The sequence below is a fragment of the Python bivittatus genome, unplaced genomic scaffold (genome assembly GCF_059951505.1).
Source record: "Python bivittatus isolate LINGU-HERP-01145 unplaced genomic scaffold, Pbiv_v1 ctg000080_np1212, whole genome shotgun sequence".
In the NCBI taxonomy this organism is placed as follows: Eukaryota; Metazoa; Chordata; class Lepidosauria; order Squamata; family Pythonidae; genus Python; species Python bivittatus.
Window position 1 is genome coordinate 44,430,512 of NW_028277035.1, and position 239,824 is coordinate 44,670,335.

Here is a 239,824-nt window from a genome sequence, read left to right on the forward strand (position 1 = left end):
TGTGCAGTGCACCTGCTTTGGATTACTAATATTAACTTGCCAGCTATTCTTGAAGCTAATGACTGAATGCCGTGTCCAGTTCTCAGTGGCTTTCTACACAACTGTGCTGATCCTCAAGGAGATAGACAGCATATCTGTGACAGTTTGTAGAAGCATATTTAGGATTCAGTTACAGCAGCTTTTTGGTATAGTTTATCAGCTCATCTGGCAGTGGCATACCTCAGCAGCATTATCAGATCTAAAGTGACTATAGTACATTTGTTTGAATATAAATACTCTCTTTGATAATAAAGTATTCTCAGAGTTGATCTCAGAAAGAGCACAGAACAGATTTTAATAAGTAAAGTCAGCACAAGGATTTGGGATTGATCTGTCAGTTGATTGATATGGTTTGCAGTGTTTAATTGCATGCCTTTTCTTAAATATGGCTTCCTTTCTACATTTAACACGCTTCCCCTTAGTTTTCATTTATGCTACAAAATCAGTACTACTTGTTATATACAGATTGGTAATAGGTTGGGACAATTATGTTTTCTCATGAATATAACTAATTTAAAAAATATTATCTTTTAATATATAATATTATAATATTAATATTTTATATAAGGTTAGTGGAATGGGAATTTAAAAAAAGAAATAAACCCATTACTAAGTTTAGGTTTCAGCCCTTCAAGGTTGGCCAAGTCAGACATCATAAGAAATACTAGACCACTGTTGATATAGGCAATAATATCAGAATATTGAACACTTGATAGCCTTTCTTCTTCCATTCCTCTTATACCAAAGAGATTCAAGCTGCGACAATCTTTAGTTTCTTTCTTACACTTCTCATTTTCCTGGACTAAGCTCATGTTTCACTAATGGTTGTCGCAAATTCACTACACTGTTACACTAGGGAAGCAATATGAACTGCACTGAGTATTTGAATGCAATATTCTTTATGACTTTTGTGTCAAATTTGTGGATTAATACATTCATGTTCCCATTCTACAGATAGAGAAGGTATTGAATAGCAGCATAGAGAACTTCTCACCTTGATATATAGTGAACTATAATTTGAAGTTTCCTGGCATCCAGATATAAATCATACTAGACTCAACTCTGTAGATGATATTTTCTTTTGCTACCCAGCTCTTGTCCTTGCATGAGTTCCATGACATGTTAACACCTGGAATTTAAAAAAAAAAAATCAGTTCCTTCAAATAACAATTCCTTCAGTGAACTAGTCATGAACTAAACTTGCAAAGAAATCCTACAGAGAATGCAGTAGTTTCAATTACAGGAACAATGATTTCCAGTTTTTAATTGAATTTTTTTTTGTTCTGATACCCAGAGAATTTTACTAGAGATGACAACTTGGTTCACCCCTATTTATTCAGAACTATATGGTTCTTGGCTGAAATCTTTTAATAGCACACCATGCAATATTTGTTTCCTGTGTTTTCAAATAGTTTTGCACTCATCTAAGAAACTGTAATTTTTCTTGCTCTCAAGGGATAATTTAATTGACCTTATACTGCTGCAATCTTTTACTTGAGTCAGTGGGGCAACACCCAGAATAAATGGTCACTGAAATACCGCAGGAAAGTTAAGTTGGTGTCTTCCCTTCTAGCTCCCACTTTGTTGACAAGACCAAGGTTAGTGGAAGGAGGCGAAATCCAGGCCGTACTTTACCATTCCCCTTGCCGCAGTCTATTAGAGCGCCTTAGCTTCTCCGCTTCTTGTATCTGAGTAGGCGTAGACGCTGAAGAACTCCAGTCCGGATTTTGTTTCCTCCCCAGCGGCGCAGCCAAGAACTCTCGGGTTCCTTGCTTACTGTGGGGTGTTCAAATCTCAGCGAGGGAAGGCGGATCTGGCTGAGGGGCTGCAGAGCAATGGAGGCGAATCCCATCTAGCAAAGGATCGACCTTTCGGGCAGCAACGATGGTGAGTCGCTCTTGGCCGCTATTCTTATCCGGGAAGCTTTCTCGAGACCCCTTTCCATTCGGATCGGTCCAGTTGCCTTTGTTCTCAGGCTTTCTTCGGACACCAGCGCTTGGCTTCCCCATCTGAAACACGCGTCGACTTAATCCATTCATTCCTTGACACATGGTTTCTTGCCCCGAGCCAGAAGCGTTCCCTGGAGGAGGGGAGCCGCTTCCCTCGGGGGTCTCGAGCAGGCTGAACTCGAGTCCTTGAGGGGGAGCGCGGGTGGCGGCGGATGGCATGTGGGGCCAGTTGGTGGCGCTTTGGGGGAGGTGGGGGTGCCGGCGGGGACTGCTGCTAGTGCTGCCTCGGACGTTAGTTAGAGCGAAGGAGTTCGGCCTCCCTAGCGCTGGGCTCAGCATCTCGAAGCGATGGCGAAAAGGATGGCCGGCCAGCGGAGAGTTAGACCAGCAGGGCGAGCTGCTGCTTTGATCGAGGCCGAGTTGGAAAAAGTGGCACCCCTTTATTTGTGAGAACGAGCCTCCATCGCACGGGCTCGGTGCAGCCAGATGTTCCGTTTGGCTGGGTAAGGCTTGGATAATAATGGTAGCGATATAATTAGTTTGTGTGGGGAACTTCTCTCAATGAATGCCTCCTGGGTAACTTCACATTGTGACATTAATGCAGGGGTAGTTTCCTACCGAGCCGTAGATCTGGATAAACCGGAACACGTTCTAGCTATAGGTCGGGTTCTGTGCACGCGATTTATCCAGCAGGGCAGAATAGCAGGTAGAATATTTATTTATTTATGATTAAATTTATACGGTCCGGCAGGAAAGCCGAGCACGCTTGTTTCTTGCCAGCGGACAGCCTAATCGTAGTTCATTCAAAGGTGAACTGGGGCTGCTGCCCTCCAGAGATTAAACTACTTCACCCCACTAATAGTCCCCGAAAAATGAAATACAGTATGGGGATCTGCAAGTTCCAGATCAGTGCCATAGATTGGAACGATCTCTTTACGGTCCTCAAACACTTTGCTCTCACAACAGAAATAGCTAATAAAGTATAGATTGTCTTTGGTTTAATTCAAGTTTACACACGGAATCCCCTTGAATGTTTGTTGACCTGAGTCCAGGATAATGACAGATATTATGCATAAATTAGTTCATAATTCAGTAGTAGGATCTTGAGTATGCTGTGTGTCTGGAGTTCTGCTGTAAATGAGCCTTTTTCTTCGCTCTTCCGTATGTCCTTAGCTATCTGTATGAAACTGTGAAAGCCATCATCCTGTTCCATTGGGATTGTCCTCTAGAATGAATAGAGCAAAGCTTCCACAACAGGCTGCGCCCCTCTACTACCAGCCTTGTTTTTTTGTTGGGAGGGACCACCCTGAAGTTCTGCCCTCTGTTTATAAAGGGGCACAAATTCCTGAATATGCAGTATATAAAATAAGGAAACTCTCCTGTGGAAACAAACATTATGGAAGTTGCAGAATCCCAAACTTGGAACATTGCTTTGAAGCTCTTAAATTGAATCAGTTAAATTACCCAGAATGCAAAAGAGCTATCGCAGTAGTAGCACAAATCTATATTTAAATCTCCATGTAAAAGTTTGGAAGAGGTGGAAATGAGTTCTGACTCCCTGATCCTTCTTTCATGCCTTTTACTACCCACATTTTAAATCCGTGGATAAACAGCATCAGGTCAAGAACAACTAGTGGACTTTATACAACTGATTATTGGAAACCTATTTTTGAGAAGCTGTTTTGCAGAAGAATTGTTCACAAGTTACAACTTGGTTAAAAGTGAAACAAATGCAGTTATTTGTTCTAAGTTCACCAGACCTTACAAATCAAGAACAATAAGAATGTTTGAAGAACACTATATTTTGGAGTAGGCAACACTTGAGGGGTCAGAGGTTGTAGGGGAGCCTTCCACAGGACAGCAGGAGGCTATCTGGGGATCTGAGGGTGTGTGTGGAGATTTAAGAATGAGAATGGGAGGTCTTGGGAGACAAACTGATCCCATTGCCACCATTAAATCTTCCCCAGACACTCGAAAAATGCCCCTAAATTGCTTAATGGCTAATTCCTAATGGATTCCCCCTTGCAAATGGTGTTTTGGATAGAAATAGTCAATATGGATGTTTAAAATCTAGTCTCTTTATTATTACAAATGTATTTATAGATACATCTAAAATATATGGGATTGTTTTTACTTTGATGCAATTTCTGTTTTAGCTTTTGTGTGTGTGTGTGTGTTTAATTTTTGATTATATGATTCAATAATAATTAAAGGACTGACTTGAATACTTTACTTTTTTTTGGTTTGTGGCCCTTCATTTCTGAATTAGGAAAGTATAAGTTAATATCAACAACAGATAACTTGATCTTTTCCAGATTTTAAACTCTGGAATTTTTTCATATATACATACATGTATTTGTACCTATCATGCCATTCTCTTTTTGGCTAAGCAACATTATACAAAGGATAAAAAGGGAGTAAAAAATGATAAGCCAAAGAAATTAAAGGCATGAGACCAGAAAAGGAAATTGTAATTTATACATACCATTCATTGTATGTCTCCCTGCTTAATATCCTTGCAAATGATCGTTGCTTTATCATATCCCTACATCGCTCTCTACACTGACTTTGTTCTCTAAACTTCTCACTTCTTTCCATTTAGTCCCAGTTCCATCCCATCACAACTTTCTCAGTTTTCCCCTTTCTTCCAGCCCGTTCCCTCTTCCTTCATATATCTGTTTTGAAAATTGATCCTCTCCATATATCCGAACCACTTCAACATATTTCTTTCATATTAGTCACCCACTTTTGCTACATTGGTCTAAGACCCTAATAAAGTAACTTTATTACTTTAAAGGGGTGAAAAATGAATGTGGACTGAATGTAAAGATGAGTAAATATCTTTACATTCAGTCAACATTCATTTTTCACCCCTTCATCCTTGATCCTATCTCTTCCTATTTTATCACTCACATTTTTCAAGCGCTCCATTCCTGTGACATTCAACTTATTTTTATGTTTCTCTTGACATATCAAATCTCTCACTTCCACATAACAAAAGAGGCAGATGCATGCTTTTAAACATAGCCATTTCACTGGGTTTATGCTCAGATCAGTGTTTCTCATCATATAATCAGTGTAATATTTACTGCAAATAGTTCAGGTTCTCAGCTAGCAACATGGCATCATCTGGATACAAAAGTACATATTTCTTCACATCTCCAACCAACATAGCTCTATTATCACCACAAGCATTTAGACACTTGTCTATTAATATGTTAAACAACCAAAGGGGACATCACACATCCTTGCCTTAACTTCCTGATCTCTATTGAGGCATTTTTAAACATTCCATTTATTCTCCCACATGTTTTACTTCCATATGCCACTCTATTCACATACAGCAAACAACTTCAACTTGTTCAGCCACTCCATAAGCAAATTTCATCAATATTTTAATAGTTCCAGTTACATCACCTACCCCTTTACCATTTTTCAATATTCTCACAGCATTTATGATATCCTTTTATCAATTTTCCTTAACCTTTATAGCATTTGTTTCCATTTTACTCTTGCACATGTTGCTATCATTCCCATAAAAATCTCTAAAATACTCCTTCCAGTATTTTATTTTAGTCCTTACTTCAGTTTGATCCCAAAGCATTTCATTAAATTTATAGTTAGTTTCTTTCCCTCTACTGGAAGTGAAGTCTTGAATTCTCAAATTAGGTAAGGAGAGGTGAACAATTTTTAAAAAAATTTCTATCAAAATTGCTCTACATTTTTTTCTCCCTCTTTTACTCTTAACCACTTTCTTGCTCTGAGTACAGTACATTCTTTGCAACTATGTTTTTTCCTCTATATTTTTACTGATTTTGTGCCATTAGATCCCTGTCAACTGTTAATGATCACATAGACAGATTTTCTCCATGACAATCTGTCCCTAATGTGGTCCTTCAGGTCTGCCTATGGTGCATCCATCCCCACTGTAACTAAGTCCATCCACCTTGCTGCTGGTCATCCTCTTGTCCTAGATGTTTCAAGAGGATTAGACATCCCCAAACTGATACTCTTTGACTGTATTTGAGTCTTGGTGAAATGGGATCTGCGTTCTAACCCACTTTATTAGAGAGGGTGCTATAAGAAATCTCCAAGACTGATGATTCATCTCCATACCTAGGACTTGTTTGTTGTGATACAGCCACTCATTAGACTTACAAACATAACATTTTATTATCAGTGGAATCAAGACATTGGGCAGGTGAGGATGTTAAGTCAGGATCATTTATCTACAAGTGGTAGCAGCATCATTCTTCCCACCTACTGCAGATCAAGTTACACATCCCAAGTACAGAACACAGTTTACTAGATGGAAACAGTGGGTTATGCTGCAAAAATACCTTGTTGTCTCCTGCTGTAAGCCAAGTGATACACTGGAATTTAGGGAATATAAAAGCCTCCAGGCTCACTGATTGTTGAGGGAAATTCCCAACTCTAAAAAGTCCAATAAGCTAAACATTGTGCAAGTTCTTCTGATGATTTCCATGCATTCATAATCAGGGCCACAAGCAAAATATAATTCAGATCAAAAACAAGATAGCACTAAGGCCTGTTTGATTACATAGCAATTTTTACATTTTTGGGGGAGGGGTGCTCATTAACAGTACTTTGTTTTCCAGCTCTTAGAAATAGTGTGCAGAAATAGTCACAGAATATTAGCTAAAGTTTGGAGCAGGCTCTTTTGTTAGATGTTAAATCTTGGCAAAGTGGGATTATAAACTCAAGAGCTTTAATACTTGGCTTTGAGTTTGTTGCACTTCTGAGACAGTTCATACTACAAACAAAAAAGTTATCAGATATGTCAAAGTTGTTATTCTAGCTATTTTGTTTTGGTCTTATCTTCCCACTTTTAATAATCAGAAGTATTCTCTCAGAAGTATAATATATGCAGACATTGTTGACTGATTTTCTGGAAGGCCTTTGGTGATTAAGCAACTACAGGAAAATCTGTATCGTTATTGTTTGTTATTTTTTACAGTTTTATTGTCTTTATTATATTGTTCTTTGTACTGTGTTTGATTCTGTACACTGCTTAGAGCCTCTGGAGTGTGGCAGTTTATAAATCAAATATGTATGTATGTATGTATGTATGTGTGTGTGTGTATATATATGTGTGTGTGTGTGTGTGTGTGTGTGTGTATATATATATATATATATATATATATTAAAATGTGTGGCTTGCATTAGAAAATAGGCTGTATACACTAGGTCTGAACCAAAAAAATTTGTTATTTCAGAATTTACAGTACAAATTGATTACATTTGATATGAACATGCTTTTTGAGAAATAAATTATCCAGTTTTGATCCAACAAAGTCTGATTATCATAGAACTCTGAATGTGTTTAGCATGGAGTTCTATAATGGAAAGAGAAACATATGGACAACAGAGGAATATGATAAAAGGCCTCAGAGGTCAAGACGACCAAAGATAACTCTCATGTTTTGCTTATTTTTTCATATCCATTACTTCAAATATGACTTAATAAATATCAAAGAATGAAAATTTGGGGGGAAAAAATTGACATTTTACATGTGTACCATCTGGGGAAGAGCCATCATGCAGCCACTGAAGATAAAGTTTTGTGAGCAGAATGATTTGGTTCTTTAAAAATTTATTTTAATAGTTCTTTAAATGAGCAGTACATTGTGACAACATTGGAAGTAAAGCAAGTAAAAAAGAACAAAGAACCAACAACTGCATGGAAATAAATATTAGACAAAAGTCAAATAGTTTCAGGGTATAGATGAATATGCTTGGAATCTTACAAAGAATGAAATTTTAAAGATCCGTATCCAAAAATGCAATTGTATAAAAGAATGTCATTAAGAATCAATAGAACTAAAAGTGGAGGTTGAATCTGAGAAGTCCTTAATGAAGGGATTCGTCCAGTCTCTGCTATTGTGTTTCAGTCAGTGCTAATTGCCATCCTTTTTAATACTTTTGATCCAAATAAATATCTACTTTAGTTCTACAATGTTTCAGTATAGTATTTCTGGCAACTAATAAAACAAAGACTTATAAAATAGTGCAACTTAAGACATTAATTCTGTCTTAAGTTGCACATTTTATAAATCTTGGAGGAAAATAGACAGGTCACACTAGAATTAAGTACCAGTGGTGGTTGTTAGTTTTTCCAATTTGCTGAAAACCAAATTAGTTAGGTAAAATAATGTAGTTTGATAAGGCTGTAATGCTATTTATTAATTATTTTTATACTATGCTAAAACACATTAAGAGTTTGCATAAAATACTGAGCCACAATCTCCAACCAATTTTAGCCTAGCATATTATTATAACCCAACCCATGTAGCTAATGTTATGGTCCATTGTTACAGGAATGCAGAAAATTGGTTTAATTGAATAAACTGTGATTAAGTTAACCCTGAGTGAGTGTGTGGGCAAACACAGCTACAGTAGCTCTTACAAGCCTGATAGCTATGTACTCTTGTCTGAAGATAGATCTATTTCATAGTTCTTGATCATCTGGTTGCCTTGAATGATCTAGCCAGGAACATTAGGCTGTAGGATTCTCCTTAAAGACAACAGTGATTTCATTATTCAGTTGCAGGAGAGTTAGGACCAAACTATTTGTGTATTTCTTTGGAGTTCTTTGTAGGACATTGAAGGTCATGTGCTATTTCCTGTGTCTCCTTCCATGTGATGACTTGAGTTGGGGTGTCTGCAAATGCTGTCTGTGGCAAAGCAGTTCTGTAGACATATTTATTTTGTTCCTGAAAGAACACTCTCAGTGTAAAGCCAAGACTGAGAATACTCATACTCAAAGGAATGTCTGGGTATTGCTTCCAACTCTGAATGCTCCAAACACAGTCAGCTTTACCTGCCTGGGGGTTTCACAAGCTGCTTCCTGTGACATTGCTATTCTTAGAGTTTGAAGGATACAGGAAATACTGGCTATTTCCTTGTTTTCAATTGCTGCCTCACCTTGTTTAGAGAAGAAATTATAGTTTACATGGGCCATGCGGGGATTAAGGCAGTCTTTCTTCCTCTCAGGATACTGGTCTTGCATGAAAGTACGTGGTTGATAGAGTGAGCTGCTCTACTATTCTGTACAGTGCTGTCAGCAGTGTGCACAGTCTATTAAGAATCTGCAATTGGGTGTGGCCACTCAGAACATCTACACGGTGACCTAGTTCACACATCTTGCTAAATCACATTTGGTTTATTCATGATCTTTGAATAAACTGCAGTTGGTTGGTTCACACAATAGGGTAAGTTGTACTCTAAATCAAAACCAAACAAATCACTTTATGGCTTATTGCAATATGTGAAACCAACCTGTTATCTACAGGTACTGGATACCATAGTACAGTGGTACCTCGGGATACGAACGCCTCTACTAACGAACGTTTCGGGTTACGACCAGCTTCGGCAGGAAAATTTTACCTCTGGTTACGAACTCGCCTCGACATACGAACCGGATCCGTGGCCATTTTCCCTGCTGCCACGCGGTCGCGGCTTCCTGTGGGCGAGGTCGCGGTAGCAAGGAGACGTTCGGTGAGGCTTGTGGTGTGTTTGGCGGTGTTTTGCGAAGGTTTTTGGTGTGCGTGTTAGCATGGCTCCAAAGAAAATGCAGAGCAGGCTTGGCGGGAGTAAGGCTCTGAAGAGAAAAGTGACAATCGAGCTGAAGAAGGAAATTATAGAAAAGCACGATCGTGGCATTCGTGTGACTGATCTGGCCTCAGAGTACAAGATGGCGAAGTCGACCATCTCGACTATTCTCAAGAATAAAGATGCCATCAGAGGAGCTGATGTGGCAAAAGGAGTGTCGATCTTAACGAGGCAGAGGACACCAGTGCTGGAAGAGGTGGAAAAGCTGTTGTTGGTGTGGCTGAATGAGAAACAGCTGGCAGGTGATAGCGTGAGTGAGGCTATGATCTGCGAGAAAGCCAGGAAGCTGCACAGTGATTTGCTGCAGACAAACCCCTCTACCAGCGCAGCAAGTGAGGAATTTAAAGCCAGCAGAGGCTGGTTCGAGAAATTCCGAAAGAGAAGTGGCATCCACAGTGTGGCAAGACATGGTGAGGCTTCCAGTTCTGACAAGGCTGCTGCAGAAGCCTACAAGAAAGAATTTGAGGACTTCATGAAGGCGGAAGGGTACGTCGCTGAGCAAGTGTTCAACTGCGACGAGACAGGGCTCTTCTGGAAGAAGATGCCAAAGAGAACCTACATCACGCAGGAGGAAAAGGCACTGCCAGGGCACAAGCCCATGAAGGACAGATTGACCCTTTTGCTGTGTGCGAATGCAAGCGGCGACCTGAAGATTAAGCCGCTACTCGTGTACCATTCCCAGACCCCTCGTGCATTCAGGGAGCACAATGTGAACAAGGCCAGACTGCCTGTCATGTGGAGGGCCAATGCGAGAGCATGGGTCACAAGGCAGTTGTTCATGGAATGGCTGCACGAGGTGTTCGCACCCAGCGTTAAAAAATACCTGTCTGAGAACCAGCTGCCTGAAAGGTGCCTTCTCCTGATGGACAATGCCCCGGCACACCCTCCAGCCTTGGTGGATGACATGGACGCCGAGTACGACTTCATAAAGGTCAGGTTCCTCCCCCCCAACACGACACCTCTTCTGCAGCCCATGGACCAGCAAGTGATCTGCAACTTCAAGAAGTTGTACACAAAAGCGCTCTTCACCAGGTGTTTCAATGTCACCGAAGAAACATCCTTGACTCTCAAAGAGTTTTGGAAAAAACATTTCAATGTCCTCCACTGCATCAGCCTCATTGACAAAGCCTGGGAAGATGTCACCTGCCGGACCTTAAACTCCGCCTGGAGGAAACTGTGGCCAGAATGTGTTGCTGGACATGAGTGTGAAGGGTCTGATGCAGAGGTAGTGGAGGAGATTGTGTCCATGGGCAAGAGCATGGGTCTGATTGTGGATGATGCAGACATAGAGGAGCTTGTTGAGGACCATAAGGAGGCGCTGACCACAGAAGAACTTGCTCAGCTCCAGAGTGAGCAACAGAAGGTGCTGGGTGAGGAGCATTCCACTGAGGAAGAGGAGGAGGGGGAGGAGGGGAGCTGTGATGCGATCAAGTCCATCATGGAAAAATGGAATGAGTGCCAGGATTTCATTGAGAAGCACCACCCCAACAGAACTGTGACAAGCAGAGTGCTGAATCTTATGAACGATAACGTGTTCTCTCATTTCCGGAGGGTTATGCAGCGCAGGAAAAAACAACAGACTTTAGACAGGTTTTTCCCCAGAACTGAGCCTGCAGCTAAGAGGCAAAGAAGAGAGGAAACCCCTGAAGGGGACCCTCCCTCCAACCAATAACTGCCTCCCCACCCCATTCTCCCTCTTCATGCTGTGCCAGTTGCACTGTTTTTCATGTTTTTGTGGTGTAAAAATAAAATGCATATGTTTCAGAACGGATTGTACTTTACATTGAACCTTATGGGGAAATTGCCTCGGGTTGCGACCAAATTTGGGCGGAGGGCGGAACGGATTAACCGGATTTACATTGAACCCTATGGGGAAATTTGCCTCGGGTTGCGACCAAATTCGGAGGGCGGAACGGATTAACCGGATTTACATTGAACCCTATGGGAAATTTTGCTTCGGGTTACGACCAACTCGGGATACGCCCAGAGTCACGGAACGGATTAAGTTCGTATCCCGAGGTACCACTGTATAATGAAATTGAATTTAACTTCCTGTCTTGGTCATTGTATCCAAAGCGCATTATATCAAGGTTTCACTGTACTTCTCCTTTCTCCATTGGAAAGCATGTCTTGCAAAATAGCTCTTGCTGCACGTTTACAGCAACAAATAGCCCACAAATTCTTTTGGACTACCTTGGAGGATGTGATGCTCTGGAAGCAAAACCTAATGGACTCTTTGACAAGGCATTACTGCATTAAGAATCTGGCTGATGAAGACCTAACTTGAGATTAAAGTATCTACTGGCTATTCTGTTAACTGAAATGTATGATTATGATTCCCCTGTCTGAGAAAGGTCATTGCGTATCTAGAAGAAATGGAGAATAGGGTAGCTCAGATTATCATGGCATGGAAACATTTTCGTCTAAGGAAAATTTAAGCATATGGAGCTCTTTGGGGGAAGACACGATTAATCAAGGTTTAGAAAAATTATGCACTGTGCAGAAAGAGTAAAATTCTTACTAGAATTCACAGTCGTTTAGTGAAATTGTTTGGCAGTAGATTCAGAATAAACTAAGGAAACTATTTCAAATAAGGTGGTGGTGGTGGTGGTGGTGGTGGTGGTGATATTATTATTATTATTGTTTTTTATTTTTATTATTATTATTATTATTATTATTATTATTATTATTATTTGAAATGCACTATCACAAGATATGATGATAGCTATAGTTTCAGGTGGCTTTAACACAGAATTGGAGAACAGATATCTAAGAATATTAGCCATGATACTAAATGGATCTTCATGGTTTAGAGGAAGGCATCAGAACTTGAAAGCCTGGAAGGAGGATGTACATGTCACTGTTACATCCAATTTTCACCAATTCTATGCAAGAAAAAGTACACAAGGATGGGGTTTTCATATTGCATTAGGATGTTGTACAAGTCTAACTATTATGGGTTGTAAATTGTGGCTTATGACAGGAGTGCAAAAAATGTGCCCTGGGGCCACATCCAGCTCGCCAGTATCTCTTTTGTGACACATACATATCTCTCCGAGAGTGGGGCCAGAAATGCGTGCCCTTTATTTGGGGCTTAAGGGAGAAATGGACCCTTGACCCCTTAAGAAAAAGTCCTCACCCTGCCTGCTAACCCAGACCTAACCTGTTACCCAGAGCTCACATGGCCTTTTTGGTAATAGCAGTTGTACATCTCTAGTTTCTGGTTCAGCATGTTAAGTGAACTCTGGCAGTTGTACCTTATTCTTCCAACCATGGTTAAGGAAACCATGAATTAGCATGTTCAGTGAATCCAGGCAAAACTTTATCACCATTGGTTCCTGCTCCATTTTCTTGTCTTTGTTGCCCCATGACTGAGTTTTCTGCTGACTTCCTAGCAGCTATCTCTGCTAGTTTTTTGGATTTCTCAGGTCTTTGGCCTTTTCCTATAAATATTTATATTTTGTGTGGGCTAGACTGCTGCTTCAAAAGGATGCTACAGAGGTTTAAAAAAAAAAGCTTCAAAAATGACAATTAAAATAATTCCCCTATGAGAAAATCTATAGCAAGTGTGTCCTTCCACCTGAAAAATGAAGGGTAAGGGAAGATGCAACATATGTATATTAAGTCATGCATGGCTCATATTATATGGATAGAGAAGTTTTTTTTCTCTTTCTGTGTGTGTGTTACAATTTAAGTCATCCACTGAAACTAATTGCAGAGAGATTCAGGACCAATAGAAGGAAATAATTTTTAATATAGCGCACATTGTTACATGATGTGACATATGCTGCCAGCAGTTGTGGTAATGGCAACCAACTTGGATTGTTTTAAATGAGACTGGAGAGGTTCATGGTGGCTATCAATGGATCCTAATATTGATTGCTATTTACTTGTCCTAATTACTGGTTGATTGTAAGTGATCCTGAAAGGAGGCATTGCTTTCCAGTCCAGCTTGGCCATTGTGTGACACAGAATGATGGACTAGGTAGGCCTATAACCAGTGAAAAAATTATACAAAACAGGCATCCGTAGAGAGTATGACAAAAATATTATCCCTGTCCCCGTCACTACAGTCTACCAGCATTGACAGAATGGGTCAGTTTTACTCAGATCTCTCAGTTCTAATCCTCAGATATAAGTCACGGCATAAATTTTTATAGTTAATTAGAAATTATGTAAAAGAGAATCTGCGCATTCTGCAACAGGAGCATTTGGTCTCTAGGTTTGGAAGGACCACAAATGTTTTATAAAGAGAGAGGGAAAACAGCAAGGGTTAGGGTTGAACAGCCTGTTTTCACTTCCAAGATTGGGGCCACTCTCCTACTTTCTTAGACATGCAGTGGAATTCTTTACCCGGTATCTGGAGACCATATGTGACTGAATGGGACCAAGGAAACAGAGTTGCTACAAGACAGAGGGGCTATTCATACAGAAGAACTTGGCAGTTTCAGGGTCCCTTTTCCGGCTTTGGTGGGGGTCATATTCCTCCCAGAGGAGCAAGTCTGTGACTTGGAGGTACTCTGAATTCACAGCTCCAGTTGGATCAGCAAATGGAGATTGCAGCCAGGGATACCTTAGCGAGGCCTTTGTGTCAGTAGCTCATGCTAGATGGGACTATTGCAATGAGCTTTATCTGGGGCTGTCCTTGAAGACTATGTAAAAGCCTACAGCAGCCTGCATGCTGATGTTGTGAATTGCTTTGGCAGTGGGATTCCTACACTGCAGGCTACCTATATCAATATACTCCTATACTGGTTGCTAGTAAGCTTCAGGGTATAATTCAAGGGGCTGGTATTGACCTATAAATCTTCACAGAGCTTGGGCCCAGGCTATGTAGGGATGACAGCTTCTGGACAGAATCTTATTATCCTGTTTGTTCAGCCTACAGGTACATGCTGTAGATATACCTGCCTCAGGTAGTTATGGGGGGCAGGAGTCCAGAAACAGGCTTTCTCAGTGGCAGCCCTGAAACTCTAGGGCAAGCTTTTCTCTGAGATTCAGATGGCCCTCACACTGGTCACCTTCAGGAAGATAGAGTCTTCTAGCACCAACCTTCTGGGTAAAACTATCAATAAATCATTGGAGCTGAAAGACTACCCATTTAGAGGGGCCACTGAACTTGATGTTAATGTTATCTCAACTTAAATTCTGTTGAATTTGGATGATTTTAATTCTCTTTCAATACTTTGGTCTATTGATAGCGTAATCCTATTTATTATTATGAACCACTTAGGGGTTGGCAAGTAAGTGGTATATAAGTGTGGGGAAATAAATGAATTCACCTTAACCAGATTAAGCATATTGTATGAACACAGTCATTATGTTAGTCATTAGCTTTCTCTTTGTGCTGTACTTCTGGGCATCCTGGAAACAAAAGTGCTCAAGAGACAATGATTGGAGTGCCCAGTCTTCCCAAAAAGAACATGTCTGCATGCAGAAGGCAGAGTTCTTCTCCTGCATGGCAGGCGCCGCTCCTCCCTATTGTTGCAGGGCAAGAATCATAAAATACAGTTGCAATGTGAGATGGGAAACAAACAAGGGTCTCTGCCACAATTGTATTTTACAACAAATGTTCTCCCCTTCCTTTGCTTATTACACTCCTTTAGTTAGGGTATAGTTTTGTATTGAGCATTTAAGTCTGGAAGCACCAATTCATAACTCCCTCAAGTCCATGGGTCTGATCTCTAAAGATTCTATAACCGAAGGTACTAATGATGGGCTACAAAGATCTAAACAACCATTAGGTGGCAGCAAAGAGTTAGAAAAAACTCTTTGTTGCCATCTAGTGGCCTTTTGGATTTTTCCAGCATATATGTGGTACGCCTTCTAATAATGAAATTCTCTCTTGTGAACTTTTAAGTACATGTATGAAGTTAGAGAGAGAATTCCACGCCATACACTTGTCACCTGTGTAACAGAGTTCCAATGAGGAATCGTGGGGAGTTTATATACAGATGTTGGGTATTATGAATGGTGAGTCATGTCTTGTATCCTTAGGTGGCAACATGGGTGAAACGTTATGGTCTTCAATATAAAAGTTTGTTTTACTCTCCCACTGAAATTAATGGAAAAGGTTATTATGCTGAATCTTCAACAAATGTAAAATTGTAGACTTAGCAGCACCACATCCTGAAGAGATAGATCATGGTTTATTTGTCCCCTGTGCTGCTGATGTTCTGCTCCTATTCTACACCATTTCAGCTGATCTGTCACTCTATATTCTGTAATGGTATAGTTCACCAATATAACTGGGATTTCTGCTGTGAATAACTTATCCCAGGTTCCACTGGTGTACTGTATTTATGTTTCAGTGCTGATATGTATTTTATTTATTTGCTTATTTAAAATCCATTTTTGTTCTATGCTAGGGGAAAAAAAATATATAAACTACTGTTTCCTATGAAGAAAAACTGTTCTCCCCCCCTTTCCCAATCATTTCCAGGCATATCAGGCATTCAGTATTTATTTCACAGCATTTTCTTTTTGCGTTCTCTGTGCAAATTCACTGCATTCTGCTCTAATTCAGCTGTAGCTTTAGGCAGTGTGTATAATAGCTGACATGCTTCTTAATAATAGCTGACATGCTTCTTAAATTATTTTCTTATCAAGATTGCTAGGTTCTTTCTTCATGCAACTTTTGGATTTTGGTTTTAGGAGAACATTCTGCTATGAGGCAAACTGTTCACTGAGCAAAGTTAGGCAAAATTTGCCGAAACAAATCTGGAAGGGGAATATATTCAGAAGGAACTAAATATACATTTATAAAAACATATGAATTCAAGAATAATTCTGTTGACTCAAGAATGTCAAGAGCCATGCTAATCAGAAGACCATGTGCAGGATAGAAGGGTAATAAATTTGCTTAATTCCCTTTTAAACTGATCCAAATTGGTGACCATTGCTACATCTTATAGTAATAAATTGCATAGCCTAACTGTGTACCAAATGAAGAGATGTTTTCAATTTTAAATCCTAGAATGGGTGATTCCGAGTTCCAGTATTATGACAGAGGAGAAAAAAATCTTCCCCTATCCACGTTTTCCATGCATTCCATAACTATATGCACTTCCATCATATTAATCATACTCAACTTTTTCCTAAAATAAAAAAAAAAAGCAAACATTGCTTTGCTTATAGGGGTCCTGCTCTGCCATTGCTTAGGCGAATGTAAAGAAAAAACAGACTGACTATTACACAGTAATAGTCTTCTTCCTGAAAATACAGTATCAATTCAGGCACATTTATTTATTGCAATAAAACCAGAAGCATGGGCAAAAGGCAATTTAGAAGAAAGAAAACTTGAGCCTTACGTTGGAAAAAAGGGGAATTGGATGGGAATTAATAAAGACATATTGGGACATATTGGAAAAGGAGGAGGAGTACGAGAATTCAGAAGAGGCATTACAGAGGGATCAGGTATCTTCTGCAGCCTGACTGTGTGTCAGTCTGCTTCATATACCTCCTGGTTGGTGAGACGTAGGCAGGAGTATAGTTGTTTGCTGGCAAGGTAGTCTCTAGATTAGAGTACTTAGCTTGGATAAACAGTGTAAACATGCTTGGGGTAAAACAGATTTGATCACACTTCCAGCATATTGCCCCACAGGTACCAAGAGTAATCTGAACTGTCCTTACCATTAGTAGGCTATGCTGCATGTGGCAAGACTGGGAACTTAGCTTACACCTTCTCTACCAAAAAGCATTAAGTGAAAATGTCAGTTGAACAAAGCCATAATGGGTAGCAAAGGTGGTCAATATTATGGGCCCATCTAGTGACAACCAGGGAATATGGAAGATCGTGACTTGGAATGCAAGAGGAATAAATGGTAAAGAGCATGAAATATGTTGTGTGTTTGTGAAAATAACAGAAAGAGGAATGACATACAGATGTAAATGAAGGTGGTTTGATCTTGGAGTGGAGTTGATGAATACAGACAGGAAGTGAAGGAGTAGGTTTCATTACGAACAAAATAGTTAAAATGTACGTTAGAGTGTATAACTTGATGTCATGCTGTTTGTTGTGGCTGTGTATAAAAGTAGGAATCTGAAGGTAGCTGATAGTTGAATCTTAGGCTACAGTGAGTAGTGATAATGAAGAACCAGAGATGATATTTAAGATGATGTTAGATGATATAGATGGATGGGTGGGGATCATACAAAGGGATGGGGTTTTGATCTCTTGGTCATAATCATCATCTTGATTTTTTTTTTTTTTTACACTGGCCCTCCCTGCAGATAACCCCAGCAGAGGCATCCATAAAGGAAGTCAAAGAGGGGCAAATTATGAAAGGAGCATCATGTTGATGTGATGCAAGAGCTTACATTGCTCTTGATAAAAGCACTGGTTTCTGTGGACACCTCTGCTTCATGAAATGATGAAGAATGAGAAAAAACGCATTAAAATGATAGCTGCAAAAAATGAGAATGAGGCGAAAGATACTGTATAATTTATATAGACAGAGAGCAAGAAACAATAAAGATTAAAGGAGGCAGAGAACTTGCAGAGGAATTTTAATGGAAATAAAAATTGTTGAAAGTGGGTGAAGGGAGCTGTCAGCTCCACGAGGTAGACAAGATCAAGAAATAAACTTCATGGAAGACTAAAACAACTTTTATTAAGATGGAGTATAATAACAAAATCTTGCAAGTCTGATTATGCTTTACCTTCTCCCCCTCTTATATAAATTAGGGGGATGTCTGTCTGAGATATTTACACGTACCTTCTGCATAAATTGGGCTTAAGCCATGTTTTCTCCTCATTGCTTTAATGGATCTCTGTTCTCTCCCTCAAGGTCATCCTCTTTACTCTCTACAGGAGCTAAAGAAGAAGCTTCTAGTAGAGTGATTTCACTTAAAAATGAAAGGGATGAAATGTTTTGGGATGAAACTAAAGTGAAGGAATCTGGAAAGTGTATCTTAGAGATCTGTATGGGAATGATAATGATATGCTGAAGAATGGAATGGAAACAAATACTATAAATGTTAATGTCCAAGAAAAAAATGATGAAAAGGAAGTCATAAATGCTGTGAATAGATTGAAAAAGAATATGGCTGTAAGTGTAGATGGTGTAACTGAAAGAGATGTTAAATTATGGTGTGGAGGTTTAATGACATATATCACGGCTATGGCTGAAGCATGAGAAAAATCATGAAAGTAAAAAACAGGCAGCTGGAACTTTGACCCTGGAAAAGAGACAGATAACAAAAACCAGACTTGGTCTTTCTATAGTGTGAAAGGAGGCAGTAAAGGGCCACAATAAATGCTATTGTTTATGGTACACAGGTATTAGTATCTGTAGTTAGAGCAGGAGTAAAGTCCTGTTAGTTTAGAGGAACGTAGAGGCACTGCAGTATGGTCATTCCCATTGTATTATCAGATGCTACATTCTGGTTGTAGAGGTCATAGTATGATTTACAATATTTTCTTTATCATTCCTATGTAACAAACCAAAGGTATATAACCTGTAGCATAGCTTTGTTTAAGGCTCTTCTGCATTCCTTTGACAAGGAGCCCAGTGATCACTGTAGTTGTGCATGCTAATAAAAAATGCTTTGTTTCAACAATCTCCAGATGCTTTGGTTCCTTATTAAAGTGGGCATTTTCCCCGCAACAGCAGCTATGCTTTGCTTACAGATGGCAGTACAGCTTGTTTAATGCATGTGTCAAGATTGCATTTGTGCTTGGCAATCAGCTACATTTCACCTTCTTTTTCTTATCTCTTGCCTTCAATTTCCTTGGCTTACTATTTCTTATTCCTTTTCTACACTCTGCATAATGTTGCTTATCCTGAAAGGAAATAGTGTAATGGAAATGTATGTAAGTCCTATATGTCCTAATAAATATTATATTTAATATACGAATTATACATGCATACATACACTTAATTAATATACTTCAAGATGCACGTAAAGGGAAATTCAAAGATTTCAGAACAGGTGGAAGATTCAGAAATGACCAGATACAGCAAATTAAAGAAGAGGAAAAGCTGCATCCTCCATACAGTGCTGAATTCCCAACAATATGCAGAGCACGCATTCCAGCTGCTTGTTCCATTTCACTGCCAGCTTCCTCCTCTCAGGAATATGCATACTTGGCTGCTAGGAAATGATGCTGGATTCCTTTAAAAGACAGTGACAGTTTGCAACTTGAACTGTTAGATAGGATGCACATGTGTATGCACATGTGTGTATGTGAGCAATTAAGAGTCACGATTATGATTACTTTTATTTACATTACATACAGGGTGTTGGAAGTCAAGGGGTGTGACCTTCTGGAACAAAGAAGTTCCAAGAATCAGTGGGTTTGGCATTCTATAGGAATCTGGGTCACCATTGCGTCTGGGACATACCACCCCCCAACTTTTCTGCCAGTGATGCTGAGAAGGGAACATTATGATGAGAGACTTCAACTCGTGCCCTCTCCTTCTTACTGAACTTGAGGACCCAGTTGCATACATTAAAAATGGATTACTCCTCTGTAAGAACAGTATCAACATCTGCTAAAGTTTGTCTGGGTCTCTGCCATAAGCCTTCTTGGAACAGATTACATCATTAGCACATGTGGGAACAAGAGATGGCTACCACAGAAACCTCTTCTTTCATATTGCCTTGATGTTGACCACTTCAATTGACTGGAGCTGGCTTAGTGGCCTTTCAAGGGGAAAACTGGAAATCATGGGATCTGTTGCCCATTCTGCTATGGATGTTTTTGTATCTGTTGACAAACTTCTTTCTTCCCATATGGTTTTTTTTTAATGTTTTGGTTATTGAAATGCTGATTTAATTAATTATACAGAATCATTAAAGAGCTTGTGAAGCGCTTAGGAACATTGTCTCCTGAGGTCAGAGCATCAGCATTTGTCAGCAAGCTCATTTAAATTGGCAATTCCAGAAATCAAGTTCTCATTTGATAATGATGTTGGCCCTCGACTTCCAGGGAAGAAAAGGTGAACTGAAGACAGCTCCACTGAGAGTGGAGCTGACAATCACAGTGGAATGAAGAGCCAGTGAGTGGATCAGCTCTTTGCAATTCCTCACTGGACAAGAAGAGGACTTGGGATCACCCACAAGTGCTCCAGACAGTTGCTCCTCGTGAGGAGACCACAAGACAGCAATCTCTGGTGGGTTTAGGGCTCTGAGAGATGAAGGAATGCCATCTTAGCCCAAAACATTATTGGCGCCTTTCCAAAGGACACTGGGTTTGCATACTTCCTATCTAGCTACTTTTGGAAATTGCTTGTTAATTGCTTTTCAGCAGGAACCTTTGGAGTGACAAGGGTTTGGTTGTTTTTTTTAGCACCGGGTGGGTTTCCTTCAATCCTTACTGAAAGAAGTTTTAAATATAAGTTTAAGGACTTAAAAAATTCTCTTTTGGGGAGTAAACAGTAAAAGGGTGATTAGAACTTTGATTTTGGAAAGTTATAAATTGAGTAAGGGTCCAGATGGATTTGAAATAAGATTTTGAAATTAATTATAAGAATCGTTCTTGTTGGGAAATGCTGTTGTTTTGAATTCTTAAAAAAAATGATAAGATGGGACTTTGAAGGTTGGACATTAGAAGGAAGCAGAAGGAACTAAAGATTACAGTTAAGGAGAAAAACACTTAAATTTGTCTCACTAATACAGAATGGAACAAAATACGTTAACATTGAACATACTGAAGGATATTTGTGAACAATGGACCTAGAAATTAATTTTAGGAGTGTCTGCTATTATAGATAGACTGTAATTAAAAGATTTATGGAAGAAGAATAAGTTTTACTGGACAAGACTGAGACTGATCTGAAAGTGGATTTAAAAATGACAGGCTACGAGAATGATATAGAAAAAGATGCTACACTGATTATACAGATGAAACCAGTTGAAGTCTTAATAATTAAAAGGGATATACAAATAACAAACCAAAAGAGTGATCTGGATAATTTTCCTATATTGGATTTACAAAAGAGACTTGTTAAAGTTTTGACAAATTTTGTGAGAGGGGACAAAGAAAGAATGAAAAGAAATCAAGTTCTAGGACATTATTTGAAAGGATTAAAGATCAAAATTGTTAAAAGTAAAAGGAAGGAATATAAAGTTGGTTTATTTGATCAAGGTTAAAATAGATATGTTGTCTATGGTAACCCTTAATGAACTTTTGCTGATCAGGACTGAACAATGAGATTTTAAGGATTTGTTTATAGATAAGAGATGAGATATGGGAAGAAGAGATTATTTGTTGTATTTTAGGAGAAGGTGATAAGTTACTAAAATTGCTTATACTTGTGATGAAGGGGGAAGTAATTTTTTTATATATTTATTTTCTTTTTCTTTACTATATTCTTATTTTTTTCTTTTCTTTTTTGGTTTCTGCACTTTCTATTTTTTTTTCTTTTAGTTTGTATTAGTTTTTATCTTTTTAATTGTAATGTTTAATAAAATTACTATTAAAAAAAGATAATGATATTGGCCCCCCATTATTAGCAACATTGAAATTAACTTCTTAGAGGCCCTTGCTAAAAGCTCTTCCAAAAGAGCTGTGTATATTAAACCTCACTTGTGCCAGTGGCTGGTTATCTTGTTACTTGACTGTGTTAAAGATGTACTAAATATGGCTGACTTTAGAAGGATTTAAGAGTAGCGTGGGGCTGGTTCCTGAACTGTGGATCCTTTTAATACACAGTTAAAGCTGCTTTGTGTACACAGTACACAAAGGTGGTAGATTGGACTGCAGTATTTCAGATGGTGGGAAGCAGATACTATATATTTTGGTGTATTCTGCCACATTAAGAAAACTCATTTGAATTTGGAAAAGTAGCATGTGATATGCCATCTAACTATATTAGTTGGTACTTGCAGTGTACATTCCTTACTGCTTTACTTGGTAGAGCATTGAGAATAGTGGTCCTTCATCAGCATGCACAAGTGGCATATCCATGAATCCTCCATTCATTTTTGTTGTATGCATAGGTCTTAATGATTTACCACTGTGTGTGGAGGCTAGACCTTAAATGTGAAGGGGATGGATTGTGTGTGTGTGCATGAGCGGTATGAGTGTGTGCAGGTAATGCTTCCAAGCTGCTAGTGAAGATAAAAATGTGTGGCCCACCTATGCCTTACAGGTAGTCCTTGTTTAGCGACCACAATTGGGACCAGCAACTCAATCATTAAGTGAAGTGGTCGCTAAGTGAAACATCATGATTTTATGATCTTCTTTCAGATTCTCTTTGCTTTACAGACCTGCAAAGGTTGTAAATGTGAGGTTCAGTCACAAAATTACTTTTTCATCACTGTCGTAACTTGAACAGTCGCTAAACAAGGCAGTCGCTAAACAAGGACTACCTGTATTCTGTAGTGTTTAAGGACCAAACTGCTCTGTCCTGGTTAAACAAGGCTCCCTCCTAGAAAAAGTAGAGTTTGATATTGTTGCCTAATATCCTTTCCTTATTTCCTTTGGTTTAGCTGTTTGGGCTCTTTTTCCTGTCTCTTTGTATCTGCTTCCAGTGTAGATGGTGCACCTAGAATATTATGTACTGAAAGGAAATTTTGCCTCATCTGAATACATTACTTTTTAAGACAGTTACTTTAGTTCTTGTTCAGAGAAACGAGATACAGGTAGTCTTCATTTAGCAACCACAATTGGGACCGGTAACGCATTCATTAAGTGAAGTGGTCGCTAAGTGAAACTGCAACTGTGCATATGATCTTACTTCAGCTTTCCTTTGCTTTACAGACCTGCAAAGGTTGTAAATGTGAGGATTGGTTGCAAAGTTACTTTTTCATCACTGTCGTAACTGTGAATGGTTGCTATTCAAGGCAGTTGCCAAATGAGGACTACCCGTAATGCCTTCAGTTAAAGATATGATCTGCTTTTAGCAAGGGATGCAGAAGACTTTTGTTCCATACGGAGAAGTGTAGAGGGAATGGCTACATAAGAGCCCAATTCTTCTTTTTCCCCTAGCTGCATTTGGTATCTGACCAGAACTAGATGTAATTGTAGAGCTTCTGTATTGGAATCTAGTGATATTCAGTCTATGGGAGTCATAGGATTATCCTTTTTCATTTATTTGGTGGGTATTTTGTTGTATCAATGAAGATAGACAAAGTGTTGAATCACAAATTATAGGAAAAGGGAGACTAACACTATAGGTACCCAGCGGTCATATCACTGATGCTCTTGGCCTCAAGCTCCTGATAATAAACACAGGTCTCTGTATTGCTGAGGCCTGGTTGGGCAAAGGAATCTTTCAGAGATTTGCCCTCCTGGATTTTGGGCCCATGAGAAGTCGATGCCAAGCCTGAGGAGGGGGATAGTATTGATCTTTAAAGACACCTTGCTTATGACAAGGAGTCTTCCCCTGAAGTCACAGAGTGTGAATGCCTATAAATTAAATTGACCCATAGGAAAGCTGTGGATCAAACTGTTATACCAGCTACCTGGCTGCCTGATGAGATCCTTACCTGAGTTGCTTGCCTTATATCAGGGCTAAAGTTGGAGTCCTCATGCTAGTGCATGTTAGATGACTTCAATCTCCATGCCTTTGTGTGGTTAGAGTATAGCTCAGGGGTGATCTTCAGCTTTTCCCAAGCAATCTTAAACCTGACATGTGGGTGGCCATGTGCTGAACCTTGCTATCACTTCAGAGCAGTTGAATGACCTGAATATGAAGGGCATTTACTAGCCCTTTGCAGTGGTCAGATGTGAAATCTTGCCAAGAAAACTGCAGGGATTAGTCCAGGCAATCACCAGGAGTCAACACTGAGTTGAAGACTCAATATATATACAGTACCAGCGGGCCACATAGCAAACATACAGACCAGCTACAAATACCTTGGTATCCCACAGTCACATGGGAACCGTGATGAGGAGGCAAGGAAGACAGCAACATCCAAGTACCACCAAAGGATAAGACAAGTCCTGAAGAGCCAGCTCAATGGGAAGAACAAGATCTATGCCATCAGTATGTATGCCCTGCCAGTCATCAGATACTCTGCTGGTATAGTGAGCTGGCCAAAGGAGGACATAGAGGCTGCTGATGTGAAGACCCAGAAGCTCTTCACAATGTATGGAGGTTTCCACCCCAGGTCTAACACCCAGAGACGGTATACCAACTGGAAAGAGGGCAGGCAGAGTCTGATGAGTGTCAAAGACACTGTCCTGGGTGAAACCCAGAGCATCCTGGAGTACATCAGTAAGATGGCACCCAAAGATGAGCTGCTGAGAGAATGCCTGAGGCAGCAGCAGACATGGAAGGAAGTTCAAGCAGAGGAAGTGTCATGGCAAGGCAAGACCCTGCATGGAATGTACCGTCGACAGATAGCTGAAGTGGCTGACATTGGGAAATCCTACCAGTGGCTGAAAAGGGCTGGACTAAAAGACAGGACTGAGGCACCGATCATAGCAGCACAAGAACAGGCACTAAGGACCAGATCCGTAGAAGCAGGAGTCTACCACACTAGACAGGACCCAAGGTGCAGACTCTGCAGAGAGGCCTCAGAGACAGTCCAACACATAGTGGCAGGATGTAAGATGCAGGCAGGAACAGCATACACTGAACAGCACTACCAAGTAGCTGGCATTGTGTACAGGAACATCTGCACAGTGTATGGGTTAGACCCTCCCAAGTCCAGATGGGAGATTCCGCAGAAGGTTGTGAAGAATAACAGGGCTAAGATCCTGTGGGACTTCCAGATCCAGACGGACAGGCAGGTACTGGCCAATCAACCAGGCACTGTGGTAGTAGACAAGGACCAGAAGACAGCAGTGGTGATAAATGTAGTGGTGCCAAGTGACAGCAACATCAGGAAGAAGGAATATGAGAAACTGGAGAAGTACCAGGGCCTGAAGGGGGAACGAGAGAGGATGTGGAAAGTAAAGGCCAAAGTGGTCCCAGTGGTGGTAGGCGCACTCAGGGCTGTGACTCCTAAGCTGGGAGAGTGGCTCCAACAGATCCCAGGAACAACATCAGAGCTCTTTGTCTGGAAGAGTACAGTGCAGTGTGTGTGTGTGTGAGAGAGAGAGAGAGAGAGAGATCGCTTCCCAATCTGGATTGATTGATCACTCCCTGATTTAGATTTATTTATTTATTTATTGGTCAGATCATTTCCAAGCTGGACGAAATTAACAAGTACCCAGACCTCTGTTATTATCTGTGATTCAGATGATTGGCTCCAGGTACATTACGGACCCAAATGGTTTCTGGCAGGCACTTTGGGAATTTTCCCAGCTATTTTGCAGGCAGTTCTGTTGAATGGCTAGCTGGCCACTGGCAACAGGAGGTGAACTGGGCACTTGATGTGATTGCTCCTGAATGACCTCTCTTAGTTGGCTGATCTCAGATCACTCTCTGTTTTACTGAGGGGCTCTAGAAGATGAAGCAGCAGAGATGCGTACTGGGCTGGATCCATCTCTCTCTTAAGGAGGGGGCACATCGCAGCCTCTTTCAAGACTGCTGGCATCCCTCCCTCTTGGAGAGAGGCACTGACAAGGGGGTGTCACAGAATGGATCACAGAGGTTGTTCATGACTCTGAGTGGGGGAGATGGCAGCAGCCTTGAAAGAAGCTGTGGTGTGCCTTCTCCTTAAAAGACCCTCTCTGGGCCCATCTATATTCGACAACTCTTGCCTGTCTATTATCTCCCCTTTTAAGGTTATTGAAACTATGGCTGGGGTACAGCTACAAAGCACCCTAGAGGAAGAAGTCAGTCAGGGTTCATGCCCGGGCATAGGATAGAGATGGCAATGGTCGCTCTTGTTGATGACTTTTGTTGGGACCTTAATGGGGTTAGCGTGCTCCTCCTGTCCTCTCAGACCTCTTGGCAGTCTTTGGAACCATTGCCCATGGTATCCTTCTCAAGAATTTGTGGGGGTTAAGGAATGAAGTAGGACTTTGCAGTGGTTCTATTCCTTCCTTAGTGGGCAGTTCAGTAGGTGGTAATAGGGGAACAGAGATCAGCCCTGTGGATGCTCCCTTGTGGAGCATTGTAAGGTTTGGTTCTTTACTCCTGCTTTTTATGAAACCACTAGAAGTCATTCATCAGCCGCTGGTTATCCATCAATATGCTGATGATACCCAATTGTACATGTTGAAGATGTTGTCTGTGATTTGATCTGGTATCTAGAGGCTGTCAAGATCTGAATGGGACAAAGCAGTCTGAAACTGAACCCTAAGAAAATGGAGTTACTGTTTGTAAATTGGGTGACTGACAGCCCCAGGGTTGTCTTGATAAGATGGCACTTCCCATTTGATTTGCTCATTCTGGGAGAACTACTTATGGCTCCCCACTTTTGCAAGCTAAGGGGGACTGAGACTCTCAGGTGTTACTTCTGAGTGGGGATACCTGCACTATGGAATGCCCTCTCAGCAGAAATCAGATTGGCACTTACATTATTGGCTTTTTGTAAAGTTTTAAAAATGGAATGGGAGTGCCTGTGGAGGATGAAATTGCATCATTGGTTTATTATTGTTATGGTTGCTTTATATTTTAAAATAGTTTTCAAATTTATATTATGGATTTTTGTACTTTTACTGTAATTTTATTGTATTGCTGATTGCCATATGGCCATTGTTAACTACTGAGAATCTGTGGATAGCAGTGGGTATTAAATTAATAAATACGATAGACCACAGTTCCATTGTTGTACCAAATGCCTATTTTCCTACATCTGTCTCCATGCCCTGAAGCCAAGCTATAATGTTCTTGAAAGGGTCTGTGGTGATGGTCCTGGGAACTCCATGTGCAGCAAGGAGCCTGGAAGTCAGAACAGTGGGGAAGAGACCACTAGAACCTGATAGATCTCATTTTTTTTCTACTCAGTATGCTCAGTTACATTGTGGAAAGAGTAAACGCCATGTTCTTTATGAAGGGGGGATTCGAGCTGCATCACCAGTATCTCTTTGACAAGATGATAGAAAATCGAATTGGAATTCTGTGTAGCACTGTGTCGGGGCAGCTTGTCTGTTATTCTGATTGGCCACTTATTTGCTGCTGGCAGAGCTCTATGTACGAAGCCAGCTGGGCAGGGGAGATGGTCAGTGATTATCACCTGCTTATGGTGTTCCTAGGAAGACCCTGTATCCAAATCAGCCCAAGATCATTCATTTTGATCAGTAAAGAGCGGGTGGCTGCACAAGTAATGTCAGAATTGCCTAGGGCAAGGGGAGGAGCTTGATTTAGAAATCAACATACCATGGAAAGGGAGAACAGCCACTTAGGCCTGATCTGGGTGGACCTTAGTGCTCTTTTGGAAATGTTTCTTCCTGGTGAGGCAGCATTTGGACGTGGTTATCAGGAGGTAAGTAAAGCACCTCAATAAAACAGAGATGCAGAAGCCAGGAATCCAAAGTTAGCAGTGGTATTTGAAGAAGGCAATGGCAAACCACTTTGGTACTTGTTGTTCAGAAAATCACACAGATGTGTTCATGCAGTCAGAGTTGAGCTCTGAGTTTTTTATTTTTGTTTTTTTACTTTGGAAAATTGGGGATTCTGTTTGGTATTGAAGCTACTGAGCCTGAAAGATCACTAGTTTCTTATCCCCATATTTTGATTACCTGATGATGTTCTTTGACTGCCAGGAATAGGCTGGGATAGATTTTGAGTTTGATGTTCCCAGGGGCTGGTGGGATCCAAGTTATCACTAATTTTTGTATATAACTTCTTTTGGCAGTGCTGGAATCGTCTCTAAATCTCCATGGAAACAGCACAGGCCTCTCATGTGACCTGTGACCTCAGCCATTTTCTCTTTGATCCTTATTCTCTGGATTCTGAGCCTGACAACAACTGCGATATGGGCAGTGTGGGCAGTCTAGTAGAGAAACAAGAGTTCTCGCCGGCTGTATCAGGAGGTCTGCGGCGGATGCGTCAGCCAGATGGGTTGCTCCGGAAAGGAATGCCACAACGTGAAGTCTCTGGCTACCTACATGGGGGCAAACGAGATACTCGGGCTGAGAAGAAGCATCAGTCATCTGGTGGTGGCTTTAAACGGGATTATGAGAGTGACCGGGAGAACCAGTCCCCTGAGCGGTACTTCCGGGACAATCAACGAGGGGCAGATTTTTCCAAGAGTTCTCTGCCTGAACGTGGACGTTTTGACAAGGTATGGGATTCAAGAATGTGGTAGCAGTTTTTTAAAAATAGTTTCCTAGCATGAAATAAATATATTTTCTTTTTGTCCAGGAGGTCTAGATTATTTGTGATATTAAAATATAAGGATTTATAGTTAGCATATGATGTGGGAAGGCTATATGATGGGTGTGAATGCTGAGAAGCTAATGGATCAACGGAATTGAGTTTATTGTAATTTCCACTGAACAGAGCAACTGAATCGGCTACTGATACTTTAGAATGGGAATGGCCATGTGATGGACTTTCAGCCTACAGCCAGTTTTTTACAAACTTCAACAGTTGTTAGTTCAGAGATGTCATTTAGCATGCCGCTGCTGTTGGCTTGAAAAATACCTGTTGATCCCTACACAGCTGTTATTCCTCCACTTCCAAATCAGTTTAGCCTTAAGGTACCTAAAGGAGAGATGCCTCAAAGGCCCTGGTGTTAAGTGCAGGGGCTCTTGCAATGTGATCTCCTATGCCAGAACTGAAAAGTGTGAAAGTGGTTGCTTGGCTGAGAACTGGTGCCAAACTCTCAGACGCCAAACTTACCTCAGTTACTATCATTTTCAGGAAACTGTCTAAAATAGCAGAAAAGCCAAGCTAACTAAAGCTATTGTTTCTGAGATAGGTAATCACAATCATCCATATCGGAGTTGGAATAGAGGAACCTTTTCCTTCAACTCTAAAGTGACTGAAGGATTCTATCTAGCTCTGAAACAGCACCCTAAATGCTGATGCCAGTATAGGTCATAAGAAGCAGTGCTAGTAGTGCTATTGGTAATGTCACATGTACTGCTTAATTCTTCTCAAGAATATCCTTATTTAATGCTAGGAGATGTTATCTTCCAAGTTCTGTAGTTAAGAACAGCTTAATCTCTGGAAAGCTGCTGCAAAGAAAATCTCTCCCCCCACTCCCACCCTGACTAGGAAAGTTAGTGATTACCACTTAGAGCTTATTTCTTTCAGTAGCTGAAAGAAACTGAAGGGTTCAACACGGGTAGGAGGGAGGTGACTTGTTCTAAATGGCTAACTCTACAAATATGATAATAATATGCTTACTTCCTTGTATTCCTGCTATGCTAAACTATCTCGCTAAACTAATTCAGCAGACTACAATAGCTGATGTAACTGCTAATGGCCATTGTGTTATTTTCAGTGTCGGATCAGGCCCTCAGCTTTCAAGGTGGTGCCTGGGAAGAGCTTACTGTCCATGCAGGGACTGGCATCCACCAAAGGGCAGAAGATGTCAAAGAGCAATGGGAGTCTGCATACGCTCCTGACCCAGAGCAGTACAGGCAGCTCCTCACAACGTGGACCTCTGCGCAGCCATCTGCTGCACACCATCAGTCTTGATGAGGGCACTAACTCCATTCAAAGCTTTCCCACATACAATCCCCGCTTCAAGCCTACTCCAAACCAGCTGAGTGCTTCCATAGGACATATCAACCACATTGGTGGTTCCTTAGATAGGGCTTCTCGGGGACCACGGGATCCTTTGGCAGTAGAGAAAGCACCACTGTCCTGCAAGAGCCTGAGCCGTCTACAGAGCTCAGGGGAACCACCCCCTCCATACGAGCCCACATATTCTTTGGAAGATGTAGTGAAGCAGCTTGAGGACCGGCTGAGTGAAAAAGGCATGGAGCTCCGTCAGCTTAAGAGAAATCTGAGTGAGAATGATGATCCCTTCACACAGGTGGGTGAATTTTCTTAGTAGGAATCTTTTGGTCCTATGGATATCATGAACCCAATTAGCCTGCTGGACTTTGCTTCATCCTCAGTTTGTAAAATTCTCCATTCTTCACATGCCTCTATGATAGTGTTATCCATTCTTTAACCCTTCTATAAGCTTTCTAATAACCACTTTCATGAATACCTCTGATTAATAAGAATTGCCTCAAGGCAATGAAGCTAGGAAGCTTTTATAGAGAGACAGTTGGTTCCTTTTTTCTTTCTTTTTTCATGCTTTCCATTGTGCCACAAATGAATAACAGATATATTTGGGCAAGTAGACAAGTAATTCTGATTTGATTGCAAGAATCTTATTCTGAAGCTCTTGTGTCTGCTTTCCACACCCATGCTGAAGCAAATCCTGTCACTGATCTAGTCCTCAACCTGCTTTTTTAATTTCACAGATACATCTCATTATGTTTGTAATTTATAATAGAGTCACAGAAAGAGAGTTTATGTAGGAAGAGTTGTGTGACTTGCCTGAGTTGTTTGTAGTAGCTATTGTGTCAGTGGGAGGTGATGGGGTTTTTTTAAGTGATGGGCTATCTTGAAAGATGTCCTGGTGACAAATTTATTCTGTGAAGCAGACTGGATAGTTGGGAATTGGTGCTCCAGTTTTGGCTCTTGGTCTTAATAGCATTTTTGGGAACATTATTGGACATTTTGAGGCTACAGAAATATGTAATTTTTTAATATAGTCAGAGCAGGTCTTAAAATAACCTTGAAAATTTGTTCACATATCTTACTAGCCCATATATTAGCTATTACTATGACCTAAACCATTTTTAAAAACTAATAGTTTGGTAATGCTTTCCTGCCTGATTGCTTAGACTAAAGATGGGAAACCCATCAAGATCTCCTCTGGGGTTCCTTTAAAAATCCTGTATTTAGTTTGCATACTTCATCAAGAAAGGGAAAAACTGAATGAGGCTGGCTCACTGGGGAGCCATCACTGAAGTTGAGTTGAGCTGAGCACTCTGAAGTAGTGGTTTCATTGAGCTAACTATCATGGTGGGGGAGGACAGCATTAAGGGAAGTTTAAACCGCCCTCCTCATGATCCTTCTCCCAGGACAGGAGTGTGAGCTTTGCTCACTAGGATTGTAGCCCTAGCTAGCTGGCATGTTGCCTCTAATCTCCTTCCCCGACTGACAATTCTTACATGTCATAGGCAATCAGATGAGTTAGCCTTCACAATTTTTTCTGAATGTTTTTTTAATCCACATTTTATTTGTAAATGAGAATTCAAAAGAGAGAACAATCTAGATAATATGATGGAAAATGTACAGTAGCTTTCTCAAACCCAAATACGATGGGTTATATTTTCCATTGTAGAAGGTCAAAAAAATACCAGGTTGGGCAAGACTGCTATGTTGCTGCCTATCTGTGGCTTTTATTTTTCAAGAGATCAGAATAATACATGTGTGTGTTGTCATCCAGTCTTGGGGACTGACAACAGTACTGATACTACTAGGATATGTTTAATTTTGCCATCTATAAAATGCTGGGCAGTGAGAAATTTATCAGAAAATTGTTGTTCTTCCAGAATGTAAGTTTAATTAGCACTAAGTTTAATCTTGCCTCTTCATATTCCTTTAGTCAGTTTAGTTATAAGGAACTGGCTAATTCCAATTGGCAGCAAAAGCTCAGGCAAAGGACTTTCTCAGCTACTGCGGTGCTTTATGTATAGATGTGATTTTTATGCCATCTCCTGAGAGAAATGGATGTGATGTTCCATAGGAAGCCTAATCTTTAGGAGCCCACCATAATCTTCTCTTACTCTGGCAGGTGCTTGAGGACAAACAACGTCTTTGGATGGAAGAGCTGGATGAACTAAAGCAGATGTATGTGGCCAAGCTGCAACAGGTAATGCACCAGGCCCAGCGCAGCCAGAGGGCACTTCAGCTGCAACTCTACAAAGTACAACAGGAAAAGAAGAGGCTGCAAGAAGAACTGGACCTTCAACAGAGTCACTGTGAAGAGCTGAGGTTGCAGCAGCAGCAGGCAGAACGCCTTAGTCCAAAACTGGAGGAGACCAAATGGGAGGTGAGAAGTATGCACAAAAGGACTATCTTTATTTAGTTCTAATGTCCAGGCTGCCCTGTCCATGAGTGCAAGCAGCAAATTATACTGAACCTTTGGACTTCTTTATGAAGCAGATAGCTGGCAAGGTTACTGCCAGTACTACAGATTTGTCCAACCATGGAACTAGGTTTCAGATATAAAGCCACAGAAAAATCTTTGGTACGAGCCATCCCATCATCTCCCTTTGTATCTGGGTTTGTCATTGCTGCTTCACTGACAGTGGCATTTGGAAATATTCCACCATCTCACAGACTGTCATATCTCACTACTACTACTTTGTTAATTTAATTTCTTGTCTTCATCCTAGTGTATCTTTTCACAGGTATGTCAGAAGACTGCAGAGATTTCATTGCTGAAGCAACAACTCCGAGATGCCCAAGAAGAGATGGCCCAGAAATTGGGTGAAATCTTCAGTTTGAAAACACAGCTGCGAGAGGCCCGAACAGAGTTGCAAGCCAAGGACTCACAGCTGGCACATTTGGGGGACTCTTTCCAACCCTTGTCAGATCATGGTTCCCCTATTCCTTCTAGGGATTCTCCCATGCAAGCATGCCAGGACTTCTTGGGTTGTGAAACTGATGATTCTAAATGTCAGGGGATGCAGGGTGACAATACAGAAGGAACTGAGTGGCTATGGGCAGAATTGTTGCGGGAAAGGCGCCAGGCCCAACTGCAAGCTGTAAACTTTGAGCAGGAGCGAAAAACCTGGCAAGAGGAAAAAGAAAAAGTCTTGCGCTATCAGCGTGAGATTCAGGCCAGCTACATGGAGATGTATCATCGAAATCAGGCTCTGGAAAGACAGCTGAGTGAATTCCGGCAGTTCCCAGCTGAATCCAGAGATAGCAATTCAGAATCACCTTGGATTGAGAGAGTTGAATCTTCTAAAATCTGAGCTATATTTGAGAAAGGTCTTGTGCTGGGATTGCAAATGGGCAGAAGCCCCATACTATAACATGGACTATAAGATTTGGTAGAAGAAATGTCTAAGCTAAAGGGCCTGTTAACCAAGCCCAGAAGTTTCTTCCTGTAGTAACATACAGGATTTTGCAGATTGCTGTCCACAGAATGGAATCACAGCATTACATCTGAAACTTTTTGTCAATCCAGGTAGGCTGTTGCCTCCATATCACTGCTGTGTTGGAGAGCAAAAGGCTTTCCTTTTGTATCCTGCATGGGGCCAATGTTAGCACTGCCTATCAATACAGAAGTTTGTTTTTTTTAATTATGGAATGTGAATTAGCTGTAACTGGGAGCTATGGCCAACCCTTTTGATACGGTTCAGTGGGGAAAATGAATGAATACATAGGTTATTCCATATTGAGGCTTAGTCTTTGTCCATTAATAATTTGAGACTTGGCTTGCTGTACTAGAAGGAAAGGCTTAAAACATCTATCTTATCAGGAATCCCACTCTGTAGCAATTGTTTTCTATTCATCTGGCTAGCCCTCATGCTGTGCCAAGGTCAAAGCTCCGGTTATAATGTAGTTATATGGTCTTGTATTGTAAATTACTAAGAGAGATCCTTCTTTGGCTATGGAATGTGAAGCAGCTGCACCAGTTCCATTGGCCTATGAGACAAAAGCACAAGCAAGCCAAACTGTTTGGGCTCAGCCATCAAAATACCATGGGACAATGTTATCTGGCTTATGGTCAGTTTCTCCATAATAAAGAGAACGAAGCTGTGGATGTATTTGTTCTGTTGCTGCTTGGTGTCCCAGTTCTAGGTTTGAAGGTTCTTGCTAACATAATGAATACTGAAATGGAAGCACAACCTGGCAATGATTTGAATAAATATCTGCCGAAATCTTCTGGCTCCATGATTACTATTTTTTCATTCCATTATGATGCTTTTGTTTTGGCACTTATACTTTTGGCACTTGTACTCTAATGGATGTTCTCAACAGATAAGATGCATGTTGTTTTATAAACTCTAAAAGCTGATAAGTCAATACAACAAGAAATCAGGGCATGCATTTTTCAGAAAGAGGAAGCAATGTATACTCTCTTGGAGGGTTTTCCCCTTTCGGGGGAAGGGTGGGCTAGGAAATGATAACAAATAATCTTGAGATACTTTTGGGAATCCATGGATGGAAAATGAAAATAATCATATACCAAGAATATTCTTCAAGCTAGCAAAAGGAGGATGAATGGTGTTTTCAACCATTTTGCAGCTTCTCTCTTTTAAAACAAAACTTTGCATATCCTACTGGTAAACAAACCCTGGAGTGATGAGGGAAAACCTCCTTGCATATAGACTTGGACTTGCCCAAGCCAACTGGTATCAGGTTGTATGTACTGTATAGAGATATTAAATGTACAGTATATCTGAAAAATTTGAAGTTAAGGAAGTGTGTTCTTAAGAATAAAGCTCTGGCATGAAGTCAGAAGCTTTATCGGTGTAACTGATCAATGCAGAGTACTGTCTTGCTATGTTCCAAATGCAACTATTTTGTCAATTTCCTCATATCTTACTGCTTTTGGACTACCATTACAGTACAGTGCATGAAAACCTATATTAAAAATGTTTGGGGTGATAAGATAGTGACCAGCTCAGGGACACCTTAATCTTAGATTGCATATCTTGTTTTATTCCATGTTCACTGGAGCTCACATAACTTGTTATCATCAGTATGCTATCTGGAGGTAAATTTCTTAACTTTAGGATATCACTGTCTACTAATATTTCATTATCTAGAGCAGAAAATCTACTGGCTATTAACTGATTTGATGGAACACAGATGAGAATGTAGCATACTAGGTGTGGAACAATTGAGTCTTGTACCAGAGTTCTTTGCTGCAAAATCTTCTTTAAATTATCCTGGAGCAGAAGCATTTAATAGATTTAGTAGTCCACTAAACTGTTGACCCTTACTGCAGTCTCACTCTCACTATAAGCTTAATCCTTTTTCAGGGATCTACTTATGTATATGTGGGTAATTTTCAAGATACAGACCTGGGTTAACAAATTATAAAAGGGGACTGAAAAAATACTACAAATTAGACTACACCAGGCTGGACAAGGAATATATTTCCTACTAAATCAGTTGGTTTTTTCCTGGTCCCAGAAAACCGCAAATGCTTGTTTTTCTTGCAAGACAGCTGGTTGCTGAAATTTCTTGTTTAGTTCCCTGTGCCCACGCCAGTCCAAAACTCTGTTGGCGTCTCACTCCAAAATCCCCAGAGCAGGTTTCCACCCATCAATTAGAGCTGCAGAGAGTTGAGAAGCAACCCAGGGAGGGCGGCACCAAAACTTGGCAGCTAAGCTAGAAACCAAGTTGCTTGCTCAGATGCCACAGGGAAGAGTCAAGGCGTCACAGAAAGGAACAATGGTATTTGCCTCTTAGAGCTGCTGGATAAACCAGTTTCCTGAATTCCACAGGACTGGTTCATTCCCTCCAAGAAGCTGAAGCCCAGGCATCTGCCAGATATGAGGAAGGATGCAATTCTATAGTTCTGATCCAAAAACACTTGGTGAGCTCAGATACCCTGACTCTTCTAGCCATCCAGATCTGACCCATGTTTCTCCCAGAGGACTGTAAGAGCAGCTTTTCCTTCTTGGCTCTCTGCCCAAAGGTACAGCTTTATATCAAGCTGGACCAGGGAGTCTCAACCTTGTCTGATATATCTCCTTTGTACATGCTCTTCAGTTTTTTGTGCATTTCATTTGTATTGTTAGGGATTCTTAGGACATAGCAGATTTACTACTTTATTTTCCAGCTCTGTAGTGGGTATCTCTTGTATTTTTGCTATTTATATCTAGCAAAGATTTAGATTCTATGTGTTTGTGACAAGCCAAGGTTAGACTATGATAAGCTTTTTGTCTCCAATCATTTCTCCCCTCTTTTCATATAAGTAGTAGTCTAATAAAAGCACTAATATAGTCTAATAGAAGATTTACTTATGTCAGTTCTAGTAATACCTAGTGACTGAAATAGCTAATTAAGCTCCAGTATAATTCCATTGACAACTGGGATGTCAATGTCTGTTCTATGTGGACAAATTGCTGTACAGGTAGTCCTTGCTTAACAACCGTAACAGTGTCCCATGGCCACATGATCACCATTTACGACTTTCCCAGCTGCCTTCCGATGAGTAAAGTGAATAGGGAAGCCAGCAGGAGGTCACAAGTCGAGGTCACGTGATGTCTCACTTAACAACCGTGGATTTGCTTAATGACCGCAACAGGGACTGCCGGAGCTGCTGTCACTAAGCAGGGCAGTCACATGATGTTTTGTTTAATGGCCGCTTCACTTAGCAACAGAGTTGCTGGTCTCAATTAGGGTTGTTAAGCAAGGACTACCTATATAGGAATTTTTCTCAATAGTTTTACACAATTTTAAATGAAGGCATGATAAAAAAAAGAAAACATTTATTGATGACACGAAAAACTAATATATGAGAAAAACATCTGTACTTTAATGATACATATTTATACCTTTTGTATTGAATACCCAATTGACAACTATTCAGGAAAAAAAAAAGTGTTTTGTACAAGTTAAATTTACCACTACCTCATGTTTTCCAGAATGTAAAGCATCATTAGATTCTTGAATTAATATTCTGGAAAATCATTAGTTTCCATCCTGCTACAATGTCCTCATTTCCCTTGGACTCCAGAATTTTAAAGCCCTTATTTCCAACTTTACTACAAGAAACCTGCATGTTCATAGAGATCATGCTGTGGAGAAAAATATTCAACTAGGCACTGGGCACTCTATTGACAGTAGAATGAATTTCAAGACTGGAAAAGCTATAAATTTAATATGATTAATGTATAAAATCAAATAATTAAAACCAGATTTAATTGTCTCACAATCTGAATTTAGCCATGGACTGGAGATATTGGGGCTTCCCCCCCCCACTTTTTAAATCCCTGAATGACAGTGTAGATAAAATTTTGAATTGATACATAGCTATGGCCATATTTACTCTAGGGCTATACAATATATACTGTATTCTCTATATTTGATGGACCACAGTCACACAGTCCTTGCAATGAGCCAGGCTGACTAGGGTTGATGCGGATTCAAGGCCAAAGGCCATCAGGTTTTCCATGCCTACTATTGTTTCTATTATGCACAGTGAATTCTCATCGCTGTCTGAGATAAGAAGCATCTTGCAATATAATAGTGAGCCTCTGAAACATTCAAATTGAGAATACTATTTATTTTAAAAGATTACTACACTGCCTTTCAAAGCAAGCTCTTTGGGCACAGGGAACTAAGGCAGCTCTTGCTTTGGATGAAAACATTTTAAAAATAACACCAATATTTATAAATAAATTTATAAATCCATTAAAAAAAATCAGATTAGCAAGCCACCAAAAAGTATATTCAACTGTTACCTTGTTTCTAAATTCCTTTTGTTAAATGGAATTAATATTAATTTTCTTTTGTGTTCTGAGGATACATTTTAATTTTAAATGCTTATTTCCACACACACACACACACACACACACACATACTACTTTTCAATTGTACAGCTCCAACATGAAATACAAACTAAAGAGGAGTGAGAAAAGACATAAAATGCAGTAATAAATGCAACAAACACCAGGATGTTTAGAGCATCAAGCGACTTAACAATAACTGCTTCTTCAAAGGCCGATCATATAGATCCACAAGAGGGAAACTCAAAATGTTAGTAAGAAACCTTGTCTCAGAATACAGTTTTGTTAATTCTCAGTTGTTGGAAACTGCAGGCAGATAGGTGAATTGTCTGATATATGACATACACAGGCCTAGGCTATTAAGGCGATAAAGGTCAATACCAAACCTATACTTTAAGTTGGAAGTAAGTGGAAACTACTGTAATTCTTGCAGTAATTGGTCTAATGTGCTTTGTATTCATGACCTAAGATAGTAAATCAGCCACCATATTTTGAACAGCTATTGTGTCTAAAATGACCTTAAGGCCACACTAAATATATTACAGCAGTCAAACTGAATATTTACTAAGACATAATTAAAATAGAAATATTTAAGGTTCACACAATTCAATAATTTCCTAAGGCAAAGAATTAACAGTTGTATTCCAGAAAAGATGCAGTACCAAGTGACAACAGTGATCTAAAGAATTTTTCACTCTTCATGTTGGTACAACATAATGCCACCATAAAATTGGCTCTCAGCATGGCCAATCCCAATTGCTCTTCTGTTGCAACTGCCTGCTAAATGGTATGGTCCAGATTTGCACCTACAGTATACCAATTTTACGTATGTATGTATGTATGTATGTATGTATGCCAGTTGGTCTTTTCCTATAACTTTGCTATTATCTGTCGTCACATTTTTAGCCAGCAGGAAAACATCCCCCAACCCGAACAGTGCAGCATAAAAGGGATTGTAATTCTACAACTTTGGGACAACCCCTAAGCCTCTCTACTATCTTCCAGATCCAATTTGGGCAAATTCCAAGAAGGCTCCCAATTGTCTCAAAAAATGTTTGAATTGAGCAGTTCCAGCATATTTTAATTCAGACAAGAATAATTAAACACTTACAGGGAGACATCAGACCAGAAATAGTTGCAAGTAGGGCGAGAGACCCTGATATAATTACATGGTTAACCAAGTCCTATAGAACTGTATAACTAGATCCTGGGTCAACAATTATTTCAGGGAAAGTGAGAAATTGGCACACACACAAAGAAACTGGCAAATAATAAATGCCCAGTTTGACAACCCTCATGATTTTCCAGATGCTGCACTGAGAAAAATGCGAAAGCTGATTGTTCCCTGGAAGCATTTTGGAATTATAAAAATATAGAATTGCATACAGTAAATATGGTCCACTTCTTCTCTGAATAAAATAATTGAACCTATCTCTCCTTTTTGTACCTGGTTAGAATACTGAAGAAATACTGATTCCAAAATAGGGTGGGGGAATATGACCATGATGAAAGGAACATAGGATGACAGTAAACATATTGCTAAGAGGATAACTGCTGGGAGTGATAGTTGCAGTAAAGGCTAATGACCAGAAGAGAGGAGTGCCTGTACCTCCAAACACATCCAAAACATAATTTGAGCACACCCGTAACAAGTCATCTGATCTTATCTCCAAAACAGTGGATGGCAGAGCCACACCCAAAGCACATATTTGGTTGCACACGACAGGTACTGTAATCTGAATTTAACTCCAACATAATGGATGGCACTGTTTATCTTATACAGTATGACATTTTGGTGGGATACTGTCAGATTGAGGGGGTGGGGAAACCTACTTTATTCCAGGACAGAAAGGTAAGACACAAGATTATTTAAATGATGGGCTGAGAATACGATGAGACCAGCATTGGGTAACAAAGGGAGAAGGCTGGAGTTATTCAGGACACTGTGGTGCTGCTGTTGCTGCTGCAAACTGCAGATGGGAACAGGACCTCTAACACCAGTGAGAGCGCTAAAGTTGAAAGGCTTGATCCATTTTAACTGATACTGTACCATGTCTTAGACATGTTGTTGTCTTAGTCTATCAAACTTTTGCTGAAATTTCATCCTGTTGGACTCTCACCCTACAAGTACTGTAGCTCCAACTCTCTATAAAATGGTTCACTCCAAACCTATACGTCATTTACAAATTACCTAAGTCAAAAATGGTTTGTCCCAATCAGCTGTTGCAGCCTATAGTTCATTCTAGGCACACCCTTCCCAATAAGAATGGTTTGCTCCATCATTAGAGAACTTTAGCAATTAGGTCCACATAGGACGGCACCAGAAGACAAGAAAGAAACTAATTAATATTAATTATTCTATTTTCCCAGACTGAAGAAGACTGACGTCTCTTTCCACGGTTCTCAGGTTAGCTTTTTTTAAGTTTCCCTTCCCCCCCTCTTTCCCAAAGTGGCTCCACCCAACCCTCATACCGAATAGTAAAGGAACGTGCCATTCAGCGTATGGAGGGTGTCTTTCTAACCTATCGCTCGTCTGTGATAGAAACCTCCAAGGATCCCACAGTGTCAATTTGTGGCGGCCGCATTCACACGGTGAGCCGTGACACTGGCAGAATCCTGTCCCCGAGCTACTCTCCCTACTCCTTAAACTAGGGGGTGGATGCGTGGCTGGTTAGCCTCGCTTCGAGTCCTTCTCGTCAGCGCTTGCCGGCGCCCAACCGGCGAGGACCCTCCGCCTCACCCCAGCCCCGCGCCCGGGCTCGCGCCTGAAAGGTCAGCGACTGTACTGACTGGAAGCTTTTCTCCTTCCGCTCCAGAGCGTGTCAGGCAGGCCGGGCTAATGGAGCGGTGCGCCTGCGTAGAGAGGGAGGTGGACAAAGTGCTGCAGAAGTTCCTGTGCTACGGCCAGCATTGTGAGCGAGGCCTGGAGGAGCTGCTGCGCTACGTCAGCCAGCTGAGGGAGGAGCTGGGCGCTGCAGGTACGGATGCCTCCGCCTCGAGGCAGGGCGGCGAGTTCGCCTTCCCTCAGCGGCGCGGAGCGGAGCGGAGTGGGGTCTGGCTTGTGGTCTGAGCTTTGAAAATAAGCCCCTTCGAGCTGGTCGTCAAAAACTAGGCAGACCCAGATCTAGCTAGTCCTTGGATGGGAGACCACACGGAAACCCTTGAAAGTCTTGCTATAAAAGCATCCTGGCAGAAGACAGTGGAAAACGACCTCTACATTGCTGCCAGAAAAAAAGCACGGAGATGACCAGAAATTGTCGGAAGTTGAGCTTCACTTGGAGATTTTATGTTATATGCTTACTGGATTGAGTGGGCTTGCATGATACGCTTAATTAAATTAGTGAAATATTTGACCACCTTCCTTAAGTTTAGCCTTGGTTAGATGTACAGGTTGTGAAGCCTGTTATGTGAACCCAGCCCATTTAATTAGTTTATGAGTCAGTGTATTTGGGTGAATCCAGTATTTGGGTGAACCCAGAAAATGGGTTAATTCAATAAATAAGTTAAATATGTTCTCTGAGTTTAGCCAAAACTGAATTTGAATGAATGAATGATCCAATTATTGGCTGTTACTGGTGATATACTTACTGTTTACATACAGTTTTTTGGGTTCATGGGACTCACAATGTAATTCCACATGTTGACTTTGCACAATGCAGTAAGCTAAATTATCTAACATCTACATGAAACCGCTGGTCATCTGTTGGCACAGGTGTAGTATCAATATGCGGATGATACTCAATTGTACATCTTTGCGCCTGTAAATCCAAGTGAAGCTATTGAGACTCTGTCCTGCTGGCTGGAGGCTGCAGGGGTCTAGATGGGGAAGAACAGGATTCAGCTCTACCCTACCAAGACCGAGTGGCTGTGTGTTTTAGGCCCGACAGATCCCAGAACTGGAGAGAATTGATCCTTGACTCTGAGCAGTCTTGTCCTGCCTTGCTTGGATTCAGTGCACAATTTGGGGTCCTCTGGGACTCACAGATCTTGCTCGAACAGGTGGCAGCTGTGGCCAGGGGTGTCTTTGCATAACTTTGTGCAGTTTGCACCCATTTCTGGGTTGTGGGGCCCTGCTCATGTTTACGCCTTAGTCACCTCCCATCTGGATGATTGCAATGTGCTGCCTCTGAACACCATCCAGAAGCTGCAATTGGTCCAGTATGCAGTGATGCAAGTAGTTATGGACATTTCTTGTTAAGCCCGTGTGACACCTCTACAGTGCAAGCTGCACTGGCTCCCAATAGAGCTCTGGGTGTAATTCAACATGCTGGTTGTCACCTGTAAAGTCCTATATGAAGTAGGACTGGGTTATTTGGGGAACTGTCTACTCCCAAGGGTATCTCCCTGTCCCACATACTCTGATATACCACATACCCGGCCACACTCCGGGTCCCTTCCTTGAAACAGTGCCAATTATTGGGACCCAGGAGGTGTGCCTTCTCAGTGGCACCTCCTGACCTTTGGAGTGATCTTCCCCTCAACATACAGTTGACTCTGATCCTGCAGGCCTTGAGGAAGACAGCTAAGGCCTGGCTCTTCTGCTTTGGGCTAGAATGAATAGAGTCCTCATTCTTAGGAGTTATAGTAGATTCAGTTGTGCTTACCTTTTACTGTTTATTTGGTTTTAATGGTACATTTGTTGGTTTGATTTTCCTTTTCTCTTTTGTAGGCCACCCAGAGTTACATTGTTTGAGTTGGGCAGCCATATAAATGCAGTAAAGAGATGTCAAAAAGGCGAGATGGTGGAGGTAGCATCATGATGCAAACCCCATCCTTTTTGTACATGCACTAATATTGCATGTATACAAAAGGGGTGGGTTGGTATCATGACACCACTTCTGCCATCTTGCCTTTTTTGACACACTGCTCCCTGCAGATGCAGTTCTCTTCAGCTTGAGATCTGAATTAGCTATACATCTCTATAAACAGCTAAAGTGTCCTTCTAACCAAGCTTGACTCCTGGTGATTATATGTTGTTTTTTTGGCCACAGGATAGAAGTGGTTTGCTATTGACTTATTCCAGGATGTTTTTTCAACCTCCCTGTCTAGCCTATGGTCCCAGGAGTTCCTGGTGGTCTCTGATCAGCAATTTCACATGACAGTCTTTGTTTAAAGAAAAGGTGGGCAAACTTTTGGTGGCTGGGGAACATGGTGGGATAACAATGATGTAGACTAACTAGCAAGGGCTATATCTCACAGATAGCTCCAGCCAGGATGTTTTATCAGGGGTCAAGAGAGAATTTTTCATTTTCACCTTGTTTCACTACAATAAGCCTATCTGAGGGCTTACTAGAGATATTTTCCCCACTTCAAAGTGGTGAGAAACTGGCATCAGTTTTTCTTAATTGTGGTAGAACAAGAGGTGTGGAGGGTGGGGGTGCATGCAGCCTTGAAGCCTCAAACTAGCTGCTTTAAAGCCTCCCTGATATCTGATGTTGAGTTTGCTTACAAAGGCAATAAAAGGGGATTATTAACAAGTGCTCATATATATACTCATATACACTGTGTTAGAGGTGCAGTACAGAATGTTTTTCAGGCTGTGGGCTATACTAGTCAAAATGGGTGATCAGAACAAATTACATTTGATCTAATTAATGTATAAGCTTAAGTGACATTACCTCTTCAAGTGTTTTTTTCCTAATTGTCTCTATCTGTTAAATTAAAAAATACTTAAGGCAGTAACTTTTGCAGGAGTTCTGGGAGCCACACACAGTCTTAGGGCTCCATGTTAGGCAGCTCTGCCTAGAGAATAAACTGGTGGATGAGTTCCAGATCATGTAGCTGCTGCCTAAGTAGGCTATTGGGACAGAGTTGATATTTGGGTTTGTTGTAGAGGCTTATTCTTAAATATCTCTTAGAGGAGTCACCACTGCTGCCGAACAGACACTTTAACAGTACATTAGGAGCTATCTATACATACAAGCAAGCCTGCCATTCAAGACCTAGAAGAAGAGAATCACTATCTCAGATGGATTGTAGAACACTGGAGATATATTCAAATAATTTCTTGTGAAAACCTAAATCAAAACCAAGTGGATTTCTGTCACTTTCTGTTCTGGGAAAATAGTAGAGAACTTTTAAGTATCTGCTTTGCTCTATTACTTTGATATCTAATTGCATTTAAACTATATAAATCTTTCATGTGTGAGTTTCTGTGCAAGAAACAACAACTGCTTCACTTGCATTGCTGTCTTCTCTCTTAATTTCCACAACTTGTATTCCAAAGCTGAAAGTAGCTAGCATTAAACTTATCTATTTTGTTTTGCTGGAATTTCTGAAAGGTCTTCTTTCCACGAGTTCAAATTCTGGGTCCATAAAGTGTATGTTAGGGGGAAAGAAAGATACTTGTGAACAGGAGCTGAGGAAATGTTGAGCATGAAAATATTAGTATTATATGGAACTCAATTAGGTACCTAGTGGTGCCTTTCCCCAAATGTGAAATACCTGCAGGTGAGGATACCTTGAAATATCTTCACCTAGTTATGTCAGATGAAAGTTACAAGTAAGCACTAAGTAAGGTCTTGAGCTGCTACCCAAAACTAAAATGCCATTGTCTTTCCTATTATAGCTTTGCAGCGAGCACCTCTGTCTGCTACACTCTCCCTCGTTATGTCCCAATGCTGTAAGAAGATCAAGGACACTGTTCAGAATTTAGCTTCAGATCACAAAGATATTCACAGCAGTATCTCCCGGGTGGGCAAAGCAATTGATAGAGTGAGTAACTCCATTACCTTAGTTGGGGGTTTTGGACCAAGAAGGAAATTACTCTGGATTTTAAATTGGAAGCTATGGGAGTAGATGTTACCCCAGTGATTATTTACTTCATGTTGTCCATTTTGAAAGGCTTATAAACTAGTGAAATATGCATGTTCTATTATTTTGTGCTTTGATAGCATAAACATACATTTGATGCAGGACAAGAAAGCCCTTGGAGAAAGTCCTTTTTTCAGCCTTCATAAACACTGTATTTTCTTTATATTACACTGAAATCTAGAATATTGATTGAAAAATGTTCCAAGAAATATATGTAAGAAAACAGTTCTCCAAAATGTGATTACAGGTAGTCCTCATTTAGCAACTGCCACATTAGTAACCATTCAGAGTTACAACAGTTATGATCAATCCTTGCACTTACGACCTTCGCAGGTCTGTAAAGCAAAGGAAAGCTGAAGTAATATCATAAGCATGGTTGCGGTTTCATTAAGCGACCACTTTACTTAATGACTAAGTTGGCAGTCCCATTTGTGGTCACTAAATGAGAACTACTGGTATTATGTAAAGTAAATTTGTGCATTTGTTATATGCCAAATAATTGTAATGTGTGTGCTTCTCTTCACAGAAATTGTTTAATAAAGAAGGAATTTGGTTGTGAGGCATCATTGGGAGTAAAAATATTAAGGGCATTAAGCAGAAGTATATGAGGTGGGGCCTGTGAATGAGAATCTCCTAGATTTTTGCACACTAAAGAAACATGTCCAACTTTTCATGCCAAACATGGTTAAATTATACTGTTCATAAGAGAGAGCTTCAATCTCATGTGAGGACTACCTAGTTTTTTATTATAAATGGCATGGCATTCTTCCTTAAATTGCCAGAATGATAATTTGCTTTATCTTTAAGCATGCAAAAATGGCATAAAGTTACTTTGCTTCCTTTCTTATATACAGATTGAAGGATCATCTGACTTTCCTCTTTCATTTTTTAAAGACTGAATTATTAGGAACATTTAACTGACAAAAATGTATTGCATTAGCACTTCAGGTAGTCCTCAACTTATGACCACAATCGGGACTAGAACTTCAGTCACTAAGTGATTAAGTGAGTCACACCTGATTTTATGATTTTTTTTTTGCCAGTCATTAAGCAAATCCAGCTTCCCCCATTGACTTTGTTTGTTGGAAGCCCCCTGGGAAGGTCGCAAATTGCAATCACATGACCCCGGGATGCTGCAACCATCGTAAATACATACCAGTTGCCAAGCAACTGAATTTTGATCATGTGACCACAGGGAAGCTGCAATGGTCATAAGTGTGAGGGGACAGATCATAAGTCACTTTTTTCAGTGCCGTTGTAATTTCAAATGGTCATCAAACGAATGATCATAAGTTGAAGACTATCTGTATAGCCTCCCATTTACTGTGCAGTATAATATACCTATTATCTGACTATAGTGCTTAATTTATATTTGCAGCCCATTCTGCATTCAGTGCTAATGAGAAATAGGCCTTTGGAATCTGGAATATTGGTTGACAAAAAGATTTCCCTTAGTACTTGTGTGAACAGTTGACTAATTTTTTGTTTCAGAATTTTGATGCTGATTTGTGTGGCATTGTCCCTGCTTTGGTCTGGGAATCCCAAGAGAAACAGATCCTGGTGTTGGCAATTATAGAGCACCTCTATCAACAAGGAATGCTGGGAGTAGCTGAAGAACTGTGTCAGGTACTAGCCTTTTTAGAGACAAAAATCTTTGCATGGTATACAGATAGTCCTCACCAACCGCAATTGGGACCAGCAACTCCATTGCTAAATGACATGGTCATAAAGTGAAATGTCATGTGACCATGCCTGACTTACGATGTCGGTTCTGGCTGTGGGTCATTAAGCACAATGTCACGTGACTATGACTTGTGACTTCCTGCTGGCTTCCCAGTTGACTTTGTTGGACGCCTGCTGTGAAGGTTGCAAATGGCAGTAATGTGACTGCGGGACACTGCAACCATCGTAAATGTGTGCTGGTTGCCAAGAGCCCAAATAGTGATCACGTGACCATGGAGACACTGTGATGGCTGCAACTTTGAGGACCACTTGTAAGTCTCCTTGTTCAGCACCGTCATAACTTTGAATGGTCACTTAACAAGTAGTTGGTAAGCAAGGACTACCTGTATAGTAATTAATGGTTGTAGCCCTACATTGTGTTACACCTTTTGGCTTATGCTTCTGGTTGGCTGTGCAATTCTGCCCATGAGAAACATTATTTCTTGCCTACAGTACCAGGAGAAGCCACTTGACCCTGTTAGTTTCTTCTGCTGTGCACCTTTTTTGTCCAGTCTGAAATGGATGGATAATCTTTACTTGACTCTCTGTCTGCTCCTTTATTTTCAGGAGAGGGCAAGACAAATCTGTTTCTCAATCAACTTCTGGTTTTTGCTTTGCAGGAATCAACTGTGAATGTGGATGTAGACTTCAAAAAGCCATTCCTGGAACTGAACAGCATTCTGGAAGCTCTGCACAAACAAGACCTGGGACCTGCTCTGAGGTAAGACTGTAGAACAGTGCACTATTTTCCTTTTGGGGATCCTGTTTCTTTTTTTTCCTGTATTTCCTAATCAAATTATTTTAGTTTAGTAACCATGTTCCTCTTTTACTTCCTACTCAAATGGTCCTGTGGCATAATCATGTTCCTCATGAGGCACCAAACCTATCACTGCGAGGACTAGCAACAGTCTTTGGATTTAGCTAAGCCCTGAAGCTGTGCTTGCTTTGTTTCTCATCTATGAAATCTAGTATATTTCTTTAATTTGCTATGAGTTTGCACTCAACAAGTTGCCACCATTCATAACCTCCTGTAGCTAAATTGTTCATAAATATGTAATTGGGACTGGAACATTGCCATGTTTCTCTTTTATGATAATTGCTCCAAGGGCAGCTCCTTTATAGACTCTGGTACTGAGGAATATAATACCTTGCCCAGCTGGGCAATCTTCCACAGGCAACAGCTGGCTGATCTGAACAGCACTCTGGAGTTTCAGCTGCATCGGCTCCATTTCATCAGGCTTCTTTCTGGTGGCCCAGGCAAGGAGTTGGAGGCCCTGAGCTATGCACGTCACTTCCAGCCCTTTGCCCACCTACACCAGCAAGGTGAGGCTGTTTCCAAAAACCTTCTGTGCCACTTGTTCTTGCTTTCTTGGCATGAGTTGATACTAGTTTCCTAGGTTTGTTGGGCTAATGCTCTGCTCAGAGTCCTTAACATAAATAAATTAACCAACGTATTAGGATTGTTTTTGGTAATGTTTCCTTATAGTTGCCAGGACCGGTGGGTTCCATTTCTGAGTCTTGCTTCAAACAACTCTGTTAAAGCTAAAGAATGTTGAAGTCTCATTTCTTCCCTTTTCTTTCAAACCCCATGGGATATTGGAAAGAGATTATGTAAAGGGATTCTGCCTGTTCATCTCTCAGCAGGATAATCTTCTGAGAACTGAAAAAAACAGGACCAAATTTGGTATGGTGGGAAAAGCTGGCCAAAGAAAGATCAAGCTTGAAAGTGGACTGATTCACCTTGGGCCTTTGAAGAAAAGCATTTCAGAAAACATTCCCCTAATGCATCCATATGGGAGAAGCAGCTGGACAGCCCTGTGGAATGCTACCAGCTGCTCCATTTTTAAGCCTTTCCTTCCTCTGTCCTGGTCACATGACCAAGCACAGCTGGTGTGAAGGGGTAGAAAAAAATTCCAGAAACCGGGCTCTGTGCTTTTTCTACCCACTTTTAGTACAGGAGGCCTTGGTGAATTCCTTGACTGAAAACAAAGGAATAGTTTCCTCAGCCTGTTCATTTATGAGTTGACGCTGGTTTCTTACAATTCATTCTGAAATAGGCCTAGGTGGTTGTAGTGAAAGTTTGTTCACTGAAGCAGCACTTCCTGTATCTTGCTAAACAGAGATTCAAGTGATGATGGGCAGTCTGGTATACCTACGCTTAGGCCTGCAGAACTCTCCATATAGGCATCTACTGGATGAAAGTCATTGGACAGAGATTTGCGAGACTTTCACTCACGATGCATGTGCCTTGCTGGGTCTCTCAGTGGAGTCACCTCTAAGTGTCAGGTAAAGGTTCATACAGGTGGGACTGGGGGCAGTACTGGGCAGCGCTGAGCATTCTGTCTCTGCAGCTTTGCCGCAGGGTGTGTAGCACTGCCAGTACTGATGAACATCAAGGCTGTGATTGAGCAGAGACAGTGCACAGGTGTTTGGAGCCACAAGGATGAGCTGCCTGTGAGTTACTTACCCATTCTGGGGAAGGAACTATAGGATGGGTTTGGATGATTGCTGAAGAAAATAATTAAGACAGCTAGAGGCTACAGTTAACTTTTCTTTGCTTAACAGATTGAAGTTGAGCTAGGGATGAAATGCTGGTATCATTCAGTCTTTGCATGTCCCATCCTACGCCAACAGACCACAGATTCCAATCCACCTATCAAGTTGATTTGCGGACATGTTATTTCTCGAGATGCCCTCAATAAGCTTATCAACGGAGGGAAGTGAGTGATTCTCATCAAATCTTGCTATCTCAATGAAAGTTATGGGGTTAGTGGATATTGCCTGAACTATTTCCATTCTCTACTACAGTTAGATCATGTACTTTATTCATCCCATACTTATACATGCAATACCATCTAGATTTAGGAAATCTTTTCTTCCCAAGCAAATTACTCACTTTCATTTTATTTCTATATATTATAGCTGCATTGTGTCTGATACCTTCAGCTCAATTGTTGGGCAAGGCTATTCTAGATATAAAAACTCTAGATCAGTGTTTTTCAAACTTGGCAACTTTAAGATGCGTGGACGTCAACTCTCAGAATTCCCCAGCCAGCAAGCTGGCTAGGGAATTCTGGGAATTGAAGGTCACACATCTTAAAGTTGCTGAGACTGAGAAACACTCCTCTAATTTTCTAAAATAGGGATGACTAACTGACATTACTGGGACCAAATCCAGATTCTTTTTTATTAACAGTCAAAATTAATAGAAGTCAAAATTAACAGAGTCAAAAATAGAAACAAAATTGGTGAATATTACGTTAAGATTTCTATCCTGCTTTCCCTTTAGGAACTCAAGACAGCATAGTTGTGCTCCCATTTTTCATGACAAACTTATGAGGTAAATTGGGCTGAGAGTGAGTGGCCCAAAGTCACCCAGCAAGCTTCTATGACAGAGGACAGACTTGACCTATCATTCCTGATAGGTCCAATAACTACATCACACTTCCATACAACAGAACTTGCTGCCAGTTTCCCAGGAGTGTGGGGCAGATTATCTTCATATTTGTTATAAAAGTAGTTCCTGATGAGGATTCCAAAGCCCTGATTTGATTCTTTTTTGTTACATTCTGCAGATTGAAGTGTCCATACTGCCCCATGGAACAAAATCCAGCTGATGGAAAACGCCTCATCTTTTGATAATGGCAAGACTTGTTATGAAATGGGCTCTTCAGATACAGCAGTTGTGTGCAAGCAGAACTCCATAATGTCCTGCTTAATAACAACAGCTGCTATACTATGGAAGCTGACTAGTATAGTGGACTTTCCAGGAGGAGACAACGCAATATTCTGTACACGTACTCCTCTCTCTGCCTGTCTGAGGCTTCATCCTGGGGGCTTCAACAGGCACTGCTCCTGTTGAAGAGTTTACCCCTCTCTGTTCACAGTTCTATTTCTTGTTGGATTATACCACAAGCACTGTACGTGGAACTGCTATCCCCACTTTTAATGCTTACAGATTATGGAGTTTTTGAAAATGTGTTTCAGAAAAATGCAATATATCTGAGGTAAAGAAAAGCATGTGTAGAACCCAGTTTACTCCTGATTTGAAGAAAACTTTAAAGTAAATTGGAATGGAAATGAGGACAATTGTAGGCTTAATGATGTTCCTTAACATTTTGTTTAAGTCAGCCTCCATATACAATATAGTTCAGACAGTAAAAAGCAGTAATTATAAAATTGAATGTTTCCTTAGGAAAAAATCTGAATACAAATATATAATAACCTACTTATGTAAGCAGAGAAAAAAAACACTAGGGTCAACTTATTATAAGCACTATACTGGTACAGGATAACATATCGACAGTAATAAATATACATATATGAGGACCAATTCTTTTCCTTATGTAAACAATTCATAGCATCAGAGCATGTACTATTTAAATATGGTAACATTAATTAAAACCTGTATAAGTAATGGAATAGTTTGGTGCTAAACAGCCTCTAATAAAATGTTGCATTTTGTATCTTAAATCTGCTTTAGAGATGCTAATATCACATCCTTAGGCATAGATTACCCTAATGTATGGGACTGGTATTCTTGTGAAATAATCTTAAAGATTTCCTCAAAGAAAGAAATTACAGCTCTTTAGAAATAATTTGGAAGAGTGACAGCATTATTGTAACTTGGAGGCCTTAAGAACTAGTGTCTATAACTTGCATTTTACAAAATGTAAGTTAGAAACTGGGGCTGCCTTTTTCTGAAACAAAGATCTGTACTGACCTGGAGGAAGGATAATTGAGAAATCAATTGCCGCCATAGACTTTGAGAGTAGCCAGTGGCTTTATCTTGCAGCATGAGTTCTCAATTCTGTCCAATCCTGTGCGTTTCATGTGTCTAAAGGAGGCAGCAGATGACATAGAAACAAATCAATTCCTTTTCCTTTACTGTGCATGTTGCCATATGATGTGATACCTACAAAATTATATTCAAACCTTCAAAGTAAGACTCATTTGTATAAAGCATCTTAGCCTAGCTGGCCTGGGGCTGTTTTTTGAGAATGCTTCATAATTGCTTCTGCAACACAGTATGACGTAGTTAACAAGAGCTGAAATAACAGTGTCCTGTAATAAAGAGGCTATAGATGACATTTGATTTTTAATTTTCAACAGCATTTCTATGTGTATAAGACAGCATGCAATCAGGCAAGAAAAGTTCTCTACCCCAAGCAGAGAGGGAACACAACTTGAAAAGATACTTCCGAGTAAGCAAGAAAGATCGTGTGATATTTAAGGCTATAGTATATTGAATTGGAAAATACCAATACATCTACAAATCTTTTAATGATCCCTCTAGACTTCTTTCAGAGCTGAACATGTAGCAGTATTTTAACACAAAATTTCACTGCAAGAATTGCACTAAATCTGTTCAAAAACAGATGATTACAGCACAGCTGCTACAGTTCTTGGGCTCTCAACAGGTCACTTGATCTATTCCTCACCTCACCAACCAAGACCAACTGTCATACACAACTGGCACGAAACTGAAGTTTAACCACATAAAACCTATAGATAGAACCCAGTTATATCAGTATCTGCCATTCATGTTTTTCACAAAGGGAGAGGAAGAGCTTCCACTTCCTCCAAGCACTCATTGTAAGCTTCCTGATATTCCTCATGAGCCTTTATCATGATAACGCAGGTTGGACGTTTTGAACCTGCTGCTGCTCCCAAATCCTGAAAGCAGAAAAAATAGGATTCAGTTCCCTGGATCACACAAAGAGGTCTCCCTTTTTTCATAGCAGAACATTCACATGTATTTCAAGATGGAAACTAAACAGATCTACTATTTTAGAAATTTGATTTAATCCCTGTCAGGGTGAAGATCTACCTATTATGAAGGTTAATTCGACAACAGCACTGCAACAACTTAAGAAATGGAAGCCATATTTCAACAACTTGGGAACATCATTTCACAAGGCTTACATAATACTTCAGAATTCAAACGCTTGATGTGAGGCAATATGACCTTGCTAAGTTATTAAAATTTACCATAAATAATTTAAAAGCAAGAAATATTAGGGATTCCTACAGCTTTGTATGACCATCCATATTTACAAACCTTATGTAAAAAAATTAAAACAGCTTTAAAATTTGATATGGCACCTGCAGGGACAAAATACATGGGGATTATTGGCAGTAAATTCTTAAATTACCACTCTCCTGTAGTTTCAACTGCTGAACTCATGCTAGGAAATAATTCTCAGGGATTTCAATATTAACTGGCCTCCCAAACACCAAGGTATTAACAAAAATATGGTACTGAAGTCTTTAAACATGACATAAGTATACCACACTTACGCTTTATAGCTCTTTTATTAAAATGCATGCATTCGTTTCTTATTCAACAGTAGTACATTATGCTAAAACTACTTTTTGCATTGTTAGGACCTATTGCTTGAATATGTAATATTTACTCATTGGCTAGATTCAAACACTGTACTAAGCTACAATTTATTTAAAATTGTGGTTTATGACAGTCTGTTGTATGAATGCAGCCATCATGTATTATTTAGCAAGCCATCTATAAAACGAATTTAGCTTAGTATGATAAGAGTCCCAACTTCTGAATGCTAATATTATTATACTCCGTTCCTGTTATATATTTAAATCACTTAACTGAAAAGATACAAAATGGCATAGTATAAATTTGCTCATAAACAACATTATGGGGGCATTTAGTAATCAATGACATATTCAAGTCATGAACTTTCAAGAATAGAGATAAGTAGCAGTTTCTGAGAAAAACTAAGTATCTATATCTAAGTATTTGAGACTTTGTTTCTGCTTATATAGGAAAATAAAATTATCATGTGAGACAAAGTTCTATTGAATCCTCATACATTCAGTACTTTCTCAAGGATCACAAGGAAGAAAATCTATTTCCCCTAACCAATTATTACCGTTTTAGATGGAATATAGACATAGGGAAGATTCCTGTCTTCACACATGATAGGGATGTGGCAATAAACATCAATAGGCAATGTGTCTCCTGCAAGAACTGTGATTCTATGAGATAAAGCAATTTTAGCACATGGTTAGAAATTAAGGACCAGTAAAACAAATTTCAAAACAAAGCAAAATCTCAAGTTGTTTATCACCACTGATCACAGAAAAGTATGTATCTAGTTTTGCTTAGAATGAAACTACATTAGTTTCTGTGAACATTGCATAGAAAAAGCTAACTTAAGCATTTATATTTTCAAGGACTTAAAAAGGTTTGCATAGACCAAAACACGCTATGAGTTATTTTAAGCGGAAATCTGGAGATTATCCCCATAAAAAGTAGATTCCACCGCCCGGAGCATCACAAGCTCTTACCCTTTTTCGCCTTTGTTGATGAATTTTTGGACCTCTTTCACCCCTCGCCGGATTTGTTTAAGCTTCGATGCTGTAAAATAAACGCGAGAGCTTTCAGGAAGATTCCCCAAGAGGCAGTAAAGCCTCGAAGCAGCGTCCATCCCAGCCACCCAGGAAGGATTTACCCACCAATCGCACTCACCTTTTTTGATGCACTTGTAGAGTTTGCGTGTGAGCTTCCGGGAGGCTAGCGGCCGCGCAATAGCATTTACGTTTTCGACCAGCTCGTGGTACGACCGTTCCGGGGTTGCCTCCGTCTCCGGCGCTTCCCCTGACTCCTGGTGCTTGACTCGACCCATGGCCGCAATTCGAGAAACGCAGACCCACGTGCCGCTTCTTTCTCTGCTACCCTACTTCCGTTTTTGTGTCCAGAGCGGCAACCCCTTGGAAACCAACCATAGAGATGAAACACGTTATGGTTTCCGGCCACCTTATTTTCTCCTCAATCAACCAATAGGAAGAGGCTTCGGATAGAGCGGACCGCCTATCGCTCTGAGGGAAGAGGCGCGACGTAACTCTTCGAACTCGATTCGTGGCGAGCTTCGGATTCCGTCGTCCTTTCGCGAAAATGGCGGCCGGAGCGGGTAGTGAGTAATGGTCTTTTTCTTGCAACGTCGAATGTAACAGAGCCTCCTTTTTATGTCTTAGGATGCCCGTTGCCCTGCATTTCTGAGAAGCAGCGGGTCATCTGGCGCAGCTGTGTACTCGCGGCGGTTCATGTACAGCCAAGCTGCATCCTGAATCTGTCTGTTGCACGCATTTTAAGGGCGCGGGGATTTTGCCTTTTCCCACCCAGACCCTTCTAGAAACCATTTGTTTGCGAAGTGTTTTGCCAGATTTTTCCAGATAATTGTATCCGTTTTCTCTTCAGGTAGATCAGGAATGTAGAATTTGCCTTTTAACTCATCATACTGCAATACTATGGTTTTTTTCCCCCTGTTAGAACACAAGTTGATGAATGCTGGCCCCACGGAACCGTGGTCTGTTCGAGAGAAGCTGTGCTTGGCTTCTTCTGTCATGCGAAGTGGGGACCAGAACTGGTGAGAGAAATACTGCTAATGGATTCAAACATTTGCTGCCTAGTTGTATTCTAGATAATGGCTTAGGATATCAGCGCATGCTTTTCAGTGGTGTGCATGGTGCAGAATTGGACATTGATTTGTGATCATTATTGTTCTCAATACCAGATAAATATGAATGCTGTCAGTGACCCTAACATCTGAGAATGGTAGCATCACTGGAATAGAAAATAATTTAGTCTGAACCACTACATAGAAGCAGGATGCAGTATCCCTAATATTAACCAATGCACTATAATATACTTTATGTATAGTAAGCCACATTACAATACCCTTTTTATTAAGTATTATTTTAATAAAATAATTAAATTATTTTACAATGTAACTCAATATTAGTAATAGGTATTTTGATGAAAACGAAAGGAGAAATGTCTTTTATTCCCAACTTTCACACTCCAGAGGTTGCTAAAATCATTTGCAATAAATATTCCCCTTTTTTCTGCAACTTCAAAGTGGGAGTTATTGGGTTGTTTTGATCTGAGGTACCTTTGTGTAAAACCTGCAATCCCCTCTAGTACTGATAACAATGAAAAGGGAGATATTGTTTGTTAGCTGCAGAATAGCCAAATCAACAGAATCATGTACTTTCCAGCCTCATATTTTAGTTAAAAAGTGATCAAGCACTTGTTCTGATTAAATTCAGAAGCACAGATTGAAGTCAGTGAAAAGAAAAGGGACATAGCCACAATTTTTGGAACCAGCTAGAAATTGTACACCTTTGACACTCTTATCTTATTTACACAAGATTTCTGCTTCTGGAATGAGACACAAGTCTGAAGCTGGAATTACTAAAATTCATGCAATTGACATTTGGGAAGTATATTGTATAGTTTTATTCAACTTGGTCTTGTGTAATAGGGAAAAAGAGCAAGAGGAAATGATGATTATTGTTTACATTTATGGCCCCTTTTATTCCCAAATAATCCAGATTACCTACAGTGGTTTTCTTCTGTAATTATCCTGGCATCAACACTGTGAGATGTGTTAGACTGATGGAGAATAATTGACCAATGTCACCCAATGAGTTTCAGATATGAATAGATATTTGGCCCTTGATTGTTCTGGGGATGGAATACAAACTAAAATGTATTTGAAAATGTATTTTATAAAAATACTGTGTTATTTATATGTTAATATTTTCCCAGTGTAGTGAACATTGTATCATCCCTAGTATATATTTCCTATAAAGAGAAAGAAAATCTTACAACCATCTTATTTCTGTAGGGTATCTGTCAGCAGAGCTATTAAACCCTTTGCAGAACCAGGCCGCCCACCGGATTGGTTTTCTCAGAAGGTAAGAAGCTTAAATCTTATATTTGTACATAATAATGGCCTTTTGTTTTACTATTGGGGAATGTCTGCTCAAGAGACTTACTGTGAATATCTAGGAAACAAAGATTGCAGGTTAAACTGTCTGGAGCTTTGCTCCACAGCACGCTCACATTGTAAAATATAAAGGAAAAAAACTAGACATTGTAATAGTTATCATTAATAGAGCACTATTTTAGGGGTTCTCTGGAGATGGCATCTTTGGTCTGGCCCTAATGGTGCCAGAACTACAATCACCATGTCTGCCTGGTAGCTGCATACAAGGAAGGTTCCATATAGGTTGTCAGGAAAGTATGTCCTCTTCCCCAACTATTAGGGAATATCTGTACTCTGGAAAATGTGTTATATGCCACTCCAAGTTTTTGTTGGAACATTATTTTCTTAGTGTGGTTTATAGTGACTGTTTTCTAAGAAATGTATGTGCTTCTTTCTAGCACTGTGCATCACAATATTCTGAGCTCCTGGAAACAACAGAGACCCCAAAGTGAGTTTAAAGGCTGGACCATGTATTGCCTGCATGTATGCATTTTTTATCAGAGGAAGGTTAGAAGCTGAACACAGCATGCCTCTGTTATTTGTTAAAGCAGCCTGACTGTTGGCACGGAAGCCTGGAAAATGGTGGGTACAGAGCACTTGTTCTGAATCAGTTTTGAGGCAGATTCAGCTCTACTGCCAAGTTGTTTAACCTTTGAACTGAAAGGCATGACAGCAGACAGAGCTTACTAGAGCAGCTGAATCTCTACTCCCAGACAATAATTATTCTGGATTGCTACAACTGTGGAAGTTTGGGTACATTCAAAGAGAGGATACTGGTTATATGCAAATAAATCAGACCCCAGTTTTCCCATTTACTCTGTCATATTTTGTTTTCTGAGTTGTCAGTTTTGTAAGTTTTGATAGGTTTCCTACTTTAGTGTTTACACAGATCTGCCAAGCTTGAATATTTTCTCTCTTCATAGACTGGATTAATTTTGTGGAGGAAAGCTAACTTTCTTGCTTCATTAACTTCAAGTATATTCAAATATCTTTTTCTGGATTTGCTTAGCTGGACTGCTATGATATGCTTTCCTTAGCAGTTGAAAGAGTTTTTAACTAAACTTATTTCTCCTTTCCTATGTCATGTAATCTATGAATTTATTTATTTATTTGACTTTTATCCTGCCTTTGTTTTTGGTCAACTCAAGGGTTCGTACAGACCTAATGCTCCCACCTTCTACTTTTCCCACAACAACAACCATATGAGGTGGGTTGGGCTAGGAGAGTTTTCATGCCTAAGGAAGGACTACAACTCAGATCTCCTAGTTTCTAGCCCAACATCTTAGCTGTTAAACTAAACTTACTAATTTTCTAGACCTCCTATTTTTATCTTCCTGTCTGACTTCATTTTATTTATTTATTTATTTATTTAAGACACCACCTGACTTCAGTTGATCTAAGTGGCAGTTGGGGAAATACCATATAGTGGCAAGAAAAATGTTGTGAACTCTTTAGAAAGCTTTGTAATTCTGTACTACTGTGAGCTATAATGTGATGATAACTTCACCTACCTCCTATTAATAGGTAAAGTGATTCTGGTTAAGTGAACAATACATAAGACAGTGTACTGTATCATGTGTTTATTGTCTACTTTTTAAAAAAAAATATTCCAACAATGTTGCAAGTTCACAACGTTATTCATTTATTGAAATTAGTAAAAAAACGGTTTGCTATTTCTTTGTTACTTTCTCATTCCAAAAGAATTTAAGTTACAGTAATCTACATTAATCAAGATATCTGGTGACCTATTTTAGATTTTGTATCTACCTTACTAAATAACAAATTGTTGTAATAAAAATCTCTTATCCTATATAAACTGCATTTTCTCCATAGCTTGAATGGGATTATTCTAGGTGAATCATAAAAATCAGGATGCACCATCAAAGAGGATAATGGGGAGATTTTTATTAATTTTTTTATGGTGCTTTCAAGTCATTCTTGATTCCTGGTGACTGTCTGGAGAAGTCTCTGCCATTTTCTTGGCAAGATTTTTGGAAATGGCTTGCCATTGCCTTCTTTCTAGGGCTGAGAGAGAGTAATAGGCCCAAGATAACTTTCTTCTTCTATTTTAATTCTTTTAATTTTCTTGTTGTCATACAATGCTACCACTAATGTTTCTATAAGAAAATCATATAGCAGTGATGATAAAGGGCAACCTTGATTTATGCCTCTTCAAAGTATAAATCATTCTGAGTCATAGTTATTAATTCTTATCTGAGCAAAAGTATAGATATAAATTTGAAGTATCATGTTTAAGGAACGATTGCCAAATTTAAATTTCTGTGATGTTTGCTCTAAAAAAGTTCCTTTAACACAGTCAAAAATTTTGAAAACATCTAGTGAGTACAATGATAAAGATAATGGATTATTATTACAATAATTAATTATATTCAACAGTTTCCAAAAAGAGCTTGATAGATTCCTTTCAGGGATAAATCCTGATTGGATGAGATATACCATTTTTCCTATAATTAGACAGTTAAAATCTTAGTATATAATTTATAATTGATATTAAGTAAAAATATATGTCTATAAGAGGATAGTTCTTGCAAGTCTTTACCTGGTTTGGGGATTAAAGTTATTTTGAATGTTCATCCTGTTGATGGGTGAGAAGGTCCTTTGCACAAGAAATTACTCATTAACAAAAATTCCAGTATCAAAAATTCTTTAAATTCTTCATAAAATTATCCTGGACCTGGGGACTTACCATTTTTAATACTTTAAAAAAATTATGTATCTTCTGATTCTGAAAAGAGGGGAGTTAAGATATTGTACATCCATTAAAGATAATTTTGTAAGTTTAATTTATCTAAATATCTGCCAACCTTTTCTGCTGTTAGGTTGATAGAAATATATAATGCTTTGAAAAGTTCAGCAAAATTGTTATTAATATCTTAAGTATTAATAATAATCTGGCCTTTTAAATCTTATTTCCTAATAATTTTTTAAAAATTATTTAAACTTATTGGCCAACAGTCTTGAATTTTTATTATCAAATTTGTAGAATTTTTGTTTTGAAAAGTTGTATTGAATTTTTTTCAGTTTCTAAAGTATCTAACTTTTTCCTTTTTCTTTCTACTTGCCGGCTCATTTGGCTTATATATTTGCCTCTTATTACAGCTTTCATAGCATCCCAACTTGTTATGAAAGATGTTTGCTCTGCAGTTTTTTCTTTGAAGTAATTTCTCAGAGTTTGAGCTAAATGTTACTTCACTTGTGGGTTGTGAAGCAATATATAATGAAAGGTTATGTATTATAAGGACCTTATACATACCCTAATACTGCTAAAATTATTGAAGATTTGAGGAAAAAAGTATTTATATATAAACATACATGTATATACACACATATATACATAGTACATACACTCAGAAGAGAAAAAACAAAATGTGATTAAAGCTACAATTTATTATAATTTAATAGTAATTTTTGGGATCAAAGATATTTGGTTATCTTTATTCACTTATGAATATGGAAAAATAATGTATTTTTAATTTGTTCCAATATCACACTCATTTTTATAGCGGTATCATAAGCATCGCTGTCTGAGTAATCTCTGAAATCTGTTTAGTTATATCATAGAATATTGCTTTTTAATACGGGCAGACATACCTTCAAAGTCTTTACAAAGCACAGTTGTTGATTCATCTGATTCTAGTTTTAATTCCTGCATGAGTTTGATTGATAATTGAATTAATTGTTCAATAGGTCAACATCCTGATTTCAGCCAGAGCAATGTTTAGTTTTCAGTCTTAGTCTCTAGAGTTCCTTTTCTTCCTCCTCCATTTCTTCTTTGTTACTGGAGGGGGTGTTGTTTCAATTATCTTTGAATCTTCCATGTATGCCTTTATTTTGTCTCTTTGTGAAGTTCCTTTCCTAGACATCTTTGCCAATTATTCCTATCAGCCACTGAAATTGTTAGCCAAAATTGAACAGCTAAGTTTGTAATACAGCTGATTCAGGAGAGCAGTCAGTTCAATACACAATTTTTTCCCATGGTTAGCCCCACCCCACCCCACCCTGCCCCGCTCCCACACCCCCATCTTACTGAAAACATCAAGCTTGCATTCACTGTCTTTGTTGGAAAAATTATGTGAAGCTTTACGTTTAGTAACTAATGACGCCTCCTTTACCAGTTGTAACTTCAGTTAAACATTTCCTATGTCTGTTTATCAGTCCTGCATGTTGACTTGACAGTCTTTTGACCCATTCCACTTCACTGCTTCAACTCACTGATATCCTGGGGCTGTTTTGCTTCAGGTCACACCACTGACTCCTTTAAGAGAGGCAGGGTTCTACATACTTTTTCCAACAGTGTTTTCAATAAAAATATGGCAAAATACACTATATTGTGTGATGTTTGTTTAACCAGAATGTAGTTAAAATAGATTTGAGGTGAAGCCCTGATTAAATTGTATGCCACAGTACTTCAGGATTAGATAATTCTGAAGGGTTCACAAACTTTCTCTCACCCCAGTAGGTACTTGACTGAGACTGCTTTCATGTATTCTTAGCTTTACAGTATTTTTGTAGTGAATTACAAAAGGCCGAAAACAGTAAGTAAGAAGTAATTGGGATAAGGAGGAGATACAGAAAGATTGGATGTATGTGAATGGAAGGTGCTACAACTGCAGGGGTCAGATTTCCATTTCTGGTCCCTAGATTCTCCCCCTCCTTTTTTTTGTGTAGAAGAAAACGTGGTGAGAAGGGAGAAGTGGTAGAAACTGTAGAAGATGTTATTGTGAGAAAGCTGACAGCAGAACGAGTGGAGGAGCTTAAGAAGTTGATTAAGGAGACGCAGGAAAAGTACAGGTAGGTCTCAGATTTGTCAGGATGTCAGTGATACTCTTGTTTTCTTCAAGAACAATTTCTAATACGTATCCTGTATTTTCTTTACAGGCAGCTGAAGAGAGATGCAGAACTGATCCAGGCAGGACATATGGATCACAGGCTGGAAGAACTTTACAATGACATTGTGGTGTGGGTTATCTTATTTCCCTGTTCTGTCCCTTTCTCCCCAACTCCTCTACTCCCAAGCTTCATGTCTTGAACCCTTGGATCAGCTGAACTTTTAAATGAACCTCAAAAATGAATTTCATTTAAGTATGCAGCAAAATTACTGAGATAAACAATATATTCATATGCTTCTATCTCAGTATTCATGTCATGCCTTGCCACTCTACCTGCCCTTTGTAGTAGACTTTGATGAATCATCTAAGGAATGGTTCTGTTAACTGCACCTGACTTTCTGAGGTTTTGATTAAAAATTGTTTTTTAAAATAATGAGGAGGAGTTTCTCACTGTTTTTATTTCATGCTTGTCTTTTACACAGGTAGACCTTGTTTAATGACCACTTGTTCAGCAACCGTTCAAAATTAACACAGCACTGAACAAGTGGTACTTACAACTGGTTCTTGTAGTTGCGGCTGTTGCAGCGTCCCCACAGCTGTGTGATCACGATCCGGGTGCTTAGCAACTGGTTTGCAATTATAACATTGCAGCATCTGGTCATGTGATCGCCATTTGCAACCTTCTCCACTGGCTCAAAATCAGTGGGGAAGCTGGCAGGAGGTCACAAATGGCGACCACGTGAGATTCACTTAATGACAGCAACTGGAAGTGCCAGCACTGCCACTGCTAAGCAGCACAGTTACGTGATGTTGTGGTTTACAACCGCATCGCTTAGTGACAGAAACTATGGTCCCAATTATTGTCATTAAGTGAGGACTACCTGTATGAGTGGGGAGCATCCATTCTGTTTTGCTCCCATAACTACATGTGATCTGAAATGTCCGTGCATTTCTTCAGGAAAAAAAGAGTAGAAGAAGAGGAAGCTGAAGTGAAGAGGAAAGCTACAGATGCTGCTTATCAAGGTTAGTTGGAATTTTGGGTTTTCAATTGAACCAGAGTCCTCAGAATTAAAACTCTTAGATAGAAATTAAAAGTAGTAAAATGCAGTTTAAAAAAGTAAGATTATTTGGTCATCCAAATTTCCTCTTCAGATTTCCTGTGGAAAGTTGAAGGCTGGGCATTTCACAGACTTCTCTTTAAAATACTGTCTGTAAGATTGGATTCAGGAGCCTGAGGCAAAATGGATTGCTATAATGTTCTGCATCAAAAAAGTAGGGTAGAAGAAATGAAAAGAAAACCTGTCTGATATGTTTATAAGCAAGAAATTATCAACGAACCAGTAGTGAAGAATTTGCTGCCCGTTCTGTACTTATAAATGACGTGAGGAGGAATTAAAGGAATTTAAGAGGATGCCCATTGGGCTGACTTGGGGATGGAAAAACTGAGGATCACTACATTTTGTGCTGGGATTTCTTAATATGAATAGTGTGAACTAGAATGTAATTCTCTGCCTTCGTTTTTCTAGCTCGTCAAGCAGTTAAAAATCCACCACGAAGGATGCCAGGAATGATGGTCCGTTCTCCAGCAGGGTCAGCGTCACCAGGAGCAGACTATGCTCTGGGAGACTTGTCTCAACCCAGTGTGGAAGAGACAAGTCCAGGGGTAAGATCTGGCAGGAACACAAAGCCATTAGGCTATACAGAGCTTTCCGCAGCTCTCACAGACTTCCTGCTTTTTTGTGTGGTATATGTGTGTGTGTGTGTGTGTATACATACACACACACACACAAACATATACACATATACATACACACACACACACACACACACACAACATATACATATACGTGTGTTTGTGTGTGTGTGTATGTATATGTGTATATGTTTGTGTGTGTGTGTGTATGTATGAGAGGTACATCATTTTGGTGACAGTGACTAATATAGGGAAAAATAGGTAGAGATAAATGAATGACAAGGGAAGCTAGAGTGATGGAGGAGGTGCTTGGGGTAGGCTGTGACATTGGCCCTGTTGGGAGGAGTCAGAGGGACATGTCAAGGTGGTGAGGATGTGGCTTTGAACAGTGTGGTTTTTCTCTTCCTCAGGTAACTCCAGGGACATTGCCCAGCACCCCAGTTGCCTCCTTCATTGGGATCCCTGACACCCCTATGGGCTCCACCTCCCTGGATGCCCCCTTGACCCCAGTCACAGATGATTCAACCCAGAAAAAGATGCTAGGACAGAAAGCAACTCCGCCTCCTTCTCCTCTGCTTTCAGAGCTGCTGAAGAAAGGCAGCCTCCTGCCCACAAGCCCCAGGCTGGTATGGAGTCCCCTCCTTACATGTTCAAGAGTCTGGGGGAATCTCTGTGACTGACTTTCACCATAAAGGGCACAAAGCTTTTCAAAGGGAATAGTTTAGATAAGTTTTAGGAGTGAAAGTGATGCATGGCATCGACATAGTACCTTTTTGAAGGTACAGTGAAACACTCTGCTTAAATACAGCCTGTGTACGATAGTCTAGATGGTGGAACAGTTATTATGTTCCCCATTTTATAGCTGAGGATTGAGAGAAATTGGCTTCAAAAAAATTCAACCAGTGAATTTCTAGTCTGTATGATTTGTAAATTTCAAATACATGGATCATCAGCTTAATCAGTTACCGTTAAATAACTAAATGAGGCTGAAGCTCTTACAAAATGAATATGCACTTGCAGGTTGGGATTTTAATTGTTTTTAATTAACTGTTCATGATCAGCCTTTCTTAAGTCCAAATGTATCAAACCTGGACTGGGGAGACCAACATTCAAGGCTATTGTTAGCCAAAGAAACTCACGGGTGATTTGGTATAGGCAATCTGTCTCTAAACCCACTCTACTCACTAGGTGGTTATGGGGAAAAATTGAAGGAGGGAATGCTTGAGTTCCTGAAGAAAAATTGGGATATAAATCTATAATATTTAGTCAAATTTGCTTTGGCACATGTGGATACCATAAACTTGAGAAAACCGCTCTTGATCTGATCATCAGCCTTCTACAGTCTGGTATGTTCAAGGCATATTGGCACCAGAATTCACAGCCACTATGGCCATTGGTTATGCTAGTTATGAGTTCCGATTCCAAAACATCAGATCTGGGGAAGGCTGTTCCTCCTCCTCTTTACCTTTTTTTTGGTATAGTTGCTATTTATTTATTAGTAGTGGGTATGCTTCACTCCTTAATCCATTTTAATAATGTTTGAATGTGAGGTTATTTTTAATTACAGGTAGTCCTTGACTTATGATGGCAATGGAGACTGAAATTTCCGTTGCTAAGCAATGAGGTCGTAAAGTGCAACTGCATCACTTAGTGACGGCAATCCCTGCTGTCCCAGTTGCTGTCATTAACCAAATCCCACAGTTGTTAGGCGATACAACTTCCTGCTGGCTTCCCACAACCAAGTCAGCGGGAAGCCGGCAGGAAGTTGCAAGTCCCAGGCAGCTCACAAGCAGGTTGGTAGGCAGGTAAGTGGCTGCTACTGGGTGGGGGAAAGCACAAGGGGTGTGCAAGGGTGTGAGGGAGTCGTGGCAAGGCTCGGGGAGTGTGCGAGGGTGTAAGGGAGGCACGGCAAAGCTTGGGGAGAGTAAGCAGGAGGCATGGCAAGGGTTGGGAAGAGTTCATGAGAGAGGCATGGTGAGGCTTGGGGAGGGTGCACAGGGGTACGAGTGGCCGGCATGGTGCGAGTGCAGAGGAGCTGGGGGAGACTTACCCCATCGACTTATGACCTTCCCTGCTGGCTTCCCCATTGACTTTCTGGGGAACCCAGCAGGGAAGCACAAATGGCAATCACGTGATCACAGGGCGCTGCAACCAGTTCATCAAAGGAGTCAGTTGCTAAGTGCCCAGATCGCAATCATGACTGCAGGGATGTTGGGACAGTTGGAAGTCCAAGGACTGGTTGTAACCACCATTCATTCAGCTCCATCATAACTTTGGTCACTGAATGAATGGTCATAAGTTGAGGACTACCTGTATGTTTTAAGCGTATTCAGTCTAGGTGGGATAAAAATCTCTTAAATAAATTCTGCAAATATTAATATTTTGAAAGAAATGAGGGAAAGGACTAACCAAAATGCATAGAGTGAAAGAAAATTTCCCTGTGCTATTATGTGTGATTCCTTAAAATGGTATCTCTTGATCTAGGGCAAATGTACAAATAGTGCAGTAATTATATGAAACCTTACTTCATTTTTACTGCTTAAAGTTTGCATTCAGTTGGATGACTTAATATATTTAGAACACATCCTTGAACATGGAAGCATATTCCTAGAGCTCAAAAAAGCTGTGTTTTCTTTTGTTCCTTTGATGAATGTATATGAGTCACAAATCCGTGAGATGGGTAGTTATATAAATATAATAAATAAATAAATAAATAAATAAATAAAGGCATAGCATAGCAATAGTAGCAACTTCTGTTAAGATGGGAGGTGGTGCAAGAGAAAGAGAGATGTATAGTGAGCCATGTGGGGGGATTCCACTGGGTGTAGGTGCTGACCCTTTATATTGATGCATTGTACTTTTATACAGATAATATATCTAATTTTTGTTTCATTGTTTACATCTTAGTTAATCCATGTCTCCCTGTTTTGTTTTGTTTTGTTTTTGGGGAAACTTGTTCTTTTTGGGCCTGTACCTCTGAATCTGTCACCCAAAAAATATTGGAAAAGTCTCCTTCTGGTTTGCAAGGAATGTCTTCAACTTTGCTCCCTTTTGTAACTTTTGTAGCCAAATTTTGTTGCCTAATATTTTAACAAAGGTTTGAATCCAGGGTAGCTTGCTTAGAGCCAGTTTTATGACACACTTTTCTGGTTTATGGGTAAACAAGGAATGCACCCTCCTGCGTACTCTGGTTCCTATCCTCCCAGTTGATGCAGCTGTTAAATAGCCATTGCTGGTTGGTTTAGGGCTTAGTGTGTCATCCGGGTACAGGGTTCTACCAGAAATATAGTAATCGACAAACCATGGCTGTGTTCTCTTGCTAGCTGAGGCCATAAAGAACATTTGGATGACATAGTAAGCCTTAAGCTGGTGTGCCAGGTAGGGGCAGGAGCTAATGCAGTGCTCTACACTAAATGTTCAATCTAGGCAAGAGTGCCAGGAAAATGAGGACTTAGAGCAATCCCACTGAAATCAATGGAACTTAGCATCATCATAGCTAATTAAGATCCCTTTGTTTTGGTGTCTACCCTAAAGAACAACTATATCTAAATCCAACCCAATATAACATAGAAACATTGTTTAGATATGGATAGATACTGGAGTTTTGTTTTTGTTTCCCCCTGCATCTCTCCTTGATAAACTTTTACCATGCTGCAAAGAAATTGTTTACATTTCTTTATTGCTACAAAGGCAGGAAAGCATCAGCCTTAAAGAGGTTTATTGTGGGGCAACATATTGCATTTGGATGGGACTTTGTTTCTTTACACAAAGTTAACGGTTCTGTGTGTTGGTCTTTAGAATACGAATGTGTTTTGGCAGGTGGCAGAGGCTGAGCTCTCTGTTGCTACTGGTCATCCAAGCAGCTCTGGCCTCCTCCTGGAAGTGGGAGGAGTTCTTCCAGTACTACACAGTGGGGAAATGCAGTCCACTTCTACCACTATTCCTGCGACCCCTGCTGCTTCAGGTAGGACTGGTTCTTTTACACTGTTTTGTCTCCTGCTTAAAGCCTGTGAATGTAATGCTGTAAAGACTTGGTTCTTGGAAGACCAGATAATTGTAAGAAGTGCAGTAGTTTTAATCTAGGCTTCATGAATGTCATGTGATGTTTGATCCCATTGCTGTGTCTTGCTCTGTAGGTTTGAATTGCTTTCAGCATGATGCAGAATTTGCTTTCCCAAGTATCAGAAAGTAAATAGTTTTTATAGCCAGATGCTCTGTTGATGCAAAGAGAGGATGTTAGGCCTCTTGGGATCCAAGAGAAGATTTGGGCAATGGCCTTCTGGTGCACCTCCAGGGGTCATCTTGAAATCACAGCTTATGCTCAAGGAGCAGGTGGCAGCTGTGATCAAGATGGCCTTTACCCAGTTACATCTGGTGTACTGGTTGTGCCTGTTCCTAGACTGGGAATCCCTCCAGATGGTAACTCATGCCCTGGTCACCTCATACTGGGATTATTGTAATGTGCTCTATGTTGGGCTGCCCTTGAAAACCACTCGGAAGCTACAGCTGGTCCAGGATGCACCACCGCAGACAATGTTGGGCATGCCTCAGCAATGCCCATTTGACACCTCTGCTCTGCAAACTACACTGGTTGACAGTGAGATTCTAGGTGTAATTTATCACCTATAAAGCAGTTCACAGCATAGAGCTAGATTACCTGAGGGACTGCCTATCTTCCACGGTTTCTGTTTGTCTGATGAGATTAGGCAGAGTCCGTGCACTTTGAGTCCCTTCAGTCAAACCATGTCTTTTATCAAGACCCAGGAAGCACACCTTCTTTGTTATGGTGTTGGCCTCTGGAATGATATCCACCCTAGAACTGTGTAGCTCCCACCCTAAAGATGTTCCAGGGGTCTTTAAAAACTTACCTGCTCTTCCAAGGCCTTGGAGGTTTGCTGTGATCTGTCCAGAATCATTTTGGAGTTGGACAGCCTCCAAATCTCATAAATAAAATATTTTATCCAGTTGCTTGTGATTCATAGAATCCTATTACGTACTGTTTTCTTATCAGACTTAGGCCTAAACTCTCACTTTCATCCTAGAGTGTATTCCCCCACTCCCACCAAACACAAACGCACATCTAGAAATCTTGTGACTTTTGCATATCTTCAGAAATTAAACTCTAAAAGTTATTCATAATTTGAAGTCGGTCCCTTTGGTATAGAACATGGATTGCATTGTTTTTTCAGTGATATATAAATTGTGTTAACACTCATTTGAAAGCATGTTACATCCTTGTTTGCGTACGTTTTGGGATTCTAATAGGTGAATTCCAGTGTCTGCCTGTATCCACTTTGTAAAAGGTGTTGTCATATGTTAGTGTTGTGGCATAAGCTGTTGTGGGATATGTGCAGGAATTGCTTGCTTTGTAGTCTTCTGTAGCTGTTGCTTCTAGCCTAATGTGCCTTTCCCCTCTTCATACTTCGTTAGGTGCTCCTACTCTTTCCCGCCTTTTAGAAGCTGGTCCAGCACAATTCACCACATCGCTTGCTTCCTTTTCTGCTGTTACCAGTGAACCTCCAGCCAAACTCCTGCCTCCCCCTATAGAGTCCGTGTCTCAGGCCACCATAGTCATGGTGCCCGCACTACAAGCGCCACCTGCTGTGCCACCTGCTGCAACTCCAGAAAGTGTAGCGACAGGTGCGTCCTTGCACTCATATGCCACTCAGTACCTAACAGAAGACTGTTTCCCTTAATTCAGAGGAAGGGATGTATGAATGTGGGCTGTGGGCATCTAAATTTGATAGCAGTCTGATTGATTTCTGGACTTCAACAGCATCATGCTAATCATGGGGCAAATTATTGGCTCAAGGTTGTCAAGAAAAAGCTCCCTGGGTTTCAGTCAGAGCAAATGAAGGAAAGGGTTACGGTAAAAGTACTGCAGTGGGACTAGAACTAGGCTTTGATGCTAAGAGATAGCTCTTCTTTTGATTCCAGAACTTGGGGGGGAGGGGAGAGAAAGGGGTACCAGCCTGCATGTGCCTTTATGTGGGGCTGTGGAATGCTTTTTTGATACCTTGATCTGACCCACATTGCTGGTTGCTGCAGCTGCCAGGCTTTCACTTGACTTGTCACTCTTGTCCAGTGAGTCAGCCCAACACCTGTGTTTCCATGGAGGCAGTGCCTGATCCTCACACTGTGACAGTATCAATGGACAGCAGTGAAATTTCCATGATCATTGATTCCATCAAGAAAGACTGCCTGGGCTCTGGGGCATCTGGTGCTGTAGGGACTTCCAAAGACCACAACATGGATGGCAAAGAAGACCTGGATCTGGCTGAGAAGATGGATATTGCAGTTTCCTACACAGGGGAAGAGCCTTCCTACACTGGGGAAGAACTTGACTTTGAAACTGTTGGGGACATCATAGCTATCATTGAGGACAAGGTAATTACTCAAAGGCCTGTGCTTTTAGTCATAGTTTTCAACAAGAGTTGAAATTTCTCTCATCAAAAAGGCATTTGCCTGGCTTAGCTTCCCTCTCTATTTTAACTATCTCAGCACATAGTTTCAGGTCAAAATATATTACAGTTTCTTTGACTGATGAAGGATAGAGGCCCACAGATTTTAGTAGTCACCCTGGTTAGCATAATTCTACCTTTCTCCTATCTTGGGAACTATGCTGAATTGCAGTGGTTTTGAAATGCAGCGCAATATCCCCAGCTTGGGAGACAGGTAGGAGCCTGTCCTATTTCCCAGAGGGAGGACTAAACTTGTGTAAATTAGGATCAAGGAGGCTTTTTTGTTACTCCTTTTCTTGAAATAAATTTGTATAACTTGTATTTAATTTAATATAATTTGTAATTGAGAAAGCTTACACATATTTTGAAAGCACTGCGAGGTCAGCATGTTTACACTGTATTTCAGTGACTCTGATTAAAGCAGTTCTGGGCAGTATTCTAGACCCCCATATTTATTCTAAGTAGTATTTTTAGTGTTTGCATTTGTTTATGTAAGTTGAATCTGATAGCCAGCAATATTTAATTTGGATCTTGTTATGGTTTGTTTTATGACCACAACTCTGCCCAAATGATTTAGAGTTGGATATATGGTATGTGCAAGAGGATTAAATTTGGATATGTAAGAGTAGTCCTTGACAGGAGATTTATGAGACAAATTTAAGAACAAAACTTGGTTGTTTTTTATTTTGACCAAGAAATCCAATCCAGTACTAAAACCAATTAGTCCTCGGTTAACGACAGTAATTGGGACTGGAATTTCTGTCACTAAGTGATGCGGTTGTAAAGCGCAATGTCATGTGTCTGCACTGCTTAGCAACAGCAATCCTGGCAATCCCCACTGCTATTGTTAAGCAAGAATTGTGGTTGCTAAGGGAGGACCTCCTTGCAACTTCCTGCTGGCTTCTAACAAGCATAGTCAATGGAGAAGCTGGCAGGAAGTCCTGAGTTCTGGGTGGCTCACAAGCAGGCCAGTGGGCAGGTAAGTGGCTCACAGCCTGGCACAAGTGCAGCCAGGCTGGGGGTGGCTGCTGCTGGGAGCAGGAGAGTGTATGAGCCACTTTGTGCTCTGCCACCCCTGCTGCCCCCAACTGACCTTCGCCATCTTCTTCCTCCTGCTGCTGCTGAGGCACACCCAGCCTAGCCCTTTGTGGTTCCCCACCCAGCACCACGGTGCAAAGCCCTAGCCTGGCCCAGCAGCACAAAGCCACAGCTAGCCCAGTCCAGCACCACGGCATGAAGCCCCAGCTTCACCACCCTCAACTCCATGGCCACCCTGCACTCCACTTCCCCCACCTGGCTGCATGAGGCCTTCTTCCCAAGGTCTCATGAGGAAACCTTGCACAGCCTGAGGAAGAAGGCCTCATGAAGGGCCAGGCCGGGCATGCCTCATCAGTAGTGGAAGGAAGAAGACAGCAAAGGTCAGCTGGAGGTGGTGGAGCTCAGGGCAGCAGGGGCTGTGTAGTGCAGGGGGCCAAAAGGGCAGAGATGGGGGGAGATAGACAGGTGAGGATTATTGAAGTAAATGCAGGTGGGCTGCCAAGCACCCAAATTTTCTACATGTAACCTCAGGGGCGCTCTAATGGCTGTAACTTTGAGGACTGGGCATAAATACCATTCATTCTGTGCTGTCATAACTTTGAATGGTTGCTGAATGAATGGTCATTAAGTGAGGGCTACCTGTAGCATTTTAACATGAAGATAGTAAGAATTGCCTGTTCTTAAGTGATCAATACTTACAGCCAAAAGTGAAAATAATTGTTGGACATTTGCAAGATCTACACCTTTAACAGTATTAACTATAGAGTTAATAAGAGATTGGTTTTGGCTGTGAACTATTAGAATCAGGTGGCAAACTCTGTATAAGAGAAGTATCCTTCCTCTTACTTGTCCTGCTGCTTTCCTGATTTTATCTTTTTAGCCTCACTGCTTATTCCCTCCTGTCTGGTATATTTATATTATATTATTTATATTCTTTGTTGTCACTTTTGTATTGTTGAAGATATATTTTATACCTTTTGTATATTTTAAATAGATATAAAGGTTGATAATTTATATTCCTTGTCTCCTCTTAATCTCATTACCCAACAATAATTTCTTTCAAAAATAAGCTTTGCACTCATTATAATCTTTCACAAGCCAGTTTCACAAGCCTGATTTATGGAAGACTGGCATAAAAATGTTTCCATCCATTCTATCACTGCATTCTGGCATGTAGGACAGTTGGGATGGCATCCCTGCAGTCTCGGTCACAAGGACATTACCTCCCTATTATCACAATGATCTATTTCTGCTTTCTGTGTCCTTGCTTGGAAAGGTGGATGATCATCCTGAAGTCCTGGATGTAGCAGCGGTAGAGGCTGCCTTGTCTTTCTGTGAAGAAATTGAGGATCCTCAGTCTCTAACCAGTCCTTGGGAGCACCCCCTCCAGCGGGAGCACCCAATCCAACAGGACCACGAGAAGCAGAGCCAGTTGCCCCAAATGACAGTGACGATAAAGCAAGAAAGACCTGACTGTGAGGAATTGGAAGCAAAAGGGATCCGAGATCTGATGAGCCTTGGGGATTTGGGAACAGATATAAAAAGTGAGCCTGCTGAGCAGGGGCAGGTACGTTTGGGCTCCGAAGAAGCTGATGTGCTAGCAGCTAGAACAAGTGAAGCTTCTGAATTGAGGGGCCACATCTCTGAAGATGAAGAGGCAGCAGTGGTTGGTTTGACAGGCTCTGATATGGACATGGAATCAACAAAGGATGAAATGGATCGTGGCACTGTGAAGCCAGAGGTAAATCAGTGAGAAGCTGTGGGTAATTTAATGTTTGTAAGTAAGAATGCCCTAGCTTCAGTATTTTTAAAATTGTATTCAGCTATCTCGTTGTGTTGAAGACTGCTGCAAACATTGCCCCCATACCTGTACAGTCACTGGTCTAGAAATGTCCCTCACTGCCTTCTTAAACGAAAACCAAGATTCTCAGCAAATTGAAGGCAACTCCCAATATCACATACTCCCTTTTTTCCCCTTGTGAGGTTACAGCCCATCCACAGCTCTGGCCATTGGTTAGATCTTTGAGGAGCCCTTTGCCTGGATGTGCACACAAGCGGCTGTCTGGTTGGGGTTCTGTCACTTCAGTCTCTCAGCCTGCTTTCGTTGTCCTGTACAACAAAAATCTTTTTTTTCTAGCTCCCCCCTGATGAAGAGACTTCCTCTCCACATCCTCCAAGTGCAAGCGAAGATTCCTCACAGGCAGACGTCCATCACAAATACGAGCTGTCAGGTAACTGCACTGGATAGATTGGGAGGCAGGGAGTTGACACAGGTTGCCAGGAAGTGCCCTGGGCCTGATGGAGAATGTCCTTTAAAATTATGCTGTGAGCTTTTCACAAGTAACTGTTGTTGTTTTCTTCTCAGAATCAATGAAAGATGAAGCTCAAGCTCTTTTTGAAAACCAGTTGAAGGTATTTTATTTAATCCTTGCATATGTGCAGGATGAAAGCAACCATTTTTTGTTTTGCAACTGATCTCTAGACAAAGAAAGCCAGACCTAACGCAGAGTCCCATCCCGACTCATAGTGATGCCCAGAAATCAGATGGGATTAGTTAACTTTTCTGGAAGCTGTGGGAAAGGGTGGGCAGGGAAGCTGGGGGTGGGGAGGGGTGTCAGATCATGCTTCATTTACAGCTGTGTGTTACTATTAGGAGTTTTTATACATTTTTTTTTTTAGCCAAGGTTCTCCTAAGTAATTATTTGTATGTATTAGATACAGCGTAATTACAATCAGACAAGTAAAAAGAAAAGGGCAGCAGTATCATCCATAATGTAAGCAGGAAGAATAATATTACAAAAATCAAGGAGAAACAAAACCTCAGTAGTTGCCAATGACTTGTGGGAAAAGTGCTATTTACTATTAATCTAAAGGAATTGTCCAGCTTTGCTTGTCAATGGTGATGTCACTGCTGAGAAGGTCCTGGCTTTAAAAAGGCCCTCAGTTCATCTTCAGATATGTGAGACAGTGCTCCATCTGAACATCTAATCAGGCAGTAAAGATTAGATGGGGAAGCTGATTGGCACGGGCCTCTCCCTGAGCATGTTCTGCCATACGTGGAGTGTTTCTGCATGTAGCTTTTGCTTTCCCTGCAACCGTCATCTTTGGAGGCTGGCGCAAGTGCTGTTGTTGGCAGCTACATCTTGGCTGGGCTGACTTGCTAGACTTTTAATCCTGTATTTCGGGATGCTCAGGGTGAAGAGGATGAGGAGGATGGTGCCAGCGAGGCTGCCAGTTTGGAGGAGCCCAAAGAGGAAGATCAGGGTGAGGGATATCTCTCAGAAATGGACAATGAGCCCCCTGTGAGTGAGAGTGATGATGGCTTCAGTATCCATAATGCACCTTTGCAGTCTCACACGCTGGCTGATTCCATCCCCAGCAGCCCTGCCTCCTCACAGTTGTGAGTATTGGTCAACCTCCGGCTACTCAGTAGATACCCCAGGGCAAATTGCCAGCTGGCTGAAGGCTAGATATAGTTTTGTCCCTTTGTACAGTGGTCTGTCGTGTGTATTAGTTGGGACCTGTCTAACTTAGAACATTATCTAATGAGTTGTGGCTTTGTGGTGGAGCCTCATGGTTAGACTCCAGCTGCGAGGAGAGCAGCCATCTTTTTTTGCTAGCAGGAAAATGTAAAAGAGATGGGGATTCCTGTTGAGAGTCAGAGTTCATTACTAGATCCTACTTCATATGCTTTACTTTGGGAAGTAAAGTACTTGTATCCTTTTCTGAAGGATGGCTTTTCCTGTTTTTCTCTAGCTCTGTTTGCAGTGAAGATCAGGAGGCTATTCAGGCACAAAAAATCTGGAAGAAGGCTATTATGCTGGTTTGGAGAGCAGCTGCTAATCACAGGTAAATCAATGATCTTGGGACTTTCTCCCAGAAGATAGAAATAGATATTTGTGTGTCACAACAAGAATCATCTTAAAAGAAAGCTTATCTTGTGTAGGATGATGGGGTGGGGAGACCCTCTTAATTGTGTGCTTGCCATCTGCAATTCTTATAAAAAAAAATTTATATAGAGAGAGAATTTTGTATTGACCAAAAATATTTTTTAAAAACTGATCATTCATTATGGTCTAGACATATCCATAGGAGCCTTTAGCACAGAGTCTGGCAGCCTCTGAAGCTCTAAAGTTCTTACTTTAACACCTTCCCACCAAAAAGTCCTTACCAGACACATAGAGCTGCATTAGAAAATGCTTAAAATGAATTAATTTTGGTAGAAGCTTTCAAAAGCAGTGGATATCTGGTGATCAGGGGTTAGCATCTCTTCTCTTGGTGCTGCATCTACTTGTCTTTTGCATGCTTGCTACTGCTCACTCCTGTACATAATGCAGCTTTGCTTTACCCTGTTGTATGCACATGGTGCAAATGTGCAGTTCCTTTTTTGTGGAATTCAAGTCACAGATAGTGGGCTTTCAGGCTGCAACATTTCCTTATACAGCATATTGAACAAATAAATGGGAAGTATATTAGAAAAAGTTTTCAGGCTTCTTCAAGTGGGAATTATGCCTATTGCCTTAGGACTAATATGTCTGTCATTTCTTTGGACAGGTATGCCAATGTCTTCTTACAGCCCGTGACTGATGATATTGCTCCAGGCTACCATAGTATTGTACAGAGGTTAGTCTTTGGTTTTATATTGATACTGAGTCACCCACCAGCACCAGTCCTTAGTCTGCTGCTGCTGTTATGTTCTTGCCTGGGGCTCATTCAGTCTAATACTAAATAAAATAGCAAAGAAAAATGTGAGAACAACTCATTTTATAAGTGGTGTTCTGATGTTTAGAATCTTTTTCTAAAATTTATTTTTAAGACAAAACTTGTTTGCTTGATTCATTTACAGGCCAATGGATTTGTCAACAATTAAAAAAAATATTGAGAATGGGTTGATCCGAACCACAGCAGAATTCCAACGAGATATTATGCTGATGTTCCAAAATGCTGTTATGTACAACAGCTCTGATCATGATGTATATCACATGGCCGTGGAAATGCAGCGAGATGTCTTGGAGCAGATTCAGGTAGAGGCACAGTCTAATATCTTCATTAAACAACATTCCTATGCTGATTTGACATGGGAGAAGTTAATGTCCTTAGGGAAGTGGCCTGCTCCTTTTGGTACTGTTAATGTCTCCTTGGCTTAGAATAGAAGGAAACAGGTTAACTTGACAAGACTGATACCTGACTATCTCAGAGCAAGCAAGAAGAATACAGGGTTAAAAACAAGCCAGTTGTTTCCAGTGTCATGACGGTGAGATGCTAAACTTTACATTCATGTCTGAATCCTAATACATACTGTGTGATGATTTTTGTTTTTAGCAATTTCTAGCCACACAGTTGATAATGCAGACAAATGAGTCTGGGATCAGTGCAAAAAGTCTCCGTGGACGAGATTCTACTCGGAAACAAGATGCTTCGGAGAAGGTAGGACTACTAAGAGCTGATGAATCTTGCCTTTGAGGGAAATGGTTTGAGACTTTTAGTATATCATCTGCATGAGAGGATTTAGAGCAGTTTTTGAAGCCACCAAACTCTTGGTTTCTTGGTATTTAAACTTTAAGGTTGTGTTGCTAATAGTATCATATAAATTGGAGATTCTTGGCTCTGAGTGCAGAACATATGGAACAGTGACTGTGATTACAATTAGGTACTTGGATATATTGTATTTATTCTTCTCAAATCCATTCACCCCTTCTGTTTGTTTCTTAATAGGACAGTGGCCCTATGGGCTCCCCAGCATTCCTTCTTTCTCTCTTTGTAAGTACTTGACGATCACATTTACACAGCTAAACAAGATTGGGAACATTGAATACATGATATGCAGCTTCCTAAAATGATAAGATTATAGGTCTGTTGTTAGTGAAATCTAAGAAACTCTCAATGCTCCTTTGTACAGGTAGTCCTCGACTTACAACCATAATTGGGACTGGAATTTCCATCGCTAAGTGATGCGGTCATACAGTGAGATGTCATGTGACCGCATTGTTTAGCAACTGCAATCCTGGCAATTCCTCTTGCCATTGTTAAGCGAATTTCACCAGTCATTAGCCGAGGACCCACCCCTTCGGAAAGGAGCTTGCTTTTGCCGGCTTTGTGCAGAGGGGCCATAATAATAAATAATAGCACGCAAAGCCGGCAAAAGCAAACCCCTTTGCAAGCAGTTTCTCCGGCAAATGATTCCTACACGTGGCTCCCTGAGCCAACCCCTCGGCCCTTTCCCATTGGGCAAAACCACTTCCTGCCTTCCCTATTTGCTGCTGCTGCTTAGCATGAAGGGCCAGGCCGGGCATGCTTCATCAGCAGTGGGAGCAAGAAGACAGCAAGTTGAGCAAGGGTGGTGGAGCGCAGGGTGGCAGGGGTCTCGGAGTGCAGAGTGGTGAGGGTGATTGCAGCTGGGACTGGGCTGGGGCGGCTGCGGCTTTCCGGGGCATGGCAAGCATCCCAAGAGCCACGCGGTTCTGGGGCTTCTTGCTGTCCAACAAGGCAGGGTGCAGGGCAGCCAAAAGGGCAGAGATGTGGGGGAGATAGGTGGGTGGGCGGAGTTGAAGCACTCCTGTGGTCGTAAGTGCAGGCAGGCTGCTGAGCACCCGAATTGTGATCACGTGACCGTGGAGGGCACTACAACAGCCGTAACATAAATGTGACAAATAAATACTTCGAGGGCTGCTCATAAGTCACTTTTCAGCACCATCATAATTTCGAACAGTTGCTGAATAAATGGTCATAAGTCCAGGACTACCTGTAGTGTTTTAATTGTATGTTAGGGATAGGGGTTTTTGTCATTTTTGGGTGGAAGATCCTTCTGTGCCTTACATTTATAGCTCTATATAATTCACAAGATTGTCTTCAGCATGCTGAAAAGACCAAGTTGCTTATTGAAGGTAACAAACTTAATCATATCTTGGCTTGCAGCACTTTCCATAGTTCTTCCTTACTAGTCCACAGGACACTTGTGGTTTTTAGAGATATAACAGTACAATAAAACTGCAACAAAATATTTAGGTAGTCTGCAAATACCATTACAAATATTTAAATATAGAACCATGCCAGTGCTAGTCATCCTCCTTGAACATAAATATTTGAATAAAATCTTCTAATTAAAAAAAGAAACACCTTGTAAAAATCTGGATAGAGCTGATTTTCCCTGGGCAGGGAATTCCAGAGTTAAGCAGTTATATATCCCAGAAAGGTCCAAAGAATTGAGGATAAGTATTGTAGTTGTTAGGGTTGAGGGAGTAGCAGGAGGACTCCTGTTCAGACCCCTACTAAATTATGTAATGTTTTAGATAACTTTAAACCAGTGTCTAAATTTTAACCTAACCCTTCTGTAAGGCTGTTGTTAAGAAGAGAATGGCTGAAACAGGTAGCCCTGATCTTCTTGAAGGAACTGTTGACAAATTAAATGTAAAACAGAGAACAAATTAATTCAGTTCTTAACAAGAAAATACTAGAATAATAATATGCCCAAATAATGCTTTTTGAAATGCTTTCAAATTTGATTATAATGGTTCATTAGAAAAAGAAGGCAATGTATATAAATAGAAGCTTTATAAAGAAAAAAATCATAGGAGAAGTAGAACCCTAATTGTGCTCCAAATATCAAACTTTATTAAAAGATCCAAGGTTTTATGTTGCATTTCTCACTTTTGTCATCTTGAATTAGAGTGGTCAGTTTCAGTTTCTCTGCCTAATAATTGTTTGTGCATATAAAGTGCTTGATTGTAAGTGCTGTCTGAGCCTTACTTTCTGCTAGAATGTTGTTTTTTGGGTAACTTTTGTATGCTTTTCTTGGATTCATAGTTCCAGTATACGTTGCTTATTGCTGCAAGGCTTTGCTAGCCTTGCTTCATGGAATATACTTTTGCTCTATCTGCTCTGGAAAAAGTAATACATATTGTATGTAAATGATATGCATGCATCTGTTTTGCTGAATGAACTTGCATTGAGAACCTGTTGCATATTGTGGTTTTCTAATCATATTTGCCCAGTTGAATAGTCGAGAACTGATTCTCACATATTAACACATGTTTTTCAACTATGATTAGGTGGAGAAAATATTATTTTATTTCTTTGTTTAAATATTTCGGAACTTCAGAATATAGTGTTGTTGGAGCAACTTACAATTTAGATAAGTTATGTAAAATGCAGTATGGCATAAACAGCAAAGCCTAAAAACAATAACAAAATCCAATAGGTAAATTTTCATGGCCACAGTTGGGTAATATATCATTGATATTTGAAGTCACTCTGAGATGATGTATCATTTTTACAATCATTTATATTTTATTTTGTTATATATAAAAAAAAATACAGCACACATTTATTGCTCAGTAGTGGAGGAGAATATATTGAATACCTTGATTCCTCACATATTTTAAAGATGAAGGCATGTAAACTTGGTTGAATTTGCTTCCTCTTACAGAGAGGAGTTTCATTCCTCTCCAGCCATACCTGCTTCATTAAAGGTTTTTGTTTTTGTTTTTTTTTTGAGTTGGTGTTCCATCATTGCAGTCCTTCAACCACACAGTGGCTTGGTTCAGATACTTTCCTAAGCCATGATTTACTGAATTCACCACCACTGGATTCTCACAACATGCTAAGCCAAAATCAAAATCAAATAAAATCTATTATGCTTTTGTATTATAATAATCTAAGTAGTAGTATACTACTTAGTATAATGGCTTAGTATAATGGACTTAAATTACAGAAAGACAGATTCTGGCTGAATTAAGAAAAACTTCCTAACAATAAAAGCAATTTGACAATCATACAGTTAGCAAAAGAGATGGTGGGCTACCCTTTACTGAATACACCAAGCAAACCTTTGATAGCTATCTATTGTGGATACTTTGATTTGAATTTTGCGCCAAATGAGGTCTTGGTTTCAATGGCTCCTTTCAGTTCTAGGATTCTGTGACTCATGTGAACCAAGTTTCTGAGACTGTATAGGGTATAGAACTATCAGAAAACTAAAATACAGTGGCTTGTTTGTTCCTTTCGTGGGTAATCCAGGCAACCATTGTCTCTCAATATGCCAAAAATACATTTGGCAGGTTCATCCTCCAGCCAAAAGAATAGGATTGAGGATCATTTCTAATACTTATCTATTAAGACAGAGAAACATGAGGACAGGCAGCCAGATGGAGAGGGCAGCAAATGGAAATAAGCTATCTGACTGCCCTACATTCATGGAGAGCCGCTGTGAGGAGATGCTAGGGAAAATAGTGCCAGGGTCATGCAACTGGAAGAGATCTTCTGTAAAGAGCAGCAGTTGATCAGGTATGTTAGACAACAATATTTCTGTCTGCTTGAAGAAATGACTTAGCATTGTTTACATGCAAGAAAAATAACAAGTATAACTGCCAAGGATGCCCAAACTAGCCATGACACATAATTCCCCCTTTTGCTCCTGAGTTGACACACAGACCCCACAATCAGTTTCAGAAAAGAATCCTCTGTGTTATAGGAAGGAAAGCATATTGTCAGTCTAGGTGCTGAGTCTTTCCTGGTAACACAGATAGCAGCCAAGCCTCTCTGTCCTTTGTACAAGTCTTGCTAATAACAGTGTTTTCCCTTTTCCTTTGTATTTTGAATAGGATGGGGGAACCAGAGGACGTCGTTGTGCCATTGAAGCAGACATGAAGATGAAGAAATGATGCAAAGGCAGGAGACACCCCAGTCTTTGTCATCCGAATGAGAGTTTTCCTGATTCGGAACGAGACACAGCTATGGATGGCTGTCCGTATTAATGTGTGTTATCCTGGAATGTGTAACTGGGGAAATCCCAGGCCCAGGAAAACAATCCTCTGCCTGTTCTAAGGCAGCTGTATTCAGGTCCTGTTAGTGTTCTATTAGCTAGCAACTGGTGGCTAGTATGTATTGTAATGTGATGTGTACAGATTTTTTATGTATTTGTGGATTGTAAATGTGTATAATAAATTGTAGTAGAGAATCAAGCATAGCATTGTATGCTGGCTGCTTTGATTTCTGTATATTATTACCTTCAGCCCAAAAGATCTTAAATATTCATTTCCTTGTTATTTTTGGCTTCTAAATTTAGTCCTGTTTTACCTATGTAGCAGCCGTTCATAATGCTGCCCCCTGCTGGACAAGCAAGTAGTAGCACAAACCAGTCACATTTATTGAAAGAAAAAGGTATGATTGTAGGCAACACCAACTTCTGTTATAAACACTTGGAAACGTTGAATTACTTAAAGCATCCCCGTGCTTCCTTTCAACAACTGGATGTGACAGTAGCACAATCCAAGACACAACAGCATTGTGAACTTTTGTCACTCAGTTGAAAATGTACTTACTCCATTATCACAGCTATCTGGACAAATCATGAAATGCAAGAATAAAAAGTCTTAAACCAATGTAATATACAGAATTAGTGTACAATAACTGTTCTTCCTGTCTCAAGGCAATTAAGGTTTCAGATGATGATTGCATGTTTGAATGCTATTACATACAGTGCATTCGGAAAGTATTCAGACCCCCTTCACTTTTTTCAATTTTGTTATGTTGCAGCCTGATACTACAATCGTTCAAATTCATTTTTTTCCTCAATCTCCACTCAGTACCCCATAATGACAAAGTGAAAACAAATTTTAGAAATGTTTGCAAACGTATGAAAAAGGAAAGACTGAAATATCACATTGGCATAAGTATTTAGACCCTTTGCAACAACACTTGAAATTTAGCTCAGGTGCCTCCCATTTCTTTTGATAGTTGCTGAGCTGTTTCTACACCTTGATTGGAGTCCACCTGTGGTAAATTAAATTGATTGGACATGATTTGGAAAGGCACACACCTCTCTATCGAAGGCCTCACAGCTGACAATGCATACTGTATCAGAGCAAAAGCCATGAGGTCAAAGGAACTGCCTGCAGAGCTCAGAGACAGGATTATTGCAAGGCATAGATCTGGGGAAGGCTACAAAAAAAAAATTGCTGCACTGAAGGTTCCCAAGAGCACAGTGGCCTCCATAATTCTCAAATGGAAGACGTTTGGCACAACCATGACTCTTCCAAGAGCTGGTTGCCCGGCCAAACTGAGCAATTGAGGGAGAAGAGCCATAGTAAGAGAGGTGACCAAGAACCTGATGGTCACTCTGAGCTCCAGAGATCCTGTGTGGAGATGGGACAAAGTTCCAGAAGGACAACCATCACTGCAGCCCTCCACCAATCTGGGCTTTATGGCAGAGTAGCTAGACGGAAGCCTCTCTTCAATGCAAAATACATGAAAGCCTGCTTGGAGTTTGCAAAAAAGCACCTGAAGGACTCTCAGACTGTGAGGAACAAGATTCTCTGGTCTGATGAAACCAAGATTGAACCGTTCGGCCTCAGTTCTAAACATTATGTCTGGAGGAAACTAGGCACTCCTCATCACCTGCCCAATACCATCCCAACAGTGAAGTGTGGTGGCAACATCATGCTGTGGGGGTGTTTTTCAGCAGCAGCGACTGGGAGACTGGTCAGGGTTGAGGGAAAGCTGAATGGAGCAAAGTACAGAGATATTCTCAATGAAAACCTGTTCCCCAGCACTCAGGACCTCAGACTGGGCCAAAGGTTCACCTTCTAACATGACAACGATCCTAAACACACAGCCAAGACAACACAGGAATGGCTTAGGGACAATTCTGTGAATGTCCTAGAGTGGCCCAGCCAGAGCCCTGACTTGAACCTTATTGAACATCTGGAGAGACCTGAAAATGGCTGTCCATTGACAGTCCCCATCCAACCTGATTGAGCTTGAGAGAATTTGCAAAGAAGAATGGCAGAAAATCCCCCAATCCAGGTGTGCAAAGCTTGTTGCATCATACCGAAAAAAAACTCCAGGCTGTAATTGCTGCCAAAGGTGCTTCAACAAAGTACTGAGCAAAGGATCTCAATACTTAAGGACATGTGATATTTCAGTTTTTTCTTTTTAATAAATTTACAGACATTTCTAAAATTCTGTTTTCACGTTGTCATTATGGGGTACTGAGTGTAGATTAATGAGAAAAAGAAATGAATTTGAATTATTGTAGTATCAGGCTGTAACATAACAAAATTGAAAAAAGTGAAGGGGGTCCGAATACTTTCTGAATGCACTATCTTTTAAAAATACACACTTCTGTGCACTTAGAACACACTTTTCTGTGCATCATAAAACACTATGGTGGGGAGAAAACTTGACAGATGTTTTCTCCATAATACGCCATGTTTCTCTGTGTGGTTTGTGTCTGTCCCCCCTGGCCCTCTCTTTGTAATTTTACAGTGTGTGTAGAAGCATAGCTGAAAATGTAAGCCAGCCGAGATGGGATAAAGATCTGTATAATCTTGCAATCAATTATTCCAGTAATTGTACAAACATATCTGGGAAGCTTAAGCAGGACATGGGCTCAAATAGCATCTTCTCTGAAAATAACATACACTGAATATAAGAATGGCAACAGAACAGAGGCCAAAGGATCATTCTTTCGCTATATGCTTGCTACGTAACAGAAATATTTTCAATCTGCTTTGTGAAACTCTGCATGACATCTTTTCTTAAAAGAACATCCAGGTTAAATAAGATTGAATCATATTATTTCTCCCTACAGTGTATTATGCCTTCTGACTGACAGTAATTCTTCAGACTTGGCTTTTCTATCTTTTTCAATTTTGCTTAATTGGATGTTCTTTATTCTACTCTCTTCAAACCACCAATGTTAGAGACTGGTCTAAAATGACACTTTAAATGGTGATGCCCAATTTTTACACATAATGGTTCCACATTCTGGTACTGAGCTCTGTTGCTTCAGTTCAACAACACAAGAAGGAGTAAGCAGGTAGCTCTTTTAACTCTCTTATAGATAATTTCCTTTTGTGGAAATTTGGATAATTACCTGCAAGCACGTTATACATTTAATTGATTGCTTTTGGCAAAAGCTGCAATTAACCACTATATGTTCACTGAGTGAAATGAGTTAATGTAATTGCTTTAAATATGATAGTGCTGGAGTCTAGTATTATATGGACACCATAGTTTAGAACATGCAGTTTATGGATCCAGGTGAGATTAATTGTTTTTGAGCAATTCTGCCTGAACAATTACCTCTTTCCCAGTGAGATAACATTCTCATCACCTGCACAGCTACATCAAGCTGGAAATGTACATAGTCCAGCCTTGACTCACTGGACCTTCACATATCCCTGGATTCTGGGTACCTGTCTAACTATGCCAAGTTCCAGGACCAGACATTAAGTGGTAGAAATCTACTGAATATATATTCAATATTTTTGCCTTCCATCGTTAGATAGCAACTTGTTGGATGCAAATTGATCGATTATGTGCATGAAATCAATGTTGATTCTTAGCAACTATATAAATGGACTTGTATGATGATCTGCTTCCATCCTGCCCCTTCAGGTCTCTCAGTGCACCCATCCTTGCTACAATCAAGTCTAGCCACTGGTCTAGCCACTTGCTTCTGGTCATCTTTTCTTTCCTTCCGCCTTTCCTAGGATTATAGACTTTTCCAGAGATCTAGATCTTTGTATAATGTGTCCAAAGTACAGTAATTTGAGCCTGGTTACTTGTGCCTCAGGTGAGAACTCTGGACTGATTTGTTCTATGATTCGTTTGTTTTCTTGACTATCCTTGATATTCTCAGGAGTTTTCTTCAGTACCAAAATTCAAACATGTCAATACTTTTCCTATCCTACTTCTTAAAAGTCCCACTTTTTGCTTCCATAGAATGGAATCACAGGGAAAACCATTGCCTGCATGATTCTGATACTGTAGATACAGAAACATCACAGCATCTTTTCCAAGGCTTTCACTGCTGTCCTATCAAGTACTAGTCTGCAGCTTATTTCTTGATTGTTGATTCCGTTACTGTTGATCCTAAAATACTAGGTGAAGCTAACCACCACTTCAATATCATTGTCAGTTCTAAGGCTGATTGTTGTATCTCTTGTCATTAGTTTGGTCATTTTTATATTTAACTTTAGTCTCATTTTTTCACTGTGCTCCTTGACTTTCATTACTAGAGTTTGCAAATCATTTCCATTTTCCATTATCAGAGTAGTGTCATCAGCATTGTGCTGGTTGCTGATGTTTCTTCTTCCAATTTTAAAACCATGCTCATCTTCCAATCCAGCCTCCCTCAATATATTCAGTATATGAGTTGAATAAATAAGGAAAGGGTACACAGCCTTTTCTTACTCCTTTGCTGACCTGGAGCCACTGTGTTTTGCTGTGTTCCATATAGACGGTTAGTTCCTGTCCTATGTATAGGTTGTGTATGAGGACAATGGGATGTTTTGGGATTCCCAGTTTGACATGATCAACAGAAAGAATAGAAGATATTTCTGTAATTAATGAATTCAAATACGTGCTTTTATTTTGCCCCTTCTTTCATCTTACTGAATAAGTGGCCTGCATTTATACCAGGGTCTCCATTCTTTTGGGGTGATTGAGTATATTTGATATTTTGAGAGCATACCATGGGTGTTCAAAGAAAATAGCTGCAAATAGTCAAAAAATACCTGTCATGGTGGATGTAGTTAATTACATGACATCCATTTATCTGGAGGCAAACTAGCAAAGTTTTCCCTGCCATCCTTGTTAGGACCTAGGGTTTTCTTTATTATCCCAACTTACCTTTTGTCCTTTTTTGGGGGGGTGAGTACAGTAAGCATATTTACAAATAAAGCATTGAACTGCAGCCAGCCATCACTTTGATTTTCCATGAACACCGGTGGAACCTATGTAGAACATTACATCTGAGTGTAGTAAGACAGTGGCCACAAAATTATTTCATGAAAGTAAATTGTCATTATTAGGAAAGTAAATTGTCAGTAAATTGTCATTATTAGGAAAATTCACCCACTGATTCAATTTGCCTTAATTGAGAAGTGGAACTCTTTTTCTTTGAACTGCATTGGCCTCATTCCTGACTGTTAACAAATCTAGCGACTTTCTTCCAGGTTTCAGCCTTCTTACTGAAGTATTCTGGTTCTTGGCTTGAAAGGGTTGTCATAGAATTTATATCATTGCATCTGAATAGTGCATGTGTGTGAATGTATGTCTGAATGTATTTCAAGAATTCATAAGGCCACCCATCTCAGCTTAGTGACTCTGGGCAGCTAACAATAAAGAAAATATGAAAGAAAATAGAATGCAAACTATACAATACAATACAATTGAAGTTCCAAACAAAATTCTTCCATGAAATGGAATACAGACAAAATTCTTTCGTCATGAAATATTCATTCCAGGCTCAACTAACATGCTGGCCCCAATGCCTAAGCAAAAAGCCAGGTCTTCAATGTCTTCTGGAAAGCTAGTAGGGTTGGGGTGATCTGAACCTCAGGGAAGGTTGTTTCAAAGGGCACAACTGCAACAGAAAAGGCACACCACCTGGGCCCAACAAGATGACATTCCAGGGATCTGAAGCATACCCACTTTGCCAGATCTGGTAGGGTGAGTGGAAACCATTGGAATCAAGTGGTCTCAGCCCTGTGTCATACAGAGCTTTATTAGTGCACCTTGAATTGCACCTTGAAGCTAATGCTGCTTCTGAATGCTCTTCATAGTACATTTCAGTAGTCCAACTGGTGAATGGCCGTGAGAAGAGCCTCCCAATCCAAGAATGGGCACAGTTGATATACAAAATAGATTTGTTCAAAGGCCCTCCTGGCCATGGCTGTCATCTGCTTCTCAAACAGGAGCCATGAGTCCAAAAGGACCTCCAACTTGTGCATCAACTTGTCTGGGAGAGCACTACCCCATCTAGAATCAGAGATGGAACAACTCCAGATCTGGGAAACCCAAAAACCCACAACTCATCACTCTTGCTAAGGTTGAGTTGGAGCCTTTTCCTCCCCATCCAGGACCCCACAGCCTCCAAGCACTGGGGAAGAACCTTGACTTGGAGGACAAGGGGCAGAAATGTACAATGATCATCAGTGTACTGATGATACTTAACCCCATCCCAATGAATGACTTCACCCAGCAGCTTCATGTCAATGTTAAATATGAGTGGAGAGAGAGTCGAACCTTGAGGCACCACACAATACAGGGGCCTAGGGATGGACCTTCCGCTACCACTAATTGGAACTGGCTTTGCAGGAAGGAGGAGAACCATTGTAAAATCTTTCCCTCCATAAACCCTTAAGCTAATCCAGAAGGATACTATGGTCAATGGTATTGAAGGCCACTGAAAAATCAAGGGGGGCCATGATGGATGCACCACCGCCATCCTGAGTCCTCCAGAGGTCATCAGTAAGGGCAACTAATGTTGTCTCAGTGCTATAACTTGTCTTGAAACCTGAATGAAATGGGTCCAGATAATCTGCTTCCAGCAGAGCCCTTTGGATCTACCATCTTCTCAACAACCTTCCCTCAAAACTCTTGTCCAATACTGTGGGATCCAGTGCAGCATTTCTCAACCTGAAGTTTTTCAAATATGTTGGGACTACAGTTCCCAGAATTCTCCTTTGGAAAGGCTAAATCAAACATTTTCAGAGTGCTAGGCTGGGGAGGATGTAATGTCATGTAGTTAATCAGAAGACTGGAATACTTTTTGACATTATTTCTTCTTGTGAAATTCAGCAAGAGACATAATGTACTTTACAGACTAGGTGCACATATTACTCTGTCTGCTCTGAAGCTTTCTATCACCTTTATTATGTCCAAAAGGAAAAGAAGCGAGTGCATAAGTCACAACCTTTCCCTCTCTACCTTTTTCAGATGGGTCATGTGTGGACCTGGCTGGAATCCAAAGGAGAATTCTTCACTGAGTCTGAGAAGAGCAGCAGCTGCAAATCTCTCTGTAGCTCTCCAGACTCCAGCTTAGACCTTGATCTGGAACTGAACAGCTGGCAGGAAACTGAAGAAGATGCTCAGGAGGAGTTAGAAGAGAGCAGCAGCCAAGAGGAGACAAGCCAGCTGGAAACTGGCAACTCCATGGCATGGGAATATGCTAACAAAGGAGAACAAGATGAGAGTGGGAAATGCAAGCAGGATGCTCTCTGGAGGTTTCTATCTGAGGTATAGCAGCTAGTAGGTGTGACTTAATGTGGTGGGATATGATGGTAGTTTGCTCAATAGCTGAGATTAGGGATCTCAGTAAAATGGATAGTCTGCCTACAGAGGCAAATTTCAGTGTGGGTAGAAAGTCAGGATAAATAGTAAAGATGGGCAAAGGTTTATAATTTCCACTATTTCAAAAATAAAGCTGAGCAATCTGCTTATATGGGGCCTAATTCTAATAGAGATCTAGCATTATTGAAAACTTATACTTTTTCTCTATACTTATCAGGGATTAGCAAAGTGACTTTTAAAGGATCCCCATGTGTGCTTTTACTTCTCCCAAAATAAAATAAAAATTGCTGAAATCTCTGAGATTTTTTTTCAGTCTCATGCAATCTCTTATGACAATTTAATGTTGTGTCCTTTTTTGGCATCTGGACCATCACACTAAATAATGTGTGGTGATGCTCTCTGGAGGACTGGAGGAGGGAAATTGCCAAGTTCGGGATGTGGCCTCAGTGTCACTCCAAAGCATGCTCATTAAGAGGAAAAAATTTGTCTGAAAGAGAAAAAACCCTCAGGTGTGCTTTGCTGAGAGCGGATTTAATAACAATCCTTAACGGTTAACTTCTCACCCTCTATTCCAGGTGACGTATTTGATGGAGCCAGTTTGTGTTGGCAGCCCGTACTTGGCACAGGGCCCTCAGGTTTTCTCTGGTGCTGGAGAGCAGAATGGAAGGGTTGCTGTAGCTCACAAAGGAGACACAAAGGGATCACTTGTACACAAAGAAGAAGAATTGGGGCAGGAAAGTCATTTACAGATTTTTAAAAACCAAGCTAGGGAGAGATCTGCTTCCCAGAGAAGGGGAAATTGGGCACTGCAGGTCTTGGAAGGGCTGCCAGTCATGAACTGGGAAGCGGAGGCCATGGAAGGACTTCCTGATCTGTGCGAGGAACCTGGATGCTCTCAGTTTCGGGATAGCCAGTTTGATGAGGATCCAGGAAAGAAGGTCCTGCACTACCTGATGGCCAGTACAGCAGAAACGGATGTAGATGAGGCCTCGTCTTTAGAACTTATGAAGCAGACTCCACGTGAATGGAAAATACTGAAGAAAGAGATACCACCAAGTATAATGGTAAGCTATGGTGTTGCTCAGAACATTGTTTTATAACTAGATAGATTACTAGGGTTGGATGATCAAAGGAGAATCCTATCTTTTGCCTTTGGGGACTACTAGATGTCCAGCTCCTAAGGTGTCAGTCAGAAGGCATTGCTTGGCTGTTCCATCTTGCCCTTTTTAACAACATTTTTGGAACCCCTTGTAAGTTCCATGTTGAGACAAGCCAACTGTACAAGAAAACTCCAGTAAGAAGTCCTTTCATTTCACCAGCTGAGGGAAGAGATTGTGTTCTTTTGAAAAGACAAATATAGAGAAGAACCAAAGGAAAGTGTAAATAGTGTGTTAGTAATGGGACGAAGAAAGTGAGAATAAAATGCTTGGTAACTTAGCTGGATGTATTTATTATTATTTGTTTATAAAATTACTAGTTGCTTTTTCATTGTTAAAGGTAATTCCAATGTGGTGTACATTAAATTAAAGTGTTAACAATTTAACATAATAATAATATAGGAGAACTCTATTTTTTAAAAAATCTTAACGTAAAAAGCTCTCCTATATTTTAGATTTTACATTAAGGTTTTTTAAAAAAATAGAGATGAGGGGATTAATACCAGTAATACATGAATGAAGAGGAATGTTCTAAGCATAAGAGACTCTAAAAGTGTTAAAGCTGAAAATCTAAGAGTCTCAACACCAGCAATTTATAAACAGGAAAAGAATTCCCCAACCAACCTGTTTGTGTTGGAAATGATTGCCTTGGGCTGCTGCATAGATGTGTTACCTTTCAGAGGGCATCCTAAATATAACATCGCTGATGGTCAAGCAAATATGAGAAGGTACTTGGTTAAATGTCTAGATTCTAAAACACACAGAGTTTTGTTTGTCATTATAAATGACCTTGCTGGGATTAGTTGCAGATTCTGGACCAATTTAAGGGCAATCCCACATACAGCACATTGCGATAATCTTGAAGTTACCAATGAATGGGTCACTGTGGCCAAATTATTCCCATCAAGGAATGGCTGCCTTGAATGGCAAAGCAGGAGGACCTGAAAAAGGGTATTTTTTGTCACAGAGACCACTTGTGTTTCCATCAACAAAGATGGTTCTAGGACCCCCGCCCCCCAGATTACACACTTGCTCTTCAGGGGGAGTACAACCCTATCTACAGTTCCCTGATTTCTAAAGAAAGGAACTGCCTATCCATAGAGCCTCCACCTAATTAGGATTCAGCCTCAGCTAACCAATCTTCATCTAACTGCACAACCAGATCAGCCTTTCCTGACTCAGTTGATAGTATGGAGAAATAGGATTGGATGTCATCAGCATACTTGTACTGTAACACCTCACTCCAAATCTTGTAATGATTGCTTTGGCATCACATTAGATATTGAATAGCATTAGAGAGAGAGAATGGAATCCTTTGGAACCTTACAGCTAACTATCAGGAGCTGAGCTATGCTATGTTTTTTTTCTGAACACATCTCTGTAGGAACAGAAGCACCACAATATGGTGCCCTGAACTCCACAGAGATAGTCCATAAGGATATTGTGGTCAACAATACCAAAAGCAACAAAAGGCTAAGGAGAATAAATGCATTCCCCCTGTTTGTCTTGCTCATCTATCAGGGTAAACAAGGCTCATTCATAATCTAGGACTGAACCCAGAGTGCAAGAAATAGAGGAATAATCCATTTCTTTCAAGAGTGCCTGCAGCTGTATAGCCTTCGCCCTCTCAAATAGCTTCACTAAAAAGGATATATTAGCTAATGGATGGTAATTCTTAAGATCGAAAGGATTCATAAAGGGTTGGGGTTTTTTTGAGGGGTAGGCACATGACCAACTCCTTCAAGGTGTTTGGCCACAGAGGTGCATTTTCCACACTGGAGCTTCATGGCTGGACTTCATGGGATAAAGTAAAGATACTTCCTCCAGTCAGTAGCCTTGTATCTTTCATTGTGAGCATGTCTGAACTTGGTTTGGGATTCCTATTGTTGTTTTGCCAAGTGGTTCATTCCTATTATGTGATCATCAGGAAGTGGCTGTGGAAAACACTGAAGATCAAGCTGAGGACTGGAAAGACAGTGATTTCCATTTGAGTTATAGCAATGATGACTCCAGTCCTTGTGGAACACCCCTAATAAGCTCTCCTTCCACAAGTACAGCCTCCTTGCCTTTGTAAGTAATGCTAACGTGGAGTTTGAATGGAATTATCTCTCTACTTTACTCCTACTGCTTTAAGTTAAATGGCACAACACTACACATGTCTATTTAGAAAGAAGTCCCACTGGGTTCAATAGGACAATCCTCCTAGATAAGTGGATATTGCAGCCTAAAACTCTCTAGTGAGAGGGACTGAGGGCAGTTTATAAATGTCCTGGCCAACAAAGGAGGGAGAAAAGGGTATCAAGAATCAGAAGTGGAGAGTGCTACTAGAAAATGGATTTGATTTTCTGGAGACTGAATAAGTGGTTTCCAACAAGATATATGCAGATAGTATAAGCAAAGTGCAGGGCTAGGAAGTATCCTGTGCTATGACTGCTAAAGACTGAATGAAATAAAAAATGCATCCTATACACCCCCAGCAAGAATGAATGTTCTGTATATGTTCTGTGGATGTACTATGTTTAAGGAGTGGCAACGTGCACAAAATTTCCCAATTTTCACTGGGGAAATTTTTACCTCTCAGATTTTTGAGAAGATTTTAATTTATGATTAAACAGTAGCTTTGAATCAGAACAATTGCGCAGGTTGGTTGGATTGTACAATTCGCTTCAGCAAAGGAGTAACTAATATTAGCTTTGGTAGCTTAATAACACATTTCATATGAATTTTTAAAAAGTGCTGTTTATTTATTTATTTTATTATTATTTATTTATTTATTAAATCAATGTATATGGCTACCCATCTCGCAAATGCGACTCTAGGCAGCTAACAACACGTTAAAACAATAGAAAAAATTATATTAGGAAAGAATTAAAAACCCACAATGACCAAGCAAAACAATTGACAAAGACCTGTCAATGGGCCATCTAGCCTTCTATCCCTCCGGCCCTGGAGCACATTCAGGTCTTCAATGTTTTACCAAAGGCCAGAGGGTTGGCACCAAATCTGATCACAGGGGGGTATGGTGTTCCAGAGTGTAGGAGCTGCGACAGAAAAGGCATGCTTCCGAGGTCCTGTAAGAAGGCATTTTTTAATTGAAGGGACCTCCCATTTGTCATAACCTATCCTTCCTACCATCTTCCTTTCCTGTTCACTAATACAAATGAATCTTTTTTATTTCTTCTCTATCCAGGATGCACTTGAGCCAAGATGATCCACTTCAACAGCATTTGCTCTTCAAGAAAACTCTGTTGTCTATCTGGAAGATGGTTGCTGGCCATAGGTAAGCTAATGACATTTAGGGAGGAGAAGAGGACTAAAGAGTCATGTAGAGTAGAAATCTACAAGAAGGTTTGTACTGATCATCATGGCTGCCAGTTAGCTATTGAACCAGGTTCAGAGTTTTTGTGTATTACATATAAGGCCCTATACAGGGTACCTGATGGGCCATCTTCACCTCACAGAGCTGACTGATCACTTATACCGTGACAGGAAGTCCTATTGCATGCTCTGAGATTGGGAGAATCTCTTGAGATAGGGAGAATCTGTCTCTCTTTAAATCTGTGAGGTCCAAACTTAACGTCTTTTAAGTGCCCATTGAAGGCTTCTTTCTCCATTTAGGCCATCTTTCTATGAATGTTTGGAGAAATGCTTTGGGGGGAGGGGAATCTGCTTTTCTTTTGTGTGTTTTATATTCTGTAAGCTACTTCCAGATGCTTTTGTATATGAAGTGGTATAAAAATATATTTAACACCACCAACATATGAAATATTACTCTGCAATTGTAGTATCACGATTCTAAGCTGATTGGAAGAGTTGACTTTCATCCTTCCAGCTTTTAATCACTGCAATCCCAACCACACAGGAAAGGATGGGATATGTTTGGTAACCCACTTCGTTGTCTTTCTCCCCTAGATACAGTGGCCCCTTCCTGAAGCCCGTTTCAGAGAAGCAGGCTCCTGGTTACAAAGATGTGGTCAAAAGGTCAGTGAGGAAAAAGGGAGAGCTGGTCTGGGATGTGATTTTCAGTAGCTTTTCCTCCTCTGTCTCTGTCCAGTGCTTATGAGAACTGTTCCCCTTTAGAAATCAGGAAATAGTTTTTTCTCCACAATGTATTTTGTAGTCCTAAGCTAGAGAATTCTCTTGATTTCTGTTTTGCCATGGCAAGGAATTGTTACTCCTGTACTGCTCTTTACAATCCAGATTAGATGGGTGTCCAGAAGTTCTGGAGCTCTGCCACTCCACCATCCATTCCATTTCCAAATAATTTAGTTTAAACTAAAGCTGCCTTTCCCCTGCTTTGGCCTCCCCATCCATAACTCCCAAATGCATTTAGCATTGTCAAATCACAGGGAGAACCTTCAACCAATCATTGCTCAGTCTGAGTAAGCCAGTAGATGACTTCTGAGACCAATCAGTGCCAACCAGAGTTTCCTCCCCACCCCAGTCCCTCTAGCCCCAGAATGCTTTGAGCTCCCCAGTGCACTATGGCAAACCTAGGAAGTGCGTAATCCCAGTAAATTCTGATACCGTAGCTGCATTCAAGGTCTTCCCCCCTGAACTGTGAAACAGAAGTGGGAGCATGGCAAGTAGCCTGTCAAATATAAACGTAAAATGCCTGCAACATATGGGGTTATCTCACTGGGACAAAAGTTCCAGCTGTAGCAGAAATGCAAGAGGGGAAGAAAATTTGGTTTTTAAGCAGGGGAGAAGAAGTGAAATTATTACGACGTAGGAGCACTTTACTACTAATTTGCTGTCAATGTCATGTGATAAGTGAGGGTGCATATAGTAGCAGAGATATGGGACAATCATTGCATGGTAGCTTCTCTGCAGCCATGGCAGTTGGGATCAAATGCCAAACTAAATATGATCCATGGTTTGTGTCCTTATACTTTCTTCTATCCAGCTATTTGGAAGGTAGGACATGGATTGGTACTGCAAGGCTGGGCAGCTTTTTTTTGCCTGAATAGCTTTCTCATTGCTATTAACCATTGACTGGTACCAGGGTTTTATCTCTCTTCCCCCCCTCTACCTGTGTAGATAATAGCAGTTTTGAAAGGGAGGGAGCAGTGATTTTGATCCAGGAAATAGTGGGGCATAGTTAAACCTATCTCCCTGAGAACAATAGGCACGAACCAAAGCTGTGGAGCAGGGGAGGAGAGACAGTCACTTTAAAGAAAAGCAAAGTACAATGACAGACTGAAGTCCAGTGTAAGATGCCATCCATCAATGTTTGTCCTGTTCTCTGAAAAAATAATGGAACTTCTTCCCATGAAAAAGTGGATATTTCAATCAAGAGAGCTAACTGGGTCACTAAATTACAATTTTCCCAGCTTCCATTACTGTACATGTGTTACTCAACTCAATATTGTAAGAGGTTTTATGGCACAGCTACTGTTTCCTGAATTACCACTATTTGCAAGTAAGTTGCAAGTAAGTTGTTTGCATGTCTTAGACTTCCTTCTTGCCCTCCCATTTCTCATTTGCTTATATGCACACACACATATTCCTTTCTCAAAATGGCACTTCATGAAGCTGATGAAAGGATTGTAATCCACAAAATCTTATGCTATAGTAAATGTATTAGTCTTCAAATGTTTACTTTTTTTTCCTTAAGTCTTCCATTTCTTTTGCTTAGTATTGTTTATTCCTTTTCCATGCTTTGTATAGTGTTGCTTATCCCCAAAGTGTGACAGATGTAGCCTTGAAGGTGCCACAACACTTGTCTTTGCATCAGCATAACTATTTATCTGAGATACAGTATAACTGTAAAGTGATCCTATGCATACTTGAAAGTACATTCCGTAAATATCAACGTGGCATACTATTAAGGGAATGTATTTAGAATTGCAGTTGCTTTACCATCAAAGGTTGAGTACTAATTGAAAACCTAGTGTAAAGTGTTCTGGGCTACAAGTATCCTGTAATGCAAATGGAGTTTCATATCTAATTGCTTTTATTAGTCTAATTTTATTTTGCTTTCTCATTAGTTCTGGGATGTTGATATAATGGAAAAAGATCTGGGAAGCAACCTTTTTATTTTGCAAACTCTTATTATATATATAAATAATTTATTATATAAAGCTGAACTCTTGCTTTTTCCTGCCTTTCTGAAGACCAGTGGATCTTTCCTCCATAAAGAGAAACTTGTCTAAAGGCCAGATCCAGCATATGGTCCAGTTCCAACGTGATCTCATGCTGATGTTTCAGAATGCCATCATGTACAATAATTCCAACCACCATATCCATCGCATTGCTGTGGAGATGCAGCAGGAGGTGCTGGAGCAACTCCAAATGTTGGGTGAGGCACTCCTGTGCTCAGAAGAAATGCGAGGATTTGTGAGAAGGTAAGATATTCATCTTTGAATAGGCAAAATCACATTCCTTATTCCTTCACTAGGTTCTCATGGCTGGAAAGCAGAAGGTGGTTTTATCCCAATAATTTTCTTCCCTTCAGCAATCGTACTTCTGCTTGTGTCTCCCAAGTGTAAATGGCATTCATCTCAACATGGAAGCCTTTTCTTTCCTTAACTCTTTCTATAACAAGTATGCCTGTTTTTAAGGTATAGTTTTTATTCTCAGTGGGAAACTCTTATCTTCACACAGAACACAAATGATGTCTCTGCAGCAGAGCTAGAAGCTGTTCTGGGATACTGTGACTCCTTGGAAATGTGAAAGATTTACTTTTCTCTCTCTTCTGCAGGTGCTGATGAAGCAGTGAAAAAGGGTAGTGCATGGTTGAGAAGTTGGAGTTCAAGCCTGTTTCCTGAAGTCTTACTTTAGGGAAAAAGTTGTTTGTTTGTTTACTAGTTTAACACTGCTTGACGCCTCACTTTTGTTCCCTAAGATTCTTCATGATAGAATGTGTGTCCTATTCTTTTCATTGGGAGACTCATTTAATATCTGCAGATTCGTTGGTTTCTTAGACAATAATAAAGATATTGTATTTCTTTTACTGTTCGCTTCTGACACATTACTGTCTCCTGGCTCAGAATTCTTAACTAAAACTTGGGAAATAAGAAATGAAGACAAGCAGTAGGCCATAGCATAAGTGAAAGTTTGCTGATGGAATGATATCCAAACAGCTGGTCCCCTTTTTGATAACACCTACTCAGAAGGAGCTGCAAAATATTTATTTCAATATTGTCTTAGGACAATTGCAGAGCTTTTTAATTTTATTTTTCCAAAGCATATTTGAAAAACACATTTTTAAAAAGGATAGTTATTTTTATTGAATTGAAAGAAACATCATCTGCAAAACAAGTGCAGCAGAGGGAGGATTTGAAAGGTATGATACTACCCTTATCACACAAGCGCAGTGGCTTAGTGAACAGTCTGGATTCTTCTTCTGTATGACATCCATGGTTATCCAAACTAACTGAATTGAGGAAAAGAACCCATGTTTCCCAAGCTTTTCCCTGAAAAAAAAAAAGCAAGCAAGCAAGCAAGAAAGCTGTGTGGAAAAAAATAGGGAAAGGGGTTTTGTCCAAAAGTTTCTATTTTTTCTTCCAGCCTTGTCATCTCTCAAGGGTGGTGTTTTCAGATAAGATGTGTAATGGAATTGTTTTCTTCCACTTGTAAGCCTCCTGCCTTTTTCCATTGCACTTTCTAAGCTGCTTAAGGTGGCAAAGAGCACACCGTAGGCTTATGGGGGACCGTAGATCATGTCAGTTATGAAGAAGCACATGACACTTCTCCTACCCCCCTTCCCAGCTTCATATGTTTATAATTCTAAAGAGTAATGGGAATATCTGTTTGCCACTACTGATTAAAAATGTACCACTTTGCATTCTGAACTCACTTAAACCACAGTACCATTATGGCTGTAGGAATGACATGTGATTTGCTGTTGTGGTTCTGATGTTGAGCACATTTCCTTTGGAATAAGCATCATCTAACATATGGTAAAGGATAATATATTTTAAATGGAAACAAAATCGAAACACTCACCTGTAACTTTATATATTCCTAGCAGGTTACTTGATCATATAATATTTTTAAAAAAGAAAAGAAAGATACAAGAGTCAGTGTCGGCTTTCATGAGCCCCATACTGCCCCAAATATGCATTTCTGACTTTATGAGTAAGAATACCCTCTTATAGACAATACTGTGGTCAGCCCTAATCAAGTCCTGGCAGGCCAGAGGTATTCCTGGAAAGTATCGTTCTGAATAGGAACTGTGTGATACACGAAGAAGTGCTTTCAAGTCCCTGTGGGTGCAGTTAGCCTAACCTTCATTTGAAATGCAGTTCAGAAATAATGCACAGCTTTTCAGTCGCTCTATTTACAGAACCTGCTAAGCCTAGGTGACCAAATTAATCCTTTTTTTTTTGGTTCACACACAATACCCTAAGTCTTTGTGTTTGTGGAATGCAGACAACGAGCCATAGACTTGCCAGGCAGTCTGTAGATCAGAGGTGCTAGCTTGTATAAAATAGTGTGAGTATGCCTGGTTTAAAACAGGGTTTGGGGTCTGTTTGTGGCACACCGGCCAAAATGTGACTGGAACAGTCCTTACAGTAAGCAAGAAGTGGTGCACATGGCGCGGTTTAATAACCTAATCTCTGCCTTCTCTGCCTTACCAAAAGGTGCTATGTGAAAGTCTTTATGGCCCAAAACAGGGAGGAGGGCAATACTCTGGGTCCATCTGCTGATGATCACAGCCTGTGGAAGATTATGACTTGGAATGTAAGATGAATAAATGATAGCATAATTTAAAGAGTGAAATGAAAGAGTGTTCTTCCTATTTCTTTTGCACCCTGGTGACAACTCCTTTGTATGTGCATGCAGTACATATACAAAAGGGGGAGGGCTTGAACTGCACCCCTGCCTGCCATCTTGCAGGTTTTGATTCCCTGCTGCAGACATTGCTGCTCCTTAACTCAGTCACCTATTTTCCTGGGATCATGTGGCTGCTGTGTGAGCACAGCAAAAGACACGCCTTCTTTAAGAAGCCACCGACAGATGCAGTATTCGTCACCCCTGCTTGCTCTGAAGTATCTTTTTGGCTTCAGATTGCAAGCACTGCACTTCCCTAGTCTCTTCATATGTACACAAGGCAAAGGAATCAATATAAATGTAAATGCTTGATTGATTGATCTGATTGTTTATAATGAAAAGTTGGAAGCATTAGCGAAGGATTCAGGGGTGACAAAAGGTTCTGAATATGGGACAGACCATTGTTCAGTAGTATTAAGAAAGGATCTTGAGGGAAAATGGACAGGAAAGAAAAGGGTAAGAGAAGTGGAAGAAACTGGAGTGAAAGTAGAATTATTTCAGCAAAGTATGGGCCTATATACAGTGGGGCAAAAAAGTATTTAGTCAGCCACCAATTGTGCAAGTTCTCCCACTTAAAAAGATGAGAGAGGCCTGTAATTTTCATCACAGGTATACCTCAACTATGAGAGACAAAATGAGAAAAAAAATCCAGAAATCCACTCGTTACCTGTAGTAATGGCACCTGTTTGACCTTGTTATCAGTATAAAAGGCACCTGTCCACAACCTCAAACAGTCACACTCCAAACTCCACTATGGCCAAGACCAAAGAGCTGTTGAAGGACACCAGAAACAAAATTGTAGACCTGCACCAGGCTGGGAAGACTGAATCTGCAATAGGCAAGCAGCTTGGTGTGAAGAAATCAACTGTGGGAGCAATAAATAGAAAATGGAAGACATACAAGACCACTGATAATCTCCCTCGATCTGGGGCTCCACGCAAGATCTCACCCTGTGGGGTCAAAATGATCACAAGAATGGTGAGCAAAAATCCCAGAACCACACGGGGGGACCTAGTGAATGACCTGCAGAGAGCTGGTAACAAAGTAACAAAGGCTACCATCAGTAACACACTACGCCGCCAGGGACTCAAATCCTGCAGTGCCAGACGTGTCCCCCTGCTTAATCCAGTACATGTCTGGGCCCGTCTGAAGTTTGCTAGAGAGCATTTGGATGATCCAGAAGAGGATTGGGAGAATGTCATATGGTCAGATGAAACCAAAGTAGAACATTTTGGTCTAAACTCAACTCGTCATGTTTGGAGGAGAGAGAATGCTGAGTTGCATCCAAAGAACACCATACCTACTGTGAAGCATGGGGGTGGAAACATCATGCTTTGGGGCTGTTTTTCTGCAAAGGGACCAGGACGACTGATCCGTGTAAAGGAAAGAATGAATGGGGCCATGTATTGTGAGATTTTGAGTGAACATCTCCTTCCATCAGCAAGGGCATTGAAGATGAAACATCTTTCAGCATGACAATGATCCCAAACACACCGCCCGGGCAACGAAGGAGTGGCTTCGTAAGAAGCATTTCAAGGTCCTGGAGTGGCCTAGCCAGTCTCCAGATCTCAACCCCATGGAAAACCTTTGGAGGGAGTTGAAAGTCCGTGTTGCCCAGCGACAGCCCCAAAACATCACTGCTCTAGAGGAGATCTGCATGGAGGAATGGGCCAAAATACCAGCAACAGTGTGTGAAAACCTTGTGAAGACTTGCAGAAAACGTTTGACCTCTGTCATTGCCAACAAAGGATATATAACGAAGTATTGAGATGAACTTTTGATATTGACCAAATACTTATTTTCCACCATGATTTGCAAATAAATTATTTAAAAATCAGACAATGTGATTTTCTGGATTTTTTCCCCCCATTTTGTCTCTCATAGTTGAGGTATACCTATGATGAAAATTACAGGCCTCTCTCATCTTTTTAAGTGGGAGAATTTGCACAATTGGTCGCTGACTAAATACTTTTTTGCCCCACTGTAAAAAGTATGGTAACATGGATAAATCTCCCTAAAGAATGAATGGAAAATGGATGTAAGGAAAGAAGATATGGAAGCTTCTTAGAACAGTGTAGAAAATTAACATTACAGACTGTCATGTATGTAATTTCCTCCCCCAAAAGGAAGATAGATAGAAGATATGTAAGTAAGATATATATAAGTATAGGTGTGCCTTTAGGTAAACTTGCTGTGCAAGTCCAATCACCAATGTGCAACAGTATAAAATCTTATGTTCATTTTAATGGTGCTTTTACACCTCTGAGCCTGACTGCTCTTTTTTTTTTTAATGCTGGAGAGCAAGACCGGGATTGTGCTTCCAAATCTGGTGCATCCAGAAGCAACATGGCTTCGAGACTGCAGTTTCAAGAGCGTGAAGGGATCCGTTAGATCAGTGTTTTTCAAGCTTGGCAACTTTATGATGTGTGGACTTCAACTCCCTGGCAGGGAAATTCTGGGAGTTGAAATCCACACATCTTAAAAGTTGCCAAGGTTGAGAAACACTGAGTTAGATTGCGGACTGTAGAACAGTACTAAGCGCGTGCGGCAGTCCGAAATCCATGCGGTATCTTATGATTTCCCGGCGGTCACGTTCTCTAGCCGAGCACCGCCGCTTCGTGACCAGCTGAAGGAAGAGGAGGGAGTCCAGTCACGCCGAGGAAAGAGCTGAGCGGTCTCGCGTCTGGACTAAGATGCGCACGGCAGCAACCGCTGGAAAAGCGACGGAGTTGCACGGGAAGACCAACCTCCTCTCTCAGAGGAGCGAAGCGAAACAAAGCGAGCCCCGCCCCCTAAGCCAGACAAAAGGAGCCCCCACTGGACTGAAAAGCAACTTCTGGCTCGTATTGGCTTCTCGGTGACCGCGCCCCGGGCAGCGATTGGCTCCTGCGCGTCCTCTTCTCTGATTGGTTGAGCGGATTGGCCGCGAGGTTTGAAACAGGTCGGAAAAGAAAATAGAAGAAACTGGAGCATCGAGCAGGCGGCGGCGTTGGGTGGCCGAGCAGGTTAGAGGAGGGAAGTGGAAGCACCAGGTGAGACCACAGTTGATCTCCTAGGTCTCGTCGCTTATGCCGGAGGAAGTCTCAGGGTCGGCCCTCCTAGCGCCTGACTTACGAGGGACCACGCGGCCTCTTGATTTCTGTAACGGCCTCCAAGGTTGGCTTTGCGGATGTTACTAAGTTCCTTCACAATTAAAGGAGTGAGTGTGACTGGTCTAAATATTCCTGGACCGATGTTGGCGCCTTAGTAAAAAAGGTGCCTTGTTCACCTGTTGCAGCCCAGCCCAGTAAGATGTGTAGGTCGAACCTACCTCTGTTATCACAGAGGTAGGTTCCTAGATGAAAATCTGTGGCCTAGGAAAAGACTAACGAACTGTGTGTGCACGTGTGTTTGGGGAGAGGGGGGTGCTAAATCCCTAAGTCATCTATATGCTGCAGTGGGGAAGGGGGCACCTGCTGTAGAGAGAAACCCTCTGAGTGGCGAACCCCTCTTGTGGGGCCTGCCTGGACATGCTGCTGGTTGGTAAGCAATGCAGCCATTTTATACAGCAGTTCTAAGCCGGGTTTAGAAATGGGCAAGAGCCTGGAGATAAACGGTGAAGCCTGGAGGAGTCACTATGCTTCCTTTTTGCTGCTCTTGCAGGAAGGGCACTTGGCTATCATGGCCCAGGGACTTGCCTCCCCAGTTGGACTCTTTTCCGATGAAGAAGCTGCTGTGTCCCCTGTCCTGGAATCCACCGTGGCAGAATGTGGACTTGGTCTGCGGCGAGCTCTTTTGCCAGACTTCTCTGCCATCGCTGCAGGCCAAGAGCAGGTACGATTAGGGAGGAGAAGAGCCATGAAGAGAGGACCCTAAGGCTGGGGTCTCATCTCTACCAGAAGCTGAAACAGCTTCATTTTTACTGTTGGTCTCCTGGGATCAGGGCAAGAATTCCAAATTGGATTCTGCTGCAGCAAAGATGATTGTGTTGGGAAACATTGACAGAATCAATATTTAATAGTTGTAAATAGAATGTAATATTACTAGTTCATGGACTTCCAATCCTATTTGTGTGTTTTGGGTCAATTAAGAGAAAATTTGAAGGGTCTTATTTACTCCTGTATAAGGGTGACTAGGGGAGAATGAAACAGGCCTCACTCTGTTGCTGTTTTTATTATATTTGGCCACTTCAAGCAGCTGACAAAACATGTCACTATTGGGCTTGATTTAAAAAAAAAAAAAAGCTATTTTTGGAGTATGGCAGCCTTCCTTAAAGGATACACTGGTCAAGAATTATGAGAAATGAAGTCCAGTGCATTTGAGAACACCAAAATGAGGAAGGTTGGGGTATAGGCTTACAGCTTATATCTAGGAATTGTTAATAGTGTGTCCCAAAGTCCTTATTTTTTGCTGTGTTTAATTAATCCGTGTAAGTTAGCTCATCTACCTAAATCTTCTGTTACATAAAAATGGTTTTGCTGGATTGGACCATAGGCCCATTTAGTCTGGCAATCTGTGTCACCCAAAAGCCAACTGGATGCATTTGGAGGGTCACCTGGATTGGAGAGCCACTGTCACTTTCCTGCAATCTATATTTAAGGCATACTGCCTGTCATCCAGGAGACAGTAAGCTGTGGAGTCCTTGGTGCTCTCTGAGCTTGGTTATTTGATTGCACATATTTCATTAATGGAGCACTTGGTTCGTGTGGGTTGTTTTTCGATAGACTTGTGTTTCTCATTTGCTGTCATTAATAACAGCTACCATCTGTCATTAACAGTGCTTTGTAATGTTTGTAATATTCTCAATATCCTTCCAAATAGTATTGCTACAAAAACATCTTTTAAAAACTGGAGGATGAGTGAATTTTGCATCAGTGTTTTGTTATTTGTGTTGGTTACTAGTTAATGATCCCAACTCAAAGTGCTCACTGTATAGCCATGGTGCCTGTCTTATAGAACATTCTCTCCCTGAAGTGAGGTCAGCTCCATCTCTACTTATTTTCCAGAAGTCCCTCAAGACCTGGCTTATGTCATCAGGCCTGGGGGTTTCAAGGGACTGGTGAGATCTTGAGGTGGCTCTCTTGCTGATCTAATCTCTTGTGTATGTGTGTGTATGTATGTATGTGTGTGTTTTAACTTTTAATATGACTCTGTTTGACATGTTCATTGTTTTATATTTTTTGCTGTACGCTGCCCAGAGTCATTTCTTGTGAAAAGGGGTGGCCATATAAATTCAATAAATAAATAAATAAACATCCTCTGCTGATGAGGCTATCCAGGAAGGGTTGCGTGTTGCTGTTTGCTTCTTCCCTTGTGAATTTTATTCCTTTCAAGATGTCGTTGATTGTTTCATGTGTCTTCTCTAGTTGTTCCTTTTTTATTATGACGAAGGTGTTGTCTACATGCTGGATCCATACTTTGGGTTACATTTGTGGGAGTGCTATAGTTTCTAGATGCTGCATTACCGTCTGCTATGAGAGTGGTGATCCCACGAGTGTTCCTCTGATTTGTTGGTATATTTGTCCATCAGACTGAAAGCAGGTAGTGAGGCAGAGGTTGATGAAGTCCAGGCTTCTCAGTAAGCTGTCAGAGCCACTGATGGCTTGATCCTCCATGAGCCTGTCCAGTCTCCTTTTAAAAGAATCCAAATTGGCTGATAACAGACAGTTTAATTATGTGCTTTACCAAAAGTATTTCCTGTTACTCCTAAATTTTCCAGCATTTAGTTTCAATGGGTGACCTTAAGTTCTACTGTTGTCAGAGAGGTAGGGGAAAATCTCTCTCTGCACGCTAATGATGTGATGAGTGTGGTTTGTGTGTCCCTTTGCTTTCCTCTGTTCTAAGCTAAGGAGCCCCATCTGCTACAATCGAACAACTCCGGTTGCCTGATTATTTTGAAACCCCTTTCTTGCATCTTTTCTGGCTCTACCGCATCATTCTTAAAGTGGGTGCCAGCAAGGCTCACACAACTTTTTTCCAAAGCTTCAGGTTGCATTCAGTGGACTCTGAATGACACTGAGCCATTAATAAAGCAGCCCAAGCTTTGGCATGTGGAAGGCCCTTGCTTTCTACGATTTCTGATAATCTAAAAATAGAGGGGGGCAAATTTCTCTCTTGCATGCTATTGCAGTATAATTAGTTTGTGCAGTATGATTTTTAGTCTGCCTTTTGATACAATCTCTAGGCAATGTTTCTATTAGACCTGTAACCAAAGAATTAGCTTTGGATCAATATGTGATATTTGGTTTTACCATCACCCATTGCTTCTTGGCTCTCATTGCTTCTTGGCACTAGCAACTTACTGTAGCCCTCTTCAATCAGTCAGGTCATACATTCATGTAACATGGGAAGAAGGAGTAGGGAAGTCCAGCCTACTACCCTCCCTCTTCATCTGTTCACCAGACATGTGGTCTGAATAGAAGAACTGATGTAGCAATATGTTGCACAAGCCTGCAAACTGTTAGAGTTTTTCCTTCAGCTTAGATTCTAGCTAAGTGGAGGGGAGGGCAATGGGAGGAGGGGGGGCTGGCTTCTTGTGCAAGGAGCCACACTCTGTAAAGCACACAGGGCAATGACAAGCACTACATTCCATTTGATTTACATTTATTTAATTAAAATTAAACCCGGTAAATATGATTACTTTCCTCTGTAATACTTGTAACAACTTGCCCTTTCAGTTGCATTAAACATCAGAGTTTGGGGGCAAGTCTTAAAGCAGATCTGCAGCTGTGCCCGAGGCCTTTACGGGCCCTGAGCAGCTGAAGTTCCATCCCTATTTTAACCTTACAAACATAATACCCCTTAATTTTTCCTTGTCTCCTGAATTGTTTCTTGTCATTGCTGTGCAGCCTCTCCATTTTGAACTTGCTCCAGTTTACGATGAGAGGCTATAATTTGCCCGAGTTGCTGAAGGGGTGGGGATAGGGATGTTGGCTTCTATTTTTAATAGGTTGTTAAGTGTGTGTGCATCAAATTGATACTAGAACTGTTTTGACCAACTGGTAAGGGAGTAACAAATAACCTGTAACCTCTATAGGCTGTTTCCAGTGACAGTGGAAAGGTGAAGGTGTATGCAAGAGTGCGCCCGCTGAAGCCCACAGAGATTGAGAAGCAAGAGGATCAAGTGAGTGCCTGAGACAAAATAGGAGCCATCAGTCAGTTACTGTACGAATGCCTTGATAAGCCAGTTCCTTCAGCTTGGACACTGGGCTCACTTGCAACTGGTGTGCAGAGTTTTATATGTAAAAGAGCATAGGGGTGCTGAATATTCTCAGGATTCCTGTCTTTAATAGCTGTTAACACTTGCCGCTGTGATTCTGGTACAAGTAGTGTTTCACGTTTAATGTCCAAAGTCTCTGAATTGGCCAGTTCAGAATTTATCTTGGGTAGCTTGATGTAAAAGAGTGACTCAACAGAGAGACATTTGCAAGTTTTGGTACAATCTACATTCTTTCCACACAAGGGGATAGCTGCTACTGATTTAATTATGTTAGATGACAACACTTTTGACCTTGCTGATCCTGAGCCTTTGCTTAGTCATGGGTGGAGATGCAATGGAGATTTTCAGGTAAAGGTGAGAGGCATATCTCAGAAATGAAAAAGCAAAACATGATCTCTTGGTACCAACTCAGTTTGGCCACTGCTACAAGAAAGAGGTCTCAGAGACTGAATAGGTAATTTTTGGTTTTTTATTATTGTGCCATAAGACACTGGAGATATTTTGAAAGATGGCTGGATATAAATCTTTAAAATTAAGAGAGCCTGCAGATAATAGGCATTTTGCTGATATTTTTATTTATTTATTTATTATTACATTTGTATGCCACCCATCTCCCCCAACGGGTGACTCTGGGTGGCTCACAATTAAAATCAAAAACCCATAAACAATTAAAAATACCCCATAAATAATTAAAATTAATTAATCCATTAAAAATCAACTGTAAAAACAAACCCTATACATAATACTAAAAAAATTCAAGATGACGGGGGGGCAAAATCAATTACCCCACAAACCACCTCCACTGGTGTGAGCCCCCATCTGGCCCCCAGGCCTTCTGGCATAGCCAGGATTTCACACCTTTCCCGAAGGCCATGAGAGTGGGGGTACACCGCACCTCAGGAGGTAGGTTGTTCCACAGAGCGGGGGCCACAGAAGAAAAGGCTCTCTTCCTAGAACCCACTAGTCGAAATTCCTTGACTGGAATTTTATTTATTGATATGGCAGATAATTTTAGATATTTAATGATAACTATATTTCTTAGGGCTGCATCTGCATAGAGAATGCTGATACCCTTCTTCTAAAAGCACCCAAAGATTCCTTCACAATGAGAAACACTGAACGAGGAATTGGCCAGGCAGTGCACAAATTCACCTTCACCCAGGTATGTTTTTTGACCTAGTGCAATGGTGCTCCTCCTTCATGGACCTCTACTAAAACTGGTAGAGACTGGTGTTTGAAACTCTTTTGGTAGGGCTCTTGCAAAGAGACTAGAGAACTCATGAGAAACAGGGATTAATTCCTGCTAATTTGATGTAATGGTAACCTACCTTGTAAACAATGTTAGGGCATTAACCTTTAGCATTTGATGTTCAGATCTTTGGACCAGAGATAGGCCAGAAATCATTCTTTGATGCGACAATGAAGGAAGTGGTGAAGGATGTACTCAGTGGGCAGAACTGGCTTGTTTACACCTATGGCGTCACTAATTCAGGGAAGACTTATACAATCCAGGGTAAGAAGCACTTAGTTTATAATGGTCCAGATAACCTCTGCTTAATAGGGGTCCCTTGTCTTGACGTGACTGTTTGTTTCTTTGTCCTTGGCTTGCAGGAAGTGGTACCGACAGAGGGATCCTGCCCCGCTCCCTAGCCATCATATTCAACAGTATTGGGGCGCGGTTGTACCGAGCCACAGACCTGAAACCTTTCCTATCAAGCATAGTGAACTGGCTGGACAGCAAACAGATTCGTCAAGAGGAAAACAAGAAGCAGGCTCTGATCTCTGGTGGGATGAAGGAGGTAAGTACCTCAAAGCCCTTAAGGGCAAGGAAGAGGATGACCTAGTCAGAAACCCTGCTGCCTTTCTTTCTTCTGTATTGGCAGGAGGAGCTCTTTACTTCTCTGAGCAAAGGTCACAGCACAGCATCCCAGCCGCAAGCACCCACAAGTGGTAGCATTGACAGTGGCATTGGTGGTCTCTCTTCCATTTGCCAGTCGACAAACCAGACACACTGGAGCCATCTGGAAGGTGCGCCCTGTCCTGAACCTTGGTTCTGGGGCAGTTTTATTTTCCATAGAATTGAAAAGCTAAGTGCTATAGCATTTCAAAACTAAGCATAGTAAAACATTAGGCAGTAAGAAATGCAGTAAAAATACATTCTGGAACAATGGAATTCAGGAGAAGCATCTGAATCAGAAGAATATCTGTAATCCTATCATAAAACAGCCTTAACCAAAGGTTGGGGGTCAGAAAAAGTTTCAGTTACATTTCACAGGAAAGGACCCGGTTTAGGCAATGTTTGGTTTTTCTCTGGTGTGGCTTATAAACTGCACCTTCAAATATCTTCTGGTTTAGCAATTACTGGACAATGAAACATCTTTTGTTCCTAACTGTGTAGGCTTTGAAAAGTAGAAAGTAAAGTAGTTAAAACTTTCACTTAGCATTCAGAAAGATGTGAGAAACCTATCCTGGAGAGAAATACATTTCTTGTTTAATAGATAACTTCTGCTTTAAGCGTGAGGAAATGTTAGTTAAGGTATTGAACCTGGGGTTATTAGGAACAATCACTATGGACTTTGACTGGATTTTCAAAAAGTCTGTCTTAATTGGGTCAAGCTATGAATTGTTGCAATCACTGATAACCTTTTTGTTTTGTTTTCATTGATAGAGACAGGACCTCACAAGGCCGACCCAGATAGTGTTTCATTTGTGACTCAAGAGGACGTGCGATTTTCTATTTGGGTCTCCTTCTTTGAGATCTACAATGAGCTGATTTATGACTTGCTGGAGACTCCTGCACCTGCCTCAAACCGCAAGAGGCCAACTCTGCGGCTCTGTGAGGATCAGACTGGAAATCCATATGTTAAAGGTAGAAATCAGCCTTCTCACCCAGATTATAAATTGGAGTAAACCTGTAGGAATAATTGATCCAGCTGGTCACTCATCTAATGAGCCATATTTTGGGTGGCTTGAAGCAGTGACAGATGAAACAGTCCCTTTATTGAGATGTAATGTTTTCCCTGATGATTCCTAGATAAATGTGGAGTCTAAATCCTGGTATTTCGGCTCCCTGACTCATTTCTACTTTTGCAGACCTGAACTGGGTCAATGTGCAAAATGCTGAAGAGGCCTGGAAACTACTGAAATTAGGCCAGAGAAATCAAAGTTTTGCCAGCACCCACATGAATGAGAATTCTAGCCGCAGGTCTGTCATATCCTTTATTTTAGTGACAGTGGGGGTGTTGGGATTCTTGATGATTAGCAAAGCATGTTCTCTGCATAATAAAATGAATTCCCTCAAGACTGTGAAATAATAGAATAAATGAGATTAATAACTTGAACCAGCTGATCATCTAAAAATGGTTCTTCCTTTGCTCTCTGTAGCCACAGCATCTTCTCCATCCGAATTCTACACCTTCAAGAAAGCAGCAGTAAAATGGTCCCAAAGATCAGCGAGTAAGGCAAAGCTTTATTAATGAAGGCCTGAAGGGAGTGGGACAGACAGCTTCGTTTTTGCTTTCTGCACAGGGAAGCCATCTTGAGTAGCTTTGACATGCACTTGTCAGAGTGACAACTTTGGGTTGGTGTAAAATGTTCAATTTCTACCCTACATCTAACATGAAATGAAAAAGACTTTGCCCTCTGTCCCTGTCTGGAGCAAGGCAACCTAAATCCTAGAGCAGCAGAATTAAAGGGCAGAACTGTGATTGGGCCTTATTGATTCTCATGCTGGTTGCCAGGATTTCTAACCTGAAACTAGGATGGTGGGAGGCTTCACTGAAAGGGGAATGGTGGCCTTGGAACATCTAGCATCCTTGCATCAAACACTCCTCTTTCTCTTCACCAGGCTCTCACTCTGTGACCTTGCTGGCTCAGAACGCTGCAAAGAACAGAGAGCTGGGGACCGTATGAAAGAGGCCAATAACATCAATACATCTTTGCACACTCTGGGGCGATGTCTCACAATCTTGCGCCAGAATCAGCAGACCAAGTAAGCTAAAGGAATCCCTACTTCTAGCTCTCACTGACTCTCCATAGCTTTGTCTTGCCCTTCCGGTATTAAGTCTAATCTGGTTGGAGATACTGATGAATGTGCAATGGTGCTCTGGGCTTTGATGATGATGATGATGTATGGTAGGCTTTGGGCTTTATATGAGCATTTCCAGAGCACAAATCCTCTTCTCTCTCTTTCTTTAAATAGGTCAAAGCAGAATGTGGTGCCCTTCCGGGATAGCAAATTAACCCGTGTGTTCCAAGGTTTTTTCACAGGACGTGGGCAGTCCTGTATGATTGTCAACATCAACCCATGTGCTTCATCCTATGATGAGACCCTCCATGTGGTTAAGTTCTCTGCCATTGCCAGCCAGGTAAGATGAGAAATACTGGAGTTAAATTGGCTAGTTTTGGAGTGCTTTGCTGGGTAGAAAACACAAAGGATAGAACGTTCACTGCAATATTTATGTATTAGAGTTTACTGTGGCTACCTAGCCAATTACTAGTCTAGCCAGGATGTCCTTCCTCCTCCATCGCCAGAACAAAAGGGTATAAAGCAAGAAAATGTTTTTTTTCTGCAGTGGTCATCTCTCTCCACTTGATCCAAAGGCAGGATTAGAACAAGCTTGGAAGTTGTTTCCTGTGGGCCCTGCCTTGCTCTGGAGAACATGCAGTCCCACATGCAGTTCACCAATCATATGACAAGGACTTTCTCAAGCAAACAAATTATGTTCAAGCAATTTATGTTGATCTTTGGGAGACCAGTGATAGACTTCTTAGCTACACTTCTACCAGTTGCAAAGCTGGAGTGCTTCATCCTTTGCTTTCCAACCAGGTAGCAGTGGCAACAAATGTCTTCAAAGTTTCCTGGCAGAAAGCCCTACTATATGCCTTCCCCCATACTACTAACTCCTTAGTGTGAGACCAGAGTGTGGACTTGATAGTGATAGGCCTAAATTGATCACTCCAGGGAGCACTGAAAGACATTCTGCTACACTATACTACAACTTCTATAGCTCAGCTCTGAGGCCTAGAATTGCTGGACCTTTGCAAGGTTGCGACCTGGTCCCAGTCCTTTTTCCTCTTGAAACGCTGGTTTGGGTATCCTGTTGTGATCTGATGCTTCCTTTGGATGTACTATTCTCTCCTTTTATTGTGGTAGGGCATCTGAATAAATGAGGCTGCTAATTACACTGTTGTGTGATGTATAGAGAACATGTAAAAGAACAAAAGTTACTTATTTGGAACTGGTTTTTCTAATGGTCATCTGTGCATTCATACTGTCAACCTTCTTTTGCATTACCCTTGCTTATAAAATTGGAGTTCTAGGGCTGCTTCAGTGGTCTCAAGGAAATGAGGGAAAAGGAAGGAACTGTCTTCCACATGCACATTATGGTGGCAGTTCCCACCAAAAATCCCTTGCTTTAGAAGGTTTTCAATGATTTCCAGTGAGGGTCATATGGAGGCACAAAATCCATGTGCATAGATCAGTGTTGTCCAAACTTGGCCACTTTAAGATGAGTGGACTTCAACTCCCAGAATTCCCCAGCCAGCCATGTTGGCTGGGGAATTCTGGGAGTTGAAGTCCACTCATCTTAAAGTGGCCAAGTTTGGACAACACTGGCATAGATGATAACCCAAAGAGCCACAGTTTCACATAAGCAACCTATTCTTTCTGCAGATACTCAAAGACAGCGTTCTCTATATTTTTTTCTGGGTTGCTTCCTCCTAAGGGTAAAGATCAGGGCCACTTTGTCCTGGAAACCTTTTTCAAAAACATAAACAAAAATGTATTCTGCTCAGAGTAGCCCTGGACGAAGATGGAAGGAAATGAGGGCATGTGTCAATGTTTTTAACTGTGTTGATAATTGTAATTTGGTTTTTTACAGCTTATCCAGGTTCCTACAAAGGTGGGGCTCCTGTCTATCCATTCACTCATCAAGGAACACAGCATTCGAACTAATAAGGCCCCTGTGGCTGTTTTGGATGACGTAACAGAACTTGATGAAGACAGTGAAGATGAAACAGATGTGACTGCATATGATAAGGAGGTAAGTCACTGTTCGTTCCTTACATCCTGAATGGAGAAGTTTTCAGAGCTACTTAATTGGACATCTCTAGGGCTCAAGAATCGTCCAGATCTTGAGTATCTGATTTAAGTATTGATCAGTACTTTTAAATCAGGTAGTTAGACCTCTGCGAAGCATTCTGATGTTGAGCCTAAATCATCATGTTCTTTGTTTTTTCCCCATCCCAAAATCCAGGATCTTGTGCGTGTAGTTGAGGCTGTGCAAGAACTGCTGCTGAAGGAGCGCCAGGAGAAGTTTCAGCTGGAAATGCGTCTCCGTGATGAGATCTGCAATGAGATGATGGAGCACTTACAGCAGAGAGAACAGTGGAGCAGGTACTGTTGCTGCTGGAGGCACTGGTATTTTCCAGGAAACGTCTGTGATTGGCCCTTGGCTTTCTATCCACCCAGCTCACTGTCTCACCTTTCTTTTTCCTTCTTCACTTACTTCTGTAGTGATCATGTGGATTCTCAAAAGGAGATGTTGGAGGAGCTGTATGAAGACAAACTGAATAATCTGAAAGTGTCGCTGACAGATTACTATCTGGAGGAGATTGAGGTGTGTTGTAGGTAAAAGAGGGTAAATGATGTATTGGGCTGTTCTGAGGACAGGGACCATATTATCTGTCACAAACAAAGAACTGGCAGTTTAGAGAAGAAATGTCCTGCAAGCTTTGGTACTTTTGCAATGTGAAGTGGAGAGAACTGCCAAGATGCTTTTGTCATGTAATTAATGCATGTCTCCCTCCTTGCACCCTTGCCTCCAAACGTTCCTGTGGGCATTACAATTAGCTAGATTTCAGTGGGCTTGTGCCACATGAAGCTTCTTAGAAAAAGGATAGGCTGCAACTCTTTTAAGATTTTTGTAGCTATTTGGTTATTTCCTGCTGGGAATAGGTAAGGTTGCCTTGAGTCATTCGACAATTCGCCACCCTTACAAACACAGTGAATGCGTAAAATACCAGTCATTACCAGCAACAATGAAAGAGTTGCAGATACATAATGGAAATTCTTTGCTAGCAGAAGTTTGCCTTGGGAGGGAGTCCTATGTGCGTGAGAACCTGCCTTGAGGAGAATCACACACTTTTATAGGAGCCTTGGGGAGATGCCACTCTGGTTCCATAGCTGCTTTCCCTCCGTTTCCCAGTTGGAGTGTCTTGTTTTTTCTTCAGAATCGGGATGACAAGATAACAGAGTTGGAAGCTGCCTTGCAGGAGGCAAAGCAACAGCAAGACTCCAAAGGAGGCAAGAGGCAAGAGACGGAGGAAACTTTACGCAGATCCAAACGAATTGCATCTACACAGCAGGAATTGCTGGAGGTGAAGGATATGCTAGCGAAGTGCCAGGCAGAGCTGAGTGCATCTACTCAAGGTGAGGCCCTCCTTTTGTAATCTAGCATGGAGATCAGACTGCATATCTGGAGAAAGGCAGGCTGCCTTAATTATTGGAGTGCTGTGAAGGTTGATCTATGTCTGCCCCGATCATCTGCTACCCAATGTTACATTAGCCCCTGTTCTCTGTGGTGCTTAGTCCCCTTAATTATGTCCTGTGACATTAGTGGCCTTCCTTTGAGCTACAAGCCCACCCCACATAGGTATATGATCACTTTAAAAATAGAAATAATGAATGGTAGATTTTCATCACCACTTCTAATCTCCTCCCTACTTCTAATTTCAGTGAGTCTGATTGTGGGAAACAAGCAAGAGAGATTTGGTATTTCTCAGGAAGAACCTCTATCTTTCAGGGCTTGGTCTTGATTTGAAAGCTGCCATGTAGGTTAGCAATTCATTGCTGGGCTTAATTTGTTCTTGCGCTTGGCCCTGTTTTCCTACAGAGCTGCGTAAGTATCGAAAAATGCTGGAGCCGCCACCTTCTGCAAGGCCCATTGCTGCTGATTTAGACCGGAAGCTAGAAGAAGGCCAAAAGGTAACTTGTCTATGGCAGAGGGAACTAGAGCATCCTTTTCTAGATGTTGCTGATACAGGTAGACTTTGGATTATGATGGCAGTTTGGGACCGGGATTGCTGCCACTAAGTGATGCGGTCATAAAGCGATGTGATCGTAAAGCACAATGTTACGTGACCACATTGCTTAGCAACAGCAGTCCTGGTTGCCGTCATAACCCCAGGACCATGCAGGCCATTAAGTAGGAAGAGGTGGGAATCCCAGATAAGGAGTATGGAGGGGTATCATGGGGGGGTGCCGCCAGTGGGCCAGCGAGGGCCACCAGCAGGTGCAGTGGAGTGCAAGCAGGGGTGTGTGGCGAGCTAGCATGTGCTCTCTGGAATCTTGTACTCTGTAGTGGGGTTCCTTGGGAGAAAAAGCAGGGGGAGCAACTTGCAACATTTCCTGCTGGCTTCCCCACTGGCTTTGCTTGTCGGAAGCCAGCAGGGAAGGTTGCAAATGGTGATCGTGTCACCGCAGCTCACTGCAACATTGTAATCACAAGCTGGGCGCCTGAGTGACTGCAGGGACACAATGGCCACAACTTTAGTCCCCCCTCATTTAGTGCTGCCATAACTTTGAACGATCACTGAACGAGTGGTCATAACTCAAGGATTATCTGTATTCTTTCGAGCTCCTCTTCCACACCGGTGGGTATGCTTGCTGTTCACAACCAAGGCTTCCTGCTCTTGCCTTTCTCTCCTTGGTTCTCCTTGCGTGACTCTTTGCTCCCTCAGAATGTGAGGCTGCTGCGTTCAGAGCTGCTGAATCTTGGGGAGCTGTTCCAATCAGCTGAAAGAGCGTGCTGTCACAGCACAAGTGCTGGGAAACTCCGTGAAGCCCTCAATAAGTGTGACAATATCCTGGCCAAGCAGGTATGGAAAGGGCTGCTGAATCTAGCTAGTTTGCAAGGCTCTTTTTTTTTCTATTACAGTTTTGAATGTGTGTTTTTATAGGCTGCTTTTATCCTTTGCTCCAGACCTTGTACCCTAAACAAATTGCAGAAGTAATCCCTCAGCATAAAGAAAATTAAAAATGGTGAAGCAGAGGCAGTAGCCCAATAAAATTAGATTTTCTTTTAATTATGGTGGGCTGAGGAATGCTTTCACCAAGTACTAAAAAAGAAATCTTCTTGGGAAGTATGCTAAAGATGGACTGTCACAGCCCTTATTTGATTCATCTAACTTTTCCAAAAGCTTATTCTGCCTTCAGAAGACTCTCCCAGGTTGCCTTAGCAATATGGGCAGATTCATATAGAAGAAAAGGATACTCAGAGTATCTGACTGGAGATTAGAGCTGGTGAGAGATGGAGGATCCCCACCTATAACCCAGGACAGATTTTTTTGACTGGCTGAAGTTATGAGCAATCTGACTTAAAGACAGACTCACATAACATATTGAAATGGTTCAACCTAGATGTCAGCAGAACAACTCCAGTAAAATTACTAGAGAAGATCACGTTTGGTTTTCTTCTGTTACTGGGTAGGCCCAAAAGAAATCTGTCAAGATCCCCATTTAGCGAACCTGAAGGAAACTTAATAATCTTCAGCAAAGGGTGAACACCACTTTCCAGAGGACATTGTCCACAACAGTACCTTTCTCTTTTCTGGATCCAGTTTTAATTTTCCAGTGCTCACTAATTCAGTCCATAATTGTTCAGAGTTCATTAATGTCCTGGTACCATTCTGTTTCATATGTTCATGTAGATGGTAAAATTGCATCGGGAACATTTGGTGGTACAGGTAGTCCTTGCTTAACTATGATAATTGGGACCAGCAAGTCCATCACTAAGCAATGTGGTCATATAGGGCAATGTCACATGACTGTGCCAACTTACAATGGCAGTTGCGGCAGTTCCAGTTGCTGCCATTAGGTGAATCCCACACGGTCACAGTATCTGATCATGTAGTCCCCATTTGCGACCTCCTGCTGGCTTCCCTATTGCCTGTTTGTTGGAAGCCAGCAGTGAAGGTCAAAAACCACGATCACATGACTGAGGAACACTGAGACCATTGTAATTGCCAGCTGGTTGCCAAGCACCCCAATTGCAATCACATGACTGTGGGGACGCTGCAACAGCTGCAACTATGAGGAATGGTCATAAGTCCCCTGGTTCAGCACCATTGTAACTTTGAACAGCCGCTAAACGAGGACTACTTGTATCTCCTACTACCAGCCTGCCACCCTTTCCAAAATCCAAGCAGCATAGTGCATTCAGGCTTATTCCAGGCTACCTATTCGGAGGCATATCATGGAGGACATCATAAAATTGGAGGGAAGGCCGAGGAACGATCAGGGCTGCATTTCTGCCCTTCTGCATTACCTTCTGGTAATTCAGAGCCAAAGCCAGACAATAACTAGATAGAGCTAGATAAGAGGTTGCATCCAAAGAGCCCAAAGTCAGTCAACAGATCTTACGTAGATGAGGCTGTTGATCATGCAGTTTGAGCAGGTCTCTAGCCCGGGAAAGCCACAAATTAACGTGTCACTTTAAGTTCATAGAGCTAGGAGGCAGCTGTCGGATTGGCAGAACCACTTGTCAGGAGAGATAAATCACCATCATCATCTTTCCATTGGATGTTCTTTCTAGGACCAGACCTTGGCTGAACTTCAGAATAACATGATACTAGTGAAGCTGGACATGCGGAAGAAGGTTGCCTTTATTGCAGAGCAGTATCAAACTCTGCAGAAGCTCCAGGCTGCAGAAAACATGGCGGCAGCGGCGCCAACTTCTATTAAAAAGCGCTTCTGTGCAAATAATGAAAATTTGCAGCCCAGGAGTCAGCCTCCAACCAAGAAGCCATTCTTGCACAACTTCCTCACTCGCTCAACAGCCCAGCCTGCGGTGACAGAGAGCCCTTACACTCACATCTTGCATGCCCGAGGATCTCCAGCATTCAAACCGCCGCCCTTTACCAAAAAACACTGAGTGCTTTGGACCTGGGGCCTTGGAAGGGCAGGGCAGCCAATTGGTGCCTTTACTGTCAGCGAGCTGGATCCAGATGCAGGAAAGCTTTAATTTTGGTTGGTTGTGACCAAGCTCAGGTCCAGCAGTTTAAATGGATCTGCCTCAACTCCAACGACCTTTAGAGCCAACATAATGTATATAAATTATTCTATATTTAGCATGATGAGGTCTGAGCTTACTGAAAATCTTTGGCTTCCCAAAGATGATTACTATGCATGTATTTTCCTTCAGGCCAGCTGCTATTCCAATGGTTATGAAACCTGGATTTATGTTATGTCCATTTTATTTTTATTAAAAAATGTTACACAGCATGCAGAACCACATATATTTTAGCTATGTTAAACACATAATAAATGTATTATGTATAACAGTTCTGAAATGTTATAGATTCTATAGAATTGAGGTGTTTAAAAATGTTTGCCAAGTAGTGTTTCTTCTAGAGAAATTGGGGGAGTCTTGTAAAATATATTTACAATGTATTCCCTCTTTCTATCCAAGTGCCCCCCCCGCTAAAATCCTAATTCAAAGTACAGGGGGACAACAATTGAAAGAAACACTTTGCCTCCTTTCCTAAAATCTGGAATAGTGGAGCCTGAGTGCACCTCCCATGGATTTAGCTTCCTTGGGAGTAACACAGAGGTCTTTTCCTGTACTTGGCAAATGGTCCTCAGAAAGTGAGGGCATTTTTAAGAAACCCTCTCCTGCCAACATTAACATCTAGATAGTCAGAGCAGGATAGGCAGTGTTGTCCGCTGCTGTGGGTTCATAGCAGGATGCTTTTGCTCAGTTTTGGTGCAGGCAGTTTCAAGTTTTGCAATACCTAGTGTGACAATATGCCATACAGCTCACAAATTGTGCCAACCAGAAATGCAGGTGGGCAAGTTAGCTCCATGCAGCTATTCAGGCCCTGAGCAGACAAGCTACTTCTCAGGGGACTAACCTATGTTTTGAAAGTCTTTTTTTGTGGTAGCCATTGTCCTGTACCTGTCAATGGACTTGAGCTTTTGCTAAATCACTCTTAGTCTGATTCATAAGTTTACCATCTCATGTTCAATAACTATATGTTTTGAGCTGAAAATGGAAGCTTAGCAAAAAATAGCCATTTTTTTCAGAATGAGATATATTCAGATATTACTGATGCCCAAACGCTCTAATACTTGGGGAAAAACATTTAAAAAATTCAAACTCAGTAAATCCATAGGTAAGACTCTAACGATTACAAAGATATAAAGGTTATTTTTCAAATTGATTTTTCTTCATTAAATACTAACAAAGTAGATTGGAGGCACTGTTTTCCAAGGTACACTAGATCAGGGGTTTAGGCTTCTTCAGGCCATTAAAAAAAAAACCAACCCCGGACCCCCTGATCAAGAGACAAAGCTCTAGACAACTGGAAGTGTTCACATGAACTTTTTCCCCCCCATAGCCTCTCATGGAGCCCCATCAAGGGGTTCTGCAGAACAGTCTGAAAACCCTGCTCTAGATAATGTATCTGGTTACGGTAAAATAAAATAACCATGGCACACGCTTATTGTACAGTTTCCTATGAGTAGATAAACCATAATGTAATCAGACGTTCATATAAACTTGTGCATAGTTAAAAAACAGAAAACAAGTTGCCCTCCACTTTATTTTTCCTCCAGCCATCTTTCCACATGGCAAAACTTTCTTTTACGAGCATAATACATACAGAACCTCAGGCCCATCTCAAGAAACTTGTCTTTGAGAACATTAACTGCACAAAAGTACTGTTTTTCAGAGAAGTCTTGGGCCACTAAATCAGACTGGCTCCAGTATTCCACTCCAGTTCCGATGTCATCAACTATACTCAATTCAAAGAATGTGCAAAATCCTGAATGAATGCTGTAGTTGCAAACAATTCCTTGGCAAGGGCAGATATGGGGTATTTTTGTGTCCTGGAAAACTCAAGTAAGTTCCATTAGTTTGTTAAAATTATGGGTATACACCAGCTCTGATAAATGCCCCATTTTAATAGTTCATTACTTTAAGGAATCATCTGCAGCAATCCAAGGCTAAAGTAGGTATACTGGAATATCAATCATCAGCACAATCACAATTCTGATTCTCTATTTTGGAGGAACCTTCTTATGCATAATTTATTATGATTCCAATCTGAAAAAAATATTTAGAATTGCTATTCAAAGGGTGGTGGACCTTTGATTTAGTTTCCACTAATATAACAAGGCACCAAATTTAATGATTACTGTACAGTACAAGAGTAGGTTGGATTATTTTCCGATTACAGTAATATAGGATAGGTTTAGATTACTTATAAACAGTCAGAATTTATTAGTATTTGTATAATTATTTTATGTCTAGATAATTCAAGCAATTATGACTTGGTGCTTCAACTGGCTATAAATCTCACTATGATGATAAATTTGGAAGGTTGTTTACCATGCTGAGATTCCTGGAGGAGGAAGAAGATAAAAGTTCTAAATATGAATACTGAAGCCTCAATATCTCTGAAACGTGAGAAGTCATAAATCTGATTTCTTGAAAATATACTGATAAAAACATGGTAATGGTAAATAACTTGATACTTAACCACACAAAAATTGTTCTGTGCTTCCTGAATTCTAACAGTCTTGACATGTAGATTTATCACAATCATTTTAAGTTACAAGATCATATTCAATTTTTAAACTGAGCATCCCAATTGTTAAACTGAACATTTACAAGCTGCTAAGTCAAAGAAATGAACAGATTTGCTCTCAAGTAATTTCCTCTGGTTCTTGAGCAACAAAAGATTAACAAAAATATTCTTTACAATTTCTAGAGCCTATGTGGGAGAGCAGTAACACTGCACCTGCTGCATACAATATACCCATCATTTCGTGCTACCAGTTTCAGCCTGGCATTATTACATTGAATTAGGCGTGACCTATTAGCTTTCCATCCACATGCTTTTCTGTGTTGCTGCTAAAGCAGATGGCAGCTCCTATCCTATTCACAGATAGTTTTCATTGGTCACCTAATAAAAAGATGAGAAAGCCAGCTGCTCACAGACACTCCTTTCCAATTTCAAATAAATGTGATACTGTTTCTAATATGATGCACATCTGATAAATGGATAGCCTGCATCATATTACAACATCCTCAGAAAGGAATGTGATGAAGAAAGGGGCAGAAAGCAGTCTCACCAACTGCCAGTATAAAGAGAGGGGTTCTCTCTTTTCACACAGATGCCAGACTTGTAAGAAGGCTGAGGTGTAGAGCGAATTCAGCTCACTACACAGTCTGAGCTATTAACATTTCATAGCTATGATACAATAGACAGCCATCCTCAGCAGCGTGACGTCAGCAATCTGAACTGAAATCAAAAGTCTTCCTAGAATGGCAGTATTCAAGAGAAAGATCCAGTTTACAACAGAACCACCCTCTCAACTGAGTCAGCTCAGAAAGGTAGTACAGTTCAAGGTGTAATATTAGACAGATTCAGTGGGGACACTCGGCGGGTTGGAGTGTTGTTGGCAGAGAGGGAAGAAGGAAGTAGGAAAGGTGTGGCCGTCTCTGTAGTTGATGTCTCCCCTTGATTTCGTAACTGTAAGATTTGCCGCAAGAGGGCCTTCCCTTCTTCTCTTGTCTAGAGAGAAAAGCAAGATGCATTAGGAAAGAACAAGGAGGGAAGATGCAAGACAGAAAACAGGTTATAGGGATGTTCCTGAGCAGAGGCAAGCCACGCTAAATTATAATTAAATCAGTAGGTAATGTTTCCTATAAAAAAAAAAAGAATGTACATACACACACTTACACAATAGGTGGAAAAGAGGATACATAGGAAAGGTAAATCTCTTGTCCATGTGGGAATATGTATCACAATATCGCTTTCCTTAGCCCACTAAACAGCTGAATGGCAGGTTAACAGAGGAGAAGTCTGCAACATACTCAGACAGCTGCATGCTGCTTTTGTACTGATCAAATGTGATGAAGGAGCTACATGAATATTCTTTGTAATGGCCTATATCTTCCTGGAATCTACCAGTAGTAATTTAAAGAACTTCATTCTCTTAGTAAGAAAGAAAAGCAATAGGCTCAATGTTGTATTTGCCACCATTTTAATGGACAAAAGTTGTTTGCAAATTGCAAATACACGAATGTCTGGGTAAACCGAAGAACTTTGTTTACTATTATGATGAATTTGACTTGCCCACTGGCAAAGATCTAGTCAGCTTGATGTTTTAGCTTCCATTTTTAAAAAGCCCCAAAGTCTGCTTGGGTGGATTCAGCAAATATCTGCTTCCTGGCTATTCTGCAATTATGGCTGTGCAGGCTTCAAAACTGATTTGGAAGAAGTGCTTCAGACCCGTGAGTACAGCACATCTCAGACAATCATTAAAACAGCTGGCCTTTTTTCTAGCATATATATAAGCCTGCAATAAGATGCTGTTGTTTTAAGAAGACAACTCATTTAAATTAATGCAACTATTAAAGCAGCTTCATACTTTTCCAGACTGGTGCAGAAGCCTGAAAAAAAAAGAGGTGGTTTAATGGATAGCAGAGAGGTTCTGTGCTTGTATGAGGTCCAAAGAAACTTATTCTGAATCATTTTTGAAGCATATACAATCCTAGTAGTTATGGCTCACAGCAGTGGACAGATTGTGGATTTCTCTGGACGTGCACTTAAGAGACTCAGGTTTAAATCACTACAAAAATCACAGAGCTCACTAGATGACTTTGGGCCAGTCACTTCTTAGCCCAAGCTATTTCACCCGGCTGCTGTGGGGATACAATTGGGAGACCCTATGTAAGCCCACCTTGATCTCACAGAGAAAAAAAAGATATGTAAATGCAGTAACTCTGATTAAGAAAGAAAGAAAAGTAATAAAGTATAGTGTTTCTATTTCCTGCCTAGTAAGAGCTATCCATTTCTATGAAGAATAGAAATGTTTTAGCATAATCTTCTGTCTTGCTATTCAATGTAATATTGATTGGCTTGTAAAAACGAGCATCTTTTGTCAACAAGGATTTAAATTTTTAAAAGGAGGTGCATATCAAGTTTCTCACTTTACCAGATCTCTGTTTCAAGTATCTGCTTTCTCATCAAAACTGTTCTTGTAGGTACAACCTAACACACACATACTTGTCCTGAATCTATATCAGATATTTTGAAAGGACTTTAAAAGGTATCTTAGAAACCATAAAATTAATTTTACATGCTCTGTACCTCTCATATTGTCTTGGCATGAAGGGCAGCACACATACGGGTTATTCAGTTTCTAAGAATTTGGTTTTTTAAAATGCTTGCTTTTCATATTTCAATATAAATGGCCCTCAATATCTACAGTTCCATTACCTGCAGTTTCATGTTTCTGTGATTAGTAAATGCAGATTAAACTTCGTTATCTGCAGTAAATGGTTTTGCATATCCTTCGGTTTGGGAGCATGTTTCTCTTTGGAGGTGGACTTTTAGAATATTTTTAGCTATTTCAGATATGTGCAAAATGGCAAACAAGCTTTTGTGCATGTATACATTTTTTTCAAGATCTCATTGGTTGCAGTTTTGTTACCTGTATTTGTTAGGCTGGAATGGAATTCCTACAAATAATAAGGACCATCTCTACTAAATTATTTAAAATGCATAATAAACGTATTTTGGTTTACCTTACTAATTTCCTTCTGGAATTTAAACCTTCAGTAAAGAAGATTTCTGTAAAAATAATTACTCTATTGCAATTGTTTACGAAAACGGAACTTGATTTTATGAAAGAAATTGAGCATTCCAAAAAAAAGGGACCAATTTAGAGGAGGGACAAGAAGTAACTACTGTGACTCTAATTTGAGATTTCTGATTTAACTTTCAACAAGAATTATTTGGGAGATTTAAAGATTAGCTTTGGAAGAAAAAACCCTGCCTAATCTTGGATCTGTTCCCCCCCCCGCAGCATTATTTTTTTACCATCTTAAATTAAGGCAGCACACCTGCCAGATTGCTTTTACATATGGATTACACCAAGCCCGGAGGACACAGCTTCTGCCCTAGCCACAAATGCAGCCTTAAAACTGCAATATATGCATATATATGGGGACAAGTACGAAGCAGATATAATACCCCAGTGAAAAAGTGTCCACTAAGACTGGACCGGTTACTCACATCATTGAACGCACAGCATTTCTGAGCACAAGCTGAGGCTTCATCCCAGAGCTTACACTTGAAGTAATACTGAGCCAGGTAGCGGAAGGCGGTGCTTACCTCCAGGTTCTCCCCTATTTCCTGGGATACAATACAGGTAGTTTCGGGTTACATCCATTCATTTAGCGACTGTTCAAAGTCACAATGGCCGTGAAAAAATGGACTTACCACTAACCCTCAAAGTTCTGGCCATTGCAGCACCCCCAGTCATGTGATCAAAATTTGGGCCAGTCCCCATTTATGACTGCCCCCCTGCTGCCTGTTTGCAGCACCCATCCCCTAACCATGACACCCGTCCATGCTCCCTCGCACCCCCCCACCCATAGCTGTCATCTGCCAGCCTGCTTGCCTGGGACTCTGCTTCTTCCCACTTAACAACCCATGCAGTCCTGGGGTTATGACAGCAACAGGACTACTGGGATTGCTGTCGCTAAACAATGTGTTCATGTGACATCACCCTTTACAACCGCATCACTTAGTGACAGAAATTCCAGTTCCAATTACCGTCATAACCCGAGAACTACCTGTAAGGGCTTTTAGGATTTGCCTGTATTTCCCTCTCTTGCTCTCCCAAAGTTATATGGAGCCAACTTACCCCACAGGAATAAATATCTTGGATGTATTTAATATAGCACTGGGCAGCTTGCTCTGATTCATTCAACTGCTCATGAAGCCTAAGAAAGGACACAAATGGTAAGAGGATGCTCTTGGCTGAAGGATGATAAAATGATCAGGTGAGCAGGAGGTACTTAGTCCCCATCATACTTCTGAATACAGAGCTGGTAGCAAGGTGCTTTTGGGCAGAAGCCTATCAAATTGATCAAACGTGAACTGCATTTCTAGGGCAAAATAGCCATTTTACAATGCCATAACACTTATGTCTGCTGCCCACGTGCTTTTACAAGCCCCACTTTCCACTTCCTTTCAAAATGGAAACATTCCATATTGATATTACTCCAGCTTTATAGAGGAAGCCAGGCAAGAGAAATATAATGCCATACTCACTTTGCTAGTTTCACCAGTGCCATTTTTTCTACATCTCCTACAGCATATGCTCTCCAGTAACACTGTCAAGAATAAAAACAAAGATGAAGTAAAGAATAATAACATATTAAACTTGTTTGCCACCAGACTCTCAATACCTCTGGGCTCCAGAGGCAGGGGCAAAATGCATATCCATTCCTTGCTATTCTCCCTTCCCCCAAGGTGAATGAGTAAGTTAAAATACATCAGAAATGACACATTTATTATTTTATAGGTGATCAAATCCATTTCCTTTTGTTGGGGGCTCATATGTTGAATGCTGCCTAGAAGAAAATTACTTTTCAGTTATCGATCAGGAGTTGGTGTGAAAAATTATGGAATCTTGCATTTACTGGGACATTAACATCACAGATCAAACTAGCAAACAGGATTAATAAAAATGATACTTTCACAATTATTATGTGTTTGTTATATTTGCCAACAAGTCCTTGTTTCACCTGGGCACAAATTGAGCAGCATTACCATAACAAATATACTAAATTTCAGCACAAATTGAGCAACACTAATATAACAAAAATTATTTTTGGTACTACAAATATTATGTTTTGCATTTTCACTGGCTGTGTTGTAATGTTTATATTACGGTATTTTGACTGCATTTTGTAACTTTATTATCAGGACTTGGGTATAAAAATAACTTTATAACACTGAGATTTATGTGACATTCTTTCTTTTTCTTCATACTGGAATAGAATTAGGATAGCAAGCAATAAGAAAGGACTGGTCCCTATTAGACTGGGCTTGGGGAACTGAATGAACATCACAACAAAGCTTTTCATTCCATTCTAGGAAGTGCTTGATGTTTTTTACATCCTTTCTCAACATAGATGGCCTAGCCATATGACCCACATCTACCAACCCATTCTCAAAGGATGATGCACAGACTAAGGCAAGTTAAAACACAATACATGCAATAATTCCCCTATTTTGTTCCCCAGGAAACCACAAATGCCCCCCTCCTTTGCAAATTTGAACCTTCTAGTACCTTTTTGGCTTCTACTAGCTGATTTAATTTTTCATAACATTCTCCAAGAGCAACAAGCATACGGGAATCATTGGGTCTGTGAAAAACACAAGATACCTAGCTGACAAAAAACCTAAAATCATTTAAAATCATCTATAGCTTGCTGGCTTCACCACAAAGTTCAAAAATTAAAGACTTTAGATTTTGGCAGTGGGGTTTTTAAAATTCTGCTATTGGAAAAATTTCCTCTAATTTCAAAGCTTTATTCTAAATTTACAAAGTTACCACCCCAAGCCAAAAGAAAACAAACCCTGAAGGTTAGCACTAGATAAGTCCAGGATTTCTTTTTCCCACAGTAATAATTACGTTATGAATTTTTTTTCTTTGTAATTCTTTGCAATTTGTAATCCTTTGCCTTTAATAAAGGTAGCAGCCAGCAGTGAAAACCAAGACTTTATCAATTGCAGGACATCCATTATTCTTTATAAATAGATACTTCCAAATAAATGATTTAATTCATGTATAATAATTTAACTCCACATACCAAGGATAGCTGATTTTAAAAATGCAGCAATAGGGACACCTATGCACACTCTTTTACCTCAGTTGATGGGCTCGTCGATAATAATAAAGGCAGTAAAATGGCATCTTGAGAATCTCATACGTTTGCCCCAGTCCATACCATGCTCTGTAGTCTCTTTTATTCACTTCAATGGCATGTCTAACAGAGGAGGGCATTTGGGGAAAGAAAAGAATAATATGGGTAAATTCTAAAGGGTCATCATATACATTTCTTTAAACATTTTGGAAGGAAATGGATTATGTGTGGGGGAGGGGAAAAGAAAATAAGTGTTCTATTTATGATGAGAAAAGGATCTTGCTAGAGGCAAGTGAGTTCCACATTATGGAACTCTCTCCAGCTGAAGGAACATGCAGCTACTGGCCTCCTTGGCTTTCCTAAGAGAAAACAGTCCTATTTCACTTCATCTTTGGCCTAAGCAGACTGTGGGCACCGTTAATATATATCTTAGGCTTAAAGCTATATTAATGGATTGTTTCTAGTGAATTATTTTTTTTATAGATCTTTTCTCGTTTGCTGCCCAGAGCATTTAGTTTGGGGCAAGGTAACATTTCTGTAAAAAGTAACATTTAGTTAAAGCATTCCCAATTCTAGGCAACACAGCTAACTCTTATACACATACCTATATGCTTGAATAGCTGCTGATGTATTTTTCATCTCCATGTATTCATGCCCCATAAGGGTCCATGCTCCAAGATATCGAGGATTCAGTTTCAATGCTCGCTGGAAATAGAGTGCTGCTTTCTCGTGCTGGGAACGCAAACTGTAATAGTTCCCTAAATTAAAAAATGAGCAAAATGTGTCAATGAGAAGAAAATAATAGCCCCAGTGGCACTATTTCAAGAGAAAAACAATCAGCTTCTTCAAGAAAAGGAAATGCAAAGTTTCTCACCAATTACACAGCAAGTCTCTACACGATACTTGTCAATCTCACATAGGTTATGGGCCAAATAGCTCAATTCAGGCTTCATACCCTAGTATGATAAACAAAGGTTGTAAGCAAAGGGAGTACACCCTAAGGGGAGGGAAAAGGAATAGAAAAAAAATTAAAAACTTACTCTAGAAAAACTGCTGCAAAAAGAAATTAGGAGAAACAGTATTTTAGGCCTCAAATTCAGCCACTGGGTTAACTACCTAGGATGAAAGGAATTTGACTCCCACACTTCTACAAGTATAGAGATAAATCCATCAAAGTGAGTTCTAGTAATATATTGCTGTTATCTGTTCTTTCTAGATGATCAAGAAAAGAAAGGCATAAAAATCAAACATATTACAGCATAACCCTATTTGATTATTGTAGCAATATTGTAACCTAGTATCCCAACCAACCCACTATATTATCTAGTCACAGCAGGTGGCAGCATTAGCTAACACTGGCTGAGAGCTAAGCAAGATCAGACATGGTTAGTACTTGGAGAGGAGACAGGAAGACAAACAAACATCCTGGAACAACCTGTGTTGTTGCCAGGAAAACCTATACGGATGTATCCAGGTAGTCATCAGCTTGACTTGAGGGGATCTTGATTCTCAGCAAAAGTGGTGACAGAATGCTTTAGGGATTTGGAATATTTGAAAATTATTTGTAGTAAAGTCACATGCAACAGTATGTGTGAGCTCCCCCTTCCCCCCTTTTTCCTTTTCTCCAGCACTTTGATACATGAAGATGGACTGCATCTTTCTGGACCAGGATATGGGTGCGTCAGGAAGAGATGCTGTGCTGGTGTGTGTGGGAAAGGAAGTAAGGAGAGCATTGCAAGGGAGAGTTGCAAAACTGGCCGAATGAATAGAAGACGTCTAGGCCAAAGTTGGCTACCGACTGTGTGGGGACTGGATCTCTGTGCAGAGGGTGACTGAAGGCATTGTAAGAGGTGGAAACTGCTTCAGAAGTGTGAGCATCGACAGTGTGTACACACTGTGTGACAGTGAATAACATAATGCTGTCTGGATGCATTTTATTAAGATATGGCTGAGAAAAAAGGTACTTACTCTGACATAAAGCAAGTTGGAGAAGGTATCCATATTTTCTATCCTGAAAGGGTCTTGTTTCCTTAATTCATTAAAGATGGATAATGCTTTATCAATATCTGAAAAAGCAACATGACACAATCAACACAGAATGGAACTGAAAAGGAGACCGCCCCTCACAAGCCTGATTCACTGACCTCGAATATTATGATAGGCCACTGCAATCTGGGAGATTATGTAGGTGCTCTTGGAAAACCCAACATCTATGAGACTCTGGTACTTCTGCAAGGCTTCCTCTATCAGCTGCAGCTCTGTGTAGATGTGTGCCAGGAAGAACTCCCTCATCCAGGTATCTGGCAAGGACAGGAACTTCAGCTGGCAGCAAGCACCAAACAGAAGAGGAACACACTTAGAGAAGGAGTCTGTAGCAGCTCCCCTGAACTGCAGGAATCACTCTGCCCGCTCTTTGGAATAGATCTTCAGAAAGGATTAAGGTGAAAACCTCCAACTGCTATTTATTTTCTTAAGATGTCAGCTAGATTTATTTTTTTCTTCATCAGAAAAACACCATGAACAATATCAGACCTACATCAGTCAATGCTTAATGATCAAGCAATGTGAGAAAACAAGGACTGGGCGTGAAGTTATCCCGCCATTTACCGTCTCTTTGTCTGTGATCAAATTACAAAGCTCCAGCCAGGCCCCCCAGTGCAATGGCAGGATATGAGTTGCTTCAACAAACACATCAATGGCCTCTTTCACTAGGTCCAGTTTTCGCAACACGACTCCATACCTAATGGGACACAAAGACAAAGACCATAAGAGCAAAAGTCTGTAATCATGATGCCCCAATTTATGACGCTATACAATGAATAGCATACACGTAAATGAAAAAAAAAGCCTTGCTCTTTTCACAACTTCTGCTTCATGTATGAAAGCAAATGCATTTATATGGCTTACATCTCATGCAAACTTACAGATAAAGTCCAAATCCATCCAATTCTCGGGCTTTATGCTTCTTGCTAAGTTCAACTCGTAATTCTCTCAGAACTTCATTCTTCACCTGTCCCTTCTCTAAGGGACCTGTAGAGAAAGAAAACTGGCTTTTACTATATCTGTTACCTTTTCTGCACTGCCATATAATCATATTTGCATGTTAACAATGGATGTGCAATTTAAAGTTTACATCCTTCCCATTTGTAGCTAGATCAGAAGTGTTTTATACTTCAGATGATAAAATAAATTATCTTTCTCAGGCATTCAAAATCTCTTGGAGAAATCAAGAATTAAACACATATATTTGCACACTGCATTTAAACCTATCTGGTCTGAAATTTATTAAGATAACTCTAAGCTACATTATTTCTAGTGTTATACTGTGTTAGACTGTTGTGCCTTCCACAATAATGTCATATCTATAAATGATTTTGCTGCCTAGCTACGCTAAGAATTGCAGCCTTCTTCTGAGGAATAATGTGCCTAAGAAACTGCATAACAAGTATTAACAATCGAACTAAGTCAAATGAAAGATTTACCTCGGGTTCCTTACCTAGACTATCCACTGTCTCATCATCTTTCTTTTTCTCACCAGACTGAAAACAAACAAGAATTAATTTAAGATGAAGCAAGTGCATATCATACTATGTTCTCATATTTATTATACTGGTCTGGGCATTAGAAAAAGAAAGGAAGCAGTCTTAGCTCACCAGGTATCTGGAGTACATATACAAAAAATAGGCCTTCGGGCTCTTACAGCTTCTTAGAAAATAGGCTGCCCTGTCATATTCTTTTAGATCAAAGTAAGATTTAGCAAGAGTGTAAGCATCCAAATCACAAGCATCTTCCTGGGAAGAAAAGAAGAAAGCAGTGTTGAATTCCAGCATAAGAAATGATACAGTGCCGGCATGGAAAGCTTCTGGGAAAGAATGAACATATTCCTCTTGAACAATCGGCTTTCAATTTTCTAATTGCCTAAGAAGTGGGGAAACCTAAATCCTTCCAACACTGCTGAATTATAACTCACAGCAATCCCAGTCAACGTAACCTGGGCATGCTGAGGGTTGCTAGGAGTTGTAGTTCAGCAACATTTGGAAGACCACATGTTCCCAACCCCTATTATAAATGGCAATATTAAATTGTGAATGTAATAAATTAATAACTAAACCATGACTTTCCAAACTGTATTGGCTATAACAAAATAAGATTTGTGCTTCTCTGAGAATAGACAGTTAATAAAGTAGTTGCGTGCAAAACTAAGCATATCAGGCCTATACTATGTTTGGAACATAGGAAACCACTTTCAGAAAATCTACTTTTTAAAAACCACAAAAACCCTAGAACAGCTGGACTGATGAACTATGAGAGAAAAATGAAACATTGCATGGAATACCAGGACATTTTTGCCCATCTCTGTTTTAAGCTTCAGGAATGAAAGGTCAAAAGTAATTATTACTACACAGAACTGAAAAAGCAAATTGCTTGCAAAAATACGGTTGCTTGTATTGTGACTTAAAGATCCTTTAATGTCTGAAACCCTTTCTCACAAATCAATTATTAATGATCAAGCATTAAATAACTATAAATGCACTACAAATTAAAAGTTCACTTTTCCCTCTGGCTTTTTCAGAAAAGAGTTACCATCTCTTCTTTTGAGAAGACTTCATGAGGTTTTACCTCCCTCAATACAGTCCAAAATCCATTCCACTACACTGTGGAGAGGAAGGCTAAGATCTTACATCATTAATCTGATTCCTGAGTATTCTTGTTTTGTTTTCCCAACTCATCAATTTTCTTTTTCATATCTTTTTTTAAAACTGTAATCCTAATGGCAAGAATGATATCTTTTAATTGATCAGTAAACAGTACTGGGAGCCTTTCCCACTGAAGATTTTCAAACAAACAATGGGTCAGAGATATACAATGCAATCATAAAGCAAGTTCATATATTCAATGAACCTTATTCTCAAGCAAGTAAATTTGGAGCTACAGCCTTAGCAACCAACTTGCATATACCACCAACTACTAATATACAATGTCACTGGATTTTTTACCATGATTTCCAATCATGGTAACAACTGAAGTTGTCATTTTTAGTCCAGTGCTATATAGATAATACAGACAATTATCCATACCTCTGTAAGTTCAGGAACAGGAGGCAGCTCATTCAAGGGTAGAGGGTCCAAGGCAAAGGCCAGTTCTGAAGCCCTGCAGCAATAACAACATCTGCTACATTAGAGCGAATGCTGCTTATAAACTGCCTGGTTAATTATAACACATTGTCTGAGTTTACATATCACAACAAGCAAGGCCATTTGCTCAGTTCTGGCTAAGCACATTTTGTGAACCAGTTCATTTGGTTTGTAACTCAGTTTACAGCTTAGCATGTTTTCCAGAGTTAATCAATTATAGATTATTCAATAAGTCATAATTAAACAAATCATGGCTCATCATGTATGAACCCAGAAATTATGGACTCATACAAAGATTCCCCATGCTGTATAACTTCATGCTAAGGTAAGCTGTTCCAGTTGCAACTGCTACCTTACCTGCTTGCTAAAATGCCATAATCGTTACAAACTAAAATGCCATGATCATTACCAACTAATATAAGTTGTAGCCTTGCCTCCCCAAACGCCACATGCGCTTAACTCCAGGATCGCATCAGGCCTGGATAAGAACTCAACAGGGCAGTTCCGTTACTTCTGAGATTAACCAAATGTCCACACTGATTTTGACTGACTGATTATATGCCATCGAGTCGTTTTCCACTCCTAGCAACCACGTAGGTTTTCTCCATGAAAATGCCGCATACAGAGGCTCAGCGTCCTCATCCCCGTCTCGTCTCACTATCACCTCCCTCCGCGCAGGAGTGGCAGCCTACAAGGGACCACTTGGCGTCCTTCCCCCTCGACGCCCTCATACCATTTCCCACTATGCTGCAGGCCGCGTTCCCGGCTCCGTTCCGCCACATCCAGTAGCTGTTTCTTGATCTCCCGCAAGTCGGAGAAATCCGCACAAGCGAAGTCAGCCCCTGAGGCTGTCGCTCCCGCCGCCATCGCTCCCGCCGCCGCCATCTTCCCAGCGTCCCCAGCCCGGGTCCGAACCCAGTCCTCGGAGCGCGCGCGCCACGCCGAACTCGGAGGCTATTGGATGATTCGTCCCTCCCCTTCTTGAGCTCGGTGACTAATAACAACGAGCGGAACAGAAATCCTGAATGCTAATTGGCTAAAAGATGACAGGGCCGAGGAAGGGAGGTGGCGTAAGAGATGAAGGCCCGCTGCTGCCTTCCGCCTTCTTCACGTGTGAAGGGCTGCGAGCGGTGGTCTCCTTTCTGTTTCTTGGGGGAAGGGGGAGGGTCGCATCTGCTGGGAATGCGCATGTCCTTCCTCTAAACTCTAGCCAGATACGAGGGTCATTGGTTGGCTTTTTCGCGTCTGGTTGAAAGGTGCGTGGCGATGTTACTAATGTATCGGTAAAATCATCATCTCCATCTTTCTGGGCACCAGTAAGCTCCTGTGATTCTGCTTCCGTAATCACAGGGAATTCTTATAAAAAGCCAGCTAAAAGTTTAAATTTGAATTTAAAATTTTGAGAGACTAGACAAAGAAATGGGAGAATTAAAAGGAAAGGTATATTTGGTTTAACTTAAGTTAATCGTATGCCAGTTTAATTCAACTTAATTTCATTTCCCACTGATTTGTTTACCATCCCATCCTTTCCCAGTGTCAGGCTTTTGGTCTCTGCCTAAACCCAACAGGAATTCCTTTTCCAAGCACTCAGTTAAGTTGAATTAAATAAATAAATTTATAAATTAAATAAATGCAGTAAATATTATGGCTCCCAGTGTATCCAATCATTCTCCTTTTCCCCGGACTATTACAATTCAGCAGCAACTTCTGGAGGATCTTTGTGCTTGCCACAGGTACAGACATCTCATTTCTGCCTGGCCATTAAACACTGGAGGAGTCTTTCTTACCATATCTACCTCCCCACTTAATACCAGCCCCAACTTCCTGCTCATATTAGTTAATTTGCCAGTGCTGGGATGCCTCTGTTGCATTGCCATTAGCCACAGTTTTCTTTTTGCTTTTAAATGAGTGCTGTTAATGTAATTTTCCAACAGGAATTCCTCTTCCAAGCACAGAGTTCTCACAATCTTTTTAGCAACGTGTATTGGGAAGAACACTGAAGCAATGAGCATGAAACTGAGCAAACTCAGGGAGGCAGTGAAGGACAGGAAGGCCTGGCGCAATATAGTTCATGGGATCACGAAGAGTCGAACACGACTTAACGACTGAACAACAACATTGGGAAGAAATGGGTGGGGTAACAAAAATGCTAGCAACTGAACTAATTCCTGGTATCAACATGCATTAGGGCAGGGTCTTTCTCATTTTCTTTTTTACTGCCTTTCTATGAACAGGCAAATTGGGGGGCATTAGGAGCTTGGAGAAGACCATCTCCTGAACTGATAATCAGTCTGAGAACTGAGCCATGTTCATTGGTACCTGTACCCCAGGCTACTATTCTGTGTATTTGATGATATGGACTGCAGCCCATAAAAACATACCAGAGGTGCATCCTCCGGTCTACTTTTGCAACTTCAGAATAATCCTACATCAAATGCTTGGAGACACAGCAGCAAACATTTCTGATTTTCAGCAGCATGATTTTGTTGCTTCTTTTCTATGCAAAACAAAGGGGCAAAATAAATGTGTTAAGTCTTATGAGTCTCAAAACAACGGTTTTGCCCCTTTAGCTCTTCAACCCCCAAACCAAAAAAGAGTCCCAAAATTTTAGGCCTATTCACTAAGTTTCTGGATCCAGTTCAAAGTGCTGGTGCCATCTTATAAAGTCCTAAATGGTTTTGTTCCCTTGGACTTGCAGGCTTGTTTTCACATACTAGAATCTGTTCATCATATGCAGTCCTCCAAAGCGGGGAGAGTTAAGAGGCAGACCTTCTCGGGTGGCACCTACATTGTGAAACATCTGCTCCCTGGGATATGTTTGTCCATCATCCTGTTTGCAAAACTGTCCTGTTCCAACAACACTGGGACACAAATAATACCTATCTGAAAGAATTTAACAGAGAAGAAGTCAAAACTTGTTCTCTATTATCCCAGAGTACAGAGCATGGAATAATGATCTCACACCATAGGAATGTAGATTATGGTTGAATGTTAAAAAAAATGGAAACAGTTGCTTAAGGAAGTAGTGAACTCCCCTTTACTAGTTCAAGAAGAGGTTGGACAGGCTTACTGTATGTCAAGAATGTCTCAATTGGATTCCTGTAAATGGCCCCTTCCAAATCTGACTTATGACTGAAACTTGAAGGAACTCTGAAGAAAGACGATCTATTTAGCACTGTTATATATTTTGATACTTGTTTTTTAATCCAGCTGGAAAACTATAACGGGAAGCAGTCTGGTTTAGTACCTTTATCCCTGTTGTGCTGTTTTCCCACAGACAGCAAGTAGCAGCTGTGGAAAGGGATCTTGGCTGTGTCAGCCCTTCAAGGTTGTCCAGATGAAGAAACAAGAAGACTAGAAGTAGGCTTTATTAAGATGTGCTATGGTAATAAAATCTTGCAAGCCCACTTGTGTTTTCCTCTCCTTCCTATTACACTTCAGTAATAGGTGTGATTTGATTTTTGATTTTTAATGGCTTGTGAATATTTCCATCAAGGCCATCTCCATGGCTCTCTACAGCTGAGGAATGGCACCAAAAGAGAAAAAAAAAAGGGGATTAACCACCTGCCCTAATATTGGGACCCCAATTTTTTTTCTATTCCCATGACTGCAATTGTGGATCTCCTCTGGCATGATTAGTTTATTATTTCATTTATTTACCATACTTGTATACTACCCTATTGAATGACTCTAGGTAGCTTAGAAAAAAATGAATGCACAAAAGAAATACATAAATTCATCACAAGCAAATACTATTGCATCACTCATAATTCACCACAAACCTATCACCCTTCCTCTCCAAAGCCTTTCTGGAAAAGCACTGTTTTCATTCTTTTTCAGAATGATAGCAAGGAAGTTTTTCCATACTTTGCCTTGAGATAACAGTGGCATGTCATTGTCAAGCCAACCAGTACTAATGTGGCTAATCTTATATACTTCGTAAAATAAATCCCAACAGCTTTTGAGAATTGATACCTGGCCCCTTGAGTTCTCAAATGGTACATATTAACTTGCTTTGGCCACTCTAACATTCAGTCTGATCTGAGTTTTATCCTATTGGATAACAATAACTAACAGAAGTAGTTTGGATGTCAGCAAGAATTCATTGACTCAAGGGAAAAAATAGATGCAGGAAATGCCAGGCGATCTTCAGAGACATGTTCCTGGGTTTCTTTTATTGGTAAGGATAAGCATGGAGTGAAGTGATGGGCGTTAGTCCTCCCTGTTGGAGGTCCAAATTCAGTGGCCCTGACTCTTCAGTACCTCATAACCTACTAACCAAAAAGGAGCAGCAGAGTGTAGATAGAGCAAGAGCAAAGATTTACTCTTTGTCTATGCCTGCTCTTTGTCTAAGATATTGCTGATCTGAGATCATTTTCTTTTGACTTTCTTTTCAGGGCATGTGTGTACGCAGCACATGGTTTTTGGACTCTCCTCCTGGTAAGATGTAGTTTTGCCTATCCCTAAACTGTATATCCTGTAAACAACTTTCTTTTCTGCCTCACTAATCATTGCTCAGATTAGATTCCTGTTCTCGGGAACACACACATGCACACACAGATGCTTCCGCCTTCAATTCTCACTCCCCTTGCGGTTTTCATCTGCAGGGGAAGTAAAACAGATGATTTTTCTGTGCTTAGTCTCTTCCTGTCTATTAAAAAGCGACTTCATTAATCATATTTGCATTTGCTTTTCCTTTAAGAACTTCAGGTGATATACTGTTATACATAATTTTGACTTAAACAGAAGCCATTCAAGTACAAATCTTTGTGTCCTGATTATCTATTGGGCAGTCTTGAGCAAGTGATGGCTTTTCAGATTAACCTCCCTCACCAAGTTTCTAGGATTGAATACAATGAAAAGATACATATATATTAGCTTGATATCCCTGGAGAAAAGTTGGGACACAAATAGAACAAATGCCTTATGTGTTATCCCATTTTAATCTCATAACATCCTTGTGAAGTAGCTTTGCTTAAGACCTCCCAAAATTGTCCAGACATGTTCGCATCCCAGCCTGTTTTTCTAGTAATTATTTATTATCTCTGTGTCCGAAAGAGAACGTAAATATTTTTGAGAATCAGAATGCCTGTGTGTTAGTGTACGCATGCACATACAAGATGGGAGCATGTTCCAAGTTCACCAAGGTGAGTGTGTGAGCATGTATGTTGGCTTGCGTGGACTGGCTTTTATGAGAGTACAAATGAGGACTTCTGATAGTGCGCTGCCCTCCGGTCAATTTTAAACTTGCAATAAGCCCAGAATAAGAAAGGTTTCCCTGCCTCTGCTGGATGCAAATGCACTGCAGTACCCTTCAGTCTGTGTTATCCTTTTAGAATAGTATATTAATATGAAGGTCGGTTTCAGTTTTAAGGTCCCTGTTCAGGCCTTCTAACTCTTGGTGCATCCCGTGCTTCCCAGAGTCAAGTCTGCCAGTTTTATCATTCTCTTCTGACTGCGGATTAGACAGCTGCTAGGAGGTTTCAGCATTTCTGGCTGGCATATGGCATGCCCAGAGAGGCAGAATAGATAAGCGATTTAACTGATGAACAGACAGCTAGTTCTAAATGCCTAAGGCCTCCCTCTTAGCAATTCCCTTTGGACAGAGCTGAGTGCTCACGTTATTTTTGGTTCCAGTTAGTGAGCAGAAGATGGCGCTTTGGGCTTTTCCTTGAAACCTGGAGCAAAAAAGGGCAAAAGGGTACTTGATCACTAAGAGTTCAGTAATCCAATTTCTCCAGACTGGCTTCATAATGAGAGCTCGTAATTCATTCTGTCACTCCAGTATGTAATAAATGCATCTTTTAAGTGACACCCAGGGCTGGCTTTTAAAGCAAGAGGCTAATTAAATACACTGTACATGAAGCTGATAGCATCTGAAAGAGCTGCAGATTAACTTAGCTGACATTAAGTGAGGACCCACTGGAAGAGCAGAAGTTAGTTCATCACATCACTGCACCACAGCCCAATTTTAGACTAATAATCTCTACTTTCCCTTGGAACAATTTGCTAGCAAGAGAATGACCGAGAATCAATAGAAAGATGAAGGCTAATGTGCCCATTACATGAATAAATTGCTAAGATGCAACAATTACTGCGCTGTAGGGGTTTATTTGTAAGGTTAGAGACCTCAAGCCCACAATTTATAGTAAAAGAGATTCAGCCAGAATAATTTTTGATCCTGGAAAGAGCATTTTGCAGAAGTAGACAGTCCTATGTGGTTATAGTGCTAAACAAATTTGGAACACCAAAAGCAGTGGAAAGTTCATCATCCTGTTAGAGTTAGTAATGAACATATTTATCTGTGTTTTGCATTACTTCTTGATGGGTTTTCACATAAATCTCTTATGTTTCTAAATTCCTCTTCATCCAGGTATAACTAGATTATGCTTAATCTTAGATTACTTTGGTTGGTTCATCAGCATGATTCTAGTGCTGGCTCTTACAACGTGTTGGAACTTCTGCTGGCAGTTATCTTCCCTCCCCATTAACGTGGTTTGCCAGATAGCTAAGCCAGGAGATTGTGGGGAAAGCATGTCAATTACCTGGTGCCAGCAGCCCTTTTTGAAAGCTTTGCAAGTGTTTTTGTTTCCTTGATGGGAGAAAACATAATTATTTCTACTTTTAAGTCTTTTTATTCTTTGGCTCCTTTCTTACTTCTCTTGGTGTTTACTTTATTTCACTTGGTACCAGTACCTTGGCACCAACCTTGTCTTTATTGTGGCTGGTGTGGGTCTTCTGGGCTGTGTGGCCGTGGTCTTGAAGTCTTGTTTCCTGGTCTTTATTGTTTTCTGTTGTTCTGCCACTGTCTACATATTTAAACAGCATCTGAAAAATTATGTTTTGTCCAAGACCCTTATCTATGCTCTGTCTGCCATCTCTTACTTTCTTTTCTTAGGGGTTTTGTTTATTTTTAAATGAAAAGCTAAGGGGCAGATCTGTTATTTTTATCTAAGTCAGTTTTCAACACCTAGCGATTGCGAGAGTGGGATGATGCAACAAACTCTCCCACTATCTGGACCGTAGAGGATAGGTCTCTAATGATATGTGGGTATCAGCACCTAGCCAGTCCTGCTCAGGGTGAACAAATCTAGAGATACTGTTAGGATCTAAGTAATTTCAAGCCAGCACATGCACTTGATCCCTGATGATACACAGCAATTAGCAAATCATGTCTTAAAACTCCAAATAGTCATAACTCTTCCAAAGACTAGAGCTCATACTTTCAGGAGCATATTAAATATAGCTGGATTCCCACATTTACAATATGATATGGGAGAGTTAACTTTGAAACCTGAGGTGCGGAACCACATGTCTTTCACTCAAGAAAGACATGTTATTATTTGTCATTCCTGCCATGCTCAGCAATGAGTGCCATACAGACCCACAATCACATCTGTTTCCAACATGGGAAGGCAAGGATGAGCCAGACCACACGTAGCATGAAGTTGGTGGCATAGTTGATACAGGTGTACTTGCAACCTCATATGAGTCTTTATGTTATCATACATACATTAATGCAACAAAAGCTAGTGTATTTCATCAGGAAAGTATTGAATGACCACAGTCTACAATGTCTCATCAATCATAGTAAGAGTGCACCATTTTTATGAAATGCTCAGCAAGGAGAGAAAGGTATAGACCAGTGATAGTGAACCTTTTGAGCTTGATGTGTCAAAAATTCGGAAAATTCTAACTTGACTCTGCTGGCATGTCACACACACACACACACACACACACACACCTCGAACAAAAAAGAAACAATTCTTTACATATTCATTTATTTAAAAAAATACAGTCCAATCATGCATGGTGCTATGTATTATATAAAGAAACGTGAGATAATTACAAAAATGAAATACAAGTAAAACAAACTCAGTTTCTTTGGTAACTCAAACAGGGAGAATAGTTGTTGTTGGGTGTTGGTGAACGCTGGTGTGTCACCCAAAATATCGTGTCTATAGACTATAGGGTTCATAAGTTAAAACCTCCAGCCCCATATAGGGCAGTGTCAGCAATCAGAGATTATAGTTTTGCTTCAGAAATAAGGTTTTATAGCCAAGCCAGTGAAAGATCGGGACAGGGAGGATAAGTAATTAGATCTTGCTCCCCAAACTATACTTCTCACATTCCCACTCATTGTTAAAGGTGGGATGAAAAGGTATCTAATCATATCTGAAACCTAAAATTACTTCCCCTGTTCACCTGTAAAAGTGCACCTCCCTTGGTCCCACCAACAAACGTACTAAGACAAGAAAAGTGGGAGAAAAAAAATCACAAAACAGAACAGAAAAAAAAAAGAATTAAAAAGGCTGAAGGCTACTAATTTTTTTATTTTTTATTTATTTTCAAATTTGTATGCCGCCCATCTCCCCCAGTGGGTGACTATTATAGATACGGTAAGAATTGATATGATGCACAAGTATTCAGAACTACATTTTTAGAAGGTTTACAACACAATTGTGGATTTGGCTTTTATTTAAATAAGAAGCAGGACCTGATCTTAAGAAAGAAGTAATATGATGAATGAGTGATCCAATTTTTTTTCCTAGCTACATGCTCCAAAAGCAGACATGCTCCTGTCTGCTCATTCTTTTATTTTAAAAACATTAAAAAAACAACCAATGAGGGTGAAATTTTGGACTGCTATGCTCACTTCCCCCATTGTAAAATAAGTTATATTTTCATGTGATGTAGACAGACAGGCACATGTATAAAATGTAAAACAGAAATATTCTTTAGTACTGCTGTGGGATATATAGTAGTCATCTTAAAAGAACTGATTCTGAATAATACAAGTCATATGTTTGAAACCCCACACGTTCCCCATGGGCAAATTCAATTTAATTAGTACAGAGTAATAATGCAGAGTAATATTTTAGTCCTAGCAGTAAAGCAGATAATTAACCCTCCATCCAACCTAATCGCCTTTACTAAAGACCTCTCAGGTGCCAAGATAAAGAGATGGGTAAAAAGTGACCTCATGCTGCTCTGCAGAGAAGCAGGACTGATTGAACATGCTTTCTGTTATCTTGCATTGTGCCATGTTTGTATATGTTGTCTTCATTCCATCTCCTTTCACATAATCTGCTCAGTGAAGTAAGATGGAAATATTTTTTTCTAACTGAATATAAACATACTATACTCCTCATTACAGGTAGCTGAAGCTGCTAATAAAATGAAAGCAAAGGTGAAAATGAGGGGTTGTTTTAGGTTTCAAACATAAGACTTGTGTTATTCAGAATAACTCCCTAATATAGGCCACCGAGAAACATGTTGCTTTCTGAAGAAAAGTAGTACGCAATCAGTTGACTATATGCTGTACCAACTGTGATTCATTTTATTTGTTATTATTCTCTTATTTTAATGCCTGCTGTTCCTTCCTTTTTATTTAAGTATATATATTTACTTTAGTATGTCTATAGTCTCTCTCTCTGACCCACAAAAACACACAGAATAGAATGTATTAGAAATTATTTATCTACATGTTGTACCCTCAATTACACCTTCACTAACTAAAAAACTAACGTGTATAGATTATGAATGACAGTACATGACCAAATATGCATGTTTCTCTTTCCAATATTAATTTATTCATTTTAATAAATTAATAAATGATTGGATAAAATGCAAAATGACTGGATAAAAGCCTTCCTTGATGTAAATTGAATGTCTTCTGAAAGTTTACATCTGGATTAACTAATCTTAGTAAGTACGCGAGCACTTTCTTTTTGCTGAACAGATTTCATCTAACCTTATAATTGTTTAGGAGATCATGAAAGACCTGGTTGTTTTCCCAGACCTTGGGGACAAGTTGATTATGGAGCCCCCTTTTGTTTTGTTTTCTCTTGTTTTGTTCTTGTAGTTTATGGTGGATATTTTGCTCCTGGTTGTGGTTCTTTTATGTGTTGCTTTTTTAACTGGAAGGTACCCAAAGTTGTCTAACAGTTGGGCAGCGTCGAAATCTGACAAATAAATAAGTAAAAAAAAAAAAGCCTATAATGGGTTTGCAGATGATAGGGGGAGTTCTGTCTAAAATTCTTGGGATTCTGATCTGGGCAGAGCCTGCCGTGAAGCAGAGATAGTCACCTTAGGTACAAGTTGATAAGGGACAGCAAAAGATGAGAGAAGAATGCTGTGGGTCATGAGACCAGCTGTCTTCTGATGTGGACGATGATGTTCCACCACCAGTGCTGACTTCTTATTTATTAATTTATTTATTTAATCAAATTTATATGGCTGCCATCTCACACAAGGTGACTCTGGGTAGCGTACAATAAAACCGACAATTAAAACATATAAAACCACTTAAAACAACTAATACCTTGTTAACTGGCAGAAATGAACCATTTTTGATAGAGTAATGCAAACGCACGAAAGGGACACTTTGCAAAGCTTGTTAGCTTGAGTAAAGCACCCCTCCCTGGAGCATTAAAGCAGCCATATCCTTTTGGAAATCTTGGGACAGTGGTTTCAACAATAGTCCTCGAATGTCTATAAATGCATGCATATGCACAGACAACACTTTTAGTGTAACGACAGTGAAATGCCTGTGCAAACATACACATGTGCAGACAAGCAAGCAGCCTTTGAAGTAGTCATGCTGAGCCTTCCAAAGGACATGGGTAGTTTAACAGTTTGAGGTGGGGAGCTTTGTTTGCACTTAATATGCTTTTTGAAGCACCCTTTTCCAATGCTTTCTCCAACCCCAATTTTTGGTTCTCCTACTTTCTACCCAAGTATGTACCGCAAAACATACTACTGTATTAGTTTGAGAAATAATGACATGCCCAAAGCTACACTATGACTCTACTTCCTGGATCCACCTTTCCAACCTGATTATAAGTGCATTAGAGTTTTAGTACTCTGTTACAAGATCATTGTCTTCATTTGCAAAAGGCTGCAAATAGCTTTTGAAACATCCATTCTGTATTCATTATTATTTGTGACTAAAGAAAGTAGACAGAAAAGGCAAGAAGGGAAGAAAACCTCTGCTCTTTCCATGGAAATATTTTCCTTCTATTCCTTTAGCCTGTTGTTATTGGGAAATAAAGGGGGAAAATTTATCAGAGTGTTTAAAATACCCTACTTAATGTGATGAAAATAACTTATCCACTTAAAAGCAAATATGGGTCGGTACCTTGAATTAAGAGTTGTTGTTTTTAATGTTGTTAAAAATTGACCTTGGTGGCCAGTCTACTTCTAAAGCCTGAATAAAACTGCATCACATCACATAGCTCTATAAAACTTTGCCAGACATTTCTTTAGAGACAATTGAGCGTGAATTATAAGGTTTCCCAAAAGCTCTGACACTGATATTCAAGTTGTTCAGTGCTGGAGGAGACCAGCATAGCCTCTGTACACTGAGTAGGTCTCCTCTACATCCCCTGACTGGAAAAATTGTTGCCTCCCAGTCAGTGTCCTAGTATCCCCTCCCTTGGAAATTGGCCAGCACAAACACTGATTTTATTTCAGCAGTAGCTTAATTCCTCCTCGTACCATATACGTAAAACCTTATTAACCTGTATGCATCTTTGAGTTTCAGCTTGTTTATTAGTGTTGTAATTTGCATTTTAGTCTATTTATTAATGTTGATTTTATGGCTTAATTATTTTTTATTAAAAATAATTATTTTTGATTTTTGATTTTATTAGAGTTGATTTTATGGCTATCCTTGAAATTTTTCATTTATTAAACCTTTTATTTATTAGACCTACCTTATAGTTTTAAAAAAGAGGTGGGGGAGGAGGAACACATGCTCTGTGAATTGCCCACTCTTCCACTATAGTTCATTTAACGCCAACAGCCATCCTGGCTGAGAGTACTGGGATTTGTTGTCCATCTGGAGAGCAGTTGGGGATAATGTCAGCTATATCATTTGCTAGGGGGCATCCTGTTTTGATGCAAGTAATTGTTGCTTTCGTTGTTATTAAAATAAAGAATACCATTATTATTAACACCCCTGTTAATCTGTGGCCGCCAGGGTACTCTAGGCATCTGATGAAGTGAGCGGCCACTCACAGAAGCTCAGACCTTTTAATAAAATGTGCTACTCACAAGAGTTGCTATCAGATTCCTTCTCATTATTATGGTATTAATAGGAAAAGAATGCAAGTGGTGCTGAATATGTGGAGTATTTTGAAATCTCAGATTTTTGGAATAGTTTGTTTTTAGTTTTTCTTTAAGGTATATAAACACTGAGCCCAGGCTCACAGTAATATATCTTACCACATTTTTCAACTAAAGTGGGTGTGGCACGGGAGATTTCTTTGCAGTAAGACATACAGCAGGAACAAATGTGGGTGCCACGTTATACTTCCACAGACAACCAAAAGCAAGAAAGCAGCCACGTAGTGTGGAAGGAGGTTCATCTGGGGCTGCCACCCCAGTTAAACAGTCCCTATTTTTAAAGTACACTGACTACTATGAAATATATGCATAATTTATTTTGTTCCTAAAGGCTGCAAGAAATTGTATCATTGCCTCATGATCAGGTAAGCTGCCTTGAACAGAAACCTAATGAATAATAATTTTTTTAAAAAGCTAGCTAAATAAAATGGTACATATTTAGCTCTTAAGAAATTATGCACTTTAAAAAAACCTGAAAAGATACAAAAAGATAGTTAATGCAATACCCCTGGATTCAAAATATGATTCCCTGGGGTTACATTCACATCAGAAAAAGAGAGAAGGTATTACCATCCATTAATGAGCCAAGAGTCTAAATCAAAACATGGATTTGGACAAACTCAAACTAAAGTGGAGCAGTTTTGTCATAGGTTCTTCAGTTTCTGTGGGGACATGGAGCCCTGCAGGGAAGGTTGAAGCCACCAAAACCAGAAGTTCTGCATGGACTACCGATTGCCAAAGGGGGCAATTAGGCATCACTGTTCAGGTTCTCATTTTCTTCCACACCTGCCTGCTGTTTCTGTTTTTCATTTTTGCATTGCAAAATGGAAGGGGCCACGTCATTGGCAGTTGCCAGGGTGGTGTTTTATGTGATTGAGGAATGTGCAGGCGTGCACACACACCGAAACACACAGACCTTGGTGACAGTGATGATTAGCTCTCAATCTGAAACATCTACTATCTAGAGAGCCTGTTAACATGAGTAATAGAACACAGAGTTTGACTTTCCAATTATTTGATGCACTGCTATCTAGCCTGCAGCCCTTAGGGGACAATCAATGATAGAATACACTTAAGGGAAAGCAGGGAGCAACACTGATTGAAAACAGACCTTCCCTCATTACAGAAATGGCAAGAGCAAACCATTCATTGCAAGACTTTATTTATTCTTGTCATCTTCTGCTGGCGAAGGTGCGAGGCTGTTAGTCCTGGAGACAGTTCTTCTGCCCTGCAACCCTGTGGCTTATGCAACATGAGCCATATCTCATGGCTCTTTCAAAAAATAGGTTACTTCTGTGACTGATAATGAACCCTGTCTCCACGTTTTATTCTGTCTGTGGCATCTCTGTCAGGACTGAGAGAGGGAAGCTAGTTTGTATAGTCAGCTAGGAAAACAAGTGAACACGAGGGGTGTGAAACTATTATTTGTAGTAATGATAGCATGGAAATCAGTGGATGTACATAAAATAAGGACAGGTTGCACTATCTTAGCAAGGTCAAATATAAATTTGGGATCCAGAAATGGACTTTGTGGTCCCTTTTCACTGCTAATGTGATAGAATATTCCAAGGCAATTTTCCTCCATGTTGGGAGGCTCCCATTTTTGAAATTAAAGATGTCTGCAATAACCTAGTCAGAGCTGGCACCTGGAATAAGTATGATATGATACCTGTTGAAGCCTATATCTCAGTGGGGCCCACGGGGCTATATGCAATAAAATGTACTTTAGTATGTTTTAGTGTGATAGTAACTGTTTTCCTGAGGGTGAACCTCAAAACTATTATCAGTTATACCCAAAATCAAGATCGCACATCTTGTGGCTCTTCCAGTGTTTTGGAATAGCCCCCCCCCCATAAACTGTTCTAAATATTTTTTATAACTGTTAATGTGACAGAAGGGGAAACGCATTATAATGTATTTAATTAATTTGTAATTAAATCCTACTTTACATTAAATTAATTTGCAGTTATGTCCTGGCTCAAGTCATTTTTAGATTGTTGTCTTGAACAAGCTACTCCAAAGCTAAATGCGGTCCTTCACTCTCTACCCACCCCTCCCCAATACTGCATGCCCCAAACTTAAAAAGATGAAGTCAGCTTTTGAGCATTAAGTTGTTCTTAATAGCATTTCTGAGGATGGCTTTTTTCAGGCATTCTGGAAAAAAAAGAACTGGAAGGGGAGATGGAATGCACACTGTTTCTCTCCACCCCCTGAATTCCCAAAGTTAACAGAGGAAGCCTGAAGTGGCCTTAGTGCTGCGTTCAGCCAGATGGGGTTGCAGCGCTCTACATAATGAGAAGCCTGTCCATGTGTTCTTTTTGTTAAGGCCTGAAAAGGGTAAATCCAACAGTAAATATGTATGCTTGAGGCATAACTGCACTTAATGGTCGATTGTACATTCTCTAACTTTTGCAGAAGATCTTGGTGAGCAGTTGTTTGTTGGAAAGCAGCAGGAATGTCAAGATCAGTATTGGGTTGAATTGCTGACTGCTTAAGGTGTGATCAGGCAGATTCTGTATACATTTGGGGATTGACTCATTAAGACTATTAGGATCTGTGCAGATGTGGGCTTCTCTGTTGCTGCATCTGTTCTGAGACACGCCTGAGAGTGCTGCCCTAACTGGTGAGTGAGCCACTCATGGCAGGGGAGATAACAGTTGTCCTCCTTGGCTTTGCTGGCATCCTTTCAGCATGTCACGGGGAGGATCTGACGTCAGGGCTCTCTGTGGCTTCTTGAGGCTGGCTCATGTTTGTCTCACTTTCCATATCCCATTTGGGTATCTCTTCTTTTATAGTGTTGCAGCCAATGACAAACCTGTCTCGCTCAGGGGTTGGGAGGAGATAGAGGCAATGTCATGGGGCCAAAGAGGGAAATTGGTTGTGGCATCATTAAGTGCAAGTGGAGACAGGACCAATGCTTTATGTGCAATTTAATTGTGGATGTCAGTGAAGCATAATGTTGAAGTTAATAACTAGTTCCCAATATCTTATTTGCCCAAGACATTGAAACAAAAGTCAGTTAGCAGACTGAACATGGGCCTAAAATATATATGATATTGCACCTGAAATCCAGCATAAACTATTTGCCATTATCAGGATACTCTGCCTTTCAAGACACAATTGTGCTATCTAATAAAAAAATCAGTTTTGCATAACTAAATTCATCAGAGTCTGCTAAAATGAGATTGGATTTCATGTCCTCTAGTTCTGCGTGTTACATTTGTTTGCTTATTTACTTCTATAACATACTTGATACAGGAAAGTAAAACACACTCAATAAGGAACAACAGCAAATTGAGCAGGGTCCTGAGGATCTCTTCTAGAAATATTTGTTTATATCCTGATTTTTGTTCTTGGAGGTGAATGCTATGGATACATAGTATCTAATCTTATACCGGATACTGATGAAATTCCATCTGTTTCACATCTGCCAGGTTGTTATATATTCTGTCTGTTATACGTCATACCTCTGTGGAAAAAGGTATTAAATCAAGGCTGATTTGACCCAGTCCTGTACAAATCCAATAAACTGGGCATTCACCATCACAGTGAAGTTCTCACTACACATCTAGAGACATATCATGTGCAGCTCAAAAGGTATTTCTGAAGACCTCTGTTAAAAAAAGTAACTGATGCTTATCAATCTGGAAAAGGTTACCAAACCATTTTGTAGCTTTAGGATTCCAATAATCCATAGTCAGAGATAAAGTTTCAAAATGATTTTGGGCAATAGTGAACCTTCCCAAGAGAGGTTGTCTTGTCAAAATCACTCCAACAGCACCACAAAAATTATCCAAAAAGTCAAACCAAAAAATAAACAAATAAACAAATCCCCAAACAACATCTTTGCCTCAGCTAAAGGCACTGTTCATTGTCCATAACTCCATCATCAGAAAAATGCAGGGTTAAAATGGCATTCATGGAAGAATGGTAGGGTGGAAGTTACTGCTTGCTAAGAAAGACACTGATGCTCATCCAAAATTTGTGAAGAATCATCTGGAAGCCCTGATCTGCTTGGGCTTCAATATTTCTTTCTCTGATGTTTCAATTTTCTGCACTTCTGTAATTTCTTCCCAGCACTTGATTCCAGGCATCGAATGATCTGTTCCTGACTTCAGTGTTACAACATAATGACTTCATAGAGGAAATTCCGGGAATTAAGAATACTGCATGTAAATCATTTGTCTCACGTAACTTTCAGGTGAGAGGAGTGATACCGTTAATAAATTGAGTCTGATTAGCTTGAGTTGTCTCTAGAGCACCCTGATTGATGTAATACAAAGAAAGCCACCTTGCCTTAAGTTGCTCCTTTAAGAACCCCGAGACTCCATTAGCAAATGCACAATATCTAAAGTCAGCCAAAAAGCATTCTTTATTGCCATCAGCCGGGCCTACAATGAGCTCCAAAACTGAGAGAAAATTGAATCAGGACTCGTTTCTATACTTTCAATCCAGCCTCTTTCCCAAGGGAACCTTTATGAGAAAAGTTTAGTAAACATTACCTTGGAACAGAGCTCAGCTGCATTGATCAAGATGGTTTGTGTCGACAGAACATTCCCTTTTGTTGTGCACCTATTAAGAGTGCACTGATGCTCTTTAAGGCTGGAGTTTGGCAGCTGTAGCTTCCTCTGTGCAGTACTTTGCCCAGTATCGATGGCTTACTCCATGCCAAATGCAAGGGCTGTGGATGAGATGTTACACAGCATGAACATAAGTATAGTGACCGACCTTGTTTATTTATTGGGATTTCTGAGCTGCTCTGTTCCTGTTGAGCAGTGTGCAATCATCCAAACTTTAAAACAGTAGGCATTTCAGCCATATAATTTCAGAAACAGTAACATTACCATCCACTGGGAGCAAATGCTCTCTCAAAGAGCCAGAAGGTTTTCACAGCCTTGTGAAACCACAGCAGGGAAACATGGTCTAGATATGAAAGAGCAAGCTGACCTCACTGAAAAGGCTTGATTGTGGGCCTTTTGCTGATGAAATTCCCTCAGGGAGGGAGACCTCAACCAGCCTCTCTCCCTGACCTCTCTGGATGGGTGCTGTCACATCAGAAAAGGTGGTCTTGAAAATATCCAGACCCTGAGCCAGGTAGGGCTTTCAAGAGGGCAACCAGCACCTGGAATCATAAGCTTAATGGCAACCAGGGCAACTCCTGGAAGAGTGGTGTTATATGGGCAAATTTAGAGATGCCTGTAAGTGCCCAAGGAGCCCTGTGTTGTACCAGTTTAATGTCTGAATGGTCTTCAAGCACAGTCCCATGTAGAGTAAGTGGCAGCAGGCCAACTGTGAGGTGATAAGAACAAATGACTGTACATCCCTCCAGATCCAGGAAAGGACACAATTGGCACACCAGATGTAATTGTGCAAAGGTTGTCCTGGCCACAGCCTTCACCTGCCATTCAAGTAGAAGCTGGGAGTCCAGGAGAACACTGCAAATTTGGTATCTTTAAAAAACCAAAACATTATCCATTTTCTTCTAAAATATTAGCCTTTATGATTACAGCTTGTAATTGATGCATTTTTCATACAAACAGAAAGTTCCGTATCAAATGAGAGTCAAACTACATGTGGAGCTAAATGCATCTTTGCGGTCATAACATGCAAAAATGCAAAATGCATCAGCTACAGGCTGATTAATGGAATCAGAGTGGGCATGGCAGTGGGGATGGGATTAGTCCTTTCTTCCTAGGCTGTGGTCCAAAAGGTTCAAAAAAAAAAAAAAAGCTGATATTTACTTTGGTGCCTGTGAATTCTTCCACTTAGCCCTCAAAGCAACTACTAATTTCAGAAGAGGGATTTTCTTCAGGAGTCTACCAAGGGAAGAAGAGATTCAGTTCCTCCACACACCTGTTTTGTTCCCTTGAAATGAACAATGCTCCTCCACCCCAGTTGCTATAGTTTGCCTTTAAAAATCAACATGCAGCTTAAATGTACCTTATTTAACCTGAGTGTAGTTTTGCCCTGATGCAACATCACCAAGGAGCTTTTGATTACCTCGCAAAGGTACATCATTCTGGTCAACCTGAGAGTTGCTGTATTGTTTAACTTCCACCGGGCAACAAAGAAAGGAATGAGCAGAAAAGTAAACAAATGCAGTACAACTGAAGACCTTAAGCATTGGCACAAAAAGATGTCTCTCCTTTCTCATTATTCTCTTATTCTGAATGCTGTTGCATTTTCAGTGCATCTACAGAAAGAGGGCTGCTGTGATAGTGCAGCCTGTCCTTCTTTTACATGTAAAAAAGCTGAAATTCAGTGCTTGGGTCTGCTGCTGTTTTATCAGTAGAATGAATGTATGTATGTTTATATGGGACCCACTCACCTAATGACTCTTTTACCCCCCTCTTGTCCTCTCACCTTACTCACAGTCCTCAGCCTTGCCAGAAGTTGCAGCAGGGAACCAGGTCTAATTTGGACATACGGCTGGGAGACGGAGTGCAGCCAAATGACCAGCTCAGACCTTCCAAGTCCACCTGGCTTCAAAATCCCCTGACTGTCATGTGCAAAACCACTCAGGTAAGGGAGCTTCAAGTGTACTCACTAGGAGATAAGAGGCATGGAAATTAGCAGAATTTACCACTGACTAAATGAGGCAGTTTGGTGTAGTGGTTAAGGCATCAGGCTAGAAACTGGGAGGGTGAGTTCTAGTCCTCCTTTAGGCATAAAGCCATCTGGGTGACCTTGGACATTCTCTCTCAGCCCTAGGAGGGAGGCAAGGGCAAACCACTTCTGAAATCTTGCCAAGAAAACTGCAGGGACTTGTGCAGGCAGTTGCCAGGAGTCAGCAATGACTTGAAAGCACAAAAAAAAGGGGGGGCAACATTCAGATTCACTTGAAGGCTTCTCTGATATAGAATCCTTTAACTGAAACAGGACTATAAGTAGCATTCCTAAAAAAAGAAAGGGAAGGTGGTGAGGGAGCCACTCTCACCTCTCTCCATTGAAAGAAAATCTGCCTGCTCTAGAGTAAACCAGGATCCTGATTGGTCCTGCATCCTGTCAGTTGAGTGATCTGAGCACAGCTTCCATTCCACATTAGAACACACAATGACTCCAAACTTTCACAACACCCATTAGAAAATGTGAAGTGAGTCTTGAATGCTAAAGTCCTATCTCTCTCCCACCCCCACCATCTTTTTGTATTATTGAAAGATACAAACTTCCTTGACAGAGCTTTATCTGTGTCTCCAAAATAGGATAATGGCTTTGGAATGAATGAATTTCTTTGTTACGGTCTACAAGAACCTGAAAAATCACAATAGAACAAATAAAGCAGTAAAAAAATATAGCTGTCAATAAAATAATAAGGCACAGGACACACTGACAATAAAACAATACAACCAAGGTACAATAACAACTGTCCTATACACAATAATACAGGATTTTGCAGCATTTAAAGAGATTATATCATTCTGGTTGGGTAGTAAAAACTGAATCTGAGTGGCCTTTAACTAAATAGGGAGGTATAAAACTAGCATAAAAATCCTTATAAAAAGCACTGTTTATTGATTGATCAAATTAATGTACTGTATGTTCTTGGCAAACCCTAATTTTTCCCACCTACCAATTGTGAGTTTTCCTGGAGCCAGTCAGATGTAGCACATTCTGAAGATTAAGTTGCAGATCTGGGCTCTTTTCGAGAAGAGTGTGCTTGTGTCATAAACTAGAACTAGTGGTACTTAAAACTAGAAGTATATCACTTTCTCTATGAATCGTTCTCTCAAAAGCTACTACTCCCAGAGGTTGTAATATATGGACACACCAGAGGGATACCTAAGCTGAGGAACAAAGGACTCTATTTGATCCCAGGGATATTTGAGAATTGTTTTTTTTTTCCTCTTATAGAAAAATTTTATTACACAAATAAAATATACAATTACATAAAACAATACAAAACATAAAAATCAGACAGACATCTAAAAGCCTTTTACAAAAGACATACCTTAAAGAAAACAAAAGGATATTTGAGAATTGTTGATGATGAGATTTCTAAACAAATCTTGATTTATCCCCAGTAAATGTGTAAGAAGGTTAAACAAAAAGAGAAAGATCAAATTCTTCTCCAGCCTGATTCAGCCAATATATTACCCAGGGAAACAGAGAAACAAAACCAGAATGAGAATACATACAGAGGCTGTCTGTGGCAGTTGTTAGAAAAATATTGCTAGATGCATCATGCAGCCCAAATCTAACTTTTTCAAAAGATGGTTAGGTTTTAGCACCAGCTTATTTAAAAGGTTTCTAAAAAGTAGTGACACAACTGTTAAAAAAATAATAAAAAGTAAGGCATGATTTTGAAAAAAGATTTAAAACATGAGTAGGAACTCAGGGGATCTCCAAATATGTTGGCCTATGGCTTCCAGCAAACATGGACAGTACTGAGGGGTGCTGAGAAGTTCAGCTGATCAAAGCCAAAATTTCTCCATCCGAACTTTAAAGTGAATTATTTGTTTGTTAAATGTTATAGCTGCAGAAATACAGTACTATAAAAGAATCAGAACATCAGCAAGTTGATCTTTATTAGGATCAAACACAAGGTAACAAAATAGTCAGGAAGCCCCAAAGGATTCTTCTTCAGAGTTTATGATAATCCTAAACAAGACCAAGAAGGAAAGAAGGTGTTTGAATCAAACTAGAAAAGTCCCAGTAAGGGTCATGATATAATTTTCACAAGGTAGAAAATGACATTTCAGGTAGATGGGATGGGATCATAGGTATGCAGATGGTACTGTAATATGTCTGTCCCCAGTTCTGCTGTGTGATCATATTTTAAAAGATTCCCAGAAAACTGGATCATGATAATCCTAATAATGAGTCAAAATGGTTTTGAGCTAAACTAATAGGCCATAGTGTAATTCCTATTTTTATGGCCCACATTGGCTCAGATAAAAGATAAGATGATATTATGTACATTCCCATCACAAAGCAATAAATCAGCCAATAAACTGCTGTCACTGCAAATGCAAAACTTGTTTCCTGGATATTGCTACGTAAGATGCTCTATTAAGCAATCTGAAGAAAATTAAGTTGTATCACAGGCTGCAACATCATCTTATACATTTACAGCAATCAGCATCTGTATTCTTTTTAAGAGTCTGAGGACTCTTCCATGTGTTCTAAAAGGAAAGGGAACTTTTATGGCCAGAAAATCAACTAGTGTTAAATTAAAAACAAGCCATCTTCTGATTAATTCTTTCTGTGCTCAAAATGTCAAATGCATTCCCCACCCATTTCCATCTAATAAAATAAATTTCAGCCACTGAATAGAACTTCCAACCATGTTTATACAGAAGCTGTCTATACTGTACTCCAGGTTCATTGCCTTAAGGCAGAAATAACCCTATTTGTTATTTCCCCACTTGTACTTAACCACAATGCAAATATGTCCTGGCAACACTTTTTTCCTGCAATGTTTGCGTGATGTTGCCTTCATCTTGTTCCCAGAGCAAGACTGAGACAGACTTTAAGTCATCCTTTGCTGAATACCTGCCACCCGCCACCCCATGATAAAGCCATGGGCAGCTTTACCACAGGATGCTGACTGCAAACCCATTCCTACCCCATTCGCCTCCCCATAGGAAGGGAAGCTGTTCTTCAGCCACCACTCCATGGGAAGAAGGTGGTCTGTTTGGGGCCAGTTCTTTGGACCCCCAAAACATCTGCTTCTCCTTCTGTTTAGCAGGGAAAGAATGACTCCTTGCTGCCAGTGCTCTGATCACCCTGTGATCAGAACTGGAGACCTGACGGCAGAGATCCCACAGAACTTCTTCTTTGCTTTGTTGTTGACTCAAAAGAGATTTTGGAGGGAGGTTCAACAACTGGTCTTGTGGTGTGGTTGTAATAACTTGGAATTGAATACACTTAAAACCGTGGAGATGATTGTGGACTTTAGGAAGAATCCTTCTAATACTCCTCCCCTTACCATACTCGACAGCCCGGTATCAATGGTAGAGTCCTTCAAGTTCTTGGGTTCTATACTTTCCCAAGACCTGAAATGGACATTTAACATTACAGCCATTATTAAAAAGGCACAGCAAAGGATGTTCTTCTTGCGGCAACTTAGGGAGTTTAAATTATCCCAGGAGCTGTTGGTAGTTTTACAGGGGAATCATTGAGTCTGTTATCTGCTCCTCTATAACTGTCTGGTTTGATTCCGCATCCAAACAAGATAGACTCAGACTCCAACGGATAGTTAAGTCTGCAGAAAGGATAATTGCAACCCACCTGCCTTCTATAGAAGAACTATATACTGTGAGGGTCAAAAGGAGGGCAGAGAGGATATCTGCAGACTCTTCTCATCCTGGATATAATCTGTTCCAACTTCTTCCTTCAGGACGGCACTACAGAGCTCCATATGTTAAAACATCTAGACATCAGAATAGTTTTTTCCCTTGTGCCATTGCTCTGGTAAATACTATATGACCTGATATGTACTGGACAGTGGCTTTTCCCTTTGGAAAAGTTATTTTACTGGGGCAGTGTTATTGTTACTATTTATTAATTTCCTGTTGCTATCCAAATGCACCATTGATCTTGCTATTCATCACCGAAGACACATTCCTTGTATATATTTTATATTTGGTCATTAAAGTATTTTGTATTATATTTGTATTTGTATTAGTGCTGTTACACAGAAGAGCGACTATGGGGGATAATTTAAATGAAGTGGGGAGTATTCACAGAGGAGACTTGGGGCATTTCCTTGCTGCTGAGCTGAAGTGCTGTCCATTCATCCTTGAACTGGCAGAAGACTGTACTGGGATGAAATTTGCTGTTCCCACTGCCAATCCCTCTCCTGCCTCTATTTTAAATTAATGCAGTCACTTGATTTCATGGTAGCGGGTGATAACAGAGTGTACATACCTTGGGGCTAGCTTTGTCAATGTTGGAACAGGGGCAAAAACTCTGATTTACAGCTAAGGACAACTTAAGCTTGTCTCACTTATGGGCTGGGGACAAACTGAAGACAACATCCCAGGAACATAGCCAAAAAAAGATGTTCCCAGGACATGTTGATCCTGTGATGAGATCCAAGTGGGAAAAGGCCCTTGGTGGGCAAGCTTGGTGGGAAGGTTAAAACAACCTCTGACAACCATCCAGTCTCCCTTTGAGAGTTCTCCCCCTCCCTTCCCTCGTACAGTAAAGGAAACAGGAGAGTCCTGGGTATCCATCATCACCTCCCAATGATGTACATTTGCAAAGGGATGACTCTGTAGTTCTCATAATCTCTGACGAAATAATATTTTTCTGCTGAGAAAGAATTCACATTCAGTTTCAAATGGTGAGGAGATATCTAATTACATATATATAGTACTTTAAAAAAAGGGAGAAGAGAGAAAGAGACAGAGCAACATTTCTTTTCTTTTTTTTCCCTGATCTTGTATATGGACACTTGTACATGGGTAACATGTGCCTTAAGGGGGTTGGAAACGTTTCAAACAACTCTGTATATTGTATCCATCTTCTGTTTATATGACAGAAAATGCCATATCTGTTTAAATAGGTCTCCAATTATAATGCCAATGAAAAGTGGCAACGTAGCTATTTCAGAAGCAATATATACAGACAATGTATTATCTCTATGGCAGAGAATTAACCCAGCAAGAGAAAAACAAACACTGTATTCAAACATTTCCCCTCATTACTCTGAAATTATTACTGTAAATATGCTGGGCAGCTGTCCTTTGCTCGCCAAGGGGCAACTCAGTAATCTTCAGGTCCTTAAAGGATGTCATCTAGCAGGACCTAGGAAGCGTGCCTTCTCAGTAGTGGCCCCTGTCCTGTGGAACACCCTCCCCCTGAGATCCAGCAGGCCCCCAATCCTCCTTGCCTTCTGGAAGGCCTTAAAAAGATGATTCTTCCCCCAAGCATTGGGAGCCCAGTGATTGTTGTTGTTCTTGGGGAGTGTTGGTTAGGGGTGCTGGGCACCATTTCTTTTTGGATGCTGGTTTTTCATTTTTCATTTATTTATTTTTTACATGTTGCCGTGAGCCACCCAAAATTAAGGTATATAAGATGGGCAGCCATATACGTTTTCTGAATAAATAAAATTGTCTGATCAAGAAGGGACTGGGTTATCCTGGGCTGAGCAACCCAGGTCGTTGGCCAACACTTTCCAAGTCCTTAAACTCGTACTTAAAACTTCTTTCGCCAAGGATTGAAGAAAACTCAGGAGGTGTTCTGGTCTTTTTGTTTCCTTTTTATTGTATCTTTTGAATAGTGGTAAATGTTGTTTATCTCTATGTGCCTGTTGATGGCTGACTTGTCTGAATACCAAGCTTCCAAGAATTCCCTTGCATTTTTGGATTTAGCTTGCTGACAGTTTCTCAGTTGAAACTATGTTGCATGCCATCCAGAGTCACATTGAGTTGAGCAACCTTATAAATCTTTAATTAATTAATTAATTAATTAATTAATTGGTTAATTAATTACATATTGAGGTAAGAAACCTATTGCCCTCTTGATGTTGTTCAACTGCGACTCCCAGGATCCTTCATCATCAGTAATGCTGGCTGGGCTGCTGGGAGTTGTTCAGGCAATATCTGGAGGGCACATGTCCCCCCGCCACCAATAACATTCTTTTTTAAGATTTACAGTTTTATTGTTGGTGGTACCACATACACCACATCCTTCATTACTTCATTGTGACATCAGTAGCCTCAGGGGCTTTCTTGTCACTCCCCACAGCTTACTCTAAACAATTGTAGGCAACTGTTGGAATACTGATCGTAGTTATTTCACAGTGCAATATGTTTTGCACTACATTTCTGGGTGAAAGTCCAAGTATAGTCATGTATTAACATGTATCTATGGCCATCACTGTACTTAAGTCAAATGAAGGGAATAGATAATCATTTTTAGATAGAATAATTCAGAATTAGATTCTCCTTTGCATTTAGATAAAATCCCAAGAGCGCTGGATGTGCTGTTAGCTTTCATTAAAATCACTGTAAGAATGGCTTTATTTTCAACATTGCTTTTAGTATTTTACTCAGACAATGGAAGATAAAAGATAGAGAGGCATTATGGTAGTTTGAACTGCAATTTTCTAAAGAACACAAAGTACTCCTTTTAATGACTATTGGTAAAATTAATTAAAAACATTTTACCTTGCTCCTTATCTTAAAAGTGAATTAAAAATATAAAACATTAGTACCTGTCCTTAAGCTTACATTCAGAAAGAAACAAGGAAAGAGAATGGGGAAAAGGAGGGAAAAGACCACCACAATACTGGTTAGTTTTAGCTGACCAAATGCTTGGTAAAACACCTATTATGGGGCAGACTATATTCAGGTTTGCATTTAATCTTTTTCCTGCCTGAACTGGCCTGCTCCTTTCCTTTCCTTCGTTGTTTCTCTTTTTGTTTTCTGTACATGGGACCAAGATTACTCTTGGGAGTGCTTTCACCAGAAACACCCCAAACCTCAGAAACATTTTTGCACCAGCCCACGAATGTCCTTATTTGTCTGACCCTCCTTGCCACACTCAATACTTCTCCTGAGCCTACCAGCTATTTCTCCAACCAACTAACAGGGAAGTGAAAGAGATTCCCTCCAATGGCCCCCTCCCCTTCCTTGTAGTTGCTTCACTGCATCAGTTTTCAAAGCAAGGGGAAAAACTGATATTAGTCACTCAGTTTAAAAAACATATTGAAATGATGTTGAGATGCCATTGTGCCATGATTTTAGCAGGGAGGGAGCAGAGCCAAGGAGCTAGGTAGTGAGACAAGGGAAGAGTGGTTGTTAATGGGAAATTGCCTGCTTCACAGTTCCAGCATTAACGTTGCCAAGCTATCTTTGCAACAGTTCCTCCTGTGCTACAGCTGGATCAGATGCTAACTGGTTTAGCTACAGAACTGCTGCTGAAGAGCACTTTAGTTGTGGGAACACAAAACACAGCGCTGAGTGAGGACAGGCATAAATGCCATGTGTGAAGGGGCTCTTATTCTTCCCCCCAACTCCCCAGGGTGAGATGGTACCCCAGAAGATCTTGTGTAGACTGTTGGGGAAGATCTGCATGAAAGATTGCTGGATGAAAATAGCTCATCACATTGTTTATGCTTCATCTCTCCTTTCCTCCGCAGATTTGATTACTGCAATCTGTTCAAGCCAAGAATAATATTCAAGAATATTGAAATGAGTGCAGTGGAAGTAGGAAGTTAGAGCAAAGAAGAACTCCTGCAAAAAATCAGAGTGCTGAAATACTGAAATAACTCTGATAAATTGATAAATCAAGGTAAGGTTCATTAAAGAGAAGCTACTTATCCCTGACAAGTCCCAAAACAAGGACTAAAGTGGTCATATAGTGCCTTCTAGTGGTCAGTAGCAAATATAACAACTAAAGAGTGAGTAAGCCTTTTCTCACTTGCACCTAGCCATTGTACAAACATGTCTTGGCAACATCATTTTTTCTACTGTGTTTTCATGATATTGCCTTCTTCTCAGGCCTAGCTTATGACTGAGACAGGTGAGTGAGTTAAGTCATCCTGAAATGTATTGCTATTAAGAGTAGCATTTTTCCATGTATTCCAAGAGAGTCCATGGGCATCTTTAAGATGTATAAAATCTCTTAGGCTATCAGCCATTACTTTGGATGTAAGTCAGATGACTGGCAGCAGAGGCAGGATAGGATGGGCAATGGGAACAGCCAAGTTCATGCTGATCTAGTTTTCTGGTTACTCAAGTTGCTCTCTCAATTGGAGAGCACTTCAGCTCAGTCGGCAGCAGGGAAAGGCCCTGGAGAGGTATGACTTGTTATCTATACGTAACAAGCAAAAACATTCTTAGATAGTTGCTAAGGCTTCAGAGTCCCAGTAGCACCAGCCGCCATTCTATCGCATTGAAGAGGAACAGCAAGAGCCTACAGGTAACAACATTCCACGAAGCCTTGAGCTGCCAAGAGGATCTGCAACAGAGATCACTCCCAATGTGGCATACCTTCAGTCCCCCAAAGTTAGCTCCTACTGTATTATTTACCTTCTCATTTCTTTAAAAAAAGTATGATTAATAGAAAAACAACTTTTAAAATTAAATATACATAATCTAGGGCAGGAGTAGGGAGTGTTCTTAGACTGGAGAACATATTTAGCATTTTAAGAGCGTGTGGTTCTTTCATAAAACAGCTGTAACAATTGGGTTGCCTATTTGTAAAATGACTGTCACAAGGTGCACATCCAGTCACTAGACCCATTTACCAAAAGACAAACTAAAAACAGCATTCCCTGCTATTCCATCTATCCCTCCCTGATGCTTCCTATCACTTACAGTTGGGCAGTGGGCATATATGCAAACAAAGGACTTGACTGCACTCAACTGCCATTTTTACCTTTGAAGCATTCTTGTAAATAAAAGGCAATGCAAGAGTAAGGCTTCACTGCATGTCCAATTCATGTTTTTAATTTTTTTTTAATTAAATCAGGTCAGAAAATCAAAGTGATTGCTGGATGCTAAGAATACTGCAGTGCCTACCTATGGTCCAGGCCTTGAGAACTCAGATGTTAGTGAGAAATAAATTATACAATGGGAACCTGCCACAAAATCCTTCAGTGCAGTGCTCTTATCCAGGCTTCTAGCTATATAAGTGCTGTAATATAAAAATACAGATGACTTGGACTCGGTACTGACAAACAAGATGGAAGTTTTTTTTGTTTTTGGCTTCTTCTAGGAAGAAGCAGTACCACATATCACACTTCCACTCAATTTTTTCAAATAACTAGAATTTTTTTCTGTATTTTCAAAGAAGGTCTGTGTATTGTTGGATTCCTGCCTTTCCCCGCTCTAGTAAAAAATAATGACTCCAATTTGTATATAGATGTCTAATAAATATTAAAAATTCAGTCTCATTGCCATAAGGGATAATGACTAACAAACAAAAGGACTTGTCTAACAAACCTCCAAGGAATCCTAGCTTCAAATGAACAGCAGGTATATTAAGAGGAAATGAACCAACTTTGTCCAGTCAGCTTATAAATAGAGCAGCCATTGTAAGAATCTAAATCAGTGTTTCTCAACCTCAGCAACTTGAAGAGGTGTGAATTCCCCAGCCAGTGGAGGAGAAAAAATTTACAGTTTCTCAGTCTCACTAGCCGCATATAGTGCTTAATAAAAGATTTGAAAGTAGCAGGCTGAATTCCCCTATCTCCTCTATGCTTCATACTTTGTAGTAAGTTTATTTGTTTAATGAGATGTATATTGCAGCAACATGATGGATTTTAATTTTTTTTCTGAATCTTTATTACTGTAAAGCAGTAGCTATCCATAGGGATGTAGAAAATGTTTTAAAAATCAAAGGATTTCAAAGTTGAAATACCTTGTTTCTAATTTGAAATGGTTGTTTCACATGCACAAACTCACAACACTTCCATAGTACTCAATTTCCTTTGTTAGATTCATAGCCCGCCTTTTGTAAAGGAGCTTAAGGTGGTGTCCACTGTGCTCTCTCCTATTTTTACCCACAGCAACAACTCTGTGAGGTTGGTTGGGTTGAGAGAGAATGACTGCCCCAGAATGACCTAGTGAGCTTCTGGGGCTGATCGGGGAATAAGACCTGGGTCTTCCCACTCCTAATCCAATATCTTATCAATGGCTCTCTCATTCTGAAGGCAGAACACTTCAAAATGAAGCGCTTTTGGTTCAAAACAGTTCAAACGTGGCTCATAATAGAAGTTCTCTGTGTACTCATAAACAAATAGATTTAAATGATTAAAACCAAAGCCTAACTAAAAAGTCCTGAGAAGCCCAGGCTACAAAAGAAAAACCATTGTTTTAAGTCAGCCTACGTGAACAGATAGACAAAGATTTATTTGATCAATGATCAGAATAATAGGGGGGAAAAACCCTGAAGTCTATAAATATGGGATCAAGAATATCTCTCTTGGGAGGTTCATCCATAAGAGGGTGTCATAATCAAAATGTTTGAGTATGCTTTTGGATGTTAGTTGTTTTTTGGTACCCTGTCATGTGTTTGTTTATTTTTTCAGAATATGTCTACACATTCGGGGCAATGGGTGTTCCACATTTTGTACTAATGTTATCCACCCAGAGACCATCAAAATTGGGTCAGGATATAAATATGAAGGGAAAAAAAAACAAAATGGTTCTTATCTTCTAGCCATCTCCCTCATCTCACTTGGTGGGGCAGCCAAGTAAGATTTGGGTAGAAACACATGGGGAAAAGTAGTTAAGAAAAGGTAACCTCAGAGTGAAATATTTAGGGCTTTAAGATAAACACCAGCTCTTTAAATGCACTCTAGAAATTGGGAGGAGTCTATGCAGCTAATGTGATTAAATGGCAGCCAGTTCTAGTTAATAATATGAAGGGATGTCTGCAGAAAGTGGCTGAAGAAGCAAATGATGGTGGCCTCGATTGCAAGGATGTGGCCACCGTCTTGACTTTTTGATTGCCCATCCCACCCATGGCCCCTGAATGTGTAGACGTATTCTGAATTGCTTAAATGGCACCTATATGTGCAAGGCATTGTAATAAGGCATGAACAATTGTGGCTAAGCCATCTCCATCCATGGTATATCAGGCAAAGGTTATAAAAGGACGCAATATTCACATGAACCATGGATCCCAAAGCAATGAGAATCTTCTGTCTGCAAACATGTTTGTCTTTCAAACACGCACAAGCAACCTACAGCTTGCATGCTGCTCCCAAACTTCCTTTTTTTTGTACCCCCCCCTTTCCCCAAATGTTGCTACTGCCAGTTTTTGATGGGAAAGTAAATAACATAGATCAGGTTAGCCCTGCGATTAGTTTAATGCAGTACATCTGCTGAAGTCGGGAAAAGGCCTAAAATTCCACTTCTGTGTTTGTAACTCATATGGGGCAATTGCACATTAATGAAGGTGCACGCAACAATTTCAATGGGAAAGCATTATTGTTCATATAATTAAAAATAGCTCTTCTTATGTGGAGAGATCAATATGGAGCAATTCAATATTCATTTTGTAATACAGAAGTTCTTTATTAAGTTCACTGATCTGAGCTCTTTCAGATTTTCACGCAATAGAGAACTGGGAATTAGCTGCTAACTCTTCATCCTTGCTTTATCTCCAAAGTGTTAATAGGAACAGAATTAACAATAGCACAAAGCTGGTAATATCATGGATGGGTAAGCCTATGAAACAGAAACAGTGCAACAAGACAAAGGCAAAGAGAACAGGAAGTCCTATCAATATTCCCTCTTCTACTCACCTTTTCAAGGTATGGTAACATTCACTTTTGCATATAGATACTGGAAGCTAAGTTTTGCATATGAATGTACTTACCTATTCAAGCACAGACTATGGCTAGTTTTCAGGCCTGTTTGCAAATGTTTTTTAGAACAACTGATCTTTTCCTTGCAATTTTCAAGAGTATGGCTTTTGAAGCAGTAGCAAAGCAGCCAGGGGTTAATTGAGTAATATCTTCTAGAGTACTCTGTACAGTAATAAATTCCCTCTGTGTGCTAAATAAATGCCAGCTTATTTCTGGAATATGCTGTAATGCGTTAGCTATGCAATTATTGTTTTTTGTAATGGTAATATTGTAGAGCTTGCCTTTGGTGCCCAGTTTCTACACTGGACCCCACCCATGTAAAAGAAAAAACAACCCTTTATTTTCCTGTTTTCCGACTGGATTCATTTTAACTCTGAACCGAGAATTTCCCAGATATTTGTTGTAGATCGCAACATTATTTTACTTGACATTGCCAGCTTTGCAGGTTGACTCATAGTTGTGCATTTCACAACAGCCTGATATTCAGAAAGCCAGCCTCTTCCAGCATGGATGTATAGTGTCAAGAAAAATCCAGCTGTTTAGTTATATATGTCAGGTATACACAGGGTAATGACAAAAAGGATGAAGGGTATCTATTTCCATCTAAATCTGGTAGGTTTCAAATCCTTCAAAGGTAATTTTGCCAAGTATAGGTTTTTCTGATCGTGGTGCCTCAGTAGTGAGAAAATATATTGAAGATGTTCTAAGCACATCTTAAAAATACAGCCACTCTTTAAGCCTTTAGGCATGATCTCACATTTTGAACTTTTCCATCCTCACCCTATTTTCTCCAAACTGTTTTACTGATTGTATCTCTCTTTTCTTTTCTTTTCTTTTCTTTTCTTTTCTTTTCTTTTCTTTTCTTTTCTTTTCTTTTCTTTTCTTTTCTTTTCTTTTGGAAATAAGATGTTAGAGCTTGGGGAAGCTAAGCATAAGGTAAAACTGTTTTGTACAGTTTTTATGTCTTTTGTAATTTTATATGTATTTATTATTTTAATGGATCATGTGAGCCGCCCAGAGTCCCCCATTAGGGGGAGATGGGCAGAGATAAATTTAATAAATATAAAGGGAGAAAAACCCCTTTGTCAATATGGGTTTATAAATGCTTCCAGAGAAAGAGTGAAAACGTCCAAGTGGTGGCATGTCCCTTGTTTCAGAGGAAAGGGGATACAAAGTAATGATCTGGAGCTATCATCTCTGTACTGCAAAAACTGAAATAGACAGGAGATGGCAGCAAAGGAATAGACACCTGTAGCTTTTTGCTGCCATCTCATGGTCATTAGATTTTGCAGCCCCGGATATGATAGCTGCGGTAGATCATGCGCTCTCTTTATCCTTTACTAGCCTTTGAGCAGAGATTTTGGCCTTTGGGTGGGATTGAGAACTTCAGTATGCAGCCATCTACTCTGATGTATCCTAAGATCATAGACTCATGGGCAAAACAAAAGGTGATGATGCATATACCAAACAGCTGGCTAACTGTTATTCAAATCATGGAGCACTACAGAAAATATCTAAAGTTAAAATTAGAATTTAGTAGATACTGTAGATTTAGAGTCTGAGTACTGTTAGAAAGTAATAAACCTGGTAAAAGAAAGAGAATTTAGGGAAAATTTAGAAGGAGGAGAAGCTGGGGCAAGGATGGATATTAATAGTTTGCTAATACATTGCTAATCAAAGTTTTAAATCATTTCAGTTACTTCAGTTACTGTATAGTTACTATGCAATTTGAATACCCCCAAACTGTGAAATGGCAGTAGGTTCAATTAAAACATTCGATGGTTTCATACTTTGGCCCAGATGCAGTAACCACTGACAGCCAGTTTGGTTGGGTGGTTAAGGCACCAGGTTAAAAACCAGGAGACGGCGAGTTCTAGTCCTGCCTTAGGCATGAAAGACGGCTGGATGATTTTGGGCCAGTCACTCAGTCCAAGTCACCTCACAGGGTTGTTGTTGTGGGGAAAATAGGAGGAAGAAGGAGTATTAGGTATGTTCACTGCCTTGAGTTATTTATAAAAATAATAAAGGTGGGATAAAAAAATTTGAAAAAAAAAGCTAAAACTCCTGATCTGTTGTCAGTACTCATATCTGTTTGGATGATTTGAAATCTACGTTATTGTTTTATAAACAATTAAAAAGTATTCTTAAGACAGATATTATCTGCAAGAATTTTGAATTAAAGAGTTGAAATATCCAATATTAATGAATCAGGAGCTATGGGTTTTAAAGTATATAACATCTTTCTTATAATCTTAAGATGAGATTAATTGATTTTTTTTTCTTTTATGTTTATTGGTTACCTTAGAGAATGTTCAGAAAGTCTTGACTGTCACCCTAATTATGCTGTAAGTGTAAAATACTGAGAGGGATATAATACTGAAATATGAAATAGGCTTATCCTACTGTTGCTCCATTCTGGGTTAATATTCATACTGTAAGTTTGTTAATATGGTGCTACAAAAATCAGTATGATTTAAATATATGAATGCACTTCTAAATTATATATCAAACATTTGGAAGTTATCAGTATATGAAGAATTATGAGGTACAGCAGAAAAAAAATTATTTGATACTGAAAATATAGTGTGAACCTAGAATTACAATCCTGATTTAGTAATATATGTTCACTTTCCATCTATGAACCAGCTGCCTATTTGTAATGGAAAGATCAGTCAATATAGGTTTAACAATGCATTTAAAAAATTGGGCAGAGTGACTTTTTCTATATGGAACATAATTTGTTTCTATTTTTGTTTGTCTTGGTTTTCTTTTGAATCTTTTTTCCCTTTTCTTTATATATGAAAGCAATAAAAACAGTAAAAAGTGTGTGTGCAGAGGAAAGGCTGTGTGTGGTTTGATGTTGAGACACACCTTCAGTTTCCATCTTCTTCATGAAAAGGTGATTAAACTGAAAATCCAGAACCTGCCCTACCGTGCCACCCACTGGAGCAAACAGTTGCCCGGTGGGTTCAAAGTAATCAGCCCCCTTGGGTGAGCCTGGTGTGTGCAGCTCACGCACTTCAAGTGAAGGCTCCTTCAGGGCCCAAAGGACAAGCAAGTGCCTCTCTCTTTGGTGCTACCCAGGCGTTATAGCTCCTCAGTATACTGAATGCCTCAGTTCTTGAAATACCCAATGTGTGCACTGATTTCTCCTCAGGCTGTTTTTCCCCTCAGTGATCTGCTAATTTTCCCAGATTGCTTTTACATAAGCAGAGAAGATCAAGCCAAACAGTTTTCGTGGCCACTATGAAGGTGATAAGGAAAGCAAGGTCTTTCTTGCTGCTGATCACATTAATTTGTACAAACAGGGTGGACAAAAGAGGAAGAATGGGGGAGCCGTTGGTTCCCCACCCAACCGTCATATGGCTGAATTTCTAAATAACATGGGCTTGCATACTGTGACCCACTGGCATTTGTTTATATTAGATTTACATGGCCATCCATCTCAAATGTATGACTCTGAGCAGCTAACGATATTAAAAATAATAAAACATAAAACTCATAGCAGCCAAGAAAAAAGTTACAAAAACATCGTACAGTCAACACCACCAGGAAAAGGGCTCCATCACACACCCAGGGCTCCAGGCTCAAGCACATGGGGAATCTCAGCACACCAGTGGTGGTCTTCCTGGAGCTACTGTTGGCTTCCCAATGCAGAAATGCAGAGTTTGTGAGGCACCAGGACACCAATGTACATAAATGGTATGCTGGTTTTAAGTTTGGACAGCAGATTACAGTTTATGCAGACATATTGGGCATATGTTACTACACAAGGACAAATTTCAGAACTCATTCTGCTATATTCTTCTGATATTTGGGGGGGAAATAAGTTTTCACTTTTGTTGTTGTTGGTATTTTATAATAACAGCTTAGTTAAACAGCTAATCTCATATAGTTTGGAAAAAGAAAAAAAAAAGATTCTGACTAAATTAAAATTGGCAAATCAGTGCATCAGCCTTTGATTTTTCTGAATGATATATCCCAGAGGCGGAACTAATGCAGATCCTGAGATATTCTTATACATCCAACCTCTTTTGCTGATCGGAGTTATCCTCTTCAGATCACTACATAGAAAGGAGCTGGGAATCATTGCTCAGAATGATTTATTTTCCTACTTTCTACACGCAAAAACAGTTGTGCAGGTTAAAAATCACATAGATTTACCTTGATACATTGATTCATTCAAGAAAATTAATTGGACACCCTCTTCATTGTCCAATTGGAATTGTGAAGTCCAATGACCCTCCCTTTGCCAGTGCAGCTGTATCTTTTTTCTTCCCACCATTGTTTTAATGGCCTTCTGGAATGTCTGGCCTTGCGTAACCTTCTAGACTCAGAAAGCAAAGGCTGAGGTTGGAGCGTGGCTGCTCAGAAAATTGCCAGCCTTTCCCTGACACCTTTTCCCTGCCATCACCCTCAGGGATAGGCTCCAACTTTCAAAAGACAGAAATGGTTCCAACTCTACAAATGCTTGGCTCACTGAAGCCATACTTGTGCTTTGACTCCACCGTCTCTGTCTTCCTTTCTGGCATTTTCTTCTAAGCTGTCCTCTGTGAGCAAAGCCGTGTCTTCCAGAGCAAGTCTGCAAGCAACTACCGCCTTCTTCAAAAGTATTCCTAAAATGCATTTTTATCACAAGGCCTGCTGGAAACTGCCAAGTGATAATGGCCAGGAAGAGGGCTGGTGTAGTCTGTCAAAGAAGCTCATTTACTTAAGTGTTTAGACAATGCTAAAATGTCTCAAAACCACAAAGTTATGCCCTTTGCTGTGCTCTCACAACAATAAAATAAAATGATTTCATCACTTTTGTTTTCATGCTTTCATTCTTTTTGGTTCTTGTGTCTCTAATTTAAACCAGCAAACTAGTGAGGCTGTTCCAAAGAACTGGTACTCTATAGAAAAGCATGCTTTACTGCACCAATAAATTGTTTCTACTGGGGTTGTTTTTACTTGAAACACAAGAGTAAAGAAGAAAAGGTTAAAATAAAATGAATCTCTGCTTTTAATTGCACGTACAGCCAGAAAAATTTTACCTGTTGCATTTCTCTGTGTCAAACTACTGTTAAGGCAGTAACCACTGAAATGCAGGATGTGGGGCTGTCACGACAGGACTTTGGGGATGAAATGCAGAGGCCACTCAGGAGGAGGAAGAGTTGAATGCCGGAGGTCTGGTTCGATCACATAACTGTATTGTTGGAAACACAACATACAAAAACATAGGTTAGGGAAAAATGCAGAACATGGCTTCTGGAATTCTTTTCAACCCTTTTTCTGGCAGTGGGCATAGGGTAGAATTTTCTTCTGTATAACGAGTAACTTCTTGTATCAATTATGCATGTTTCTCCTTTCCTCTCATGTTGCATCTTTGTGGTGTTCGTGTGTGTGTACTGGGGAGCACAGGATAGGCTGCATATGCTCCATGCTGTGTCATGTGATCAGGAGTGAGGGGGCTTGTAATGGAGCAGTCCTTAATGTTCCCAGCCATTGCCAGTTGCCTTTCCCACAGGGTTGCATTGTGGGAATTGTTCCAGCGTGTTGTTCTCCACAGCCCCTAGGGGGATTCAGCCCATTTTCACCCCTGATCTTCTCTTTCCGCACCACATTTGGTCCCATTCCATTCTGTTTTCAGTGATCCTGTTGATGGATAGAATACAGAGCCTCTTTATCATTTCTTTCCTATATTCTGTTGAGTTGGAAAGAATGAAAATAATAACTCCAGTTTGATGAGAGCCATAGCATGCCCACAAGCAAATAAGTAACAGTGCACATCACTGTAATTTAGAGAAGAAGAATATGTGTGCTGGAAAGGTCCCACCTCCTTTCCCATCCTCTGACAGGGATGTACAACAAAGGAGTGTGGCTTAAGCTGTGCAACTCATGAAGGCAGCCACTGCCCTAGATTTCTGTTTCTTATATGATGTTCTCTAGAACTGCTTTGCTACATAAAAATGATGTCTGAAATATTTTATTTGAGCCTTCCTGCTGTCCTTCAGTTCGGACAGGGGCTCTGAGGCCTACCACATACTAGTACGCTAGTTCTTTCTGGGTGCAGTGCAGAAGGCAAACTTAGAGAAGTCTTTGCGATGCACTTCAACATCCAATAAATATGACGGAAACTTTTTAAAAGCATTGTTGTTATTAGGGCCATTTGTGCAGCCTCACATAATATTGCAATGTCAGATATCAGCCAGTCATAGATGTTATTGATTTGGCATTTTCTGCTTATTGACCTGATGATTTCAAGCAAGTTCTATACTTTGACTTGTGTTCTTTTTAGAACATAAATTCAAGACAAATGGTTGGCTGTCAGCCCTTATTTCTTGTGTTCAGAAAAAAATATCCAAAAAATCTTATTTAGGCCTGGGAAAGGAGGCTAATCAAGGCTGTAGAAGGAGAGGGGACATAATTGGCCACCATAAATAGCTCTGAGAGCCTCTCCTTTCTTGGCAAACATGCTTGTTAAATCATTCAAGACCAAGCAGTTTTGGAGAGAAAATAATTATTAATAGGCATCCAAAAGGAAAGAAAATTTACAAGGAGCAGATTTTTGCTTTCCAGGCTCTGGGTTGTACATCGTATATGAGAGCAATCCTGCTTAAAGCTGACGTCTTGGGTAGCATTGATAATTCTAGAAAGAGTCCAATTAAGTATTTCAAGAAGACATCCCAGTGCAACTCTACATTGATTGCCTTGCTAATGTATATTGAGTTTTAACTAAATACAGCCCCGGGTGCTGTATGGAAAGCACAGGGGCTTGCTGTCTAAAGCTCTTAATCTTTTTTGTATCGATTTGGCCACTAATGATATAACCTTCTCCTCTAATTAACTGACATCTGCATGAGGTAGAACAAGAGCTCCCCTCCATCAGTGTCCCCACTTGTTTTTCCTCTCAGGTTTTAGTGCTGAGAAACATTAGTTTCCTTTGAGGGTGATTTCCCCAATGATAGCTTGGGTGAAGAACCTAGAGCCCTCCAGATGTAACTGCATTACAACTCCCATCATCCACTGCCCAAGCCAGCTAGTGTTGCTGGGAATTGTAGTTCACAAAGATCCAGATTCCTTAACCCTCTGGGAATATTTCCTCCTCATTCCATCTTACCCTTCTCTCCTATTGGGTCTTACCATTTATGCTCTTTCCTTTTGCAGACTGAGCACAGGAAATGTTTTCACAGCTACCCTAAGCTTACTCACAATACTTTCAAGAATGTTTTTCTGGGAAAGAAATATTGAAGGCATATTGGGGTATTACACAGTGGCTGAATTCACATGTAATATAGTTTATTTGCCTTTGACTTAAGGTGTTGCATAAACCCATCCATTATGATTCATAATTTAAGGTGTACCATGATGAATCTAGCCATTGTCTTGTGTTCAATAAACCATGATTAAAGCAAACCATGGCTTAGTATAGTATGTGAACCCAGCAGCATAACTAACAAGGGACAAAACAATCTCAGTTTATTTTCAGCGCCTTGCTAGCAGATGAATTTTCTGTATTCTTTTAATTCTGAAAACTCTATATTTAGAAATGGAGAATTTATAAAAACAGGTAGTCTTCACTTAAAAACCACAATAGGGACCAGAAAATTGGTCGTTAAGCAGGGTGGTCATTAAGTGAGTCACCATGTGACCAGACCTGATTTTATTATCATTTTTACGATGGTCATTAAGCAAATCACATGGTCATTAAGGGAATCTAGCTTCCCCAATGGATGTTTTTTGCCAGAAACCGGCAAAAAAGGTTGCAAATCATGATCACATGACTGCAGGACTCTGTAACCAGTTGTAAATGCAAGGTGGTTACCAAGTGTCCAAATTGCAATCACGTGACTCCAGGGGTGGTGTGATGGTTTGCAATGGTTGCGAGTACAGGTCATAAAGCACTTTTTTGGAAGCCATTGTAACTTCGGACCATTGTTAAATGAACGGTCGTTAAGTGAGGACTACCTACATTTGCTTATTCCCAGCAAATTTTACCGCTTCTGCATCTCTTAAGACCAATTTGCATATCCAACGATGCCACCCAACATTAACTATCCATATTGACTAGCACAAAGATATCTCCTACGTCACCCATTTTTCTCCTCCCTGCTCTCCTCATCCCCAGCCACTTGCTAGATGAAGAGTTCTTGAAACCTGTAATGATTGTGTACTTCAGTTGCCTGATGAAGGCATTGTTTCTATGGATTTTACTTTTACTTTTTATGGTGGTGATAGTGGTGGTGGTCGTTGACAAACTATTGTTAAACTGCCTTGCATTGAAAGATGTTAGGGTAGTATATAAATCAATACCAAAAAATGCTGAAATGCAGTGGAAATTAAACACAGTTATCATTATGTTAGTTTAAGAGTTTAAAAGGTTTAAGTAATAAAATAGGAAAGAACAAATAATGAACTAAAGTCCAGATAAACCAAAAGGTTTTACAGAATAAGATAGTAATGTTGGTGCCACTTCTGTGAGAACGTCACAAATAAAAGGGAAGGTCCTTTTTCCATACTGACACATAGGGCCTTTCCATACTACTGACACAGTGCTATCGACCCATCCTGGTCAACAGGAAACTGCACTGGCATGAAATTTGTTGTCCCCATTGCTGATCACTATTCTGCTTGGCCTCTGTACACTGGTACAGCTAAGGGCCTTTCCTCACTTGTGCCTAATAATGATACAACCATATCCTTTTTTGTTGGAGGGGGATGTCCCCATGACTTTGCTTTCATCTTATCCCCAGACCATGAGTAAAACAGCCTTACATTGTCTTTTAGCAGCACTAATATTAAAATAATATCTTGTCCCTTTTAAGCTATAAGCAGCCAATGGCATGCAGTACACATCTAATATATACTTGCCTTCCATTTTTGCTGGAGGTGGGGTCAAGTGACCAATAGTGGTGGTCAGAGCAATGTTTATTGATTATTTCAGGCTGATGTGGGCACCCTCCTTGGTCTCTGGTTAGCCTTCGCTGCTGCTGTTCTGCTGTGTTCTGCCTAAAGAGCTGAACACAGCAGCGGTGTGCTGGCAGCTTACCAAAACTGCATGAGAGAGCAAGGGGGCTCAGCAGGCAGTACTTTAACGCTACAGCCTTTGCTACTTTAGTGCAAGACTGAAACAGCCAAGCAGTGGAATGAAGCACCAACTTCTTCTATTGCTCCTCAGAGGAATCTGGAAGTCAGCATTTGTGGTCTATAAAGGGGGAAGAAATCTTATGTAAAATTGCTGTTTCAGCCTCTTTTGTGACTTTGATCTATTTTTGCCTTTTGTTTTAACTTTGTTGAGCTCTGTTATGTCAGATTGGGATTTACAGAAAGGAAGAAGTTTAGAAATGATAGGGTCCTGTAGCTGGACATACTCCATTCCAGCAGCAGTGTTGCGGTGGGTAGATGTCTTTCCCACTCGCTGGTGATGTGCAGAAGGGGAAGGATGGCAAAGCTGGAAGAACCAGCAAATTGCTTGGCTTATCACATACTGCATATTCAAAATCACCATTTGTTAGTGAACCAGAATAGAGACAATATAGAGAGGCTAGGAATCAATAACGGGGCATACAAAAAGGAGTTGGGAGCAGTTGCCAGTAAGCGCAAAAAACCGCGCGCGCCCAAAAAGGGCGCTAAGCAACGGAAACCCCGCCTCCTGCGCTCGCCAGCTGGGCTCTGCTCTAGGAAGGAGGCTCTGGCAAACCACTTCTGAAAAACAATTGCCTTGAAAACTGCAAGGACTCGTCCAAGCAGTCACTGCAGGGTCAGCAATGACTGAGCGCAGACCAAAAAAAAAAAAATTCACATTGGTACAGGTAGACCTCACTTAATGGCTGCCCTGTTTAGTGACTGTTTGATGTTATGGTGGCACTGAAAAAGTAACTTTATGACCAGTCCTTGCATTTACGACTGTTGCAGCATCCCTTTGGGGTGATCGACATTTAGGTGCTTTGCAACCAGTGGATGCTTACATTGTTGCAGCATCCAAGGTTCACACGATCGCCATTTGCATGCTTCACAACCAGCTTCCGACAAGCAGAGTCAATGGAGAAACTGGCAGTAAAATCACAAGTCACAGTCACGTGATGTGTCACTTAACAACCTGCAGTGATTTGCTTAATGACCGCAGCGGAAGTGAGGTTGTAAGTCTGTTGCAGTCACATGATGTTTTGCTTAGCAACCATGTTGCTTAGTGACAAAGTTGCCGGTCCCAACTGTGGTTGCTAAGTGAGGACATTTTCTGCCGACTCTAACTTGGAGTGGGAAAGGCCAGTAGGCCTGCCTCATTCATGGGCTGGGGATCAAATGAATAAATTTGGGCAAATGTGCCTTGATTAATGCAGATGTGGAAAAACCCACAGGCAGGATTTGCATATCATGCTTAGCAATAATTTCTTTATATATTATGGAGTAAAGCACATTTGGATGGGTTTGCATAGCATCATGTGGAACAATCGTGTGATGACATAGTACATACGGGCATCTGCACAGGAACAAAATTTGGATCCCAGTGCCCCTTTGCACTTGCATTGTGAAGTTGTTAGCAAGCTTCTAATGGGCAGAGCTTGTGTCGTGACATCATAATATATGTTTTACCATTTTGGTGAAATCTTTGCTCACTGTAGACACCACTGTTAGCACAATATATAAACCCAATCATAACTGTTGGCATGTATTCTCAGGAGAGTATCCACATTACTTTAAGACCACCTAGAATCATATTTGCATTTGTATCCTTTGATGGGGCTGAAAAATTGCAGCCCTGTAAGAAAAGACAAAAGATAAAACACCACTGTACATAGCAGGAATGGGATTCCCCCATTCTAGTTGGAACCAAAGCAACACTCACAGGCCAAAATGTCTTTCTTCTCACACCACAGTCAGCTGAAGACCCCAGCAGCCCATGTCCTTGTCTAATGAAAACATGGCCAATCCATGTGATGAACTTTCCACCTAATTTGGGATGTTAACACAATATGTGTATTAAATGTTTTTGAATTCTCAAGTTAGAGAATGATCAGTGTTTTACATCAGCCTACCTACCTACCTACCTACCCACCTGGAAAATATTCTATTTTTGTGAAAGGCAAATTACTTGCTGTATTTATAGATCTTAAGGCAACCTTTGATTTTGTTAACAGAACCAAACTCTGGTTAAATTAGGGAATTTGGTTCCTGACAGATGTCTTACATATTTAATATAGGCATTATATCAAGATACAGTAGTATAATGCAGTTAGATGGAACAGAAAAGAAAAGAAAGGAGCAGAGGAGCAGAACAAAACCCCCACCCTTACCAGCACTGGCAAGGCAGGCCACAGCACATAAATAGAGAGCAAACCCCACCCCATTTTAGCACTGAAGATGTTACCTAGCCGGGTAATGAAACATTTGCAAGAAAAGAACCAAGCTCAGAGAACCCCAAGGACTCCACAGTTCAACCCTGAGCTACACATATTCACCTCTATTAGAAAAGAAATACTTATAGGCAACATAATAATGAATCAGGGTGTAAGAGAAGGTTGTATTCTGGCCCCAACACTATTTAATATCTGTGGCAATGATTTGGAGACCACACAATTTCAGGCTGATGGCCATTGTCCAATATTAGCCAAAAGGAATTGTGTGCTTTGTTATATGCAAATGATGTTGTTCTTCTTTTATATACTAGATTGAGTTTGAAATGTCTACTTGAAGCACTAGTCAAGTATTGTCAAGATAATCAAGATAATAATAGTATTGCAAACTATGATAAAACTAAAATTTTGGATTTTGAGAAACAAAAATTAGCTGGAAAGTTCATATGATAACACAAGTCAAGAATTTTAATTATCTTGGCATTTTATTTAATCATTTTTTGTCCTGGCAACATAATTTTAAGGCAGTACTTCTGAAAGCAAAAGCTACTATGATGGCCTTACTTCAGTACTTTTATTCAAAAGGAGGGAGATTTGTTCCTGCAACAATACAGGTTTTTAATGCAAAAATTGCATCTCAAATTTTATATGGAGTTCCAATTTAGATTACAGTTGTCAATGATAACATAACCCAACTGCAGATGTAGAAGAACTCTTTTAAATGTTCCAGGTTGTGTTCCAAACTGTTATTCTCCTGGAAACACAGCAATGCCCACTGAAAACAAAAGCTTGGCTAAGTACAATTAAATGTTGGTTTTAAATATAAGTTTTCAAAAACAAGAAGGACTGCTATGTCAAATCCCAAATGATACTTGTGTAGATGTGTGGTTCAAATGGGTGACCCAAAAGATTGATCAGATTGGTATTGATCCTGATTATTTGTTTTCCTGGGGTACAGCACCAGCATTTTATTGTATTAAAGAAAGATTGTGGGATAACAGTACAGGAATTAATGGCAAAAGCCATCTGTGTTCACCTGTGACTTTTGGAATAAATTACAAAGGCACTTTTCAGCTCCCTACATACCTTAATAGTTTACACTTCAGTACATATACAATGGCCTTTTCAAAAGCCAGTCTAAATGTGTCACCATCAAATGTGCTATACAGCAGGTTTTAAAAGACCTCTCAGAGATGTTGTCCCGGTTATGGTACTGACCTGGAAATGGTGTTTGTGAAAGGAAGGGGGTGTGGGGCAGGTTGAAGTGCCTGGCTGAAGGAAAATGGTTGGGTCTGTGCCAAGGTCATGGGGGGGGGGTCGGTTAGGGAAGGCAGATGACTCAGCACAAGACCAAGAGCATGTAGGCAGAAAGGGGAAAATGCTAGAAAGCACCTGTACAGTGATATGTATATGTCCTGGCTATAGAATACTGTATAGAAAGAGCCAGGAAAAGCAGAGAAAGGAGGGTTTTGTACTGCAGAAGCTGCAGGAGATGCTGCTGGAAAGGACGTTGCCTGGCAAACGTGAAGTAGAGCTGTCAAGTCCAGAGATTCTGGCCCTGAGACAAGGAGGAAGACTGGGGAGAAAACCCTGGAGAGGCTTATGAAGATGGGGAAAGATTGTGAAGACCAGGAGGGGAAAAAGAAGCTGAAATAAAGCACAAGCGGAAAGTGAGGAAAAGAGAGTTGAGAGGGAGAAAATTAAGTAGGACATTTCCTATTATTATATTATATTATATTATATTATATTATATTATATTATATTATATTATATTATATTATATTATATTATATTAAACGTTTGTACATACTAGGTTTTGTAAATTATATTGACACTTGCATATAACATTAGTTCACACTACTTTATTAGCATAAGTATCTTAGTGTTTAGAATAAATTCCCTCATTTGCTTAAGTGCTGTCTCTGTGTGTCTCTGTATCAGCTCCTATCCTGACCTACCCTCTGACATGGTAGATCGTCTTTTATTGCATTGTGAATTTTACAAGAGTTTTCAGCAGGATATTATCTGGCCTATTTTAAAATCAGGGCTAGGAAGAGCTATTTTGGAGTATGTTAAAATTTTAGTTTAAAATTTGAGAGTGGCAACAGCCCAGTTTTTAACTATGGCTATAAAAGATAAGGTCTTGAGTAACACATCAATACGTTTGAGTTTTAAACATTTTATGTAATATTTATCAATTTATCTTATTTGTTAAACTGTTCTATCTAGTGCCAAATTTTTAGATTATATCTGTACTTTGCTATTTGGGTCTTTGGGCCATAAATACATAAACATAAACTTAGAATTGGCTTTTTTAAACACTGGGGGTGTTTTATCTTTACATTTCAAACTTTGGAAGGTTATTATCAGTGCTAACTGATCATTGGTTCGGAATGTAAAAGTGATATACATTATGTTCATGGACTGAGAGAGAACAGAGAGAAGAAACAGGAGTTTGCCAGGGAAGTTTTTCTCTGGAAAGAGTTTGTATGAGACTAACATGAGAACCTGAGAATGAATATGAAGAAATAAATCCTTTCTGCCAGTGGTGCTATAAGAAGCAAAGTGAAGTTGAACCAACAGCAGATTGCAGTTGCAACCTGAAATGTTTCTAGCATGTTTATCCCTGCCTAAAAACAACCTACCATGAATTTGTAGCAAATGCAAAAGCTTGTGCCATTCCTTGAATAATCAATTGAAGGACTGGAACAGCAAATGGCCACAGATTCCATTGGAGTTAGGCAGCCAATGCATTTAAATAAATACATAAATAAATAAATTGCATAATTTATAAATTATTTAAAGAAAAGAGGCTCAACCACAGAAGTTGACAGTGGAGGCAACTATTCTCCCTAAGGAAAACAAGCAAACTGAGGAGCAAGCCCAGTGGATGAGGGAAACAGAGAAGATGTTGTATACTGGAGACCTCAAAAAAGCTATAACATCCAGGGCAAGAGAAAGAGACATAGCCGAACAGTTTGGAGGTGGGTTCCTTAAGGCAGAGAAAATGAATCTGTGCCAATAAGAAGACTAAGAGAAAAGTCATGGTATTTGGTGGCTCACTGCTGTGAAGAACTGAAAGAAAAGAATGCCAACAGGGCACCATTGGCTAATGAAGTGTGCTACCTGCCAAGAGCAATGATCAAGGACAAGTCAGAACAACTTCCAAGACCTATCAAGTCCATTGACAAGTATCCCTTTTCAGTAATAGATGGGGAGGTAAATTATACTGAAAAAAAAAACAATTATAACAGTATCACCTGAGCATTTGAAAACCTCAGAATGAAGCTTAAAACCCCAGGGTCTCTGCTGTTATTCTCATTAGAGCCAGTCTGGTGTAGTGGTTAAGGCATCAGGCTAGAAACTGAGAGACCGTGAATTCTGTTCCTGCCTAGGCACAAAGCCTGCGGGGTGACCTTGGGCCGCTCAGCTCTAGGGAGGAGGCAATAGCAAACCACTTCTGAAAAACCTTGCCAAGAAAACCACTGGGACTTGTGCAGGCAGTCTCTGAGAATGAGACACAATTGAACGGATTTTAAAAAAAACCCTTCCGGTCCATGGAAGAGGACCAAAAAGAGGAAGAATAATATTGCAAGTCAGTGAGTGGCTATGCAAATGATGCTGATGGAAAATATTTGGTTTGTGTGGGACCATGGTCTGAGTTATCTAGATGGTGGACTTCTGGCACAAGGTGGATTGCATTTAACAAGGACTGAAACCATATTTTTGGCCAAAGAATAGCAAATTTAATTAGGAGGATTTTAAGCTGAATTCTGTGGAATGGAAACAAACTCTTCAAGTCAAATAAAGACTTGTGCACTGTAGAAAGTGGGAGTGTTGTTTAAATTGTCCTCTTAAAGCACTCAAGTCAGAAACAACAATAGCACATAATGGTTTTCATTTTCTATACACTAAAGCATAGAAATATAATAAATCGGGAAATAAGATGAGCTTGACTCTAGAACAGAAAGGCAAATATTATCTAGTTGGTATAATGGAGATCTGATAGGATGATTCCTAGGACTGGAATTCAGAAATTAAGGGATACAATCTGTTCAAAAGAGGCAGAAGCAATAGAAAAGTTGCACTGTATGTTAAAAATACCCACTCCTGCTCAGAAATACAGATGAATGAACCCGGCAGTACTGTAGAGCGTCTGCATTAAATAGGTGGAGGAAAAAATAAGAGCAACATTGTTGTTGGTGTCTACTGTTGCCTGCCCTATCCAGAATATGATGTGGACGATGCCTTCCAAACACAAACGTCAGTTCTTTCACAGAGGCGTGAAGTCATAGTGATGGGTGGCTTTAATTACCTGTAGAGGACAAATAGAGATGACTTTAGAGAAGTTGTTAGCAAAACACGATATAAGTCCAGGGCAGAAAGGAAACATTAGAAAGAAAGCCCAAATAAGTCTGCCTTAACTGCCTAGAATAGAAGAGGGACAGTGCTGCCAAGCTTTCAAGATTCTGTATTATAGCCTATATCAATAAAATGGAGTTCCAGTATTACTTGTACAGTCAAGTTTCCAGACCCGGCCTTTCTTAAAGGACTGACATCACCCGAGGTCTGTGGGGAAACAAACCCTGCTAAGCATGATCATTCCAAGAAGTCCCTGACTTTTCTTGCTGACAAAGGCACAAAAATCTGGACTTGACACTAATCAATAAGGATGACTTTATTGAGGAAAGAGAAGTAGAGTGAGCCAGTTCGGTGCAGCAGTGTAGGTGCTCGACTGGAAATGGGGAGACCATGAGTTCTAGTCTTCTTTTAGGCAGGGAAGCTGGCAAGGTGAGTTTGGGCCGGTCACTTTCTCAGCCCCACCCACCTCACAGGGTGCCAGTTGTTCAAAGGCAAGGGACAAATGAACCCCACAAGGACTACTGGAACTCTAATTTATGTTGTAGGGTATAATAGCAACATTTGAAAACCTGCCAGAATTTCCTTTTGTCCCCTGTTACGCCAAACAGAATAAAGGCAGGGTTATTTCAAGTCTCTTCCATTCCCAGAGCTGTCATTTCCTGTCTCTTTTCTCTGCTAACTGTTCTTGCATACTTTTGCCAACTTTATTTCTGTTTACACAGAATTGTTGTTCTGGGGAAAATAGGAGGAAGAAATATTATATAGGCTGTTTTGAGTTGTACAAACTAAAGGTGGGAATATAAATCAAAATATATAAATAAATAGTGGAAACATTGGCAGAAGTTGACCATCTAATGATGGAGTTTTATTTTAAGGGAAACAAATTATTTATTTATCTGTTTAACATTTTTTTTTCCAATCTAACAGTTCTGGGCTAAAACTGAGAGTAGTCAGGTATGTATTTGGGACTTCAAAAAAATTGATTATAATAAGCTGGGAAAAATGATAATTAGGTTCCTAAGGAAGGAGAAACTAATGGGAAAGGAGCTTTAAAAAGGGTTAGAAAGTACTAAAACTGCAAAAAAAATCCAATGAGAGAAACAGATATAGCAGTAGAAGTCAGTATGTTTACACAAAATGCTTATTGAAGGACTGAAAGCAAAAACCAGCACATACCAATACTTATTTTGCTTCTCCAGCAAAAAAGTATGTGTTCCATGAGGGAATTGTAAAGGGCACAATTAAAGCTTGAGATGTTTGATCAGGGGATATCTATTTACTCTGAAAGAGTAAATCTCCAGATGAATTGCAGCTGAGGCTATAGGAGAAAATAGCTGATGGTCTGATCAAATCCTTCTGTATTGAGTCTGAGGAAACCTGGAGAATTAGTGAAATGCCAAATGACTGGAAGAGAGCAAATATTGTCCCTATCTTGAGAAAGGAAAAAAAAAAAAGATCCAGCAAGCTACAAAGAAGTTAGTCTGACATTGATATATGGGAAGATTATAAACCAGATCATAAACAGATTCATCTGCACACTTTGAAAATAATGTAGTCCTTACCAATAGTCAATATGGATTTTTAAAAAGTAAGTCTTGTCAAGCTAATCTTACTTCATTTTTTTTAAAAAAATCAGGTTCCTTAATAGATTGTAAGAATGCTGTAGACGTAATATATCTTCTCAGCAAAACATTTGACAAAATATTCACAACATGCTGATTAGCAAGCTAGTTAAGAATGTATTAAATGGCATGAAAATTAAGTGGATTCATAATTGGCTCATAAATCATACTCATCAAAACTGGAAAGAGGTATCAAGTGGGATGCTGCAAGAATCAATCCTCTTCGCTCTTCAATATTTTTATTAATGACTTGGATAAAGTGGTGGAGACAGGTATCTGCAGGAGGGCAAGGGGTCAAATTATTACATGTGAATGATGACACCAAGCAAATGATGCAACTTATGTATTGCATCAGCTGTTATGCCATAACAAACATGTCATTTTTATATTATTGCAGTTTATCACGAATGCTGCTGGGTGGTGGGAATGCTTATCACCTTAGCAGATGTCCCAGAATTGGGTGGGATAGTTAGCACCCTACAGTTGAAAGAAGGACAAGGATAATCAGAGACTAGAAATTAAGTCCCCTGTAGAAATATTGAAGGAAATTGTTATGGTTTAGCCTTGAATAAAGATGCCTGAGAGGGAATATGATAACACTCTTCAAGTTCCTGAAAGAATGTCACACTGAAGGAGGCCAGAACCTCTTCTCTCACATTCCAGACTATAGAACATAGAATCTATATACTATTAAAACACTCATTGTGTTTATCTGTTTGCACCCTCAAGTTAGCCCAAACAGTGCATTATACCACAATGATTGTTGAATCAAGAAATCTGCTAACTTAAAGACTGCGTAAAAAATCTGGGATCCATTACTCCTGTGGAATTGAAATTTCTACGATGTTCACACCAGTTTTATTCACAAAGTTGTGGCTGTTGCAACGTCCCTGTGGTCACATGATCATGATTTCTGATGCTTCCTGCCAGCTTCCCACAAGCAAAGTCAATGGGAAGTCAGCAGGAAGTCAAAAGTTGCTCCCACTCCCACTGCTTTTTTGTCCACCCATGGTCATTCTGTTTATCTGTTTCGGTAAGTAAATATTGACTTATTATTGAAGTTCATTTGCCACTACAATTATTTTTATATTTATGATATATACTCTTCTCAGATGATCACGGGACCGTCCAGCATTGGGGTAAAAAAAATATGGTCAGCCTAAAATTTAATGTTCATTCTGGCCACATCAGACTGCACTACCTTGCTCTCAAAAGAGGACCCAATGGATCACAGGGTTGTCTAGTAATAGATTGAAATTACAGGAAGGCAGATTCCAGCTGAGTGACAGAAATAAACTTCCTAACAGTAAAAACAGTTGAACGTAGAACGGATTACCCAGACAAAGAGCAGGCTCCCCTTCATTGTTTTACAAGAACTAAAATGTTGGGAATTCCTAACATTTGATCCTAGAGAAAAATGCATCCAAGATCAAGCAAGCTGAAGAGCTATAAGAAAGTTAACTGCCATGTAGCAAGTCACACTTGACCCAACAACCTAACAGGTCAACCAATGGACCGCTGAGGTGACACATGATGGAATGCTGATGGAATGTGGTTGGGAAAGGAATAAAAGAAAGGGCTAGACAGACTCCCACTCGCACATGCAACTATTATCCACAAAGTGCTCCTTTCTTCCCAAATCCCTGTGCATCACCCGGCCAGGGAGCAGCAATATACATGAGTACAAATGTGTGTTTGTGTGTGTGTATGCATGTGACACAACCAATTGTAATTAATAAAGCTTTTGTAGGGTAACAAAGACTCTCTGTGCTGTGTCCCTTGGAGCATTCTGTTAAAGCATAAGACCCAATAGTCAAATCTGTAACAAGTGGATGTGTTCAAACAGAGGTGAGACAGTATTTGTCTGGGTGCTTGAATTGGGGTTTCTGCCCTGAGCGGGGGGCTGGACTCAGCCTAGGACTGTGCAGTGAAGCTTTTGGAATTGTTCTGGCCCTATTGCTTGCCATGCTTTATCTGGGACCAGCCCCATGGACTTTTTCCATTTATACAGAAAGGAACATTTTAACATGTAGCTTCTGGCATCACTGCAATATTATGGGGAAAGCTCTGCAGAGTTGAATATTTTTAAAACACCTGTTTTTTATTTTCCATTTGTATTTAAAGCTGTTGCCTTTAACATAGGAATATTTATTATACATTTGCTGAGTTCAGACATCATTCTAACCTAACTGATGTTATTTGGTTAGTTTTGGCATATCAATCTATTGTCAATTGTAAATCAAGATTTATGGTTTAGTATTATATGTGAACCCAGATGTTGTATCTTATTCAATAAGCCATGGTTACGCAAAATATCCAATCAGTGTGAAAGCAGCCGATCATGGGAGAGAATGCATTTTGTTTTCTGCCACATAATTGTTATGAATTTACTTAAGAATTGTTATGTTAATGGAAGAACTAATGCCTTTTAAGATGGCATGCTTACCTAGACACAGGTTTGGGATATGTCAGGAATGACTGATTGCTGTTTAGGTCATGCCTCTGATTAGTGATCTTCATAATGGCTTTTTACATTTATGACGGCATCGGAGGTAAAAACAACATGACTAAACTCATCTTGCTGAAATCGTTCTTCCAATTCATCAAAACAGCTTCGATGGCAGAGAGAATGGAGGAATCTGAGACCTTGCTGGATCTGCTTTTTTTATCAGGCATACAAGACACTGATCAATGAAGTATGATGAAAAAAAAGACTATCTTTTGCACACCACAGCGTGCTGTGCTTTCAATGAAGAATTGAAGTCAACGGTAAAAAAGATACATGTACACAATTTGCAACTGCGTGTATGCCTATTAGACAACTGGATCAGATCAAATACTGTATCCACCTAGTCTGACATTCTGTCCCTACAGTGGCCAAACAGATTCATTTGGAAGTTTATAAGCAAGACTTCTCGGTTAAGAGGATCTTCCTGCCCAGATCCCCAGCATTGGTCCTGGGAAGCTATATCCTTTGGAGATCATAGCAGTGGCCCTTGATAGCCTTCTCCTCTGTGCATTTGTGTGATCTACTCGAACAGTTGTGACTGTCGTTTAAATGTGCCTGCTCTGCCCTGTTGTAATAATTACTTAGTGAGGGATTTGAGGGTTAGGGAGGAAAGAAATGGAGTAATAAAAGTGCCTGTAGAACTTTATTACAGTCATGAAACACAGACATACACGCATAATCATGCTGGTACACGAAACAAATAAAAAGATGAAGGGCTGAAGATTTTGCATATGCTGCTCTGTTTTGCCTCTGCATTTCTAAATTATTTTGAATTCTCCTTCTATCTTTCTATACAGAGGGAACTCAAGATGGCTCTGCAATCTTGAACAGGCAGTGAGAGATCTATGTAAGAGCAGAAGCTGGCCTTTGCAGTGTTCCCACAATATACAGACCACTAAAACACCTATCTGTGTTCATCATGGAGGAGACTGGATTCATTCACTGTGCTAAGCCATTATGTAGTTTGTTTGGTTTTAGATTAGCATCTTGTAGAATCACAATGAGCATATTTTCTTGGAAAAAAGAAAGGTCAAACCTGAAAAAGGGGCAAATCTGAAAGAGGTACATAAGGATTTTAAAAAATGTGTTTATGTTTATAACTTTGCTTTACAAAGAAAAATTCAAGAGCAAAATCAAGAAAATAAATAATTAAATTGAATAAATCTAAAGGACAGCTTTCTGAAACAAAGGGGTGTCCTTTATAATAAAGGACATGTGGTTGCTGCATGTATAATCCTTCTCCCATGCACACATTTTCCCTCATGCACCCCCAAATCAACACATCCTCATGTACACACTCCTCCTTTCCATCTGAGGATTTGCTGAGAGGGAGGAAGAAGCAACTTCTTTTGCAAAACCAAAACAAACAAGGGGAAGAAGTAACCAGAGTACAAATAGGTAGAAAGAAGAATAACTCAGATCATCAGTGCAGTGCAGAGGAGAGATAGCCGGGCAAAAGTTGAGGAGATGCCAGTGGGTCGTAGAAAGAGCAAATATGCCAGCTACTTTGGTGAAGGAACTGCTTCTACCTGCCTTGCATAACCTATCTCTAACATACACAGCTAAGGGAAGGAGATTGCTCGCTCCATCCTGCATTTCTCCTGGTGGAACATGTGTAGTCAGAAGGACACCTGCACATCCAGGAAGTTCCAAAAGGCTTCAGAGTAGCTCATGGATCTCAAATTGTTGCCCCTGCAATTATTGAGGGAAATTTGGGACTCACACATACAGTAGTCCATTGGCCAGACACATGTAATCTGAGATTAGGAGAGTAAGTCAAAATCCATCATACAGCCTTCTTCAGCATTTGCGTGGCCCAGAGAAACCAAAGCAAAGATTATTACCAGATCTTGCTTCAGATTTGAGCAAGAAGCAAATAGGACCCTCACTCCCAAACCTTGCCATTGAATCAGGAGCATCTAGGAGTAGCATGATAGGAAGCATTTGTCCATTCCATCAGATGGATTGACAGGGCACTCAGTTCACTTCCTGAACAGATTTGATGCCACGTCTGTTAACAACCATAGATACAAGGAAGTGGTTTTATGGAGAAAAATACAGTAGTAATACAAATGTGTTGTATGCAATAAATAACTATTGAATTTGAAGCAAGCTAATCTGTCAGGGTTGTCCTACCATATCTACTGTCAAGTTTGATAGTCTTGTATGTTTCTTGTATTAACTTCAGCAGAAATTAACAGGATTCTAGTCAAACTGTTTAATTAAACAACTAAAGATCATTAATATTTAGCACTTTGTATTCCCTTAAGACCAATAAGCTCCTCTTTTGACTTGAGTCAGATGGATGCTGGGCTTCTGGCCAATTTCTCAACAAGAAACTTGCTAGGACAACATTTGGAACAATCCATGTTTGGGAGTGACCTACTAAGGATTTTCTTTAAAAGGATGACTATCCTGAGCTATGATTTTTAATGACTATATTGTAAGTCATCAAAATTGTCATCAGTTGATTAGGTGTCTAAAAAGTATATTTCCTTTCCTTATATAGATTTATGTGACCAGAAAATAGAACACCAAGATTAACAAAACTCACTCTAGAACATAGTGCAGAATAGACGCAAGCAATCTCCTTTTGTTGATTCTTTCTTTCTTCTTGTTCTTACATTAGAGGCATAATTGGTTGTCCATATACTCTCCTTAATATTCATCATACTTTTTCACGTTTGTACAAGTTTTCCTTTTGCATGGTAAAGCCTACTGCAATTTCTTGCACAACAAATATTTGTCTGTTTGTGCACACTTCACCCCAGCAATATTACTGGAGTTCCTACATAAAAACCCTGCAAAGGAAAAGAAGGTGATAAGAGTGAAGGTAGCAGGTCACGGCTATCCTGTAAGTACAAAACAGCCAGAGATCATGAAGATGGTAGGAAGGAAAACTCTGCAAGCACTTAGCTATGTGCTTGTAAACCTATGATAAAAATGTATGCAGTGAATAAAGAAAAGTTCCTGAATAGACAGATATGCCTTCATTGGCACTGACTGTTTCAAGAAGAATAAATTATGTCAACTAATAAAATTAAGAAAATCTGTTGTTGTATGTACTCTTGCTCAGGGAAAATAGATTCAGCATACCTCTCCTCTCTCTACTTTTCTTTTTCCTGTTAGAGTTGCAGAGAAAATACACTGCTTTTCAAAAGCTGCATGGGAGGAATGTGCCAGGTTTTAATGTCACAGCTGTAATAGAAAAAGATGAACTTCAGCCATTTGACCTGTAGATCATCTAAATACTGACTAGAGTGGCTTGTCCCTGCACTAGAGGCTAATTGGGCTTTGAAAGATTTTTTTTTTAATTCATTCTCTATCTCCCTTTGCTTAATGTCATCTGATTATGTCCTTATTACCCGCCTTGGAATGCACCAACTAACAGCACTTGAAGTAGAGGGACTGGGTATGATTTGATTTTGATCCTCTCTCCTTTCTTTCTGAAGAAATGCTTCTGCATAATGAGCCCTTTCACTCTGAGTTAATAGTGTGACCCTGAGTTGAGCTGCATGAATGCCTTGATGGCCATAATGACACACTCCATTATGCCATGGCCCAGTGCTTGCAGAAGCTACTTTCTTTCCAAACATCAGGATTAACAGGCATAGGGGGAAGGGGAAGCTGCACAAATCAGAAATAATATTTGTGAGTTTAAAGAATTAGGAAACAGTTAAAATATTCTTCGTGGCTGGGGCCTTTTTCTAAAGGTGGCATTAGTTGGTTTTGGTTCATCAGTGACAATCCAGCAAAGTGGCAGTGGAATTTACTGAAAAATATTGGGGCTATTGACTACAGTATATGGAAATGAAAGAACTTCAGAAAACCCTAATTATCAGGGATGGATGGATGGATCGATTATGCACCATCAAGGCAATATCTTAGCGACCACATATAGCAGACCTTCTCCAGGATAATCTGTCCCTACCCTGGCTTTTTAAGTCTTCCAATGGTGCACTCATTGCTGCTGTATGTCAGTCCATCCACCTTGCTGCTGGTTGTCCTCTTTCTCTTTCTTTCCACCTTTCCCAGCATGATGGACTTCTTTATAGAGCTGGGTCTTCAAATAATGTATCCAAAATATGGTAATTTGGTCATTTGTGCCTCGAGTGAGAACTCTGGGCTGATTTATTCTATAATCCCTTTATTTGGCTATCCATGGTATTCCTGGGAGTCTTCTCCACAGTAAATTTTTAAAATTTCATTATGCTTTCTTATCCTGCTTCTTCATAGTCCATCTTTTGCTTCCAAAGAGTGTTACAGGGAAAATTTGTTGTAGGTGTTGATATATCACAGCATAATTGATGGTAATGAGAGTGAAGGCAGTCATTTTTTTAAACACTTTTAATGGTTCATGAAATGGGAGAATGAATGTTGAAGATGTTTGTACTATAATTTCTTGTTTGATTTATATACATCGATATACATATACATGTTCTTGGGCCATTGTAAATATTATCATTAGTGGTAAAACAACTGAAGGTGGCATTTAATCATTCACTTTTTCACCCAGCTGGCTTCTGTGCCTAAGGGAGGACAAGAACATAGTTTCCCTGCTCTTAGTCTGGCACCTTGACTACTATTAACAACCTAACTACTGGCTCTTGCATTTATCATCCATTAAAGGGGTTTATTTGTTTTCTATTCAGGTCTTTCGGCTGTAAATAAAAAAAATTATTATTGTGATGATGATGATGATGATGATGATGATGATGATGATGATGATGATGATGATGGTTGGTCACGCAGTCAGCCAGATATTTAGACTGGATTTGGCATTTTTATCACCTATCACATCCTTCCCAAGGACCTGGGATAGGCAGATGTTGTTTGATGGTGTTAAAGGTATTGTTGCAGGATGGAAGCTGTTCCAAGTAAAGCTGCCTTTTGCAATTGACTGATGGTGATTTGTCAATGCCAGTGGTTCTCAAGTGGTGCTCCAGATGTTTTGGGATTGCACTCAAGGCACCTATTACAATCGGTACTATCTTGGCTTTCTTTTGCCACAGTTGTTCTATTTCTATTTGCAGGTCTTTGTATTTTGTGATTTTCTCCAGTTCTTTCTCTTCTATTCTGCTGCTCCAGGTATTGCAATGCCCATTTTCCAGACTTTTTTGTCTTATCAACAGTTGTTAAATCTGGGGTGTTGTGTGGCAGGTGCTTGTCTGTTTGAATTCTAAAGTCCCAGAGCACTTTGGCTGCTTCACTTTCTATTCCTTTGTCTGTTTTAGAAAATGAAGAAGCTAAAGTGCTCTGGGACTTTAGAATTCAAACAGACAAGCACCTGCCACACAACACCCCAGACGACTGCTGCTGCTGCTGCTGCTGCTGCTGCTGCTGCTTCTTCTTCTTCTTCTTCTTCTTCTTCTTCTTCTTCTTCTTCTTCTTCTTCTTCTTCTTCTTCTTCTTCTTCTTCTTCTTCTTCTTCTTCTTCTTCTTCTTCTTCTTCTTCTTCTCTGAATTATAAATTTGTGTCACAGGAAGCATTCATATCTAAACAACTGTTGATTGTGCAATGTGAGTTCTCCTTCTCTGTCATTGATTGAACTGCTATGATATGACCAATTTACCCTTTCCCTGCAGCAGCTAAAATATTGGTGAACAGTCAGTCACAGAGTGATGGCAAACCATCATAACTACAGTGAAAGAAACACGTCCTCCTGCATTCTGCTTGGTATCTCCCGAGAAAGGATGTGAAATAAAGATCCATATGGGAAGAGACTGGGCAGTCCCAATGAGGAGGAAGGCTATCCAGCCATGATTGTGCAACTCCCTGGTCCCTGGCTGGGGAATTCTGGGAGTTGAAGTCCATCCCTCTTAAAGTGGCTGAGGTCGAGAAACACTGATGTAGAGCATGATAAATGAAATGGATTAGCTCATGGGTAACTTCAAGGGGAAGGAAGAGAAAGGGATTGAAATGAACAAATGTAGGGGACAGAGGCATGTGCAAGGAGGGCAAATGATGAAAGCCAAATAATTTCAAACAGTATTTCAGAATACTATTGTAATGTTGTGCTAGTACATTCCCCCTCTTCTGGAAGCTAAATAGTGAAGGTGCCCTGTCTTCTTCCCGACTTCGTTAGAAGGTTGGTAAGAAATGGATTTCAAAAATAGGTTTGGGAGTGATATGAAAGGAAATCAGGAAACAAAGTGCTACAGCAGAAGGCAAAGGCTGGGAGAGAAGGAGCTCCAGTGGAGGCTGCTAGTGACAAGAGGAGAAGGAGGCATGCCCGCGACAGGACTCAACTGATAGTGGCAGCTTAAAAAGGGGGGGAAATAGTTGGTACCTGTATTACTACTACTAATAATAATTATTATTATAATTTATTAAACTTGTATGCCGCCCAGCTCTCAATGATTCTGCCCAGCTCACAACAATCAAACAAGGAAATTACAATCAAATCAATAAAAGATAAAAGATGGCGAGCATGATGAAGCTAAAGGCTTGGGTGAAGAGCCAGGTCTTTATGGCTCTTCTAAACAACATCAGAGTGGGGGCCATCTGGATCTCAGGGGGAACCTCATTCCGGAGGGCAGGTGCTGCTAGAGAGAAGAAGTGCTTCCGATGTCCTGATTGATGACATTGATTGATCAAAGGGACCTGGAGCACGCCAACCCTGCAGCCTAGTAGATGCTATGGGAGACAGGCAGCCCCTCAAGTAACCAGCTCTAGGCTTTATGTAGGCCTTTATAGGTAAGAACCAGCACCTTGAATTGCACTCAGAAGCAAATGGTAACCAGTGCAGCTTGCAAAGCAGAGGTGTTACATGGCTATAGCAAGGCATGCCCATTACTGCTCATGCTGCCGCATTCTGGACCAGTTGAAGCTTCCAGGAGGTCTTTAAGGGCAGCCCCATGTAGAGTGCGTTGCAGTAGTCAAGCAGCGAGGTGACTAGGGCTTGAGTGACTGTCTAAAGGGCACAACTGGTGCACTGGATAGAGTTGTGCAAAGGTCTTCCTGGCACCTGCTCTTCAAGCAGGAGTTGCAAGTCCAGGAAGACCTCCAGATTGCATACCAACCCCATCCAAGGTCAAAGATGGATTACCCCCAGATCTGATGATGGTGACGACAACAACTTTAGGCTGTTTCTTTTATGGGCTGATGAGGACAGTGTTATGCAACCACAGTGAATGATTGGTGCTTTTAGGGCATGATTGGGCCATACTAAAATGCAACTGGGTATAGAGCTAGAGAAGCACTTGAGAGATGAATGGGAAGAGACTATAAGCCTTTCCTCACTTGCTCCTATCTACAGTACAAACATGCCTCAGGAAGCTCTTTTTTATGTTGATGTTGCTTTGGAGTTCTTGCATCCATCAGGATGTTGCCTTCATTATACCTCCAAGTTAACCTACATCACAGGAAACCTTTCATCATCTTTAGCTGTTCTGATTTTAATGTAGTGTTTTTGCTCTTATTCTGATACAATTTTTGTTGTGGATATAATCTGGCATGCTTCATTGACCATCCTGTTGCTAATATGGCTAGCTCACTCCCAGAGACTTTGATTGGCTCAGCTTCTATTGGCTGCTTTAGGCTGGTGGAAGTACTTAGCCCTCCCCTCTGGTTCCTGGGCAAGAATATACTGGTTTGTGCAGCAGGAGATTCACAGTCTTTCAAACCAGACTCTCCTTCTGTGTTGGCCAGGTCTCCAAGCTGATCCCTGGTGTGGAGATCTAGAACAGCCTGAAAAACAGCTGGCCTACAGCAGCAGGATCATGCAGTTGTATGGAGAAAAGATCCAGCTGTCTCCTGCTGTTTCATGCTGCCACCCTTCCTACTCCTGTTAGCTGTTGTTTGGGCTGGTTTTGAACATGGCTTTACTGCTGTTCTAGAATAATGCAAAATCTATAATCAAAAGGGGCCCAACTGTCATCTCAGATCAACTGATGACTGGGCTCCCTTTGAATGTAACCATGCAAAACACTTGCATAAAACAGAGTGTTCTCCCCAGTCTGTGTTAAGGAAACCTATTGATGGATGTTTTATTGCTGGTTGGTAACTTTTGATGGGATGGGATGAAAACAAAGCCAGCGGAAGCTCTGGATTCCTGATCATAATTTGTCCTGAACCCTGAAATAAGGACAGCACCATATCCCACCATCATGTCTGTGATAAAATAGGGATTACTAAAGGGGGGAAGCCATTTTTATATTGGTAGAGTGATGTCTGCTGAAAGATTGGTGAATAGCACTAACTCAGCCATGAAAAAGAGCCCTATGTTACAAAGGAACAAAGATATTTGAAGAAGGAAGGCCTCAGATAACACTGAGATAAAAGTATTAGCTTTTGGTTATGAAAGGCCCGGTTTCAGTAGGCTAAGAAGTACAGGGGCAAAAAAGTTATTATGGAGGCCTTAAGAGACTAGGAAGGTCAAGAAGATAGAATTTTATATTTGCTTGAAATAGCCAAACATGTCTTTAATAGCAGTTCTCTTATATTATAAGGGTTAGCTAAGGGGTTTGTGCAATATGTCCACTAAATCAGGTTCATTCTATGTCAAGGAACACCTGTTTCAGCTACTGCCTAGTGTATTGCTTATTAGAAGGTCAGAGGTACCAAATTTAAGAGCACCTTCTGACTTCCCAAAGCTATGTATAAAGCTAAAGCAAATAGGCAAGCTTAGCGGAAAGAAGTGTGAATCTTATTTGGAGAGGTTGCCTTCAAATAAAGAGGAGCTAGAAAAGCAAATAATTCAGAGATAACATTGGAGTAGATGGAGATGATGATCAATGGGATAGTGGAATGAGGGCAATGGACTTAGCGGGAACTTCGAGACAAACTTTAGTAGATCCATATACAAATAAACTCCAGCTTTAAAAGAGCTGTGGGAGATGGTGGCATTGTAATACCCAATGATAAAAAGTCAGAGATAGTTACCTAAAGTATTAGAAACTCAAAAATAAGATGTAAAACTTTGAGATAGAGCTTGCTTCTACAGCTTGTAAATTCTGTCTTAGAAGACAGTTATTGCTCTCACTTGGAACAAAATCTTTCTCGCTGTGGCCATTTCCTCCTAGTAACGTATATTATCAGCCAGCCATCATTAGGGGGATATGAAACTTGTCCTTGTGACTTATATTGGCACAACAATCGTGGATATAGATCCAGTTATTCTACAGTAAGTCACTGCTAAGGAAATGCACACAGATACAAAGATCTATACTCAAAGAACTATAATTTGGGAAAAATAGCTCTGATAATTCTTCATTTCTGAAAATGGAGAGAGAAAAATAACCACAAACAATTATTTCTGCATTGTTTTGAATACATAATGTTTCCTTGGGGATCTCTGACAGAAACAGCTTGTGAGAGCTAGTAGTACTTAGCAAAGCTGACTTCAGTTAATCAAAAGATGTTTTCAGAATCCCCTGGTCTTCGGCTTTTCCTTGGTGTTAGTCTGGGAAACAGCAAAATTAATTTACCTCAGACTTTTAGAATTAGGAGAACATCAATATTTTAGTTGACATCAGTTTGGCAAATGAAGAGACATAGTATCTGTAATTTGGCACTATTCTCTTGAGAAGTTTATAATGCTGGGAAAGAGAAGAAGAGGACGACCAGCAACAAGGGGGAGGGACTTGATTACAGTGGCAATGGATGCATCATTGGAAGACCTAAAGGGCAGGTTGGGGACAGATCATCCTGGAGAAAATTGGCTAGGCTAGCTAAGGTTGATGAGTGTTTGAGTTCAGCAATGTGTGGAGGGCCACATGTTGCCCATTCTTGATCTATCATTTAACAAATGAAAAGCAGATCAAGCCTATGGGAACAGAGAAGGTAAGATCCATTGCAAGACAATTGCTGTTTTCTAAACCTTGCATAACTCATCCTGATGGAGCAGGAAGTGAAAAATAGGAAACAGTTGGAAGAAAAAGATTTCTAACTTCAGTTTTATTTCCTTTTGTTTTCAAGAACATGGAAAGTTCCTTCTCTAAGACGTACATACTATATTGAGGCTTTTGTGCTGTGGATTGTGAATCCACTATATCCTATGATCCCCTAAAATACCCTCCAATGAACAAGAGGATTGCTCCCTAAGTATGTGGAGTTAAAATCTTAAATCATTTCTAAATGAGATACTTGTGAAATATTATATGTGTAATATTTCAGTAACATTAATAACTTTTCATTATAATATGCAAATGTTCTAAACAATGTTAGATTTTGATTTCATTGCATGTGCTTTTATCTATATTTTTTAAAAGCCTTGAAAGATTTTGTAATCAATAGGTGAGATATACGTCATAAATAAGTAAGTAAGTAAGTAAGTAAGTAAGTAAGTAAGTAAATATTTTGGTGACAATCAGAGGCTTTGGCCAATTCATGCTAAAAGGTAGACTTTCCCCAGTTGAAAAAGTTGCAACTTGAGTTTCTTCTGGGCTCATTCCAGTAGAGAAAGAGGGTACTTTTAACATGAACACACCAAGCATTGCTCAAAAACACTCCCAATAATTTAGAACTTGTAGAGATATCTTTATTTTACATATCAATGGGAACCAGCCATCTACCCTTCGTATTGAAGGGTATAAATAGTATAACGCAATTATCAGTGAAAAAAAGTACTAAGCTTTTTAAGATATAACATGATTACAGAGGAACAGTTTTATTTTGACAACAACTTTGCAGCTGTAGACCAGATGGCAACTTGTTTAAGGTCACCTGGTGAGATTTAACTCAAGAGGACACTCTGGGCATTGGAGGATTGCAGGTGAGAAATCTAGCAGAAAGGCATGAAAGAGAATCATTATGAACTGCAGTTTTGGTGATAAGATTTAAGTAAAATGCCCTCTTTGGATTTTGATCACTGTTGAAGTTATCAACCATTTGGAACGGATCTCTTTTATATATCTTAGCAATGTCCAATTGTTTCAATATATTGCAGGCTGGACAACCATGTGGTAGCCTGGGAGTTCAATTAACATGATTTGAAGGGCTGAGGGCCATAGTGGGCTAAGCTCTCTCACACATGGACAGAGCCAGGATTGCTTGGATTTTTTTCCTGGGCTTGGGGAAAAAAGTTTGGGAAAAGGTTGCTTTTCAAAATTATGCTAAAGCTGTTTTTAGCAATTGTGATAAGAAGGCTTAGAGACTATGAGTCCCAGGTTATCAGCATCCTGGAAAGACATTTTAGAAAAAAATTGACTGAATTTCAGATTGGATATAATCCAAAGTATGCTGTTGGGCTACTTGACTCTCAGTGGTAGAACAATTGGAACTAGTAAATTCACCCAGAACATAGTTTGTCACAGGTTTAAATGCATCATTTTTGCAGATGTGATATACATAAATGGATGTGGATGAATGCTTTGCTAGTTATAAGGTAGGTACAGCATTGTCTGAGGCTATAGAATACTCACTGCTCTGTGGTCAGCCCTATCTGTCCCTGCGGTCAATGGGAAAAGGAAGAAGGAACTGCAAGCTTAGATAGAAATCAACCAAAACTTCATCCATGGGACTGCCTGGTGCTCATCCACTAAATATCAATATGTCCAGCTGTTGGGGAAATATGGGAGAAGCCAAGTCCAAAAAAGTCTATGAACATGATAAAGAGTTAGACACAGCCTACATAGATTAAATAGCGTGGGAAACCTGGTTCCCTTTGCACTGAACATGTGAGCATAGCCTGCAGTTTTTTGGCCTCTGCTTATGTTGATGAGACACGGTTGATGCACAACTCCGACTACCAATTAGCTTTAATTTAGCCACGCAGTCAGGAGAATACTCCTTGGCTCATCATCCATATGCACGGCTTCAGTTAGAGTCGCCTGGCGGTGGATGTTCTTTAAACTTGGCACTGTCTTTTTCTCCAGCTGCTTTTTAGCCTTGGATGCATCTTCCCACGCGGAGCCCCTTTTTGCTAAGCTGTAGACTCTTGCCAACAACTACTTTTAGATTTAGATCTATATCTGGCCTCATTATGGCACGTTTATCATAGTATGCTTTTAAAAGCCAACTGGAAGAAAACTGAAGCCAGGAACTATCCTGCCTGAACTTGATGGGTAGCTTCTTCTGGTGCCAATTTTCCTGACCACAGGTAAAGGCCTAGTTATCTTTATAATGTATCAGGTGCACCGTTTTAGGAAAGTTGTTTAAAAGTAGGACTGAGCCTTTTTTCCTACCTTAAGTAGACAATAACCTATTGGCTCTAATTATTTAGTACACAATTTAATGTCATTAACCATCTTTGAGTGGATGGAATTGCTCTAAAAGCCTTCACTCTAGAGCTCTAATATTAGGTTCTTGGCAATCATCCCTGTGTATGAAAAGAAGCCAGTTTGTTTACCAGGAATACAGACTCATGTTACAGAGCAAATGAGCAGGCAGCTATTAGTCTGATTCAAGCACTTAACAATTACTGATCATCTCATCCTTGTCTTTGGATAATGGAAGTGATCAGCTGCAAGTGTAAAGGGCAAGGGTTTGCTTGCTTGTGGCATTGTGGAAAAAGCTTAGCCTAAAGCAACCTCTCTTGATCTGGGACTTTGCAAAAAGCAAAGAAAGAAACATCTCCTGTAGAGACCAAACCACACTTTCACTCAACAAACCATTCTACCTTTAGGTTAGCAAGCATCCAACCAGGACATCCCAGAACTAAGCACAAGTACTTGCTGATGTTTGCAATGGGACTATTCCACTGGAGGTGTCCATGGGGCAATAATCATATGTCCCAGTTTGTTAGGTTTGGTACCCTTCTGGATTGGCTGAAGGGGTTGGGAGTGGGAGGCCCAGTACTGCAGGGGTGCTCTTCCTTCTATGGTTCTAGTCGGTGATGGGGTGAGAGGCCTAGTCCCAGACTCCTGCTTTGCAGAATATCTCAGGGCTCTGCCCTCTCCCTGCTTCTGTTGAGCATCTACATGATGCTGCTTTAGACTCAGAAACAAATAGCAACTGTGGTTAGTCTGTGAATCCAACACCTGGTTTACTTTCCTCAGAAACTCTTGTAAGACAGAGAATTAAAGTCTGTCTTCAGTAATTGAGAAGTCCCATGTTCCATAGTAGAATTACTGTATCAGCAGATCACTCTGTAATTGCTTATGGATCAACAATTCACCTACATGAGCTCCAAGTACTATCCCCAATAATTATCAATCAGGAATACTTTTAAAGAAGCTTTTAAAAACAAAGCAATTATGACATAATATGCTTGTTTAAAGCTTCCGGAAGAGATTTGGAGAGGGGAATCATTAGCAAATCAGATGACAAACGTATCTTTAGTAGTTGACCTATATGAATATAAAGTTTGACCTTTAAACTTTATTTCAAATATTTTCATGCATTGGTGGCTATTTTGCACACCATGTGTCAGAAAACCTTCATGAGCAACTCCACATACAGCAGGCTAGCATGCAGCCAGTGTTGGCTTGTTGGTAAGTGTACTTGTGATCATAAAACGGATTTTTGTGAAAACATTATCTTACCATTACCTTGCATCAAAGCTGATCCAATTATGCAGTAATGCACATATAGCCAGTCTTTTAGGGTAAAACCTTCCTAACGTAGCGTATAGCAAATACAGAATTAAGCAATATGTTTGTCAGCCCTTCAAGGTACGCCAGGCCAGAAGACAGACTCCACAAGGACTACTGGAACTTTAATTTTCTTGCTGCAGGATATAACAACAGAATCCTGAAAGTTTGACAAAGATTCTCTCTCCCCTTTTTATATCAAAGAGAATCAAAATGGGACAATCTCGAGTTCCTTTCTTACTCATTCTTCCCTTCCAGGGCTAAGCTGGTGTTTATGCAACAGCTATTGAATACCTTGTTTATAGCCATCTCTGTAATTTTCTACAATATTAAATCACAATAAAGCAAACAACAATTTGTTTGGGACTATTTTAGAAATAGTAAATGTTTGCTTTTAAAATGTGCACTTCAGAAGTAATGTGTCACTTGCACCTAGCTACGTATAGAGAACAGCTTTTCAGAGGCAATACAACTTTGATATCATTGGCCATTACTTACATTCATTTTGTGAACCCCATCATGATTTCTGAATTACAGGCTTTCATTGTGTTCAGGCTGTTCTCTGGGAAAGCTAAAATCAGCTCTGTCAACATGACCAGAAATACCATGTTGGTATTAAACTGCATAGGTAATACCCACGACAAGTAACCGTGATACATTTGCTAATAGATAATAGACATTCATTATCTGCCTCAAATATGAATGCATATTTCACCATATAAATAATCACTTTTAAAACCTAGCCAAAGCTACAAACTGTCTAATATCACATTCCATTGGCTTTTGCATGGCTAAGGTAAGCAATCAGGGATTGGGAACACACCCTGCAAGTTGTTTATCCTCTCTTCGAAAGGACTCTTTATCCCATAGCTCATTACTATTACATTTGCATTGCCAAGGTTGTCCTAGGATTAAGATGTGTGTGTGTGAGGGAGGGGTTGGGAAGACAATTGTTCAACCCCCTTCCTTTTATTTTATTTATATTATAGCTTTCCCCTAGGAAATCAGTAGCATACATTGCATTCCCTCCTCCAAATTTTCCTCCAGTGAGGTAGGTTGGGCTGAGATACAGCGACTGTCCAGAGTCAGCTATGGCTTCCACCACTCAGAGCAGGTATGGACCCATGTCTCCTCAGCCCTTATCCACCAGTTTAACCACTACATCACATCGTTTCCATTATATGTAGAGTTCTTATTGACAGACTGCATTTTCCCCCTTAACTTTTCAGATAACGCATAAAGTTTTTGAAGGAATAACATCTAAGAAATTTAAAAAAACAAACTGGAAAAAGCAAGTTTATAAGGAGAGTGATAAATGAGAAAAAAGCAATCATCTTTTAAATTTTCAGGCAAATCAGGCATCTGGAGGATGGTGTCAAGAAAACTTTAGGGAGAAAACAGCACTTCAGAAGGTAGCAAAGTTGTTGCACCAAACCACGTTGAAAACCAATGAAATTTGTATAACAGCAGGAAAAGATGCTTAATTTAGTGGTCTAGTAGCAACTAGATGCCTAGATTATGAACTGGATGAAGTTTCCAAAGGCTCTTTGGCAAAAGCCCTGTCTACAACATATCACAATGATCCACCCTGTTACTAAAATATGGGAAACAGTTAAAAGTGTAGCTGGCAGAGGAATGCTTGATTAAATAGGCTTTGTACCTCATTCAAATTTAGGCTTCATTCAATACTACTTCCCAGCTTGCGAAGCTGGTCCTTAAGGGAGTCTGCAACTGATGCAGAATAAGATGATCATCACCTTTTCCTCTGTTTAGTTGCTATTCTTCAGCAATATTTCCATTCTCTCACCTTGCCATGATCAATCTGGGTTAGATGAAAAATACTGCCAGCTGTCAAAAGTAAGTATATCACTTCATTCCTTCAGACAGCTTTAGTGTAATGTAAATGTGGAACAGCATGAAAGAGAAAATAGAGCTTGAGTATTTCAAAGCATAAAACCACAACAGAGTCTGGTCTACTTGCTAAATATAAGTAGATTAATATAATACAACTCCCACCACAATCCAAGCATTCCAAGATAGTTATCAGAGCTGATGGCATCAAAGTCAACTCAATTGTCCAAGATAATTAACAGGTATATAGCCCATCTTTTTTCTTGATACAATTTGGAAATTTCTGGAGCTGAACCACCACATATTAAAGTACAAGTGGTCTTTGCTTAACGACTCATTCAGTGACCATTCAAACTTATGGTGGCGCTGAACGAGTGGTACTTACAGCCAGTCCTTGAAGTTCCAGCCATCACAGCATCCCTGCAGTCATGTGATCACAATCTGGGTGCACAGCAACCAGCTTGCAATTAGGACATCAGTGTCCTGTGGTCACATGATCACCATTTGTGACCTTCTCTGCCAGCTTCTGACAAGTAAATCAACGGGAAAGCTGGCAGGAGGTTGCAAATGATGACCATGCAATGTCCTTAATGATGTTGTGGGATTTGTTTAATGAGGGCAACCAGAAGTGCCAGAAATCCCATTGCTAAGTGGCATGGTTACGTGATGTGCTTTGCAACCGCATTGCTTAGTGATGGAAATTCCAGTCCCAATTACCTTTGTTAACTGAGGACTACCTGTACTACTTATTCAAAGGGAGAATTGTGAAGTGATACTTCAGAGCATTTTTCTAGGACTGGGAGTTTCTAACAAAAGGCTTTATGGGGGTTACTAAAGCTTGTAACGTTGGGTAGCCATGAAAAATTCCCATCTCCCAACAAGAGGTCTTGCTTTGGAAGAGGCACTGTTCTCAGATCTGAAGAATGTATTCCCTCTATATGCCAGTTCCGATCTCATTACTTATTGGCTTCCTTGCTAATTCAATTTTCATTTCTAAAAACAACACATTAGATGCAGTTACATTTGACATTATATGTAATTTAGTCCTAAATTGGAACGGAAGCAAGTTTGTTTTTTTTAAATTCAAAATGCTTAATATTACAAAGAGCTGATATTTGCAACTAGCTAACAATCACCACAGTGGCAATCCCCAATAAAACCCAATCCAGTTTGTTTAGATTGCATTATAGGGATGCTGTATTGTGAAATGTACATTTACTTCTCCATTGTCACTCAGCATAGGATGTAAAGGGAGGTCTATCTTGATAGATCAATTTGTATGTCTTTCTCCACTTATGTTCAGCATTTCAAATTGTCTTGTGTTCCATTACTCTGAGTTTCCTAGTGTTTTGGGGAGCTACTGAAGCTCAAATAAGCAGAAGACACCTAGGATCCACTATTTCCTACCATCTGTAGCATGTACTATATCAACTGGAAGCTCCTCCAAGGACTCAAGAAATAATGTAAGTCAGCTGTTTCCCCAACCCCACAGATGGTCATATGAGCAATTATCCAGTAAGTTCTCAGAATTTTCTAAATTTTAATTAGCTCTGAAATACGGAATATCTCTATTTAAAGGATAGTTCTTAATTCTTGCGTTGTGAGAAAGACATATTTTTACTTTGCGGCTTTGGGGAAATGCCTGTCTCATGTGTAGAGTAACAACCCACTTTCAAAATAGCTGAGGAATAATGTTTTCTGTGTCTGGCTATAGGCACACAACTGAATTCTAACAGCGCAAATAGTCAAGAGAGTACAAAAAAATTATCTGGCTTAGTTCCATTCTCATACCTGAGATTAGGAGCTGTCTCTACTCTAGCATCATCACAGAAGTACTGACGTTCAGTACATCTCTTGCTGAATTCAAGGGGGAAAAAAGACTCACAGAGTTGTAAAGTAAACTTTATTTTTGACATTATAAGCTGAATCACATGGGTAAGATATCGGAATTTTCATTACAGTAATTCTGAATGCTCTTACTTCTTTTATGTTTGCCAAGAGACCTAGACAATATACTATAGACACTTGATAACATTTTAGGAATGTCTAATGTTCTGCAGTTTCTCTTTTCAGGAGAGGCATGGGAGTTGCTGATGTACTCAATATTATATGAAATAAGCCCAACATAACCATATAAGAAGTATGAAATAAGCGCTACAGCAGCATGAGTAAATGGAGGAGTAACAATACTTTAGCGACAGATATTGAAAATGCAATGTCACTGGAATGTCCTAGGCCAGTGTTTCTCAATCTTGGCAACTTTAAGATGCATGGACTTAAACTCCCAAAATTCCCAGCCAGTGGCTGAAAAACATCGGCCTAGGCAGTTGGAAAAGGACACTTTTCACTATCTTGTTCTCCCACTTACCAGATGCACAGGCAGTACCAGAGGCCTGTGAAATGACTGGGTCATTCTCCTCCAATCTAGGGGAAGGAGGGGAAGCCTAAACGAGCCTTCTTGTTTCCCTAGGCATGGATGGACTAGGGAAACATAAGTTCAGCCCAAGTGGGGAAGAGGAAGAAAGCAAAGATCTGTTGAGATACGTGGATGCTACACCAGGACTACACCCTTGAAATCCTACAGTATAAGTAGTCCTTGACTTACAACCACAATTGGGACTGGAATTTCTGTTGCTAAGCAATGCAGTGGTAAAGCGCAACATCACGTGACTGCATTGCTTAGCGACAGCAATCCCAGCACTCCCCATTGCCATTGTTAAGTGAATTCCACCAGTCATTAGCCAAAGACCCACTTCAACCCAAGCCATGCTGGGCTTGGTCCCTCCTAGCCCTGAGTCTCAGTTCTTCCAAGGAAAGGACTGCCCCTCACCCTTCAATTCCCTGCAAATGCCTATTCCCCCTGATCTCTGCCCTTTTGGCTCCCCAGCACCCTGCCTTGCAGGGCAGCAAGCAGCCCAGAACTGTGCAGCTCTGGGGCTGCTTGCCATGCTGCAGCTCAGGGACTTCTTGGCATGCCACAGCTCTGGGGCTGCAAGAAGCCCCTGAGCCACAGCACAGCTTGAAGCTGCAGCCGCCCCTGGAAGCCCCAGCTGCCCCAGCCCAGTTGCCCTTGCCACCCTGTACTCCAAGGCCCCTGCGTCTCCACACTCTGCTGCCCCAGCTGACTTTTGCCATCTTCTTGCTCCCACTGTTGGGAGTACCCACCCTGACCCTTTGCAAGGCAGCTGCTGGCCACGTGAGGCCATCTTCCTCAGGTCTTACAAGGAAACTACCATGCACAACCTTGGGAAGAAAGCCTCGTGTGACCAGTAGCTGCCTCGTGAAGGGCCAGCCCAGGCATGCTTGGTCAGCGGCAGAAGCAAGAAGACAGCAAGGATCACCTAGGGCAGCAGGGGCCACAGAATGCAGGGTGCCAAAAGGGCATAGATGGGGGGAGATAGGTGGATGGGGGGAGTTGAAGTGCCCCTGCAGTCATGGGCAGGCTGCCAAGTGCCCAAATTTTAAACACATGACTGTGGGGGTGCCGCAACAGCTGTAACTTCAGGGATCGGTCATAAATCCCTTCGTTCAACACCACCGTAACTTTGAGCAGTCGCTGAATGAGTGGTCATAAGTCGAGGACTACCTGTATGTTTCTTAATTCATTACAGTATGGATGTTCATTTTTGTAACTGCACTGTTGTACCTCTAGCTCTTACAAATCTATTCTGAATGTGGTAATTGCAGAAAGTCAGTCATGGAAAATGGTGCTGTGATTTTTAAAAAATTGTCTTTGACTATGCACTTATTACAAAGTTTAATTTTAGGGCTTTCTAGTACTTCGCATTCTTGTCTTCTTAATGGAAACTGTAGCCTATTCCCTGTGTTGCAAAATTATTAACTTTTATCTACACGGATTCTATGACTCCCCAGCTTCAGGATTCATACAAAATTTCAAATGCTTAGTTCCAATCTACATTACGTTCTAATATTTTATTTTCCAAACAACCACAATTGTTTGAAAAAAACTGTTAATAAGATTTAACACTTGATATATTCCTTCAGGTAACACTTATAATTTCTTGCCTTTTTAAAAAATAACCCATGCTTCCAATCTTTGTACAAATATAGCTGCAAATAAAGAAAAGTGGGAACAAATCCTTTATAATTGCCTTAAACCATTGTTACTACTGCAGAATGGAATAGGGATCTGTGCAAATCAGGCCTTCATTTTTTGATACTAAGTCTACAGTAAATGAAGATGAAGCTTCATATTGATGGTATAAAGACCCTTCACTGTTCAGAAGAAAAAAACCTATGCCACAGTAAGAAAATGCAAGACATGCTAAAACGTAGAGAATTATTATAATTACTGGTTGTGTTACAATCTTGTTCTAGAATAAACACCACTATGGAATGTAGCACAGCCTTAATCCTTGCATATGACAGTCAACTTCACAGCCACAATGTCCCAGTTCTTTAGAATAAGAGGGAAAGGGATGTAGTGAAGAACTGCTGGATTGATGGTTCTTTCAAAACTTGAAGCCATCACATGGCAGTGGCCATATAAGAAATGTAAATAAGAAATCTATGAACAGCATTAACAACATACCATTGCAGTTCAAAAGAACATATAATATCACAGTCTCTACATCCACAATTGTCAGATCATGGATAAAATTTAATTCTACACAATGTACAGAAATATATGTAAGGGGATGTTAACTTATGGCAAACAATATTTGGTGTGTCCAGGGATCTGTTGTGTATAAAATTTTAGGCAGCTTGCATGCGGACTCTTATGAAAATCTGGAGTTCATAGCTATTGCTAAGATAGATCCATGTTATGGAGAAAAACATACAAGCCCACCTAGCTCAGGTGTATTAAATTTCCCCTGAATACTTAATACATTAAGATTAGTTGGGCAAACAAGAAACTGAGCACAGAGGCTACAATTCAGCATCATGCCCTTAACATTGTAACATTTTTGCCTTGGCTGATTAAAAAGGAAGACAACTCTACAATATGGTTCTGAAAACAATCCAGATGTTAGGGTTCTCCTTTGGCCAGAAATTGCACATCATTTAACAGACTAGAGATGTACTAGTTTTTCTTTGTCTTCTTAAAGCAGGATACTTGGAATATGAAATGTTTACCCTGATTTATGTTTTAAAACTCGTTCCCAGGAATCTCCCACCTGCTTGCTTTTTTCTCCTGTGGGGGATGTGAATCCCCCCAACCCTCCCCCCTGGCTTTTGTCGCAACCGTGTACAAAAGCGAGTCAATGGGCCACTGTGCTGACAGAAGGGTAAAGAAATGTGCACTGACCAATACTTCCTCTTTGCATGAAACAAGCTGGTTTCCCTTCTCAAGGAAATATACAATAGGAGCAATGAAATTTAGGTTCGGTTAAGGTGGGCCAAGTAATAGAAAGACTAATGTTAAGGTCAAGATGAGTGAGGGAAACTGAGCTCCAGGGTATTCAGAATTATTACGTGATTTTTGGTTGAGGGTAAGAATTTCTGAATCTTTCTTTTTCTCCTCCTCCTTAGGTTCCTAGAAAGGAAGGGAGACAGAGAAAGAGAGGAAAAACATTAAGTTTTGATTGGATACATCTCATTTAAATTCTCTCTTCCTCCCCCTTTTTCTGTTGGTTGTTCTGGAGGCCTCCTTTGGGTCAAAGGTGAAAACCTCTCAGAATATATTTAACTGACAGCTGATAATTTTAGAGTCATATAATATTTCTGATTTCAGTTATGGTATACAGTAGTGTAATTGGCATAATTATCATACCTGATACAGTTTTTCAGTGAACATTGTGCTGGTGCCATCTCCTTGAAAGTCCAATGAAGGGGTGAATTGTAGCTGGTCCTGAATCTCCTTATTCTTCTGGTCAAGATTCATCTGAGCCTGGATTGCATTATCTATAATGTAGAAAATATGGAGGAGTGTTGAGGATTATCTGTTTGTACATCCATGATACAAATTCCGAGCCATTGGTTGAAGGCTCTGGTTTTAGCGCAGCAAATATGCTGGTAAATTATTGTATTTATATGTTTCACAGGTGTCTAATCAAAAACTAGCATGTATTTTCCATTCTTCTTTGCCTATACAGAAACCTGCAGTTTCTTTATTCATCCATTTTTGGCTTTAATGCAGGAGCATTTTGGCAATTAACTCACTGTAAATTGCTCTTGATCAAGAAAACTATTCCAGTGTAATATATCACCAGCTTTAGATTTCAGAATTTATTGTTTCCCCAAGTTATGGTAGAATGCATATGGAATTTATCAATCAAGTTTCAGGCACATGTCTTTCTTCCCTTCCAAAGAGGACAAGAAAATCTGATCAAGGTAATAATTAAAACATAACTAGGAAGTATGAAGAATTTTTTTCATAAATTATTTTTTGCAAAGTTAAAAAGGCGAAACACTAATAATCGAAATCAATGTGTAACCTCACTTTTACAATAATGAAAACCGTTATCTTACAAGGCTTAACTTTCTAAGCTGTATAGACAATGATGGAAATAGAAAAAAAGTCTTAAACACACTTTTAGTCCTCAAGTGACTGTCCAGTATTAGTAGAATCAAGAAGCTGATGCTGTTCTCTTTTGACTCTAAATGCAGATGTAATTAATTAATAAGGTAAGATAAGATATGTAAGATAATAAGATAAAGACACAAGAAGCAATATACTGTATAGGATTAAAGGCCTAGTTCCACATTTTTGTTCCAAATTAGGAAAGAAATTAAAGACATTGGGAAAGTTTGAAAGCAGGGAATGGAGGCAAGAGCAAGATATTTTTCTATTTTCAACATCCTTTGAGATTACAGCAGGGTATAAATGTGATAAATATATAAATGAATAAATCTCATATGCAGTCTCCCATTTCACTATCTTAACTAACAATATCTGACATCTATCCTCCATGAATTTCTCCAATCCTTATGAAAATCCATAATTTGATGGATCTAACCATCTCAATGTCCTTGGAAGAACGGTGAGTTATAAACTGAGTATTTATTGAAGTTTTCTGGCAGTAAATTTCAAACATTTTGCATTGTATGGAAACCTACTTTCATTTGTAAACTACTGCCAATCTATTTCATTGGGAAACTTTTTGGGTTAGACGAATCAAGATCTGCCCTTGATATTCATATTCATATGGACTTACTGAGACATTTGTTGTTGGAAAATGAATGAAGAATTTGATCACAGTCCTCTTTATGATTGCCACTGTTTTTGCAGGAGCACCAAAGTGTGATCTCAGCACTGGAATTGCTCACATAATTGGGGGTCAAAGATGTACCTGTTTCAAATAAAAAAATAATAAAATCAGGTGAACCAGAAGAAGGCAGAGGTAGACCATGTGTTTGTTGTTGCCAAGAAAACTACACAAATGTGTTCATGAAAGTACCAGGAGTCAAGCTAGATTTAAAAGAGACTTACATTTTAATTCTTAAACCAAAAAGCTACATACAAAACCATGGAAATATTTTCTTTAAACACAGAATAAAGCTGGTAAATCACTCTCTTCAGTCAGCACCCTAAGGCTACATAATTCTGATGTGGAAGTAAGCTGGTTAAGTTTAATAAACTTTTGTGAAAATATGCATCCCAGTATTCTGTGCTTTTCCTATACTACCTCTTTGTCAGAGAAATCTGAGTCCATATAGTGTGATGATGGTCATAGAAATGCCAACAACCTATGCCTGGGGATATTCTACATTAAGACACCAGGGACTGCCAATTCATATAAGAGATTACAATGTAAGTATTACTAAGCTAAATCAAAAGATGTATTGACTCAAGCACCCTGTGGTTAGAGCTAGCCAGGCGGAGGGTTATAGAAACTGAGGCTTCTATGATGGATTATGGGGACTCATCTGGACAGCACTGGGTTAGAAAAGATTTTCTATCAGACTTCCCAATATACTCCATCAGACCCAACATGTACCAATCATCTTCATGTAAGCCTGCAGGCACGCAGCATAACTCTGTGGAGAGCAGCCATCTGTGGATGCCTGTAACGATTTGCATTTTTCTTGGAAATCAGCCAGCCGGGACCTGGTAGGAGACAACAACTATCAGAATGACGAACCCTTTTATCAGCCCTGAGAATGATTTATTAGTTTTTCCAGTGTTTGACAGAGTAAATCAGGATTGAGCAACACTTTTTTTAGTGAGCGGTTGCACGATATTTTCCCCACTTTTATAAAAATAATGGAGGACCTCAGGGATTGCAGTGAAACGGTGATGTCACAGGAGTGGACATGACTTGTATACTTGCCCCCTTGTTGCCATTTTTGGATGGGGTCATGTGTTTTTTTTTTAATAGGTACATTGCACCTATCAGGATTGTAACATATCTGTTTCACTGCTCTTTTAGACATTAAAATTCAGGTGCCCACGTGCCATGAAACTTATTAAGGTAATCCTCCCAATAGGCCTGGCATCAGACCTACCTGCAGACACTGTCCTTCAGGCAGGACTCCAGCAAGAAGAGGCAATTGGGCTTGCTGCTGCTCTGGAAAGAACATTCTGGGACAATTGTGTTCCAGCGTCGTTCTCCACAAACTTCATCTTGGCAAGGGCAAAAGAGGAGCCTCTTTGTGAAATCCACATCGACCTTCTCAAAGAAGTGTCTCAGACTTCGGTGGCATCTGCGTTGGTCACAGGGGTATCCTGTGCTGCAAGCCTGAGCATACTGTGAGCGCTGACGCATGCATTTATGGTCCAGATGGCAAATATTAGTGGCTAGCAGGCAGGGATTTGTGCTATCTTCAGCTATATGGGAACCTACACAGAAACACAAGGAGATAATAGTAAACTGCAGAAACAATTTCCCAAAGGAAATTAAATAGAGAAGACAACCTCCAGAACCTCTCCGCAATTCAAAGATGGATTCTTGTCTGCTTAAGCCATCTCTCCTTTTTTTGTTCTTTACCCTATGTCAAATTTAGATAGAAACCTCCTTGAGACAACTCTGTAAAAGTGCCATACACACCACTGGGGCTAATTAAATAAATAATGAACTAAGAACAAAATAAACTGGACTGTTTGAAATAATGCCTCCTTCTTCCCCAAATCTATAATATTTCTTGCATGAGCTGGAGGAAAGCAGGTTCTACATAGGTTATTTAGTCCTTAGCATTTTTGTCAGCAGCCTCAACAACAGTTGGTTAGGATTATGGTTAGCTGGAGCTGCCAATGTGCTATCCATGGGCAACACATCCTCTCAAAGGCTTCTAGCCTCCTTCTGGACTCATGATTCTTCATAATAAAAGAACTGAGCTGGGCAACTGTTGTTTTCAATTAGTCAGCTGAAAAAGAAAAGAATGGGGGGAAAGATTCTTCTGGGGACTGGAGAGAATAGCAGAAAGAAATCTGGGGAAAGCAGTCAAGTATTTAGGTCAGCTGGTGTTGTGGAAGGCAGAGCTGGGAACCCTTAAGAGAAGTGGATGGATGGGGCACATAGCTATATTGGAATGGGTAGCTGTTTGTATGAGAGCTTTAGAGGTAATAAGGTTATGTCTGAGGATTTATAAGGGAATGAGGGACTTGGAAGATGTTGTACTTTTGGTTTTAGGTGGTGGCTTCCTTTGCACTGATTGACAGTGTGAGATATAGTTGTGGAGACATGGATGAGCTTTATGGATGAGCTTCATATTTTGGAAAAATTAATTACAGAATAATTAGAGTGAAGAAAATGTGGCTTCTCTTTCTATGAAAGTAATGGTTTTGGTTAGAATAGAAAACTGGGGATTCAAAGAAGTGTCTTTGTCCTCTATATTTATCAATTTATTATATTTATCAATGTGTTTGGTAATGAAACAGAAGTTTTGCTGTAGCAATCAATGTTATGATTATCTGTGCTTTCTCAAAAATCCAAATGGGTTCACAGGTCCAAAAAAGTTGAAAAAGACTGGGTAGTCTCGCAAGATTTATTATTGCCAACCTGCTTTAAATCCAGTAGCTCGGTGATAGTGATACTAGAATAATGACTTAATCTGCCAAATAGTTCACTAAAATGAAGATGCTCCCATATGTTAATATCTTTTCGATCACCAGCATCTTGGAAGATATTATTTACGTATGTATTTGGTTTTATTGTATTTTTATACTGTTTTTATTATATTTTAACTAATATTTATTTGTTGGTTTTGTTGTAAACCACCCAGAGTCACTTCGTGTTTAAATTTGAAATATAAATAAATACATAAAGGTTACTAGCTACTGAGGGAATATGAAAGTTAATCCAATACATCTCATCTAGAATAAAGTGCACTGGGAACGACTATGTCAGATTAGATTACCTTTTATTCCATTTGATCCATCAATATCTAATCCTGTATCATCATCTTTCTCTTGACTACCTTCCTATAAAGTCGTGGGAATCACAGGTTCATTTATGCTACTTCTTATACTGGTCTCCACCATTTCTATCCTGTATCTTATGTCTGCCTCTATGCCTTTGGTCTTTCTAGCATTAATGTTCTTGAAGCTATCTTTAAAATTGCCTGTACAATATTTGCCTCTATCCCAGATTTATCCTATATACCATTTATAAGAAAAAAGAGAACTGAATTTCTTTATTTACCTCAGTCCTAAGGGATTCTAGGCAATATGCAAAAGGTGTAAATGGTTAATATAAATTCTACCTGAGACTCGAGTTGCCAGCTTCTTGTATTTTGTCTTCACAGTTTCTTCATTTGCTATATCCCTATGGGGAACCATCTCCAAATGAAAGTCATCTGTACAAGATAAAATAATACAATCTTATCTGCTGTGGGTATCGAAAGACTCCCAAGAGATTATGAGTATCCATTTTGTAAAAACAAGAGTTTTAGAAAATGAGCTTGTCTGATCATGGCAAAGTGTACAGTACACAGTTTACACAGTAAACAACACAATTTATTTGGGAGGCAAACATTGTAAGAGGTCAGCTGGTCTTTACATTAACATTATAAAACTTAGTAATTGCTAACATCAGACAATAATATACAGCGAGTAGAATTATGCTCAAAGTTACTATTTAGTCTAAATCAAACAATATGAAACATTTTAATGTTTTAGGTTCTTAGCATAGGTTCCAGAATAATATTGTTTCAATTATTTATATCTGTCCTGGATTTACTAGGTTTTGATTATGTGGCAAAGCATGTGAGGTTACTACGTAAAAGACCCAGCTTTTATCTCCATGGAGGAAAGTACTGCAGCTCCTATGCAAATATATCCAGTAACTTGCTCAGATACAGAGGTCATTTATTTCAGTCCATTCATGCCCCCCCAACTACTTCTGACCTATTGTCAAAGAAGGGCTAAATACTCCAGGATATAATATATATGGAATAAATATATACAGGTGAAACTCGAAAAATTAGAATATCGTGCAAATGTTCATTTATGTCAGTAAGGGAACTCAAAAGGTGAAACCAATATATGAGATAGGTGCATTACATGCAAAGCGAGATATGTCAAGCCTTACTTTGGTATAATTGTGATGATTATGGTGTACAGCTTATGAAAACCCCAAATTCACAATCTCAGAAAATTAGAATAGTGTGAAAAGGTTCAATATTTTAGGCTCAAAGTGTCCCACTCTAATCAGCTAATGAATCCATAACACCTGCAAAGGGTTCCTGAGCCTTTAAATGGTCTCTCAGGCTGGTTCAGTAGGAATCACAAGCATGGGAAAGACTGCTGACCTGACAGTTGTGCAGAAAGCCATCATTGACACCCTCCATAAGGAGGGAAAGCCCCAAAAGGTAATTGCAAAAGAAGTTGGATGTTCCCAAAGTGCTGATTCAAAGCACATCAATAGAAGGTTATGTGGAAGGGTAAAGTGTGGTAGAAAAAGGTGCACAAGCAGCAGGGATGACCACAGCCTGGAGAGGATTGTCAGGAAAAGGCCATTCAAAAGTATTGGGGACTTTCACAAGGAGTGGACTGAGGCTGGAGTTAGTGCATCAAGAGCCACCACACACAGACAGATCCTGGACATGGGCTTCAAATGTCATATTCCTCTTGTCAAGCCGCTCCTGAACAACAAAAAACATCAGAAGCGTCTTACCTGGGCTACAGAAAAAAAGAACTGGTCTGTTGCCCAGTGGTCCAAAGTCCTCTTTTCTGATGAGAGCAACTTTTGCATCTCATTTGGGAACCAAGGACCCAGAGTCTGGAGGAAGAATGGAGAGGCACACAATGCACGATGCTTGAAGTCCAGTGTGAAGTTTCCAGAGTCTGTGTTGATTTGGGGAGCCATGTCATCTGCTGGTGTTGGTCCACGCAGCTGTCTACCAGGAAATTTTGGAGCACTTCATGCTTCCTTCCGCAGATGAGCTTTATGGGGATGCTGACTTCATTTTCCAGCAGGACTTGGCATCTGCCCACACTGCCAAAAGTACCAAAACCTGGTTCAATGACTATGGGATTACTGTGCTTGATTGGTCAGCAAACTCGCCTGACCTGAACCCCATAGAGAATCTATGGGGCATTGCCAAGAGAAAGATGAGGGACATGAGACCGAACAATGCAGCGGAGCTGAAGGCCACTATTGAAGCATCCTGGTCTTCCTTAACACCTCAGCAGTGCCACAGGCTGATAGCATCCATGCCACACCGCATTGCGGCAGTCATTGCTGCAAAAGGGGCCCAAACCAAGTACTGAGTACATAAGCATGCTTATATTTTGCAGAGGTCTGATATTGTTCTATTTCCAATCCTTGTGTTATTGATGTCATGTAATATTCTAATTTTCTGAGATTGTGAATTTGGGGTTTTCATAAGTTGTATGCCATAATCATCACAATTATACCAAAGTAAGGCTTGACATATCTCGCTTTGCATGTAATGCGTCTATCTCATATATTGGTTTCACCTTTTGAGTTGCCTTACTGACATAAATGAACATTTGCACGATATTCTAATTTTTCGAGTTTCACCTGTATATTCCATACATATATTCCAAAATGGATATTACACCTTGGTTTTATATACAGTATAACCACTTTATAATTTATAATCACTTGAAAGGGGGAAGTGGGTTCAATAAAGCTTCTGGGAAATAAAGAACTGGTTTGCAAGTTATACTGAGAGCTAGTTTTCCAGAGCAGGAATGCCTGTTACGTCATCCTAGCACCAAGGCCATTTGTACCTAATCACAGCACAGACACCCCCAGCAGCCCTTTTTTCTGCTGTGTCATCGTGACTTTGTCCAAACCATACTTGAGGTAGGTTAGTTTTCCAGTGGTCAAGCGATACTTTCTGTCTTAAGAGCCAACAAATTGCAGCAGTTTTACGTATACAATTTAATACATTTTAATGGCTTAGTGTTGGTGCTGTCAGGTGACCCCCTAGGAGGTTGCATCAGCCTAGCACCTATTAGTCAATTTAGGTTGGTGCAGACAAGTACCCATCACCTCCTGGGCATTGTCCTCTAAGTCTCTTCTGTTTTCAGAAGCGAGAATGTCCTATTCTTTCAAATTGGGCCTTCCTCTTTGCTAGCCAGGTCTCTGAGCCAATTCCAGTTTGGAGAGTTGGTTCAGCCCAAATAGCAGCTGACCAGTGGTGGCAATAAAATGGAGAGAGAACACCAGCTCCCCCTTCTGCCATTTCCCAATGTAACCCCTACTCCACATTTGTCAGCTTTGTCTGGACTGCCTTTGAACATGGGTTCAGTACTCTTAACCAAGCCATAGCTGACAGAGCTAGGTGGAGCTGGAGAGAGAGAGATGGCTTTCCCACAGTAACCATCATCTGTTGTTTCAGCTGCTTTTGACACAGGTTTAGCACTACAGCTATGTTTAAAAGCAACTCAAACAACGGGTGACAGAATGAATGAAGTGGCAGAAAAACAGCTATTCTATACAACCCCACCACCACATCTGGCGTCAATTATTTAGGCTGTTTTCAAACCCAATTTGAATGCTGTTCCAGAAGACCACCCTAACCTGTAGAGTTTTTTTTTTTTTAAATACAAGTACTGTATAGTGCTCCTCTGGTTAAGGGCTGAACTAGGTTCAAAACAGCCTGAACAAAAGCTGCCAGGCACTGTGGGGTTGCACAGTGAAGTGGCAGAGAGCTGGCTTGCATACCCCATCCCAGTCAGTTGTGATATGGGCTATCAGCTAGTTGGGCTGATCCAGATCTCTGAGCTAGGAATCAGGTCAACCACTTCTCCTAACCCTAGCAACTGATCTCCACACCAGGAGAGGTGGCAGGTGAACAGGTAGCAAATTCTGACAGATGGTCAGGGGTGGTGTATCTGCAGGCTGTGGTTACACATAAAAAATGAGTGGAACCTCAATCACACCCTTCCTTTGGTAATCTGGTCTTAGGCTATTTAGGGCTTTAAAGGTCAAAGACAGCACTTTGAATTAGGTCCTTAAACAGACTAGCAACCAGTGTAGATGGCAAACACCTGGCATAATATGTTCATATCAGCCAGTCCCAGTGAACAGTCTAGCTACTCTAGTTCGAACTAAGTTTCAAGACTGTTTTCAAAAGCACCCCCAGTTACAATTGCAATAATCCTAACAGGAAGTTACCAGAGCGGGAATAACTGTTGCATGGCTGTCTCTGTCCAGGCAAGTGCCAGCCCCGCTAAGTATACCAGACCATGAATCAACTCCACAGGATGATTGCCACTACTTTCATTGAGATTGGCTATAATAACAGAAACTTGTGACTCCCAATTTCATGGACCTCCTTCTCCTTCTTATAGTTCAGTATATTAGGGAGGTATCTATCTGAGCCACTTCCAAATGTTATCTGGATCTTCTGCTTTAGCCCCTGTTGCCTTGGCAATGGAGCCTGCATATGTCTGTCAAGGTCATCTTCCTTACTCTCTACACCGAAGTCACAATTTGTAAATCAGCCAAAGCTGATAGAAGGCACTCCCTCCCATCAAGGGCACTTGAGCCTCTAGTGATAGTGATGGATCTAGGAGGATTCCCAAACTGTAAGCCCGCTCCTTTAGGGCAAGTGTGGACTTCTCCAGGACAGGTAAGACACCACTCAGCTGGACTAATGCACCACTCACAAACAGTACCTCTGCCGTGTCTGGATTGAGTCTCAGTTTACTGGCCCTCACACAGTTCATTACCCTGCCCAAGCACTGGTTCAGAACGCCAACTGCCTCACCTTTGTTAGATGAAAAGGAGAGGTAGAGCTGAGTGTCATCCACGTGCTGATGGCATTTCAGTTCAGATCCCCAGATGGCCTCTCCTAGCAAGTTTCATGTAGATATTAAAGAGGAAAGGGGATAAAATGGAGCCCTGAGGGACTCCATAACACAGCTGCCGGAAGGTAAGAGTAGTCCCTCAGCACCACCTTCTGGAAAATGCCATCCAGGTAGGAGTGGAACCCCTGAAGCACAGGTCTGCTACATCCCAACTCTGACAGTGTAGAGGGGAGAGGAAATGGCTTTGAAGGACAGGAGAAAGAACTGTGACCAAGGCAGGAGCTTGATAAGTGGGATTTGAGCCTGGGTCAAGAAAATAACTTGAGAAAATGTCAGGCAAGCCCTCCATAGTTCATACAAAGATAAAGGGAGGGAGGAGGTAAGCACATTCAGACTTGCAAGATTCTGTTACTATAGCTGTTACAATAAAAGTAGTCCTGATCTATTATTGTATTGGTTTTAGCCTGTAATGGGAAGTAGAAATAACCTTGAGGAATAGGAGGAAGAGCCGCAAGCAAGGCAATAGTCAGATAAAAGAAATTTGAGTCTGAGACAGAAATATAATTTGGGAAAGCATCTCAGACTTAGCCCTCCCTAGTTATCACAAAGATAAAGGGAGGGAGGGGGAAGTGCATTCAGTGCAAAATTCTGTTACTGTAACATTACCAAAAAAAGTAGTATTAGCATTCATAACTTCGACTGCCTAGTCTGGTTTGTAGGGCTGATAGGCAGCCTCTCCAAAAGGTATCAAAAGCTGCGGAGAGGTCCAGGAGGACCAACAGGATCATACTCCCCGCTCTTTTTCCTGGCACAGGTCATCTCACAGGGTGACCAAGGCAGTTTCTATTCCATAGCAGGCGTTAAACTGGATTGAAATGGATCTAGAAAATCAGTTTCTTCCAAGAGAGCATGGAGTTCATCGGCCACCACCCACTCAAGCACCTTGCCTCAGAAGGAAGGATTGGCCACTGGCCTATAGTTGTTTCCATCCTCTGGGTCCAGATTTGGTTTCTTCAGAAGCATCCTGATGACTGCCTCTTTCAAAGAAGCTGGAACCATTCCCTCTCCTAGACCCAGCTGGGAGGGAAGGTAGCTTTCCCTACACAAGAAATAGGGACACCATCTTCTTACTGGAAACAGAAGTAACTGGGATTGGTAATAGGGGTAGCAAAATCTACACTAGTTTGTTTTCCTGCTGGCTGACAGATGGGAGGATATGGCAGAGGGGTATTGAAAAATGCAAAGCAAAATGTCCATTAAGCTGGGGGAAAGTTGGGGGGGGGAGTGCTGAATTTAAACTGCAATGGTGTAAGAGGGAACAACACTCTCATATTGACAGAGGGTGATAACCTGCTTAAAGTGGCTTCATTCAGTATGCAATAAAGATTCTTATCTACTGTAGCCATGCTGTGTCAAGCATCTGGGTAGTTCCTGCTGAGTTTGAACCAGGGAGCCTGCCAATGGGATTCTAATGGTTTTCAACCAGGAGATATGTAGAATAAGAGTTATTTTTGTTCTCTGCCACAAACAGCCCTGAGAAACAATCTTAGGAAAAGGGGGCACTTCCAAATGGGGTCTTAGGCCAGTCCTTCACCCCTTTTTTCTGGCCCCTGGACAACCACTACCTCTTTATGCTTGCCAAAGAATGGCACTGCATTTCTCATCTTTTAAGGCATAAAACACATGCCTATATTATAGGCTTTCTAACAGGTTATAACATTTTTTAAAAGGACACCCCACCCACCCACAAAACTTAGGAATAAAGCAGAAACTCCTAGGCCCACTTACATGTAAGAAAAAAAACCATCTCTTCTGTATCATTGCCTATCCAGCACAGCTTTTCCTCCTCCCTTCAAGTCTTAAGTATGGCTCCTGAAATTGAACAGTCCCTGGTTAATGGCTTAACGATGTGTGAATGAGGCCACTCCGGGTTCTGAAAGCTTAAAATATGTCATGGCTTATTATGATGAACAGTGCTCCTTCAGAGCCCTGAGCGTAAGGGGGATGGACTTCAGTCCCCAGCCACTTTACTTTAAAAGTCTCAAGTGGCAAAGCTGGGAAAGACCGTAATGAGATTACAGATGTTGATGCAGTAAATATACTGTTTTTTATTTTCCTCTTAGGTCTAAGCATTTGTTTCTACCAGAATGTTGGATACTCTTCTCTATTACCTCTAGCAATACAAGAAAATCAATCATCATCAAGCTTCTATCACACCTTGTGTTAAAGTTGAATGAAGAGCCTGGTAGATTTGCAAGCACCGCTCTTCCTTCTTCTGTGCACGTCGGTGACATTTGCAGTGCTGAAAATGACTATTTCTCATTTTTACTTGTGCCTCTGTGCATCTGTTCCTGGCTTCATGGTGCAGAAGGATAAAACTGTTCTTAGAAAGATGGTGGGAACAGTTTTGCAGTGTCTGATAGGTGGCACTGCAGGAAAGGTCAGCTATACAAAGGGTCTCAGCTGTTACACAGTTGTTTGGCTCCTCAGAGGACACAACTTGGAATCCTCCTGTTTGGGACAAGAAGGAACGTTATCATTTTATATATTCATACTGCAGCCAACTTCTCATCTCATAGTGCTGGTTTCCAAAAAAGCCTTCATAATTTCACATTCTAATTTGGTTTCAAGTGAGTCAAGTTCAATAATTCCTTCATAAATTATCTAGATTGCATCAATTAGAGCATTAAGAACATTTGAAGAATGATGTAGACCTACTTCACTTAAAAGCAAGGGATTCTTGGTAATACTAATATATTATAAAAAAACCTCTTGTATTAAATCTTTAAAAACTCTGCAAGGATCAGCTGGAATCTGAACTTGATTAATCTCATTGGAATCTTTTGTGGCACACAACTCCTTTTAAATATATTTCAACAAGGCAAGGAAAACTGACCATGAAGATAACCCCCAGGTAATAGTACTAATGTTAAATTGATACTAAATGACACTAAATAAATTATAACCTTTCTAGATTATGCTGGCAGCGTTGTAAGCAAACTGCTACCTTTTTGGTGGTCACCTCCAATTAGTTGGTCCTTTTGGGTAAAAGTTTTTGAAGAAATTGGGAAAATCACCCAATCATCTTTTACAATGAATCTGGTTGTTGATTTATTGTTCACATTTCCTGAGGAATATAAATGAACTCATTTAAAAGTCAGTTTAATTTGTTATTAGTGGCTAGATTTGTTACTGCAAAACATTGAAAAATAAATAGATCCCTTTCAACCCTTAAATTCCATGATTCTATGAAATACAACTTTCACTGGATTAATGATATTAAAAGTATGGGCAATTGTTCTGGTTAAAAAAATAAACACAATAGCAGAGAGCTTTGAAAAAAAAACTACAATGAAGGAAAAATATTCAACTCTGCTCATCATTTATTAGCTATGTTAACAATGTTTTTCCTAACAGATTACCTTAATCTGTACAAATATCTGTCTGCCTAGAAATTTTAAATATGGATAGTTAAAATGTTTGCGTTAAGAAATACACATATGTACATGTTGTGTGATACATTTACATTTAATTTTTTAATTCTTTTTTATTCGCTTTTGCTTCTGTCTCTTGTTTAATTTTTTTAAAAATTACCTTGATGTTTTGATTCCCCAATAAAAAACAAATAATGCACATAACAGAGATACTAACATTTCACATATTCATCCTGCAACCAACTTCTCATCCCTGATTTCCAAAGCTTTCACAATCTCAAGTTCTTTTCAGTTAGAGTTTAAGGAGCCTTGATGTCATCACAATCCAACAATCTAGAAATGCTGTTACTATTTGAAAACATTCTCATAATTATTCATTATAAATTAGTTCCCCCCTTGTTCATATGACTAGGGCTATAAGCATGAATTTTATTTTACTAATTCTGTATAGCTTTATTGGAGAGTTCAATGTTCCTATTTTAACTACTCTACTTTTGAATGAAGATATCTTAGGATAGCAGCTGCCCAAGTTCTCAAGTGATAAGAGGTAGGATTATGTTTTGGTACTGAATATTGGGTATGTCCTTAGCAGCATGTGGTTGGAATCTATCAATTTGTCCTTCTGATACTCTGCTCTATAGTCTTGTTCTTATGCTTTTCTTGATACAGCACAGAAGTGTTCCCTGACATTATATTTCGCCCATTACAATAACCTGAATAGATCAACTTATTTTGGACTGTTGACAGGTGGACCCCAATGTTGCTGCCATAATTACTGGGGAGGAAATCTGTCAGTTTTGCTGTCCCTCTCTCCTGCTTCTGCATGGGCAGAATAGTTAGTATAGGTGTGGCATGACCTTGCACTAGTACAATAGCATTAAATTCCTTGGCATAAACTCAGTACAGGAAGATTGCTCAGTTAAATCTTATTTGTAGCTAGGTACTTTTAAATAGGTTAATCCTGAGCATAGGCTACCACTCAGAGCTTAAGTTATCAATAAGATCTTGTCCAAAATAAGATACACTTCATTTACCTAAATAGAGCACCACTTTTTAAAAACTTTCTGAATATGTGCAAGATTATCAACTTTGATCCCTTTTTCTCCTTGATTTTGGAAAAGAGCAGCAAGTTAAAAGGTTAAAGTTATGGTTAAGTTTGGGCCCTGGGAGAGTGAAGATCCCTTACTGTATTATTTAAAGAATCTTGCTCTACTAATCTGATTAAAAAAAAATGTTAAAATATTCTTTCTGGTTGAGGAAGGAAAAGGTCTTAAGTAACCTGCATGTTTGGCTGAGTACCTGGATGTTGGCAAAAATATCATAGAGGCATCTCCTGGCTGATTGATCTTATCAATATACTCTGATCCTGTACTAATTCAATCAAAGGTAGATTTCTTAGCTAATAGGTCAATCAAGAGAAGTCACATCGTTTCTGAACGATGGATTTAGTTTTTACTTTGTACCAAACTGAAAAATTGCTTTGTTTTCAACCAAAGCTAATAAAAAATACTCCAGCTTTTGTATTCTTTGGTGGGGGTCTTATAACTGGATTCCTCAGAAACCAAACACCATAATTTACCTATTCTATTTGAGTAACCCTTGTTTTTAGCGAAGCAGAATTGCTGAACCATAAACCCCCAAATTTCCTCTTTTTTTCTCAATCTTCCCAGGGAGGAAGTGCTTAGAGAGGACACAAAACAACTACTACGTGGAGCAGGCCATCTCTGAACATGATTCCTACAGAGTCAGAAGGAGGATTCCCTACTCTTTTCCTAGTGATATCACAACCAAAACTGCCTCTTGCTTCAGTGGATGAAGCCTGAGAATCTCTCAACCTAAAACAGCAAAACTGGGCTGGTCAGATACACTGAAGGGAAATTCTCAAGGGATACAGCACAAAAGCATCTTCAAAGGGTGGGTAGAAAGAAGTGTATAGAATGGTACAGTGGCATGATCGTTCCTTTTAAAAGCCCTTTGTTATTTTGTGGTTCAGAAACTGGCTTCCATTATCAACCAGCCCTTTTCTAGACAGTCCAAGGGAATTAAAAAAATATTTTTTTTAAATAGCAATATTCTTTTGAGAGGCATCCTATCTCTAAAGTAAAGCCTTACCAATCCCACCCTGTTTGAAGCATGTGTGTGCATGTATAATCATGTATATGCATTGTTCTCTCTTTTAAAATGTATATTCTGCCTTTTCATCCATGAGATCAAGGTGCTGTACATAGGGCTCGCTTTTCCTATTTTTTCCAACAACAATCCTGTGAGGCAGCCTGGGCTGAGAGAGATTGACTGGCCCAAAGTCACCCAGTGGGCTTCCATGGCTGAGTCAGCCTGGCACTGGCCCAATTTCTTTCATTGTTCGACTCAACAATGTCCTGTGAGATTTCTTTGAGAAGTGGGAAGAGTTCTAACAGGTCTGCAAGTCTAGCCATCTATTAAAACCAATGGCAGAAAGTTTTCATACCATCTGATGACACTAAGAAGAAATGGGGAGGGCACCACCATCTTTTAGCTACAAACCTGAACAAAGAGAATTAGGGCTAACACTGAGGATATCAAAATCTATGCTGATTTTCATTTTTTTCCCTGGCTACAGAACTTTAATTGAGTTTTGGAAAAGAACCCAGAGTCTCTAAAATTCCCTTCTGTCCCAACACCTCCTCCTAAACCCCTTTTCCCAAAAATTATTTCAATTTTCAAACATCTTTTGATCAATTTATGTGTCATCAAGTTGGTATCAACTCTTAGGGACCACATGAAAGGTGCTTCTCTAGAATGATCTGCCCCTATCTTGGCTCTTCCAGTCTTCCAACAGTATACCTATTTCCACTATAATTAAGTCCATCCATCTTGCTGCTGGCTGTCTTCTTCTCTTTCTTTCCACCTTTCCCAGCATTATAGAGTTCTCAAGAGTGTTAGGTGTTTGTATAATGTGTCCAAAGTATGATATTTTGAGCCTGGTCATTTGTGCCTCAAGTGAGAATTCCGAATTGATTTATTATCCATCTGCTTGTCTGTTTTTTGCCAGCTGCGGTTGTCTCAAGAATTGTCTTGAGCACCAAAGTTCAAAAATGTCAATATTCTTTCCATCCTGTTTCTTCAAAGTCTATGTTTTGCTTCCATAAAGCATATACTGACTTATTTTTGGTTTTCTTCTTTCTTTCTCAGTTATCCAGCATACAGTACATCAGCTATAATTTGTCTCGCTCTCTGGCCTTTTCTAAAACCAGTTTGAACACCTGGCACCTCTATTTGCATGGAGAGGTATTGGTATACAGACTGACCTCTTCCAATTTGTTGGTTACTATGGCGTTCTTCAGATTTGCTGACATCATCTGGTTAGAACCTTTACTGATTTTTCTTCTGTTGCTTGCCATATTTCTGTAGATGTTCCATCAATTCCTATAACCTTCCTGTTTGGTAATGACTGGAGTGCTGATTTTTCATCTTCTAGTACTAAAGGTTCTTGTGAATAGGGAATGTCTTCTAAGATACCTTGGATGTTGGCATCTCTACCGTACAGAATTTTATTATACTCTCTCCATTTTTGTTTGATCTTGGAATCAGTTTCTATCTGTCTACTGGCATCCTTTAGTATTCCATCCTTTAGGAAGGTGGAACCTCGTCTAACCTTGGAGATCTTTTGAAAGACTTTCCTTTTTTTCCCCTGTCTGTTTCAATATCTTTAGCGATCTTTAGCAATACTGCTTCTTATCTCTTTTAACAGCTCTCTCAAATTCTTAATAAAGAATTCCTTAAACAAATTCCTTCCTGAGATCTTTGTCTTTCTTGGATTGGCTTCTCTTCTCTATTTGGCAATTTCCACTGTTTCATCTGACATTCAGTTTGCTTTCTTGTTTCTTGGTCTTTGGTTGTCTCTTTTCATATTCAACTTTAACAATTTCTTTGATTTCATTCCACAGTTCCTCCAGTTCCCTCTATATGACTTTCAGATTTCGAAGTAATTCCTGATGTTGTCCTTGAAAATGGTAGGTATTTGCTCAGCATTGTATGGAAATGACCATCACATAGAAACTGGTTGGCTTTATTTTTCTGCTGTAGCTTAACTTGGGACTTGCACGTGAGCAGTTTATGTTCTGTTTATGTTCCCCCAATATGCCTATACCCATTCTTTCTCAAACAATTCCTGCACCCCAGAGTTCATGCTCCCAGGCAGACTAAAGTAATAGAGATCCTGAGATTTCGAACACCATTCAAACCTTTCTATAAGACTCATTCAATTAAAAAAACCCTCTTACTTCTGTTTGTATTTTGCATTATTATTGTCTATTTTTATCTCATTTAACCTACATGTTGTACTTTATTTTATATTTTTAGATTTTGATTGCTAATCTACCCAACTGCACTCAGATTTCATAATTAGAATACAGTATTTTATAATTTTGCAGTCCCCAAAGAGATCACTTGAATACTTTGATTCCATATGCTGTGCATATATTTGTAAAGGAAAAATAATAATAATTTGAAGAGACTGGAACTCTTCAGTGTGTGGAAACTGAATTAATGTACTAAAACATACTTCTGCCATTGTTTAAAGATATATTATGTATATATTGGGAAGTGATTTTGAATTTGTCAATCCCTGGAATATATCTGGTAACACTGCCCACTGTATCTCTTATCAGAGACTTTTCTTCATTGAGCAATGATACCTACAACCTATTCTACCAGTCTTTATACCTCTGATTCACTATGTGTCATGAGTCTGGCCTGGGAAGGCTAACAACAAATAACATGAAAAATAACATGAACACTTCAGAGAAATGGCAAAGTTTATAAGGAGAGAACAATTGTTTCTCACCATAAGTGCAACATATGGAAGTAAAAAAAACTATCTAGTTTTAACTATTATACCATTTTAATGCTCTGCGAGAAGCAGCTAGAGAAGTCATAACTGTGACCTCCTCCATGAGTTCAGCACAGGAAAAATGTTGGCAGATTTAATGCTAGCTCAAACTGTTTCAGTAAATACTAGGTTCAGACTGCACGGTATACCACAGAGTTGTTTTTTGGGTTTGATGTAGTATGATGTGACAACCTAGCCAAAGTCAGTGGCAAAACACAGGGACGAGGCTACACTACATTTTGCCATTAATTATTTTGTTAATTACTATTACAATGAAATGTATAAGTCTTGATGGTTATACAGTATATAGTACCTCCGTGAACAGAGACCACACCCCTCTGAACACCAGTTGCTGGGGAACAACACTGGACAAGAGCTACTGCCCTCAGATCCTGCTTGTTCCCAGCTGGCTAGCAATCATATGAAATAGGAAACGGTTCCAAATGGTTCTTCAGCAACTGAAGTACAAGTAGTTAGAGCCTCCTAGCAATGTTGGAAGAATGAAATTCAGATTCCCATTCAGCCAAGAAGCTGACCTGGGGCCAATCATTACTGGTTCATACATTTTGCTAAGTCATTATCTCATTGGTCTGTTTCTGACACATATAGTGCAATGTGTAAACTTAGACACTATGGTTTGTAAACCATGGGCTTAGCATTATATGTGAACACACTCTTTGTGGCTTAGTCAGTGAACTATGTTTAAATAAATAACTAATGGCTACAATGGGCTGCCCCACAGAATTGTTGTGAGGGTAAAATGGGGTTGAGAAAATACGTATAGCACCTTTTGCTTCAGCAGGAATGATGAAACATAAATGTAATTAACAATAGCCTTTCCTATTAAGATGGATCTCCAATTCTAGGTGTAGCATTTGAGAAGGCTGGAGAAGAATAGAAAGAATTTGCTTCTCGGAACCCAGTTGCAAATGCCCAAATCTGGATCCAATCAACTTGAATCTTGCATTTTGTCAAATATAGGAACCCATTGTATCCTACAAACAAAAAAGTCAATAGTTTTCCAGTTATAATAGTTTGTTTTTATAGTTTTTAATGTTTTTAATAATTACTATATTTATTGTTTTATAGGATTGTTGTACACTGCGCAGTCACTTTTTGTGAGAGGGGCGGCCATATAAATTTGATTAATAAATAAATAAATAAAATGGAAGTTTCTCTTTTTTTTATTAATTTAGATAGAATCACATACAAACGTTATTAACAAAGAGTAGAAAATAAATTGGTGTTTTCACACTTGATAAGGCACTTTGACTGGTGTTACTGCAGGAATGTATGTTTTAAACATACTTTACAAATACGGTTGATACACACATCTTATTCAGGAGATCTGAATTCATGGTGTGATTTATTTCCCTGGATTATTAATGAATTAAATAGAGGATGGGTTATTTTTAAATTGGCCATCCTCTCCTTTCTAGTCTGCACTATCTTAGAACTGATATAGATAAATTAAATGAAATAGATTAGACGAAAGGACCTTCTCAAATTGTATCCTGGGATGGAAAATCTCTGGGTTCCGGGCATTGCTGAATTGCAACTCCCCAAAGTCAACATCTGCATAGCCAGTTCAACGTCTGGCAGCCAAGGGTTCTCCACTGGCGCTCTAGGGAAGCTCTCTCTTCAGAGCAGCCCATAAACAGCAAAACTGCCCTGACAAACGTGAAATCACAGGAAGGTTTTTTAAACTGCATGGTTGCCATTGAAGATTACAAGCAAAATATAAACAAAAACAAAATTATAAGTCTCGTGAATGAAAACCCTTTTATTTAAATTCTCTGTTCTCGAAATACCATTATCTAATGTAGCATTACTTAGGACAATTCTCTTCCTAATACTTAAGTGAATGAGCTGCCTGTTGTAAAGTGCTTCTACAACATGCTGGTAAATAGCTCTAAGTCTCTGGCTGAAAAAAAGGATTGTTGTTCTTTCCTAGCCTGGAAAAATCTTGGCAGGCACCTGCTGAAAGTTTATGCGGTGGAACAGCTCAGCCTGCCGCTGAGAACAAAATTTGTGACCAGGGTATTTTCCACTTCCATTTCCACAAGGGACAAAATGGGGCCCCACACGATCCCTCCCCGCCCAACTGCACACGTCCAACACATTCTCCTTCTTTCCCCTCGCAGCACCCATCAATAACGTCACTAGGGACCCGCGTGGCCCGCACACACCCAAAGTGACTAGCGAATAATGGGACATCGGACAGAGAGCGTTGGCCCTTCGCGTCCTCACCTGCAAATCTGAGGCACGAGCGCGCGTACACACAAGAAATCTGGACGACCCCTCGGAGAGGGAAATCTAATGCCCGATCCTAAGCATGCTTGGAGGAAATAAGCTCCCAGGCGGGAGAGCGTCTTGCCAACCAACAAGTTGCACCCAGAATTGCAACCAAAGCCGCTTTGTGCATTGGGAGTGAGAAAGCAAAGAAAACATTTAAAATGTTTTTAAAAAGCGAAGACTGACCGGTCCATAATCATATCTGATATAGGAAGAAAAAGCCGCAGCCGGACACCCAATTTAATAATTGCCCTTAGACGGGAGGAAGATCAGAGAGGTCTTTTGGGGAGTGCAGGCAGAACTCCCCATTCTCTCCAGGTGCTTCCCCGCGACCCAACTGCGGCCCTGCGCGACGTCGACAGCCCGCGCAGCGCAGCCTTTAGCCCCAAAGAATTAGTAAATGGGGGAGGCTCTTCCGATTAACCATGCATGAAGGGGACGGAGACGTCTCTCCCGCAGCCCCACATTTACCGGCTCGGGAAAGCAGCAGACCCAGCAGCAGAGGTAGCCCCATGGCGAAAGGAAGCAAAATAGGCGTCGCGCGGGTCGTTCCGCTCCCAAGCGGTCTCCGAAGGAGGGCTCACATGCCCCCCTAGTTCAGCGAGGACCGGGGAGCCCAGCAGCCTCTCCCGCCGCGAGCCTTTCTTCGTCCCGCCTTCGCGGGGACTCGCCTCCTCAGGACCAAGCGCCCGCGCGGAGTCCGAACTGGAACTCGCCGCCAGCGCGCACGAGGGAGGCTCGCGGGAGCAGCGCCCTGGGGGAGCGCGCGAGCAACAGCGACGGCAAACAAGCTGGCGGGTGGCAACCTAGCGCGCAGCTTCTGTGCGGGCAACTGCAAGTTCCCTGCATGTCTTTCGAGTCGGGGAGGGCGTAGGGCTTTGGTACGCCAGGACGTACCCCCAATAGGAGCGCTCCTATCGCGTTTAAACGGCGCTGTCAAGCCTCGAAGGAACCAGCTGGGCTGTGCCGGGAACATCGCCTCGCCCGAGAAAACGGGCGGGTCGAAGACGTCTCCCGCCACACTCGAGGCAGCCATCCTCCGTCCGCGCCACACCTTTCTGAGCTCCAAACGATGCAAACAATAAATGGATTTAAAATCAGAATTGTTGGAACTTTGCAAATAGCAAATCAAACATTCGTCTTAGCCAGTTTTTCTCCTTCGCTTCACTGTCCCGCACTTAAATTCGACGGAGTAGGCGGATGGAGTAGAGAAATCTAGCTCTGTTTTACCTCCGTCTTTCCAAGCCCGAGATCGCCCAACACTGGACTACAGTTCCCATACTTTTGCTTATTGCCCTTCCTGGGAATTGTAGTCTAACATTATCTTGGGACCCCAGGGTGATAATAATCTCCGCAGGCTGCATGTTGAGTTGGAAGGAGGAGAGCCCACGCTGGGCCTGAAGAGCTGCAGATTGTTTTGTGTTCATGTCAGACGCTGCTTTTGTGTTGGTAAAAAAGAAACCCAAAGAAGTCTAGCAGCCATGTCAAGGAACTATCTGCAAATAACTGAGGTTTATTCTGGGAGTATTCTTGCCATTAGAAATTTAGGATACCTGGTGAACCTCACCTTGATTTAGAATGTCTTAGCAGTCTTTCTCCAAAGGTTTGTCTGATTGGTAATCATTTAATAAAACTTTGATCAGGAATAAAATATCTTTCAGCATGAAAAACTGTGTATATCTGGATATCTCTGCTCTTTATAAGACCAATGAAACCAAACTCAGAATAAGGGGGGATGTCCCAAATAAACTAAAGAGATCATCCAAAATGGAGACAGATATTAGAAGTTCTGAAGTTCTGAAACCAGTTTTGTTAATACACTTCTACTCTTGATTTTAAAAATGATCCATTGCTTCTTTTCACAGATCTAAATTCATCTCATCAAAATTCCATAATCAATTCTAACTTGAAAATCCATGATGGCTGGATTTCCATCACAAACTAAAATAAAATATGGTCAGCATACTGCCGATGTATTCTGTGAATGCAGGCAGATGGGTTAATTCAAGAAATTGATTATTTATTTATTTATTTATTTATTTATTTATTTTATTAGATTTCTCCGCCACCCATCTCACCCACAACAGGGGACTCTGCGCGAGTTACATGTTGTATGAATACAGCTGGTGAACATGTTCTCAGAAGTGACCTTCTCTTCTTTTCCCTTTGTAAAAGTGTTCTTATGTACCTTTGGGGGATCAAGTCTTAATTTCCATTTTCTGAATTTATCTCCTTATTTATTTATTTAAACAAATTTATATGGCTGCCATCTACCAAAAAGACCTCTCTTATTGGTTCTTTTCTTGGTAATGCAATACCTTAGATGGGGAGAGAAACTGGTGTACTGGGAGACCGTGAGTTCTAGTCCCACCTTGGGCCCAAAGCAGTCGGGGTGACCTGGGGCCAGTCCCTCTCTATCAGCCCTAGGAAGGAGGCAAGGGCAAACTACTTCTGACATCTTGCCAAGAAAATTGCAGGGACTAGTCCAGGCAGTTGCCAGGAGTCAACACTGACTTGAAGGCACACACATACACCCCCCCCAAAAAAAGATGGGGAGGAAGGTATTATATATTCTATCTTTCATTTCACTCCAAGGGCTTGATTACAAACAATTAAAACTTCACTTAATATGAATAGAGAATATTCATATGAAAGGTACAAATACTGAACTCTCCCTGAATGCTTAATTATAGCTTTAGTACCATTAAGGGCTTCTTTTCTTTTAGTATATATCAACTATGTCCTTTTATTTGAATTTTACTGATGAAACATCTACAACAATCACAACAGAGAAGATGTTTCCCACATACGATTTTCGGATCACAGCATCTTGCGGTTTCAAGAACCAAACAGTTTGGCTTTAATTAACCTCAGGATTCACTTCCCTATAGCAGAGCGATTGATGTGGTAAAGCTGTAATTCTACATACCTAAGGGCAAGTCACAATGAACTGAATGGAACCAGGGCCAGCTGTAGACATTTTGGTGCTCTAGGCAAAGTCATATTCTGGCGCCCCCTGTGGTTTAGCTCATCTTCCAATTTTGTTAAGAATTTCAAAAAGGCACCCTCTTGTTTCTGTTTTTCTTCAAGTTTTTGAGCTTTAGGCTTATGATTTTCAGCCTTGGACAAATGTTTTTCTTTTCTCGAACATTTTCGCCCTATTTACTGTGAATCACAGTAAATTCACTGTGATTCACAGTAAATAATTTTAATTACATCAGCACCCATTGTTGTCATATGGCAACAATTCTGCAAAATTATATTTAACCCTTGAGCAGGTGTGCTGGCACATGGCGTGGGCCATTACCACTTTTCCGGTTATAACTTCGATAAGCTGATAGTCACATGACTCTCTCACTCAGTATCATCATAAGAGACCTTTGTCTTGCTTCACAAATATTATTAGCTTCCTGAGGTCCATAGCTGTAATAATAATGTCCTTTTTGTGACTTGCAATGTCTGGTTAGTGTGCTGTTCACTACAACTAAACTGACTATGGGGGCGAATGTTTTTGAAAAGCATATAAAGAAAAAGTCTAAAGGACTGAGGAAAGATTATCAGATTTTATACTCATATTGTATATTTCAGAAGTCTTTTCAATTTTGACGCCTCCTATAATTTGGTGTCCTAGGCAACTGCCTAGGTTGCCTGGGCCTAGAACCAGCCCTGATGGAACTCATGTCTAAGTAAATATGCTTCAAATTGCACTGTATGACCAATATCCTGAGTATCCCATGTCAGTGGTTACTAAACTGGTAAATTTACTAGGTTACCAACCTAGTAAAAAACTAGGTTACTGGAAAGGCCATTTCATCCATAGACACAACACATAATCAGATTCCTATGTTAATCTAGTTTGTATCATGATTGTAGCAAATGTGCATTTTTCACAATTACAGACTGTGTTAGGATTTGGGCTGCATTAAGATAATTTTACAGATAAAGCAATTTCTTTGTTTCAAGAGGAATTATTTTATATTTCCATTTATTAAAATTTCAGTTTCATGTCATCTTCCATCTTACTTGTTTTTCCTATTTGTTGTAGGCATGCATATAAAAACATACAGGAAAATGTACCATCAAAAATGGGGGCTGCTTGGACAACTCACTGCTAATAATCTGTAGCAATTTTGATACATTTTTCCAACAGTAGAAGGGCCAAATGTGTGAATACAATTCAAAGCATCAACTACAAAGGTGAACCAAGTTTCAGTAAATATGTTCAATTCCCTTGAATTTTCTGATATTGTATGTCAGTGTTTCTGAAAGAGCAATATTACATATATAATCTAACCGTTCAGATAACTACAATCCAGATGTACATTTCCAGGTAGCTATAATCTTCCTTCAGCAGTCCCCCTGAGTGAATGCTGATCAAAACTTTGTTCAGCAAACAGCTTTACTGTCCCTGAAGGGAATCAGAATCGGTAAGGATTTAAGTTTGTTTTATGATATTTGACAAAGTTTGAAATATTTTACAAAGGTTGACAAAATGCAACAAATGCTGGGCAGATGCACTACCTGTGTGGTGTTCCTATAATAATGAAAAAAAAGCAGAAATAGAAGTAGAAGTAGAATGACTATGGTAAAAGAAAGCAAAGATAGTACCAAGAGTAATCTGGAGCACCACTTGAAGACCATCGGCAATTGACAAAATCACCATCAGTCAATTGCAAAAGGCAGCTTTACTTGGAACAGCTTCCATCCTGCGATGATACCTTTAGCACCATCAAACAACAACATCTGCCTATCCCAGGTCCTTGGGAAGGACCCAATAGGTAGATAAAAATGCCAAATCCAGTCTAAACAACTGGCTGACTATGCGACCAACAATAATAATTTTTATTTATTTATTTATATATCAAATTTGTCACTGCCCATCTCATTAAAAAGTGACTCTGGGTGTTTTACAGAATAATAGTTCCAGAATGAAGTCCACTAAGAATCAACGATTCTTATAGTTACATGCGTTTCTCACTCAACCTTTGAACTCAGAACTTCTCCATATAAATCATTAACTAACTAGTCACTACTGTACATACATCAGAGAAATCAAACCTTTGGCTATATATTTTGAAACATCACATAATTATTTTTTAAAAATAATAGATCTTATGGTTTCATTGGATCAAAGGCATCAAAAGTTTGGATTTTTTTGAAATCACTGAATAAGATTCCCGGAAGCTCAGCCCAAAGGAAAGCTGTAACTACAAGTCTTCCCTATCCCATCAGGTTACATAACCTAAAAACCTCTTTTCACTGTTTAAGTTGTGCATATACTACCTCCGAAAATAATTTAGGATGTGCTGTATCAGGGAAAAGATAGTCTTTTCTCTGATACCATAGTCTTAGACCAGAAAATCCAATCCTTGAAAATAGTTTTATAAAATACATTGCTTATTCTAGCCATGTAGAGTAGAGATGTGCAGTGCCTTGGGTTTATTTCCAAAAAGCTGCTTTGGATCATAGGTTGTGTCTGCTATGTGGAAATTAAGGGGAACTGATTCACTTTCAAACTGTTGCTAAGAAAACGATGTGGACATACCCATGTAATCACCAAGAGCCAAGCTCAGTTCAAGGGAGCCTTATCTTTGCTTTATGCTTAGAAGAAAAAAAATATAACCCTTTTGGGGCACAGCAACCTCTGACCATCCAATAAATCAAATCTGTAATAGTTAATGGAGTTTACTTAATAGGGAGACAGCTGAAAGAGAATTACTGTCTACTTAAAAGATATTGTTTATATCATTGCTCAAGAAATCCATTCACATTAACATATGTTTACACTGAATGGCATCGAAACATAAAATGTATTCAGATTTAGAGGCTGTCCATTTATCTGAATTTTTAAAAAATTGGCTATTGAGACATCATTAAAGAATATGGAACCTAAGCTTTATCATAGAGCAATGTCCATAGCATTTGAAGAATTGCCAGTGGTTTTGTTTCCTGATAACCTAATAAGAGAAGCTTATTTGCTGTGTGTTGCATGAATACAACAGCTGGGTGATGTACTTTAATCAACTTCAAAATTTTCTCATTAGCACAGACCATTAACACTAAGGTCCCTTCCATGTGCGAGCTCAGTGCTAATCCAAGTTCAGTGCCCTGCCCCTGTGTCCCTGCAATCCTGTACCCATAGGGCTTGGGAAATTGAACCAATTAACTATAAACTCAGCCTTTCATGCCACAGAAAATGCTACGAAACCATAGTGGGGAAAGAATGAGGGCAAGGGGCTAATTGGCTGCCATTTTTAAGCCCTCCCATTGGCTGGCCAGAGGGAGCACTGATAGGAGGATGGAACTAGTGGAGTCACTCGCCTGGAACTGTAAAACTGTCATGGGGGGTTGAGGGGCAAGGCTAGTAGCTTCAGTCATAAAAATACTGAACATTCTCCAGGATTCAGGAAGTCCTAATACAGCTTTGGGTGAGAAATACATATTTATGTATTTATAATGCTATTCCCTTTCAGGGTAAGCAACATTATGCAAACTGAAGAAAAAGAAAATGAAATAGCAAGCCAAAAAAATTGAAGGCATAAAGTAAGAAAAAGAGAAGGAAATTCCTATATTGCCTTTTGTTCTTTAAACTTCTCGCCTCTCTCTTTTTCAAGCACCACTTTCTTGGTCTTCCCTGCTCCCCACAACCCATTACTCTTTCTTCATATTTGTTTTGCAGTTCACCTAATACCTTTTCACTGCCTTTTCATAATTTTTCCTTGCACTCTAACATTTATGCATTTGTTTCAATTCTACTCTTTGCCATATTACTATTATTCCCAGACATATCTCTAAAATACTTCTTCCAGAATCCCCTCACTTCAGTTTAATCCCAAATGATGTTATCAATTTTATTTTTAATTCTATACACTCTGTCAGAGGCTTCTGGACTTTCAAAACACTATCATTTTCATCAAAATCACTTTGCATCTTTCTTGCCTCTCTAAATCTTCTCAATTCTTTGTTCTTTTTGATCACATTCTTTGCAGCTATCTGGAAGAGGTGCTGGCTGACCCTGTCCTGCTTTCCTGCACAACTTTCCCACCAAACTGATCAACTGCTGCTTGTCTTTACTCAGGTCTTGAGCTATGGAATGCTTCAGAAACCCAGCATGGTCAAGGTGAGAGCCCTGTTTAAAAGAACAGACTTTTTGCTGTCCAAAGCAGGCTGGCCCTGGGGCATAGTGCCTGGGGACTGGAGGGGCAGGGTCATGTGCACACCAGCCTAAGCTGGCTGGGAAGTGCCAGATTGATCCTACTCTCTGGGGTCCCCTGAAAGTGCCACTGACTTATGAGTCAAAAAAGCATACCAGAGAGCCAGTTTGGTGTAATGGTTAAGGTGCCAGGCTAGAACCCGGGAGTCTGTGAGTTCTAGTCCTCCCTTAGGCATGAAGCCAGCTGGGTGACCTTGAGCCAGTCACTCTCCTTCAGACCTAGGAAGAAGGCAATGGCAAACCACTTCTGAAATCTTGCCAAGAAAACTGCAGGGACTTGTCCAGGCAGTTGTCAGGAATCAACATTGACTTGAAGACACACACACAAACACACACACAAGCATGCCAGATTGATTGTCCCCACAGTAAAACTGAAAGCAGTTTGTTGGCTGCTGAATGGGGAAAATACTACTTTAACACTGTGGGCAAGGCAATGTCATGGGGATTCAGCAGATAAAAGCAGTTTCCAAGTAATGTTCATACTGTAGTCGAGTGCAAGAAGGGAAAAATCCTTAGATTGTTTTGCATATCGATTTAGACTTTGGGTGTTAAAGAAACCCAAATGAATCACCTACAAAACCTTTAACTTGTCCATCTAGTCTTAAAATTTAATTAAGTGAAATTAGTCTAACTTTATGAGACTTCTAGTGTAGGAGACTGGGAAGGTAGTTTACCACAAAAATGTTTACCACAACGTTTATGTATTTGTTTCATTATACTCTTTGACTTATTACTATTATCCCCATACACATCTCTAAAATACTTCTAGCATTCCCTCACTTCAATTTAATCCTAAATAATTTTATCACTTTTATTTTTAATTCTGTATGTGGTGTTGTTTCAAAAGATCAGGCCAGGACACAGAAAAATCAGTTGGCAATCCCACTTTATTTGGAGTATCTGTTTGTTATCTACTGGATCTCTATGTGCATATGGAAGATAGGAGCCCAGGTGGCAGCTTCCAAAAAAGTCTGCAAAAAATTTAGAGGATGAAAATAACTCCCTGGTTCATCTCCACAGCTACAAAATCTGCCAATATAGAACAGTAATTCTACATATAGTAAGAATGGAACCAAAAGCCTGCATACCAGGGTGGGACTGATTGTACTCAGGAGCGTTAATGGCCCCTTCCAGCTTTATGATGCTAGGGAGGTAGTAGAGGAATTATTTGGGTGATAAAAATATTAACTTCAGCTAACATAAGCCTCCACCAACTGGGAGTCTTGGAGTTCAAAGAAGAATTAAGTCACAGAGGTCCAGATTCCCCAGTCTTTGTGTTGAGGCCTTGCTCTGTGGGTTCAATGGCTTCTTCACCAGCCTTGCTGTGCCTCTCCCTCTAAGACCAAGCCATGGAGGGTTGTGCCTGACTTACTGCTGATAGAAAACAAACAGTTTATGTTTGCATAATGCACTAAGCCAAAAGGCTTGGTCAATGATGATTCCCATGGGGTCATGTTACCTTGTAGGCATTGCATTTTAACTCAGGTTTGAGATTTACCGTGTGTTCCAAATTTCAAATGGTGTCATTTTCAAATTAAATCAACAAGACTTTCACTAAAATGCAGTGTGAGGTTGGGGGAGGGAAGATAGTGTTATAAATACACTGAAAAATTAAATGGCTTACAGGGATTTGCAAATTTATCAAGAGTCTTGTAGCTCCTGAAAGACTAAGTCATCTATTTTGGCAAATACTTTCAAAGACTATAGTCCATGTATATTTTTTAGCTATTAAAGAGTAATAAGACCCTTTGATGCATTGCTCTGAGGACTGTTAACTGATGAAGCAAAAGGCATTCTCCATGCCTACAGTTTATGTATTCTAGACTCAGCTCTGTTTTTGAAAACAGATTCTGGGGTTGAGCCCTAGCTCAGATTAACCCCTGGAGACAAGTATGTTAGTTTAGCTCATATTGTAGACACAGAATTTTAAGTTCTTTTAGCGATTATACAAGTAATGTCTAACTTCTGCTAGTCTGATGTTATGTGGCATAACAACTGCTGAAAGAAACTCATAGCACTGTTCAGCTACTTCCTCATTCCCAGGTTTGTTGTTTTTTTTCTAACAAAGATTCAGAACATTACTTGGCAGCTCTGATAAAAGGTTGAGTTGGATTCAGTTTTAGAGAAAGAAATAGCCTTATGTGCAATTGAGTAAAATTGTTTTGCATTCTCCTTTGTATCAGGTTTGTAAGGACAGAATATTCCCACCCTTTCCATCCCAGTTCTGGCCAGCAGCTTATAGAAAAGCTAAACCACTTCTTTCCACTTCTTGGATCAGCTGAAAGCATCACTAAAGCATCACCTTCTGGAACTGAGTCTGAATATTTTCCCAGGAAAACAAAAAGACTAGAACATCTCCTCACCAGCAATCATCACCCAGATAAGCAGAGATTAACACCAAGATTATCACCAGACATACAATCAAACAGTAAACAATACCCTAATCAAGGAACTACCAGAGAGGGGAAAACAAAACAAAACCCACACCCCCACCAACACTGGCAGGGCAGGCCACTGTATATAAACAGAGAGCAAACCCCATTCCATTCTAGCACTGAAGATGTTCCTAGCCGGGTAATGAAACGTTTGCAAGAAAACAGCCAACCTCAGAGAACTCCAAGGACTCCACAGCAGTCTGATTTGTTTCCCTTATTTTTGTAGCAAGCCACAATGAGGGCATCACAGAACTTGTCAGGCATTTCCTCTGTGGTCTAGGGCTACTCTTTTGCTAATCAGTGGGAATTCAGGAGTCTAGAGCGAGCACCAAAATATAGTGACTTTTATTGGCTTTTAACAGGACTATTGACTAAATGGCAAGGTCCATGCATATTGTGCTAATCCAGATGGTTTGTTTGACTTTGGCATAGTGCAATATGTGAACCCAGTTATTGTAGTCTGCAAACCCTACTATTTATGGCTTAGCATAAAGTGTCACTAAAATGATTGTGTTTATACAGCATGCTATACTATAGGATGCTTAATTTGTTGAATATACCACAATTGATTGGTTTCACACAAATTAAGCTGGATGTGAAAAGTGCAGGCTATCATAAATTTGTTGTGATTAAACTCCCCTGTAATAAAAAGCAGCATAGAAATATTTTCCAATTAATAAATAGTAATGTCTAGTTTATAATCATAATGACTAGATTCGCCCAGTGAAAACCAAGCCAGCGTATAAATCCAGTCGGTAATGTTTTAGCTAGTCAATTAATAATGCAAGGGGCCTTCCTTCACATAGGACAGAGATCTCAAATTTTAAAAGGGTACCATGTTATAGAGACAATAGCCTGAAAACATCTCTCCCAAGCAGCTGGAAATTCTGGGAGCTACAGCTTCAGTGCAGTTGGGTGATGCCAGGCTTAGAGAAGACTGATCTAAAAACAGTGGCTAGATTCACACATCACACTATGCCAAAACCAAAACTATCATATTATAGTGTGACACAATATGTGAAATAAGTTATTAAGAGAAGAAGGGTACAGCTGCTACTGGAGTCAAACCTGGATTTCAAACCTTAGGTAGAGGAGTCTCTAATTACAACCTACCCCTCTCTTGAGTGAGAAGACCATCAATACATTTTAGTGCAAAGGTTCTGGACATGGAGGACACAACATAATTCTCAAAACACTTCTGGCCCACTGTAAGGGCAGTTTCCACCTGTTTTTTCTTGCTCTGCATCAAATGTGGTGTTTTCAGCTTTTGGCATAAGCAGTGCTGTGCAGTCTGTCTGCAGTGCTTTATTTCACTGTAGGCAATATCTCAATTCCAACTGGCTAGTGTACACTGCTGTAGCCATGCCCCCTCCCCTCTGGTCACTGCCCTTTATAACCATTTCCATACCAGAGACTTGTCACTCGGGCAATTTCACCTAAAGCCTCTCTTCTAGGAACTCACCTACCCTTACCCAAGCTTGTCCCGCGACACTCTAAGGGAGAGTAATTGATGGTAATTTTCCCCATTGGCAGCTGACACTGGGTGGGAGGGGAAAAAGGCTGGGGAACCTTGCCATGGGTAGCTGAAAAAAGATGGGAGAGAGAAGGAGGAATGGATCTCCTCTCTCCCTGCCTTTCATACCATGGGTGGCAGGAGAAGAGGAGAGATGAGAGGACAGGAGAGGAGAGGAGAGGAGAGGAGAGGAGAGGAGAGGAGAGGAGAGGAGAGGAGAGGAGGAAGAGCCAGTTCTTCATTTCCCATAGAGTGATCACTCTGTGGGATGAGGAACTGATGGCCAGCTGGCACCAAGAGAGGCGTTCCTTACCCTGCGCCTCTCCCCCCTTGCTTCTTGTGCAGACAGAACCTCTATCCAGTGTTGTTGTTGCTAAGGCAGAATCGAGGTTAGAAGTATGGTTAGCAATTCTTTAAGGTGGCATAGGTTTCTGCTGGCTCCCACAATATAATGACACACTTTATTGCTACCATGTGAAAGAGCTCCCCGACTGAGATACCTGAGGGCATATGGAAGGAGAAGAACACCAAAACAGGATGCTGTTCAAACTTATATCTGCCAATTCAATAGGAGAATAATGGAGCCTTCTCAGGATAGCAGTAAAGCTAGACACAACATAGCCAAAGCATGATTTAGTACCTGTGCCACACAGAATTATTAACCTCCAGCAAACAGCAGAGGAAAGCAAATGTCAACATTCAAAGGACACAAACATAAGTGCTGTTGTTTCTTGACATCTGTTCATTACAGACCTCATAAAGTACAGTCCAGAATTTACTACAGGAGAGAATACTGTATATGCATACATGGCTCAAAATCTCTTTGCTTGTGCCTTGGTAGATAATTGCAGATAAATTATTCTAAATACCCCAACCCAGAGGAAAGTTTGGGTCTTGCAATTCATAAGCCAAGGTTTCTTTAACCATGGTTGCATTTGTAAAATATATTAAGTCATAAACCACAGGTTAAAGAACACAATGGCTGAACTGCCCAACATGCTAATCCTAAATCAAACAAACTACATTAAGGTTTAGCATGTTGTGGGTAAAATCTGTTTCTCTGCAACTATTGTGATGTTGAAAAGCATTAGTTCTCTTTCCTAAGATGGTAACTTTTAGGGGGACATATATCTAATAAGATGAGGTAGCAGCTGCTCTAATACTTCAGATTTTATAGTGCTTGTTATGTTAATAAAGTGCCTCACAAGTTGAGGTTGATTCCTGATGACTTCACGGACACACCCGTGTTTTCTTCTTAGCAACAATTTGGACATAGTTGGCCACTGCTTTGTTCCAGCCTGAAAAATTATGCAGAATTAAACAGAGTACAGACTAAAAATCTTTTCTTTAATCACCTAAGCAATGGGGTTCTGGAAAGTCCTTAAGACCTGGCTCTGTTCCCCGGCTTGGGGTTAATGTGGTTGTAATCTATTGGTGGGGCCCCTGAAATATTTTTGTACTGTTTGTACCATTTGTCATTCTAGTTGTTTTAGTCCGGGCTGCTTGTTTATGAGGGTTTTAATTGTTTTAATTGTTTTACAGTTTTTTGTGGATTTTGTAAGCCGCCCAGAGTCTTCTGGAATGAGTGGCCATGTCAAATAAATTAAATTAAAGTTTGATCAATTACTAATTTTATTTTCATGCAGCAACACTGCAGTCAATTCACGCCTGTATAACCTGGAGGTAACAAGAACAAAGGGTCAAACTTAGTTATCTGCATGAAATCAGAACAATTTAAATGGGAAAATTGTTCCCTCATCATCCCACATGTGAAATCTATGCAACATGAATCATCACTTGTGGGCAATGGACTATGCAGAAGGAGACATATGCTACTCCTTCATTTAATTAACCTATCAATGATGCATAGAGATGAATGTGTTTATAGAAAATATTCCAGGACATCTTGAAAGACAACACTGTAACCACCAGGTCCTGATAGTATCCACTCAAGAATTCTTAAGAAACTCAAATGTGAAACTGCTGAGCTCCTAGCCAAAATATATCTTGTCACTCAAATCAGGCTCAGTGCCAGAGGACTGGAAGGTAGCCAATGGAACATCAATTTTTAGAACGGACCCAGGGGAGATCTGGGAAAGCTTATGCTGGCTTACTATGTATATAGGGCATATTAGTATAAATTTTAATTAAAGAAAATGTAACTAAAAGAGCAAAGTTTCCTTAACAAAAATCACCATTAATTCTGCAAAAGTAAATCTTGCCTTACCAACCCTTTAGAGTTTTTGAATAGACAGGCATGCGTATGGAGGTGATCCTGTTGGCACTGCGTATCTGGGTTTTCAAAAAGCTTTTGACAAATTCTTCATTAAAAACTCTTGAGTAAACTTAATGCTCATGGGATAAGAAGACCTGCCTGTTATAAACCGCTAACTGGCTAAAAGCAGAAAACAAAGGATAAGAGTAAACAGGCAATGGAAAGATGAAATAAATGGATCTGGGTTGAGATTGGTGCTTTTAACTTGTTCATCAATTATCTTAACTTTTGGGTGAGCAGTGAGCCAGCCAGTTAAGTATGTGGATGATACTAAGCCTGTGGTTCCTAACCTGTGTGAACTCACAGGGGTGTCATGGGATATTGTACTACTTAATCAATGGAACTGTCCTAACTCTCCCCAGGGCACTGCAGTGCCCAGTTTGAGAACTGCTAAGGGCACTGTGAACCAAAAAGTTTGAGAACCACTGTACTAAACTATTCAGGGTGGTAAAAAATAAAAATGACTAGGAAGAGTTCCAGAAAAATGTCTTTGTGTGAGTGGTCAGTCAAATGGCAAATGCAGTTTAAGCATAAAGGAATGTACACTGGGGCAACACACACTTTGATGCAGTCTGAGCATCTATAACTGACCAGAGATTGGAGAAGAGTAGAGAATTCATTTAAGATGTTGGCTCATGTGAGGTAGTTGTGAAAAAGGCATATTCCATGCTAAGGGACATTAGGAAAGGGACTGAAAATAAACATGCAATCACTATAATGCCGTTATAGAAATCCATGGTACACCGGCTTCTAGAATATTTTGTACAGTTGAAAAAAAGATATAAGAGAGATAGAAAAAGGGTAGAAGAGGGCAAGCAAGATGATCAGGGGGGCTTAACACCATCCTGCAAGAAAAGGCTAGAATGTTTGGGACTTTTTAACTTGTAAAAAATGGTGACTAAGTAGGGACAAGATTGAGATGTATAAAATCATGCATGGTTTGAGGAAAATGGATAGGGAGAAGTTTTGCTTTTCTCTCTAAACATTAGGACCAGGGGTCACCCAATGAAGCTGACTGGATGCAGATTTAAAACACGCAAATGACTTATATAATTAAGCTGCAGAATATATTATGATAAGATGTGATGGCCACTAACTTCCATGGTCTTAAAAGGGCATTTGATACATTCAAGCAAGACAGGTCTATTAAAGGGGATTGGTCTTGAAGATTCAACGTTAACACTGTTACCTCTGGGTTGGGAGCAGCATTCTTCCCAATTCTAGTTACAAGGGAACAACACTGGGAGATGGGTATGCATTTGTTAACCTTCCAATGACATCTGGCCACTGCCAGAAAGAAAATGCTGGATTAATATGGGCCTGATCCAGAAAGGCTGTTCTTGTGATATTCAAAGACCAGGGCTGAAGGGAGGGAACTGGGTAGGGCCTTCCACTAATACTTTTTAGGTTGCATAATTATTCAGAAATGCCTGTAGTAGGGTTCACACATATCTCAATAAGCTGCACAAATATTCTCTATATACAGCATTGTGCAAAAGTTTTAGGCAGGTGTGAAGAAATGCTGTAAAGTAAGAGTGCTTTCAAAAATATATATTGTAATTGTTTATGGTTATCAATTCACAAAATGCAAAGTGAGCGAACAGAAGAGAAATCCAAATCAAATCAATATTTGGTGTGACCACCCTTTGGCTTCAAAACAGCATCAGTTCTTCTAGGTACACTTGCACAGAGTTTTTGAAGGAACTCGGCAGGTAGGTTGTTCCAAACATCTTGGAGAACTAACCACGGATCTCCTGTGGATGTAAGCTGCCTCAAATCCTTCTGTCTCTTCATGTAATCCCAGACAGACTCGATGATGTTGAGATCAGGGCTCTGTAGGGGCCAAACCATCACTTCCAGGACTCCTTGTTCTTTACACTGAAGATAGTTCTTAATGACATTGGCTGTATGTTTGGGGTCGTTATCCTGCTGTAGAATAAATTTGGGGCCAATCACATGCCTCCCTGAAGGTATGGCATGATGGGTAAGTATCTGCCTGTATTTCTCAGCATTGAGGATACCATTGATCCTGACCAAACCTCCAACTCCATTTGCAGAAATGCAGCCCCAAACTTGCAAGGAACCTCCACCATGCTTCACTGTTGCCTGAAGACACTCATGACTGTACCACTCTCCAGCCCTTCGGCAAACAAACTGTCTCCTGCTACAGCCAAATATTTCAAATTTTGGCTCATCAGTCCAGAGCACCTGCTGCCATTTTTCTGCACCCCAGTTCCTATGTTTTTGTGCATATAGTTGAGTCATTTAGCCTTGTTTCCACGTCGGAGGTATGGCTTTTTGGCCGCAATTCTTCCATGAAGACCACTTCTGACCAGACTTCTCTGGACAGTAGATGGGTGTACCTGGGTCCCACTGGTTTCTGCCAGTTCTGTGCTGATGGCACTGCTGGACATCTTCCGATGTCGAAGGGAAGTAAACATGATGTGTCTTCCATCTGCTGCATTAAGTTTCCTTGGCCAACCACTGCATCTACGGTCCTCAGCGTTGCCCGTTTCTTTGTGCTTCTTCAAAAGAGCTTGAACAGTGCATCTTGAAACCCCAGTCTGCTTTGCAATTTTTGCCTGGGAGAGACCTTGCTGATGCAGTCTAACTAGCTTGTGTCTTGTTGCTGTGCTCAGTCTTGCCATGGTGGATGACCTGTGACATGAAACTGTCTTCCACAACCTCACCTTAGTAGCAGAGTTTGGCTGTTCCTCACCCAGTTTTAAGCCTCCTACACAGTGGTTTCTGTTTCAGTTAATGACTGTTTCAACCTACATATGAAATTGATGATCATTAGCACTTGCTTGGTATAATTGGTTAATCATACACCTGACTCTAATCTTACAAGATCCCTGACTTTGTGCAAGTGTACAAAGTGTGCAAGTGTAAGAATTGATGGTTTGAAGCCAAAGGGTAGTCACACCAAATATTGATTTGATTTAGATTTCTCTTCTGTTCGCTCATTTTGCATTTTGTAAATTGATAAACATAAACAATTACAATATATATTTTTGAAAGCATTCTTACTTTACAGCATTTTTTCACACCTGCCTAAAACTTTTGCACAGTACTGTGTATTCATATGCATTCTTCCTAATATGTGCATTTTTGCAAGTAGTGTTCACTATAATATACATTTTTCTGCACTTTGTCATATACCCTTATCTGAGGGTGTTATTTTTTATTGGATAACTGTAATGAAACTGAAAATTTCTGTCCTATCCCCAAGAAATAGAAACAGACTTAAATAAAGATATGGAGCAGAGATATTTGAAAAACCTGTCTATCTTTGGTATCAAACAAAGTAGTAGCTCTTTGTATTTCAAGATATTCTCTCCCTTGTTTTCCTTTTTCTCTTCCAGTTTGCAGATGCGCTGTTTTTTGTGGCAATGGGCTGCTTTTTCCCCAAAGCAATTCTGAATTGAATGTGCACTGGCACATAAAGAGAGCAAGAACTGGGCCAGTGCCTCAGGCAGCAGCTGTTCAGAAGAAGCAGCAGCTCTCTGCAGCGCTTGTGTTAATAGGCAGAAAACTTAAAACGTAAAGCTAAGCCTTCAGTACCAGTGACATTTTAGAGGTATTGTAAAACAGAGTATCATAAATTGCTTGCTGACCACCACTTAGAAGTAATCTGGCATCTGTTAGCAAACAGGATTACTGTTCTGGGCAAACTAGAAAGAGACGGAGGAAAACAATGAATGACATTCAGCAGATCAATCTCTCTCTCATACACTTGTGTGTGCACATGCGCCACCCCAGCTGACAACAGTGCTGCTGGAGCCCCCCCCCCCCGCCCCGCCCAGCTCTCTCTCGCAACTACAGTCAACACAGACAGCTGGAGCAGAAGGGCAGGTGCTTTCCATTGGCTTTAACAGCATATCAGATGAAGTACAGTAGAGCCTTTACCTGCAGAGAAGGCAGACAGGAGGGGCCTTTCTTGACAGTGGGACTTTGAACTGCAAGAGCAAAAATTGCTGTGAGTTCAAGATGGACCTAGAGTGTCTTTCACCAGAGATTCCTCTGGGCTTTGATCCCACAGTAGTCATCCCCAACCATACATGTGGAACAGATGTGGGAGAGAAACTTGAATGACTCCTGTAGGAAGCCTATCTTCATGTGGTGAATTGGGTAGGCTTCCGGGAACAGAGGTTTAAAGAGTGAGGGAGAGAGAAAAAGAGAGAACAGGGCTCTTATTTCTTAGTGCCACAGGAGAGATTATGCTGGCATTAAAAGCTGTCCTGGGAGAAAGCAAGAAGGAAAAACCAAAACAGAGGCACAGTGATGAACCTGCTGCCTAGAAAATGGAGATATCCTCAGGAGCCAAAAGGCTATTCTGGGCAAAGTTATTTGTAGCCCTGTGTGTGTGGAGGGCCCCGGGAGGGATTGCTACTTTAAGCAACCTAAGTCATTCACAATCAGCCATTATTTGGGGCACAAATTTTACCCATTTATCTAGGCACAGCATGAAGATGCGCAGAGGATTTTCTGTGTGAAGACCTCTTCCTCACTTTTTGGGTGTCATTCAGCATTTTATATACCTCTGTGATATCTCCCTACCTTTTTTTCTTCCCCCAAAGACTTAAATACTTTAATCTTTCCACAGAAAAACATATATTCCAGTCCCGGTTGCTCCTTTCTACACCTTTCACCAGTAAGTTGATTCTGTTTTTCAGATTTAGCAAGCAAAATTATACATAACATTTCAAATGTTGCCAATCTGTAAGGATACTGGATGAATTGGGGAGGGGGGAACTTTCAATCCCTCTCATAAGGACTATTCACCTGGAATTTGCCTTTTGGTTATTTGCAGCACTCTGCCTTAACAATTTCATCAACCAAACCTTTTAAACTTCAGTATTATGACAGCCTTTTGTACATAAACTGTATGATCCTTAAAAAAGGGCTTTCCCACTCCTTAAAGCTTTTCTGCACTCCCTTTTCAAAGAGCCTTCAGTCCCTATTTCTGTCATTTCTGTTCTTACAAGGAGATTCTCCCAAATGGTGGTGGTGCTTTTGTGCCTGTAATAATGGACCAGTGAACAGATGAATTCAGTTTCAATAGTTTTTTAGTACGTTCCTTAACATGATATTAGCAAGGATTAGAAAACGGGGAAAAGGTTGATCGTGGTGGCATCCTCTTGTTCTGATTTAATTTTTTTAAAAATAATTCTTATTAAAGATTTTTACAAGAATAAAAGATGAATATGAAACATATATGAGGAAATGTTAAGAAAAAGATAAAAGAAAAAGTGCAAGAAATGTTAGAGATAAAGAAGAAAAAGATATTTAAAACGACTTCCGATCTTTACAGCAGTTACAAGAAACTTATTGTTTCTCCTCCCTCTTTAAGATTTTATTACATAATTATCTTCTTCCCATATTCAACCTTTTTAAATCAGCAAATCCAAAGATCACCAACTCATTTTTTCCCATTTTCCATAAAGGGTTTCCAATCTTTTATAAAAGTACTTATTGTTTTGTCCCTGTTCAAACAGGTCAGTTTTGCCATTTCTGCAAGTTCTGCCATCTTCACAATCCACTCCTCTGTTGTGGGTATTTCAGTATTTTTCCATCTTTGTGCATATAGTAGCATTGCTACAGTTACCATATTCAAAACCAATATTCTATAAGTATTTTCTAATTGGCTGTCCATAAGTCCCAGTAAGAAAACTTCTGGTTTCATCTGAATATTAATTTTTAAAATTTATTGTATCATCACATGTATTTGTATCAAATATATATACACACAT

The 239,824-nt window shown here is 40.2% G+C and overlaps 7 protein-coding genes and 1 long non-coding RNA gene across 27 annotated transcripts; 5 read left to right on the forward strand and 3 right to left on the reverse strand.

The window, feature by feature from the left end:
• The first annotated feature begins 1,781 nt into the window (after positions 1-1,781).
• Positions 1,782-34,310, forward strand: N4BP3 (NEDD4 binding protein 3). Its single transcript, XM_007420324.4, has 5 exons — positions 1,782-1,926; positions 28,263-28,691; positions 29,859-30,395; positions 32,217-32,474; positions 32,836-34,310. The coding sequence occupies exons 2-5, from the start codon at positions 28,287-28,289 to the stop codon at positions 33,403-33,405; spliced, it is 1,770 nt and encodes a 589-aa protein (XP_007420386.1). The 5' UTR covers positions 1,782-1,926; positions 28,263-28,286; the 3' UTR covers positions 33,406-34,310.
• Positions 34,311-40,146: 5,836 nt separating this feature from the next.
• On the forward strand, positions 40,147-51,371 carry RMND5B (required for meiotic nuclear division 5 homolog B). 6 transcript variants are annotated; one of them, XM_007420326.3, is made up of 10 exons: positions 40,147-40,309; positions 40,719-40,880; positions 44,471-44,616; positions 46,207-46,341; positions 47,058-47,158; positions 47,594-47,760; positions 48,558-48,723; positions 48,789-48,891; positions 49,003-49,157; positions 50,013-51,371. In XM_007420326.3, exons 2-10 carry the CDS (start codon positions 40,742-40,744, stop codon positions 50,074-50,076), a joined length of 1,176 nt encoding a protein of 391 aa, XP_007420388.1. In that variant the 5' UTR covers positions 40,147-40,309; positions 40,719-40,741; the 3' UTR covers positions 50,077-51,371. The 6 variants fall into 6 exon arrangements, with proteins under 6 accessions (XP_007420388.1, XP_007420391.1, XP_025020422.1 ...); XM_007420328.3 differs by lacking the exon at positions 40,147-40,309 and adding an exon at positions 42,952-43,022 and having other exon boundaries at positions 40,363-40,880; XM_007420327.4 differs by lacking the exon at positions 40,147-40,309 and adding an exon at positions 40,366-40,494.
• Positions 51,372-51,522: 151 nt separating this feature from the next.
• Positions 51,523-54,152, reverse strand: NHP2 (NHP2 ribonucleoprotein). Its single transcript, XM_007420325.4, has 4 exons — positions 53,939-54,152; positions 53,758-53,827; positions 53,340-53,445; positions 51,523-52,113 (listed from the first exon to the last, which is right to left on the reverse strand). Exons 1-4 carry the CDS (start codon positions 54,093-54,095, stop codon positions 51,988-51,990), a joined length of 459 nt encoding a protein of 152 aa, XP_007420387.1. The 5' UTR covers positions 54,096-54,152; the 3' UTR covers positions 51,523-51,987.
• Positions 54,153-54,248: 96 nt separating this feature from the next.
• Positions 54,249-95,428, forward strand: BRD8 (bromodomain containing 8). Of its 11 annotated transcripts, none has more exons than XM_088133952.1 (28): positions 54,249-54,383; positions 54,740-54,836; positions 56,100-56,169; positions 56,639-56,688; positions 60,930-61,052; positions 61,140-61,220; positions 62,049-62,113; positions 62,617-62,753; positions 63,194-63,409; positions 66,582-66,747; positions 68,214-68,423; positions 68,869-69,170; positions 71,559-72,023; positions 72,420-72,513; positions 72,648-72,694; positions 73,477-73,682; positions 74,039-74,131; positions 74,837-74,905; positions 75,129-75,306; positions 75,605-75,709; positions 75,998-76,042; positions 87,008-87,307; positions 87,937-88,425; positions 90,446-90,588; positions 91,709-91,798; positions 92,431-92,499; positions 94,635-94,865; positions 95,222-95,426. In XM_088133952.1, exons 1-28 carry the CDS (start codon positions 54,365-54,367, stop codon positions 95,226-95,228), a joined length of 4,167 nt encoding a protein of 1,388 aa, XP_087990078.1. In that variant the 5' UTR covers positions 54,249-54,364; the 3' UTR covers positions 95,229-95,426. The 11 variants fall into 11 exon arrangements, with proteins under 11 accessions (XP_087990078.1, XP_087990080.1, XP_087990079.1 ...); XM_088133954.1 differs by having other exon boundaries at positions 66,603-66,747; positions 95,222-95,425; XM_088133953.1 differs by having other exon boundaries at positions 94,635-95,428.
• Positions 95,429-100,215: 4,787 nt separating this feature from the next.
• Positions 100,216-116,029, forward strand: KIF20A (kinesin family member 20A). Of its 2 annotated transcripts, none has more exons than XM_007420334.3 (19): positions 100,216-100,328; positions 100,939-101,109; positions 104,312-104,398; positions 105,537-105,656; positions 105,869-106,007; positions 106,106-106,293; positions 106,378-106,522; positions 107,163-107,363; positions 107,588-107,699; positions 107,879-107,950; positions 108,342-108,485; positions 108,696-108,861; positions 110,377-110,538; positions 110,752-110,891; positions 111,012-111,114; positions 111,728-111,926; positions 112,390-112,481; positions 113,237-113,374; positions 115,090-116,029. In XM_007420334.3, exons 2-19 carry the CDS (start codon positions 100,957-100,959, stop codon positions 115,426-115,428), a joined length of 2,700 nt encoding a protein of 899 aa, XP_007420396.1. In that variant the 5' UTR covers positions 100,216-100,328; positions 100,939-100,956; the 3' UTR covers positions 115,429-116,029. The 2 variants fall into 2 exon arrangements, with proteins under 2 accessions (XP_007420396.1, XP_087990086.1); XM_088133960.1 differs by having other exon boundaries at positions 100,324-100,452.
• A 1,050-nt stretch (positions 116,030-117,079) lies between these two features.
• On the reverse strand, positions 117,080-130,290 carry CDC23 (cell division cycle 23). The gene is made up of 16 exons (XM_007420335.4): positions 130,096-130,290; positions 129,306-129,378; positions 127,881-128,018; positions 127,724-127,766; positions 127,152-127,257; positions 126,835-126,967; positions 126,372-126,549; positions 126,196-126,293; positions 125,102-125,183; positions 124,832-124,985; positions 124,231-124,350; positions 123,651-123,726; positions 122,627-122,688; positions 122,217-122,295; positions 121,583-121,702; positions 117,080-119,074 (listed from the first exon to the last, which is right to left on the reverse strand). The coding sequence occupies exons 1-16, from the start codon at positions 130,245-130,247 to the stop codon at positions 118,904-118,906; spliced, it is 1,785 nt and encodes a 594-aa protein (XP_007420397.1). The 5' UTR covers positions 130,248-130,290; the 3' UTR covers positions 117,080-118,903.
• Positions 130,291-130,459: 169 nt separating this feature from the next.
• Positions 130,460-215,375, forward strand: LOC112540294 (uncharacterized). 4 transcript variants are annotated; one of them, XR_015794827.1, is made up of 8 exons: positions 130,460-130,618; positions 132,640-132,747; positions 133,760-133,802; positions 145,569-145,692; positions 147,866-148,013; positions 155,581-155,732; positions 159,561-159,705; positions 215,141-215,375. It is a non-coding gene; the product is annotated as an uncharacterized LOC112540294 (long non-coding RNA). The 4 variants fall into 4 exon arrangements; XR_003084353.2 differs by lacking the exon at positions 215,141-215,375 and adding an exon at positions 180,383-182,994; XR_015794828.1 differs by lacking the exon at positions 215,141-215,375 and adding an exon at positions 180,383-182,994 and having other exon boundaries at positions 132,640-132,722.
• Positions 196,799-221,513, reverse strand: LOC103048579 (GDNF family receptor alpha-4). Its single transcript, XM_007420336.3, has 8 exons — positions 221,107-221,513; positions 212,254-212,547; positions 205,515-205,607; positions 203,319-203,652; positions 202,811-202,920; positions 202,028-202,162; positions 200,644-200,774; positions 196,799-200,406 (listed from the first exon to the last, which is right to left on the reverse strand). The coding sequence occupies exons 1-8, from the start codon at positions 221,147-221,149 to the stop codon at positions 200,260-200,262; spliced, it is 1,287 nt and encodes a 428-aa protein (XP_007420398.1). The 5' UTR covers positions 221,150-221,513; the 3' UTR covers positions 196,799-200,259.
• Positions 221,514-239,824: the final 18,311 nt, after the last annotated feature.

What these genes read in the sequence shown, in the direction of transcription:
- N4BP3 (XM_007420324.4), top strand. Translation starts at nt 28,287, where the DNA reads ATGGAAACAGCACAGGCCTCTCATGTGACCTGTGACCTCAGCCATTTT. An exon ending in AACGTGGACGTTTTGACAAG is followed by an intron (nt 28,692 to 29,858) that starts GTATGGGATTCA and finishes TGTTATTTTCAG; the next exon opens with TGTCGGATCAGGCCCTCAGC. An exon ending in TGGAGGAGACCAAATGGGAG is followed by an intron (nt 32,475 to 32,835) that starts GTGAGAAGTATG and finishes ATCTTTTCACAG; the next exon opens with GTATGTCAGAAGACTGCAGA.
- RMND5B (XM_025164654.2), top strand. Translation starts at nt 40,562, where the DNA reads ATGCGTGGCTGGTTAGCCTCGCTTCGAGTCCTTCTCGTCAGCGCTTGC. An exon ending in GACCTGGGACCTGCTCTGAG is followed by an intron (nt 47,159 to 47,593) that starts GTAAGACTGTAG and finishes TACCTTGCCCAG; the next exon opens with CTGGGCAATCTTCCACAGGC. An exon ending in GAGTCACCTCTAAGTGTCAG is followed by an intron (nt 48,724 to 48,788) that starts GTAAAGGTTCAT and finishes CTGTCTCTGCAG; the next exon opens with CTTTGCCGCAGGGTGTGTAG.
- NHP2 (XM_007420325.4), bottom strand. Translation starts at nt 54,095, where the DNA reads ATGGGTCGAGTCAAGCACCAGGAGTCAGGGGAAGCGCCGGAGACGGAG. An exon ending in CTACAAGTGCATCAAAAAAG is followed by an intron (nt 53,828 to 53,938) that starts GTGAGTGCGATT and finishes TTTATTTTACAG; the next exon opens with CATCGAAGCTTAAACAAATC. An exon ending in ATCAACAAAGGCGAAAAAGG is followed by an intron (nt 53,446 to 53,757) that starts GTAAGAGCTTGT and finishes TTTATCTCATAG; the next exon opens with AATCACAGTTCTTGCAGGAG.
- BRD8 (XM_088133952.1), top strand. An exon ending in CGAAGTGGGGACCAGAACTG is followed by an intron (nt 54,837 to 56,099) that starts GTGAGAGAAATA and finishes TTATTTCTGTAG; the next exon opens with GGTATCTGTCAGCAGAGCTA. An exon ending in TGGAAGAGACAAGTCCAGGG is followed by an intron (nt 62,754 to 63,193) that starts GTAAGATCTGGC and finishes TCTCTTCCTCAG; the next exon opens with GTAACTCCAGGGACATTGCC.
- KIF20A (XM_007420334.3), top strand. Translation starts at nt 100,957, where the DNA reads ATGGCCCAGGGACTTGCCTCCCCAGTTGGACTCTTTTCCGATGAAGAA. An exon ending in TGGAAATCCATATGTTAAAG is followed by an intron (nt 107,364 to 107,587) that starts GTAGAAATCAGC and finishes CTACTTTTGCAG; the next exon opens with ACCTGAACTGGGTCAATGTG. An exon ending in AGCTAGAAGAAGGCCAAAAG is followed by an intron (nt 112,482 to 113,236) that starts GTAACTTGTCTA and finishes TTGCTCCCTCAG; the next exon opens with AATGTGAGGCTGCTGCGTTC.
- CDC23 (XM_007420335.4), bottom strand. Translation starts at nt 130,247, where the DNA reads ATGGCGGCGGCGGGAGCGATGGCGGCGGGAGCGACAGCCTCAGGGGCT. An exon ending in AGAGACTTGCTGTGTAATTG is followed by an intron (nt 124,986 to 125,101) that starts GTGAGAAACTTT and finishes TTTTTAATTTAG; the next exon opens with GGAACTATTACAGTTTGCGT. An exon ending in AATGCTGTGCGTTCAATGAT is followed by an intron (nt 119,075 to 121,582) that starts GTGAGTAACCGG and finishes TTTTCTCTCTAG; the next exon opens with ACAAGAGAAGAAGGGAAGGC.
- LOC103048579 (XM_007420336.3), bottom strand. Translation starts at nt 221,149, where the DNA reads ATGGGGCTACCTCTGCTGCTGGGTCTGCTGCTTTCCCGAGCCG. An exon ending in TCATTCAACTTTAACACAAG is followed by an intron (nt 205,608 to 212,253) that starts GTGTGATAGAAG and finishes TATCTTGTACAG; the next exon opens with ATGACTTTCATTTGGAGATG. An exon ending in CTGAAGGACAGTGTCTGCAG is followed by an intron (nt 202,921 to 203,318) that starts GTAGGTCTGATG and finishes GTCTCCTACCAG; the next exon opens with GTCCCGGCTGGCTGATTTCC.